Genomic DNA, 280461 nt, shown 5'->3' on the forward strand with positions numbered 1-280461 from the left:
GCAGAGCAGCGAGCAACCCCGGCACTGGGCACCCCACAAACGGGTGACACCCCACAGCAGCCCTGATGTGGGGCTTTGAGCTGCTGGCCACTGTAAGGGACGTGGCCCAACTGACTGTGCTGTGAGCCAGGGCCACGCTGCGAGAGAAGGTTCCAGAGGCAGCAACAGGCAGTCATGGGGAGGTGGGGCCTGGTGTCCCTTCCCTTGACTGACGGGTGTCTCCAGCACTCCTGGAGCTGGGGAGAGAGGCGGTTCCGGAAGCCCAGGGACTGGGGCCAGTAAGTAGGAGCAGGTACAAGCCTCTGAAGTGCTCTCTGCACTGAATACCCCCATTGGCAGGTCTGACGCTGGGTGCAGGACTGGTGATCTCCCTCCCTCCCTCTCTCTCTCAGGGTGTTGCCAGGGCTCACAGTACAGTCGCATGGGCCTCACAAAGACTCATCAGAAGATCTGCAGCTGTTAATACTCCTCAATACAAAAAGCAGATTATTTAGTTACAGTAGCGGCCAACCAGAGCCAATTATTTGCATGTTGAGCTCACAGAAATGTATCCAGGGCACCTTGTAGTACAAGAGTAGAAAGCCCAACGAGCCATCCTGTGATAAGGGAGGAAAACAGGACTGCAGTCTCCTTCCAGTGATACGCATGCCATTGCTCCAGCTCCTTCAGCTAATACCACAGAACCACACAATCAGGGGATGGCTTGGGCTGGAAGGGACCTCACAGACCACCCGGTCCCACCCCCCGCCAGGGGCAGGGCCCCCTCCCCCCAGCCCAGGCTGCTCCCAGCCCCGTCCAGCCTGGCCTTGAGCCCTGCCAGGGATGGGGCACCCACAGCTGCTCTGGGCAGCCTGGGCCAGCGCCTCGCCGCCCTCACGGGGAAGGGTTTCTTCCTCATGTCCAACCTAAATCTCCCCTCTCTCAGCTTCAAGCCATTCCCCCCTGTCCCACCACTCCCTGCCCTTGCCCAAAGCCCCTCCCCAGCTTTCCTGTCGGCCCCTCCAGGCACTGGGAGCTGCTCTAAGGTCTCCCCGCAGCCTTCTCCTCCCCAGGCTGCACAGCCCCAGCTCTCCCAGCCTGTCCCCACAGCAGAGGGGCTCCAGCCCTCTGACCAGCTCCGTGGCCTCCGACGGGCCCGCTCCAACAGGTCCGTGTCCTTCTGATGTGGGGGGCTCTAGAGCTGGGCGCAGCGCTCCAGGTGGGATCTCAGCAGAGTGGAGTAGAGGGGGACAATCACCTCCCTGGGCCTGCTGGCTGTGTGGCTTTTGATGAAGCCCAAGATTCAGACTGCATCGCTCCAGGTTTCATAACCTGATGTGGGGTGATCAGCCGCACTGATTGAAGAGCTATGGCTTGCACTTTGTCAGATTGAACTTCAGGTTGCTCTTTGGTTCACAACACCAATAACACCGTTTTGATGCTGCCTCCTGTAGATAACGCACGGGTATTTGTTTAAGATACCTGAAATACTAGAACTCAAGAATCCGATACCAACAGAGGATGTAAAAGAAGAGGAGAAGTTGGGGTGCAGAACCATACCGCATTCTCTGTGGTTATTATAGGAATCCTCACATCTAGACTGATATCACGGTCGCAGTCCCACCACACAATCTGTTGGTGCAAACAATTCAGTTTCCCCTGTGGTTAGTATTCTGGGAGAGATACCATCTGAAACAATTTCAATCCTCACCATGTTTTGTACTGGAGGTGTTGTAATATGATCATAGAGTGTTTGATTATGAATAATCCATCTGTTTAAAAAAACCCTCTGCTTTAGTAAGATGTGAACTTCAACACAGCAAAGTTTTAGTACCAAGTAGCTTTTTGAGTTGTTGTTTTTATTATTACTATTGTTGACTTTTCTTCCTCCTATTTTATTTTATTTTAATTAATAAATTGTTCTTATCTCAGCCCTGAGGTTTTACATTCCTTGCCAATTTTCCTCCCCATTCTTCTCGGGGCACTGGGGAGGGAGCAGTCGACTGCATGGTACTTATTACTAGCTGAGGTAAAACTGCAACAGCTCGTATACAGTGATATAACAAAAGGGTGTTTCTTCCTTCGATAAAGTGGGGCAGGGGTCCCACAGAGCCCCTAGCCCTGTGCCAACACTGCTCACAGGGCTCTCAGCAGGGACCTGAGGCAGAAGCAGGTCCAGGCAGCTGCAGGAGCATGCCCAGCCCCATCTGGCCCTCAGTCCGGCGGGGGTGGGCTCAGCCAAACTTGGGGACAAAGTGCAGGGGCTTCAGGGTAACCCCAGGCATTGGGGGGGAAGCTGCTTGTTGCCAGTCCCCGATCCCTATGAGGCTGGATGGGGGCAGAACCGAGGTGTCTCCTGGCTCCTTTATAGACAGCCTCACCCAGGTGGGTTTTAAACTCTTGTCTCCAGGCCAGAGTTTCATTTCTTTCTCACATTTGCTCCAGCTCCAAGTGACCTGGAAACGGGTGACACCCTGCAGAAGGCCTGGCCTGGGGCTCTGGGCTGCTGGCCACTCACACCATCTCCTCTCTTGGCAGCTTCTCCCCAGGCACATGGAGCAGCAGAGAAGCCCACACCAACCGTGGAGATGGGGTAAGCGCAGGGGACACCCACAGGTCCTGCCCCAGACCCTCAGCCCATGCCCTGCCCCTGCCCACGCTGGGCAGCGCTGCCTGCCGCCAAGGAGGGTGTGCTGCCCGTGAGTCCTGCCGGAGGGGCCGGGTGCAGCGGGGGTCTCTTCCCTCTCCCCCTCTGCAGGGCAAGCCTGGAAGCGTCAAGCGTGGAGCACTGCTCCCCAGAGACCGTGCCGCACTCCCTGTCCCGGAGCAGCTCCTCTTCACTGAACTCCCCCTGCTCCTTCCCAGAGCCCTGGCCGGCTGCAACAGCAGAGCTGGCTGCAGGGACCTGTGTGGCCCCCCTGAGTCCTGCAAGGCCATCAAGGGGCTCTCAGGAGAGCCAGGGCAGCCGTCAGCCTGGACACTCCCCTGGAGCTGCCAGCAAGGCCTAAGCAAGTGTGGGTTCCTGGGGGCAGTGGGGACAGGACACAGAGCAGGGAGCACCTGTCCCCGCAGGCCACGCTGGCTTCCATGCCTTCCCTGGGCTCCATCCACTCCTTCCTCGAGCCCTGGCCCGGTGCAGCCAGCAGCACTGACTTGCACAGGATCTTCCCTGTCCCCTGTCCCCCAGGGACGTTGAGGGTCCAGCGGGTGAGGTGGGGCTGTCCCTTGGCCTGGAGCCCCCACTGGAGCTGCCAGCGCAGCCAGAGGAAGAGTGGGTCCCCAAGGACAGAGGGGACAGGGACAGGGCGCAGAGCCCCATAGCTGTGGAGACAACTTCTGGCAGCCCCCCAGTCATGAACGTGGCCATGAGGGAGCTCTTCCTCAAGACCAACAGCTTTGTCCAAGCCACGCACACGATGAGCAATCAGTTGCAGGCAGCGCTGCAAGCAAAGGTGGCCCAGCAGCGAGGGGGTGCAAGGGCTGGCAGGGCCGCCGGTCATTTGAGCCCCGCCTGGGTGCTCTTCATCCCCCAAGTGAGGAAGGAGGTCCAGGTCCTTCTGGGGCTGCTGGGGACCAGAGTGTGGCCTAAGGGCCTTGGAGTGGGGGTGCCAGGGGTGGGGACAGACATGGACAAGGTTGCGGATGGGGACAAGGACAAACATAAGGAGACAGGACCAGGCAGAGGCAGCCCTGTGCAAGCAGGCAGGAGGAGCCCGATGGAGGTGAACAAGAGGAGCCCCGTGGAGCCAGGCAGAAGCAGCACCAGTGGCCAGGACATCACCTCCGTGGGCAGGAGCACCATGGCAGACCCCAGAACCCAGCACCAGGCGCAGGGCACGTGGCCAGGTGGCCCTAGAGCTGTGCTGGGCAGGATGATGCCTGCGGAAGGGCTACACCTGACTGCGTGGCTTCCTAGAGGACTGGTGGAGACGCCACTAGCGGCCCCACTGCATCCGCTTCTGCAAGCCCCTGTGGTGGCAGCACTGGTGCCAGAAGAGGAGCACGATCCCCTGCCAGTGAGCAGCTGGGGGAGTGCAGGGCTGGAAACTGCCTGGGAAGCTCCCCCCCCCATCTGAAATGTTAAAAAAGAAATGTTTTCTCTCTCCCTGGTGCTGTGGCTCGTCCATCCATCCCACAGCTGGGGCTGCGACACCGTCAGTGCCCAACCCCAGTAGGGACGGGCTGGCACTGGGCACTGCTGGCACCCACAAAATGGGGGGTGGTCGTGTCTGGCACCCCAGCGGTTGCGCTGCCTTCGGAGGACCGGGCTGGGCTGGAGAAAGGGGCTGGCAGGAACCTCACTGGGTGCAGCAAGTGCCGAGTCCTGCCCCTGGGGAGGAACAAGCCCCGGCACCAGCACAGGCTGCGGACGCCCGGCTGGAAAGCAGCTTGGCAGAGAAGGTGCTGGTGGGCACCAAGTTGACCATGGCCAAGGGTGGTCAAGGGTGTCCAGGGCTGCATGAGGAGGAGCACGGGCAGCAGGTCAAGGGAGGGGCTCCTCCACGGAGAGACCTGGGGCTGTTCAGCCTGGAGAAGAGAGAGCTCAGGGGGATCTCACCCATGTACATTAAGACCCGCAGGCAGGTGCTAAGAGGATGGAGCCAGGCTCTTCCCATTTATACCCAGTGCAGGACCCAAGGCCATGGTCACTTGCTGGAACACAGGAGGTTCCCTCTGACCATTTGGAAAGACTTTTCTCTGTGAGGGTCCCAAGCCCTGGCAGATGTTGCCCAGGGAGTTGGTGGAGTGTCCATCCTTTTGGATGCTCAGAACCATCTGGACATGGTCCTGGGCCACCAGCTCAGGGTGGGGTTCGATCAGATGGTGCCCAGAACTTTCTCCAGCCTCAGCAGTCTAGTTCTGTCTCTGCCTCAACACTGAGTCAATGCCTCCCTCCCCAGGCAGAGCTCCTGCCAGGCCCCACACTCCTTCCCACAGGGAACACTACATGTTTATCATTTAAGGCATCGAGGGTCAGATCCCTCCATCCTTCTGAGGTGACATTCTTGCCTCAGCCAGCACCGAGAGGAGATGGGCAGCGACTTCCCCGCACCCTCATTTGAGTGGTGTCACGGCAGTCTCACACCTCTTTGTTGCACATGGCATGCACACCCCCAGCCCATGCCAGCTGGTGCCAGTGCCGGTGTTGCACCCCTCCCCAGGGCAGTGAGGTCCTAGGACCCCCCTAGAACCCAGGCAGGAAAGAGAGGATTCATGCTTCATGGTTTATTTCCAGTTTGTGGGATTTCTGGGGTGCAGGGTGCAATGAGGGCACATGGGTGCATGCCCTGGAACAGCTGTCCACGGGACTGAGGCCCCTCAAGCCTGCAGCTCAGGGTGGCCCTGGCCAGGGTTAGGGTCCCGCTGTTGGGTTTCTCTCCTCCAGCGCTGGTGGAGCTCCCACTGTGAAGCTCCATGGGGGTCCAATGGGTGCTTGGGATAAGCCACCCTCATGGGGCACCCATGGTCACCTCTGTCCTTGGGGGGCATTGTGGGCAGGGGGTGTATGGGGGCAGTTGGTGTGTGAGACCGTCAGGCAGCTTTGCACAAGACTAGCACACTCATGAGGAAGACCATGAAGAAGAAGACCCACATGAAGAAGCGGTCCATCACCTTGGCCACCTTCTTCCACTCGCCGGTCAGGTGCTGGGTGGCTCGGTGGCGTCGGAAGCAGCCAGCGATGTAGCTGACGTTCCTCAGCAGGCCATCATGGTGGCACAGGCAGCAGTCCCTGGGGCAGCCCCCTGCCTCGGCACCTGCCTCCCCCTCCCCAGGGCTCTTTCCCAGACCCCCAGCTTCCCCACTGCCTGCCCGCCCACCCAGGACCCGCCGGGAGCTCTTGCAGCTCTCGCCCACCTCATAGACGCAGCAGAGCCGGGCCATGTGGTGGAGGATAAGCCACCTGGCCCAAGGGGGCACAGATCGGGCCCCTGGGCCACAGTGGTGGATGTTCATGATGAAGATGGTCAGCGCAGTGGAGGCCGTGATCATGGTCATGGTGGCAATGTAGTACTTCCCTGTGTGGACAATGGGCGGTGACACTGTGGCGGAAGGGTTAGAGACCTGCAACCCCATCCCTGTGCCACAGCACTCCAGTTTGGGTGCTGTGCATTCACCCCAGCGCAGACACCCTGGTCCCATGGGAGGGTCCTGGGTGCTGCTGAGGCTCACCGATGAGTGGGACACTCTCCGAGGGTGGCATGCTCTCTGCCACCAGCAGCTGAAAGACAGTGAGGGCCAGCAGCACTGTCACCCCCAGCGAGACCTTCTCCCCTGAGTCGGCAGGCAGGTAGAAGCCAAGGGGTGCCAGAAAGGAGACCATGATGCAGGGCAGGAGCAGGTTGAAGATGTAGAAGGAGGCACGGCGGCGGAGGAGCAATGTGTAGGTGACATCGGGGTAGGGCTCGGAGCAGCAGCCATAGGTGATCACGTTCCTTGTGGCTGGCATGCCCAGCACCTCCCACTCCACATTCTCCACAAAGTCTGTCAGGTCCCCGGTGTCTAGACGGTTGCGGAGGTCGATCTGGTTCCCATTGTAGGTCCAGGAGCCAAAGGTGAGGCGGCACCGCTGCCCATCAAAGGGGAAGTAGGAGACATCCACCTTGCAGGAGCTCTTGGTGATGGCGGGTGAGTCCCACATGATGTGCCCATCAGAGCGCAGCACCACATTGGTCTCCATTGAGCCACCAAAGCGGTCATCAGCACTGGGGGAGGGACGTCCATGGGGCCAGGATAGCCCCGAGCCCCATATGGGGTGAGGGTCTGCAGGGCCAGGGCCAAACACCTCCACCCAATACCACGTCCCCTCTCCGTACCACCCTGCCCCGCAAAGAGGTGGCTCAGTGCCCCTGGCCACCCCCATGCTGACACGTCCCAACCAGCAGGCTGCTGCCAGGCACACCTGGCTGTTGCCAGACCCCCCTGCACCTGCTGCCCCCCAGTCACCCATTTGGTATGACCATATCCCTACATCACCCACCCACCTCCCTGCTCCCACCCCACGTGCAGCCACACAGCCCCAAGGCAGGCAATACCCTGTGCAGCCTGCCCCAGCCCCAGCCTGAGCCCCCTCCACTTGGGGGGGGGGGGAGGGGGAAGGGGGGGGGCGGGGGGCGAGCATAACCCACTTGTTGTAAAGGACGATGTCTGGCCGCCAGACATAGCTGCTGGGGATGCGGATGCTGTCGATGCCGTCATAGGTGTCCTTGTCCCAGGTAAGGTGGGCATCCAGCCAGGCCTGGCGGACCCACAGGTAGGAGGTGAGGACCTGGTTCCTCTCGTCCTGCCAAGGAAAGAGGGTGGGCATGGGGAGAGACCCCGGTGTTGCCTGGCCCCCCTATCTTGGACCCCCACCCGATCGCCTCTGTAAGGGTCCCAAGGGATTGAGCTGGCTTTGAGGAGGTTGTGATGGTTTTGGGGGTATGGAGGGATGTGAGCTGGTTTCAAGTGGTCTGACCTCATGGGGGTGTGGGGGTGTGGCTGGGGGGGGGGGTTGTCGGGGGGTGTCTGTCTTCTGTCTGTCTGTCTATGCTGGTGTTGCATGGTCAGCTGTGTTCAGGTGATCTGAGCTGTTGGGTGAAGCTGGGCTGGTTTTGGGGGGTATGGGCTGGTTTCAAGGGATGAACATCGACTCTGGGTCGAGCAGGACCCGCTGCGGGAGAGCAGAGCTTGGCCAAGCAGTAACCAGGAGCCAAAAACCCAACAGCCTCGGTTGGGCTGGGCTGGGCTGGGCTGGGCTGGGCTGCCGGGGCTGGTGCCACACCTGGCCACTCACCATGTCGATGATCTGGGAGAGCGTGACCTGGAGGGTGACGTTGAGCGCCCGGTCTGTGTCCTCCACGGGGCGCAGGGCGCTGGAGTAGTTGGCAAAGAGGTCGTGGAGCAGCTTGTAGGCGAACCTGCCCTGCGCCCCCCGGCAGCCTGCAGGCACCCAGACTGCGGCTGGAGGAGCCGTGGCGCAAGCCCCAGGGGTGCAGCAGGACCCCCCCGAGGGATGCCCAGGACCCAGGCACGGGGACCCCCTGGCAACCGAGCGGGGCGGGGGGGAGCATGCCAGGGCCCCTGTCCCTCCTCGCCACCAGCCGGAGCCCTCCATCCTACCGACACTGTCCCCCTCCCAGAGATGCCCGATGTGCAGCGCTGCTGCTGCTTGCAGGGGCTGGCAGACCCTCTTCCCACGCCCAGGGCTGGGGGTGGGGTGTGGGGGTGCCAGCACCCCCTGCCATCCCCTCTGCTGCTTACCCTGGGCCAGGAGGCAGCCAGCAAGGCAGAGGGCTAGCAGCGGAGCTCCAGGCTCCATCCCGCCGCACTCCCGCCCTGCGCAGGTCCCGGGGGACACGGGCCGGGGCGGGGGGGGGGGGGGGCGCGCTGCCTGTAAGTGCTGGGGTGACGTCAGGACTGGGACGGGGGGGGGCACAGCCTCCCTTGGGACCGACAGTCTCAGTGCAGCAAGCTCTGTGGCAGAGGGTAATGGAAAGCGACCCTGAGGGTGCCCAGCTGGGACGTGGCAGGGGGTCTGGGCGGGGGTTTGGGTGCAGCTGAGCCCCTTTGGCACGGGTCTGGGTGCCGGGCAGTGACATGCTGCCTGTCAGCTGCCCCAGCCCAGGGAAGGCTTTGCCCACCGGCACCCTGAACCGTCACTGCCACAAGACCCTCCTGGCCGCACCAGTGGGCAGCCCCTTCTCTGCCTGCGCCAGGCAGCTCAGGGACAGGACCGTGGTGACAAGGACCGTGCAGCAGTGAGCTGGAGCAGGCATGGACAAGGTCACTCTTTGCCATCTTGTCCGGAGCTTCTGTCTGCCCAGAGCTGGCAGCAGCTTCACTCTTGGTTGGCAGCTTCGTGCACTAGAAACCAGCAGCCTGAGGGACCTCTGGCCCGGGGGGCTGCAGGGAGAGGGCACCACTGCCCACAGTCCTGGCCCAGAGCAAGCTGGAGAAGGAAAGCCTGGGGCTGACCGGGACACACTGGGGCACTGAAGCCCACTGAGGCCAGGGCACTGGGAAGAGCCAAGGGCAGATGCTGCAGGCCCCTGGGTGGAGGAACTACCATGCACAGCAAGGGACATCCCACTCCCCAGTAAAAGAGCAAGGAAAGGGAAGGGGATGATTATTCCCATCTGGTGAGAACAAAATTCCAGGAGGTTAAGGGACATGACCCAGGAGACAAAGTAGCAAGTGGCAGAGAGGTCCCTGCCCAGGGGTGCCGGAGCAGCTCCCTGGCTCCAGCCATGGGGGGAGGCCACTGCCTCCTGTTCCCCCAGCACCTCCCTGGCACCTTTCCCATGCTGATCCCTGGCAGCAGATGCCAAGCAGTGCACCGATCAGTTTTAAGGCTGGAGGTTTTGTTTCCAGGTGGTGAATTATTCATCCCCAGGCCAAAGTCCTGGGCACTCTGTTCCTCCGCCCAGGGCAGCAGCTGGGTTTGCAGAGATGCAATTATGCTAATGGAACGACGCAAAGCCAGAGTGACCTGGCTCTCCGCACAGCACAGCCCAGTGTCAAGTTTACATGTGGTGATGCTGGCACAGCAGGACAGTCACCTTGCATGGGCAAGAAGATATAAATCACCACTGCTTTTACAGCTTTTCATGCCAGAGAGCTGGCACTGGGGAGTGGGTCCCGCCCAGCCCCCCATTCGGAAGAGAAGAGACTGCCAGGCACCCAGCAACACCCAGCCCTGGGAAGCAGAGGTCTGGATTGTGCCCAATCAAGGATATTTATTCAGGGTTTATTTCACGCTTTTACCAGCACACGCCAGTTTTTAGCCTGAACAAACCTTGTGTTGCATGGGAAAAGCACTTCCCTCCCTTTGCCATGATGATGTAATCTGGTCCATCCCTCACCTCTTTCCAGAAAATCCCCTTCCAAGAAAGGCTGTTCCCCCACCCGTCTCCTTCAGGATCCCCTCTACTTCCCATCTCCACAGTTCCCAGGACATGCTCTGTCACCGCACCAGGTGAGGCTCACCACCCCGTAGCTCCATTCTTTCACACTTGGCCTACCCTCCTCGAGACAGGGGTGACTTTTTCTTCCACAGCTCTGAATGAACCTTCTCCATCACCACAACCTTCTAACACTATCAAAGCGATCTTGCAGCTCCTTCAGCCCTCATGGGGCCACCCTGCCTGGTCCCAGGTATGCAGGATGCCCCCTCTAAGTGCTCCCCAGCCACACCCCTCTGCACCAAGCCAAGTCTTCCTTACTCTGACCCTTCCCACTGCTCCCAGACATCTGTGGCTGCTGGAGGCCAGTCTTACCCAAAGATAAAGATGAAGACAACATCCAGTACCTTCTCAACGTCCCTTGTGCTGCATCCCTGTTCTCCTTCCACACGGAGCCACCTTTTCCCGTATCCATCGGTGCCAATACACCTGTAAACACCTTCCCTGCTGCTCCTCACATCCAACAGATTCAGTTCCAGGGGAATTCAGCTTTCCCAACACCATCCCTGCACCCGTCACACAAGCTGTGCCACCACCTGAGCCAGCCCAAGCCACCCAGGTATGACAAGCCAAGGGTCACATGCCTATGAAACTGAAGTCTTGCTTAAAAAGCAAAGGAAACCATGGGAATACTATAAAGATTTTATTTATTGTTCTCAAAAAGACAGGAAAATAATCTAGATCATTTATTTATATTTTTTTTAATAAAAACCTTTACATAATCCTCATGCATAAAGACCTTCAGTGAGCCAATACAAAGCAGCACCAGGTGGGCTGGAAGCCACTGTGAGCCACGGCTGGCGGGCCATGGCAGGAGGTGCCACTGCAGTAACCCTGAAATCAGAGCAGACTAATAGACAGCTTTTCTTTTTTTCTTCTTCCAAAAATAGTCGGTTTCCAAACACAGAAAGTCAAGACTGTACATACCAGAGCACAATGCCACGGTCAGCTATGTGCTTGCAGGATGTTCTTAGACTAGACGGGGGCTCCGTAACACGTGTTGCTCTGTGTAACACGGCAAACAGATGAGCGCGTGTGCCAGGTGGCACATGCTGGTCGAGGGGCTGCCTGTCTGAGTGCACACACCCCTAATACCTACACCAGCTGCCATCCGACAGCGCAGAGGCAGGCTGAAGTGCCAGGGCAGCCAGGCTGCTCTGCTCCTCGGGCAGGTGACCTTTCTGGCAGTTTGTGCTTTCTGTGCAGAATTTGCCCCCTCCCATCAGCAGCACGGAATGCAGCAACTATGAGGACAAGCTCCTGTGTTTTACTGCGCACGGGACCCAGGAGATGTCCACCCTCTGAGGCCTGCATGGTGCAGAGCTCACCATAAGGCACACACAGAGGTGCCACCTCCTTTCCTCTTGAGTCAGGAGAGCAGCCTGCTTTACTTTTGGAGGTGGAGGATGGAGAAATTAAACAACACGTTGGCAGGTTTCCAACCGAGCAAGAGAATGCAGGAAGGAACTTCCAAACTTCAGTCCCTTCTCCCACCCCCAATCACAGAGCAAACTTTTAACACAAAGCCCTAGTTAAAGCTTATCCGCCATGAGTTCAGATGCCAAAGGTTCATTGGTTTACCAAGCGCAGTCCCACCGAAGTGGAAATCTGCCCCATGGAAAACTGTCCCAGAATTTGCTTCACCATCCTCTGTACTGCAACAAAAGGAGTGAAAAGGATCAGCCAGGAGACAAAGCCCACACTGTGCCCCACTCCACAGGGACAATCTCACCTGCAGACAGGTTTGGCAAAAGGTGTTTTATTGACTCTAGGAAAACGTTGTGTGGTTGAGGGCACCAGCCAGCAAGGTCAAACCAGTCTCAATGCTCCCCCAGGTTACAAAAATCCCTGTGTTAGCCCACAAACTAAAGCTGTTTTACACCTCTGGAAAAATCTGCGTGGCTAGAGAGGTGGTTCGCCCTCAGAACAAGGATAAACAGTTAACAAACAATAAAAACTGTCAAAGGATGGAAAGGATTCTTCCTCAATGAGTCACTACTGTCAGCTCCCTCAGGTAAGACTGGGTGAGGCTGCGGAGCTCCTCCAAGGCATAGTCCTCCGGCATAGGCAGCCGTCCAATGTGGGGAGCGAGCAGGCGAAGAGGGACACGCTGTGGGTCAGGCATGGAGTCAGTGACGGGCTCTGGGGCATGCTGCAGGCTGAGGACCACCCGCAACAGGTTAGCGATGCGCTTGGCCATATCTGGAAAGAGCAAGAGGAACATTTCTGCAAGGTCCGCACCATACTGCAGAGTAGGAGCTAGCATGTGAGCTAAGAGCTCAGCCTGCAGAGGTGTGCGCTTGAACAGCAATTCAACATCAAGTTTTGAAGCAAAGACATCTGGCTGGGCTGGTGGAGCCGTGCCAGTGTGACCTGGCCTTTTCTCAGCTCCAGCAGTGAATCTCCTCTCTCCACACAGACTTTCTCCACCACTGTAACCAAAATTTGACCTTATTCCTTAGATTGGACTGCCTTCTGCAAGTATGCTCATGGCTGTATGTGGAGCTGTAAAATTAAGTACGGACAATATGCTTTACTGAAAAGGCCAGACATTGGATGCCACATCAACTAGGCAACAAAGCCTGCCTGAAATTATGATCAACAGCCACATGTATAGTAACTCCTGGAGCAACTCAGGACTCACCTCACTGACCACAGCCTTCCTTCTCCACACACACAAAGGGACAGATATTCTGGCAGCCCAGGTGACAACCAGAACTAGCTGGTCTAGGATGTAAAACCAGCTTTCCCAGCAGGCTGCTAGATATTGATGTCACTGTACCTGACTGAGCCAGGCGGTCCTTCGCACTGTGGCACTGTATCTGCTCTATCCTGTTGCACAGCGATGTCACTTTGGTATGTAACCGCTCCAGTTCGTAGGTGGAACAATCCAGCTAAAAGCAAGTGAGAGTCAGCCAAAGCCTTCCAGCAGAACTGCTCACAGACCACTTAAGAGCACTCTAAGCCAAAACTCATCCAACAGAAGGCAATCTACACTAAAACCTGTTTGAAGTTAACACCTGAAATGAGAAGTCTGGAACTGAATTAGGGGGGACAGACATGCAGACTCCCCACTAGCCAGCTAACTGCTGGTTTTATTCCTTCTCTTCCACTTATCTCACCGCCATACTACATAAAGCATATCTACAGGAAAGAGCCCACATCTTATTTTGACAGTATCTACCAAATCTCTCTATCTTCAGGGGTGTACCGTATTCTGTTTGTTAGTGTCTGCAAAAGGGAAACATTAACATTAGCACTGATCAGTGAATAAAAGGTTATTCTAAAAGCAAGACTCTGTATGTGCTTCCAAACTGTAGGGAAAAAAAATACAATTTTTTTTTAGTTTGTTACCTGTTGAATCCTATCAAGCGTCTCAATAACACGGATGTAATCTAGGTAGACCAGCCCTGCCACCTCCCAGTCCTGGATGAGTACACTACGCTCTGGAGGGGCGAGACCTTCCAAGAATCCTTTTAAGTACTTGTAGTTTTCATTAATAATAGCATCTAAAGAGAACAAGCGTGTCAGTAACAGAACAAAAAAGTTTCTTACAAGTCAGGCACATTGATTGTTAGAGAAAAAGCAACTGACAGACTGCACTCTCAGTCAGTTTTGTAACTCTTTGACAAGCGTTTCTGGCAATACTTGTATTTATGACCTACAAAAGGCAAGACTACAGCCATTCCATTTCCTAGAGCAGGGACACCCACAGAATCAGGGCTCCAGGAACGCTACCACTGCCTTTGTTCCAAGGCACCCCTGGCACAGCAAGGTGGATGTGCAGAGGGTGAAGCACTGCCCTTATCACGTGCTTGCAGTGAAGAATCATCATGCCAGGTACCACATTTTGAAACAGCCACTCTCTGCAAACCCTGTTGCTAGAAACACAGCCCTACCCCTCTGAATTACTGAATGCCCAATGACTTCTGTTCCTACTGCGTTTGTGTGCTGTTCAAAAGCCAGAATGCAAAAATATTAGGAGAGCAGACTCACCAGAGGCCAAGTGCCTGACAACCAGCTTGTGACACTGGTTCCAGTGCCCAGCCTTGAACAAGAAGAGGGCTTCTTTATGCTTGTCGCCCTCCATCCTTGCTCGAACTGCCTTTGCCTCATGAATCCACTCCGGGGGGACACAGAGCCTCTGTGTCAGAAAAGTCTCCTCGGCCCAAGACTCCGGTGTCTCTGAGAGAACACAATGCCGATTTAGGAGTTCACGCACTGCCTTCTCCCGTATGCTGGGGGGAAGAGAGGACAAGGCATTACTCAAGCAAGCAATCCTGCGTTCTGCACCACGCAGTCCAATACAAGTAGCCAAAGGCTAAACAGCAGGCTGCATAGTATTTATTGGTGACTGCAAAAGCCAGCCTTGTCAGGTCTTGCAAGACTTAGTTTAAGGCAAGCTCTAAAATTTCTTCAGTGCGTGTTAACCGCTAAGAACAATGTCATTGCTAGTACCTTGTAATATCTTAAATGTTCTAAGCTTACAACATTTAAGTATCACCCAGGCCCCTAAAAGTAATATACAGGCTCTATTTGAAGTTATTGGCTGGAAAAAAAAATTCTAATGCAGTGCATTAATGACAGCTGTTTCACAAAAGATGAGTTATTTACAAATTTAAGACAATTTTTTAATTCCCAAGCTTTCCTTTCAAACACACTTGCTTCTGTTCAGCTCCAGCGGGTACAGTTACAGTATTCTAGCATTAATGATGTTTTCAAGGCAAGTTCTTGAATGTAGTAAGCTTGCTGAGCCACAGGCAATATACACAGCTCTAGGTTATCAAAATTACTATGATATCTGCTTCAGTAGCATGGTTCAGGACTTTCAGTCATTACAATACAATGCTATTTAACATCTAATGACATTTAACTAAGCAGAATTATTCATGCCACTTTGTAATCCCAGCACACAATTTTTACAAGTGGCATAAAGATCTCCAGCTGCACAGTTCCAGTTCAATGTGAGAAGCCATGATAATTACAGTGTACAGAGCAGGGCTTTAACACAGGCAACATTATTTTCAAGGCAGAAAAAAAATATTCTTCTACTCACTGTCTATCAGGCTCATGCAGCAGTATAAAAACAGCCCATTTCCAAAGACCTTCACTCTCAAGCTGGGCAGCATAGCTAGCATTCAGCACTCCTTGACTCTGCTTGGATAGATGGGTGTAATTCAGAGCTCTGAGCACTTCCCACAGGTGCCAACTGAGACGATAGTCCAGAGGGTCAGATGTTATACTCCTGGGATCAAGCAGCTGGTCAAGATCATAGTGCCTGTAGGGAAAAATATTTGCAATATAAATAGCTAATTGTGTCCACATAACAAAATCAGACACTCACTGCTACCTAGTTCTTTCCCTTCACCCACCTCCAATTATTGTGTATGTGACTTACACCAGTGTGGGGGTTTGGGGTTTTTGTTTTGTTTTTAAAAGACAGGAGCAACTCTTGAAATCTTTTTGCTCTTCTTTTGAGTCTGCATCCAGACTGTCACAATCTTTTATTTTGTATGTGGCTCTCCTACAGATTTCTTGATGCCTTCAAAAAAGGTAACTACAGTGCAGCATGCTCACTGCATTCTCCAGGCATAGAAATCGTAAGAAAATAACACAAGTGTGCGCCACAATTGAAGTTTCATCATCTATACCATCACCAGCAGTTGCAGTGTTGTTGCCCCATTCTGTAAGGGTGTACACGCAAGGCAGACTTTTGACTGCTCTAAGTGGTTCACTAAACACTGAAGCTGCTTTCATACCCCTGGTTTGGGAATTCAAGAAGTCTGATCAAGATTTTTCTAAATAGTTTTTGAACTATTTACCCATTTACCTGTCACTGTAGAGCTTTAACAAATGGAAACAGACATCTCTCAGAGGTCTTCCCGCATTATCGTCTTCTTCAATTACACAACCAGAATCTTCTAGGTAAGGAGGCAGAGGACAGCATGCGTATTTCTCACACTCTGGCGTTTTCTAAACAAAAAAAAATTTAACAGTCAGTTTAAAAGACAGTACTCTGAACAAAGCTGCATTCTGCATTCCAAACAGCTCAGCACACTCATGAGCATGCTCTCTGCTTTGAAGCAGAGGGCACAGCCTACCACACCTGTGGTTAAAACTTAAGCAACTATATACTAGCATGATGCTAAGAAGGAAAAAAAACCACCCAACACCCTAAACCCAAAATGTTTCAGCAGGCTCAATTTGATCTCACCCTGAGCTCTCAAAAGCCACTGTGTGGAGGTATAGTTAGCTCTCTCACACAACCTGTATTCCTGAACAATTTTATAGCTGGAAAACCACATACGTCTCAATCAAACGGAAGAGCGCATCCCTGCAAGCTTTCCCTCCCTCTATAGCTAAGCAGAGTCTGGACAGTTAAGTAAGCAGCACTGAACGCCCTGAATCACCAAGTACAGGGTACTGAGCCGCCAGAAAACTGTTCTTTTGTACCATCTAGCCAGGATGAATCACCAAAATCCTCAACATTTTCACTGCTAGTAGGAACGCTAGATATGCATTTGGGAGAGCATTCCACATTCTGCTGGCTTCCAGTTATTAGCCCTCTTAGACAAAGTTCTGAAAACGAGATGTATCTACTTCTCTACATCATCAGGCTGCAGCGAGACCACCCCCACATTCTAACCTAATAGCATTACCTTAACTTTAAGTCACGATAAAACTAAAGCTTGGTATTTTGAAGTGATGAACACTTTATACTGACACACTACGTACAAAGGTAACACGAAATAGTCTTGCAGCATTAAACTTGCATAGATTAGAAGTTACTAGACTTGATGCTGTGCTTGGGCTATCCTTAGGCATACGGATCCAGGGCTGAAGTACCTTTAGTTAAATGATTAAACACTTTTTTCAACAGAGCCCTTTGCCTGTCTGTATACAGAGGCTGACAGCTCTACAGCAACAAACAAGGCTTTGCATAATGCATGTACCCACATACTGTCTGTAAGGCAGTTTGCTGTAGAAATAGCAAGCGTAACAAACTGTATAGCTCAGCAAAGACCCTTTTAGAAGTGAGGTAGCTGAGTATCAGTCATCACACTGGGAAAACCGACTGGCTACCTAGCTCAAATGGCCTTCCTGCTGCTGGCCACTACCCATCTTCCCAATTGCCTAGCCATCAAACACCTGGAAGCACTCAGTCAGTGGGAGATATGCTTCAAATAAGTTGCCACAACATCCTAAAGAGCAGATCCTAAGGTTCTGAAGTGAATAGAACAGGGGTCCTCAAACTTTTTAAACAGGGGGCCGGCACGCGGATGAAGTGGCAGGAAGTCATTTGCAGCTGCTTGGTTCCTCCCCCCCCCCCCCCCAACCTCCAGCGGGGGGGGGGGGGGGGGGGGGGGGGGGGGTCTGTAAATACCAGGGGCCAGATTGAGGACCCTGGGGGGCCGTAGTTTGAGGACTCCTGGACTAGAATTATCAACCCAGTGCTTTATTCCCATTCCAGTGGGGGAAAGAACATTCCTATCTAAGTGAACTGCTGCAAAAACTCATTGTTAAAGCTAGTGAAGGAATCTGACGCCGTAACAACTGAAATAATGAACCCATATGCAATTCCGTACGCAGTACCTCCACAGTGATTCTTGATTGCTCACAGAAGTCTCAGTGGAGCATCAGTCAATTGTACCGAGTAAGATCTCCTTTCACCCAGGCACAACTGACCTACCTGAAAGGCTGACTCATACATTGCAAGTGCCTTGGAAATAGAAGCTGTTGGAGGAAGGAGGTACCAGAGGTGGACAGCCATGCAACGCTTCCAGTCTAGCAGTGAACACACATTGATACTTATTGTCTCTGATAACTGCCACACCTAAAGAAACAAATAAGTTCAGTCAAACTTAGCACACAATGGTCAGTACATTCCAGACATACCACAGTAAGAGGCTACATCGGTGAAAAAAACATGCATCACCACGTTGTACCACTTTCCTGCTGTGCACCTTGTGCTGTGGTTGAGTGCTACAGCTGTCAAGAAGGGGAAGTCAAGTCAATGACAAGACAGCCGAGTAACAACTTACAGGCTTCCCTGCAAGCAGGGCAAAGATGCGCAATCTCTCTTCCTGGATGAAGCAGTCTGCCTGCAGCCTGTGCCAGTCCACCAGCTGCATGGTGAGGAGGTCCCGGATGGGCTGGCTGCCTGCCAGTTGGGAAAGGAGCAGAGCAAGCCTGTGGTCACCTGGAACAGGGGACAAGAGCACATCAGACAAATCCTCCCACCTACCAGTGCCACAGCTATCCGTTTCAGAGTTGTGCAGCTGTAGGCTGATCAAAGTGCCTCACAATTGGTTCCTTGTACACAATTTCTTATTAAATAACCCACTACATAAACACCTGCTAGAACGGGGCCCATGGGGAGAAGACAAAAGAATGGGAAGCACAGAGTCCCCAGAGGAAGCAAACAGAAAAGATGTAAGCCAACATAAAAGACCAAGATGAAACTAGCCATCAGGCTCTGAAAAATATACATTTTTTAAACAAGTGTAACCAATTAACAGAAACTCAATTAAAAAGAACATTAAGAAAAATTCAAAAGGAGATACAATGCAAAAAAAGAGTTCCAAATGCAGTACAGCATCACTTCGTAACTGTAGGAGAGCTGACAAGTAAGCCAGTGTAAATGTGACCATGTACTCAAGCAGCAAGTAGACCCGTCAACCCCCCCCACTTAGTCACTGCCTGACAAGGGAAAACTCTGTTCTCTAAGTGGCCGCTCCCCAAAGTTTAAATCCTCTTTATTCCCTTCCTCTTCCCTGCAAAAAGCTGAAAGACTTAAACATCTTACCTGACTGCTGTGCCAGCCTGCAAGCTTCACCAATTCTCTTCCCAGTAAGGCAGCTGAACACAGCCTCTATGTGATTACCGTGTCGGGACAAAGAGACTTCCTCCTCAATTCGTCCTGCAGCAGTCTCCGACAGCCAGCGAGAGAAGGCTTTTCTGCGCTCCAGTGCCAGGATGTACTCACTGGGTTCCTCCAAGTTGGCCTCTAACTCTTTCAGGTTCCCCCAGATTGCTTCACATAAAGTCCATGCCAAGCACCAGTGCTTCACAATAGCTGTCAGAACAGAGTTACTTGGTCATCAGGAGTGAAAACATACAGAAGAGTATTTAGAGGTCTCAGGAAAGACTATAAGCATAACCTTGCAGGGTATCTTAAAGCATATCCTACTGTTACAAGTTGATGCAGTAAGTCAGCTAGCTCCTCAAATGCCATGAACCATGTTTATGCTTCTAGGAAGAATGCTGAGGTACAGTCCATTTTTCTGTTTTATTCACATTTCACTGCTCTGTTGCAATCCGAAATTAATCTGAATTGGACAGCTTTCCAGATTGACTATCACCACTGTGAAAAGAATTATTCTATACTCACTTTCTGTCAAAGCGGTGTCCTCGGATGCCTTCCTAACCCAGTGAGCGTAGTCATGAATAGCAGAAACTCCTGGGTTGGGTGCTAGAAGAGGACAGTGCTCATCCATGTGGACAGTACTGTGTTTCAGCTTTATCTCCAGAGGGATGAGATACAGCTGTTTGTCTCTGTCCACCTTCTGTTGTTCTAAGCTCAACTTCTCCACATGAACCTTGAAAGAGGATTCCAAGAGTCTGGCAGAAAAAAAAAAAAAAAAAAAAAAGATAAAACCAGCTAGCAACATTCTGAATTGTTCTCCATGCAAGTGAACAGCACCCATCATGGAGCAGCTGCATTGTGCAGCTTGTCCTAACTTTAACATGGTTAACAGTAAGATGTACGATTCCAATGTCAACAGCCAGGTATGAAAAACCTGGTTACACAGTCTGGGACTTAGAATCAGACTTTGGCTAATAAATCTCACTGAACTGGGTGCTTCAAGCTCTCAAAAGGCAATTAGCACACCTTACCATACCCCAGTACATTCTGTGAGAGCACCTCATTCTCTCAGCAAGTTGGATACACTGGAGAACATCTCAAGAAGGTTCCTGGAAGACTTACATGGCAGAACATCTAGCTGTATTCCAGCCAAGTTTAGGTACACAGTTACACAATCCAAGACAGACCTCTATACTGCTTTATACACAAGCAGAACTGAAGGGGCCTGAGAATTCAGAATCTAAAGAAGAGATTTCTTAGGTAGGTCAGATTCTCAGGGAGAATCAGTAGCAGATCAGAAGCCTCCTGGACAACAATTTTAAACTTGCTCACTTAAACCTTTTGCTGGATGACTGTGCTATTTACTTGTTCAAAAAAAGTAACTACTCTTACTATGCATTATTCCAGATCTTTTGACATACAGATTTTTGTGAAGTAGTAACCTGAAGGAAATCTCCATGGCTAACAATGATCTTGCACCACTTCTGCATAACAGAAGGACGATCAAACTACAATCAGGATTTTTTTTAAACACAGAGAGAGAGCAGGGCAGAACCATCCTGAAGGAAACCACTACTCACGATTTTGGGGCAACAGGAGTTGGCAGGAATCCATATTCCACAGACTCACACTGAAGATCTTCCATTTCATTTGATCCACTCAATTGATCTCCACAATTGACAAGTGTCCAGTTGGGTCCCCAACCAACACGAAATGAGCGCCCCATGAAGAGTGCCATATCCATCAGCAGCTTCCCTTTTCCGTAGGTGATGGACTTTTCCAGAGGTACAAGCCCCTGCTGCCTGCGGACGCCAACTGTTTTTACCTGTACCTCAGGGACCGACAGAGGTACAGAGAACACAGATGCTAATGGAGAAGTCGCTGACCAAACGGCAATGGAAGGGGAACTGCTCAAAGTCCTTGGCCCCTTGAAATCTTGCAGAGCACCACTTGGTGGTTGGAAAGCTAGATTAGCAAATTTGGATTGCAGCAACCCACCAGCTACAAGGAAGAAGCAGGAAGAACGTTTAAATGAATGGGATATTCCCTTTTCAGCAGTACATTTCTAGGCTTCTTTTAAAAGGTATTTTGGGGGGGGGTTTAAAAGGTATTTCAGTACTTCTTGAGCAGCCAGTGAAAACATCTGCTGTGGTTTGTGACGGTAACAGCTAGCTAGGTATGATTATTTGCAGCACTAAGGACCACTAACCCCACCTTGCATAGCCTAATTTGCATTATCAAAATGCAAGCAGGTAGTATTACACCAAGAATAGTACAGGTACAGTCTCACCCCAAAATGTGCCATTTCCAAAGAAGTCCCTAATTTCAGAAAGAGCTTGAGATGCTACACAGGTAGGGGAAAAAAAAAAAAAGAAAAAAAAAGCGCAAGAACAGCAGTGCAAACACTAAGGTCAAAGAAAGAGGTGAGGAAGTGCTTCAGGCACTGGAGCAGGTATTTGGCCTGCAGCCCTTGGGAGAGGGCTCATGCTGGAGCCTGGGGGGCTGGGGGGGGGTGGGGGGTGTAGGGGGATGGGGGGGGGGGGGGCAGGGGTGTGTGAAACTGAAGGAAGGAGCAGCAGAGAGGATCTGCTATGGACCCCATGCCCCACCCCCCTGCCCTGCCAGGGTCGGGAGGAAATAAAAGAGTCAAGAATGAAGACGGGTCTGGGAACGGAGGACAGGGTATGAAAGTGTCATTTCAATTTTTCTTTGTTCCTCACTACCCCAGCCTATTTTAACTAGCAATAAATCAATTTTACTCAAGTCAAGTCTGCTTATTAGGCACTCTCACAAGTAAAACCATCTCCCTGTCTTTATCTTAATCCATGAGCTTTTTTCATTTGATTTTCTTCTCCCATTCTGTTGAGGAGGGGGAGCAAAAGTGCAGCTAGGCAGGCACCTGGCTGCTGACCAATCCTAACACCACAGCACACAACTCTTCTGCCATATGTTCAGCCAGTGACAGAACTTTGCCTGTTGAATATTAGAATTAAACTTTTATTTCATGCAACGTGTGGTTTCTCACAATACCGGAGTATCTTTTCTGTCCTTGTGATTTTGAAATAGGGAGCCTCGGAGAACAGATCTCTTGTGAAGTATCCATTTTTACAGGTTGTTTCCCAGGATAATGATCCAGGATTAAATCTACGTCGTCTTCATCGGCAAGCAAAGAAGCTTTCATAATCTAAAAAGGTAAGCCAAACCTGCGCATCAGCAACCACTCTCAAAGCAGTAGCTAACTGATCTAACCAATCCTTCCCAATCCAAGTAACACGTACATGTTCCACATGACCAAACAATACATTCATGCTACAAATATTTCAAGCAGCAGTGAAGGCACACAGTTCAGGAGTACCAAAAGCAAGCTCGTCAATTGATTATAAACTCTGACGAACTACTGGGTAAATCAGTGTCACAGTACTTGTTAGGGATGGGTGTGAAGTCCTAAAAATCACAGAAGGGTTTGGGTTGGAAGGGACCTTCAAAACCAGCCAGTCCCACCCCCCGCCAGGGGCAGGGCCCCCTCCCCCCAGCCCAGGCTGCTCCCAGCCCCGTCCAGCCTGGCCTTGAGCCCTGCCAGGGATGGGGCACCCACAGCTGCTCTGGGCAGCCTGGGCCAGCGCCTCGCCGCCCTCACGGGGAAGGGTTTCTTCCTCATGTCCAACCTAAATCTCCCCTCTCTCAGCTTCAAGCCATTCCCCCCTGTCCCACCACTCCCTGCCCTTGCCCAAAGCCCCTCCCCAGCTTTCCTGTCGGCCCCTCCAGGCACTGGGAGCTGCTCTAAGGTCTCCCCGCAGCCTTCTCCTCCCCAGGCTGCACAGCCCCAGCTCTCCCAGCCTGTCCCCACAGCAGAGGGGCTCCAGCCCTCTGACCAGCTCCGTGGCCTCCTCTGGACTTGCTCCACAGGTGCATGATCATCTTATGTTGGGGACCCCAGAGCTGGATGCAGTGCTCTGCTACTACTACTAAAATAATCACATTTTCTTAGATCTAGCTCTGTCTACTTGTTTTTCAGCTTACATAATAACTTTAGGACTACTTCTTCCTTACAAACTAAAAATACAGGTAGAAACCAACAAGTGTTCAAGGTACTATCCTTTCACCAAACACACACACCAACACTAAAACCCAAATCAAGACCACATTTCCTATTACCTTGCTGTCCACAAACTGGGCCCAAGGCAGTCCTGTCTGGGTATCGGTTTAGCTAATCATACTGTCCATACTTCAGATTTTAGAATTCTAAATTATAGCATTAAGATGAGTAAGCTTTTCTTGCCTATGAAGATTCAGCACAGAAGTCTCACATGCAAGTTTTAATCATACTACAGGTGTGATGTAGTTTTTTCACAAGTTGGTAGATAAATACACTTAGGGAGGCAAACTGAGAAGTCAGTGATCAATACTACCAAGTCCTCTCTTTCAGAAAGAGAGGAAAAGGCAAGACACTCACCTGCAACACATGGGGGTTAATACCCAGGGTTGACACAATGTGAGTCGAAGCAGGCACTGCCCCCTGCTCTTCTATCACATTATCTTCTGCAATGGGCTCCTGGGTGATGTCTGCCATATCACTGTCCAGTTCCACAACCCTGCCCAGCTGCTCCATTTCTGGGGTCTGCAGACGTATACAGAGGCCATGTCAGACAACCACAGATTGCAACAGTTTGCCAAGAAGTATATTTAATAGTTCCAACAATCACCTGCAAATGGAGTGGAGCACACCCTTGCTTGTGTCAAGACTCCATAATAAGTTTAGAGATGACTATATATAACCTATTCCCATTTTCTTCAGAGTTGTAATGTAACAGTGCAAGTGAAGAAGTCACAGTTTAGTGATGCCCTCCTGAAGTTTACCACGTTCTGCCATTCAGTTCAAGAAATTATTCTTCAGTTTTCCATTTTTTACATGACCAACAAAAAGGAAGAGATTTTTGTTCCTGCCTTCCTCCCCTTCTCCCTCAAAATGCTACCACACAAAGAAGAGTTTTGTGCGCCTGTGTTCAATCTAGGACATTTTAGATTATTGACAACCAGTTTAAAAGCAGCAATCCTCCAACATTAACACGTGGTACCACTGGTGGCTGATGAGCATATGAGTCACTGTAATATGTGTTTTATTTCCCCAGCTGTGACATAGTACAAATTAAAACCATTGACTATATTCCACAAAGAACTTAACAGAAGTTTTAAGTGGACATGAGCCCCCTGCAAAATAATGTAAGGCTGGGTCACAGAGCATGTGTGTGCACACATATACATAAAATTACTTTAAGATTTTAAACTATCACTGCACTGTAAATTTTTGGGGTTTTTCCAATGATACTCTTATTTATCACTAGCACATCAGCAGTCAGAAGGTTAAAATATAGTAGTTCTCTTCCAATCTGCAGCTACACTTCTCATCTCTACTGCTAGTCTGAGGCAGGAGGAAGAATTAATTTTATGATTTTCCTGAAGGCATCACCTTTGCGATGAGCCTAAGGTGAGCTTTATACACCTTCAATCACTTAAGACAACTTGAACTCACACTCCAGGCAGGGCGAGAAAATGTTCAGCCAGTACAAACAATGAGCAGACATCAGAAATTAACTCCGAGCACTGCCATCACCTCTTTCTGCCCAGCTTGCTGACTATGGTGTCAGCAGTCAGCTCCTACCTGGTACATGGAGCATGACAGAGCGCTGCAACCCATTCACTCTGTCAGCTCTGCTAACAAACTGATAGGACAAAAACCCCTGGAGAATGCCACTCAGCACTGCTACTGTGCAGCTAACAGGCCACTCCAAAAGAAGCACCTGGCCCAGGAGTCATTTGCCTGTGCCACATTAGCTGAATGCCTCTCAGGTGGCTCCTGGTAAGCTCTAACCACCACCCCTATCTCCAGTCCACTGGTTTTGCTCCAGTCTAACCATCCCCTGTTGCTTAGACACGAGTGTCCTGTGAAAGATTCATGCTTACAGCTTACTTGGTTTGCAGAAGCAACAACGTACAGACTATGGAAGCAATGCATATATATGAGCAAGGGAACCATGGCAGGCAGTGCACTGGAAATAATGCTAAAGAACTTAAGAGCATATTCAAATGGCTGCTTCTTAGCTCATTAGAATCAGCCAAGAAATGCGATGAAGGTTATCAGATGAGGCAGATTAGACTAGGGGGTCTGTAAAGATAGAACCTAATGGCAGACATGGAAGGAGCATTAGCTAGTGGTATCTGAGCATGCCTACAGTATGAGGAACAGATTTACAAGTCAAAATATGGTTACAAGCACAGAAGTTTCACTACCCCCTTCATTGTGCTTTAATGCAGCCAGGTCCTTGGTGTAACTATTTCCTGTGGACCTTGCAACATTAATAAATTCATTAATATTCAAGCTAGCAAGGGAAGAGAAAGAAATTCTAAGTCTAGATCCTAAATGCTTCCCTCTGATCAAATAGTATTATTTGCAGATGCTTTACACACCAGGAGTTTGACAAGTTCTTAAGTCATGCTACGTTGTTTCCCAGGGGTTTAAGAGACAGCTAGATGGTTTTCCTATTTTTAAAACCAAAACCCTTAGCTAGTAATATGCAAATGAAAGAGGTTAATTAACTTGGAGAATTTTTTGCTAAGTACATTTCAATCTGTAAGACAGGTCTGAATAAGTCACACATATTCCCAGTATTTCCGACAGCTTAAAATATCAGTTCTGGTCCCCATTAATCTGACGAAGCAGCAAAAAGGGAAACTGAAAGGTAGCACATGCAGCCAAGTCTGTCAGACAACCATGCATTCCTCTCAAAATGCAAATACTTAAGGAATCTACTTTATGACAGCAGGATGAACAGCAGGTTTTAATTAGTCAGTGAGCCAGGAGGAGCAACAAAGCAGCAGCTGTACACAACCTTGGGATTCTCCAAAGCAGAATCCACAGAAGAGGTGGCAGCTCATCTAATGTGACACTACAGCAGGATGTGCTTGGCTTGAAGAGCAGGCTGCACTGTTACTGTTTGTGTGGGGATCAGGACTCATGCCACTGGGATCCTGAAATGCACCAGTGCTGGCTGTACCGAAGGGCATTTAGGTGAATTGCTGCTGCCAGAACTCCACTTTAGGCCCCTCTATCCTGCATGACAGCCTGACACGGCGGAGATGGAATGGCTTAGGTATTTCTACAAAGGTTGTAACTAGATCACAGACTATCTAAGACCAAAAGCAATTCCTGGTTGCATTAATGTTTTCCTACCACAGAAGTAAAGAAATTGTGATTTGTTGTAAAAGAACTCTTTCTTACTGCTTGTGTATCTTCTGACACGAAAAACAGACCCTTGTCCACAATCACAGAATGACAGAATGTTTTGGGCTGGAAGGGACCTTCAAGACCAGCCAGTCCCACCCCCCTGCCAGGGGCAGGGACCCCCTCCCCCCAGCCCAGGCTGCTCCCAGCCTCATCCAGTCTGGCCTTGAGCCCTGCCAGGGATGGGGCACCTGGGCCAGCACCTCACCACCGTCACAGCACAGAACTTCTTCCTAACACTTAAACTAAATCTCCCCTCTCTCACCTTAAAAACACTGTCCCTTGTCCTATCACTATATGGCCACAGCCACTGGCTAATGAAGGGAAGTGATACTACAACCATCTCCTGGTTTTGAAAAGACTAAACCCAGTACAAAAAAACCTGTTCAACCTATCTGCGTGTTAAGCTGTTTTTCATGCTTTGACTCCAGAGATCCAGAAATAAAACCATCCTCTGCTTCCCCATGATACAGAACACCATGAACTCTGGCCACATGCCAGGCAGCACCTTGGCACACAACCGATGCCTCTGTGAGGTACAAGCTTAGAGATCGCCTTTCACTGCAGTCACTGATTACTGAAGGGTAAAACAGAAAGCCTGCTTGTGCACTGCAACAAAAACCTCCCAGCACATCCTATCCAGCTGCTAAACACCATCTGCTCAGCCCTCCTGCACACTAACTACCAAAGGTTTACTTGCAAAACTAGGCAATCGAGAACCCTGTTCTCGAAAAAAAAAAAAAGTAATCTGCTCTCTATACCTGCTTTCTGTTTTAAGAAAAGTTACTTGAAAGAGCTGTAGGTAGTTCACAAATGTTTACCACTAACACCCACATAAAGAGTATGTCCTATCCCATCAATGACAGGACACCTTCCCAATAGGCTGTTTTTTCACCCACAATGAAGTAGCTCCTGATTTAGCTTGGCAATATCCATACTAATTACATTTGAAAAACACAAGTCTATCAGCTGTGATTACAGTAACCTTCAAAACCATGTAAAATAATTTTTTAAAATGAAATTAACATTAAACTTCAAGGGGTTACCAATGAGCTGGATAAAATGCTACCTTCCCTATGTAAGGCAGAAGCATACCGCTGAGGAGGTTTCACAGAGCTTTAGAAGCAGTCACATCCAGCCCAATTAAGTTTAAAAAGCCAGCATATAATCAGCCTTGAAAAAGTAATTTTAAATTTCTTGAAATATAAAGCATACAGTCTTGCATACTAGATGACGGTAAAGTCAAATTAATGCACAATATCATTCTCAAGGCAGGCAGCACAAGGCGTTATCATTATATAGCATATATTCAATATTCACAAAAACAAGTTTTCTTCCCTAAGTGGTGCAAATATGCTGAACTCCGTCTAGACCAGAATTTAAACATGAAGTGTTTAAAGCCTTCCCATCCCCCACACATCCTCAGTATGAAATGTCAAGTTATCTTAATGAAAAAGAACATGCAAACACTCATCAGGAGGTCAGAAGAGCTACCAAGTTTGTGTGAGTTTGTGTAAGGTTTTGCTCTTCAACTTCCAGGCTATTTGTTACTTCAAGAACCACTCTCTAGGCACCAGCTGCTCTAAAAAGGAATTAATAAAATGAAATTTTAATTCAGTCCTCCTCCCACCTGAGATGGAGGTGTTGGCTTGCCATTCAGGGTCATTTGCTGGGGTGGCAGATGCCCTGGAGGCAGCACAGATGTGGTTTTTAACTTCTTTGTGTCCACTTTTGAAGGATGCTCTTCCTCTTCCTCATCTGAATCCTGCAAGCCATACTTCGAAAAGTGTGCCACCTGTGTAACGAGAAGGGCAGATGTGTCATACCTGGGAAGAGGTATTTCAGGCATCCATGTCTGAAAAGCCTGAGCAACAAGCTGGTTTAACTGTTCGCCTTACACAGCAGTTGTGGCACCCCAAATTCACCTTTTGTATAGACCAAGAACATCTGCTGTATGCAAGTCTTAAGACAAAGTTTTGGTCAGTTTGATGAGGACAGATTGCACTACAGCTGAAGGACTTGAGAGTTTACAGAAATTTAGCAAAGTTGTTTGAATTCCAAGTTCTCAGGAGAGTCTAACTTCAGACTACTTCTGATATTCTTGGAAATCACTTTACAACTAGAACAAAAATGTTACCTTAAACACCCAGGATCCAGTCTCTGGGCGATATTCCTTGAATCGAGCGCCTTGCTTCCGAGATACAGACTCCAGTCTACCTTCATAATTCATCTCTGCCAGTCGTTCAGGGCTTTTTATCAGGCAACGAGATGTTTTATCTGTAGGCCAGACTCCATCTAATGTAACTTCAGCTCGTCTGTTAAAGACAAGAAGAAAGTGTTAAGAGATTACAAGGTTTTGAGGCAGAGCTATTAAGGCAGGCATACAGGAGCTGAGAATTGAGCATGTGGGCTCAAACCAGCTTGTAAACCCAATTTCTGGATCAGAAACTTGCAGGTATCTAGTAACTGCATAATGCTGGAATCTGAATGCACACCTCAGATTTAGATTTCTTGGTAGCTGCCTGCACATGTAGTAGATAATCAGTGTTATAATTCTACCCTTCCTAGCCACTGTCCCCACACAGTAAGTATTTTAAAATTACCTATTTAAACCTTCACCGATAGGTGGCTTTCTCTCATCATCAGGGTAAACAATAACTTCTTTTCTACGGATGTGCACAATGTCATCCAGATTCAAGTTAGTTAGATTTACTTCCCCTTCAAAGTAGATCGATCCGTAGCCTGTAAAAGAAACCAAAACATCACTATTTTGTCCATGAAAGAAAACTGCATGCCAGAGAAGCTATGTTCCTGCTATACTCCTTTTTCCCCATCTTACCACCTCACTGTCATCTCTCCGAACAAAGTACAACTGCCATGTGAAAATGCTGAAGATGTTATTTTTAAGCCAATTCTTTTGCACAGAAAGCTTGTTATCATTCAGCTATTCATACTGCCTACACAAATACTATGGGTGCCCTCAGCTTTATAACCTATTTAGAGCAATTTTTTAAAGAAAAACAGTATATACCAGGGGTCCTTAAACTTTAAACAGGGGGCTGGCGCACAGATGAAGGGGCAGGCAGTCATCTGCAGCTGTTTGGTTTCCCCCCCCAACGGGGGGTCTGTAAATACCGGGGGCCAGACTGAGGACCCTGGGGGGCCATATCCAGCCCACGGGCTGTAGGTTGAGGACCCCTGGTATATAATTCTTTACATTTTTAATTTCCCCCCAAAAAAACCCAGCAGAGAATATAGTTTGGGCTGAAGGCTCTTCACTAGAGCTCAGTCAGCTCCAGCATAGATCACAACTAAAAAGAAGCAACAACAATCAGGTTTGCATCAATGCTCCAGCAAGTTTGGATTTCACAGCAAGCATCTTTAAAGCAGGAAGTGCTTCCGTTCTTTTCATATTCATATTCAAGCTTCCTAAGTCATCCCATAACAGAGGTTGTTAGTGCTACCAATCCAAACTATGACAAGACTTTGATGCAAGTTGTTCACAATGTTCACAATGTAGGGGCACTGTTTATAATCATACTGAGGGCACAGAACCCAGGTTCAGATTCCATAGCTTTTAAGTTCAGCTTTAAGCAGCTAGAAAAACTGTACGTGCTCACCTTTGCGGCCTATGGTGAAGTCTGTCACAATACATTCATTTTTGTCGTTGGTAAATCTAGCTAGCTCCTCCATGGAGGGGATGGTGTAGTACCCAGCTCTTGTGAGAAGAATTCCTACAACAGAAAATTCATTGAGAACTGAGCCGGCAGCAAGCTTGCAGCTTTAACATTTCAAGAGTTTCAGTCCATTTCTTCTGCAAGCCTGAACAACTGAAGGTCTCAAACTGAGAATCAGTGCAACAAAAGCAAATGAGAGAAATCAAAATCCCTTAATTCCACAGCCTTCATAGCAGATTTAAGACAACTGCTATGCCAGGTTTTTCCAACCTAACAACCTGTCGTCAGAGATCAGTAGCAGGTGTGTAGGTCAGAAGACAAATGCAAACATCTACAGCAATATTTGACAGAAGCACTCTCACAGCTTCAATAATGTGGGAGTTCAGGCACCGGCTGGCCAAGATGCAGCACCTTTTCCATTTAACAGCTGCCAATCTTTTTTCATCTATTAATTTATCTAATGATCTTCAAAATCCACAAAAGCTTCTTGCATCTACAAAATGTCTGAAGACATTTATTTTGAACATGTCACCTGCTACTTTCATTACATGCCACATATTACCTGAAAGGAGGAACAAGTCTCTTACTCTTCACCTTCTCCAGTTCACTCCTGAGTTTAAAATATTCTAATATACACTCCTATCTCTTCAACAACTATAAAGTCTTAACTGAGAGAAAGGTGCTCAAGACCCCTCATCACATCTTCACACTTCTCCACCTTTTTCAGTTTTACAAACCCTGTGACCAGAATTGGGAGTACTGAAAATACACACACAATGGTCCTCTAGAGACACAACCACGTTCTATGGCCCATTCTTTTCCTGGCAAACTCTACAGTCCAGTTTGCATGTTGATAGCTACCAAGCATTAGATTTCTAAGTTTAAGATCTTGCTAATGAATGATAGTCAACTCAGTGTACTACTGCAGAATAATTAGATTGGGTCCTCTTTCTCCTTCTCATGCACCTCACTACCCCAATCTAATATAAAACTGAGCAATGCAATTTAAACGTTCATTGACTCAGCAGAAAAAAATTTCTGTACTAGGTAGGAAACTGAGAAGCAAGACCTGTATTCAGAAGAAAAGAGAAAGGAATTTAAAAGAAGCTGAGGGTCTGAAACAGTAAAAGAATTTCAACAAAGCATGCATGAAAAGCTGTCAGGAGCTACACATCTACTCCCCTCCACCCTCCCCCCCAAGCCTAACCTGCAGGATGCAGATGATGCACAGTTTCAGGCTCTTCTTCACGGTCATCCTGAAGAGAATCATCATGAAACGAGGCATCCTCACTACTGCCTTCCAGACCGTTCCGCAAGGCCACCCGCATATTCAGAGCCACAATGGTGTCATCAAAATTGTTCTGGTGTTTGTGCACAGTGTTCTCTGGAGTCTGTGGGATGGGCTTCGCAATGGGGTTAGTGTAAAACCTCGTCACTTCATGATGATCCTCCTCCTCCTCTCGCTCACCATCTTGTCTGTGGTTTTCATCAGGAGGTACTGACAAAAAGAACCTGAAGAAATAATGCATAAAGTTGAGTTATTTAGTTCCAAGGGTCTTACGTCAACATTAAAATTCAGGTCTCTTTTCATATAAAAAGTAAAGAGAACCACCACATGACTCTGCAGAGTCAGCAGACCAAGGGAAGCAATTACTCCCTTTCACTCTGCCCTTGTTAGACAACCTCTACGATTTTGCCTCTAATCTGGGCTCCCACTACATGAAAGACAGCGGTAAGATCAGAAGCAGGGTACCATGATAGCTGGGGGACTAAAGCATATGCCCTGTGAGGAAAGCTTGAGTGAAATGGGTTGCTCAGTCTGGAGAAAAGACTTGCAAGTTGGGGTGTAATAACACCCTTCCAACATCAAAGACAAAATTCAGGCTCTCCACAGATATGCATGGCAGGAGGATGAGAAAACTGTCAAATTAAAACAGCGAAATCAATAAGGACAGTCAAGCACTGGAACAGAGACCCACAGAGGCTGCAGAGTCTCTACCCATGGAGGTGTGAGACCCCCAACTGGACAAAGCTGCCTAGAGACACTGTAGATGCCCCATTGCTGGAAGTGTTCAAGGCCAGACTGGACGGGGCTTGGAGCAACCAGGTCTAGGGGAAGGTGTTCCTGCCTGTGGCAGGGGGGTTGGAACTAGATTATTTTTACAGTCCCTTCCAACTCAAATTCTATGAAAGTCCACAACAACGAGGTGTTAATTCAGTGTTGAGACTGCTTGACGAACAGAGACTGCCCCCCCCAAGGTCACTCCACTTCTGATTGATTCAATGAATTGTGAACCGGGCTGATACACTTTTAAGCCCAAAATACACAGTTTTACAAGAATGGGATGATTAAGTCTTGCAAGCATCATGATCAAATCAAACTTGAGAACACTATTGTGACAGTCACTCCAAAACACCAGCTTCAGAGAGCTGGCTGTTGTACCTGGCTGCTGGCAACAGCTATCAAATGCCTCTGCCCCATTACAAACTACCTAAATCAGGTCTAAGGTGATCAGAAACAAGGTTGCCCACTCCCATCATCAGTTCTTACTTGTACTAGCTTTCAATAAAATCAAAGTGTTGAGCTCGTCAGGAATTTTTCCAGCTTGATTAAAAGAAAACCAAACCGAAACCCCAGTTCATCTGAAATATGGCCACAGATTATTTTTTTTTTAGGGGAGATGGGTATTCTAACTTCTGCGAGAAGAGACTGTCTTAGAGATTCCTCATTTTAATATGCAGAAGATACATTACTACTATGAGACTCCTGGATCAGTGGAGCTTCCCTACAATTCCCATGTTACTGAGGACCAAACACAAGGAGAGGCTCCTCTCACTTCAGGGTCAGTTTTACTGCTTCCCTCAAGAAATGCCCTAGCTTCTTGCTACAGGGAATGAAGAGAGACCTATCCAAAAAGTAATTCCCCTTTGAAGTCCTGATTTTGGATGGAATGTATTGGTATGTGACCACACAGGAAAAATATGTGGCTAGATTATGAGGAAATGAATCTCACAACAGGTCAAGTTGCTTCCAATGAACATTTAAGACTACATCCCTGAAAATAACTACCTATTCTATTAATAATAATTTAGAGACAGGCATAACCAGTTTGCATTTCTCGTGAAGTATAAACATCTGCATGATGAATCAACATACCTATCTCCATTCTCTGGATACTCTGATGGAGAAGCCAGGTCTTCATTTTCACGATTGACAGGGGAGAACAGATCACTACTGCTGAGATTCTTCAAAACCAACTTTTTGATGCTCTTCCTAAAAAAAGAAAAAATAAAACCAACAACGAAGAGAAATTTGAATATATCCACTGCATAAATATATATTCCATGCTTAATTCACATGCTCCAGTGACCAGACACCAGCTGTGTAAGCCGTGTTCCCACACTCACGACATATGAAGTCTTCTGTAAGAGCACTGCAGTAGCTGAGATACTCATAAACCAAAGCCTCCGATAGAATTCCAAAAAAAGTTGTAGTAAGTGTAAAAAGCACAGGTCACTGAAAGCTTCAAAACCCAGGTTCAGTAAACCACAGTATTATCCGTTTTGCGAAACAGCTTCTCCAGCAGAAGCACAGAATCCTGCAACAAAAGTCTGGCCCACAGATGCAGTTTCTTCTTTACTACAGTGTCACGTTAAAACCAAATCCATGGCCAGGCTAGGGTTCACTGCCTGCAATCTGAAGATCACTGAATATCTATGCCAATTACACCCAAAAAAGGCCAAGTATTCCCATGTTCTGATCATTTGATGTTTTTCAATAAAACACTTGAGTAAATCCATGCTCTGCCCCCTCTCCCTGGAAAGTGAACAGATTGTTCAGGCTAAATTACAGACAAAAAGTTTACAAAAGTTACAAGATATTTTCTAAAAGCCTGTGCTTACAGAAACTTTAAATGACGGACACCTTTCTCCAAAGCTTTTTGTTGATCATTTTGAACTAAACTCAAGCTTTCTAAACCCCTTTTCAATTTTATTGCCACAGATGCTCTTGAACACTGAAATCAAAAGCTTCAGTAGGGTAAATTGACATCATCGTTATTTATTACTCACAGAAACATCTGGGTAACTGAAACAGAACCAGTGCTAGGCTATGAAAATGCCAGAAATCTGCCTTCATTCTGGCTGCATTAGCAAACCTAACAACACTTCTATTTCAGAAGCAGGAAGCATTACACCATACAAGCTTTCCTTGTAATAGTTCCTAATTGACTTTATAGGAGCTTTGCTCCAATCATGGGATGACCTCATTTTACAGCTTATTTAGCCTAACAGTTTAAGCTGAGCATTTTTATCTCCTCTACTGAAAACAGTTCTGTTCAAGTTTTACATAAAATTTGTTATTGCTACTCATATTTGAATCAGGCCACAAAACACTCATTGAATTTAAGACACTATACAAGAGATTACTTAATCTGATCAGAAGATTCTTCCACCACCTCCTCCCTCCAACATATACAAAAGAAAAACTAACTTTGGCATGAAAGCACCATTGGATAGGGATGGCTCATCATCATCAAGACCATCAAAGAGATGGGATTTAGCAGAGCCGGCTGACTGCAGAGCTTTCGGTCGTACTCTGGTTGCTGGACGTGGAGTCAGTTTGTAGTGGGTGGGTGTTGTCAAGGCCTTCTGAGCTGCTGGGTTAGTGGGTTTCAGCCTCTGTAACAAAGAGATGCAGAACTGGAGTTTTCATACCATGTACCATTAGGGTTCACAAACAGCGAGAGGGCCTGCTTTAAGGTTATTAAGTCAAGGACCTTTTAAATGCAAATACGTGAAGGAGGAAGCCATAAACAAAACCAGACAAAGCTAGCTGACAACAGCTAAGGGAAGCAACACCAGAGACCAGAAGTTTCCAGTCAGTCAGGAGTGGCCGTTCAGAACCTACAAGCATATCTTTGCAGAAGGCCAATGCGGACCTCCTGTCCAGACTGAGTGAATGTGGGGACAGACCAGGGGTGTGGGCTCCCCAGGGCTCTGCTGCCACCAGCTAGAGCGAGAGGAAACCTCAGCATCTGGAACAGATGTGGGTGTCTGCTCAAGCCCCTGGGATGGGACCAGTGCATGTCCCAGGCATAGCTACTGGAGGGACAACTACTGTGAGTGAAAGATTGTGCAACATCCACTGAGAAAGACCACAACACTGTCTGGCCCATGTGCCTGGGCCACCCAGCTGGTGGCAGAAAGGGGTAGACAGAGCACCCACATCGTCCCTGAACCTCCTGTGCGTGGAGGTGCATGTGTGTAGTTCACTAGCAAGCGTCAAGATGGACTGGCCTGCAAGTAGGAGACCCTGGGTCCTGGCAGGGATACCACAAGCAGAGGACTCATGCCGGTATAGAGGGATTTGTGCGTACAGGGTGCCTACAACACAAGTGTGAGTGCACACGCTTTTTGCAGCAAGCATCAAGCTGGACCAGCCTGCTCTGTGGAACTAGGAAGAGGGCTCAAGATCTGGGCAGGGCTATCAGATGGACAGAGAGGCCACGCTAACAATCAAGGGATTCATGTACATGCAGGTGAGCCTAGAGAACATGGCCATGTGTGCTTTTACCAGGGAGCTTCATTAGCCAAAGGGGAGGAAGAGGATGTGGGTGTATATGCTTATATTTTATGGTATTCCTAGCAGTTACACATGGGGGACTTAAGGTAGTGCCTTGCCCGTGGCTGCGCTGCCAGCTGTGCCAGTGCACTCTGTGCATCTGGGATACATGGCCCAGCTCCACAACTGACTATGCTGGCAAATGGGAAAGCAATAGCCACATCCATCAGCCTGAGAAGGAGACCCCTGGGTCTCTAGGCAGACCATGCCTGGCTCCAGTGTCTGGGCAGGAAAAATCTCTAACCCAGGAATTTGCCCAGGGGCAGCAGCCACTTAGATCCTCCCTTAAATTTTACGTCTGAAGACTATTCATTTTGTTGCCTAATAAAACAAGCCAACAGGGTATGGTTTATCAGAGACTGACAAAGTGTCATAAGTAAAGCTCAAGCTTAGCACTAAAAATATTGTAACCAGAGGCATTTACCCATTTTTACTCTCAATTAGCAGCACTGAGCATAACAAGAACTACTCCATAGTGAAGGCTCCGATGCACTCAAAGGCAATAAATGCAAAGCCACAGCACAAGCAGTTTGCATCCTGGAGAGCATAAAAAGCCACTGCACCAGTATGAGTATACAGATGGCAACTTATTTTGCTGCTCATTGTGTACTTAAGTGAAGAAAGTGAGCGCAAGATACAAAGTTATTTCAAATCTCACGCAAAAAATGAGTTTATGTTTATGTGCACTTACCTCTTCTTTCTTCTTTGGGTCTGACATAGGGTTTCTGAAGAGCGGAGAATCTCCAAAGGGTGAATACGTCAAGCTATTGAGATGCTGCTGAAGGACTGCCTGCTGGGCAGCTGATGCATTTGGGTCTGTCAGTGCTGTAAGAAGAGTATCATTTTTTAGTTTTAACAGCTTTACTAATAGAACCAAGGTAGGTGGAAAAGATATCCTTCCAATCAGAGGATCTCCTCATATGAACTCAAACTTCTATACGAACTTCAGCATTTCTTTCCCTTGATCTTCAGTCACCATTGCAGCGGCAGTTTAAAGGAAGAAATCAGACTGTATTCCTCCATTAGAATTTGCAACCACATTCCATAAGCTTTTACTGGTGAAAAGCCGGGGGCATGGAGAGCTACACATCAGTAGAATGAGCCTGGCCTGCCAAAGCCTTTAACTAATACATTTGATTTCTGAAACATTTTCCTAGAGCGAGGGAAGTATTTCATGCAAAATTTTTACATTCCTGCTACAGCAATCAAACTTACAGGTCTAGAGTACTCTCTACAACAACGGCCTCTTAATTTTTTCTTTCCCCATCTTCTAGCATCTAATCTTAATTCCCATAAAACGCTCTAAGTGTTCACACTACAAAGCATTTGAGCAAATCTAAAGAAGCTTATTTCTAATCCCAAGAAAACCAGATTGCATGCATGCATTCCTGATGAACAACAAAACCACTCCCAGAGAAACAACAGACAAAGTCTGCAAGTCAGCCAAGACGACAGTTTGAGACAACTGGTTCTTTATCAGATCAAAATCTGGTTTCACCGAGCCAATGATAGCCAGTGAGACCCTTCCCTAAACTGCCCCACTGCAGCTGTTGCCTACAGAAAGGAAAACTTGGATCCTCTATAGTGTTACACCAAGGGAGGCTCAAGCATAAGAAACACAGAAAGACTGCAACACACTGATGAGAGAATTTCATCATGCAAGAAGGTACTCTCTTCAAACACATTTTGGCTGTTATCACTAGTATATGTGGTTACTTTGATGGGTGTTCACAGGATCATGGAACAGTGAAGCGGGACACACCTCTGAAGGTCAACTTGTTCCAAGCCCCCTGCTGAAACAGGGTCATCCGTGCCAGGGCTTGGGCACCCTCACAGAGAAAAGTGTTTCCTGATGTTCAGAGGGACCCTCCTGTGTTCCAGCATGTGCCCATGGCTTCTGGTCCTGCACAGGGTTCAACTGGGGAGAGCCTGACTCCACCCTCTTGGCACCTGCCTGCAGGTCTTGTTATGTGTGGATGAGATCCTTCCAAATTGTCTCTTCTCCAGGCTGAAGAGCCCCAGGTCTTTCAGCCATTCCTCACAGCAGAGATGCTCTAGCCTCTCCATGGCCTTTCATTGGACTCTCTCCAGTATGTGTGAGAGTTACATACTGGCAAGCCCAGCATTGGACCCAGCACTCTTGATGGAGCCTCACCAGTGCTGAGCAGAGCTGAGAAAACACCTCCCTCCTCATAGTGCAGCACAGGGCACTGCTGGCCACCCTTACCACAGGGGCACATTGTTGGCTTATGGCCAACTGTGCTCAGCAGGACCCCCCCCCCCCTCTGCCAAGCTGCTCTCCAGCTAGGCAGCCTCAGCCTGTGCTGGTGCCTGGGCTTGTTCCTCCCCAGGAGAAGGACTTTGCATTTCTCATTGAATTTCACAAGGCTCCTGTCAGCCCACTTCTCCATCCTGCCAAGGTCCATCTGGATGGCAGCACAACCCTTGGGCAAATCAGCCACCCCTACTCTTCCTTTTGTCACTTACAGAAGCCCTCCTTGTTGCCTTTAACATCCCTGGCCAAATTAAGTTCCAGCTGGGCTGTGGCTTTCCTAAACCCATCCCCGCATGCTCAGACCATGTCTCTGTATTCTTCCCAGACTCCCTGCCCCCGCTTCCACCTCCTGTATGTTTCCTTTTTGTGTTTGAGCTTTACTAGGAGCTCCTCATTCATCCATGCAGGCCGTCTAACATTCTCCCTGCGTTCCCGCTCACTGGGATGGAACTCCCCTGAGCTTAGAGGAGGTGACCCCCGAACACCAAGCAGCCTTCTTGGGCCCGTCTTCCCACACAGTGTCATGTGCTTCCCCTGCCTCAAGTTTAAAATAAATTTTCCTGAAATCACAGCCTCAGGGGGCTACAGCATGTTATGTACACCATTCATTTTAAGTGCTCAGATCTGACACTGCTGGAAGTAGTAGGTATTTTAACTTACAAAACGGTAGCACAAGTGCCTGATCTAAAGACCACTTATTTCACCAGTGGCACAGCATAATCTCTAATTAAGTCCCTCCAGCTCTCCAATCTGGAATTACTGAAGAAGGTAACACTACATTTCCCTTACTTAATTTTTTTGTAAGCACCTACTGTTGCTACCCCAAATTCAACGATGGGAATTACATCAGCAATCTTGCAAAGTTCTAAAATAGCTACAGTTATTAGTAACATTATGAAACTTTGAATTACTGCAACTACATATCAGCACACAAAAAACTTCATTAACATGGTCTCCACTGCTACCAACAACAGAAGTGGCCTCAGATTCTCAAAACTTTTTTTTTCCCCTTGCAAGCATTTGGGTGGGATGTTTAGGCACACCTGAAACAAGGGAGGAAGCAGCAATTAAACTCAGGCCAACGTACACGTACCTACAGCAGGCTGAGGGGCTCCAAAGCCCAGAGTAGCTGTTGATGTATTGAATCCTGGTGCTCCAAATGCTCCTGTTGCTAGCGATCCACCAAGTTTAGGCTGGGTGTTTCCAAATAAAGATGTCTGTCCTGTCCCAAGAGCTGTGGCATGAGATGACTCATCTACTACATGACTGTGGCAAACTTACAAGCCAATTTAGCCCACAACAAAGAACCAAAAAAACATTCAACATGTCCATGAATGCTACAGACATTCAAGACTCATGCAACCAAACCAAAGGCTTGAAATACAGAGGATGCCACCAGTTTTATGAACCATTAAGCATCACTGTAAGCAATACTACCTATAATTGCTAAAAAGTTACTTAGTACTGTGTTAGCAAGCTCTGCTTGGTTCTGATTTGAGTCCAATTCATGACTTCAAGCTAGAACACATACATTTGAATTGGCAAGTAATACCAAGGCTATATTATCACTGAAGTTCGATGACCATGCTTAGGCTGACATGAAATAAGCTGCTAAAACTGTTTACCTGTTCCAAATCCTGTTCCAAGTCCAGTTCCCAGAGACCCAGTTGCAGACTTATTTCCAAACAAACTATTTCCACCTGTGTTGGCACAAAAACCTTCAAGAACAGAACCAGTAGCTCGTTAACCTAACATTATCAGAGCTGAAATTTAAAAAACATGTATTGAAGTAAATGAGCATCACTGGCTCAGAGAGAGCCCTGCCAAAGCCAAGATCAAATTTCACAGTTTACAACAACCCAAGTTAGGCTGACAAGCATCAAGAAGGGACTTCAACAGCAAACAGACATATTTAAGTTATGAACACAATACTATAAACATCAGTACAGAAGAAACACTCTTTTGCCTTCATAAGCTTTTCAGTTTGTACCAGACTTCAAGGTTTTACTGAAAGCCAGAATGGACATGATGCTGCTGCATCTGGCAACAGAGAAAGACTTATTAAATTTCCTCAACTGCTTGGATATACCACACACACATTTCTCTTCTCACCAACAAAGCAGGTAACAACTCAGAACAAGCACACAGTTCAAAGATAAATCTCTAATTATAAATAAGTACAATCCAGATCTAACAGGCAGGATTAGTTCTTAAACTGAAGACTGTGAAACCATCCTACGGCTGGTCAGTATGCAAAACCAGAATTACACTAAAAAACTGCAGTCATTGACCAACAGCAGATACACCTTAGAACCAAACTCCGTTTTTCCTATAAACTGTACCACTGCAAGTAAAGCAGGCAAATTAAAACCACATACTACAATCAGTATTGTTCACCACCAAAGTGCCAACACACTAGTGTTCTACTGTTCTCCAAGGTCTTTCTAGCTACAAGGGAATGGGTAGCAACTTTCAAAAGTACTGTATTAACGGTTTGCCCAAGGTTGGTCACCAGAGAGAAACTGTGCTTGCTAAGGCGCTGCCCCTGGCAGGCTGGGAGTTGACACTTTCTTCTGTCTATGCTGGCAGGATAGCAGGGCAGGCTCACTGCCCTGTGCAGACTTTATTGCCAATACAATAAAAAAAATAATCTCAATGAACCAGACAAAAAAAGATGTCAGGGTCTAAATCCACTCCCACTCACTTTTACGAATAGTTTTTTTGTTCAGAAAAAAGAAGGGGGGAGAGAAAAAAAGAAAAGAGGAGAGAGGGGGGAGAAAAAAAGAATGAAAATAGAGACTAAACCCATTTCAACAGAAGTTCTGTGAAGGAAGATTGCCATTTACTTGAACTATCACTGCACATTTCTTCTGCTCAATCACACACTCATTCAACACTGGTTCTCTAACATTAGCGTTAGACACCAACATTAACACAAGACCCAGTTCTTTGGGACTTTGATCCTTTGCACCATGAAAGATAGCAATAACCATCAGCTAGACAGGAACTGACTGTTTCATTTTACCTTCACTTCAGTGCAGTATCTCCTACCATCAGGCTACAGATATCACTGGTTTTACTGCATTCCCTTCAGCACTACTTTGCAACCACAGCATATTTGCAGCCTCGTAACAAACCTCTATGTCTTCTGAATTTTTTTATTTCAGTAGTTTTCAACTACAGGTTCCACCTTCTCTTAAGCGCTCGCCTAATACTGGTACTGAATTTTCTACCTCCCAAGCCAGGGAGTACCATCAAGAGGAAAGGTATAAAACAGCATCCAAGACCTTTCCCTGCAGCAACATGCATCAGAAGCATGGCTTACCTGAGAACTTTAACATTCATAATCATTTAGCATGTGCTATTCAGCAGCCAGGTGTGTGGTATATGCAGTATAGTTTTAAGTGATTGAAATCTCACTTTTTTTATATGTACCAAAATTAGAAACATTTGTATTGGTTCCTAAAGTCAGGGTTGGTTTGTTACCAAAGAGCCCGCTGCCAGTGGTTGTACCAAACGAGGGAGTACTGGTCGTGGTGGTTCCAAATCCAGCAGGCTTGTTACCAAACAGGGTCTGAAAGGAAGAAAACATGAACTTGGAAACCCAGACAGACATTAAAAGAACAGCATTAGTGTTTCAATGTAGGCAAGAAAGCAAAACTCAAGCAAAGCACAACTTCGACCACAACCTAGATTCCCAACAGTGCTGCGTTATTTGCAAGCCACACACGCTAGTATATGCAAGGACCTTCTGGAAACAAGTATTACAGTTGGACTCTATGATCTTAAGGGTCTTTTGCAACCTAAACAATTCTGTAATTTTCACTCCATTACAACCAAAATGACTGAGTATCAAGAATCAAGTCCACTTTCCAGTTAAGTCACCAATCATCACAACTTCAAACATCTGTATTTTCAACACTATGCTGGGGCATCCCCAGGAATACATAGGTAGAGAGATGCTTGGTCTCTCTTGCTGTCTTATCAACCAAGACATTACTTCTTAGAAAATGAATCTCTGAAACACTAGCTCCATGTCATGTTTTTAATCCCAGCTGGTAATTAAGTGCCACAGTGACTCACTCCCCACTCCCCAGGGCGGGGCAGGGGAGGTGGGTTGTGGGAAGGAGAATCAGAAAATAACGTAGAACTTGAGGGTTCAGAAAACAACAATATAATAATTAAAATAAAAACAAAAGAACAATAGTAAGGTAACAGTTATAGTAAAAAGGAGGGAGAAGGGGAGAGGACGAAAATCCAAAAGGAAGGGAGAGAAGAAAACCAGTGACAGGACAAAAGAAAACTAGTGAGGCACAATACAACTGCTCACCACCTGCTGACCAATGCACAGCCAGTCCCCAAGAAAAGATTACAGCCCTGGCCAACTTCCCCCCTCCCCCCCATCCCCGGTTTATATACTGAGCATGATATCCTGTGGTATGGAATATTTCTTTGGCTAGTTCAGGTCAGCTGATGTGGCTGTGTCCCTTCCCAGTTTCCTGCACCTCTCCAGCCCTCCCCTATCAGCAAGGCCTGAGAAACCAAAAAGTCCTCACCCACACTGATCCCACACTAAACCCAAAACACAGCACTAGCCACCAAGAAGAAAATTAACTATCCCAGCCAAAACTAGGACATTCCGTTACGCATGCCTATACTGTATCCTTCAGTTTACATAAAACCACACTAATTTTGCATCTTAACTCTTAAGATGACACTACTTTCATGGAGGTCAACACCCAGAAACAGGGCTCCAAGCCATTTGCTTTTCATATTTTTTTCCTTCCCCAGGTTATTCTGTTAAGGTACAGACATACCGAACTGCCAACACCAAATCCTGTGTTAGTTTGTCCAAAAAGACCAGTTCCGGTTCCAAATCCAGTACCAGCATTTGTATTGGCAGGTGTTCCAAAAATGCCTCCAGGCTGTGAGGGCTGAGTTACACTAAAGAGACCCTAAAAAACAGGAACCAGGTTAAGATAACGCTGCAATGCTTTTCAAAGTCTAGCACTGACAGTAACAGAACCAACGCAAAAATCAGTTGTTAAAATGATGCTACATTACCCCTTTTTCTGGGGGCAGAAGATGGGTGAAAAGCATTTCAGAAGCTTTAGTCATTCTCCAACAAGTCATAAAAAGAAAATTTAAAAAAAAAATCAAAGAATTTATGCTCCACGCTGAAAAGGATATTGGAATTTCCTCATCACTTTGTGTGAAGGAGATGGAAAAGAAACATTTTGCAGAGTTTTCTGGGAGAAGTCACAACATACTCAGAAAGAATACAGCATATTTGGAGCCAAAGGCCCGAGCTTTACAGCAAGTGGCAGCTATGTAGCATCCTTCTATCAAAAGGGCCCATGAATACTGCTCATTATTCACCAGAAAGTACAGAATTTGTTCCCACAAAATGTTAACAATGGGATCATATTATCTGTGTGAACACCATTGGAAATACTTGAATTGGTAAGAGAGCAGACCACTTGAAGGGAATGGGTGAAGTTATTCGTTAAAAGCTATACTGTGTCCAGTTATCATGAATGAAAAATGCTGATTGGCAAGAAGTGGCTAGCTCAGACAGCAGAGTTCAGAGCTTTGCATCCTAGTTTTATGAAGCTGTACTACAATGAGTAAGATCTAAATCACAGTATCACAGCCTCCTGTGTCTAGCTGAAGTACCTATAGCACAATTTTTAAGGGTTCAAACAATTTGTCTTACCATTGTGTTTGTGTTTGGCTGCCCTAGGGTGCTGGTATTGCCAAAAGAAAAGCCAGTGTTCTGCGTTGTTGTGGCTTGACCAAATGGTTTGTTAAATAGACTCGTAGTTTGAGATTGCTGACCAAAAAGACCTGTTGTTCCTGTTCCAAAGCCAGTCGTACCTACAACAAACACACACACTGGTTAAAAAACCCTCAAGTACTTATCCAATCCCATTTACATTTCCACACTCAGCATGTTAAAACAGGAAAAAGACCCGCTTCAATTCAATGGAACAGCAAGACACCCAGCATCATCAATACAGCACAGCACCTCCATTCATGTGGAAGTAGTTCATGTTAGGTATTTCATCAGGTTCTCCTTCTCCTAAAGTCAATGTGAGCATAAGACCCAAGAATTACCAGCAAGTTTACCTCACAGATGGATCTGACCAAGAAGATACCAGCTTTGGTATGGTCAGTTTGTTCTCCACTGTACAAAGAAAACTGCACCATGAGGACCTGAAAGAGCTCCCTAGCCAAGAGGCAGGCAGTGCCCTCCACACCAGTTCTGTTCTATAACCCACACAACTACTACAGAAACTTCTACCCAAACTTCAGTCACCATCACCGTCTTTCTCCCCAAAGGAAAAGGGCTATTTACATGTAGTAAAAACGGCATACACATCGAGAAAAGCTTTTGCTCCTTCACTCAACTGCCATTGCTATCTCTGCAGAACTAGGTGCTTTCTTCAGAGTCGTCTGCATGAGAAACACATGAAGCCTGGCAAGGCTGCCAGGTTGGGCAGTCCGTGGATTTTAACAAACTGTACCTTCACGGGGTGCAGAGAAATACGGCCACCTGTACATTGATCTTTCTCCAGGACAGCAGCTTAGCTAAACCCAGGCATGCCCAGAGACCGAGTCCAGCAGTGTCTGTCATTAAGGACACACACAATTCTAACCCAACACAGTACAGCTTTTCTTACAGCAGATAACCACTTCCATTTCTACAGACCACAGGATTTTGATCTGCTGTTTACAGTCTGATTCCACAAATACAGATATCTACTTGCATTTAGATTTGCAGCAGAAACTAATAAAAATAGAATTTGTGTTTGAACTTTTCTGCATGTTTTTTTAATGCTAAATTCAAAAAGGTCCACTACCCTGTTAGCCCAACCGACACGCAACTAGCAGACAGGCAAGCACTTATGGGAGTTAGTTACTTCATACCTGGCTTTTAGTTTTTGACCAAGAATGCCAAAACAGACAGCATGCAACCAGGAAGGCACAACATATAAACAAGTTCACATCCTAACCCTGCTCTACAGTGGAAAAAACCTCCTGGAAAATTCTAGTCAGGCTACTATAAATTAACTTGCCCACATAATTAATTTCTAGGGAATTTACTTTTGCTGATTAGCAGCAGTAAAAAAATCTTGACATTACTATTAAGTGATGCCGTCACTCTACTGATCACTAGCAATATCCTGGTTGTTTTATTTGCCCACATAAACAAGCTTTCTTGTAAAGCCAGATGCTCTAATGAATGGTCTTTCAGCAAAACCTGGGGGATGCAGAGGAAGTTTGCAAACCCTGAAGAGTAAATAAAGAGATTTCTATGGCAAAGAACCTAATTATTGAATGGCGATAATACAACCAGTAAAATTGAGCTCACACCAGTGTTTCCCCACCTTTTTTCATTACAGAATTTTCATACCTGAAGAGTAGTTGCATATTTGCATACCAGCAAAGACAGGGGACAGGCAGTACTTACTGGTTCCAAAAGCAGTTTTGTTCTGTCCATACGAAAAGCCTGTATTAGTAGAATTGCCAAAAAGTCCTGTAGCTGTACTGGATGTAGCAGTAGAAGGCCCAAACAAGCCTGCAGCTGCTCCTGCAGGATTCGAGGGCCCTTTCCTGTTTGCCTGGTAGTCTTCTAAACGGAGTTCCTAGTAAAGGAAAATCCAGCTCTCTTTACACACTCTTTTTACACAGTATAAGGTTAAACAAGTGTCATTAACATGCTTACACAGCATTCAAACCCAAAACAAGGTGATGGTATCAAGAAAAGGCTGTTAACACTGCATTTTTAAAAACCCAAAACATGACCTAAACTCAAGATTCACGTCAGGGCTTCAATTTTACTTCCCAGAGTTTAAGATCATTTGAGTACAAGATCTGTTTTAAAAGTATCAAATAAGTCAACTTGAACTGAAAGACTTCAGGTTATACCCTTGGGAACACTGGGTTATATTGAACAACTGTGAGTTTTGTCCAAGATTCTGCAGTTATCTCAGCAGCACAGGGCTGCTCCCAACTGGGTCTCTCACCCTTCTGGCATACAGCAAGATGGAATTTCAGCTCCTCAAAAGCTGCAGCATTAAGCATTTAAAAACAAATGCAATAAATATGGCGATGAAATAAGTATTTTACTTGATGATACTTCTCCTCTGTGAGTGATGCAGATACTGAAGTTTTTACTCATTAATGAGCATAACAGATCCTTATTACAGTTTAAAAAAGCTCTACTAAGCCAATGCTTACAAACAGCCAAACAAGACAAGCATGTTTGAACACTCATTGACTGACCTCAAGAGATTTACTTTCATATTCTTTCATAGCAGTAATACATTGGTGCTTGGTATTGATGTTAGTGCTTACTCCAGATTTTACCATAGTATCTGTACCAGTTGGTGGCTGCAAGACAAGAGGTTAAGATATCAGGTTTAAAATCCAGGTAGACTTTCATTAATACAGTTATTACTGCCTCAGCAGATGCTGTTGAAAGCTAAATTCAGCACACAGGACCTGAAGCAGTGTGTGACTTACCTGTACAGCTGTGGCCTCACCCAGTGATGAGGCACATTCAATGGCGTTTAATAGTGCAATTTACCTTAGTAACACTCAAAACAATGCAGTACAATTCATTTTTCAGCTTCACTTTAAAAGTGGTTTATCTAAAGTTGTGATATAAATCATTTAACTATGCATGGATTCCATTATCTGCCTTTTTTTTAAATTGTGCTATGAAAGTATATTAACAGCACTCAGACTGCCCGAGTTACCACCACAGTTCTGTCTATGCCCTGCAATAAATAAGTCTGTTAAATCAGCTCAGCCTAGAAATAGAGGGCTGAAATACAAACAAGTATATGGCAAAAAGACTGACTCTTTCCAGCAGATTGATCAGTTAACCCATTTCCATGACAGCTTCTTTTCTGAGCCACCCTCTATTTCCAACCGCCATTGAACTCTCAAGACATTATTCAACCCTTTCTTAAAGGGAACTCATCCAGAAAACACAAGGGATCAGTCTTCACATTTCAGCTTACATATCCAAAGCCATGCTGACTTATAAGAGAATGGCATTTGCTTTGACCTATCCCAAGATGTCTTTAATCTTTACTGCTGTTAGCATTTAGTGTTGATCACCTGGACTTCTGTGGCACATCCTAGCTTCCTGAGGAGGCTCTGCTTTAAGAGCTGCTTTACCTCTTTAACACAGCTCTAAGTCTAGGAAGTCTAGATAGTGCACTACTCCACGGCATTTGGTAAGACTGTCAAAATCAGCATCAAAAAAATCTAGCTCTTTGGAGTTAACTAGACATCCTATTTCCACTGCAACAGTTCCACTAAAGGGGACCTTTTCAGGTCACTTCAGAACACTGCATACTTCCATATTAACTACTCATTTTTTTCAGCTCAGTGACCAAGACAGCACTTTATACAAATAACAGCTGTTACCCTACAATTAGGTTAACATAGGCTGTTATCCTACAGTAAACAGGCTGGATTAAGAAAGAAAACCAGGACTTACATTAAATTTAATAGTTGTGCCAGTTGGAGCAGCAGTAAAACTAGTTGGGCCGAACAGAGAGCCAGATGTACTCCCAAAAGGATTGGAAGTTGTGTTAGTGGTTCCAAAGAGACCTCCGCTGCTGGTACTAGTTCCGAAGTCTTAAGAAAAAGAAAAAAAAAGATTGGTACAAAAACAAACCTGATTTTTAAAACTTAAACCCAGATATTTTATTCAAATTACAAAGTTGTCTGGGACCAGAAGAAACAGCTAGAGGATTTTTTTTTTTATTTATTTATTTTTCTTTTACAGCAGAGGTAGCCAGTTAATCCAGTATTCTGCTGCAGAAGACTGTCCTCAACTCATCAGCCCAGGAAATCTTAGAATAACCAGAGCACCCAGTTTCATTTTACTCCCGACAACACTAAGAAAATTACATTTATAAAGGGAACCAGTGAGGTTTCTTTTCTCAGAAGGGTCTGCTAGCAGTTGCTTTTCCCTCAGGGAAAGCAGTAGTGTTTAAGATGCATTTCAAGCATTCTGGTTTCAGAAGCAAAATCAACTATAACAGCTCTACAACAGCAGAATAAGAAGCTAGTATCAAGCAGCGTCAAAAGATATTTAAGAACAGAAAATGCCAGCCAACCACCTTTTTCAACTTATTTTAAAACTCATGGCTAGAATTGCAGCATACAGCGTTATCAGGCTCACCCTTGGCTACCATGGCCTGCAATAATGTCACTATATCCTCCAGAAGAAAGAAAAAAACCCCACCAAATCGCCACATTAACACTTGTACCAGATCCACCAATACATCCAGCACTCTGATCTTCAATCAAAGGAAATAAGCAATGCTCAAGAGAGATGCAGCAGGTTTACTCACTTCCAAACCCAGTAGGCTTATTCTGTGCAAAGGCATTACTCTGGGATGAGAAGAGGCCTCCACCAGTGCTGGTAGTTCCAAACAGGCTATTCGATGTCCCAGTTGATGTTCCAAACCCAAAGCCAGTGCTTGTGGAGGAGGTAGCTGGCTGATTAAATGTAGTCGAACCAAATAATCCCCCTGAAGACAGACATAGACTATTAATAATTTGCAATCACTGACTGCTCGGGGGGTTGCTATTTTGGAATTTTTGTGGGGTTTTGTTGCTGCTTTTGTTTCTGGTTGTGTCGGGTTTTTTTGTTTTTCAAGTTTTTTCTCTCTTCCTCCCCCACCCTTTTCTCAATAACATCCTTCTCTCAGGATCACATTCCACTACAGCCATAAGACAGCAATACCTGGTTTTGTCTGTGTACCCCCAAAGAGGCCTCCAGTATTATTGTTCGACCCAAAGGCTGATGTTCCAAACGCTCCTCCACTTGTAGTGCCAAAGCCAGCATCTGAAAACCAGCATTATAGCTCAGATGAAACTATATTCTAAAGAGGTGTACTAGAAACTAAGTTCTGTCAGTGCTTTTTTAACTTTTGTAAAAAGATTTGTGCATGACCACCTACACATCAGCATCTGAGATAGGTGGAGTGGTACAATTAATACTTCTACAAAGCTCCTGACATAAAAGCCTACAGTATTTGGAGTTGGCCACTTCTACAGAATGTACAAGACACTCCTCTGCAAGGCCTCTACCACTGTTTGTGACACCCAGAAGTTGCTCTTTCCATGCCTTGGTTTAGGAATAATAAACAGAATTATTGTGTTTCCTACTTAAGAAATAGAGCACATACACATGTAAATACCACAGTGAGTTTTCAGCCATTACAGCAGACCATAAACTGGTGTATCTCCAGAAGACACCCCTCAGATTACATGCCTTTTCTTTCCAAGTCTTCCCAACAAACCCAGTCCCTATTGAAGGGACTCTTCCCATCCCCTCCCCACCCCACCCCTCCCCCCAGAAAGACAGCCTTCATCCAAGCATTTTAGTTTCCATCCCCTTAAAAAAAAAGTTTCAACAAGTGTATGTGGAATCCTGGTATCTATCCAAATCAAAAGCTCGGTTACTGGAGAAGCCTAGGGCTTCTGAACCTGATTCACTGCAGAGCAAGCTGGACAGCCTAGCAGCACCCCAACTCCATCACACACAAAGAATAACCACCTCCACCTCATCCTCTAGCTGCAACCCAAGGAAAAAATACCCCGAGTTCTGTCTAAAACATCAGTTTAGACTTATTACTTACTTTGTCCAAAAGTTGATGTTGTCCCAAAGCCAGTGCTGCCTCCAAATGGGGTTCCAAAGGATTTGTTAAACATTTTTGCGATGTATCACTTTTTCCCCCAAAACCTGGAAAGAAGAATTCAGCTTTTCTTTAAAGCTTGAAAACTTATTTTTTCATCTTCTTCACTGTTGATGTAAGCAATCTAATGTGAGTGCTTAAGCCATAAAATGCTTGACAGCATGTTTAAGTCACACTAAGCAATTTAAAACACTGTCAGAACCCCAGACGGGACAAAAACACTGACTTTTCAGTGACATCACAGGTAAGGTGTCTCCTATCCCTAATTACAGTTAGATTTTCTGTATGTCTTACTGAAGACTGAAAAACTAATACATGACATGACTCCCCTGATCCACATTATTCCCACCAAACCCCTCTAAAACATCTAATACCAACAGCACCTCCCACATCTGTTTCTACTATGTTTGATTCACACTGGGCAACACTCCTTTTTTGATCAAGCATCTCAATGCCTGAAAGATCACCACAACACCTCTCCAAGAACATGCACAAGGATCTGCACCAGGCTACAGCCACTTCTGTGAAGCTCCCATGATTTTCTATTAAACCCTGTTTGCCAGCTACTTCGAACAAGACAAGTGGAAATGCACTGCACAAAAATTACAAGCATACACCTTCCATCTGCTTCCCATTTATTGCTCGCCAGGCTGCACTAGGATTTTCTGAACTTTCTAAAAGTTGTTTTTAAATACTTGTTCAGGAGAGTTTTACCCCATTTAGACAGGGGTCCAGTTTACCTTCAAACACTTGTCATTTTATTTACAGATACACTGAGTATCTCTCACTCCAATCTCTTCTCCAAGTACAAACACAATGTTACAGCTTTTTTTCAAGAAACCTGAGCAAGCTAAAATAAAATCATGACAGATCCTTGGCCACACTCCAGAGAAATTTGTAGTCTCTTTCTGTTTTGGGGCTAAAAACTGTTAGCTCCACCACTGAAAATGCCAATATTATCCACAAAAATTCACTGCTGGCAGCATTAGCTAATCCACAGCAGTGCAGAACTAGTAAGTTTAGAACACTGTAAATATTCTTGGTATGGGCCACATCTTACAAAGTACTACTTACTATCATGTTAGGATAACATTGATTTATGTAATGACACACTAACTTTTAGCATGTCAGCTTTCTTTAACTCCATTTATGTTTTCTAGGAGGCTCAACACCCAGGATGGCAATAAGCTCCTATCAAGTACTTTCCATTTGGTCACCAATAATTTAACCTCAATATCAACACCTTAACCTCTGCCCAGGTGGTTTGACAGCTTCTCTATAGCTCCCTAATTCCAGCTCCTTTTATATCTAACTAAAATGAAGCACGCCCATCCTCTGCGTATTGCCCAGTACAGCCACTCCACAGCAAAGTCACTAAACCTATTTTCCCATCCATTAAATCCTAAGTATTTTTTTTCCCCAAAAACCCGTATCACCTTCTGGGAAAAGCCAAATCCAGATTTTTAGGCAGCTGTAGCTACCTGCCATACCACTGCAGCAATCCCCGTACTATCAGAGGCTGAAACAGTCAAGGGCAAATCAGTATCTGAACACTTGTACTGAAGAGCAACTAAAAAGTTGTTTTGTGAAATCTTTTAACTGTTCAAAACAGCAGTACATCACAATTTTTTGGCATTGAGAGGCTTCCCACTCACACATGCAAGCCCTTATGGACTACCTTATGTCCATAAGGAGTCCTAAGGAGTACTTTAAATAAAATTATTCTGGTAGAAGAAAGAAAAAGTTGATCTGACAAACTATCAGAGCATCCTAAGCCTAGAGCTGCCTCCTGGCAGAAAAAGCACTGCCTGTCACACACCAGGATCCTTCTCTGAGATGCAGGGGATGCTGCAACACATTACCACCTTTATGAACCCCTCCCTCCCTACGGGCCTGCTCTCAAACACCCGTGCCACTTATGCTCCCCCCTACACCTGCAACTCTTCCTTAAGCACCTCACCTTTGCAGTGCAAAGGCTGCTTTTTGTTTTCCATCAGAACCTGGCTTTGGATACCAGGACAAAATACAGAACCACCTCCCATTTGCTTCCTCAAAATCCAACCTCTGTGCTCCAGCATGACCATACCTGGCTTTCAAGAACATCCATCACCCCCACCCACTTCCCAATCTTACCCCAAAATTCATGATTTGCCCTCCCTTGCACTACACCACCTACTACTATGCCTTAAAAAAACTCTATGTTTTTTTGGGTTTAGACTTATAAGATGGATTTTATCCTGATGCCCAACATGAGTGCACTCCTTTAACTCCACACACCCACCTGAGCTACCTTCTCCTCTGCCTCCATAGACTATTTTCGGTCCTCTTACTTTGCCCCTAAGCAAGTCTCACTGAAGGCCAGATACAATGTCCAATGCAGCTGTCAGCTGGTTCAGTCTTGTTACTCTCAACCTTATCTGCAATTCATAAAACCCCTCGTTTCCCTGTTCCCCTTTTTTATGCCGCTACTATTTCAAAGTCAGCATATTGAGGATTGTTAAATGCCAAATTCTGCATCAGAAGAAATATGAAGCAGAATTTTCTAAAATCCAAAGAACTTATTAACAGATTTCACTCTCCCACGGGGTTTGAAGCTTTGTTTTCCTTTGATGCCCACCTTTCCTTACTTACTGACCCCCAGCAGCTCAAGTTCAGCAAGCAGACGCCTTTAACCCAAGCCAGTAGCAAGGCAACACCACAGGCAACTGACTCACAACTGCATGTGCAAAAAGTTATATTAACCAAACATGCTCTGAGCTGCCCCATGGAAACCAGAGCCCCTGGCCACAGAAACACCAGCAACAGCTAAACACTGAAGAAGAGCTGGATTAATAAAAGTTGGTGTTTCTTATGCAATGGTTCTCTCCCACTTGCTGGACACCATCCACAGGCAAAGAGGAGCCATTCCCTCACTACTGAGGAAAAAAGCTCTAATTACACCTTTACAGTGATGTTATGTAACCCTCCCATCCCATCCAAACAAATTCAATTAGTTTATCAGCATAACTTTAAAAACCCCTCCCGATAGCAGCCTACAGTTACATCCTCAGACACCCACTACAGTTAAGACCCCGGAGCCAGGTCCGCCTTCACCCCCGCGTTCCACCACATACCCCCCACCGCTTGCCGTGTGCTCCCCCGGCCGTACTCCCACAAAGCCCCCCAACGCTACCGGCTCTCACGCTGCCAGCAGCGCAGCCCAGCCCAACCCCCCCATTCCTCACAAACACCCCAGCACCGGCAACGAGAAACCGAAACAGCCGAAAGCCCCCAAACACGGGCGCGGGGCGGCACGAGACAGACCCACACACACCCCACCCCACCCCCGGGGACCACCGCAAGAGGAGCTGGCGCAGCGGGCGCCGTCCGCGGGCTCCCAGCCGCCCCGGCCTCCACACACCCCCTTACCTCGGCTCGCTCCCTGCCCAACGTTCACCCGCGGCCCTCCCAGACCAGGCGGCCCCACGGGCCCAGGCCGACCCGGTCTCCCCGAGCAAGGCTACAGAACAAAGGCCGCCAGGCGCCCCGACGGCCAGGGACAGAGGTCCCAGAGCGGAGCCCGGCAGACGCGGCGCTCACCGCTGGCGCCCCGGGAAGGTGCGCGGAGCGCGGGCCGGGCGGGCCTGGCTCCACCGCGTAGGGAAGGAAGCTGCGTCAGAACGCGCTCGCGCAACTCCCAACCGCCCCCGCTCTCTGTTACCACCCTCCTTATTGGCTAGCCCCTCGCCCGGCGCCTATTGGCTGCCGCCCTTTGAAAGCGAGGCAGTTCTGCCCCCTCCCCTCAGGGAACGGGGAGTCTTTCTCTCTGATTGGTTACAGCAGCGCCTTACGTCACCGCGCCCTGCGCGCCTACCGTTCTGACGTGTGGAGAGGGTGGAGATCGGTGTTGCGGAAGGATCCAGAAAAGCACGCCACATCCGGCACGTTAGGGGCGGGATTTCCCCCGAGCGATCCAATCGGAGAGCGCTTCGGACCTTGCGTAGTGTGACGCAAGGGGGCCGGGACCAGAGTCTTAAAGGGACCGTGAGGAGGCACGGGTGCTGAGGTGACTTGGGCGGTGGGGGGCGCCCCGGGCCCGGCCCCGCGGAGCCGCCAGGCCCGGCCTGAGGGAGCGGGGAGCCTGGCCGCAGCGGCAGGAAAGGGCGGGCGGTGGGAGGAGGAGGGGGTGACGGCGGAAGAAGAGGCGGGGGCGGTGAAGGTGGAGGCGGGGACGGGGACAGGCTGGGGCATGGAGCAGAGCGGAGGGGGCTGAGCGGTACGGGGCCCTGAGGTGGTGTGGGGCTGGGGGAACAGGTGGGTGCCCGCGGGGTCACTCGCAGCGCTGTGAGGTCCCGGGGGGTCCATGGGGGGTGTGGGGTGCCTTGGGGGTCACAGCGCTGTGAGGTATCTGGAGAGGGGGTGGCTCGGGGGAACAAGGAGTGCCCGGGGTGTGGGTCTCTGGGGGAATATAGGGTGCTTGGTGGGGTCTGTGGTGTGGGGTCCCTGAGGGATGTGGGGTGTCTGGGGTGGTCTCTGGGGGGATGTGGGGTGTCCAGAGGGGTCACAGCATTTTGAGGTCTCTGAAAGGGGGTGGCTTATATCGAGGGGGGGGTGTCTCGGGGGAATATGGGGTGCTCGAGGGCAGGGGGGAGGCGTGGGATCTCTGGGGGGATGTGGGGTGCCCGTGGAGGGGGTCACAGCACTGTGAGGTCCTCAGCTGGTGTCTCTGGGAGGAGGGTATGGGGTGCCTGGGGATGATCTCGGGGGGAGTCTGGGGTGTCCGGGGATGTCTCTAGGGGTGTGGGTGCTGGTGCCGGGCAGGCTTGGGTCTCTTCAGTGCATGAGACAAAAAAATTACTATTTTGTTTGCTCCCTTGTGAGAATGTGACAGGGGCTAATCAGGGGCTCCCTTTTTGGGGTTGGTGGGGACACTGTCCCCCCACACTGTGAGGCAGTCCCCCACGCGTGTCCCCATTACACAGTTCAGTGTGTCCCCACAGCTGAGCCCACCTCGAGGGAGGTGCAGGGTGCCAGGTGTCCCAGCCCCCCATCCCGGCCTCGCTCTGTGAGAAGCGCAGCTGCCCCCAGCAGCCCTGCCCGTCAGAGGCATCTCGTCCGGGTCACTGCCAGTGGTGGTCCTGGGGAGACAAGCCTGGGGGAACCCCCTCCACCTGCTCCTCAGTCCAGCTTGCTGCAGTCCTGGCCCCAAAGGGCTCTGGCTGAACCACAGTAGAGCTTCCCTTTCACTTTGCTTTCATCCTGCAAATAAATCGCCCCTCAGCAGCCTGCAGAGCAGTGGCACAGCCCAGGTGAGGGGGCTGAGTTCTGTTTTCCATAGCCCTTTGTTGCTGGGGTACCACAGCACCAGCGGGGACAGTCCCTGTGCCAGAAAAGGGGGGGGGGGGGGGCTTGTGGTGCTGGAGGAGATCGTGGCCATGCTGCCCTGGGGCAGCTGCCCAGACTCCTGCTCCTGCTGGTAACTGCCTTCTGCAGGGATTGTCTGTAAATCGGATTTGTCCTGGAGCCTGAGCGGGGGGTGAGGTGAGGCAGGGATCCCAGACTGCTCACTCATAGCAGAACATCGCATCCCCTTGTTTGAGCTGCTCGGTGGCCCTTGTCCCCAGGCAGGAGGGAGCCTGCTGGGACAGAAGAGGTCAGGGCCAGGCATGGCAGGAGGAGAGCCCAAAGGAAGATGAATGCGATGATGACCTTTAACACTTAACGTGACTGTGATCCCAGGAGTTAAGAGGGCAGCTGGGCTGTGGCCAGGGGTGCAGGGATGAACAACTGTGGCTGAGAGCAAGAGAGCAGCTAGCAAGTGTTGAGACTGAGCTGATGGAGAGCCATGAGCTGGAAATGGGCTGCCAGGCTTGATAAACCACTTGTCCCAGCTTGCCCAGTCTGATAAGCAACAGCTTTATTGTTGTGCAAGGTGTGGGACTTGCAAAGTCCTGATCCTACAGCCAGAGTCTTGCCTGTAAAGGTGCTGAGTACTCGGCTGGGATGGCGCTGGATGCGGGGCTGCGGTGCAGTTGTGCTGCGGTGGCAGCAGATGATGCTCTGGGTGGTTGGGGATGCACTGGAGGAGCTGCAGCTCACAGCAGCACTGGGCAGTATGCAGTGTCCTCGCTCTGTCAGCACTGTGCTGTGCTGCAGCTGCAAGCACAGCCTGGGAACAGTCTGGATAGACGTGCCCCACAGAAAAGAGCTCACGTGCTTTTCCAGCTAGATCGGTATTATGGCCTGCAGCACAGTGTGGGACGTCCCACTGCCTGCTCCTCCCTGCTGCGTGCAGGACACTGCTCTGACCCTGCTCGCTGTTGTACATGTATGCGGGATACTGCTCTGACCGCTGTTGTACGTGAGTCTTGGGCTTCCTGTGTCTCAGAATGGTGCTTTTGGTGCCTGTCCTTGATCCCACCCTAGGGCTGTGCTGCTATTAAACACGGGTGTGAGAGGCTGGCAGCCAGCCGTGTGCATTCCTGCCCAGGGTTGTCTGGGGCTGGATCTTGCAGGACAGAGAATCCTCATCAAACATTTGCTTGCTCGTTTGTTTGTTTTCAGGTCCATCAAGATGTTACAGGTGCCGCTGCCCCTGGATCGAGATGGGATCCTCTTCCGGCTCCGTTTTACCACATTAGCCATTGGGACTGTATTATGCCCGCTCTTTGGTTTCCTTTTCTGTGTGATCTGGTCTCTGCTGTTCCATTTCCAGGAGACAACAGCAACCCATTGCGGGGTAAGCAGCTCCCGTCATCAAAATGCAAAGTCCTCCAAGGTTGTGGCTGTTTGGCAGCGACAGCGAGTGGGATGGCAGGGCTCTTGTCGTCTTCTGGGCTTTCCCACCAGAAGTGTTACAGACCTTGAACAAGCCTCTTGATTATATTGTATTTTTGACACCTTGGGACTGGCAACTGAGGTTTTTGCTTTTTAAAAGGGACCTAGGTAAGTCCAGACCGGTCAGGCTGATGTCTGTACTAAGCACATTGGTGGTGATTATGATAAGGAATAAAACTGGTGAAGCTGCAGATAAATATACTGCCCTGTGGAAGAGTTAGCCCAGCTTTTATAAAAGGAATTGATGCCCCTCAGATCTACTGGAGTTCTTCAGAGGAGTCACAAAAACATGCCTGGGGAATGAAGGTTCAGAGGGACTGCCTGGATTTCTGAAACTGATGAGGTTGGCTTCCTTCCCAAGGTTTTCAAGCAGCCACAGCACAAGTGTTGATAAGCAGCTGGTTAGAAGCCGGGAACAGTGGGCAACAGATATTCTCCCACCAGCAGGAGATGACCACAGGGCTTTATGGGGTCCGTGCTGTTTCTTGTGCCCATACACTGTGGGCTGTCACAGAGTGGTGGCGATGCCGAGATCCTGGAGCAGGGATAGTGAGGCAGGCTGCTGAGGGGGCTGACTGGGCAACAAAATGCCAGGACAGTTTGATTTGGAGAAATAAGTGATGTTCACATGTGGCATGTGGTTCTGTCCCCTCCTCACAACTTGAGTGTGTGGGGCAGGGCAGTAAGGATGCTCAGAGGTGTGATGCAGCTCCTTTTCCTCGGGTGGCGGAGTAAGGGCACTTCAGCTGTGTGCAGGAAGAGACAATGGGCTGAGAGCAGGGAGAGGCAAGACAGAGACCTAGTTCATGGCTGGCCTGGAGAGGGCAGGCAGGGACCCAGTGCTTGCCTTCTGCCAGTATGAGAAGTAGGGGATGTCCTATGGAGGTGGCAGGTTCTGCTTGAGGAACCAGCTCTTTCTTGGCTGCCTTGAGAGCAGCTGATCTGGGGAACACCTCTCTGCAGGACACTGGGTGTGCACAGTTCTGTGGGGGCTCCAGCAGAGACTGAGCAGGATCGTGGAAGAGTGGAAGAAAGCCTGGGGTGCATGAGGAGGACCATGGCCAGTAGGGCCGAGGGAGGTTATCTTTCTCCTCTACTCTGCCTTAATGAGGCCACATCTGGAGTGCTGTGTCCACTTCTGGGCTCCTCAGTTCAACAGAGACAGGGAACTACTGGAGAGGGTTCAGTGCAGGCTACAAAGATGAGAGGGTAGAGCATCTCTCTGATGAAAGGCTGAGGGAGCTGGGGCTGTTCAGCCTGGAGAGGAGAAGACTGAGAGGGGACCTCACCAATGGCTACAAATATCTTAGGGGCAGGTGCCAAGAGGAGGGGGCCAGGCTCTTTTCAGTGGTGCCCAGCGACAGGACAAGGGGCAACGGGCACAAACTGTAACATGGGAACTTCCACTGAATGTGAGGAAGAACATCATTACCTTGAGGGTGACGGGGCACCGGGACAGGCTGCCCAGAGAGGCTGTGGGGTCTCCTGCTCTGAAGGCATTAAAACCCACCTGGACATGGCTCTGTGCAGCCTGCTGTAGGAGAGCCTGCTGTAGCAGGGGGTTGGGCTAGATGGTCTCCAGAGGCCCCTTCCAGCCCCAGCCATGCTGCGATCACATGGCACGTAGCAATTATAGTGTCCTTGGCCATGGCAGGGGATTGGACTAGATGATTTTTTTAAGGTCCCTTCCAACCCAGACCCTTCTGTGACTGGCTCAGGAAGTCCCTGGACTGTGAAACTCTGGCAGTTGGGAGTATATTCCAGGGCTGCGTTGATGGTTTTGCTGTTTTTATGTTCCTCCCTGAACAGCGTCTTTGCCTGCTGTTGCTATTGATTCTCTCCATTAGTGTTTCACTAACAAAACCATGCACCCTCCTCTCTTCTGTCCCCAAACTTGAGGGCAAAGAACACATGGGGGACCATGACTGAGTAAAAGGAAGGAATAAAGGTCAGAAGTATAAAGCTAAGAAACCCAAGTGGGACCCTGAGCAGGGCATGCCAGTGCCTGGGGACTGACCTAGCAGAGCTGGGGGCTTTGTGGTCCTGGGGGATGAACCAGGGTTGCTGCCACATTATTCCTTTTTCAAAAGCCAGGGGACATAAACTTATTTGGGGAAAAAAAAAAACAACCAAACACCAAACCAGTTTTAGCATCTTGGAGAGCTAGAAATACAACAGTATGACACGCTCCCTGTGCCTCTCCCCATAAGCTACTGTCTCTCTTCCAGGTCCCTAACTACCTCCCCTCCATCAGTGCTGCTATCGGGGGAGAGACCCCTCAGCGTTACATCTGGCGGCTCTGCATTGGCCTCCACTCAGCTCCCCGCTTCCTGGTGGCAGTTGCCTACTGGAACCACTACCAGAGCTGCCACTGCTCACATCCTCACTACCTGCACTTGTGCCACTTCAACCTGCTGCTCAATCTGCTTGAAAATTTCGCCCTCCTTATTCTGACGTATGTGTCCTCATCTGAAAACTATGGTAGGTGTCTCCTCCCACACTCTCTGTTGACCATCTTACTGGTGGCCTTGCTGACAGCTGCCGAGGCTTTGCAGAGCTCTGCTTCATGTCAGGGTTTTGGCGGTAGTCAGTTTGGAGGGGAAAAAAGAAGTTTTTTAAAAAAATCTATTAAAATTAGTACTTATAGAGCAAAGTTATGTCCATAATATGCAAATAGCCATGTTTGTCCCAAAATTCTTGGGTTGCTGCTAATTGGCCAAAACCATAGGCTGAATTTTTGTAGCAAGCGTAGGATCAGGCTTCAGCACTTGGTTTGCACTTGCGTACCAAAGCCATGCTTAACGCTTCTCTCTGAAGCTGAGCAAACGCAGGTTAGTTTTCATCCTTGTTATCCACTCTGCCTCCACTGCTGAGCTTTGGCTCTGAGCTGGCTTCCAGCCCATGCTCTGTTCCAGCTGCATTTTAAATACCCTCTCACAAAATTATTTGTGTAAAATTTCCTGTATTGACCTGAAAACAAAATCAGAATTTTTCAGGTTAAGTCAGTGTGTGCAAAATACGGTCACAATAGGCTGGGAAATGCTCTTCTCCCACATGGTCTCATCTGAAATGAATTTAAGTGCCAGTGATGATATCCAGCTGCTGTTTAATCCTGAGATCTGGAGGAGACACTGGGGATTGACTTAAGAGGACTCAAATCCATGGACCAGCAAGGTGGTGCTGTTGCAGCAGAAACAAACCCAGTTCTGGGACTTGTCGGGAGAGTTGTGTGTTGGCTGTGCCTGCCCAGAGGAGGATGATGATGGATATCCTGCCTGGCTGTGGGACCACACTGGAGGATGTAGTCACAAAGCCTTGCAAAGGGAGGCCAGGCCAGAGCTCCAAGAAAAGAGGGTTTGGAGCAGTGCTGGGGAGGGATAGCTGACAGAACAGGGTTTGTCTCCTTGCAGCAAGGCAGGTGAGGTGAGGAGGTGGGAACTCAGCTGATAATTGTACTGAGGATATTTTGCTACTCAAAATGGGTGAGGAAAACATACTCTCAAAGGCAGGTGCGGTGGGGGTCAGGAAGCCTTGCAACTGCTTAAAGCAGCAAGCTGGAGATGGGCTGTGGCCACCGGAGCCCTCCAGGAAGGCTGGGAATGTGACTGTGGGGATGAGGGGTCCAGCCCCAGTGCAGAGGACCAGGTGCATGATATCTGAGGCTCCCTTCAGCCCACTGCTACCATCGAAGCAGGGTTTCACATTCAAAGCACAAAGCAGAGCAGTGCAGGTGCTGTCCTGATTCCCTGTCAGAATTGGTGTTTGAAGATATTGGATCCTGCCCACTAAAACAGCAAGCTGTTGTTCAGACTAGATGATCTCCAGAGGTCCCTTCCAACCCTGATCATTCTGTGATTCTGTCCAGGAAAAACAGCTCACAAAGTCATGAGCCCCTGCACCCTCAGGCTGGTGGGACAGCTGACAGCTCGTTGTCCCTGTGCTTATTGTCCTACTCACAGATGCTTCTGTCTTTCGCAGTGCAGTGGTTATTGCATTTCTGCTCACTGCTCATCGCTCAGGAGCCATGCCCAGAGCAGTTTGGGTTTGGGCCTGTCAGTCTGATGAAGCTTCCCACAGTTTAGATGCTCACTGGCTTCTGCTGGGTCTTCATCAGTAAGCCTGATGGCTTCAATGCTGCGGTGTCATGAGCAGAGTCCAAGGACCTCCACAAGTCTTTAGGGTGAGGATGCAGATCCATAGTGGAGCCCAGTGTTCTGGGATGGCTGGATGTGAACCCCGGCCAAGGGAGGTCTGTGGTCTAGGAGGTGTTCCTGTCCAGCTCACCTTCCTTCTCTCCTGCCAGCGCTCCCTATCTCCCATGATGGTGAGGCATCCCATCACCACCCCACCTGCCTCTGCTGATGTCCCCAGCTGCCCCCACCATGGCCAGGGACTGCAGACTGACCTGCCAGTGGGGCTTCTCTGGCCCATCAGGGACTAGCAATGTGGCCTTAGAAATTCAGATGGTCTTTTGGGGTTTGGATACCTCAAACCATGCTGTCACCTGAATGGCTCTGCCTGTGGCTTGTTTGGCAGCTGACAGCTCTGCTCAGCTTGTGCAGAGCTTTGCAAGGGGGAGACTGAGGTGCGGCAGAGTGGCTGGGCAAAAGCTGCATTGAGAGCTGAAGCTAACCTGGTTTTCCCAGATCCTTATTACAGACTAATCTCAGGTTTGTGAGGAAGGAAGGTTTCAGACCTTGGCTTCCGTGCTGAGATGAGAACAGGCTCAAGTTAATCATCTCTGCAGGACACAGCTCACATCTTCACCTCTAATAGCTGTCTTTACCATTGCTCCTTGCATGGTTTCACTTTCCCTGGAATCAAGAGGGGAAGCAGGGAAGTTCATTTCTTATATTCAGGTGGTTGGGCATTCAGCCTGTGGTTCAGCTCCTGGAGAAGAAGCTGGGAAACTCTTAAATGGAAGCATTCATTTGAAAATAACTCACCTGAAGTTGCATGGGCTTTGTGTGTGGCTTTGGGGCTTCGTGAGCTGCTCTGGCTCAGTGTTGCTCCAGCTGTATTTCCAGCCTGACCCTGTATCTGTGCTACTTCAGTGATGCCTGAGACTACCTCGGTGCTGGTGGTGGGGCTGATGACAGCTGTTAATTCGTAGGTACATAATGCAGGAGGCCAGAAGATGGCCCTTTCTGGATCTTGGACTGGCTCACTCCACAAACCCCCACTTCGTGCCTAAGTTTCCCTATCCCTAGAATAATAGCAGGGATGCTGAGCTGCTCTCAAGCGTGCCCAAAGTTTACAATAGTGTGAAGCAACGGAAGCTCTCAGACCAGGTCCCTTCTCTGAGGGTGCGGAGCTGTGCCGTGCCTCTCTGCTGCAAAGACTCTGGGTCCCTGGAGCTCTGCTAGTGGGGGGTGGGGGCACAGCATCTCCCAGGTGCTGGGACTCCCAGAAGGACTGCATCCTGCAGAAAGCAGTCCTTCACCCTCCCAAAGCCTGCCCCATGTTCCCGTTGTGCTCTTGGCTCAGATTTAACCGTAAACCTTTGTCTTGTTGATTCAGCAATCCACGAAAATGCCTTTATCGTCTTTATTACATCGGCTCTGGGCCACATGCTCTTAACGTGCATCCTCTGGAGAATGACTAAGAAACACACAGTAAGTCCTGAGGTACAGAAACTTTCCTTTCTTCTCTTCGTGCGGTGCTGGGGAGGGGACACTCAGCTGGCAGTAGAGACTTTTGGCTGGTGCTTGCTTGTGACTGGGTGCTAAAGGAGTTAACACTAGCGGGTGAAACTGGGAAACATGGTCACCAAAAGTCATGGTTTACCAAAATGAAGTGGGGAAGAATCTTTTGATTTCCTATTTTCTGGTTTTCACTTAGAGCTGATGTTTGAATACTACCCCATCAGTGTGCCTGCAGGTTGAGTTTGCTGACCTTCTTGCCTGAAAATGCCTGTTTCTGAGCTGAAATTTGCTTCTTTGTGCTGGGGAACTGGGAACAGCTGCCAGGAGTGGGCAGCAGGTGTTGTGTTATTCCTTTCCTCCAGGAATTGGTGCACTGAGCAGACTGGCTGTGGGTCTGGTTCCCTGTGGGCTCAGAGACTTGCTGGTCAGACAGAGCATCCAGCCAGAGCCTTCTGGCTCCATCACCTGGATGCCGCTTTGGTGCCATCCTGGACTATGGGCACCAGCACAGCCACAGACAGGCAGGGCAGGACATTCAGCTTTGAAATTCTGTGTGAGAAAGTTGCTTCTGTGCATGCATGCCTCTTGTATGCTCAGCTTTGCCTGGGTCTCTGGGCTCCCTGGACCTCTCAGTCCTTTTCTCCTTAGGGATGCATCTTGCCCCGCTGGTCCCCAGTCCAGCCCTCACAGTCCCCAGTAATACCTGAGGGAGGTCCCCAGGGCTCCCTGGACTGTGTTGCCCCAGCAAGGTCATCACTTTGCAAAGCAGAGACCTTCAGAGGAAACTGGTGGAGGTGTATGCCTTTATCTCAGGACTGGGAAGCTGGCAAGGGCTGGGAGCAAGTCTTTCTGAAGGGACTGCATACAGGGCAGGATGAGTGCTGTGTGCAGGGTCTGCTTGGACAGTTCAGAGAGCGCCTTGGTAAGGCTCCTGCTTCATCACGGCTGTTTATTGTCCCTTTCCAGCAATTCACTGAGCCCATCCCTTTGCTGGCTTATTTCAGAGACCTGGAAAAGAAGCTTCCGGCAGTTGTTTGGCTGCAGGACTCCCTGTGAAAGGGACTTTTGGAGATCCTGGGGTTCCCCTCTCGCTGGGAAGCAAGCTATTGTCTCTGGTGATAGGGGGAAAATGGGAGCTCAGCAGTCACCCCTTAGTGGCTTTACTGTGGCTTCCTTTATTGATTTCGTCTTTTTTTTGGCTTGTTTTTCAGTTTATTTTTTTGGTTGGGTGGGGTTTTTTTTGTTTCGTTTTCTGTGAGAGCATCAAGCCCCTGCATCTCTTCCCCCAGCGCTGCACCTCAGATGTCTCCCCATGCAGCAGTCGCCCCCGGGGAGCACCTGCCTGCAGTCCTTGCACCTTTGCAGACTGTAGCATTGCAGCAAGCCCGTGAGTTTTGGTTGCAGCATATTAGCAGCAGCGCTAGTCCTGCTGTCAGCTGGCAGGAGCAAAAAAAAAAACAGATGCTGGCTGTGAGGTGGGGACTGTGGCTGTTCCCTGGGCTGAGCTCTGAGCCTGTGTACCCCGATGGTGATGGGTACACATCGCTGTGTGTGGCAGGGACTGCAGGCAGAGAGCTCTGGTGTAATGTGTCCCTGACCCATCACAGCATCAGAGCCAGAGGATCGGGTCAGGGGGGTGAGCAGCCTGCCTGTAAATGTCTGCCTTTCCTCTGCTGGTAATTTTGGTGGGTTTCTCCCAAGTTCATGTTGGGGAACACCATGAGCAATGTCCCACCAGTTGTGTTTTGATCCGGTGCACCCTGCTGCCATCTGACAGCACTCCCGCCTGCAGGTTGCCTTCCTCTGCCATGTCACTTGGTGGGGCTGGTTCGTTACCTGCCCCTGAGGAGCTGAGGAAAGCAGGTGGGAGGTCCTGTCATGGCTGTCCAGAGCCAGTCCTGTGTGTCTGCACGTCCACAGCTGGTCTGTGAAGCTGCCGTGTGATGGTGGCCTTGCTGGGTGCCTGCTTGGGGAGCAGCCTGCGCCTACAAAGCCTGCAGGCTCAGTGCTGCTGGGTGCTGTCACCTGGGCTCTCATGCACCTGCTGGTGCTGGAGCACCCTACGCATCTTTGTGTTGGTGCTGCTGGGTTTTGGGCATGGGAGAGGGGCACAGCAAACCTGTCTCCCCATCCTGCAGGACTCACTTGGTCTGGGGGCTGCTACCAAGCTGCAGCATCTCCAGCTGTGTGCTGCAGTGGGCAAGGTGGCAGCTTTTCCTTCTTACCCTCTCCCTGATGCTGCAAGGCTTGAGCTGTGCTGGGGGCACTGCTGTGTCCTGGTGCATGTGCCCAAGCCCAGAAAAGGAGCATTTGCTCCCTCCAAGGACGTGTTGACTGTGGCACATCCCTGGGTGGAAGGGTGGAGTGGCACAATGATGATGCCCTGGCTGAACATGCCACCACCTGGCATGGCTTCCTCCCATCTTGGAAAGGCCCTGCTGATGGAGAGGAGCTGCCTGCAAGGGTGCATGATCCTCCCCTGCCAAATCCCCACGGAGAGAGTTCCCCTTTGGGGCCAGCCCTGACCTGGAGCCAGGGCTCATCTGCCTCTGCCTGGGAGCACCGTGTCCCCTGCACCAGCTCCCTGTGTGGCTGCGTGTCAGCAGATGGAGCTGTCGCCCGGGGAGTGAGGGTGACGGGTGAGTCCCTCCAAAAAGGAAAGCGCTGCAGGGTGACGATGCAGCTGTCAGATTGGATGTATCTGGACGAAGTGGGCCGAGGGCTTGGCATGCTGCTGGGCATGTGCCCGCAGGCGGCATCGTTTGATAAGCAGGCGCTTGCCCTTATCACCACTCTGCAGATCTGCCTTGTCACACCATCGGTGTCCCATGATGTGCAAGTTGGGCTTCTGCTGTGAATCACTCCCAGGGGGCCATGGCTCCTCTGGGCTGGACAGGGTCTCCTGGGACTTATCCTGCCATTTGGGTTCCTTGGGCTGCATGCCTGCTTCACTTCCCAGGCTGGTGGCAGCAGGGCTCCACGGGGCTGCCGGTGGGCTTAGCCCAGCTCCTGCAACACCTGCGGCTTGCTTGGCTCGGCAGGGGAAGGGTGGCAAGGCCATGGTGAGCACGGTGCCACTGCCACATCCTCCTCACCCCGAGCCGAGCAGCCGGTGGGAACTGCTGGCCTCAGCAGGAGCAGGGAGAAGTTGGGCAGCGCTCGCTGAGCATCTGGTTTAGGGCAGCGTGCAAGTGACCTCTCTTCTTGCAGGTCGTGGTATCTCAGGACCAGATTCTCTCTCAGTTTGTCATGGGGGGGGGTTATTTGCCTTTGCTACCCCCAGCCTGTCCCCTTCTGCCACTGCCAGCTCCAGGACAAGGGGGATGCAGGGTACCAGAGCAGAGGAAGCCACCAAGGGTCCCCAGGGGAGTTCACATTCTCCAGAGCCAAACCTGGGACCATCTCCAGGTCAAGCTCCATGCGAGGAGCTGGAAGGCTGGACCCAGCCTTCCTCCTGGTCAGTCCGGAGGAGGGAGCGGGGGTGTGTGCACAGCCCTTCTCAGGCTCCATGTCTGGCACAGCTTTTTAGCACTGCCAAAGAGGGGCAAAGCTCCCCAGGTTTGCTAGAGTTTCAGCACGTGAGTCACAGGAATTGGTCTTGCAAAAGCCTTTCGTTTGTCAGGGCTTGTGTTGCAACTGCCCGCCTTTCTGCAAGGGCAGGAAGGTGCTAAGGAACTTGTTCGTAATGGGGAAGTACAGACTGTTTCCAGTTACAAGGTGGCAAATAGTAAGAGAAAGGAAAATAAAGCTCTGCAGGAGGGAAGAAAAGAGAAAGCAAGCTAAGAGGACGAGGGGAAGGGACCAAGCAGAGAAGAGAGCTCAGGTGGGAAAAGGGAAATGGAGCCAGGGAGCCTCCAGCTGTGCAGGGATCATAGCAGACTAGAGGCAGCACACCAGTCCTTGGTGCTTGGCTGTGGCTAGCGTGCCGTTGCCCTCTCTGGCTGGTGCCTCTGCTCCTGGCCAGCTGCGCACCCTTTAAAACCCCCCTTCCACAGCTGGCTCTGCCACCTCGAAGATGATGTGCAGCAGAGCAGAGCAGTTTCACTTCTTGTTTGCAAACATATTTCCCCCCCCCGCCTCAGAGGCTGGTGTCACTAGCGGCTGCATTTCAGCCAGGAGACACGCATGGCAGCTGCCAGGCTGGCTGCTTTAGGCTCATCAGTAGGGCCGGGTCCTGCCGTGACGCTGGTGCTGGAGCTTTGCCTCGCATCAGCCCAGGCTGCAGGCAGCCTGCTTTGTAGGGCTGAGCCCAGCCCCAGGCTGGCGGCTTCTGGAAAGTGTGTCATGCAGCAAGTGTGAAGGCAGAGGTGCCGCTTGGCTGCAAATCCCGCCTGCACGAGCACAGCGGGGCCGACCAGCGCCTGGCTGGCAGGCACCATACTCGTTCCGCGGCTGCTCCTGTCCTCCTCAGCACTGGTTAAGCCATTTCTGCTTGCACTGCCAGAGCAGGACAGCTGAGCTTAGTTTCCAGCAGCTGCTGGAGCCATGCAGAAGGTACCACAAGCGTAGTCAGTGAACAGGCGTGCTTTCAGCCTGACTCCTTGGTAGCACCGTCACCTTGCTGGCAATCTAGCGACAGCAGCCCATGGCGGGGTGACGGTAGCTCACACAAGCCCTCTATAAATATACCAGTGCTAAGCTGTCGGTGCTAGGGCAGTTTGGGTTCACCACAGGGGAGCCAGAAGTGCGTGATGGGGAGATGGGACCAGTGTGCAGCACATAGCCTCGAGGGTGATGCTTGTCCCCCGGGAAGGGACAGCTCCAGGAGCAGAACCAGTGCTTGGGAGGTCCCAGGAGAGCATAGCTGTTGCATTTTGAATTAATGTCACTTTGTCATTCCATTTCCTATCCCTGTCAGGAGCTGGGGTGTGAACTCTACAGGGGTCCCTCTTCTTCTCCAGAGGCAGTGGAAGAAGCAGGAGGCTCTGTGCCTCCTTGCTGCTATTTCCCACCTGCCTGCTCACAGCAGCCATCCTCCGGCCATTGGAGCCAGGTTTGCAGGGCTGGGGGCTCCCCTGGTATGGGGGAGGGAGATGCCAGGCACCTTCCACAGGCTCAGAGCCACACGGGGCAGTGTCCCGGGGTGCGGCTGCAGGGCTGTCCCTGCCAGGCTGGCTTGGTACAGCCAGTCTGTTCTCACCCCCATCATCTGGCCTCTTGCTCCTGACTCACCTTTGTGTGCACGGGGAATGCGTCCCAGCTCAAAGCCTGGAAGCTGCTGGACTAAATATAATTTGCCTGTGGTTTTCTGGGCCAGACATGCATCCAGCTACAGAGAGCTGGCTTGGGGGTGGGGGGAGCTGCGTGAAACTGGAGTGGCTTGTAGGGGACACTGGGTGCCCCAGTCTGTCTTGCCAGGCGGAAATTGCGAAGCCATGGTTGGCAGCTAAGTGTTGCTGGCTGCAGCTGCACCAGCCCAGCAGCCTCAGCAAGTGCACCTGGGGGCCTGAAGCCACCAGAGCCTGGAGCACGCTGTCCCTGGACAGCCGATGCCTGCTGACCATGCCAGGCACGGGAGCGCCCTGGCAGCATCCCTCTGCCCCAGCCCTGCAGGGGAGCAAAGTTCTGCACCGCACCATGCTGGGTTAAGGTTAGGGTCAGGATTCTTATTTCCCAGAGAAGGGGTGCACCAATATCCCTCTGGGTTTGCCAGGCTGTAAAACCATCCTTCCCACCTCAGTGTGCACATCCTGAGCATTTCACAGTCACTTGGGATTTCCTGGGATTTTCTTATCCCGCTTTTTCCTTGCGGGGATCTGGAGGCTTCAGCCTCCTGCCAGGCTGCTTAGAGCTGCCGGCTCCCTTCTAGGGCACTGCCCTGGGGGTCTCCTGCACCTGCGCTGCCCCTCGCCCTGCTGCAGGACCCCTGAGGGCCAGGACCCCTGAAGGTGTCCCCAGGCCCGTGTCATGGCACCCTGTCCCTGCACCTCTGGGGCCTTGTGACTGGAGAGTTTTCCCGGGTGCTCACCCTCTGCTTCTCCCTGAAGGGCGAGTCCCTGGACTGGGCCCAGCCTGACCAAGGATTATAAAAGGCAAGTGGATAATTAGGTGTTAATCCCTAATGATTGGGCACAGCTCAGCCCAGTGCCCCAGGGGATTATGCCTGCAAGGTGCTTGCTGCCGGTGGCGGGTCCCCAGGGGCGCACAGGGGTTGGGAGGCAGCACATTGTTGTGACAGATGCCCATGTTGCTGAACAGAGGTTTCTCAGCAGCTGCTGGCTTGAGATCTGGCGCTGTTTGCTGCTCCTCGGGGAAGGTCCCTGCAGCAGCATGGGCAGGACACCCAGCTGCAGCAAGGAGCCCTGGTGCAGGAGGAGGAGGAGGCAGGAGCTGCCTGCGCTTCAGGCACTGCGGTGGGAGCTCCAGTAGCTGCCGGTGCCTGATGGAGGTGAGCTGCCTGTCTGCTCACCAGCAGGGACGGTACCCACTGTCTGGCTTGTGGCTCAGGCAGTGCCAGTCAATCACCACTTCCCATAGCCCCGGTTTTGCTGGAGATCCCCCACACGTGGTCCCTCGCAGCATTCCCTGGGGATGTCCCAGGAGGTTCAGCTGCCTGGTATTCCCCAGCCTTTGGCTGCTGGATCACTGGGAGCCTCTTGCAAGGAATCTGGGGATGCCTTAAATCCACTGCAAGCAGCAGCCTCCTGAAAGGCGTGGAGTCAGGGGCTGTGCAGCGCTGTGAGGTGCTGTGCGGTACAGTACAGTGGTGTGGGACAGCACGGTGTGGTTTGGAGCTCTACAGTGCTGTGCAGTGCAGAGTGCTGCAGTGCCATATGATGCAGTGAAGCATCCCAGGGTGCAGCGTGGTGCAGCATGACACAATGCAGTGCAACACAGCGTGTGCCGTATGACCCGGTGCAGTGACATGCAGCACAGCGTGGTGCCATATGATGCACTGTAGTGCCATGCAGTGCAGCATGGTGCTGTGTGACATGGTGCAGTGCCGTATGAAGCCGTGCAGCGCAGCACGGTGCGATGCAGTGCAGGGGAGTACAGCGGGGATCTGCTGCTCACCTTGCTGTGACGAGCAGGACTCGGCTGCCGCTTTGTAGTGCAACCGTTTCCGCTGCCGTGGGACCTGGATGAAAACAAGGCTGTTTTGTGACCCGCTTTTCCGGTGTGAAACTTTACATAGCGCCTCGACCCTGGCTGCTCATTGTTATTTAACTCTGGGGTTGGCACTGGTGTTCGTCCCACCCCATGCCCCTGGCCCCGCAATCTCATGGCTGAGCACCAGCCACCCCCTGCTTCCTGGTGGGCAGGCGGGCAGGGGCTGTGGGCAGGCTGCCTGCTCCTGCCTGCAGGAAGCCCTGCTCCAGAGCGTCCCGCGAGCTGATGGGGAGAGAGACCCCCATCAGCCTAAGCTGGGAAGAACCTGCCCAGGCCCTGGGGGGTGGAGGCAGCATTGGCCCTGTGTCCCCAGGTGGTAAAGACAACCATGGGGCCATCCTTCCTCTCTGGGTTTTCCTTCCTGCCGTGACCTGTTTGTGCTTACAGGGTGGCTGGCTGAAGCCTGCCAGCACACTTTCGGGGGGGTAATGGAAAGTGTGATGGGGCAATTTAAATTTTCCTCATTCTCAGCAGTCCCTGAAAATGGAGTTTTTGTCTCACGTGAAACATCAGACAAGGGGGAAATTCCCCTCCCACCCAGAAATGGTAATAACAGCCCATGTCTGGGCCATCCATAGCATCCATAGCTGGCCCCCTTCTTTCCAACCCCCCTGTTCCAGGGCTTGGCTTGTTGGCTGCCCTGCACTGGGGTGAGATGTTGGGGTCTCCCCTGTATCCTTCGTGGTGTCCAGCTGTGGTTTGGGGTTCCTCTGCCACAGGGGCTTGCTGTTCACTCCAGGGCCTTGGGTTTCTTTATCCACGATGATCAGCCTGATGGAAGAGAAGAGGAAGGGGGCTGGAGCTGGTACCCACTGCAGCCCCCAGCTTTGGGGGATGCTGGGCAGCATGCATATAGGGCAGTGGGTTGGGGGAGCCCACCGTGGGGGAGAGGGCTGACCCCTGGGCTGCTCCCTTTCCTGGAGGGGATGGACTCTGCCAGCACAGAAGCAGCAAACTGCATTGCTGAGGGCATGGGGGGCCACTGGCAGCAGCCCCATGCTCTGCTCCCTGCCGTCGTGCTGTCGGAGGTGGTGCTGGGGCGGAGGATGGGGGCCCCCCAGCCCCAGGGTGGCTTGTGCGATGCCTCCGGTGCAGCGCCTGCCCCAGCTGCCACCCCTTCATGTGGTTTCCTCCTCCCTGGTGCAGTTACAAGTGAGGAGGTGCAGTGCCAGCCGCCGCTGCCTGCACACACTGGTGAATTCCCCGTGCCGGGGCGGTTGGGCAGCGCCCAGGGGAGCCGGGGCCACCTGCAGCTGCCCGGTCTGCAGCCAGAGGATCTACTGTCTGGTAGAGCCATTGGCCCATCTCTGGGGAGCTACAAGGGCCCCATGTGCCATATACATCCCAGTACCACCACAAGTGGCCGGGTGCTCCTGCCCCGGCATTCCCAGGGGGCCGTGTGGCTTGTTGGTGTCAGATGGTGCCAGAGGTGCCCGTGGCTCCCATTGCTCCTCACTTAGCTGCAGCAGCGAGTTCCCAAGGGAAGAGCTGGGTGGGAGCTGGTGGCATGCCGCAGCCCCCTTTGGCAACTTGCCCTTGGGGCTGCCTTATTGCCCCACCACAGGGAGCCTGGGCTTGGTTTATCTCCACGTAGGTGTGATCCCCCAGTGTGTGCCCAGGTCACAGCCCTGTCGAAGCGGCCGGTGCGGCCCGTGGTCCTTACCCAGCTGGCTGTGCCCAGGGAGCTCGGGTGCAGAGGGGCTGCAGTGAGGCCCAGGCAGAGCTTTCCTGGGGATGGGGATGGCTGCTCCAACACGTCGGGCATCTGCAGAGGCAAAGGCTGAGCTGCTTGGCCTCCGCAGGTCCCTGCCGTGTGGGGTGAGAGGGATGAGGCAGGCACCAGGGACTGACTGGGGCTGTGACCCAGCTCTTGGCCTCTTCCAGGAGCGCAAGTCATACAAGTGGAAGCAGCTGCTCTTCTTCATCACCTTCATCACATTTGCGTTTGCTGTGTGTGTCTTCATCCACCACAACTGGTACTGCAGCCCTGGAGGTAAGAGGGCCAGGGCAGGGACGGGACGGGGTCCTGCCGTGGCTCTGCCGTGCCTGGTGCCTGGGGGGATGTGCTGGGGGAAGGGGCCAGGGTGACACCTTGCCTGCCAATCCCAGCCAGAGGCCAGGAGAGCTGCCCCAGGAGGAATGGTGCCCAGCTGTCCTTCTCCCCTAGCCTGGTTTCAGGCAGAGGACACCCCACCCCCACCCCACCCCCAGTGCCCTGCTGCCCCAGGGAGGTGCCCCAGGAGATCCCCCAGCTCTTGGGCAGGTCTGGCTGCAGGTTGTCCTCACCTGCTCTGTTTCCTCCACCAGTGTACACCATCTTCGCCTTCCTGGAGTACTTGGTTGTCCTCTCGAACATGGCCTTCCACATGACTGCCTTCTGGGACTTCGGCAACAAGGAGCTGGTGGTGAGCTCGCTGCTGGAGGACAAGCACTTCTAGCCGGCCTTGAGCTGCAGCCAGCTGCGTGGCAGCCATGGTGCCGGTGCCAGGCGGGCGCTGTGCTTTCCCTAGAGGAGGCAGAGAGCCCCTTCCCTCTCCTGCTGCTCCCAGGGCTGGGGCCAGGGTGTTTGCTGTGAAGCTGCTGCAAGGATCATCCCGGGGTCCTGGGCCCCACAGGTGTCTGTGCATGGTCCCTGTCTGCACCTGGAGCTCTGGACTATTCCTGGGGACCCTCGAGACCAGTACCCCCTGCCCTGGCTCCCTGCCAGATACTGGCATAGGAAGGGAGGACAGAGGAGGGGGCCGGGTACCTGCTGCTTGTTTCTCTGAAAGATGTTCTGGGCAGAGCAGGATTCTGCTCCCAGCATCGGGGCACAGGGGGCCAGCCTTGCTGTGCCCCTGCTTTGCCTGGGTGGCCTCATGGTTTCTTCTCCAGGTTTGAGGTCCTTGGCCAAGGTCCCCAAAAAGGGCTGGTGGCCTTTCAGGCCTCGAAGCTTAAGGCAACCTGGGGAGAAGGTGCACTTGCTGCCCCTGCACCTCTCTAGTTGCACCCCAAAGTGGAGCAACCCGCAGCCTTGACTACCTGGAAAGCCTTTGCTGCAGGGCTGGAGCTGGAGCAGAGTTGGGCCCATGCTGCGGCTCCTGGGGCAGCATCCAGGCTCCTCCTGAGCCCGAGCCCCGGGTGAGCACAGGAGCCATGGCCAGGAGCCGGTCCCAGGCACTGCTGGTCCATCCAGGGCTGGGGCAGGGTCCTGGCCCATCCATGCCTGGTTGCTGGGAAGGGAGTGTCTTCAAAGGTGCTATCTTGTGCACAGACTGCACGGGAACAAGGTAGGAGAGTGCAAAGGCAGGGGTGCACGGGGCACAGCAGATGCCAAGAGCATCCAAGCCCTCCTGCTCTGCCTGTCCCAGAAGCCATCTCCAGCAAGCAAGGGGTGTTCCACTTCAAGCCCAGTTTGGGGAGGAGGGGCAAGTGATGCTGGAGATCCTCACTCTGGCATCTGCACCCCCTGTGCCATGGGGCTTGAGCTGGGAAGTGCTGGAGTTCAGCGGTGCTGCTGCTGCCCCAGGAGGAGAGTGCCAGTGGTGACCCCCCAGTCTGCGGGTTCTGGCTGCCAAGGCACAGGAGACTGGCATGGCAGTGGTGCCATCTGGGTGCTAGCAGTGTCCCCAGACTCCTCCCCTCCTCCCCCATGCATGGCCAGACCCCGGGCGGTGCTAGTGGAAGGGGGCTGCCACTGCTCCGGCTCACAGAGGCCACAGCCCAGGAAGACTTGGCTGCGTCCTGTACAGCGGGGCACCAGGGAGCTGGTGCTGTGCTGGGAGAGCAGCACAGGGCTCACGCCTGGAGGCTCTCTGGAAGAGGAATGGGCAGGAACTGCAGGGAGAGGGAGAGGGCTGAGCCTGGTGGCATCCGGAGCGGTCTTGAATTTGGGGAGGTCTGCGTGCCGCACTCGGCTGTGAAGGACCAACGTGGGTCCTTGCAGCTGCCCCTCACGTGAATGCAGCCACCACCAGCAGTCCCTTGGGATGTCCCAACACTTGTCACCGAGGCTGGGCCACAGCCTTCTCCTGGTGCCACCCTGGCCAGTGGCCCTGGCTGAGCCGGGCCCAGGCTGGCCTTTGTGTGGGTCCTGGCATGCACGTGTCCATCCGTGAGTGTTCCCACCATGCCATGCAGGGCTCCATCCATCTCCCCTGCCTGCATGCGTGTGGCGTGCTGCCCGCTGGCAGCATCTGCGCCTTGGTTTTGAGGTTCAAATAAAGCACTGAGTATTTTTGTGAGCTCTCAGCAGACTCTATGCCACTTCCACGCAGCCTGGCCGGCAGGTCCCATCCCTTCCCAGGACCCTGGGCTAGGGTGGGGTCTGGGCTGGAGCGCAGGATGTGGAGCCTGAGTGCTGGGGCTGGCGTGTGAGATGCAGATCCTCGGTGTTGGAAGCTGGGAGGTGCAGAACATGGACCCTGGGTGCTGGGGTGTGGGACACGGATCCTGGGTGCTGGGGTGTGGGACATGGACCCCGGGTGCCAGGCAAGGTTGGGCAGGCTTGGCAGGGCTGGAGGAGGCTGGGAGCCAGCCAGAGAGCTGGGCTGTGTCCACCCCACAGCTGGCGGCTCTGCTCCCCACCCAGCCCCAGGGACTGGGCTGCAGAGGCTGTGGATGCTGCGGGGCAGGGGGCCAGCACAACCCAGGGCGGTGAAGCCTGGGGCCAGCAGGGTTGGGCTGGGCATGGCCGGGGTCCGCAGCATGGTGCTGGGGCTGAGCAGGGCAGGGCAGCTGCCTGGGGCCTCAGTTTCCCTCTGCCCCACTCTGGGGGCTCCTGCCAGGGCAGTGGCTGGACCCCGACCTCATGGTGGCCAAGCCAAGCCAGGCCAGGGAGCGGCTGGGAGGGGAACAGCTATGAGCTCATCCCACCATTCCAGGGCCAGGGCAGGGCTGCATCCTGCTGCCTCTCTTGGCATCCCACCCTGGGGTCCCTGCCTCGTCCCAGCACCCATTCCTCTGCTGTTCTCTGCCAGGATGGCACCTTGCCCACCGCGGGGGCTGCAGCCCCTGCCTCCGCTCTGCCAGTCCTGGGGGTGGAGCGTCTGCGTTGGTGGCCTGGCAGGAGACCTCCAGCCAGCTCCTGCCACAGTGCCACAGCCACAGGGAGGTCCCTGCTGTGGCACCCCAGGCATACGGAGGGTCCTCAGGCAGCACAGTGCATCCCAGCAAGGGAGGGGGCCCCGCGCTGCATGAGCCCCCCAGCTCTGCCCGGTGTGGCCCCACACTGTGGCACCCATCGCTCTGCCGTCAGCCCTGCCCACGGGAGCTCGTGGGGTGGCACAGCCCCTCAGGTGCTGGTGAGGGACCCCCCGACACAGCACAGCCCTCCCCGACAGCAAGCGGGAGCAGGATACAACCCTCATGGCACCGTGCGGTGGGAGCAGGACATGGCCACAGGGACCCCCGCGGGGGAGCAGGATTCGGTGCAGCTGGGAGCTGCCAGCCTGCTGGCGTGCACCCTCCCGGGCCGTGCCGTGCCGTGCCCCGGCGTTGCAGCCTCCCAGGCTGGGGGGGCCGAGGGGGCCACGCTTCGCATCAGCACCGGGAGGCTGCAGCAAGGCACGGCCGTGGGAGGGGGATGGGGATGAGACACGGCTGGAGCCACCCTGCCTGGCGGCACCGTCGCCCACGCCGGCCCCCGGCGGCCCCCGTCTCTGGCCGGGAAATGGCAGCAGGGAACAAAGGCGGCTTGTGGCGGTGGCGGGTCTCTGCCCTTCCTGCAGGAAGGCCCCGGGGCCAGGCAAGGGGCCCGTGTGCGCGGCAGCAGGGGCCCTGCCGGGCCTCGTCGGATCCAGCCGCCGGCCAGCACGTGCCGGCAGCCCGTGGGGGCTGGCAGGGGGGTGGCAAGTGCAGCCGAGCAGCTGGGTCTGCTGCCATCATCACCATCCTCGGCACTCGGCCACAGGACTCGGGGTCTCCCAGGACACCCTGGGCAGAGGGACATGTGGCTCTGGCTCCAGAGTGGGGCAGGACAGGGCAGAGCCAGAGCCGGGGCTCTGCCAGGGAGAGGGCTTTGCTCCCGCAGCCCCCTACGCCCACCCCTGCAATGTCCCCATTTCCACCCAGTGCAATGTCCCCAAGCCCCCTGCAAGGGAGCTCGGTGCTGACCCTAAGCAGGCATGGGGGTGGCCAGAGGCCATGGCTGGCGATGGCAGGGGCAACCCGGGCTTCCCTGGGCAGAGACCCCCAGCAGGCAGCAGCGCTGCCATGAGCACCCTTAGCTTGGCCCTGGTAGGGTGAGTGGCCCTGACCTAGCTCGGGACAGGGGCACCCATGCCCCCCCTGGGGTGGTCGCAGGGGGTTCCTCATGCCCAGGAAAGGTGGGTGCACGCAGGAGAGCACAGGAAACTGAGAGCCTGGGCAGGTCTCTTTATTTAAGGAGAAGCAACTCGGGGAGCAGCTGGTTGCAGGTGAGTCCCGCTACCCTCCAGAGCCCCAGTGGTGGCCAGCATGGGAACACGCTCCTCTGGCAGCATTTGTCAGCAGCACCGGCTCCACTCTTGCCAGGACTGGACTTCCCCAGCACTGGCCCCAGGGAGTTGGTGATGCTGCGCCAGGCTGAGCTTACCCCAAACACCCCCCTGGGACACCTCCTGGCGCAGCTGCCAGCACCCTGCGGTGGGATGGGGCCGTGCCAGCACCAGGGCAGCAGGATGCTCAGAGGTGGCCAAGAACCGGGGCTGGCACAGAGGGGTGAGGGCCTCCCCCCATGCACCCCACAGCTGTGCTGGTGCCAGGGGATGGGGCTGGCAGGTCCCCATGGGGTGCTCAAGGTGGAGGTGACAGGTCCCTGTGGGGTGCTCAAGGCAGGACAGGGCTTCGGCTACCCCAGGCATCCCCTTGCTCTGTGCCGGGACTGGAGAGGCATCACCAAAAGCAAACACTGAGAGCCAGGGCCGGGGTGGGGGTCCCGCAGGGCTGTGGGAGCCACGCTGCCCCCAGGGTGGCCAGTTAGTGCAAACAAGGTCTGTATTATTAAAGCTGGTGGCTTCAGGCTGGCAAGCCCCAGTCCCACCATCCCTGGGGGGGACAGCGAGGCTCGGAGAGGCACCGGAGCAGGCAGGGGGAGCTGGCAGCACCGAGCAGTGTCTCGGGGCGCAGCAGGGCCAGGGCAAAGGCAGCATTGTCTCTCACTGGTCACCAGCAGCCCCATCACAAGAGGATGCAGGGCTTCTTGGGCTTGGCCGGGACAGGGTTGAGCACGGCCCTCACTGCCTCTGTGAAGACATCCTTGATGCCCTCCTGGTTGAGCGCCGAGCACTCCAGGTACTTGACGGCACGGATCTGCTTGGAGAGGCTGATGCCTTGCTGGGTGGTGATGGGTGCCTGGTTCTGCTCCTTGAGCCGCTTCATGGTCTCGGGGTTGTTTCTCAGATCCTTCTTGGTGCCAACGAGGAGGATGGGCACGCTGGGGCAGTGGTGGCACACCTCTGGGTACCACTTGTGCTTGACGTTCTCGTAGGAGGGTGGGCTGGCAATGGAGAAGCAGATGATGAAGACGTTGGTCTGGGGGTAGGAAAGCGTCCGGAGGCGGTCGTACTCCTCCTGGCCTGCCGTGTCCCACAGGTTTAAGTTAATAGTCCTGCCATCCACCGTGTTCTGGGCGCTGTAGTTGTCGAAGACGGTGGGGATATACTCCTTGGGGAAGGCGTTGGTGGTGTAGCAGATGAGCAGGCAGGTCTTCCCCACCGCCCCGTCACCCACCACCACGCACTTGATGCTCTGCATCCCTGCAGCTTGGTGACCCTCGTGTCCCCCTTCAGCAGCCTGTGGGGAGGAGAGAGGGTCAGGAGGCGTGCCAGGCTGGGGTCACCATGGCCTGCCACGGAGGGTGCAGAGGGACGGGTCACACTCGGCTCACCCTCCAGCCCGCAGCCCGGGCGAGCTTTCTAGACAGGCACATGCCCCCAGCAGCCCAGAGACACCCTGAGGGGGAACCACATCCCCTGACCCAGGGCAAATGCATGTGCCACTGCAGCTGGCCTGCATGGGGACCGCATTGTCCCCAGGATGCTGCTACCAGGACAGCCAGGCTGCTGCAGCACCCTGTGCTATGCCATGCTGTGCCATGCCTCCAGCCAGGTACAGGATGGAAGGCAGCAGGGCACGAGGCCAGGGACAGATCTGGGCTGTGGGGGCGGGGGGGCTGCTGCCATGCGCCCCAGCCCTGGTGCTGCACACGCTGAGCAGCCTGGTGCTGGCACCGGTGAGGCAGAGGCTGTGCTGGTGCCATGGCTGGGTGCAAGAGCAGCTGCTGCCGTGGCCCCCGGCACTGACGTCCGCTCCGGCAGCTGTGTTTATCCTTGAGCCCAGCGCATGTTTCCCTGTTTGCTTTCCTCAGGTTCCCTCTGCAAATGCCATTAAGGGCTGCATCCTGCTCCCCTTCCTGCTGCAGGCTGGAGCTGGGTGCTGCTGAGCCCAGCCCAGCTGAGGTGCGGGGGCACTGCGCAGTGCCGGGGCAGGAGGGTGCCCACCCGTGGGGCCAGCAGCCTCTCTCCCCACCGGGAAAAGCTGCCGCCCGACAGGATGTATCACAGTGGGAGGGTTACCTTGGCTGGGGCAGCGGACACACGTGCCGCAGCGATGGGGAGGGAACGGAGGTGCCAGGGTGGAGGGGCCCAGGGAAGCCACATCTGCCCAGAGCCCTGGGTTGGCCGGGGACCCCTTTCCCCAGAGACCCTGGGGCTGCAGGGCTGGGGCAGTGTGGCTGGGGAAGGGTGAAGGGGCCGTGTCCCCCGTCCCGAGCTCCCACCGCACCGGACCCTGCCCCCTCGGATGGGGAAGTCGCTCTTCCTCTTCCCGGCCTGACACCCGGCTTCCTGCCCGTGGCGGGGCCGGGTGCGCCGTGACCCCCGCCCTGCCTGGCTCCCTGCCTGCACCGCCGCATCCCCGGGTACAGGCAGGACAAGTGGGAAGGACCCTGGCCCGAACGCTGCCGAAGCCACCCTGCAGTGCCCTGCCTCAGTTTCCCCACTGCAAAATGCTTCCACGGCGATGGCTGGGGGCATCCCCAACTCTTCAGCCTGTGAGCAGAGCCGCAGCACCGGGGTGCAGCAGGGCCATGGCAGGCAGCCCCCCCGCAGGCAGCGCCTGCCCGCAGCAGGAAGCCGGGCGGCCACGGCAGCGCCGGGTCTGCTCGCACGGCCTTCGGCCTCGATTTTCTCCCTGCTTTGGTAACAAACGCAGCCTGAAGGGTTTCCTCGCACCAGACGGGGGGGCGGGGCGGGGCAGAGCCTGGGGGACTCGGTGACAGTACAGGCAGAGCAGGCAGTGGGACCCCCACCAGGGTCTGTGGGGCTTGGAGCGGCCGCGGGAGGCTGGGGTGGTGGGAGAAAGGGCAGAGGGGTGGGAGCAGGAGCAGGAGCAGGGTAGCGGGAGGAGGTGCACCAGGGCAGTGGGCGCAGAAGCAGGGGGAGCGGGAGCAGGGTGGGTGGGAGTGGGAGAGCAGAAGGAACCAGATGAGGGTGATGGGAGACTGAGCTCCTGCCCTGGCTGTGCAGAACCGTCTCCAGGGATAGGTACCCTCCCCAGGGGCTGTAATGCCACCCTGCTGCCTCCTGCCATCACCATGCAGCACCAGGGGAGGGGACACAGGGGAGCAGGCAGTGCTGGGGAGGGAACCCCCGGGGACACCCCAGTGCCTTGGCCCCCACCTGGGGGTCCTGCCTGCCTGTGGGGGCCGCCCAACTCAGACAAAGTACTAACTGCCTGTAATGCCCAACGCACCCTCATTTCTCATCCAGTGGTGCCGCTGGGTCATTGCCCACCCTCAGCTGTCACCCCCAGCCCCATCATGCCCAAAACAGCCCTGCGCCAATGCCCAGCCCTGGCCACCCTGCTTGCCCCCCGCCGCTGGGGACCAGTGAGACTGGTGGGACCACACTGATGCAGTGGGGCCAGGGGATGTGGCACCCCGTAGCCCCCGTGCCCCTTCTGTCCTGCAGCCACCCTGTCCCTTTGCCCAGGGTTCCTGGGGCTGAGGGGGTACCCTGGGGCAGAGCCTGCAGCAGGCTGCAGCTGCCCCCATTGCGCCATGGCAGGGACCTGGCTGAGCTGGTTGGGACCCTGTTGGGACTGATCTGACCCCATTTGGACCTATCTGACCTAGTTGGGACCTATTTGACCTGGTTTCAACCTTTTTCTCCCCTGTCATCTGTGAGGCTCGGGGGGCACGGGCACCCCACTTGCCCTGCTCTCCCTCAGCCCCTCCGGGGCAGCTGGCAGCACTGCAGCAGATTATTTTTTTCCTTTTCTGATAAGATCAGGTTGAAGAAGAGACGGCAAAAATAAGAGTTTTCCTGGAAAACCATTTTGGTTTGTATTTTAGATTTAAATTCCCTTCTTTTCCTAAGCCAAAGGCCGGCAGGCATGTGGTTGCCAGGAGCTGGAGCCAGCCACTCCCCAGCCGAAATAAACCCAAACCAGGCTTTGCTTTGTGGAAAAAAAACCAACTAGCCAACCAAAGAGAAACAAAAAAAAAGCCAACCCAAAAGGTTATTTCTAAATTCCAGCCTTTGGTTTCCTTTGCAAAACTGTATATTCCCCTCCAGGAGCGGGAGGTGCGCCGAGCAGCACCGCGCTCAGCTAGACACAGGGAGCGTGCGGTGGGTTTAAAACCACCCAAACGGTGGGATGCAGGAGCTGTGAGCAGTGGGTGCAGCATCCCCGCTGCAGGGGCATCACTGAGGCGCGACCCGGCTTGGGGGTACGAGGGCATGTGGGATGCAATAGATGGGGAAGGCAGGGAGGTGGAGGGGCCCGGGGGGGATGAGGGGCGGCACCCCAGAGCAGGAGCCAGGCTGAGGCATCACAGCACCCGAGGGTGCCCCATAAGCCCCCAACAAGGCACACAGCCCCCTGGCACTCCCAGGCTCCTGCTGTCCCCATGGTCCACAGGCACCCCAAGGTCACTGGTGTCCCCATGGGCACCCCATGGTCCTCATAGCTATTTGCAATCTGGGCAGCCACTCTGCAGCACATGGGGGGCTCAACAGAGGGTCCCTGCTGCCCCCCAGGCGGAGGTCCCCTGGCTGCCAGGACTGGCTGGCTGTGGTGTGACACCAGGGGATCCCCTCAGGCTGGGACAGTGGGTTCTGAGTGCCAGCCAGGGTCACCCAGTCAGCTGGGTGGGAGTGAGAGGGGTCCCACAGCAGCCCCAGACCCCAGGTCAATCGAGTGTGGGGGCAGTCTGCTGCCCCAAGAAGCCACCAGGGCACCCCAGGGAGTACTGGGGTCCTGGGGATGCCCCATCGGTGGAGCAGCCAGGGGGGATGTGACCAGAGCCCATCACTGTCTACTAATTACCCAGGGGAAGAACACGGGTGGGAAGAGCCACCAGAGCCGAAGGACAATGTTGGCAGCGGAACAGACCGGCAGGGACTGGCCCTGGCGGGGGACCCGGGGAAGCCGCCACAGCCAGAAGTGGGGTGCAAGGAGTGGCTCTCCCAGGGCACAGGGGCAAAGTGGTGCCCCTCCTGACTGCAGCTCCCCATCCCTCAGGGAGCAGGGAGGGCCCTGACCAGCCACGGCCCTGCGACAGTCCCACAGTGGGACATGGCATGTGCTGGTCACGCCGAGCTCAAACCCCACACCCACAAACCGGCCGTGGGGCCACTGGCACCCCGGGATGAGCTGGCACCCAGCTGGCACCCATCCCTATCCTGAGGAAGGCCCAGGCTGAGTCAGCAGGGCTGCTAAGGGGATGGCGTGCAAGTGGAAATGCTCGTGCTCATGAGAGCATCGCTGCTACAGGGAAACAGAGGAAAGGAGGAGGAAGCAGCAGGCGGTGGGCAGCGGACCGCTTCTCTGTGACTCAGGGCCCCTGGGGCTGTGAAACCCCAGCGTGGCCCAAGGTTTGCCACCGGCAAGCAGCAAACGCGGGCGCACATGCAGCCTGTGGAGGGGCCGTGGTGGGAGCCGGGTGCTCGCGCAGGACCCTTTTTGCTCTCACCGTCACTGGTACCATGGGCACTGCTGACCCTGGGCGTGGGGCCGGGGCCAGTGGCACAACAAGGTATGGCTGTGTACCTGCATGCCAGGGCTAACTGCTCACTGGGGAGGCGGCCTAGTGCAGATGAGAGCCCCTGCAGCAGCCAAAGCCCTGAGCCCCGCTTTGGGTGCCAGGGAGGAGGACAAGGGTGGCAGGAGGGCTTCAGCTCTGGACCCCTCAGAGCTGCCCCTTCGCCACACGGATGCTTCTAGCCCCAGCCCTCCCTCACCTGCCTGGGGGGGAATGAGGGGTGTTGCAGGGGCCACTTTTGTCCCTAACCCACAGCCACATGGGCCCCAGCCCCCCACCATAAGGTGACAGGAGGGGAGGCAGGAGCCATGCCAAATGGCAGCCAGGACCCCCCAGCCAGGATAGGGCTGGGGCAGCACTGGGCAGAGACTGGAGGTCACCCATGGTCCTGGTAGCATCCCGACACCAGGCCACTCGAGGGTCCTGCAGCCCATGGACCCTGGGCAGCCCAGCCACTGCCTGAGGACACTGGGTGAGTGCAACCCCTGGCCCTGGTGTGCTGCCTGCCTTGCCTGCTGCCAGCACCACTGCCTGCACAAGGCCAGCTCTGTTCTCCTGGGAAGTCCATAGCCAACAGCACCTTTAACCCCTTCTGGCCCTCCTAGAGATGCTGGGTGGCCTTGTGGGGCTGGGGGGCACAGCTGGTATGGGGCACAGCCTGTGCGTGGCACCGGAGGCACCTGCCCCTTCCCAGCCCTGCACCCTGGCCCCATAGGAGGGGAACCAGAGGAGGAAGAGGAAGAGTCAGAGCACTGGGGGTCTGCATGATGCCCAGCCCCAGGGCCCAGCACCCCCCACCCCAGCAGGACCCCAGCCACCCTCCGCACTGCTGGGGTGTTCGCCCAGGATTTGGGGTGCTGGAGAGAGGGCACGGGTGGGTGAGCAAGGCTGTGGGTGATGCACCCACAACCTCCCCACCCCTCCATTGCCACCAGCCGGGGACGGGAAAAACGACTCATCTCTTCTTCAGCAGAAAAGGGAAGCAAAACCCGCTCACCATCACTCACAGCCAGGGCATACCCCTGCTGGGTTTTTCCACCAGGGGAGCGGAGCAGCCGCCCCCACGGGCTCCTCTCCTGCTGCTGGCCTGGCCAGCCCCAGCCTGGTGGCACCCAAACCTGACCCCACCAAACTGAAGCGTGCTGCACAGCCTGCGCCCTACACCCTGCACCGCAAACCACTGACGGTGCGCTGTGCATCACACGCCACACGCTGTGCAGCCCACACTGCACCCCATATCATGCACCGAACCTTGTGCACCCCACACCGCGCACCCAGTGTGGTGCCGGCAGGGAACAGAGCCTGCAGCCAGCATGTCACTGCCCGTGCTCGTGGGCCAGGCAGCAGGTCCATCACGGACTTGCCCGGGCCCACGCGGGGCTGTGGATCAGCAGCCATGATCAACCCTGCTCTGCAGAGGGAGCAGCACAGCGCAGCCGCCCCCCCACCCAGTGCTGTCACTGGTTCAGCAGGCAGAAAGAGGAAACTAATAAAATCTATAAATACCAAGTGGGGACACCGTGGAGGAAAGCGTGCCGGCCCAGCACCGCAGCAGGAGCAGGGTGGGGGTGGTTTCTGCCACAGCCACGGTGGGAACCCAGTGCTGGTGTGGCCGAGATGGGGTCCCCACTCTGTGGGATGTGCCCCAAGGTGCACTGCCCCCGGTAACCCCAGTTCTGTCCCACGGTCCTGTCATCGTAGCTAAAATAACTTCCATGCTGAGTCGAAGGGTTTTGATTTCCCTCATTTTCCAGCTGCAGGCTCGTCGTGACTAATTTCCTCATTTTATTTCCCTCCCGGGCTGGAGAGCTCCAACACTGGGTCCCAGTCTGCCTCTCAGCACAGCCACAGCTGCTCCCTACCCTTGGCCTCCTGCTCAAGGCACTGCCAAAGCCAGCAGCACTGGGGGCCAGAGTCGGCTCCAGACTCCCCTGTGGTGCACAAGCAGCCCCTGAACCAGGGCCAGCCCTGGCCAGCAAACCCCCTCCCCCACCCAGCAGTGGGCTGAGGCCAGCATTGGCCAGGGCTGCTCTCGGTCAGATACAGTTGCCTGCATTGGGTGGATCCTGGGACTGATGGAGATGGAGGGATGGGGCCAGCCAGGCAAGGCCACATTCCATGGCCTCGGGGTGAGAAAACAGCCTGGCACTGCTCACACCTACGGCGAAGGCGCAGGCAAGGCAGTGTGTTGAGCATGCCAGCACCAGGCCACTTTGGCACCTCCCGATGCTACGGTCACACCAAAACCCCAGGCATGGGATACCCAGCCCCTGCTCCCAGCCCATGCAGGGCACACACCACACCTACACCCGCTGGCCAGCATCACTGCTGCCATGAGGTGTGCCAGCCTTGGGCGCCTACCAGCATCACCAGAAGCATACCTGCACCCACGGATGTTCCAGCTACCTGCGCCCTGTGGTCCCAGCACCAACCCCGCTGCCCACTCCAGCCAAAACACCCACGACAGCTCAGCCCAGGTGGTGGGGGCTGAACAATGTCCCCACATGCCACCACTGGCACTTCGGAAGCTTCTCCTTCCACCAAGAAAAGAGGAGCGAGCCCAGCAGGAGCCCAGACCATGTGCCCACCCTCAGAGCCATGGCCACACTGTGCCACTCCCAGCGGGGGCATTCTCCCCCAGGCACTCAGGGACCCAGGGGTGCCCCCATTCTGCAGCAAGCTGGCAGCGGGACGGCACTGAGAGGTGGCACAAGCAGAATCAGGAACTGGTGTTCGACCAACAGCACAGTGCAGCCTTCTGTTGCCCCCCAGCACATCCCCCCATGGCCCCACACTGGGAGGAGAGGACAGGGCTCCCCAAAGCCTCTCCCCAAGCTCTGGCAACTTTCACAAAAGGGGAGTTGCAGGGCCACAGCACAGACTCACCATCCACCCAGCCGGGGGGCCTGGGGTGGCCCCACAAGAACCACCCACCACAGCCAGACACCCACCCTAGGGACAGCCCTGTCACACAGTCAAGCTGACCGCGCTGTGCTGTGCCACCCCCACACCTCCCAACACGCCACAGCATGTGAAAGCACAGTGGTGTGAGCACTGCAGTGTGCGCTGCGGCGTGCAGTGGGCACAACAGTGGCAGGGATGCAGTGTGCATTACAGTGCCTGTGCTGCATCTGCTGAACGCCTGTTGCAGCACGTCTGTTGCACTGTGTTGCGGTGTCAGCAAGTGACACACGTGTTGCAGTGTGTGCAGTGTTGCAATGAGCACTGCAGCATGTAACGTGCGGCATATGCAGTTAACAGCTATGTTGCAAGGTGTGTGCAGTGCGGTGCTGTTCATGGGTGTTGCAGTGGGTGCAGTGTGTGTGTGACTGCAATGATGTGTGGTGCAGCATGTGTACAGTGCCCCATGGCGTGAGGTGTTGTCCCTCTCAGTGGGTGCAGTGTGCGGTGCAGAACCCTGCAGTGCATGCACTGGGTGTTGCAGTGGAGTGCTCAGTGTGCAGCAGGTGCAGGGAGCAGTGCGGTGGGCACAGCGTGCAGGGCAGTGCCGTGCAGGGGGCAGTGCAGCAGGCGCAGAGTGCAGTGCAGGGGGCACCGGGGGCAGAGGATGCAGTGCAGGGCAGGGGGCAGAGGATGCAGTGCAGGGCGCAGGGCAGTGCCCTCTGGCGTGCAGCGCAGCCCGTGCAGCGCCCGGCACGGCGGGCAGTGCCCTTGCGTGCAGTGAGCGGTGCAGCCTGTGCAGTGCGGGCAGCGGGACCGCTGCACGGCGCGGGGTGCGTGGCAGGGGGGTGCAGCGGCGGTGAGTGCAGCGGCTGCGGTGGATGATGCGGGTGCGGTGGCGGGGGGTGCGGGGGGTGCAGCGGCCCCGCCGAGGGACCGGGCCGAGCCGGTTCTGGCCCCCGCCGTGTCCCGCCAGCTGCCGGTCCCGCTCCCGGGCTCCGGGCCAGCGCCCCCGGTACCGCGCTGTCCCTGAGCCCCGTTAGCCCCCGGCCCGCCCCGGGCGGCTCCCGGTGTCCCCGTCCTGGCCCCGGCGGGCAGCTCCTCCCGCCGCCCCGCCCCGGGCCCGGGACCCGCCGAGACCCCCGGCAGCGGGTCCCCCGTCCCTCTCCGGCAGCCCCCCGCCCAGCGGCGGGACCCGGCCCCCCCCCGGCCCCGCACTCACCCCGGGGCATGGCGCGGCGGCGGGCGCGGGGCCGGAGCGGCGGCGGCGGCGGCGGCAGCAGGAGGAGGAGGAGGAGGAGGAGGAGGAGGAGGAGGAGGAAGTCAGCGGCCGCCTCCCGCCGCCCCGGGCGGTCCCGCGGAGAAACTTCCCTGGGCCGCGCCCGGTCCCGCCCGCCCCGCCGCTTCCTTCCTCGGGCTGCCCGGGGCCCGGGGCCTTCCCGTGGGACGTGCCCTGGCTGAGGGGTCCCGGGGCAGCGCAGCCCCCAGCACCCCCCGGCATCACCCCGCGACCCGGCCTGGCGCCTAGTTACACCCCGGCCCCCCATCCCATCCCGGGCTGCGGGACCTGCCCCCATTCCCATTCCAGCCTGCAGAAACCCCCATTCCATCCCAATCCCATCCCAGGCTGTGGGACTCCACATCCGCAACACAGACTGCAGGGCTCCCCCTTCCCCATCCCAGGTTGCAGGACCCCCATCCCATCCCATCCCATCCCATCCCATCCCATCCCATCCCATCCCATCCCATCCCATCCCACCCCATCCCATCCCATCCCATCCCAGGCTGTGGGATCCACCAACCCATCCCATGCCCATCCCGGGCTGTAGGACCCCCCATCCCATACAGTCCCGTCCTGTCCCATCCCGGGCTGTAGGACCCCCCATCCCATCCAGTCCCGTCCTGTCCCATCCAGTCCCGTCCCATCCCATCCCATCCCGTCCCATCCCATCCCATCCCGTCCCATCCCATACCCATCCCGGGCTGCAGGACCCCCCATTCCATCCCAATCCCATCGCAGGCTGTGGGACCCCTCCTTCCCCATCCCAGGTTGCAGGACCCTCTATTTCATCCCATCCCATCCCATCCCATCCCATCCCATCCCATCCCCATCCCATCCCACCCCCATCCTGGCCTGCGGGACCCCCTGTCCCCATCCCATCCCAATCACATCCCCATCCGGGGCTGCAGGGCCTCCCCTTCCCCATCCCAGGCTGAAGGACCCCCCATCCCCATTCCCATCCCACACTGTGGGACCCCCCAATCCCCATCCCAGCTGTGGGGCTGGGGGACTTGGAGGCCGCAGCAGGTCTGGGGCAGGACCCTCAGCTGGGGTTTGCCCACCCCCCCCACCCCCCTGTGCCCTGGCCCCGGGCTGCGCTGCAGCAGGCGGGGGTCTGGCTCCCAGGGCTGGAGCTGTGCCTGTCCCCCCAGGGCCAGGCTGGGGACAGGGCTCGGCTCGGGGACAGGGATGAGGACAGGGACAGGCTGGGGTAGCCCACTGCCAGCCCCGGGGCCCAGGAGCTCTGGGACACCTCAAGGCAGAGGCAGGGGTGCATGGGGGGCTGAGGTGGGGAGCCCACACCGGCCATCGAGGCTGCCTAGGGACATGGGAGGGAGGGCGGCCCCTGCCCTCGGGTCTGGGTGGGGAAAGATGTGACCGGGTGAGGGGAGGGGGGGGACCTGCTGCCCCAGAGGGTGAATGGCAGGGTGCCAGGGCTGCTGCAGGGGCAGAGCCCCCCTTAGGGCAGCCTGCTCCTGCGGGGTCAGGGCCAGAGGAGACCCAGGTGCTGTAAGGGTCCCCGCAAGGGCCAGGTCCCCCCGCAGCACCCAAGGCAGCACCCGCTGCCCGTGAGGGGCCTGGGTGCCCAGCCTGGGGCTGGGGGGGTCTCACAGGGGAGACGTGGCTGCCCAGGGATGGAGGTGAGGCTGTTCTTTGAGGGGCAAGTGTACCTGTCACCGTGCTCATCCCAGGGTGTGTCACAGCCCCAGGGGCTCCTGAGGGACCCCCTGCCCACACCTGGGATCTTTTTCCATGCCAGCACGGAGAAACAGGGCTGGGACCTGCCTGGGACCCCCCCTGCCTGGCACTGCCCGCTCACCTCCGTGGCCAGGCCTGTGTTCCATCCCCAGCACCCACCGGTGCTGCGGCTCCCCTTGCAGCACCAGCCCTGCATACTGGTCCCCCCCATGCTGCATCCCAGTCTCCCTGCCCTGCATCCTGCATCCCGGTCCCCCTGTCCTGCATCCTGCATCCCATCCCCGTGTCCTGCATCCCAGTCCCCACACCCTGCATGCTGCATCCTAGTCCCTCTGTCATGCATCCTGCATGCCAGTCCCCTTGTCCTGCATCCCGGTGCTCTCATCACTCATCCCGGGGTGGTGGCGCTGGACACTGCCCGGCTGGCAGGCGCCTGATCCAGGGCCAGGGCTGACACCCCTCAGGGCAGCGGGGCAGGAGCAGGATGGGATTTTGCTTCCAGGGTGGTGGCTGCAGAGCTGTTTTGGGGCCAGATCCAATCTCTGCAGGGAGCTTCACTTCTAGGTCTGGTGCCAAGGGAAAAGGACATGTGAAACCTCAGCCCGCGACCTTCCAGTCCCCCACCACAGGCTGGGGACTCTGAGCGCTGGTGGCTGTGGGCCCCAGTGGCACTGATGGCAGTGGTCCAGCGCCAGTGAGCAGCAATGCCTCCAGGAGCAAGTGGCCCCAGCGGGGTGTTGCAGTTCTCAAGGGCTCTCAGTGTGGAATCCCGGGCCCGGCTGCGAGCGACTACGCTCAGGCATCAAAATGCTCTGTCCTGATAGGCTGGGGTGCTCTGATGTGTCAGGGTGCTCCAGCAACCTGGGATGCTCTGGTGAGCTGGGTTCTTCGATGAGGTGGGGTGTTCCAGTGGGCCAGGGTGTTCCGACGACCTGGGGTGCTCAAATGTGTCGGGGTGCTCCAGCAAGACGGGATGCTCTGACGAGCCAGGATGCTCTGACATCTGGGATGCTCTGACGAGCCTTCCCCGGGGCTGGAGGCAGGCTGCAGCCAGTAAGGTCACCCATACAGGCATCGCTCACAGCTGTCCCTGCTTAGCTTCCTCGCCGCGCCACGGGCCCTCGCCCAGCCTGGGCGTTCCCCGCTGCGCCCGCCAGAGGCCGCTGCGGCTCAGCGGCGGGCTCGCGGAGCCCGGAGGAGGTGGGGAAGGAGGGGGAGGAAGCTGGGGGCGTGGCTACCTGCCCGCCCCTGATTGGTCTTGCAGCGGGGCGGCCCCGCCCCGCGGAGGTCCTCGCACGGCGGCGGTAAGCTCCGCCCCCTGTCACCGTGCGTGCGGCGGCGGCAGGGCCCGGTGCGCAGCGGGGCGCGCGGAGCCTGGGAGAGACCACCGCTGGGGGGCGGGGGGGGGGGGGGGGGGGGGAAGCGGGGCTGGCCCAAGAGAGATCGCGGCGGAGGGGGGTGTCCCGGGAGAGGCCGCAGCTGAGGGAGAAAGGAGCGGACCGGGGGAGGTTGAGGGAAGGTAGGCTTAGCCCGGGAGAGCCCACTGCTGGACACGCACACACACACACACGGACACGGACAGGGCTCTCCCGGGAGAGCCCACTACTGCGGAGCGGGCGTAGGGTTGTCCCGGGAGAGCCCACTGCTGCGCGGGGGGGTGGGCTCTCCCGGGAGAGACTACTGCGGGGGGGGTGGGGTGCTGCTGTTTCCGGGGGCGGGCGGGGGCTGGTGCAGTCGCCGGTGCCGGTGCCAGCTGCCCGTCCCGGGGCAGCGGGAAGCCGCGCTTAGGCGGGAACACCGAAGAATAACCCGCAGTCCCTCCCGCAGCTGGTGACGGCCGCAGCCCCGGAGCGCGCAGCCCGCTCCCGCCTAGGCGGTGGGGTCCGGCGGGGCTGAGGTGAAGCGGGCGGGCCCGGCAGCGGCGGCGGCGGGGGCCGATGCCGAGGAGGAGCTGACAGCGGCGGGGGAAGCGGCGAGGCAGACGCGGAAATGGATTTACGATCGGGAGTGGCCGTGTGGGTGCTGTGCGGCTTCCTCCTGCAGCAGGGCCGGGGCGAGCGGCCCCCCGGCTCCCACCTGGACGAGACCGCCATCGCAGGTGAGACCAGCCGGTGGGGCCACCCCTCACCTCCGCTGCCCGGCGGCTCCCGGGGCCGCCGCCGCGGTGCCGGGCCCCCTGTGGAGCCGGGCCCCCTGTGGAGCCGGGCCGGCGGCGCGCTGTGCCCCGCAGCCCCCGGGGCCTCCGGGCAGGTTTCCCTGCGGAGGGGCGGCCAGCCCGGGCACTGCGCGACGAGCCGGCCCCCGTTTTTCAGGCTGTTCCTGGGTTTCTTGGGCAAAAGCTGCCGCGGCTGCTGCTCTGGTTCGGAAACCCGCAGCGCTCCGGGCAAGGGTCGAAGGACCAAAAATAATCCGTGTTTATTTTTGTAATGGACTCCAGCTATTCGCTAATGGGAGTGTTTTGCAGGGAGTTTTGGATCGTGAGTCCGTGTGTTCAGAAAATGCCAGTGCGTAGTTTTTTACTTTTAAAATTTTCTAAGGCTATTCCCAGAGGGGCGGGCAGGCAGCGGTCTGGGGCTGGGGGATCCCAAGGCTCGTGTAACCCTGGCACGGCCCCGGCTGGCCCTCTGCCCTCGCCCTGCTCGGGGGGGTGCGCAGCCCACCTCTAGACCGTGAAAGGCAGAGGTAGCAAAAGGCAGCTGTTTTGTTTTCCCCCTTATTTCCCTCCCCTTTGCCCCAAAAGCCAACATTCCGGCAGAAAAGGAGAAGCCCCCGCCCCTCTGGGCTTGCATGGGTTTCCCCCCCAGAAGCCAGGCTTTGGTGGCACGCTGCTGCCAGAGCCAGCCCAGGCAGAGGGCCAGAAGTCGGTGAGACCACCGTGGGCACTGGTGGCTGCTCTGTGTCCTTGTGAGAGTCCCTGAGGTCAGAGCTGGGAGCCTGCTCACGAAACGTGCTTTTAATTGTCGGTAGGGAAACAGAAATCCTCAGCTCCGTGCCTTTTCCTTGCAGCAGCCTGGAGTTCTTACATGCAAAGGAAGGCCAGGCTGGACGGGGCTGGGAGCAGCCTGGGCTGGTGAAAGGTGTCCCTGCCCCTGGCAGGGGGGGTTGGAATTGGATGGTCTTTAAGCTGCCTTCCAACCCGAACCATTCAATGATGCTATGAAAAAACCTCAGTGAGCTGTGTGCAGTGAGCATTGCAGGTGAAGAAATAAATTGGTTTCTGAAGGGAAAAACTGCTGAAGCTGAAGCGCTGCTGGCCTGGGTGCAGGCCAGCCCAGCTAAGCACGACTTTCTGCTCGGCAGCAAGTAGAGCTTGTCAGCATCTGAATGGATCCGGACCTCCACTGCCATCATCCGCAGCCTGGATCGGCTCTGGAGGGTCCCGTCTGCTTGCAGGCTTCCAGGAGGGATAACGTGCCGGTTCAGTGCAGTAGAAAAAGGTGGTGGCGAGCATCTCTGAATCCTGATTGCAGTGGGGAGGTGCCGTCTTTGACCCTGCGTGGGTGCAGGGCTGCTGCCTCACAGAGCTTTTCAGGCTGATATGTTGGCAAGGACCCCGGGACCAAAGCTCATGGAGGGTTTTTGGTTGGAGTGGAAGGTGCGGGTGTGGACGTTCAGGTTAGTACAGATGAAAGTTGCTGCAGCAGTGTTGTTAAGGAGGCATTTTTGGCTTTGTGTACAGAGCTGGTTGGTGAGAACAAGGCAAGTCCCTGGAACCTTGGTATCAGGCAAACGATCGGGAACTCGGTGTCTGATTCCTGGGCAGGCAGATTGTTTCATCTGGGCGACGTGATGATTTATGCGAGTTAACTTTTTTTTCTTAATACTGACCGCATGCTAGCTGTTCTGTAACAAGTTGCTTTCTACATTCTTTTATACGTGATCCTAAATCCTTGGGCCAGTTCACATCCAGTCTGCTCCATTAAGGAATCTGGATCTCTGCAGTCCTTCTGAAGCAAGGTTTATGCCTCCAAGGAATTTCCAGATGAGTTATTTTTGGAGGCCCTGCAGAAGTGTGGCAGTCCTGGTGATTCAGCTGCTGACTTACTCTTCTCTCTTGAGCAGAGGCAGAGCAGGCAGGGAGCAGTCCAGAGACCTGGTCTCTAATAAAAGTAGGTGCTACAGGTGGGCTTTTCCTGCAAAAGAGGTATTTTTCACAACTGGTATGTTCTAGTTACTTCTGGGTTTAAAAACCTGCAGAGAGGCACGTGGCACCTTGCAGAGGAATAGCGGCTTACAGGTTGAAACCCAAAATGTGCAGATGAACGCAGTCAGGAAGGGATTTGTTCACTCCAAATGCAGCTAGTTTACACTGTAACTGCGGCGTGTCCCTTGCTGGGGTAGCTGGGAAGTTTGATGGTGCTCGCTGCTCTCTGCTAGCACAGCTTAAAGTCAATGCATCCTCTGAGATCACTTGGCCATTTGCTTTTTAGCTTTGAGAGCTGTTGCTTGCAGTTAAGTGCAGCGAATATCCCCAGACAGCACATGATGCTTTCTCTTGTGTGTTCCCTGCAAGCAAAAAATGAGGGTTGTGCTGTCTGCACACATCTATTGTAGCACAGGCTCTTACTGTGAAGCAGAGGTAGGTGTTGGATGGATTTCTGAAAGTGAAAGTGTTCATTTCTGACAGATTCTGGAAGTGAAAGGGTTCTTTTTGATGTGAGATTTGTGGGGTTTGGGTTGTTTTTTGGTTTGTTTGTTGTGTCTTTTTTTTTTTTTTTTTTTTTTGACATGCCATGATTTTCATGATAAACCATTTTGACAGCACCGGTCACTTTTCCCTGGAACACTGAAATTTTTCAGGCGACATGGGGAACTGTTGTTTGCAGAAGAGCAGAAGCATGAATTTTAGCAGTGTTGGCTTGTTCGGCTGGGTTGCTTAGATTCCTGTGCACACTTGAGGGATGCATCAACATACTTTATCAAGGTTTAGTATATGTTTCTGATTCCTAAGTTTGTTTGTTTGTTTGTTTTTTAGGTAAGGGTTTGAAATGAGTAGTTTTATCCATGGAGGAAAATAAGAGTTGGGGACTGAACTCCAGGAAAAATCCTGGCTTTGACTTGTTCCAAGACAAGCGTTGCTAGTGAGTGCTTAATCTTTAATCTTTTCCTGCCTATATAAATTTGGTTATGCTCAAAAGCACAGGAGCTGTTTCTCAAGGCATAGAAAGCAAGACGGAGGTGGTGCGTGTTTTAGAGCCAAGGGCAGCCAGTCCCACGGTCCGAGCCTCAGAGCAGTGTGGATCCCCAAAGGTGCTTGACCTCCTGAATCTCCCAGCAGCCTATTTTTGTGCTAAAGCACATGTTTCAGAAAAACACGGTGTCATGAAGAAGGCGGTCGGTCCCCCCGCCGCCGCGCAGGATGTGTTGACAGTCACCCTGCCGTTATTGTTTTCACCCGCTGACGGTTATTTTTAGCATGAATTTGTCTAGCTGCAGCTTCCAGCCCTGGGATCTTCAACATACACCCCCCCTCTAAAAGGGGCAAGAGAGGCTCCTCCTGGCCATGATTACAAATACTACTTTCAGGTGGTAGGTTTTTCCCCCCCTCTTTGCAGTTACTTGCTGTAATCTGTCAGTTGCCTAAGCCTAACCTATTGAATGCAAGTTTTGTTGGTTTTTCTGCTGGCAGTAGTCCATATCAGAACGTCATCTGGGGTTATGTCAAATGTTTTACATAAGTTTTATGTGTGTTGTCAGCTGTTTTGGTCAAATGTTTTTAAATTTTATTTCAATGAAAACAGTAGGCTTGCTCGATAGCCTGTTTTTCATTAAATTGCGTTAACTGTTACCAATGAGGTTGTTTCTAATTTTTTGCTTGATTTACCTTCTGTGCAGACCAGCCGCGGGTGGACAGGGAAATGTCATTGCTGCAGCTTATGCTGGGAACCTTCAGGTTGGGCTTCAGGTGTGCTTGTAGGAAATCCAAGGAAAACTGACTGTGAAGGGGCTGGGATTTGGATGACTGGGATTCATTCCTGGTTCCCTTAACGGTGATACTTTTCATCTTTAGCTGTCTGCTTTGCTGGATTCATACCTATTCTGTCTCCGTACAATAATACGGAAATCATAGAAGTATACATCCTCCTGAGCCTTACTTTGTTGTATATTGAGATTGCTTTCTGTGGCCTGAGATCCGTAGGGATGCAGGGCTGTATCTGCCATGCTCTGCCTGTGCTGGAGGTGGATTGGGGTCCTGTTTTGGTCCCTGTTCTGGCATCATTTAGACAGATTAGGGATCCTGGTATGGATTTTCCCTGTCTCTCTTTTCTGCAGCAGTTAAAAAATGGGCTCTGGGCAGCGAGGTGAGGGTGACCCATTTTCTGGGTGATGTGTGCCCAGGGGGCTGATGAGGGGCTGGACCCCCTGGGGCAGCAGTGGCTCAGGGAAGGGTTTGGCATTGACCTTTGCCAAGGCACAAAAGCTCCTCTTCCCTTTGCCATTCTGCCTGTGCCTGCCTTTTGCTCCCCTCTCTTGATTCCCTAGTCACAAGATTTCTGGAGTTGTCTTTGCTCTTGTTCAAGTGGTGTTTAATACACAGGATTCTCTCACCCCAGCCAGCGGGGGGTGGTTCGTTGTGTTATCAGAACACAAATTATAAAAATATTCCAAAAAAATGCTTTTGATGGTATCAAAACAAAACCCGAAAGCACATGCTCAGATTATTATGTTTGCCTGTAGCACGAAGAGTCTAAGCTACACAGAAGAGCAACATCAATGTTTAACAAAGTAAGTGTGATGGAGAGCTATAACCAGAAGCTTTTAACTAGTGATTAATTTTATAGGGGGCACAAAAAAATTTTTACTTTCTGGATGAGGATGCTGTGTCCAAGCACTGCAGCCGAGAACTCCTATACTTGTCAAGCTAAGATGCAGGGGTTTATTGAAAGTTAATCCCTGGCTGCAAAACCTCTAGCTTGGAAAGTGATCGGTTTTGGACTTTGAACTTGCAGTGAAATCTTTTGACATATGAACAGGTTGTGGTCTTGGTGTCTTTTGAAAGCTTGATGCAGTAATCTTGCAAAATGGGAAGGCAAACGGATGGTTACTTCTTTATCTACCAATTTAAATATTATTGTTGCTAGTTGCTTAGTTAATGAAACATTATGTTAGTGCATTTATTTCACAGTGCTGATGTTTACGTCACCTACCATGATGCCAAAAATTCACATTTGCCTTCTGTTCCTTTGCCAGAGCCTTTGATTTCATCCATCGCAGCAAGTAAGATGCTTTTATGAGTTGCCCTTAGAAAAAGTCTTACCAGTTGAAGTCAGGAGGTCAGCATAAAATTGGTGGTGTTGAGATACAAGCAGCTAATTGAGATACTGTTGATCTGTCTCTCTCTGATGTTCATTAACCTCCTGGTGGTGTGGAAGAAGGACCGTTGCAGGATTTCATCCCCTGTATTAGCATGCTGGAAACCTCTGAGTCCTCCTGTGACCTGCCCTGGATCGAAGCCTCGAGGAGGTACATGACCCAGCTTGTCAGAGCGCAGCAACCCTGCAGTAACTCTTACAACCCCATCTTTCCCACAGACCTGTAGGAGTTAATGAAATGCAGTGACCTGCTATGCTTTTCTTGCTTTATGATTAAATGCTTTTTAAAGGAGTCTTTGTCTCCAGGACTTTGCTACTGTGCCTTTTGCTTTAGCTGTAGTTAATTCTTTCTAGGTATGCACTTTCACTGAGTTAGAAGTTGCACGTGTGAGTAGCAGTTTTGGGCTGGGCAAGGGAGAACAGTTCTGAGAATACTTGGAAAACTCTGCCAGGAAATAGCGTTCTTGACCAGCTTGATTGGAAGCCTCAGTGGCTTGCACAGCCTTTACTTTGTTTAGGAACGAAACTCTTCTCGAGGAATCACCACTCGTGAGAGCTGGAGAAATTGTCTTTTTGGCATCAGATGTGGCCTCGTGTAGAAGAGGAGCAGGGCTGGATGGGCATTTGTTTGGGCTGGTAGTGCTGCTGGGGGGCTCCTGGCTCCCGCCTGCTGATTCTATTCCCTGTGTTGGCCCAGAAACTTGGAGCAATGCTCAGCTGGCTCAGAGAGTGGATTTTTTTATTCTGTTTAAAAAAAATTATTTATTTATTAGTTGGAAAAGCAACTTTCTTTCATGCCTCATGTGCCTCGGGTAATACTTTCAAACGGGGCAGCGCTGCTGTGGAGCTTGCAGTGCTGCTGCTGGGGTGCCGTCTGCTGTTGTGGGGCTGGAGCGCAGCAGCAGAGGAGGTGAGCTCTCTGGGGTATTTGTTTTCTCAGGAGTTCTGCCGGCGCAAATACATATAAAGCTTATGTTCAGACTTCCCAAGCTGCCTTGCAGCTTTTTCCCTCACCCCATCCCCGTGGGAGAGAAAAACCTGATTTTAACTTTGACTGCCTGGAAGGCAAAGGCAGGGGAGGCTGAGCAGGCGGAACACAGACCTGAGCATCAGAGCAGGCAGCCAGGGAACCGCGTGTTGTGGTCCAGAGATGCCTGGAGGAGAAAACAGATCTTGCAAGTGGCTGGAAACAGAGGCTGAATGTGGTTGGTGAGCCTTTTCTGTGTCTTCATTGCTGAATCCTCTTTTTCTCAGGGTTGCACCTTAGAGCCACCCCCATGTCTCTGTCCCCTGTGGTCTATGGCAGTCTGGAGCAGCTTTGGCTGTGCGGGGCTGTGCCATCACACAGTGTGGAGCAAGGCGTAACTCAGGTTGCTCCCTAACTGTGCAGTCCTGGAAGGAAGGAAAAAAAAAAAAACAACCAAAAAACAAAAAAACCACAGCAGACTTTCTTTATATCTTGCTTCAAACTGTGCCTTTTGGTTTGGCCTTTCCTGAAGTGATGCAGGGATATGTGTGTACATGTGTGCACACACAGGGAGTCCGAAGCAGCAATCCTTCTCTCCATCCTTTCCTCTCAGGAGGGAGTGAAACAATAAGTGGGTGATGAAGCCTCCTGACATCCCTTATGGTGTGGCTGGCAGGGTCTGTGATGCTCTGAGAGTCTTGGTGAAGCAGAGCATGCCTCATCTGAAAGGGAGTAAGAAAGAGGGGGGAAAAAAATTTGCTTTTCTGTTGCCTGCTCAGTTTGTGCTTGGCTCATGGACTGCTTGGTGTACATTTGTACATCATAATACTGTCCTTGCTAAGTGCTCTTGCCTCCTCTTCCTCCAGGCAGGGGACATATGTCTGTCCGGTGCATGCTGTGCTTTAGGCTGATACCACAGGGGAAACTGTTATCATGCAGTGAGTTTTATTTCAAGATCTGCCCGGTTTTTGGTTGAGGGGAAGTAAAAGGGCATCCTGGGGTAATTCCACACGGATTTGTTTGTGAAAAGGAGAGTGTATGAGCAGGTGATTGAAAAGCAAAAGTTTCCCTGTGAGGTTTTTCCTCTACTCCTAAAAGTTCTTTTGCTTATTCAGTTTGGAGGCTGCGCTCATTAAGAAAAGGTGCTGGCAGTGGCATTCGTCCCCTTGTAGTTTTCCAAGCCCAGGGTTCTCTCCAGCTCTTCTGCTTTCAACTGCTCGAATGTAACCAGCCTTGCATTTTGTATTTGAAAGTCCTCATTGCACAGCCTATTAGTGTTGAAAAAACCTGTTTACTTAATTAGCTTTGCTTTAAAAACAAAGCTAGATAGGGAGAAATAAACTTCTAAGCAAGCAGAACAAGCTGGAGACGGGGAATCGTGGTTCTTTCTGGGCAAGCTCTGGGATTCCTGCTGTAATGAACCTTTTGTACTTGGTGGGGTTCATTTTCCCTGGGTGCTCTGGTGGCGTTGAATCATGCTGGGGATACCTGCTGAGGCAGGAGCATGCTGGAGATGGGAGACAGGGCTTTAACCGCTGTTGGGGTGAAGGTCTGCAGTGTGAACTGGGAATCCCTCTGGTCCACAGCTTGAAAAGGAGATTTGACCATCCTTCATTATATTATCGTCAAGTGCTATTAATAACGTGGCTTTTTGACCTCTTATCTGTGCTCTCCCTGTTACAGGGTACTGCCATCGGGACCTTTTGTCTCCTCATCTCCTGCCCCGAGGACGTAGTTTGCTTCTGCAGTTTGAGATGTGGTTTATGTGTCTGTAGGCAGTGGCTGTCTAGCTGACCTGTTTGCCGTGATTCGCGTGTGTGATCAGATCCAACCAGCTTGCTCTTCCAGATTAATTTTTCCTTTACCTTCATTTTAATCAGCCCCTGCAGTCCTGCCTGATTAATTTTCTGGCACCTCCATAACTCCGGTTCATTTTTTAGCAGTTGATGCTGGCCCTCTGGTAGGCATAGACGATGAACTCTTTAATTAAGCCATTGCTCTGTTACTCCCACGGCACATGCGAGTCTTGAGAAGCTCCTGCTTCTAACTGTGAGCCTGTGTGTTAAAAACCATCATTGTGCCAGCACGGCTCACCTAGGAGTTGAGTGTTGGGCACCAGGGTGGGAGTGTTACCAGTGAATTGTTCTTTTAACTTCCTAAAACTAAATAAATACTAGCCCCTTGGCACCGACCCCTCTCTGGCAGCGGTTGTGTACTGAGGTGAGCTTTTCTGCGCTGTCCTTGCTGCGGAGCCTGGGAGCCGGGTGATAACCGGAGCGATGGCACAGCTTTGACCAGCCAAAATATTTGTTTTTACTGGCAGTTGCAGGACGAAGTACCCACCTCTACGATTGATACGAAAACGGTCAGAGGAACATAAGGAAGTCATTAAGATAGCCGTGCATGTTTTTGTATGTGAATTGTCTGTACTTGTTTGTTTGATCTTTATGAAATAGTATCAGGATGCTTGTTTGTTTGGATTATGGACCTATTTTTAAGTAACCTATTTTTTCCACTTTGGAAAATGCATTAGCTTGCTGTGTATCACAGACATTCTGTGCAGGCTGACTTTGGGAACCACTGAGTGTCCCTTGAAGCTGCTCTCTCATCAGCGTGAGTTGTTGCTTCTTCGCCTGGCAAGTATATACATTGCTAACCTTTGCTATAAGAGATGTCTGCAGGAGCCACAAAGGCAAATAGAGTGCTTCTTTGTAAGTGTGCTTTATCCTACCAAGGAGCTTTCTTTTATCTTAATTGCACTGTCCCTTCACTTTCGGGACTTGGAAAGGACAAGTGGCTTTGGTGATCCCAGCCAGCCTTCTGAACATGGAAGCAGTAGCAATCTGATAGGAAATGGTGATGTTTGTTAACAAGCACACGCTCACACCACATGTTTGCTGAAAAAGACACTATTTTTGTAGATAAGTATTTCTTACATCTTTTTCCCTGAAGGGCAGAGTTTTAAGGTCAGTTTAATTCATTCCTTCAGGTTTTGAGCTCTGGTGCCTGAAATTCTGTGATTCTCAGAGGATAGAAATAATAATAAACACGAGAACTCTAAGAATGTTCCTCGTCTGAATTACAAATGAACAGCTTGCTTGTTTGAACAGTCTGCCCCTTTGCTAGTCAAGTTAAGCTTTGTATTGCAGGGAAGGGAGAAATAATTCAGGATTAAAGCTGCTAAGCAATGCGTATGTTTAGATTTGTAAGTGCGCCAGTACATAATTAATGTGCAAGTAAGCCAAAGAAAACATTTTTTTTTTAACTTGATATAGAGAGATGGATGCAGGATAAAACCTGAATTTTGGTGGGGGGAAGAAATAATTTCTGGAAATACTATTTTCCAAGTAGCTGCTATTATTAATGCCGCCCAGGTGTTTTTCATTCTAGCTGCTTTGTGGTTTTAAGGCAGAAATCAAGGTGTGTCATCTTGTGCTGGCCTGAAGGACTTGTGCTTATTATTGAAAAGCTCCAGGGTTTCAAGTATGAGGATAACCTCCAGAACAGTCAGCCTGTTGAAGTATTATTCCTTCTTAATCCTGCATGCGATGGCTTTTCCTACCTACCGAGGATGTCAGTTAGCGCTGAGGGCTGGTGGCAGTTGTTACGGCTTATTGCTGAAGGAAAAAGCAATGTTAACAGGCTGTGCGGGTCCTTGGGGAGCCTTTAAGCTTTTTCCTCTCTGATATTTCTACAGCTGGATCAGTCTGACCCATCATTGGTGGCCCTGAGCTTGTAGGAAGTTAAATAAATTGGGAATAAAGCATTTATTTGATTAATAAATGGTGGTTGATTAAAGATCGCTGAGCATTTTGGAAAGGAGATAGCAATTTGCTGTTCCCCGTTATTTCACTGTGTATCTGAGGGGTATCGGGGCCGTGTCGGATGCAGGCAGCACCACAGCTGCTGAGCATCCCACAGTGTGGCATGCCTGGGATCATGCTGCTCTTGGAGGCTTCTTGTGGACTATGCCATTTCCTGAAGATTAGCACTCCATCTTTTATAGATAAACAGGTTTTCCTGTTTCTCGTTTGTGTTTGTTTTGTCATTAAGTAAAGAGGTGGAAAGATTTATTTTTGGGGGCACTCTGTGCCTCTCTTACGCCACAGGCAGCAGGATGAATTCTACAAAAGCCTTGCTTACAGCTGTTGATATGAGAAGTGGGAGGTGGGATCCCCTGTTATTTTTTTTTTTTTTTCTCCTACCTTTTTTTTCTTTTTCCCCCTCCCAGGAAAGGAGAGCAAATGTTTCATGCTCATGTGACTTAATAAGGGTGAGGCTCAACCCTATGAGTTTGTCTTTTAGAAGCTGTATCTTAATCTAAATGTCTAGTATTCCTGTGCCATCGCTGCAGAGATGGTTATCTTCAAATAGTTGTTTCATCTACCTGTATTAGATGGAAGAATTGCTCTCCAGAGGTACCTGTTCCTTTCTATGGGCTATAGAAGGAGCTTAAGCAGCTGGCCCTGGATGGACAAGGTGTCCCTTTTGCAGTGACGAGTGACATTGTCTTTGGACACTGCTTTGGAGTTCAGCTTTCTGAAGACGGCTCAGTCTTTGTCCTGCACCCTGCTTCCAGCTTGTTGCTGTTTGCTTTAGCGTTACAGTTTGGGTAAGTTGTCCAGCTGGTTTGTTTTTCATCTTGTGGCTATTTTCAGCCACTCAGCCTAACAAGGTGAAATGTCTGAGATGCTTTACTGTTCCCTGTGACCGTGCTATAAGGAGGTATACTGCTTCCCCTGGCAGGCTCCCTGGTGGGGGGGGCTTACCCCAGCCTTCTGGTAGCCGTCGGCTGTTTTCTGGCCATGGCTGTTTGCACTGCTTAGTCAGGTCTTTTGTAAGAACAACAGTCAGTTTTTGCACAGAGAGCTCCAAATCCCAGTGTTACAGTTGATCTTCTGAAACACTGTGGCCGGGTGTGCGGGGAGGATCCAGCACCTTGGCTAGAACAGACATAGCCAGGCTCTGCGTAGGAGAAGCAGCAGGAAAGCCCAGCGAGTAGTGCAGCCTTGCTGTAACTGCAGGGATGTGTGCAGTACCACTCCTGGTCCGTGCCAAGAGCATCTGGAAGTGCTCAAGGCCAGGTTGGACAGGGCTGTGAGCAACATGGTCTAGTGGAAGGTGCCCCTGCCCATGGCAGAGGGCTGGAATTTAATGATCTTTAAGGTCCCTTCCAGCCCAAACCATTCTATGATCTGTATGAGGTTGCCTGAGATGTGAGAGGAGGGGGACGTTTCACCCCACCTCTTCCTTAATACAGTTGTAAACATGTAATTTGTTCATTCTTGAAATTGTACTTGTGATTAACCTTTGGGGTTGGGAGAAACTCTCCGACCGTCATTGACACAGGTAAAATTAATTTCTAAACCAAACCCAACTCTTGCTCCTTGGTTAAAGTCCCAAGAGGACCTGTGAGCAAAGGTGGCTTCTCTCCAGTGTCTGCCAAACAGCTGCACTGGGGATGTCACTTCAGACTCCTCAGAGTTCCTTGCGGTCTCTAGTACATTTAACCTCATAATACTATACGATGTGGAAGCACTGGTCTTCCTGTTTCAAATGAAGGATTAAAGTGCAGAGATATCATTGTCATGCAGGAAGTCCTCTGGCAGAGCAGGGACTTGAACCCTCTTACAAATGTCAGCTTGGTGGCCCAGCCTGTGGGACATCCATCATTTCCTGGGCACTGCTTAAGAGGCAGTTTGTAATGAGGGAGTTCACCGAAATCTGTGCTGGCTTGTGAAGTAAATTTAGCACCTTGATGTCAATCTGTTCATCTGCTGGGTCAGCTACCTTCAGAGGGTCTCTGCAACACCTTCAGAAACATGTTGGGATGGAGAAGCAGCAAGCAGTTGTGAATAAAAGCATCTCCTAGGCTGTGCTGTGCTCTGCCCATCACCCTGCACTCCCAGTTTCACAGTGGGGCCTGACAGCATGCTGCTTCTCTGTCTGGAAGCTGACACCAGTGGTACTGGGCATCTCTGACCTGCAATACTTACGCTAATCTAGAAAGAGAATGGAAATTCAGCATTTGAATCTTAATAGCCAGAAGTAGGCTTCTTGTCTGTGTTAGCTCAGCAAATCGCTTTGTGGTGGTGTGGGGAAGTTTTGTTTTGGGGTATGACGTGTTTGGTAGCCAGCAAGGAGGCCGGGGTTGCCAGAGGCAAATTATGACCAATGAGGTGGTTGGCAGCTGCGTGTCCCTCCAGGATGCAGATTTCTGCGGGGAATGGTTTCCCTTTGTTTTGGTAACTATTCCATACCAATTTTCCTGGTCTTTCACAGGAAGAGGGTTTGCAGAAAACAGTTTGTGTTATGGATTTGAGCATTGCAGAGCTGGGCAGCCCTTTAAACGTGTGCCTGAAGGTCGGGTGTTCGATGTGATAGGGATGTGGCCTCCCATGGAGGTACAGCTCTGCTGCCATGTCCAAAATCCAGCTATCACCAGCATAATTTTTCTTATTTATAAATTCTCATCCACAGCAGCTTTAGCTGGTGTCTGGATGAGAACCGAAGGAGGAGTGAACAGTTGTTTGGCCAGCCTCCTGCCGGTGTAGCAGCAGGGATGCTCCTTGCTCCCGGCAAGCCTCTGAAAACAGGATCCGGCAGGACCACGAGGTTCCTGCAGCTGGCACGTGCCCAGAGGTCCTCATTTCTCACTCGTCCAGGCCTGTCTCTTGCAATTAAGTTTGAGAGCTGGCTGGTGGTAATACCAGTCTCAAAGATTAAAAAATACAATTCCAAAGAATTGTAATTAAAGCTAGAGAATGCGTTCTCTTCACTTGTGTTAGTTTTACTTTTAATTGCAGTTGTCTTCCAGCAACTTTCCATTATTTATTCAAAATGTAAATGAACAATTGTTACTACCATTATAAACCCATTTTACAGCCACCTTGTCTCCTGGTAGCGTTTGCGTGGGAACAGTGTATGTGGATGACGTGAGGTCTTCTTTTTTGATATTGCCTAAATTCTACTGAAATTACCAAGCTCCTGGTGGAAGGTTTGCTGACTTGGGGGGCAAACTACTACTGCAAATACAATTATATGGTTTCTTGGACATTGCACCGGAATAACATCTTAATAAATATATAAATTACATATTAATAAAAAGAGAAAACTTGCTTTGGAAAGCATGAAGGAAAAGGTTTTACTGTTCAGTAAAGTCTTTGTGTAAGTATTGGTGAAAGTGCACATGTAGGTTTCAGTGCAGAATGTGAGAAAGGAGACTTTAGTGGAGGGGAGTGCTAATACAGGATCAGGCAACTGCAGGAAGCAGAGGAGAAGAGCTCGTGGGATCTTTTCCCCTTTATGCTGATACTGGGACTAATGTTTTCTGCCTGAAGAGTTAAGAAACGATGGAGTATCTCTTTTTCTATTTAATGAGGTACTAAAAAAGATTCAGAGGAGTCCACACTTGTATTCCTGAAACACCTATGTGTTTGTGTTAGGATTTGGCAGAGAATTTTACTGGTAGCCAAAGTTACACCTTTAGTAAACAGAATTCTTTAACTTTAATGTAGCTGATGCTGAATAATGTATCAACATAACCCAGATCCAGTACAGCAGGACAGGAATAACTCAGAATTTTAAGCACTGACAGATTTATGGTTTTTTTCAGTCTAACGGATCCAAGTGCTACTGCTCAGATCCTGGTGCTGCCGCTCCCCCAGGCCCTGCAGAGATGGTGTCTGCCTGGGAGAGCTGCGAGGAATTACCACTCTCTGATGATGACATATTTTTTTTTTCAAAATGTAGATGTGGTGTAAATGTATAGTTCTTTGTAGGTCATTGTAAAGCAAGCAGTATTTTCACAGAGCTCCTATCATCAGATACAACCAGTTAATAAAAAAAGCAGCTCTATTTTCATCAGACAGCTGAAGGGAGGGAAGAGCAGCCTCAGCCCGCTGAGAGCAGGATGTCGCCTGACCAAAGACTGCGTCAGGCTGGAGGCTGCACAGAGGGAGTACAACCAAGCTGAAGAAGCTCCTTCTCCCTCAACGTGTTAATGTAACAAGGCAAATGGGTTGTGCCTGTGATGCAGTGGCCTGAAGATGAGCACTACAACTCTTCTCCGCTTCTATGGATGCTGTAATAGCTGGTAAAAAGCCCAGAGAGTAAAAGCTGCTAAAGCTGTGATAGTTTTGGCTTTGCTGGTGCTTCTGACTCTGATGCTTAATGATCCGCTGCCTTCGAGGTATGACTCTAGAAAATGGAAGGGACTTAGAAGAGATTTATCAGTAGCCTAATGATTGCTAAACTTAGTTGCCTGTTTCCTGGCTCGGAGTGTGCGGAAATGCTGTAGAGGTGATAGTTCTGCTGTTGGGAAATAAATATTACCAGCACATCCCGTGGCAATGGTCCTGTGCTTGTACTGGTCAAAAGGCTTTGGCAGGACAGAGTTTATAGGGAAAAAACCAATATATCCTTTTGTTTTTGTTGTTCAGCTGAAGTAGCCTGAAAAAATCAGGCAAAACTTTTTCAGCACAAATGTTTTCTCCCTGCCCCCTTCCCTCCCAAGTGAAGCTGAAGTCTTTGTTTTTGCCCAGTTTCAGCTGAAATCTTTGCTTCAATAGGACCAGAAGCCATTTTTGCTGCAGCTCCCCTGTAACTCTTTAAACAGAGCGGGTATGTTTTCCACTGAATCATCCAGCCTGTGTCCATAAAATCTTCATTCTTTACAGATGTGAGCAGGGCAGTCACTTGCTGTATTGACAGTGTCATTATAATTACCTTCTTTGTGTCTCTTTTTGCAAGAGACCAGATGCATGTTTCTGTTAGGGTTTAACTATTTTTAAGCTGTCTGTGATGGTAATAGTGTTCTTTTATTCTCTTCCTATTTGTACACTAATCACAATATTTTCAATTTGAATACTGAAAACTACTGTCTCAGGTTCGGTGGTTTATGTCATGTGAAAAGTCATGGTCCCTCCTATATGTGTTTCATAATAATAATTTTTTAAAATAAGTCAAGGCTATTTTTTTCTCATTTAGAAGTACATAACTTAAATAGCTTCTTCAATAGCTTCTTCTATTGTTGGAAGCTGTGCTAGTCTATAATTAACTTAAAATTAAGTGTTCTGTTTCTGAATACAGTTAATGGACACTGAAGTTGATTACTCATGTTGGTCATAAACTATTATAAGCTGCTGTTTGATTCAGCTTGACATTTCTATTCTGATATTTGATGTTTCAGCACTTGAAGTGCTTTGCTGTAGGGGCTTTAAAGTTCAAAGAAACCTTCTTGATAAGAATATCGTTATCCTAAGGAGATGTTCTAATACATGCTATTCCCATTGAAGTGTGTCCAGCCCTTGGTATGTGTGTGGCTGCTGCTGGCATGGCCAGGAGGACACAGAGCACAGGCGCCAGTGAGGAGCGGGGTCAGGCTGCTGGGAGCATCTCGCCATGGCAGCGAGCCGACCTCGATGACCACATACGTCTCTTCCATTTCTAATTTCTGATTCGGTGGCCTGCCAGCTGTAAGCTGCATTGCAGGCACCCACACGTGTAGGAAGGTATGTGAGGGGGGAGGGCAAATAACTTCTGTAATCCCAAACCAAATATAAAGTTCTACTGGGAATCATTCCTTAACCAGAGGCTGGATAATGCTTAGTGACACAAGGGTCTCGTACCGTCGCACCTGAATTGTAAACCCATCTGCGTGGAGGATTTTCGGAATGCCGAAGAACAAGTCTGCTTAATTTATTATTTTGCCCTCCCTGTGCTGTTCTGCACGCCCGAGCACCTGCTGTGCTGTGGAAGCACGCCTGGCTGCTGGCTTTGGGGGGCCAAAGCTCCGACATTTCTCAATTCAGACTCTCCTGTTCCTTTATTCAGTCGTATGTGATCTATCCTTCTCATTGAAACTGTGGGGCGAGTTTCTTACTGAATAAATAGTTATGGAAAAGATACTGTTTGTTCAGCTGAAATAATGACAAATGGGGTCAACCTCAACTCCAGTCTTTTGGAGTTGTGCCTGGGGTGGCTTTGAATGGTGATTTCCATCCTTGGTATTTATAAAAAAATGAAGAGAGATTGATCATGTAGTTTCTGTTGCGAAAGCTAGCTGGGAGTTCAGGAGCCAGTGATTAGATCAACTGTTGTGCAGGCTTAAATAGCACATCCAACACCTATCATACAGTGCTCGCTTTGCCAAGGTGCAGTAAAGTGCGTGCGTGTACTGCAGAGCTGTAATGTGGAGAAACTGTGTCAGTAATGCTCAGTCTCTTGAGAAGGCGGAAAGAGGATTTCCCTGTAATGTGCAAATGTGCGGCGTTTGCTCTGGAGGTCTGCGTTACCTGTAAGACTTGTGGAGAAAACAAAAGGTAAAGATAAATGATGCATGGGGTTGTGTGGTTTGAGGTGCTGGAACCCTGAAGGATGGAGGTCCTCCGAGGTGATGGTGCTGGGGTGCTGTCTGTCCTGAAGCCAGCTTCATGGAACACCCTGGCTACAGTTTTTGATTAAGGCATCTTTTGCTTCCTCTGGCATTTCCTTAAGTCGTGCATCCTCTCCAAATTACTGCTGGCAGGCTCAAACGTGGTGTTCTGTGGTCAAACACAGCAGTAATGTCTCTTGAGCTGTGCAGCGTAAGCCAAATAGGGGCTTTTAACCCAGCCCAGGGCTCCATGTACTGTGTTAACATGCTGCGTGTGGCTGTTGGGCCCTTGCAGCCCGCCACCCTGGCTGACTGGTGTTTGGAAAATTGCATCTCTTCTGTTTTAAGTTACCCTAAAACTGCATCCTTCTTGCACACCTCTGTGGGAGCATGGCCGTGTTTTGGACAACAGCATGTTGCAAAACCTGTGATACAGTCTCTCTGGTCTGCTTAGCGGGAAGCAGCAGTGCAGACAGCTAAATTTTGGCTTAAAAATGACAGGGAAGAAGGTGAGCTGTCGCACTGTGGGTGAACCCTAATGTCTGGTCAAACCTACAAGGATGGGCCCTGTTTTCAGCAGCTGCTGTGCTGCCAGGTTGCAGTGAAAGCGTATGTGCAGGGTAGGCTGGGGGAGGATTAAACAATGCAATTTAACAAAGTCAGTGGAACCAGCTGCGATACCAATGGAGCTGTGCTAAGGAAAAATTTGGTATATTCTAGTTTCTTCCTTGGGTGTTTTACTTATACAACAACATTGCTTTAAAATGCTGAACATCAACACGGATTGCATCATGCTGAAACTCTTCCCTGTGTGTCCAAGATGAGGACCACGTCGTCCAATGAGTTGTCAGCTTGCCTTTTAAAGCCATTTTATTAATGTGAATAGCCTTGAAAGTTTTTGAAAGACTGTCTTCGGGGGAAGGAGCAGATGTGGGTTGTGATCACTCTGAAATCGCTGCTGTTCCAGAAAGCTCTAATGGCTATACCATCCTCTGATCTGCAGGCAAGCCAGGCTTGGGAGCTTGGCTCTTAGTATTTTTTCAAGCAAAGGGAGAGGTTTCAAAAGATGCTGAGCTGACTGAATAACAGCTTGCTGTTGCTGAGAAGAGTTTCCTCCTTCCCTCCTGCTTTTGGCAGCGCCTGCTCCTGTACCCTCGGCAGTTTGGTGCTCAGCAGAAGCAGTCGGTCTTGCACAGCCCTGGGGTGTGTGTGTGTCTCACTGTGGTGGTGTTAGGTCTGTGAGTGGGCTGCCCGACTAATGCTGATGAGGTTTGATCAGAACAGACATCTGTGCTTGGTGTGGACATGCAGGGCTGACAGCCAGCCAGCCTCGAAGTCCTCTGGTTTTGTAGCTCATAGGCGGCGACACAGGCATCTCTGGGTTGTGTTGCCTTCTGCTGCCCCAGGCTGAGTGCAGTCAGCACTGCTGGGACCCCTCTGGAATGAGGAGCCTCGTGGTTTCAGTGCCCTTAGTCACCATTCTGCTCTATGAAGTTTCTCTTTCCCTTGTCACCTACAGAAAAAACCCACTATTAAATTTATTATTATTGTGAGAGTACTTTGCAGGTGTGAATCTCCCCGCTCTGTCCTGCAAAAGGAGTGTTTCCATTTTCCAGCATTACAAATACCTGATTTAACCCGTGTTCCACAATGAGTCATTTCAAGACTTTTTTTTTTTCCCCCCTTTTTTTTTCTTAGTAACAACCTTTATTAGTGAGATGGCATCAGCTCAGCTTCCAGCCAGGCAGGCCAGATTTACTGACAGCGTGGTGGCCGCGCTCAGCAGCGCTGTGCCAGCATATGCCTTCCCGCACCTATGCAGCAGCACTGCTCAAAGTAGAGGTTTAATTTTTTATTTTGGCTTTGTGTTCGAAGATGGCATCTGTCCCTTTGGAGCAGAAAAATTATAATTTAGGAACGCCTGCCTTGTAACAGCATGCTTAGGACTGTTGCTGTTTGCAGATTCTCTGACATGTTTTTCTCCTGGTATACTTGCAGTGTGCTGTACTTGCATGCTGTCATCTCTGTACTCTTGTTACCCGTGACTGGGTTATTAAAGGGGGAGAGTACACCCGGGGACAGGGAAGCATGGCTCTGCCTCTTCCCAAGCCATCTGTGTTTCCTGCAGGTCGTGAGCGTGATGTTTTCCAGTGGTGGATCACCGTCAGTTGGAGGCCAGGCTGGCAAGTGGCTTCCTCCTTCCCTGTGTTGCTTCCTCTGGATGAGGGCTGTTTGGGCTTCTGGGGAAGCTGGCCTTGGAGCTGATGTAACCCAAAGTGCTCCTTCTTTGCTTGAGCAACATGTTTGGTTGGCAAGTTAAAAATTAAAAAAATCTTGTTTCCCTAATGTGAATAGTCTTTGCCTACTAATAAAGAGTTTTTATTTTAATTTTTGCCACCGTTGGTCCTCCTAGTTGCTGCTTTTTATGTTCTGCTGCACTGTGTACTGAGCACTGTCACCTGGCAGTAACTAGTCCCAGCACAAGTGAAGTACATGGCTATTAGCTTAAATCTTTTATGTCAGTGGAGATGTGCTGGGTTGTCTGGGAAAAGCCTGTCCCCTACCCTGTAGGGCTGCCATGGGGAGGTCAGATGGTCCCTCTTGCAGGAGGGGAGCTTTGTGAATGCTCTCCTGCAGCTTTTTGTGCAGAGTGATGTTGCTTTCTTCTTCCTTTACCTTTATCCCTTGCTCTTTTTGTTACCGTTTAACAAGTTAGGTGTGAAATCTGGTAGAACTGGATTGCTAAGAGCACTTCCTAGGTAGTGCCCAACACATCCAGGATCTTGTTCTGGTATGGGGTTCCTGACTGTTGCTGTTGCATGCATGGAACTGAACTGGGTCTGCAAGCACCAAGAATAACAAAACTTGGGTTTTCTGCAGATTTGTGTCATTGTAGAATGGTTTGGGTTGGAAGGGATCTTTGAACATTGTCTAGTCCAACACCCCTGCCACGGGTCGGGACATCTTCCACAGGACCAGGTTGCTCAAAGCTCCGTCCAGCCTGGCCTTGAACGCTTCCAGGAAAGTGTCCTTTGTTCATGAGCCCCTTCCTCCTTCTCCTCTTCCTCCTCCTGCTTTCCTCTCCCCATCTCTTTCCCTGTCTCACCTCGTGCTGCAGCTTTCTCCTCCACCATCTGATGGGACCATGGGTGGCCCATGTGTGCCTGCTGACCTCAGGTCCCCCCTTCACCAATGTCCTGAAGCTGGTGGAAAGCATTGGAGAACTGTATTTGAGACATTTCTTTGGTCGAGTTTGGGGAAGTAGGAGGATAATAAGATGATTGGAAAGCATTGGGTTTTTTCTGAAGAAGTCAAGGTAGCAGTTGCATAATGTTCTTGAGGTTTTTTGCAGAATGTCGTTTTCCTACTAGGTCTGCCTGTGGGTGCTGTGGCAGGCAGCATCTCACCTTAGGATGATGGCCTTGGTCCATTAAAGAGTTGTGCTCTTAAATGGGAGAGAAACAGTTGGCTGGATTCAGGAGGAAAAAAGGTCTTGTAAATGAGAGAACTTTTTAAGGTACAGAAATGTGTTTCCAGTGAGCTTGCTGGATGCAGCAGTGCAGTTATCCCACATGATGGTTTATTTGCGAGCAGCAGCTGATTCCTTCTTGCTGCAGGAAAGACACCCAGAGCAGAGTGTGTGCCATCTCTGAAAGGGCACAATGAGCAAAGGCTGTTGTTGCTGCGTTTTCTGCTCTCCAGAGTTTCTGTGAAAATTTAAATCATCAGTTTGTGGTAAGACACATGAGGGATAAATAAGGTTAAAACTGGGAGAAGCTGTCCTTGTATGGCAGCATGGGAATGGTGCTGCCTCACTTGAACTAATTGTGCAGAAGCTTGTCTGTGAATGGATTACGGGGAGTCCTCAGTTCCTGGGCTGTTGTGAGAGGAGGAGGAGGATGGGCAATGCATGCAAGAGGTCCTTCTGGCTTGTCTACGTAGGATGCTCTTCTTCCTGATCCAATGTGCTCCTTCCGCTGTCCTCAGAGTCTGTGAAGATGAGATGGATGGGACTTCAGCTCAGGGGCAGGGGATTCTGGAAGAAGGAGCAGAAGAAAAGGACACCATTGAAAAAGCCCCATGGCTCTGGAAGCTTTGTTTTGGTCCAGTATTGAGTATTGCCAAGATGTAGCTGATAAAGAGACTTGGGATGTAAGCCTGGTCTTTCGGTCAATTCTCTGCTGTCCATCTGATAAATGTATAAATTTCCGAAACCCTCCACCCCTGCCACTGCTGTTATTGGAAATCCCTTTTTAAATGCCTAAGGAAACTCCCCAAACTAATGAATTGAAAATTCAATAAAATGTAATGGGAATATATTAGCGTGACCCATCTCTAGCCAGAGGAGCTGTTTGGGTCTGAAGTGCTTCGCCATTGAGATGTCAAACCCTTGCAGAAATCAAGCCTTGAAAGGAAGGCTTGGTTGGATTGTTGGAGCTGCTGTCTGCAGTTCTGCTTGCTAGCCGAACCAAGGATAACCTAGAATGAAGAATTTAGTTCTCCAGTTATAGTAAGTAGGCTCACCTTTTCCTGTGCTTTCCTTCCTCTGCAGTGGGGAATGTAAGGCAGCAGTGCTTTGGACTGGAACTAATCTGTTAGCTGTATGTTCTGTGTGCACCTGCTACGGGCTGCTGTGAAAGGTTTAATTCAGCAAGGGGTTAGTTTATCTCTGAAGCAATCACATTTCACTTAAAGTTGCTTTAAATCTTGTTCAGCACCTTTAGTTTGTGCTACCTACGTGGACAGGCACACTCGACTTTTAGGAGCAATCTATGGCTGTTTTTTTCTTCCTGAAGTTGCTGTGTTTATGGCTTATGTGCATCCAGCTGTGCAGGAAAACTGCTTTACAGGCTGCTCATGGTAGCTGGGAAGAAGTCAGCACCCGCTTGCAGGTGCATAAACCTAAGATGCTGTTTCTCTTATCTCTTTCCACATCCTGTTAAAAAAAAAAAGTAAGCAAGAGATAAGGGAGGAAGAATGAAAAGATAGTTTCTGTGAAGTGGGGGATTAACTACTCCCTTCCAGCATTATGAGCACAACTTAATATTCCTGAGCTAGACTGGGAGATGCCTGGTCCCCCTAAGCTGAACGAAATACTAATAAACAAGACACTGGTTCAGCCTTGAAGTGCAACTTCTATATAGAAAGCTCTTGCTAAAAAGGACTATCTTTTTCCTTTTAGAAGTGATTTTAATTTTGACAAGTTAGGATGTAATATTTAAAATCATGGAATTGTTTAGGTTGGGAAAGACCTTTAAGATTGTCAAGTCCAGCTGTTAACCCAGCACTGCCAAGTCTGCCCCTAAACCATGGCCCTAAGTAAAAGCAGGTCCCTAATTTAGGCAATGGGAGGACAGAGAGAAGATGGAGTGAGGCTCTTCTGAGGTTTGCAAGGATAGGGCAAGAGGGGGTGAGCACAAATCACAGCAGGGCAACTTCTGATTAGACATTAAGGATGTGTTTTCATAGTGAAGGTAGTTGGCCATTGAAGCTGGGACTCGGAGAGGTGGTGGAACCTCCAGCCCTGGAGATACCTGAACGCAACTGGATGGGGCCATGGGCAAGCTCATCTAAATTTGACTTGATTTGCCAGAGAGGTTGGAGCAGATGAACTCCAGAGGTCCCTTCCCGCTGAAGTGATTTACATGGCATATGTAATTGCTACAAATAGAGCAGATTTTTTTGCATGGTGTAATTGCTGCTCATCTGGTTATGCCCATATCCTTCCCTTGCTTATTGACATGTTTCATTACATGTTATGTCAGGGAGACCATTAGAAATGCTTGTCTGAATCATCTGGGAAGCCAAAAGGAGCACAGGGTCAAGAAGTTGCTTTATGGGAACTGTGCTCTGCAACCCCTGCTTGCACTGGGTCACCTGCAGCAGGTTGTCCTGCACCAAATAATGGTGCCTCATCTTGTCTCAGTGTTTCCTGATGCCTCTTAGTTGTGTGTAATGGATGAGAGCAGTAGGAGTTGTATGCGTGAAGATACAAGGAAGTTACATACCCTTCGATATCCAAATAGTAGAACTATCCAAGTATTAGAAGTACAAGTAGCTGCAATGCAAAAGCTGCTTTTTGTGCCTAAGCTTGCTGCTGCTTGCAACTGCTTTTCTCAGTTAGACTGATGTGTGTCTACAAGGAATTGAATGTGAACCCAATTAGAATGAAGAAATAACCTCCAAATTTTGCAGATAACTTTTTGAAGCAGTCTTAATATTAGTAATAAGGATCAAATTTTAACAACAACAACAAAAAAAAAGCAGCAACAAACCAAACAAGAAAGTCAGACTGCCACTATTCTAGCTAAAGGCAAAAATCATGGGGTAGAGTGCATTTTTGACCTGATTTACTTGCATGTACATTCTTGTACTTCAGTGTCAGCTGATGTAATCAGTTGGGTTGCGTCACTGTGGGGATGACATAATTCAGGAGACAGTGACCTGCCCTGAAATAGCCTGTTTGAAGGAGAAGAAAATTGAGTTAGGAGTGTGAGTGATAAGGGAAAAAGTTTACTTTGGCGGAAATCTGTGGTTGGAGCAGGCTGGTTGCAGGAGCATGCGTGGTCCTCCATGATACGAGCTACTGCCTGCCCCAGCCCCTGCCTCACAGTGCCCTGTGGATGCTCTTTACTAAGTGTCCCACGGGTCCTGAAGCCTTTACTTTGAAGAAGAGTATTGCATGTTGAAGGATCACTTTGCCATAAGGGTTTATGAAAGCCTGTGCGCCAAGCGATGCTCCACTTTGCACTTCATGCTTGGCTTGCAGTTGGTAGTTTTTGAAATAACACATTGCAAGGGTGCTTTGGGGCAGCCCTTGGAAGCAGTGTTCTAGCCACCACAGCCAGTCTGCCCTGTGCCAGCTCCCTCCTGCATCTCCCGAGGTGCCAGTGAGTTGTGGGGCTCCTTGGGGAGCTGTGCCATGGAGCGGGGCCAGCGGCTGACCCACTCGTGCTGTGTCTGTGGGGTGGTTGCACGGGACGGCCTGTGTCATGGCTGTGGTGGCAGCAAGGGCTGGGGAGCAGCTGCAGGTACCCGCACTGCCTGGAGCCTGTTTGGTTGCCGTGATTCTGCAAGTTCTGTCACACTTTATGTGACTTTTTGGAGGTAGCTGGAGTAGCGCTGACTTGTGCTTGGGTTGACACTGGTGACGAGCATGTTTAGACTGGGGGTAAAACCACCTTCGTGCCGCAAAGAAGCGGAACGGCTCAGCTTTGAGCTGGTCTGGCATATTCTCTTCTTTTGGAGACACAACCACAGCATTGAGGTGCTCCTTCCCAGCCTGCAGAATACTTTAGACTTATTTAAACTCTCCTTAATTTTGTAGGTTCTCTGAAGTCTTGTATCTCCTTTGATCCTAGGGTTGGCCTCCAAAAGTTAGCTGTGGCCAGGGTGGATAGAGCCAGCGTCAGTTTCAGGTTTGTTGCTGAGGCTCACAGGTGTAGGGTGCTGTCCCGCCGTCCCCCCCATGCCTCTGGCATTACCCTCTGCTTTCGAGCAGCAGCAGGGTTTGAGCCAGGAAACAACCACATGCAAATTGCTGTAGTCTGTGCAGGTCACATCAAATCATGGGGAGTGCTGGAGAGCAGAAATGTCCCTTGAAGGGACCTGGACAAGCAGGAGAAGTGGGCTGTCAGGCACTTCTGTTAAACTTGAAGCTTAATAAAAGATAATGCAAAGGCTTGCATCTGGGACAGAATAATTCTGCTCGACAGTGCGGGCTGAAGGCTGACTCTGTGGGAAGCTGCTATGTGGAAGAGGATCTGGGAATCCTGGTGAAGAAGTTGCCCATGGGCAGAGAGCCCTTTGGTAAGGAGGGTGGGAGGAGATCCATCAGGTCCAGAGAGGAGGTCCTCCCCTTCATCAGGCAGTTATGAAGCTGCACCTGGATGCTGTGCTGACTTTGGGGCTCCCCAGCACAGAAAAAGTGTGGATGTGCTGGTGTGAGTCTAGCAGAGCCACCATGGTGGCTGGGGGACAGGGGACGGTTCAGCCCGGGGCAGAGGAGACCTCACTGCTGCCTGCAGTCACCCCATGGTAGTGTCCAGCGACGGAGCCAGACCCTTTCCCAAAGTGCTCGGTGCTGGCAGGAGAGCAGCATGCATGGGCTGCAACACGGGAACCCTGACCAGACGTTAGTGAGGGGGAAATTTACTGTAGGAGCAGCCAAACACTGAAAGGGCCCAGAGAGGTGGTGGGGTCTCCATCCCGAGCAACCTGACCTGATTTAGACCTGCTTTGGTAGTTGAACCTGGATGAGCTCTGGAGGTCCCTTGTTACCTATGCGCTATTCCATGACTGTGGTTTTGTCATTCTAGGATTCTGTAATTTTAATTGACATCTTTCTTGTATAACGCATTGCTTTGGTGGTAACTTTGACTAGCCTTGGGGTAGATACCGTTGTATTCTGGTCTTGCCTGAATAATAAAATTAGCATTGTTTGTATTAGGTGTTAGGCATTTATTAAATAAATACCCTCTGAGCGCAAGAGGGGAATTAAATATTTCTCTGCGACCTTGTGACAGCTACCAAAATTTTTGCTTCTTTTGCAATATGAAATTATGTATCTTTAGCTCTTCTTGCTCCCAGTATTTTTTGCAGCATATATCACATACTGGAGCACCAAGAGCCAGGGACTGGAAATCCCTGGCTTTGGGCGAGTGCTGCTGCAATAATGGCTTGTGGGGGTCAAAGATGATGAGATGGGAAGGCAGAAATATCGTAGGTTTTTCTTTGATTTCTTTGGCGTCTCAAATTTTTCAGGCAGGAATGACTCACTCATCCATTATGTGGTTTCCTGACTTCTAGCAATTTCTCTTTCACTTAAAAAATAATAATAATTATTAGTTTTGCATCACCATGTGCAGCAGCCAGCATTCAAAGCTGTGTACTGTGGGCTGTGGCTGACTGGAGCAGCTGAGTCATGTCTGGTACAGGTTTTCAGACCGATGTTGATGTCTTCCCACCCCTCACCGACTTGTCTTTTAGATTATCCATAAGGCTGGTTTTGGCCGTGTCATGATCTCTTTGCCTCTTTATAGAGCTGCAGTGTTGTTGATCCTGGGTCCTGGAGAACAGGACCTGGATCCCCTTGGGTGCAGGGACTGCGGGCCGCCTGCACAGCGCTCCAGCTGCAGCCTGCTGCGCCTGGGCACTGTGCCTGCGGTAGGCGTAGTAGGGTTGTGCATATCATTCCCCAAAACATGACCTTATGTGAATGGAAGGGACTACAAAGCAAGTGGAGCAGGGCTGCAGGAGCTGGGAGCGAAGTTGTCCAAGGTGATGAATGGGATGGGAAGTTAAGAGCTGGCTTGTTCTATCTGTGAGGGTTTAAGATCCTTCCTGGCGAAGAGATTTATTACTTGCTTGTGGCAGGGGCTGGAGTGTGGGTGTTTGGGGTGTGGAGGGGAAGAGCTGGAAGCAATGCTGTCTTTCAGAGACTGATGTTCCTGGTGAATACATGGGAAGTGATGTTTCCCAGTCAGGGCTTGTGCCTGAGCCTGTGCTGGACTCCTGAGATTCCCAGTTCCCAACTGGGAGCAGGGTCAGGCAGTACCGCTCTGGGAGCATTGCCCTGCAGAGCGACCCTCTCACGCACCCGCTGCCCTCCACTGGCACGGCCCGTTACTCTTATCTTAGCAAAGTGCCCACAGGTCTGGCGAGCGAGCTTTCCTTCCTCGGAGGGTTTGCTCTTGGGGGAATAATTGTTTGCACTTTATTTCTTCAGGAATATGGGTAGAGGTTGCTTGCGGAAATTATCGCATCAGTGGAGCATAAAGAAAAATTGCTGCTGTTCTTGGCAGATGCTGGTACTCTGGGAGCCCCCTGAAGCCACACAGCCAAGAGTTTTACAAAGACGGAGGAAGGAGAGGTTTTTATTTTGCCAGTGACTAGTGTTTTCTGCTGTTGGTATTTGCAATGCCAGTAGGTATCAGATCTGTATCTACAGTTAGCTGAATTATTGCAGTTTTCAAATTATTCAAAATACTAGAAGATTTAAATTAGTCAGTGAAACTTTACTGGTCTCCGCTGAAGTTGCTTCTAAAGAACATCAGCTGTGAAGGGACAGTTGTACTGAGGGAAGGATGTCCTTGAGGTCAGATTGGAGTGGCCTTCACTGTTTATTAGTTTTCATTACTTAATTTTGTTCAGCACAAAAGAGGGAGGATATGTGAGCAGTTAGATTACTTAGTTTATTATTATGAAGTAACTCAGTCTCTAGTTATTTAAGCTCATTACCTGCCCATGGGATATTTCGGCTTTTGCTGCTCATCTTGCAGAAGGACTTGACATGGTATTTGCTAGCTGACTCAGGGCAAAACCGCTTTGCCTTACAAGGGTGGTACTAAAACAACTTTTCCTATCTTATTTAGACAGCCCAAGAGAAATATTACAGAGTCCTCAGATGTGAAGAAAGCAAACCAAAACATTTATCAGGAAGGAAATACATGAAATTGGCACTTTGAGGCCAGAGCACCCAAGCGAAGACGCTGAGGTCTGCTCTGGGGAGGTTTGGGAGCACAGAATCATACCCAGGGGGGTGGCGGGGGCAGGAGATGTGATGATTTCTCATAAATAGGTTAGACCCTGTGCTGAGACAGCATGGGCAGGAGGGGGCATGGGCACTGCTAGGACAGGCTGATAGAGACCCGGGGTGTGCGATGGGCTTGGGGGTGTCTGCTTCCCACCCTGACTGGGGGAAAGAAGCTTGTTGTGTTGGGGTGTGTGTGCAGTTTTTAATCAGCTGGAAAGAGCAAAGCATTTGCAGAGGAAGAGTGGAACAACAAAGATTTGTGGTGGAGGGGAGTGCGTGGAAGCAAGGGTTTAAAGAGGGCTCTGCTGCTGGTTGCAGGGAAGAATGAGAATGTTTGGAAGAAATGGGATGAAGCTTCACTGATATTTAATCAGTAAATTGTTTCATGGAGAAGATGAAGAAGGCTGATTGCAATTAGTAATGAGGGAATTAATTGTAGTAAATAAACTGAGCTTGTGCCAACAAGAGAAGCCCATTTCTGGAAGAAATTTTGAATTTTTAATTTAATAAGAGCTAATAGCTGTACAGCAGTGTCACTTTGCAGCTTAATTGCTTCCTGTACGTGGCTTCGGCTGATGGTGGTAATGTCAAGTGGTTGAGTGTCTGAGTCTTGATGAATCACTGAGAGCTTTCTCCTGCATCTGTTTCACCTCACTGAGTTTTGTCGTGTTGATCCTGAGAGATCAGGGGATTTTCCAGAACAGGGGAGGCAGATTTGGCCCTGTGAATTCTGCATGGCCTGTTTCTCTGAACGCTGTATTAGATGGTGTGTGCACATTCTTAGTTGGACCTTCCAGCAGAGACACCTGAGGGCATTGTTACTTTCCTTAAAAGTATATTAGGGGTACAGTTGTCTGATCTCTGGTTGTATTTCCATTTTTTCTAGTTTAGGGTTTTTTTTGTTTTGTTTTATTTGCATTAGGTACGGGGCTTTTTTTGCATCAAGCAAACTGTTTCATTAAAGGAAAAAAGTGTGTCTTTGAACTCCTGCTAATACTTAGTAGCTGAAGGTTTTCTAGTAAGACTCATGGGCAAGGTTACTTGGGGAACTGGGGATCTGTGCCACAGAAGCAGTTTGCAGGGTTTTGTGTGAAGTGGAAAACTGGATTACTTCAGTGAACTTGTAATAAACTGATTGCTGCAGACCCCACTGTTTCAGAGGAGGCGGTAATGCAACAGCAAGAGGACATGAATAATTTAGCGGTGGTGAGCGAGATGCCTGCCTGAATGCTTTTTGGCTGCTTGTGAGGAAACTCCCTTTGGCTGTCATCTTCCACCTGCCGAAACCCCTATGAAAATAACTAGCTGGAGTTGGAGTTCCTAGGCTCTAAAGGAGGTGGAAAGATGGATGAGGTCTGTGCTTTCAAATACCAGTGAGCTGTCAGATCAAGACACATCACACAAGAGTCACACGTTTCTGCCTTCCAGAGCAAGGCTTTGTGCCCTTCCTCTGCACCTCCCAGGGAAGGAATTCTGCTGCCAAGGAACTAGTTCAAATGAAATAGGGGAAACAGGCATGCGTTAAAATCCCAATACTGTTCAACAAATTCACCTTTAAAAAAAATTTCAAAAAGTTACATGTGCATTTTCACATGCATTTGTGAATTAGTATTATGCATTAAACATGGCATAGTGCCTAACATTCTCTAGTAAATAATATCCAGCTGTACAGTGTAAATTTGTAGTATAAAAATACTTTGAGTACTTTTATGACAGTGGAGATGGCTGTATACTCTTGCAACTTTGCCAGGCTCTATTGTTTGGTAATTAGAGCTGGAAAACTATGAATATTCTGCCATTTTTTTGCCTTGCTCCCCATGCTGCTGCTCTGTGGCCTTGCAAAGTATCTCCTGTTCCCTTTCATTTTCCATACCCCTCCAGGGGGAATGATAATCTCTGGATACAGTCCTTACAAAACCATTTAATGTCTTCGTTAAAATTTATGAATTTCTGCTTGGCATTTTTTTAATTGAAAAAAAAAAACAAAAAACCAACAAACCAACAACGTTTAGGGGAGGAACCCTGAGCAAGGAAGTTAAATGGAATCCTTGTTTACAGTAGTAAAAACCAATCTTTTTCCCCAAATATAAGAATTTTCTTTTTTCTGCCATGCCAGTGGAGCTACGTAAATAACAATTCTTAGAATTAAACTGATATCTAATCCTATCCTGATGTCTGTTCTTTCTATAAAACTCAGTGTTACTTGAGGCAGTCAGCTGCAATGGCATTGGCACAGCTTTACAGCATTATTAAAGTTACAGAGAATGATTTGGGTTGGAAGGGACCCTTAAAGACCATCTAGCCCAGCCTCCCCACCCCCCAACCCAGGGGGTTTGGGACAGGTGACCCAAACCATCCAAAGGGGTATTCCATACCATATAACGTCATGCCGAGTGTATAAACTGGAGGAAGGGGGGCACATTCGGCATTATAGCATTTGCCTTCCCGAGTAACCGTTACGTGTGATGGAGCCCTGCTGCCCTGGGGATGGCTGAGCCCCTGCCTGCCCATGGGAAGCGGGGTATGATCCCCTCCTTTGCTGTGCTTGCCTGCACAGCTTTTGCTTTACCTGTTACACTGTTCTTATCTCAGCCCTTGACTTTTACATTCCTTTCCAATTCTCTTCCCCAAGTCTCTGAATGAGGGGGACTGAGCAAGTGGCTGCGTAGAGCCTGGTTGCTGGCTGGGGTTAAACCACAACAATCATCTCCTTAGTTCATAGAATCATAGAGCAGTTTGGGCTGGAAGGGACGCTAAAGACCAGCCAGTCCCACCCCCTGCCCCGGGCAGGGCCCCCTCCCCCCAGCCCAGGCTGCTCCCAGCCCCGTCCAGCCTGGCCTTGAGCCCTGCCAGGGATGGGGCACCCACAGCTGCTCTGGGCAGCCTGGGCCAGCGCCTCGCCGCCCTCACGGGGAAGGGTTTCTTCCTCATGTCCAACCTAAATCTCCCCTCTCTCAGCTTCAAGCCATTCCCCCCTGTCCCACCACTCCCTGCCCTTGCCCAAAGCCCCTCCCCAGCTTTCCTGTCGGCCCCTCCAGGCACTGGCAGCTGCTCTAAGGTCTCCCCGCAGCCTTCTCCTCCCCAGGCTGCACAGCCCCAGCTCTCCCAGCCTGTCCCCACAGCAGAGGGGCTCCAGCCCTCTGACCAGCTCCGTGGCCTCCTCTGGGCCCGCTCCAACAGGTCCGTGTCCTTCTGATGCTGAGGACCCCTGAGCTGGACGCAGCGCTGCAGGGGGGGTCTCAGCAGAGAGGACTGTAATAATAATGATAATAAATGATAATGGTAATACCACCTTGCAGAAGAAAATTGAGAACTTTAAACAAACAGATTTCTCATTAGAGAGAAACTCCTATGAGAAACCAAAGGTCTGGAACAAAATAATGTTACAGTCACTGAGGCTGGCAGGGATCTCTGGAGATAGTCCTCTCCAGCCCTGCTCAAGCAGAGTCACCTGGAGCAGGTTGTCCAGAGCCATGTCCAGTTGAATTTTGACTGTCTCCATGGATGGAGAGACTCCACACCCTCTCTGGGCAGCCTGTGCCAGTCTTGACATCTTTTAGGGTAGGTCTTTTCTGATGTTTAAGCTGGATTCTCTGTATTCCACTTTGTGTCACTGCCTCTTTTGTCTTTTTGGAGCAGGCTGGGGCTGACAGGGTAGTTGCAGCAGAAGGGGTAGAACTGGAAAGTGTCATTTCTCCTAAGATGTTTCATAAGACATGGTCATTCTAATCTGTTCATAAACCCAACCCAAAGTGCTTTCCATGGTGGACATCACTTCAGCTCTGCCTATTCTGCTCTAGCATTTAGGCCCAAGCCTCTGTTGATAATCTAGGTGGTTGCACCCCGTGGGCTGGCAGCAGGGCCCCGGAGCAGTCTGCTTGTAGGAGATTGCATGGGAGATTGCAGAATACCTTAAGTGGGAGAGAGGGAGCCCTGAGGGGTGATGGTGGGTGGGTGGGAGTGCAGAACAATGGCAGGAGCAGGGATGTAAAGATGGCATGTGAGATAGTGCCAAGGCTAGCAGGCCATCATCTCCGTCTGTCCCTCCCATGGGGTGTCCTGAAAAGGGACTTCTGGTTCTGAAAGGAAGGACAGATGGTAGCTATTACCAGATGATAATGGAGAGATAAAGAACAGGGCTGGAGGCACAAAGCAGCAGGATGAAGAGACAAAAGAATCCTGATAACTCGGAGAGGTGGGGTGGGAGGGTCGAGTGGAGATGATGGTGTCAGCTCCAGAGGTCTACACCCCTAAATTCCGGCGTGGTCTGCCACCTAAGGGCAACCAAGACATGTGATGAGGACCAGACAGCAAGTATCTTTTTGTAGAAACTGCTGTAGCAAAAATCTCTAGGCTTTACAGAAGAGGGAGATATTATTTAAAACCAATTTCACACTCATTTCAAGGCCTTCACTCACTGGAGGTGCCACACCTTGTATCTGGAATGGCCTGACATGGAGCATCATTGTGGCGGGGAGGGCAAGGCATCCTGGCTGTTAAGCCCTCATTACATTATCAGCCTGTCAAGAGGAACTTAGGTCATGATCTGGCTTTTGGATAGGTCTTTTTTGTCTCCTGCTGGGAGACCAGGGTTGTTAGGGTATGATCTTTTTGCTTTAATCTTCTAAAAATCTTAGGCAAGGTTGCTGGCCCTGGTCTTTGTTGCTTCATTTTGGGTATTTTTGCAGCTGCAGTCTGTCTTCCCGTTGAGATAACAAAGGGGAATGGCTCCGCTGTCTGGTGAAACCTCATGACCATTCTGTTATCGGTTCAGAGTTTTCTGCTGATTAAATCACTTGTGCCCTTATTCAGGCTTTTTCTGGCCTTGAAGCAAACAGAAAATTCCTCTCTGTTTACTAGCTTGATTGCTGTTGATTGCCTGCTTGGTTATCAACACGTCAGTTCTTGCCACCATTGCTTCATTGCTTTCTGCCACTTTCACAGTCGTGCTTCATTTGTAGCATTTGTGTTAGAATACCTAGGGGTTCTCCTTGTGGCTGCAAGAAATCTGGGCGAGATCACTTCAATACATGTGTTTTCTTACCTGGAGGCTGGACGGGCTGCATGGACAGACATAGTTTGGGGCTCGAGTTAGGTGATTATGAGGGTGTTAATATGAACGAAACCACTCTTGTTTTATAATAACATGACTTTCCCTTCCTATAATTTGAAGTTTGCTGGAGTGTTGCTACAACCATTGCTATAATAATAAGCACAGGCTCAGAATGAGATGATCATGTAATATTTTGGGAGATATCTTTTAGCCTGATTTTTCCTTCTGAAGTCAAGTCCAAAGGCGGTATAATTACAATGACCATCCTGTGTTCTTGCGCTCTGTCAGTGAGATCAGCATGACAAATCATCGCAGAAAAGGCCCGGCCCAAAGTTCTGAGCTCATTTTGCAATAACTATGAAGAAAATTCTTGCAGGGTAGGAGAGGAAAACCAGATGTGTGCAAAACAATGTTAGGGCATCCAATAATATTTAAAATAGTCCTGCCATGTTCCTCTCCCTGGCCAATTAAAATCAACAAAAATTATGCAGATGAAAGATTGCTTCGCCCAGTTTGCTGTGAAGTAGTCGGGCGATGTTGTGGCCATGCAGTGCCGTTACTCAGTCCTACACCTCTTGCTGCCCCGGAAGGTGTAATGGAATAATAGAGGCTTCCTGGCACACCCGAGCAGGGAAGTGCTGACTTCACCTCCTGAACTGCCATCGTTTCTCACACCATGGTGTTGTCCCTGGCTGCTGCTTCGGTTGCTGTGTGTTGCTGTACCGGATGTTTTTCCCAGGTCCAACCACAGGCTCCGTGAGTCCAGGTGTCCCCGATCTCCACCAGCTTCCTATGGTGACTGGCAATGAGTAACTGTGGAGGACAGCCCTGCTGGGAAAGGGAGAGCTTTCTCAGCTTGCTCACTGGTTTGGGTCACCAGTTTATAGGGTTGGTGGATTCTCTCGGCAACACGGACAACCATGAGTTAGCGCAGAATAAACTTCCTGAGGTTTGTGAAGCAGCAGGACACCAGCCCTCCCTCTTCAGGAGCGCTCAAGTAGCCTCCCCCATTGTCCGAGTCATCCTTCTCTATCTGTCAGCAGGAGCAGCATGTTTCAGTGCTTATTTCTTCTTCTTCAGCTAATGAATGCAGAAACCCAAAACTTTAGACAGAGCCTTCTGGCTAGTGGCCCAAGCACAGTATTTGCTGTGCTGGACCTGAGAGGGTCTGCTTAAGCTGTGCTTGGGTCCTGGGAGCCAGCATGGGGATGCAACTCTGTGCCCAGCAACTGGGGCACAGCGATGCGCCAGTGGAGGGAGGAATCACTCCTTTTATGACCTTTTCTTAATTTTTTTCTGTTTTTTACAGATGCTTTATGTGTGGTGCTATCATAGGAAAACTTGAAAGAATCTGATTTATTAAGTTCTAGGTAATTTTACATTTTTTATAACTGAAGACAGCAAAGGATAAACAGACAGCAAGCAATAGGGCGCGAGGTAATTTGGACCAGAGAGAAAAATGGCTTTTAATATAAAGTAATTTGGTGGAGCTTGTTGAATCTTTGCATTTGAAATAAAGCAGCACGTGGCCTCTTAGCATGCCCTGCTGCAGGGAGGCATGCTGGGTCTGGCTTTTTTGAAGCTAAACTATTTTACATTTTCTCCTGGGATTTTTTCCATAACTAAAGAAGGTAGAAGAAGGGGATTGTGCTGAATAATAACTCCTTGCCAATGATGAAACTAAACCTATAAATTCAGGCCAAATTATGCTGGTCCCAGGCCTGTCAAAACTTGTAACTTGCAGAAGTGCTCTGATACGAAAATATTTTGTCATTGATCAGAATGTCCTAGAAAAAAGTCACTAAAGAAAACCCAACCCCCCAAGTGGCCAGATATGGGGTGGATGGAAGAGCGGGGTGCTGGAGGGGTGTGTTGTATCCCAAAGGTGCTGAGCATGGTTTGGGGCTGTTCTGGCCATGGCAGGTACACCTCACATCAACTTGGTGAGCGAAGCGTGGGTGAGTCTTACTCATTAATGTGGGCTTCTGCTCAGCCAGATGTATGCAAGGGGGAGTTTCTTCTGGTGAGATTGATGTCGAAAGCATCAACAGCCATAGCTAATGTTGGGACGAAGCCAGTCAAGAGCTGTCATGGTGATGTTGCCTACATGGCCCATGCTCCCTGATGCACACGTGTGCATCCCTGCTGCCTGATTTCTCGTCGGTGCTATTTTGCAGCGGTAGATTGTACAGCATGTCTTCTCCCAGCGTTCAGTTGTGAGATCAATTCGTCTGCATGTCCCTAAAGGGTGAGTGGGGTTTCATGTCAGAAAGCCCATTTTTAAAAACCTGCTTTTGTAACAAAAACGGCTGCTTCCCCTTGAGAAATGCGGTTTGTCTGAGGGTTACCAAAGGCCACTTTGGAGAGGTGGTGTGGCTGACGCTCTGCATGTATTGGTGGCGAGGCTTTCTGTGCTGCTCTAGAGCAGCGCTGAGGCTGCGGGCACTGGGGATGTGTGCTGGCATTGGTGTGGGCTGCCGGCAGCTCTGCCTGCAGTGGCACTGAGCCACGGGGCCGGAGTTGAAGAACCCACTGGGATGGTTTGCTCACCAGGTTTGAAGAAGAGAGATTTTTAGGTATGAACAAAACCCATTCTGATCCACATTGTGCATGATCAGGGTGCGTGCAGTGAAGTCATGCCAGGAAGTTGGAGGGTTGCACCAGAAGAGCTGCTTGCTGTCAGAGGGTTTAAGGGCTTATCTACCAATTTTTACCGCAGTGGTGGAGATTAGAAGTATGTTCTTCTTAAAAAGCTTTAAAGGATAGACTAGCCATGGAATTTTAGGGTTTTTCAGGTTTTTTGGTTTGTAGTTTCAAGGGCTTTTGCTCTTTCCTAGGGGAAGTAATAAGTGCTCTAGACTCCCGGCCTTGGGGCAGCAGGGCGCAGGGCGGGTGTGTGTGGCGCAATGACAGTTATCCACACTTAATCATTGTTATTAGCAAAGCATTAATGGATTTGAATATTTAATGATGGCAATTTTTAGCATGCATGCATAAGGTGCAGTTGTTTACAGGGGAATTTTCTTGGGTCCTTCAAGCGCCTTGAAGGAGCTCTCTTTTTTTCTCTGAAGCACTAAATGATGATCAGCTGTTCGGATCTCCTGAACATAGCACAAAAGCTCGGTAGTCTGAGCAGGGTATCTTACTTAAAAAACAAAACCCCACAAAACTCCCTTTCAATTTATAGTGTATGACAATGTGCATCAGTATATAAAATTAGTTTAGTATTTGAAAGATGCTAGTGCAAAATCTGTAGCTAAGACCTTGAATCTTGAATTGTGTATATGAAAACACACCAGGAAGTACTGTTGCATGCCAAAATTAAGAGCTTGGTCTGATTTGATTAATGCTCTGACGTCCGTTTCAGTGTTTTTTGAGTCACTTTGTTTTAAGCAGAACGTGACTTTAAAGAACATATTTTATTCTGCTGCAGATATTAAAATCTTCATCCTTGGTCTGTGTTCCTCAAAATTAAAATCCCAGTGCTATATTCAGCCTCCTGATTAGGGATGCATACATTATAAAGCTGGTTTTCAGTCGTGTTTAGTGTGGGGGCAGGAGGTAAGGAAAAACAACAGGTAAAGGTAGGAAAACAGGCTTATGTTTATATGGTATTGTAGTTTGTTTGGGTTTTTTGTACTGTGTTATCACAAATATTTAAGCTGGCTCGCACGGACACTTAAATTCTAGTAAATCAGTGGCAAAACAACAATATTTGTATTTGTATATATGCTTCTGTCTGCTCCCTTAGTGTATGTTCACTGCATTTGTTCTTTGTTTCCATTCTAGATTGGCAGTGTGTTCTCCTCTAACATTAACCTACTTGCAGGAGCAAAACCTGCACCTGGAACAGCTGTATGAAGCACAGCGGGGTTGTGTTTGTGTAATTCGTTTAGCTTGGGTTTGTGTGGGTTTTTTGGTTTGTTTTCTGGAGGTTTGGGGTTGTTTGGAGGTGGTGGTGGTTTTTGTTTGGTTGGAGGTTTTTGTTGTTTTTGTGGGGTTATTTTAACCAGTGCAGAAGTGAAATCTATAAATGTACATGGCACCAGCTGGAATCAGTCTGGTTTCTTCCATGTGGAAGGCTCTGTGCTTACTGACATTTAGAACAGAATAAACTTATTTCAGGTGGAAGGGACCTACAATGATCATCTGGTCCAACTGCCTGACCACTTCAGGAGATTAAGGCATGGTATTAAGGGCATTGTCCAAATGCCTCTTTAACACTGACAGGCATATGGAGATTGGTGCTATTACAGACTCAAATTACAGAATCAGACTTGTTGAGGTGGGAAGGGATCTCTGGGGTCCATCTGGTGCTAACCTCCTGCTCAAGCAGGGCCGTCCAGAGTTGATTGCCTGGAACCATGTCCAGATGGTTTTGAGTATCTCAAAGAATGGACGCTCCCTGGGCAGCCTCTGCCAGGGCTTGGGCACTCTCGCAGAGAAAAGTCTTTCCCAATAGTCAGAAGGATCCTACGATGTTCCAGTGTGTGCCCGTGGCCTCTGGTCCTGGCATTGGGCACCACTGGGAAGAGCCTGGCTCCATCCTCTTAGCACCTGCCTGCGGGTCTTAATGTACATGGGTGAGATCCCCCTGAGCTCTCTCTTCTCCAGGCTGAACAGCCCCAGGTCTCTCCGTGGAGGAGCCCCTCCCTTGACCTGCTGCCCGTGCTCCTCCTCATGCAGCCCTGGACACCCTTGACCACCCTTGGCCATGGTCAACTTGGTGCCCACCAGCACCTTCTCTGCCAAGCTGCTTTCCAGCCGGGCGTCCGCAGCCTGTGCTGGTGCCGGGGCTTGTTCCTCCCCAGGGGCAGGACCAAAGCAGGGCTATTGGCAGGCAGGTCTGGTAGTGCGAGTCCTCAATTTCACAAGGAAAATGACTGGGTGCATTTTTAAATGTAGTAGGTGGCATATGTTCTGTTAGAACCTCTGATTAGAGGAAGCCCAAAGGCCTCTTGGGAATCTTTTTTCCATAGGGATTGTGTAGTATGTGCTAAAATAAATGAAATAATATTTTAAAACTTCTCTGGATTTAATATTCAAAAGTCTTTTGTATTGATGGTGAATCCAAGTACTTGCTGGTTGTGTGGAGATGTGTCAGAGAGGTGGATAGTCCAAATGATCATTAAGTAGCAAGGTAAGTGCATGCCCAGCTATTTGCAGCAGATACAGTGTGTGTAGTAGCAGCAGGAGGAGAAAATACATCTACTTTTCCTATAAATAAGTTTGTCTTACGTTGAGAGGATCATCTTAGAGTTTCGTTTGAGCTCATACGTAATTTGGACTTTTCTGCTGAAATTCCTAGGGATTCAGTCTGAACTTTTTGAACAGGAAACCTTTCTAATGGGAACTGGGCCAGGAGCTATTAAACTGGTTGCACAGCGATCTTGGAGCAGTCACCCCTGGATAATTCATAGTCATTATCTGCTTACGTGAATCTGGTATAACCTCTGTGAAACAAAAGGGTTTTTCTTAGTGTGTGTCATACAACGAGCTCACTTTTGGGGGCTATTTTCAGTGCCTGGCATGTGTGCAATTGTCTCTGCACCAACAGAGACAGCTCTGCTGCAGTTGGTCTTCGGTCGTCACGGTGAGTCACGTGTTGCCACGTGGCAGTGCCGTGGGAAGATGGATCGGCCACATTTGGTACTTAATGTGTACTCAGGCGTGCAGCAAAATTTAAAGTGTTAGTCTTGAAACAGAAAAATATGTGATAGCTAGGCACAGAAATCCATTTCATAATCAGGAAGAAAGCTAACTTTTTAAATGGATGTGTTGTATAAACATACTACTCTTACTCTCAAAATGTCCTGCCTAGATGCTGTGCCAACACTAACAATCTCCAAGTGAGGAATGAAGCTTGTGAAATAGGAGGTAAAATAACAGCTGCAGTCCTCTCCTGCCCCTGCCAGCAGGCACTGGTGGGCATGGCATGGGTAGGAGAAAGCCCCAGCTGTGCAACCTGCCCTCAGCGCACTGGGAGGCCCGGGGCGGTGGAAATGGTGAGAAGTTGACCTGGAGAAGAGCAGCCTTGCTGAGGCCATGACCTACCCTTTGCTGTTGGGGATTTCTTAGGACGCTGGCTGTTGGACATACTCCTGCTGTGAAGGACAGCACTGGGATGCTTTCTCCAGTGCTCAGCGAGCGCTTTTCAAACACAAGAAGCTTAGTGAGAAAACACGTTCACAATATTTTTGGTACAGGCTACCTAACGTTGGTGTTTTCTTCCTCAGCAGAATTCTGCCGCATTGACAAGCCCTTGTGCCATGACGAAGATGAGCAGCTCAGCTTTGAAGCTGTCCGCAACATCCACAAGCAGATGGATGATGATGCCAATGGCAACGTGGACGTAGAGGAGAGTGACGAGGTTAGTGCTGGGCTGCTTTGCTGTCCTTCTCCCACGCAGCACTCTGCTTTTGCAGAGGGCTGTCCTGTTACAGGTATTGCTGATGTGGCAGGGTGCCTGAAATTCAGGTGTGCAAACTCTTAGGCTGTTGGCTGCCTATCTCTTCGTCTGGCAGAGGAAGCAACGTATCATCTTGAGCCAAGTTTCTGATCCAAACGGTGCATTTCAGTACTGTAATCTTTAGCGTGTATGGATTTCCCTCTGGTCTGGCGTTTTTTAGCCACTTAATCTTCTTCTACCGACAAGGTATTATCAATTTACTCCAACACTTAAAGACAAAGAGATTGGTTTACATGATTGTTGTTATTAGTTCATTCCTTTTTTAATTGTGGGGTTGGGAACCACCTCTGAATTCTGATCGAGCCTCTCTGACACTGTTGAGTAAATACACTGGCTCCTGTCACCGTCACATTACAGTGTTTACTACGTTCTTTCACCAACCCAGCTGAAACAGTTACAGTACATATATGCATACTGCTGAAAAAAGGAACAATTCTTTCGTTGTCTTGGCCTTGGGAGATTTTAGCTGATAACTTTATTAAAGAGAAATAAAATTCCTGATTTCTTACATAAGCACCAACAGAGATAAGTGACTACTAGAAAAAGGAAAGCTGTTTATTTATAATGTTGCCTCAGTTGCAGTGGATGCTTGTTTCCATGGCTCTGTGCCAGGTGAGGAATTCCATCTTGTAAAGATACTGGCATCTAAATAAGAAAGTCAAAGTTTTGGAGGCTAAAAGAAAACAGACTGGTGAAGGGATCTGCTGCCAGTCACAGGCAGTTCTCTAGGTCCCAGTTCATAGAATCACAGAATGACTTGGGCTGGAAGGGACCTTCAAGACCAGCCAGTCCCACCCCCTGTTCAACGGCAGGGCCCCCTCCCCCCAGCCCAGGCTGCTCCCAGCCCCGTCCAGCCTGGCCTTGAGCCCTGCCAGGGATGGGGCACCCACAGCTGCTCTGGGCAGCCTGGGCCAGCGCCTCGCCGCCCTCACGGGGAAGGGTTTCTTCCTCATGTCCAACCTAAATCTCCCCTCTCTCAGCTTCAAGCCATTCCCCCCTGTCCCACCACTCCCTGCCCTTGCCCAAAGCCCCTCCCCAGCTTTCCTGTCGGCCCCTCCAGGCACTGGGAGCTGCTCTAAGGTCTCCCCGCAGCCTTCTCCTCCCCAGGCTGCACAGCCCCAGCTCTCCCAGCCTGTCCCCACAGCAGAGGGGCTCCAGCCCTCTGACCAGCTCCGTGGCCTCCGACGGGCCCGCTCCAACAGGTCCGTGTCCTTCTGATGCTGAGGACCCCCGAGCTGGACGCAGCGCTGTGGGGGGGTCTCAGCAGAGCAGGGCAGAGCAGAGGGGCAGTTTTCCTAATCCCTCAATCCACAGCAAAACCACTGCCCAGCTAGGGGCATGCTGCATGTCACTGGGCTCAGGGGGACAATGGATGGCTCTAGAGCTACATGAGCTGCTTCAAGGGTAGAGACAAAAGTCTCATGCCATGTCCCAAAACTGAGGCAGGGCTGTGCTGGGAGCAAGGGTTGTTGAATGATCTGAATTCTTGGCCCTGGAAGGAGGCAAGCTGGGAGCTGCTGGGATCACTGCTGTTGGTGACCCAGCACCCAGCGTGCACCAGACTGGAGGTAGGTGGTGGGGCTGGCAGCTGCCTGTGTTGCACTGTGGAGCTCTGCTGAATGCATCCTCAGGCCTTTGCCTGATGGAGACGGTGGTATGTGTTTGTACAGTTTGTGGGAAAGCCTGATATAGTCTCTGTGGGGTTGGGAATTTACAGAATTGTGACCTTCTGCTTGTGGACCAAAAGGCATCTCTTTTTGCACCCATTCTGATGCAGATGGCAAACTGAAGGCGTGTGACAGCTGTCCTGAGAGCCGCTGTCCTCATAGCCCTTCTCTAGGGTGTGTTATTTCTGCTTCTCAGGTAAAGAAATAGCAGTCCAGGGAGGTTAAATCCCCCACCCAAACTAATGCAGCAGTTCAGTTTATTGGGCGAACCCAGCCATCACAAGGGCCCTTCGGTTTCTGGGGCAGCGACAGTCTCCAGGGACATGGCACAGCAGCCGGGAGCCGAGCACCCTGTTTATGAGGAGCCAGCGGTGTTGGTTGGCTGTTGCCGGGTTGCAGTGCCGTTCCCTTTGCCTAAATCCCACTTTATGGAGTAATTAAAACAAATGAAAAGCTTTCAATTGCATTTCCTAAAATTTGATGTGTTCTCTGGAGGCGGTTCTCAGTTCAGAATTGCTTTGGAGCTGCAGCTCTGCCTCTCCCACTGACTCCTGGGGTAGCTGCAGGCAAATCAATTCACTCAGCGCATCCTACTTGCCTGTTATTAAATTGAGGATAAGCCGTATGTTGTTAGGGTTGGCCATTAACTAGCAATTTTTATGTGTCTCTGAGCAAATCTTGCCCTCTGTCCCAGTGGACTAGTTTAGAACTTCCTGCACAGTCAGTAACAGTATTATAGGTTCGAAGCCTTTGTACTGTCAGTTCCTTTTATGTATAGATATTGCCATTGTATGAGTAATAAAATTTATTTTTCTAAAAGGCTTCAGAATTACTGCCTTGCTGCCATTGCTCAGCAGTCTTCAAACCCCTTGTAGCTGGATGGCAGCCATGCCAGAGCCCCTGCCATCGCCTGTCTTGGTCCCAGCAGCTCTTTTCCAGCTTCTGGTGTGTGTGTGTTATCCCTTCATGCCCATTAGAAGCAGAGCCGCTGGGACGCTGTTGCTGGACTTGGTGGTCGGACTGTTGCATGTTGCGGCTGAGGGGTCTCGCAGTGTTCCCCGCTCCTGGGTGCTCCCAGTAGTCTCCTGTTAATTTTCCCCCAGCCCTTACCGGTTGCTACCCCTTGCCCTTTGCCATCTGCTTCCAGGGGTCGTTGATTCCCGCATTGCTTTTGCCTGCAGCTGTTACCTCGCCCTGCTCATCTGAGTGGGGTTCGTTGTCGTGTTGATCCCTGGCTCCCTTCCCTGAGATCCGCTCTGCAGGGAAGCGGAGTGCAGACACCCCGCATGCCCTTATGTCATGGGTTAGCCCTCACCAGCGCCCAGGGGCTCTTCTGGGGTCACCGCAGCCACCGCTGCACCCCTCACTGCTTCTGGCATCTCTAGTGTCATGTTCTGAGCTCTTTTTGTGTCTGAATTGTATTTGGGGGAATTTTGCAGTTGTCACAAGCTTCCCAGCAAAAGGTGGTGGTTCTCCTTAGGAAGGAAGGAGATGATGGTGTTTCTGTTGTTTAATGGAAAAAGCTTTTTTTCTCTTCCGTCTGCTGTTGATGGTTGGACATGGGTAGTTTGAAGAAGTGGATAAATGTGGATTTTTTTTAATCTAAGAAGTCTTATGTTTTTTCTAAAAGTTTGTTGTGGCTAATTGAGACAGCCTGTATTAAATGGCTTCCTTCCTATAATTTACCTGGGCATTAAAATGCTGCCAACAAACCCATCCTTCTCCTTCCAGCCCCAAGTGCAGCCCAGCACCAGGCTCTGCCATGAGAAATGTGTTCTGACTGTCAGTGCCTGCTCTAGTGTGGGATTTTGCTGGCGGGAGGAGGAAACCCGCAGGCTGGCAAAGGCAGACGGTGTTTAAGCCGAGCCTGTCAAACACCAAAACCCCAAGGAGCGGTGACTGTGGTGAGTCACTGGCCAGGTGCAGCCAGGATGGCCCAATGGCACACGGGCAGGAGCAGAGGTGCTTCTCCTCGCAGGGGCTCGCTGGGAAGCATGCATCACAGCGAGATGGTGCACGTCTGACTTGTAAATGAAAACAAGGACATCTCTGTGGTGGTTGTTGTGATGGCTCTTTCCCTCCTGCTAACCCGCTGCTTTTCAGAGGTGGTCTGTGATGATCATCTTTGGGTTCAAGATGGAAGGAAACAAGCAAAATAAAATAGAAACCACAGTTCGCAGTTAACTCAATATTTTAAGTATGCATCTTTTCTGAGAATTGACAAGTTTTTCCCTGGTTTCCCTTTCATTCTCAAGGAGTGTGCTGTGCATTTCATATGCAAATATTGCTCTCTGTGGTAGACGCTTGTGTGCACATGTAGGTAGGTCTCCGTGGCTGGCAGTGAGTTAGTATTGATACCTGTTTTACCTATTGACAAAATGTTGTAGTGACCCCAAGTTGTATCTGGTGGACCTGGCAGTCCTGGGTTAACGGTTGGACTTGGTGGTCTGAAAGGTCTTTTCCAACCTAGACAATTCTATGATTCTATAAATACAGTTGCAAGCTTTACCTCTGCTAAGCTTGAAACTTTTATTAAAGTTGAATTAAATTAAACTTTCAGTAAAGGCTTTGAAGCCACTGAAAAAGGTATTTCGAGAATCTTCCTTGGCGAGCCAGCTACTGCCTGAGCACTTGGCTTCTCTGCATTCAAGGTTATCAGCTTTAACCCCTGTGTGCACCCTGTAATTGTGTTTTAACTCCCTGCCTTTGGTGGTGGGACAGCTGCTGGAGATATTATTTGAAAGAATGCAAGAGGCTCAAATATAAGCCTTTTATGGCTTTTACGTTTAATCTTTGTACACCCTTCTTCTTTCAGTGTGCGAAGCTCCCACCTTCAGAGCGGGCGTAGTGGGTGGTATGGCATGCTTCATTTCCGTAAACTTTTTGGAAAAGGGTACGGACGATGAGCCAGGAAGGCGTGTTAGGGCAAAGGGCTCGTGCCTCCCCGACAGCAGGGACAGGGGGAGCGCCAGCTGCAGGGGGCACGGCCAGAGAGGCTGCGAGCCCTTCCCTGCCTGGGGACCTGAGGGGACCTGCTGGCAACGGGGCGAAGGTGGGCTTGGGCAGGCTGGGGAGCCTCTTGGGGGGTCACAGGATAGTCTGTGGGGCAGGACCTCAGGACATCTCTATCTGGAGGGTACTGATGTTGAGGTGGAAGCTCTTGTAATGCCGAGCTGCCAACAGTCGCTCTAAGTAGTCTCCCTTTAGTGTAGGATTATGTACTTGGGATTGTTTTTTGGGTGCTTTTTCGTGTTTTTTTTTTTTTTATTTTTACTAAGTGGATTTGTGACAGAACAGAATGAGCTAACATCTTAACGTAGTTCCAGAACAGAATGTGTTGGTGACTGATCAGCCTTGCACAGAGATACTGAGCTGAGTTGATGAGTTGCCTGATAAACCACAGTTCTCTGCTGTTTGCTTTCATATATTAATTCCTTAAATTATTTAAAAATAAGTAAAAAAAAAAGCTTCCTCTGTTGAGGTAAAGGCCAAGGTAATTTTGAAGCTTGGGCTTAATCATGTCTACTCCAGAGGTGTTTGCAAGCTTCAACAGAGACTGTGGGTCTCAGGGTCTTGCAGATGTTGGTTGTGGAGGCAGGTGCTGAAACACCCATCCATGGCACGTGGTTTCTGTGCCTGGAGCACAGCGTGGGGGGACGCCTGCACAGGGGATGCTCGTCTGTGGGAGAGCAAGCTCTTCGCTGCCACACTTGTGTTTCCCTGGTGGGTTGAGAGCTTTGTTTGCATCATTATTTTGGCCCTTTCTGGAAAGTTATTGGGTGCGTTTTGTTTGGATTAAAAGACCTGACTGGCAGAAAGGGAGAGTCAGACAGGTAACTGTATTTTTAAAATGTTCTAATTATAGGAGAAATCTTGTCTGACAACTTTATGCTGTCCTTAAATCATCATTGCATTTTTCCCTTCTGGAAGTGAGTTTTCAGTGAAGTTTCAGGTGACATCAGTGACCTCGATTAAAAGGAAAGAACTGTCCCTCACGGGGATATCTTCTAATTAGTGATCTATTTCTGCTCTTCGCACTCACTCCAAAGTCAGCTCCCGCTGTTTAGGGGCGACTCTGATGGAGGCTCACACTGACAGGTCTCTCGGATGCTGTTAGCCTGGTTTCTTAAGGAAACATGGTTTATGGAATCACAGAACTGTTTGGGCTGGAAGGGACCTTCAAGACCAGCCAGTCCCACCCCCCGCCAGGGGCAGGGCCCCCTCCCCCCAGCCCAGGCTGCTCCCAGCCCCGTCCAGCCTGGCCTTGAGCCCTGCCAGGGATGGGGCACCCACAGCTGCTCTGGGCAGCCTGGGCCAGCGCCTCGCCGCCCTCACGGGGAAGGGTTTCTTCCTCAAGTCTAATCTGAATCCCTCCTTGTTACTCATCCTAATATCTAATCTAAACCTATCCTTTGTTATTTTTGATCAATCCCTGGCTCCTCTCAACCTCTGATCCTGGGGTCAGGCTTGTTAGCAGAAAAGAGGGCTTGAAGGCAATAGTTTTCTGCAACTTGAATGAAAATCAGTAGTTCAGATGTTAACATTGGTGAGCTGACTGAAGGAAGCGATGCGTGATGAGCTCTGCAGTTGCTTGGTCAGTGTTGGCCCCTTATCACCCACACCGTGATGTGTTGGTGCATGCATGCATCCCTTGCCCAGGTAGTAGTTGGCGCTCAGGAGGGATGATGAGCTGAGATCCAGGGATGTGAGAGGGATGTAAAGGTTCAGGGTGCGGAATGCAAAGATCCTGTAATTGGACTTTCTGCAAAAAACAAGAAAAAACCCTCACTTTTCATGGAACCACAGATTTTTGATCATGCTTTCAGCCACTGAAACATCAAGTTTGTCTTAACCAAGAAACCCATGCAATGCAAACTCCTCACCCTTTTCAGAGTGGAGAAAAGCATACTGGTCACGGGATTTGGTAGGTGGAGAACTAAAATGTAGTTTTAAAAGGTTATATAATCCTGAAATGGTTCTGTAATTGTTTTTTCTGGAGAGGGCGTGAATCTCTGCTTCGGGTCTCCACCAGTGCCTCCAGCGCTTGCTGGAAACCTGGGGCCAGGGCGGCCGTGAGCAGAGGACACTAAGAAAAAGTATTTTCATCCTAAAATGGAGGTAATTTTCTGCCAGAGGCTGCAGTGGGTGGCTTTAGCAGGGATTGGATGTATTCCGTCCCCAAAATACTTTAGCTGTCCTCTATGGCTGTGCAGGTATGCGCTCCTCATCACCCCACTGCCCTCGCAGAGGTGGTCTCCCATGGGTGGGCATTTCGGAAGGATAAGCAGGAGCTGGCTTTTATGTGTCTCGGATTCTGCTCCTTCTCTTTATATACAGAAACCTGTTAAATTATAAAAGAAATCTTGACATCAAGAAGCGTTCACAGGCTGAGTCTTCCTGCAGTGATCTCACGCTGGTTTTCACGTGTAGCAGTGGTTCTGCTCCTGTTGCTTTTGGATGATGTGATCAGGTTTGCCTCTCTCTGAACTTGGTGAGACTCTTGGTTGACTGTATTTCCTTCTTTTCTTTTTGTGGGTTCGCAGACTGGCTGAGGCTGGAGGGGTATCTCCAGGGATGGGATCAGCAGGGTCTTTAGCACTTGTAAGTGCTGATCTTGAATGGTTTGCAAGTAGGTCGATATTTTGTGCAGTGGTTTTTGTGCCTGGTGTTTTCAACATCTGGGAGTCCCATGGTGACTTTATATATACATATATTAGTATATACGTAGTGTGCTGCACGCTCAGTACAGTTACCTGTGTATGTGAAATCTTGGGGAGTTCCTCCAATGGGTAAAAAATGAGAGCTAATCCCATGTTCAGAGTTGGGCCCCTCAGTACAGGGAAGACATTGAGGTGCTGGAGTATGTCCAGAGATGGGCAATGGAGCTGGGGAATAGGCTGGAGCACAAGTCTGATGGGGGCAGCTGGGGCAGCAGGGGGTGTTTAGCCTGGAGAAGAGGCAGATGAGGGGGCACCTTCTCGCTCCCTACAAATATACAACTATATTTTCTCTCCCCTGCCTGGTTTAGGAGGTTTTTATAGGGTGGTTTTGGTGGGCACCCAGCATCCAGCCTGGGTCAAACCACCACAATGATACTACAAAAAGGTTCATGCAGAAGATGTGCAAACGTGGGCTCTGAAAGTGCCCTGAGTGCTGCTGCTGCTGAGGACCCGGGTGTGCTACAGTCTGTGCAACAGGAATTCCCATCGATTTGTGCTGGTTGGCAGCACGTGGAGGTTGGAGAGAGCGCACCTAGCAGTGGTACGTGTCTGATGGTAGCAGATACAGAGCTTGCGGGTTCGCAGTCAGCTGCAAACATCTCTGTTTTCTAGCATGGGTCAGAGGAGCAGGGCTGAGACGCCTGCACGGCACCAGCAGCCAGCCTTTGTCTCCAAAGACGATGCTAGGCAGTTTGGCTTACTTGCTGTGTTTGCACTGTTTACTTCTTTTTCATCTTTTCCCCAGAAGATACCAAGGGAAAATCTGTTTTGAAAGTTTCCTCAGGTGGGTGCAGCCCAGCTTCTCCAGCCTCTCGGGCTGTGGCATGCATGAACAGCTCGTCCAAGGAGGTGATGGCCCCATCCTCCATCCTCCCCCCTGCTCGTTTATAGAGGTGTTCTCACTGCAGCCAGCTCCGTCCCCTCCAGAGAGTCCTTGGGGGGTTTGTTTTGGTGATGGTGTGCTGAAGGAAAGCTGCAAGAGATCACTTTTCCTTTCTGTGCTCCCGGAGCTAAATATACAGAGCAGCAGCTGATCCCTCCAGTCCCGGTGGGAGTTGGCAGCCGTGCAGTCCACAGTGCCGGGTGACATTGCCGCGTTCCCTCTTGGTCACGAGTTAACAAGCTGGGAGGCCGACAACGTGGCCTCTCCCTGCCGTGGGTCGGCATGGCTGCCCACCGACACCTGGCCGCTGCCTACGGCGGGGGGCACCGGCAGGAGCCCCCGACATCAGGGGGCTGCCCTGCTGAAGCTGCCCGAACTTTCCTATTTTTCCATGTTCCTCTGCAAGATGGGAAGAACAGCTGAAGCTTTCAGCCGGCTGGAAAGCAAGAGAGCAGAGAGGCAGCAGGCTTGAGCTGCCGGTACCTGTCGGTGGCCTTGGTAGCATCTGCGATGGATTTGTAGAGAGCCTGGGCAGTGAAAACTTCCACAGATATTTTCCATGCCCTGTCTGATATTAAAATACTATCTCCTTATCTAGAGATGACTTCTCTTTTTTTTGTAATTGTGTTACATACTTAAAAGATCTGTAATAACGAAGGCCGCATGGTAATCATGCACTGGATGATGCATGCAGGGATGTAAATAAGGAATTATCTTTTAATCTTGTTGCGTGTGTTAGGTACCGGAATGTGAGCGATCCTCTTTCTTCTGTGGTTTCCATGTGCTTTGCTTACCTCACATCTCAGGAGTCCCTCCTGCATGCAGGGCAGTCTCAAATCTTTTCAGTCTTTCTTGCACTCCCCTTTAATTATTATTTTATTTATTCGATTTTCTTCACTTTTCTTTGGTGTCTTCTGTTTCTGGTCCATCTTCTCCTGAGATGGAAAGGGGTGGGAACACACCAGAGCACATTATTATGATAGATATGTAGCCTGTGTGAATTATGATATATCCGCAGACCATACTGATGTATTATTTTTCATTAGCGCTCAGCCTACAGGGAAAATGCCTCGCCTCCTGTAGATAGATAGCATTTGTTTCAGCTCTGATTTGAGGATGCAGGTCAAATCTAATAATCATTTTTTTACTTCGTACTCCATTGATGTAAAATTGGTTCCATTGTGCCGTTTAGCTGAATTTTTGATATTACCATTCAAAGAAAAGTCTGGAATCCCAAAAGCCTAGGTTATATTAATTTATTATAAGGAACTAACTGTATTAAAATCAATTTAACATTTATACTTACTGAATATTTCTTGGCTTGTCATGCCAGGAACAGAAATCTTTAGATGTACTGCAGAGAATATTAATATTCAGCTTATCTGTCAGTTTTGTGCAGCAACTAAAAATACTTAACTAATTATTTTATTACAGATACGTATATATTTATATATTATATATCCATAACTATATATTGTTTATATAGAAATATAAACCCAGAAATTTTAATATATTATTATAGTTACTCCAATATTATTTATACATGAAAATACTATATATATATAAAAACAAAAGCACATACTTTCTTTTATATATACCTTTAAAATATAACTGTATATGTTGTTATCTATAGTTATTTATATTTTTCTCAGTCCCTTCCAGTTCCTTTGCTCCCGTATCTACCCGCTTGCCAGAAAAGCACAGTGTGGGCAGGGCAGGTTTTTTTTTTTGCAGCTGCACTTCCAGTTGACTCTAGATGTGACAGCAGACGAGTTGCCACTACCGAGCATGATGTGTGAATTACGGAAAGGAATCCCTGGTCGAATTCGCATTGACACAGGAACTCCTACAAAATAGCAGAGACTGTTGACTTGGCAGCGTTGGGTGATTGTGGTGACCTACATTTTGATGCAGTCACATACAAGGTCTTACAGAACCAAGAAAGTGCTTTTCAGCTGGCAAACCTTCCATTGCTTGCTGGATAGTCTGCACGTTGAGGATTTGCTGAAACCCAGAAAACCCAGTTTTACACTTTGCCTCATCTTTGAGCAAGGATAGCTTCTGTTTATCTGATCATGCAGCGTTGGCTTTGTAATGGAAAAGGTTAAGTGATAACGCCTACCTGAAAATGTATATTTGCAATAATGGAACAAAGTTACAAAAAGCTAAAATAATAAATAAAAAAGAAAAATATGTTAACTGTGATTATACAGAGCAGTTTATATCCTTCCTTATTTTCTGAGAATCTCAAGTAGCTTTTGTATTTTATCTTCACATATTACTGGGTGGCTCCAGGACTCCAGGTGAAGATTCCTGTGCTGAAGGTGGTTGCTTTCTGCCTGCTCCAGCATGGCTCCCCTCCCTCCCTGAAGATCCCTCTGTAAATACCAAGACCTTGCTGCTTTTCACTGCTGTCCTTGATTCCTCCTTAATTTTTTCCATGTTTCCTGGGGCTGCTCTCTTCTGCCCATCTCTCCCCAGAGCACTAGAATAGCAAGGACCCTGTCATTTGGCTTTTCCTCTCTGTGTTTCCAGCATTATTGGGTTGATGCTCCTGTTGCACATCTCATTTACACTACCCTGCCTGCAGGCACCACCTGGCACAGTCTGGTGGCAAACTTCTGAGCATTTGCTGTTTGTTGTAAGAGGATGCATCTTTTTTAATTTTTAGGTTTATAGCTTGTGTTATTGCGTAACTATTAGAGGATATTGGAGATGGGGAGATTCCTAATGGAGTGCTTGATTTCAGCAATACTCCCTTGTTCCCTTGATGGATACTCTTGGGGTTATGGGGTCTGTCTTGTGGGGACACACACAGGTGGCATAAGAAGATTTTGATTTCTGTGCCAGGAGAGAGGGAGTACCAGGAGAGAAGGATTATTGGTGCCGTACCTATGTGTGCGCCTTGAGCAGGTGCTCTGACCTCTTCTTATGCTGATGTGTCAGTAAAGGACTCAAAAAGCAGTCAGCTGGAAAAGAACAAGCAGAATGCTTTGATGTCTGGAAGGATTGCTTTTCTTAATGAGAGGCTGAAGCTCCTAAGCTGGCTTGCTTATTGGTAGCGTGGCCCCAGGCAGAAATCTGCTGGCAGAGGGCTAGTTAGCAAAAAGGTGGCAGAAGAAAATCCTGAAACTGAAAGTAGAGAAAAATGCAAAAGGTGCAGGTCTGTAACAGATGGTGTTATGTATTAGAGGAACTCAGCGGCTCTCCTGAGAGCACCCCCCACCTCTGGAGTATTGCATCTGGTTTGGGGGTCCCCAGCACAGGACAGACATGGACCTGTTGGAGCGGGCCCGTCGGAGGCCACGGAGCTGGTCAGAGGGCTGGAGCCCCTCTGCTGTGGGGACAGGCTGGGAGAGCTGGGGCTGTGCAGCCTGGGGAGGAGAAGGCTGCGGGGAGACCTTAGAGCAGCTCCCAGTGCCTGGAGGGGCCGACAGGAAAGCTGGGGAGGGGCTTTGGGCAAGGGCAGGGAGTGGTGGGACAGGGGGGAATGGCTTGAAGCTGAGAGAGGGGAGATTTAGGTTGGACATGAGGAAGAAACCCTTCCCCGTGAGGGCGGCGAGGCGCTGGCCCAGGCTGCCCAGAGCAGCTGTGGGTGCCCCATCCCTGGCAGGGCTCAAGGCCAGGCTGGAGGGGGCTGGGAGCAGCCTGGGCTGGGGGGAGGGGGCCCTGCCCGGGGCAGGGGGTGGGACTGGCTGGTCTTGAAGGTCCCTTCCAGCCCAAACTGCTCTATGATTCTATGAACTAAGGAGATGATTGTTGTGGTTTAACCCCAGCCAGCAACCAGGCTCTATGCAGCCACTTGCTCAGTCCCCCTCATTCAGAGACTTGGGGAAGAGAATTGGAAAGGAATGTAAAAGTCAAGGGCTGAGATAAGAACAGTGTAACAGGTAAAGCAAAAGCTGTGCAGGCAAGCACAGCAAAGGAAGGGATCATACCCCGCTTCCCATGGGCAGGCAGGGGCTCAGCCATCCCCAGGGCAGCAGGGCTCCATCACACGTAACGGTTACTCGGGAAGGCAAATGCTATAATGCCGAATGTGCCCCCCTTCCTCCTCCTTCCCCCAGTTTATATACTCGGCATGACGTTATATGGTATGGAATACCCCTTTGGATGGTTTGGGTCACCTGTCCTGGCTGTGCCCCCTCCCAGTTTCCCATCCCTCCCAGCCCTCTGGCTGCCAGGGCCCAGGAAACCAAAAAGTCCTTGATTTTGTATAAACATTACCCAGCAACAACTAAAAACATCAGTGCATTATCAACCTTGGTTCTCACGTCAGAGCCAAAACACAGCACTGTACTAGTTACTAAGAAGAAAGTTAACTCCATCCCAGCCAAAACTAGGACAATGATGTAGTTCTGGTCAGAGATTAAAAAGACCAGAGATGCTGCATCTCAGTTATTAGAACTTTGCCATAGAAATTATTCTGTGACAACCCGTGGATGTAGTAATAAGGAAGACAGGTGAAAGATTTTCCTGTTTTGTTAATGCTCCTCATCTCTCTAAAAGATGAATCAAAGAATAATCCTGCTGTTTATTCTTCTCCTAGTTCTTGAGGGAGGACTTGAATTATCATGACCCAACAGTCAAGCACAGCACCTTCCATGGAGAAGACAAGCTCATTAGCGTGGAAGATCTCTGGAAGGCCTGGAAGACATCTGAAGGTAAAAGACAAACAAGCAAACTGAAACAGCCTGCTCCACACCCCTTGCCATAAAAGTGATAGAAGCTTTGGATTTCATACAACTGTGGCAGCAGTGTGTATACCTCCCAAGAAAAATAAGCTGCTGCTTCTTTTGCTGCCTTGTACAAGTACTCTTCTAGCTTCCTTTTTTTTTTGTGGGGGGCCTTTCAGGATTTCATTGGTCTTGGTACTTCCCAACTGTTAATGCTGGCATCTGAGTATGGTCATAAAGGTATAAATTCTTGTTTAGTTTCTCTGCTCCTATAAATGTGTATTAAATAGAGCCAAATACTGTCCTATTCCAGGTTCTCCTTCAAATACCCAGATTCAGATGGTATTTTTATGGGCTAATAGCATCTGAAAAATTCAGTGGAGCTGCATGGGAGTTTTCCTACATATCGCGTTTTCCTTAGAAGAAATTTGCTGAACCTGAAAAGCTCCTTAATCTAGTGAAAAGAAGGTAGAATTAAGTCCTAAAGCCGGAAGTATACATAAATACATTTGATGTAGAAATAAGCTGAAAGGTGTTGAGAAAAGGGTATTATTCATCACAGCAAGTTAACCTAGGGAGGTGGTGGAAGTGCAGTCGCTGGTGGGAAACTTCCTGAAACTTCTGAATCTTGGAAAAAAACTTCAAAGTTCACTGGTGCTTCCTTGGCCACAGTGTGTGGGTTGACCTGCACCCTGGGCATTTACAGCACTGGCTGTTTGCAGGCTTCAGGAGGGTGTCCAAGGCGGTCAGGAAAAGGCACAGTTTCACTTCTACTTTTTCTCTGACTGGAATTTGGAAGTTCTTTTTGAGAGATCTTAAACCTGATCTTTCTTCTTTCTAGTTAAGAAACTTCTTATTGTCAAATTTTGGGCTTTGTTGTGGAGTGATATTTTATCTTATGGCCAGTAGTACGAGTAAGAAAATCTTTGGTGCCTTGACAGTGAAAATGTGGGGGATGGTATAAAAGTAGCAAGTTTGCGCTTTTGCAAAACATAGGTGCATTGTTTACTGTGTGATGCATTTTCATTTACTGATTGCATTGTGAGTGGTGTGTAGATGCAGATCACATCGGTATATTGGGTCCTTTTGTGATCCGTGGCATGGACAGTTTTTGCCAGTGGCTGCCCTTCACTCTACTTGTGCTTCTCCTTTCCTCTCAGTGAAGTCTTGTTGCTCTCAACCCCTGGAACATCTTTTCTTCCAATACTTTTAACTCTTGCTCTTCCTTTCACTTAGTCCTTTCATTTCCCTCTGTCCTTCAAGATCAGGTAATCTTTCCAATCCCCATCGCTTGAAAAATTAGGTTTTAGTCTTCTGATCAATTTGTCAACTAAAGATTTGATTTCTCATTTGTGTCATGTTCTGTTTGTATTTGATTTTTCTGTCTTAGCCTTTAAATTACTTGTAAGGCAGAACGTGCTCAGTGTTTTCAAAGCACTTTGTAGAAGATACAGCTGTAAGCCTGTTACAGTCTGTCACTATCCCAGGAAGACCAGATGAATAATTAGGTACAGCATTTGAGAGGTGGTTTGAAACCACAGTGGTTCAGTGCATGGTCCTTGAGTCGTTCATCCAGGACCAGACTCTCTGTCCCATGGAGATGGGCAGCTACAAGTTGAAAATTTGTGTCCAAACCACTTAAAAGGGTGATGCTAATGATTCACTTTGTCTCCTGTGTTCAAGGAAAGCCTCATGTAATTATTCTCTTGTGTGGCTGTTTACAGATGACTTTGCCTTTGTAATGTCAGCTGGGAAAGGGTAGAAATCATTAAGGGTGGAGGAGAAAGTCCCCTGATACTCCTCAGTCCCTTAATTGCTGAGCTGCTCCCTGCTTCTGACATGCACGGGACCTGGCACATCTTTGGGTAGAGCTGCTGTGGCATAATGGTTTTCCTTGTGTTGGTGCTAGTTACCACTCTTGTTCCTTTCTCGTCATTCCCTCTATCTAAAATACATGTTTAATGTCTACTTGATAAAATAAATTACTAGTTTCTAAAGGATGCTGTCATATGGAGCCTAATCTTGGCGTTTGAACTTCAGTCATAAAACTAGTAGGACTGGGCTTGTAGGAAGGGTCTGCTCCTTCGTGTGGGCATGAAAAGCAGCTCTGAAAGGGGACCGAGGTCTGATGGCAGGCGGTGACAGGGGCAGCTATGCCTGTTTCATCTGTTTCCAAGCCACATGCTTTTCCTACCTGCTGCTGCTGCTGTTCCTGGTCACACATGTAAACTAAAAAGTTGTTTCCGCCCTCTATTTATCCAAAAATACAAAGGCTGTGGTGCTCTTAGAGGGTGCTGGATTTGATAGATGAAGCCCTCTGTAAGTATCACTCTACTGAAGCCACTGTACCAGCAGATCAGATCATTGTGGCAAGGATGCAGGGCAGGGGAGCTGCTCATCTTTGCACTTGAGTGTGCTGCCTGACAGTGCCAGCTTGTTTCTCAGTGATTTCTTCCAAAAATAAAGATCTCTGGATATGGAAGGCCAAAAAGAGAGAGAGCTTACATTGCCACCTGGCCCCATGGGTACCATCACTGCCCAGCTGGTGGGCTCTCAGTGGTCTGTGACAGTGACATGTGGTGGCTGGGCTGTCCGCCCTCGTGCCCTGCAGCTTCCCCTGCCTGCTTCACCTTTGTCATCTTGGTTGTGGCCACAGAAATCAGTTTGCTACAGTTTGTGGGCCAGCGACCATTCACTGCAGGGAGTTCCCTTAAGAGAGGGCTGTTTGCTGGCGTTGCGTTTGCTGACCTGCATCTGTGCGACTCCCTACAAGCGCATGCAGAGATGACACCTTTTCACATCTTGCTCTCCTTTGCTCAGCGCTTGGCTCTGACTGTCTACTTAGTCATCTTTCCGTCGAAGGCATTTAGCTCGCTGGAGTGAGCTCGAAGATGTTTCTCATATTTGTAGGGCAACTCACTGTTGACATTTAAGAAGTGGCTGTGCAGCTCTGAAACTCGGCAGTGCCGCAGCCCTCAGAGCCAGCAGTAAATGGGCCTTTTCCCCACTTGGCTGTTGGAAAGGGCGTGTGAGAGAGGGACTGACGGATGTTGGGCCAGAAGCGTGCGAGGTAGTGACTGTCAGCAGTGGGTGATGTACCGCATAGCGCTCTGGGTTGCTGGAGCCTGGGTAAATGGTGCAAGAGCTCAGGCCATGCTAAACAAAGACAGAAGTTGATAATTTACAGCATAGGAAACCCCTCTCTGTCCTATGAAAAAAATCTGTTGCATGATTTTCTTTGCCTTCAAACCATTGCTCTAATTGCATCAAAACTATGGCAAAGGCAGAAGCTTTATTTCCAAAGATTTCCTATCTGTGACTTTCGAGCTATATGTCAGCTCCCAAAATAATCCACAAGTCCACAGGTAAGGCAGTTAAGGAGAAAAGTTCACCTAGTTCCCTTAGGCTGCTGCACCCACTCCACCTCCTCCTCTAAATCACTTCCTCAGGCTGTTTACAACCACGTTCCTACAGCATTTCTCCATATGTGCTTTTCCTTGATTGGTACTCACGGGTCCATGGGTCTGGAGGAAGGGGTGAGGCTTTCAGAGCATGTTGCGGAGATATGTTAGCTGAATTCAGTATTTCAGGGGTTTGGGCACATGATGAGGATGATGAACGTTCCTTGTTGGGAGTTTGGAGACAGCAACATCACTTGTATGATTATCAAAGCCAGGCTGGACAGGGCTTTGAGCAACAGGGTCTAGTGGCAGGTGACCCATAGATGGTCTTGAAGGTCCCTTCCAACCCAAACCAGTCTGTGATTCTGTGATAGAAAACGAAGGGATTTCACTTGCCTGCCCAGCACTTTGGGCGTTGCCTTTCAGAGGATCTCAGCCTTGGGCCCTTCTGGTGACATTGAAAGAGTGAAGCATCACCTGCGCCAGCACTGAGGCTTCTCCTTTATCTGATGGCCTCATTGCATGTTTTTCTTCCACGAGCTGGAACCACAGCATAAAATCAACCACCTCGAAACGTTTGTTGCCAGAGGCTGCCGCTGGGAAAGCCCCAGTCCTTATGCGTGGTTTATGCGTGGTGCAGTGGGGTCTGTTAAGACTAAACATGTAGCAGCCCATCATGTCTATGCTGAATCTGTAGCAGGCCATCGTGTATAGAACTAATTAGCAAAAATAAGCATGCAAGCAACCAGGTAGAGGCTGAGGACCTGCAGGGTTGCCTGGAGTACCCCAGAGAGATTATTTCTTGTCTAATAGTCCATAGGAGTTAATACCCCTGCCCCAACTGCACTCTTAATAGGAATGTGCTTAAACTTTGCAGATACTTTTCCTTTGCTGAAAGTGATAGGTTGAGGTGTGTCTGGCGAAGTTATGCTGTTGTTGCTGGCTTGATGATTTTAGTTGTTTAGTTAAAATATTAAGCTGCTTGCTTATTTTCTACCTCTCCTACAGTGTATAACTGGACAGTTGACGAGGTGGTTCAGTGGCTCATTACCTACGTAGAGCTGCCACAGTACGAAGAGACCTTCAGAAAGTTGCAGCTGAGTGGACATGCCATGCCCAGGTCAGTGCTCACTGCATTGTCTTGTGTTCCTCTGGGATGTGCGCCAGGGAGAAAAACAGATCTGAGGCGGCTCATAACATCGTGTGCAATTCCTCAGCACGTACAGAGCCAAGGCTAATTCCCGTTCCGCTTCGGTTATGTTCAGAGGCTTTGGCTTTGCTGTAGTCCTCTCCGCAGGGAGTGGTTTAGCCCTAAGCAAGTGTGTATCTGCTGTGGGTGGAAGGAGAGGCGGCAGTCCGAATCGTGTGGTCGTGATTCCTGTCCTTGCTGGTTTGTATGCTAGGCTTCACCTGCCTGCCCCTGAAGCTATGTATTTAGAGCTAAAATCCTGATCTGGAAGAGAGCAGACCTAGGCTACATCCTGGCTCTGCCACAGCCTTTCTTCATAACCTCAGTCCAGCTGTGGAGCTTCTGTCATTGTTCATCATGCTCAGCAAAGGAGTATCTCCGCTTTCCGGGTTGCATCTACGTTAGCATTTAAGATCCCAGCTCAAGGGCTGCTGGTTATGTATCCCTGCATCGCCTGGCACTGGTATGTGCTCGTATTAACTTGCACCCTGTCATGCTCCAGCAAAGGAGACTTCTAAGCCTTGTGTTCTTCAAGAGAAACGCTGGCTGGGAGTTGGCCTGAGCTCGTAACAGGTTTGGAAAAACTCAGTGCAGCTTTTTGGGTAAAGGTTATTGCCATTGAAAAGGGATTTGTAAACTGACTGGGAAGAAGAGATTAACTGGGAATAAAGTAAGGTTTTCGAGGCAGTACATGGTCTGCAAAATAAGATGTCAAAGGCTAGCAGTACAGGTTTGATTTAAAAAATAAATTGGTGATTGGTAGGACACCAAAAGATCAGTTTTGATAGGAAATCAGTAACTTAGGTTGTCAGGATTAATGAAATAGTCATAGCCTTGTTTTTCCCTTCTCTCTGCGAGTAAAAGCCAAAGACACTGCTGCTGAACTCTTTCACAGAGATATCCTAGATCAGAGGGGACAATATTTAAGGGATTTCCTTTGTCCTGATAGCTGAAGCAGGGAGCTTTCAGGTCCTGCTCATCGTATTTCTCCTCCTGTAGTCTCCATGTTAGTAGTTTTTGGTCAGTTTTTAATCTAGATGGATATGACCCTGCCTACTTCTGTTTTTTATGTATTTTTTTTTACAGGCTAGCAGTGAACAACGCTACCATGATGGGAAGTGTTCTGAAAATGACAGATCGAAGCCACAGGCAGAAGCTGCAGCTGAAAGCTCTGGACACGGTGCTTTTTGGGCCTCCTCTCTGTAAGTACCATAATTCAAAGTCCTTTGGCTGTTCATCAAGAGGATCTGTGTCTGCCGAGTATCCGACAGCAAAGACAGACAGATCTGTGTGAACCAAACTTTGCCCTACATAGCCTCACCTAGGTAAATCATCCCTGGTGCGATTCCCCTGAAACAGGAACAGGTTGTCTCTGGATTTATCGGAACAGCTCTGTAGCACAGAGGCATCCTGCCTGCCGGGCTTACGTTTCCATCTCTGCCAGGCTGCTTGCAGGGGTGCGCTGTCCTGCTGGCATCTCCCATGTCCGTAGGGTAGAACCTTCCTGTCCTTCCTGTTTGTTGTGGTGCTGACTGCGTGTTGAGGTTTGCAGTGGGATCTGTTGGAGCTGGAGGGAAGCTGCTGCTGGGGACCTGGGGCTCCCTCGGTGACTCAGGCTGCAGATTACCTGCCTCTGGATGAGGGAAATAGCAACAGGCTGCATGGGAAGGCGTTTAGGATGGATGAGAATGAGGGACTGGGTTCCTTTGATGGTGATTATAGGCGTCTGTTGGCAGAATCTCAGACCCCTCTGATGCTTATCTCGGCAGTGCTCGGGGTTCTCCTGTTGCATTCATTCTGTCTGGCTCATGTCTGCTGTCTATTAAAGGTACTTCTGTCTCTCTCCCTCTTACTCATGGCTTTCTCATGAGCTTTGGGTGCTTTTGTGAGGTGAGCATAAACCTTGCTTGATCAGAGCCTGTTTCTGCTTGGCATCCTGCAGGCAGGATGCGTCTTTACGGCAGGCTGTGTTGCCTGTACAGGATTTGAGCCCTCTTATGCAGTACGCCTCTTTCCATTTTAGTTGTCGTGTGTCCCCTGTGTGGGAGGTTTAAAATGAATGCGAAAAGGTACTTTCTTACCGTGGTGCAAATGCGGTAGTCTGGGCGCAAATTCTGGCCCCAGCTTCGGTTGCTGGCAGTCGGAGGTTTACAGCACCAAAAATACCAGTTTGTGCTTCCTCTGTTCTTTGTGTAGTATTTTAAGCATCTGCAACTGTCTGTGGCTGGAGTAACAGATAGGATATACCTTTGCTCTGCGAGACACGGATCTGCTAACAATCCAATAGTGAAGTTCAGGTTTGTCAGCTTTTTTCCAGCCTTCCCTTTCTGGGCCGCCCAGCACTTGGCCGATGGGAAGTGATAAGGTGCTTCCATTATTTCTTAAATTTTTTTTTTTTTAAAGTCCAACTGTTAGTACAGTCTTTTTTTGTTTTCAGTCTGTGTCCAAGTTCCTGAGAAAAGGTGCAGTGAAGCAAATCCTGGGGAAAATGGCTGCGTAGAGTAAAGCAAGTGAAATTCATGAGGCTTGGTAGAGATGTAAGCTAAGTGAAATAGAAGCCTAGGTTACACAATCAGCCATTTTGGCTTCCAGTTATTAAAAAACACATGTTCATTCAGGAACAGTTTGCTTTTTTTATTTATACTTGGTCTGTGTTGCAAGCAAAGCTTTTTGGTTGGTCAGTGGTGGTGGAGACATGGTGGATGTGTGGCTGCTCTCACTGCTCATCGATAAAGGCTCGAGCCCGTAACTCCAGTACTTTTGGCGGAATTTTTCAGGCAATTCTTGGATACTTTGTAAACCGCAAAGTAAATCACTTGTAATAGCTTAATAGCCATTCTTCATGTTCAAGGTGCTCCATTTCACCATGCAGCTGTCATGGCACTGGAATATGAACCTGCTGTGGTCACACAGATGAAGGTGTGCAGTGAGCTGTCCTCATCGGGCTGTTTCAGATCAGTAAGGGTTTGTTACAGATTTTGCGGTCTGCATACGTACGTGTTGGGTGTATGAATAGAGGAAATATACCTTAATTTTTCAACTGAAGTAGAGATTTAACACTTTTTAGAAGGTAGTATTTTCTGTTTTCTGGTCAACCGAATGGGTTTGTCTCCCGTTCATACTGCAGGGAGAGGTGGTTTATCTAAAACATGTTCCTTAAAGAATGGCTTGCGGAACAGCCATTAGCAGTGAGCAGTTCTGGGAAGTACTCGGTGACCTTTTAAGCTGCAGGAGCAGCTTTGGCACAGTGATAGATTTAGTGGTTTTGGATACATTCCTGTTATGGTTCGTTTCACATGGTCGGTGGCAGTGGTCTGCTGTGATCCTCCCTGTTGAAGCTGCTGGCAGTGGTCGGTGCCTCCCAGGTGCAGGATTTCAAGGGTTTGTCTTTTCCCGTGACATGGGTTTTTCTTATCTCTTGAAGATACTTTATATTCGCCACAGATATAAAAGCATTACAATAAAATAAAATAAATTAAAATAAAATCAGCCTAGATTGGAGCACCGTGATTGCTTCCTGCAGACTCATAAAACCAGAGACATCTCCTCCTCGGTGGGCGTTGTAGCACACGTACCAAGGTATAGTTCCACGGGGCCGTGTGAAGCCGGGTGAAGCTTTTTCCCATCCTGGGGCTAGAAAGCTTGTTCTCTGATGTCTCCTGTAATTTGTTGCAGAGGCTTCAGCAAGCATCAGGTGGTTGAGTGGGGCACCTGGCCAGGTTCCTTGCTGATCAGTAGACTCCTGTAACTCTGTGAGGTCTGTTTTCCTATGCCAGACTCCAGACGTGCCATTTCCTACTTCAAACAGGTCTGCCCACTTGCAGGATTGCGGCTTTGTAATTAATTCTGGTGCGAAGGAGTATGGTAAAATTATAATCTAAGCAAGATGAAGCGATTGCTGCTTCTGTGTCTGTGTCCCATTCCTGTGGTTCAGGAATTTATCCAGCACAAAATATCACAACTTCAGGTGAAACAGGAAAGGTGAATTTAAGAAAACAAGCAGTAAAATTCAAAATCATAGATAAAGTGAATTTAAAATTTTATTCTTTATAACTCTTGAGTGATGGAGGCTGAGACATGTCTCCCTGCAGATGGTTCAAGGCACCACTGTGGTACTGTTCAGGGTTATAAGACAATCAAAATGCTGTGTACAGAGTTATCCATCCTGGTCACTTCTCCTGGCCACCTTTCCAAAGGCCAACAAAGTGGGACTTTTGTAGTTGCCTGTGGGATTTCAGGAGAGGTTTCTGTAGCTCCACTTCCCAAGACAGAACCCTCCAGATGCTCTTTATTTCACAGCTAGGCACAAGCCATGGCAGTTTGCCAAGCCGCCCGACCGGTACCTGCCCTGGGCTGTGCTGCGGGGAGTTTGCCCGAGACTGGGGAGCGCTGCTCAGTGCTGCTCACCCCCCAGCCTCAGCACCCACAGGACCAGCTGGGCACCCTGGTGTGCCCATCACCCTGGTTTCGGTGCACCCCAGTGCCTCCCACACTGTACCAATCTGTCTGTGTGGTCCTGCAGCACTGTGGGATGGGGTCTCTGCTGAACCCCCAGCCTTTCTTATTCATGGTTATCATTAGTTGAGCGTTACCCTTATTTATTGAACGTCTGTGCGTGGGTTAACAGACGTGCAAGGACTGGGTGCCTGGAAAAGGAGACATCTCCCAGGCAGGAGGTGGCACTTGTTGGAGGTTTCTGAACAAACTGACCTGTTCTGGTTTTCATTAAGCGTCCATTCCTTGGTGCCTTCACTCCGGGGTGAATGAAGCCGTATTACATTCAGTATAGCTTCCAATACAGCCAGTGTGTTTCCCGTTGTTATATTAAAAGTGTATTTTACAAGTACTTTGAGATCAGTTGAATCATTATTTGTTTAAAGTGGTAAAATTTCTTAACCAAATACCAGATTAATTTATCGCCGTGAGATTTACCATCCACTTTAAATATTTACACTTAACTGGATTGTGTTTAGATTACCTGCACCTAGACAGAAAAAGCAGCTCTGTCTCATTAATAGGCTGCATAGGGTGTGTTAGCATTATTGTAAAGTTTTGTCAGTCTGTGTGCCGGAAGCACCTGGTCAATAAGCTGGGGCTTTAGGTTTGGGTGCTCCTTAAGGAGCAGTAGCTCCAAACCTGAAAAGCCAGGGAGCAGGGCAACAGAGAAACCTGGCTGGTCGTACGGGGTCCTATATTGCCAGTGAAAATCAGCACATTTGTTAAAGTTTCCTTCCACAATTGTGGGTGCAATAGCAAACAAAAAGAGAGTGTTCCACACTCAGGAAAGGACTGGGGCTTGGTATTGACGGAGAGAAAAATTACAGGAATTACAGGTGCCATCTCAAGGTCTTAGCTTCGTTTGGGTGTTTTTAGAACGGAGGCATTTTTTTATATTTTGTTTTATGCCATCATGCTTACAGCAGCTGCCACCAGGCTGACATTAGAGGGAATGTTGCCTGTCCCACAGCTGTACCCTGAGCTTCTGCTTCTTCTTCCCTGTCTTGCATCTGAAAATGTCTGCTACTGAACAAGGAAGGTGGTGTCACTGGTCCAATTAATTCATACAGGGAAATTAAAAAAAAAATAGTACTTCCTATGTGTGTTTTTTCTGATACTTCAACCTGAATTTAAATAACCGGTATAGAATTTACTGAGTATGTATATATTCTTCTATTTTAGCAATGCTTATGTAAGTTACTGTAAAACTGCTTCTTTTCTAATCATCCATGCTGGTTCTATTCCCAGAGTAAAACTTTGTAAACCTTTTTGTTTAAAAGATGAGGCTTTGAATTGGTGTCTTGCATGGTGGGACACTTTTGCTTAAGGCACTTGAGGTTACTGTTAAGTTTTACTGTGGTATAACTTTTTACCTTGCTCCCATAAAACATAAAACAAAGGCGGTGCCACACACCTGACATGACATTAATAGGCTTGCAGTCGGTGTGTAACAACTACTGTCTTTGATAAAATCAATTCTGTTCTTCCTTCTCTACCCCAAAAAGAAAAGGAAAAAAGGTATAGAAATCAGTGTTCCTTGGTGTACATTGCTTTTTCCTGCAGCTTTTGCAATTGTAACATGCACCCAGGTTTGCCTGGTCGCAGTTGCTTGTGCCGGGAGCGAAGGGGTGAAGCAGCGCAGGAGCAGCAGAGCAGAAGAGGCCACACGTGAGCAGGGAGAACAGGCTGTGCCAGCCCGTCTACAGGCTAGGGAGAAATGCAGTGTGATTTAAGTTGCAATAAACTGGACACAAACAATCTGAGCTTCGGCTATAAAACCTCTGCTCTCTGTACAGTTGGCCTCTGTCACAGAGTGTTAGGTACAGAGGCTAAATAGCTAAAATAGCAGAAAGTTCTGGTACAACACGTTAAAAAGCAGCAAGAAAATAAATTGACAGTAGAAAGATTATCTTACTGTGTTGCCTTGGTGATACAACATCCCAGCGGGTCACTCCACCGGCAGCTGGTACATGCTGTAGGAGCACAAGCCTTGGCGGGTGGTCAGAGGGAGAAACCGATGCCAGCCGCGATGGCAGAGACTGATGCCATCCTTTGCGCAGGCAACGGTGGCAATGGGCAGATGTTATACGTGGAAAATGCCGTCTTTTTCTGCTTGACGTAGGTCTTAGGACAGAGATTACAGCAGCAGGTCAGAGCACTGAACGCCCTCTGGTTCTTCTGACCCATGCTGTGCAGGGCACCTAGGGCTGGTGAGAGTAATTGCTGCAGGGCAGTCCTCATTCACTTTTCCGTGGGTGGCCTTTGCTTAACAAGAACTTTTCTGGAGAAAGGTAGTTTATGCCAGAACACCTCTCCTGTCAATGCTTGCGGTCTTTCCCAGTGTTCTGCCTTGGACAGGCACTCATTACCCTGTAGGAGGGTGACTTGCCCTGCAACAGTTATTCTCACCAGCTTCTGCATGCAGAAGCAATAGTTCTGTCTGCTTCTTCTTCCTGACAAATCCTAAGTGATTTACAGTGATTTACAGAGTTCCCATGTCTTTGATAGATTGATAGCTTGGTAGTCCCTGTATGACATTCGTGGTCATGCGTGGCAGTGGTGCCCACCACGTAGATCAAACTGAACATGACTCCTGCACCAAGTGTTTGATGGAGCTGTACCAGCGGTACGCAGCGAGCACAGATTGGGTCTTAGAGTACTGGATATCCTCAGCAAATTTGCCAGTGACACCAAGCTGAGTGGTGCAGGTGACATGCTGGAGAGAAGGGATGACATCCAGAGGGACCTTAACAGGCTTGGGAGGTTGCCCCGTCTGAAACTCATGAAGTTCAAAAAGGCCAAGTGCTTCTAGTGTGCAGGCTGAGAAATGAGGTCATAGCACCGTGATGCATCTACAGTGACATATGTGAGCCTGGCCCACACACCTGCATGCTCCTAGCCAGGTATCACAGAACTGTTTGGGCTGGAAGGGACCTTCAAGACCAGCCAGTCCCACCCCCTGCCAGGGGCAGGGCCCCCTCCCCCCAGCCCAGGCTGCTCCCAGCCCCGTCCAGCCTGGCCTTGAGCCCTGCCAGGGATGGGGCACCCACAGCTGCTCTGGGCAGCCTGGGCCAGCGCCTCGCCGCCCTCACGGGGAAGGGTTTCTTCCTCATATTTAATGTAAATCTCTCCTCTTTTACTTTAAAACCATCACCCCTTGTCCTATTGTTACAGGTCCTACTAAAGCCTGTCCCCGTCTTTCTTATAAACCCCCCTTTACATATTGAAAGGCTGCTCTAAGGTCTCCGCAGAAGACTTGAATTCTTCTGGTCAACCTATATCTTACAAAGAAAAGTTCTAGGAAACAAAAAGGCTACATTTACATCTGAGCTGACTTTTCCACTGAGTTTCGTTATCCACTTGTTTTGAGTGAAAGTTGCTGAAGAGGAAGGATGTTTGTCAAGTCTTTGTGTGGTGGAGCAGAGAACGGTTGGCTCTGGCAACGGGAGTAGGAGATGAATCAGCTCGAGGTGGGGCTGGCAGGTATTTGTGCAACAGCTAAATGTGCCTTAGCTTAGGGCATTAGGCTGTGTGGCTGGGGAGGTGGCTGTGCTGGCAGCGTGCTGGGCAAAGTAGGGAATGGCAGTGGTGGAAGAAACAGTAAAGGAGAAAAAAGCTCTAATAGCTGTGGGTGGGTAGAAAACAAGCCACCTGAACACGTCAGCCTAGCAATCTTCTCAAAAGGTGAAATAAAAGGGATTCAAAATTATGTATCTGCAGCAACTTGCCAGAATCTGTTCCTGAGGAGGAGGATGTTGTGATAATCCATCTGGAATGGGAAACAGGGAATCTTGTTTATTTCTTCAGTGTTGAATTTACGAGGGAACGTTTTCAAAGAATGATTGAACTCTTCTGTGGCAGGTTAGATGATGGATTTCACGGCAATGTTTGTGAAGATACGGGGAAATGGTGCTTGGGTGTCTGCTGAATGTTTGGAGATGGGTCCCGTCTCTTTCCTCCCACGGGGGAAGGCCCCTCCACTGCAATCAGGGGAACAGCATCACTGTCCCTCCTCCATGCAGATCCAGTGCAGGGCTTCTGGGCAGCCCCCGCGTGCCACCCCCATCCCATGGTACACATCTTCAGGCTTCCACCTCCCAAGCGAAGCAGCCTGCCCCCAGGTACCCTTTCCTCTTGGCCCCAGCTCTGCTGATGCGAAACACGTATTTTAGCTGTGATCACAGAATCACAGAAGGGTTTGGGCTGGAAGGGACCTTCAAGACCAGCCAGTCCCACCCCCCGCCAGGGGCAGGGCCCCCTCCCCCCAGCCCAGGCTGCTCCCAGCCCCGTCCAGCCTGGCCTTGAGCCCTGCCAGGGATGGGGCACCCACAGCTGCTCTGGGCAGCCTGGGCCAGCGCCTCGCCGCCCTCACGGGGAAGGGTTTCTTCCTCATGTCCAACCTAAATCTCCCCTCTCTCAGCTTCAAGCCATTCCCCCCTGTCCCACCACTCCCTGCCCTTGCCCAAAGCCCCTCCCCAGCTTTCCTGTCGGCCCCTCCAGGCACTGGCAGCTGCTCTAAGGTCTCCCCGCAGCCTTCTCCTCCCCAGGCTGCACAGCCCCAGCTCTCCCAGCCTGTCCCCACAGCAGAGGGGCTCCAGCCCTCTGACCAGCTCCGTGGCCTCCTCTGGGCCCGCTCCAACAGGTCCGTGTCCTTCTGATGCTGAGGACCCCCGAGCTGGACGCAGCGCTGCAGGGGGGGGAAGTCTGTTTGTACCCTGACACAGCAGCTGTGATGCTCTCGGGGTGAACACGCTCTGGTCCCTGCCTGGGCCCCTCGAGAGCTTTGCAGGGACCCCACCTCAGGTGCCGTACTGACTTCTTGGGCCTTTTGCCTTACATCTAAATGTAGCTACAGAAAGAAGCCAGCCTCGCTGAAGTTGTGTGTGTCATGTTTGTGGGTTTTCCCTGTGTTTTGGGCAGTCTGTCTGCTCCAGAAGATCTCAGATTTCTATATGCAGAACGTCCATCATGTTGCATCAGTATATTTCTGTCAAGTGGGATACTGAGCTGCTTTACATCTGTTTCTTGAGCTGGCTTATGTGTATTCCTTGTTTCTGGCTCTCAGTCAACCTCCTACCAGCCACAGACGGCAGCAGCCCACTTGAGTCACTCCAGAAATCATTTTTCTGCTAGTGAGAGTGGCCCCATTAGACTGATGCACTTTCAGACTGATTTCACTTGCAGCAGAGTGAGGGGTGCAGAGAAACCAAAGATGGGTTGTGACCAGAAAGAGTCACGGGATGGAATCTGGTGCCATAACCAGGGTCAGACCCCCGTGTTTTGACATGATGGAAGATCACTGCAGGCGGTGGGTGTCACTGGTAATGAGCTCCATGTGATATATCCCTTAGGATGCAGTCAGAGGAGTGGGAGCATATGCATCCGTCATCTGCTGCTGGGGGGAACTGACCTTTAAAAGCCTCATCTTCTAGTTATGGCACATGTCGGCTGTTCTTTGCTTAACAGTAAATAAATCAGAAAACTTGAGATCCAATACAAAGCTATTTCCTAGTTTGATGCCCGTAGCACTGTAACACATCTATTCTTCTGTCTGTATGTTCCGAGTCTAGTTTAGTGCACATCTTCTGCTTTGCTCTGCTGCATTTTCCAGGCTGATGTTTTCTCCAGTTCATGTCTGCCCCTGTGGCATAAGGCAATATATTCCTTAGACTGAGACTGTATGTCCCTTCACGTGATGCTTCATCTAAAGCCTTTGACTAGGGATCATTCATTTTGGCAAATTTTGATATTTATGTGTGTGTGTTTGTATTTTTCTTGATAGTACCAGAATATTCTGTCTGTGGCTTGTATCCAAACTGCTAAGGATTCACTGTATCAGTTAGGTGACGGCTTCTGTATGTGAAAAAGAATTATCTAAGCTATCATCTGTGCTTGATGGAGATATTCTTACAGTCACCACTATTGTTCTCCCTTTGCTGGGAAATCCCAAGTACATAATTCATTGGAGGTGCATGAAAATGTAAAAAAATATTGCCAGCCCACCTTCCCCCAAATACTGAATTGTATCAAAGCCAGGGGAATTGTTTTCTCCTAACTAAAACGCACCAGCATCCTCCTTTACCACTTTTTCATCTTCACTTTATCACATTTCACATGCTAGCAATAACCTCTAGTTTCTGCATCTTGGTCTTGACTGAAATAGAGGTTCATGAGGAGTGTTTTGGGGATGAGTTAAAGCTAATGTCTTGTGTCCCTGCACTTGATTTCACTAGGGCATCAGGACATTTGGGGGTACAATAAATGTTCCTGCCTTGGCTGGGAAAGTCCTTGTCCCTCCAAATGATGGAAGTAAATTAATTGATTTATTTTTTTTTACTTTTTATTAGAGGTTTTGACGAGAGAACTGACACCAATAATTTCTCAACAGCCTGAAAATGTCTTCACACCTCCTCTTAGAAGGTGAAGTCTCTGTTCCTTGGGTAAATTTACCTGGTTCTTGAGTTTCCTGGGGAAAAGAGACCTGATTTTTATGCTGTACAGTGCACTCTTCATGTTTTGTAGCTTCGGATTTCTCACAAAATTGAGAGAACACAAGCGCTGAGTAGAGCCTGGTGTGTATCCGAGTTAGAAATGAACCTAATAATGTATTGTTGGGGAACAGAGTTGTCGTATCTTAATTCTTTCCATTTGAAGGAGCCACTGTGTCTGCATAAAGGTATATGTAAAGTTCTTTTTGTCTTTACCGCCTGTTGGGGATTTTACCATAGGTCAGTAAATTCAGTCAGAGACTTCAAACGTGGTTGTTCAGAGCCTTCACCATCACTGTGATGTGATAAATGCAAATTTCCAGTTGAAAAGGCCAGTTGAACAGTTCTCTCTTGAGTTGTGCAAACCTGATGCTTAGACCTCAGCATTACAAAAAGCATGTAATACTTCCCTTTTTCATAAGCTTTACAAGAACAATATATTGGAAAAGCCTTTGAACGCTTGCAAAATTTAAAAGGAACGGAAGTGAAACCCCTAAATTTACTATGTGTGTGTCACTTTGAGGGAAGGATTCCTTTTTGGGGGGGTAATCATGTTTGTTAATTCTATTTTAAGGTAGCAAAGATGAATTTAAGGCCCTGCGGGACTCTTTTGTCTACATTATAATGCTGTGAAGGGCAGTACTTATTAAAATTAAGATCATTATGTCAAAATTTTGTTGGTAGAGATTGGTGTAATCAACAAATTTTTAAGGTCTGTAAAACTTCAGATAAGATGGAAAGGCATTTGGAGAAACTCCTTGCAGTGGGAGAACAGCGGTCGTCTTGTTGCTTCTTAGTTCATGAGAAAGCAGTAGATGCATTGTTGTAACTGGAGACAAATTGCTGAAGGATTTTGTGTAAGATGAAGGACCCACTTTCTCAGGGATGCAACAGAACTCATCCAGCAAGTGTGGCATAGCAGTGCCTTGCGTAACTGTTTGTAAGCCCCCTGACAGCCCCTGAACAGAAAGTGTTGGGAAACTTGCAGCCCAGGTGGTATTTTATGCTTAATCCATTCACATAAGCTCGTCTGCCGTGCACGGGAAGGACAGGGCCCAAGCAGAGATGGCAATCAATCTGTTCCCAGCTGGAAACTTGACTGCGCAGTGACCCCTCCAGACAGTCACAGCCTGGCTGGGGTGGGAAGGGACCCCTGGAGCCCACCCAGCCCACCCCCTGCTGAAGCAGCTCTCCCAGAGCAGGTTGCACAGAGCCGCGTCCAGGCGGGTTTGAATGTCTCCAGAGCAGGAGACCCCACAGCCTCTCTGGGCAGCCTGTCCCGGTGTCCCGTCACCCTCAGGGGAACGATGTTCTTCCCCACATTCAGATGGAAGTTCCCGTCTTGCACTTTGTGCCCGTTGCCCCTTGTCCTGTCGCTGGGCACCGCTGAAAAGAGCCCTGGCCCCCTCCTCGTGGCACCTGCCCTTAAGATATTTGTAGGTCTTGATGAGGTGACCCAGGGCTGGTTCTGTCCTGCAATCTCGGCGGTGGGAGCTGGCATCTGCCCAGCCAGCATGGGCTCTGTCTTGCCACCTTCAAACACAAAACACATGCCATGAATCGAGGTGCTCACAAAAGAGCTGGAAAGGGGGCACAGCCATGCTGGCTGCTGCCTCCAGGCTTGGCAGTAGCTTCTCCTGCATGTTGGGCTCTTAAAGGTCTTTCCCAGCCTAAATGTTTCTGTGATGGAGAGCTGCTGCCAGGTGCTCATGGATGGCGTGGGAGAGATCCCGTCCCTGTGCAGGCTGACCCTGTGCAGCATCACTTGCTTCTGTGCTTCAGTTCACTCTCCTACAAAATGCATCCGCACTTTTTCCTGCCTGTGGTGGGCAATAGCATTACCTTTGTCTTAAAAATATTTAAAAATTTGTATCTGAAAAAAGGCTAATCACAGTAAACTTGTTTTGTCATCTGTAAAATGTCTGGTCTTTGGCTTTCCCACATCCACTCCTTTTGGAAAACAACAAGGTGCAATTCCTGTCCCATCTTAATCTCTCCTCACCGCTGTGACTTCCCAGTGCCCAGGCCCTACTCCCTGCTGTGCTCGTCGTGACCCTGACATGCAAGAAGCTCCTTTTGGGGGAGTCCTGCTTGTGCTTGCCAGGCTGCCATGAGCTGTTCGCCCCACAGGCAGGCAAGTATTGCCCCAGGGATCCACCAGCAAGGGCTTATGTCGCTAAATAGTGTTTTTCCTGTGAAAGTGGGTGATGCTTTGGGCGCAGTCCATCTCATGCATGCTGAGTTGAGGTGTCCTCCAGCCTAGGTGCAGGGCAGAGGGAGGGGTGTTGCGATTTGGGGAAAATAGTGTTGCTGACTCCTTTTAGACTAACTGTGAGATTGCGTTACAGCACATAGTTTGCAGTTCCTCTAAGAAAAAGCCCTTTGGTGGCTGCAGCTTGCTGGCAGCTCTCGCCTCTGAATCCAGAGATGACCCAGCTGCCGCTCTGTGCTCTCAGGGTGGGCAGTAAGGGGAGAGGGCAGGTTGCATACGTACATGTCTGTGTTTAAAAAAAACTCTGCTCTTGCTTCAGGGAAGCAAAGATGTTTTCTGGTTGTGCCTGTAATGACTCTTTCACTTCCCTTGTAGCTGCCAAGCTAAATTGTCCCATCAGTCTTGTCTGTTTGGATGCATTGCACGGAGCTGGGCAAGTGGGGTGGCTGGGAGCTGCTGGAGCTGCACGGCATTTGCTCTCAGATAAGCACCTCTTCATGTGATCATGTCCCTCCCAGGATCATATAGAGTGATTTAGGTTGGAAAAGACCTTTTAAGATCATCGGGTCCAGCTGCTAATTAACACTGCCAGCCCCACCACTAAATCATGTCCCTAAGCACTGCATCTATGCGTTTTTTAAACACCTCCAGGGATGGTGATTCCACCTCCTCCCTGGGCAGCCTGTGCCAGTGGTTGACCACCCCTTCAGTGAAGACATTTTTACTAATACCCAGTCTGAACCTCCCCGGCACAGCTTGAGGTCATTTCCTCTCGTCCTGTCGCTTGTTGGGAGAAGAGACCGACCCCCCCTTACCTACAGTCTCATTTCAGGCAGTTGTAGAGAGCAAGGTCCCCCCTGAGCCTCCTCTTCTCCAGGCTAAACACCCCCAGCTGCTCCTCATAACACTTGTGAACTCCTACATTTACAAGAACCTGATGTAAAAGCCTCTGGGACTTGAGTGTGTTTTAGAGGAGCCTGTGTTGCAAAGTGGTGTTGGGTCACTGGTGTGTTCGTGTACAGCGCTGTACGGAGCGGCTGATACGCCCCGTGCTGCTGGGAGCTGCCTGTTATCCCTCTGATGCCTGTAGACCCCCATGGAGATCGGCATGCCTAGGATAAAACCTGTGGTACTGCTAGCAAGAAGAAATCGGCACTGTGTGACGTGCAAGTGGAACGTTGCGCTTGGGGGTTTCCAGTGTGCAGAATCATACAGAACGCTCTGGTTGGAAGGGACCTTCAAGACCAGCCAGTCCCACCCCCTGCCCCGGGCAGGGCCCCCTCCCCCCAGCCCAGGCTGCTCCCAGCCCCGTCCAGCCTGGCCTTGAGCCCTGCCAGGGATGGGGCACCCACAGCTGCTCTGGGCAGCCTGGGCCAGCGCCTCGCCGCCCTCATCATGAAATATTTCTTCCAAGTATCTGGTCTAAATCTACCTTCTTTTAGTTTAAAACAAGTAGCTACTGAACGTTTAGTCACAGCTACCTTGACTAAGCTTCCCTTTCTCATTTTTCGCTTTCTCAGTACATACTTTTTTGATGATTTGCTAAACAGTAAACAATAAAAAGAATTCTGCTTGAGTCATCAGTTTGGGTTTTGTTTAGCACTTAAACCATGCATCCACACTTTTTTTTTTTAAAAGAACTGCATTTTGCTAACTGTTTAAAAAGGGGGGTTCCACATTTAGTTGTAATTCTGATGGGAAGTTTTGCAACCTGACAGTTTTATACTTGATGTGCCCCACCTCTATGATCACAGTTAAATTTTTGCAACAAAGTTATTTTTTTTTAGCTCATTATATTCTATGTAGTTCAATGTTACCTGTATTGTCCTAAAAGAGCACAGCTGTTCTGGGGCTTGCTATGTGGAGGCTCTCCTGTATTACCAGGCAAATTGTATCTACACAAATTGTATCTATTTCATCTTTTTTTTTGTTTTCCTTCCCCATTCAAATTGAATAAATGTTGTCAAGCTTCTTTTTTTCCCCTTAAATATCAATGTAGCTCACTTTTTCCCCTTTGTGAAACCTGCTGCAGTTCCTCCTGATGCTGTCTTAAGTTTTCATGTCCAGCTCTGGTGCAGGCAAAGCACTGCAGAGTTAATTGTCATGTTCTTTTGAATTCAGTGGTATCTCTGGTCTCTTCCAGTAACTCGTCACAACCACCTGAAGGACTTCATGCTGGTGGTGTCCATCGTCATCGGAGTGGGTGGCTGCTGGTTTGCCTACATCCAGAATCGCTATTCAAAGGAGCACATGAAGAAGATGATGAAAGACCTGGAGGGACTCCACAGAGCTGAACAGTCTCTCCATGACCTTCAGGAGAGGTAGGTTTTATGTGTCCATCCAGTTGGAGTGTTCCAACTGTCGATCTTGCCTGCAAGTTTGTTATTAATATAGATTTCAGGAAAGATTTTTCTTTTTAGCTGTCGTGCTGTACCAGTCAGCACCTTCCCCAGCGACCGTAGCAGACCTGCCAGCCAGAATTAATGGCTCAGGCGGGTGCCTGGATCATCAAGGAGTTCAGTTACCAGGCTACACATAATGATGTGTGCGTGGTCACTTGACCTGCTCTTTGGTGGTGACATGCTAATTATTTGTACTTGCAGTCTGCCACGTGAAGGCCTAGGCAGTAAAAACTCCCTCGTGTTACTACAATCCTGAAACGTGGCAATGAAGCCACCTGAGCAAAGTGACAACATCCATCACCAGCTTCTCCAGCTCCAAGGGCTCCAGTGCATGCTGACATGTGGTCTAGTGACATGCTTCCGTGGAGTTTTGTTTCCTTTCCATGCTGTTTTTATGTCGTGTTTTGTCTCTTTAGTTCCGGTTCTGCTCTAACGGTCATTACTGGTTCAAAAAAGTAGTTCCCAAATTTCTGGGAAGACTTTGTTTAGCTTTGCTGCTTTTGGCGTGTGAGTGGTCTCCTCCCTGCGCTCAGAACTTTGCTGCTTTAAGAAGTGAAACATCCACCTGAGAAAAATGGATGGGAGTGCTCCTTCTGCACTCAACAGTGGCCGCTTCATTTGGAGTGTGTTTTGTTATTTTAGATAGGTGCTTCCTATTTCTTTACCACATTTAATTATATAGGAGCAGTGAAATGTACAGTGGTTGCTACTCCCAGTCTGACTCATATCGAAAGTATATCAGATCCCCACCCGTCAAAATTATAGTAAATCCATACCTAGAGGGGAAGAAGAGCCTCTTCCAGGAGTGTAAGGTAATCCAGCTCACTTAGAATGTGTCATCCAGGCTGATCAGGTTGTTACACCCTTGCTTTTGACAGGGAAAAAGCATGCTGGAACAGTGGAAGCAATCAGTGGAATTACACATCCCCTCTTGAATTCTTTGAGCTATATGTAAAAGCCTGTGCTTCCCTGCTTGCATTGTGATACCTGCATCCAGGAGTGTTGCCTGGAAAGAATGAAAAAAATAAATAATTTTGGAGTATTAAATATGATTATCTAAACTCTAGGAACCTGGGCAAAATACTGTAGCCCTGGGAATGTGAGCTCTACTCAGAGAAGTTATTGCAGTGGTTCCAGTAAAACTACTTCTCGGACGACATGCTGTGAAAGAGGCCCTCTGTAAACACAGGAGCCTTCTAGGAAAGAAAAGAACATTAAAAACTGTTGATTACAAACCAGTGAGGTTTTTTGGCAATAAGGTATTTTTTAAGGGCAGATTTAGCAAATAACATAGTGTGATAGTCTTGGGCTGTAACTAATTTTCATTACTTTTAAGTGTAATTTTGGAGGATAAACCTTAATTTGGCTGCCTTATAAGATGATGGCTACCTTCCCAGTGGCTTCTCTGAAAGCGGAGCACAGCCCCAGGTACACAAGCTGGCTGCGCACAGGTGGTGTAATGAGCAGCCTGTGCAAAATCCAGGATCTCAACAATGTCAGCCTGCCATGGAGACTTGCAAACACCGTGTCTTCGGAAACGTACAACATACCCACAAGCCTTCAGCCTGATTTCTCACCTACATGCTCATGACAGCCTTCAGGGAATTTTCCTGCATGTTAATGTTGCTTGAAAGGCTTTCATCTTCGAGCGTGATCATATCCATTGGTGTCTATGTGGGGAGCAAACACTTGAGAGAGTACCAAGGTGATGGTGCCAAACTGGGCACATATTTCTGGCAGTAGCACTGATACATGACCTGCTTGCTTTTTGGCATAGAGATAGAATAAAGTGCATTTCCCCTCTGCCTACTGCGGAGCTGGCTCTAATCCCGCAGCTGGTCTCACAGAGCTTTGGGTAAATTTACATTACAGGTTGGAAATACCCCAGAGAAAAAGTTTTATTTTTTTATGGCCAGGACATGGGGATTCCTTCTCAATATCCATCTCCTGGCACAGCAGAGCTCTGCCCAGGGCAGGGGGTCTCTGCTGGGTGTCACTGAAGAGGGCATCACACCAGAGGTCCAGACAACACCTGCTGTGAATGTGATGTGTGGGGAATGACCTTGGGATCTGCTGCCGAGGATAGAGCCACGTAAACAAGTAATGTGCCTGGGAAGTTCAGCTAATGCTCTGAAGCCGGATAGGAAGAAACGCAAAACCACGTATACTGAGCATAACTTGAGTCTTAAGCCATAGCAGCTTGTGATTTTTCTGCAGGGTGTGCAGCTGGGAGGGCTTGTCGTCCAAAGAGGGCACTGAGCTGGGGCTCAAGAAGCGGGAGGCGAATTCCTGGACCTTGTGGGACCTCTTGGCACAGGACTGATGTAATTCTTCTCTGAAGAGGGAAATAAGCTTTCAATTCTTCATCCTTGCGCCCAGCAAGGTTCAGCTGTGGTCCTCATCTGCTGTATAAATGTCAAAACCAACCAACAGCATCAGTTCCCGTGGACTTGTGTAGGATTTCTTCTGAAGTTCTGCTCAGAAACTTCTTTTCTAGAGCTTGAAGTAACCTTCTTTCCTGGCTCATTGAAACTCAGTGCTGAACAGACCTCCAGAAGGCATGTGATCCCTTTCTAGTTGCCTGCCAACTGCTAGTGCTGTTATTCGATGAACAATACACTCTTGAAGAGCTGGGAAGGGAGGATTGATATAAAAAGTCATTTTTTGTTCATTTTCAAAGTATCTTTTGAGATCTTCCCTCAACATTGACACTTCCCAGTCAATTACATGACCCATCGAGATAAAAAAGTTCATGTCTTAGCACACCCTACTGATGATTGAAGAGTATATGAAGGTCTGTATTGAAGATCTACTGATTACATTGAATTGTGAAGCCCCCAGACAGACCTTGATTTCTTGCCCTCACTACAAGTGTAGCTCTGAAGGCACTTGGTCGGTTGGCTGGGTTTGAAAAGGAATGCACAGGCATAATGTGGTTTTGTCCATAACCAACATAAGAAAATGGGCTCTGCTGTCAGGAAATAATATGATAGTAAGGGGAAATACAATGTTAGAGTGCCTTTGAGAATTATCTTAAGGATAAAATTCCTTCCCTCTTCTGCATCATAGTATGGGGGAATTTCTCCTTTAAACAGAGATATTTTGGTGGTTTGGGATTCTTACAGCCCTAGTATGGAAGAGCTTTAGCACTGATGCACAGGGCAGAGAGCGTGGGTTTATCTAAAAACTTGGAATGTCTTGGCAAGAGTCTCTTTAAATTGGGAAGAAAAACATTTGAGTTTCTGAACAGAACTGTAAATTAAAAATGAGCTTTTTCCAAGAGGAGAGCCAGTATCACGGCTGATGAGAGCCCAGCCCATCCATTCCATTTTAAATGGCCATCTGCATGCCAAGGAGGAGCCTGAGGAGGAGAAGTCCCAGGCTGGGACGGTGCACGGCTTCGCTCTTGACCTGAAAGTTAGCGATGGGTCCGGTCCTTGCCGCAGGCACACACGGGCTGTGCTCCGTCCCCCGTCCCCAAAAGCATGACCAAGTGCTGTCCTTCGATACGAGGCTGAAGGCGGGACACCTCTGCGTGTGCTGCAGGGAGCAGCGTTTGTAGCGACTGAGGATCAGTTTTTCCCTTTCTCTCGGTGCTCAGCTGGTCCAGGATGAGTGGGGGCCGCTCGGGGAGCCCAGGGGTGCCCTCCTGGGATGTGTCACTCTCACTCACAGCACACCTGGAGCCAGACCTCGCTGCCCCTCTCGTCTCTCTCCCACATGTTGCTGTGTTGGTTTGCTCTCCAGATTGGATGTTGATGATGATCTTGAGCGGGAGATTTTATGACCTTGAAATACTTGATTTCTGGTTAAGATTATTCTGTTTGTGGGTTTAGGGTGGTTTTTTTTCCCTTTTCGTTTTATGGATAGTTTTAACTTGGCCACTGAAAATCTCTGGTGTAAGCCGCTACTGGTTTTGCTAACCTCGTGAACATTGCTGGTAGCTTCATTGTAGGTTAGCACCTTATTTAAGGTCCCACCAATCCATGGAGAAGCTGCCTCGGGAGGGCAGGAGGTGCATGCAGGAGAAGGGGCTGGTTTGGGTGGGCAGCAGAGCTTTGCTTCTCGTGGCAGAAAACATGAGTCTCCTCAGTTTGGTCTGGGTTAAAAGCATCACCTCTGCTGCTCTGACAGTATGGTTTTGTCCAGCTGTTACTGATTTATCTCCAAGTGTGACAACTGAGACTTTTGAAAGAGAAGTTCATGTTTAAAAGGTGGGACTGTTAGATTGAGGCACCTGGTTTGACAAAGTAAGCTACAATCCTTTATTGCGTTCAGTCTAGTACATGTTCTGGAAATGCATCACATCTTGATTTGAAGTTACCCAAAGATGGATGTACCACGTTCCTCAGAAATTTGGTCCAGGGTTTAATTGTGGCCACCATTTTCAAAAAAAAAACCCAAACAAAATAAAGGTATTTATTATTTGATTCATTAGGCTGGTTCTTGCCAGAAGCCCTTTAATACTCCTATTTCTTTCATTTGTCTTACTTGTTTAACATGATTTTTCAGAACCTTCATTTTGAAGTGAACCTCTTCGTTTCATTTCAACAAAATATTTGTCAAATTTCCGCCCCTGCCCCCCCCCTTCTACTTGGCAATCTCTGTGTCTCTAGTAGCACATGGGTTTGGGACTGTATTTAAAAGAGGCACTGCTGGCATTAGGGATTGTTTCGGTGGCAGCAACCAGAGACTTCGCCACCCTACAGCACAGTCCCATGTGGGCCAGGTTCATTCTTGATGCCAATTTGATTTTACTGAACTTGGGTGAGGGTTTACACTAGTGCAGCTCCCCTGAAATGCAGACACTGTAGAAACCCTAAAACGTCTTGCTGCGGCTGCAGTGGTGTCTCCTTCAGAGGGCTGAGGCTTTCCAGGCTGAACAGTTAGACCTCCCTGAATGGGTACAAGTAATCTGTTACTATTTTTTGTTGCCATGTGTAATTCCTACTAATTTAATTCTGTCATGGGGAAAAATAATAACTTCCAGGCAAGATCAAGACATGTCTAAATTTGAAGGCTTTTGCAAGGACATTCCATCTGGGTGGTCATACCTGCTCAGGCAGATCTTCCCTTCCTTTTTTTTATTAAAGAAAAAGGTCCTCACTTTTGTAAAAACACATGTGAAAATTCAACTTAATTTGAAGCTTATTAAAGGAAATCCTGATGTGCTTTGGAAAATTATGAAGACAGGTACTGTGTATTTGATAAACTAAATGAAGCTGAGACTGCGTAGCTGACAATTTAATTTCTTCCCAGGCATGGTGAACTTTCTCCTTGACTGTTCAAATACAGATCTCTGTTGACATCAACACAGAGTAAATAAGAGCAGGTTTAGTCTAGATTGTGGCTGGCCAGCCTTTGCACTTTAATATGTAGGCTCCTTTAGCTGTGTACGGATGGCTGACACATGTAGCATTGGGCTTTTGGTCTTTGTGTGTTGCAGACTGCAGAAGGCTCAGGAGGAGCATCGCTCTGTGGAGGTAGAAAAGGTGCACCTGGAGAAGAAACTGCAAGATGAGATCAGCATTGCCAAGCAGGAGGCACACCGGCTCCGAGAACTGCGGGAGGGCACAGAGAATGAACTGAGCAGGCAGAAATATGCTGAGCAAGAACTGGAGCAGGTAAGGGCTCAGCCAGAGGGATGCACTGGCATACAGGACATGTCAGCAAGAACAGTAGGCGGTTCCTCATTCTGCTTCATCCTTCTGAGAAATCCAGTGAAGTCCTGCTTATAATGCTCTTCCACCTTCACTTTTCCACTCCCCTTTGTGGAGGAAAAGATCCAAGTATTTCTTCTGCTACTCCACATTACGTGTCCCCCGTGCAGTGTAACAGTGCTGCTTCTGTGTCGGGTAGCAGGGACTGTGCAGGTGCTATCTCAGGAGCGATGTGCTGCTACCACACACTGTCCCAGCTTGCCCTGCAGAAGGAGAGGTGTTGAACTTGACCTGTAGCTGCACCCCTCTGATGACTTCTAATTCCCACTCCAAACCATAAGCTCTTCCTTTTTTTTTCTACTTTATCTTTTCATGGGTTTAGGAGAGATTTGTAATGAGTTTTCTTGTGCTTTACCATGTTTTCATAGAATCATAGAATCACAGAATGGTTTGGGCTGGAAGGGACCTTCAAGACCAGCCAGTCCCACCCCCCGCCAGGGGCAGGGCCCCCTCCCCCCAGCCCAGGCTGCTCCCAGCCCCGTCCAGCCTGGCCTTGAGCCCTGCCAGGGATGGGGCACCCACAGCTGCTCTGGGCAGCCTGGGCCAGCGCCTCGCCGCCCTCACGGGGAAGGGTTTCTTCCTCATGTCCAACCTAAATCTCCCCTCTCTCAGCTTCAAGCCATTCCCCCCTGTCCCACCACTCCCTGCCCTTGCCCAAAGCCCCTCCCCAGCTTTCCTGTCGGCCCCTCCAGGCACTGGGAGCTGCTCTAAGGTCTCCCCGCAGCCTTCTCCTCCCCAGGCTGCACAGCCCCAGCTCTCCCAGCCTGTCCCCACAGCAGAGGGGCTCCAGCCCTCTGAGCATCCTGTGGATGAGAGAGGTGTAAGAAGGTAATTTCCTTCTGAGGCCATTTAGCACCAGATTAGGATCTGTACAGCAAAGTTAAAAGAGTTCATATGCAATTCTCAAAAACATTAAAGTTTACACTAGCAGGAAGACATGTCCCCAGTTTATGTATTGTGATGTAGGCCTAGACAGAATATTGTGTATAATGCTGCTGCTAGCAAAAATGAAACGCTTTTTGCCCAGAAGGATACACAGAGCATTTGTAAAATAATCTGTTGTAGGTCAGAAAAAACACCCACCATTCCTACACCTAAAAACCCTGAGACCTGTAACAAAACCTGTAAGGTTATAATGGAAATCAAGGATGTTGCTCATGGCACCTGCATGCAGTAACAGAGGGCAGAGAGCAAGGACCTGGGAATTTTACCTTAAAACTGCCCTTTGCCCAAACCTACAAGACGACAATTACAGTTGCTCCTCCAGTTTCACCTGAGGGACAATTCTTACCTGACTTTAATTTATAGATTGGTTTAAACTGAAATTGTGTGAGCCAGAATTGCATGAGCCAAACAAGTACCTTGGATGTTCTGAGGCCATCCTCCCAACCTGACTGTGTGAAATTTTTTACGCCACCATGGAGGATGGGTAAGAAAATGAATTAAGAATCTGGGGTTTCCACTGAGAAGGAAGAAACAAGTGTCCTGGGCCATCAGGGAACCATGGGGCAGTTTAGCTTAGGTATGCAAATAGTCAGCAAACAGCAAATTTATGTCCTGCTTTTGAGTACCAACAGCCCAGACGTCCACAGACGCCTCTTACTGGCTTTGCTGTCGTGATCCAGCATGATTCCTCCTGACTGGTCATCCAGCCTCTCTGCAAAGTCACTGTGCTCCATTTCAGGACACTCACTGGGACTTCTGTACTCACACAAACAGAAATTTGCCCACTTTGTATTGTGAGCCATTCAATAAGGATGTATAGCCTTCCTCTTTAACCCCAAGCCCTTATACCTGACCTGCTCCTGGCTTTTGGTGAAAGCAGGGTTTCTTCCGTCCCACTGCCCCCTCAGCTTTACGTTTGTTGAGAAACCCCGAAAGCTAGAGGTGACTTAACCGCTCTGTTGTTTCTTAGAGGCCTTCAGGAGGGATGCATTGGCAGGGTGAGTATTGGTTTTACCCACCTGACCCACACTGTGTGATTATAACATGATCACCGTCCCAGCAAGCTGTAGACCACAGATAACATTAACCAGTCACTCCCACTGACCGTAAAACTCATCCAATTTTAAGGTATCTTTGGGTCCCAGGGAATACTAAAACAAGACCTTCTTTTGCACTGGTTGACTCTTATCACTAAAATGATACCAGAGGGTTTAGAAGCTCCTACTGGAGTCAGGTGTATGAGGTGGAGAAGCAGTGTTTCTGGGATGGGACTGTCGCGTACTGGGTTGTTCATACCAATCGTCTCTCCTCGCTAGGTCATCCTCCCCCAGACCGTGATCCCAGCCGGGGCCGCTTACCCAGAGGGCATTCCTTGCTTTAGAAATTGTTGCTCTTAGCAATCAAAATGGGATCTTTGAAATCTTCACAGGAGTGTAGACACATAAAGTAACTCCTATTTGTACTGATTCCCCTGCAGAGCCCAGAGGGTTTGTGTTTGGCGCACTGCTGTATGATGGCTCATCTCAGCCACTGGTCCTTGGCTGTTGTTCTGCACCGCTTCCCTTTTCCACCATTCCCTAAAAATATTGTTCCTGTAAATGTTTTCAGCACTCCTCTACCCCAAATACCTAGTGGCAAGATTTCCTGCCCGCTTATCCTCTGTATTCCTAAATCACAGATGCTTGTGGATCATGGTCAGGGTTCTGCCTGTGGTGGGAGCAGTGCCTGGTGTCAGAGGGGAAAACCCAGACTTTCCTGGCATCTGCCGTTCTGAATTTGTAACTTTGTGAATGATTTAGGCAAACGTTATGCTCAACAAGACTAAATCACATGTAACTGATATAAGTAGTTGAACTCTTCTGTGTGATGCCTCCTGACTGCTTCTCGATGGACTGTGCAAATGTCCTCCAGGATAAAATACAGGATTTCATACTATTTGCATGTAACCTGGTGCTTTTGGCTCACTAGAAATCACACCTATGTCAGACTTGGTGAGACGTGACTGAGTTAAATAACAGGTTAAGGGAAAAGATCCAAGTTTGAGCAATCTTTTAAAAAAACGATTTTCTTCAGTCTGCTTGTGACTGTGCTCTGTGGGAGATGGAGAGGCACCGGCACCAGGCAAGGAGTGTAAGCACAGAGGTGGGAAGTGTGTGTTGGGCATTGGGAAGGGGCTGCTGCGGAGCCCAAGCAGGTCGCTGGATGCACTCCCACTGCCTCCATATTTCTTAGACGAGCTCCGAGCTGTAGTTGCCATCCTTCAGTTTCTCTGGTGTGGGACACGTTAACTTCTTGCAGGGCTTGTATCAGGCTTCAGGTTTCTTAGTCTCTCTGTATCATGTGTAATGGAAGAGAAGTGTTAATTCTTGATGGTCTCTAGCACTAAATGCTTTGATGTAAGGTTTTGGTATCTTCAACTTGCTTGTCACCCACTTCCTTCTAATTTTATAATCGCTCCCTTCTCCAGCAACATAAGTAAGTGTGTGGAGGAGACCAGACCGATGGTGTGTGGAGGAGACTCAGCTGGGATGGAAGGAGAGTCCCCCAGAAAACTACAGAAACTGCTGATTCCAGACGTGTGGTTTTTTTTTTTCCTGGGCAAGCAGCACATGTTTTGTGTCTAAATATTTTTATCATCTTGCTCCAGTGTGAAAGTTGTCTCTTGACAAGCTCCATTTGGCTCAGTAGCTGCAGTGAGGAGAAGGCGATTGCCTGCACCGTGCTGTCAGTGATTCTGCCTCAGGAGGAGAATCTGTGGGTTTTTCAGACCTGCAGGGAGGCAGAAAACTTTGCAGAGGTTTCTAGAGGCTATGATAAGCACCCTGAATATCCTTGCCTGAGATCTCATTCTCCGTTAACTAACTTGCACATCGTACTGTCAGCTCTGGAGGGTTTACCTGTGGTTTATTGCCATTGCAAGGCAGAGGAGCTGACGCAAAGAGGCAGAGCAGGTCAGCGATGAAAGCATGCTCCGCTTCTCCTCCCTGAGAGCTGAGGCAGGACATCGTCGCGACAGCTGGAAGTTTTTGAGGCAGGAGCTCGCCTTTAAGGAAAGCACTGTAGGGTGTCCTGGTTCTCGGTGGGATGGCTGCCCTGCCGTTCTTCTGTCTCTCACTTGCCCACAGTACCAGGATGCCCCATCTCTCCTCCTATTGACTTTTGCTTCTGTCCTGAGAAAGATTGTGTGGAGGGTTTGGGGTGGGGTTTTTTGGGGTTTTTGTTTGTTTGTTTTGGGTTTGGGGTTTTTTGGGGGGGGGTTTCTTGTGGTTTTTTTGTGGTTTTTTTTTCTTTAATTTTATTTTTTCCGGTGCCTTAAAAGCACCGGGTTGGCAGCCAGTGGCTGGGATGACCCTACAGGAGGGCAGGCTGTCCCTTCCACTTCTGCAATGCCATGCCGGCTGGTTCTCTCCCAGGTTCGAATGGCACTCAAGAACGCCGAGAAGGAGCTGGAGTCCCACTGCAGCTGGGCTGCGCCCGAGGCTCTGCAGAAGTGGCTCCAGCTGACCCACGAAGTGGAGGTCCAGTACTACAACATCAAGAAACAGAATGCGGAGAAGCAGCTGCTAGTGGCCAAGGAAGGGGTGAGAATTTCATAGAATCATAGAATCATTTAGGTTGGAAAAAACCTTCAAGGTCATAATTTCTAACCATTTATCTAACACTGCCAAGCCCACCACTAAACCATGTCCCTAAGCACTGCATCTACGTGTTTTTTAAACACCTCCAGGAATGGTGACTCCACCACCTCCCTGGCCAGCCTGTTCCAGGGCTTGACCACCCTTTCAGTGAAGAAAATTTTCCTAATACCCAATCTGAACCTCCCCTGGAGCAACTTGAGGCTTTTCCCTCTTCAGCATCCTTGTCCCACATCCTCCCCATGCAGCTGCGGGAAAGGGTTTGGGGAATGAAACCTGCGGAGTTGGTTTCTCTGCACCTTTATTTCCATTTTAATACCTTAAATTTGCATATTTTTTTTTTGAAGTCCAGCATAAATCTTCAGAGAGGCCTAAGTAGGGGCTGAAAATGAGAGGCAATTGCCTCTCGGGGCACAGCAGGCACTGACCTAGGCATGCCTGTCAGCTGCATTAGCGTGTCTTCTGCAGGCTGGAGCCCCTGAAGTATGAATTGCTGCCTGTGCAACAGCACTGTGGGTAGTTACTGAGCAAAAGGTTTTGTACCTATTGAGCATAATCCCTGCTCTAGGTGATTTACATGCACAGGCAGCAAAATTTCTAACGCATGCATGCAATCTGTAGCAATGAATCATTTCTGTATTCCCAGTTGTTTCAAATTTTCTGTGCCAACCAAAAAGCAATGTGCTGCAGGGAAGCTGTTGTAACATGCATTAGTCTCTATGGATTTATGCGGTAGTCAGAGCTGGCAGCATATAAAAATTTCTCTGCCTTAATATGTTTTTATTATGAACTTTTTAACGTCTAAAATGGTTTTCCTTTTACTGTGTCAGTTCTCATGTCCACGTTCTTAGTTTACCTTTTGTAAGTCTCGAGTTAAAGCCGCTTGATCTGTGAACCAAAGAGCTGTGTGCAGACACTTTAATACAGGGAAGGTAAAAAAAACCAACCTCAAACCAAAAAGCTTCCCCAAACCAACAACCCCAGGGCATTAACAGTATTTGGTAGTTTACTCATGGGAGAGACAAAACAAGGCTTTATGAGAGCCATTGGCTGTGTGAGGTAGCTGGTTCAGTCCCCGCTGACTTCAGGGAGAGCAGGAGAAGGGCCAAGGAGTGTGAAACCCTCAACCTGCTTACTCGCTGCTGGCAAATTCCTCACCCGCTGTGCTAGGAAGAATAACATCACATCCTTCAGTAAGAACACAGTTCACACTATTTACATGTGTGCGGACAGCTGCAGGTACTATTTCTGTCTCAGCCCATCCAGGATGTTCTTGTCCTCGAGAAGACATAAGGTTGTCTTCTTCCTGTGACCTTTTTTTTGTTGATGTTCCAGGCTGAAAAAATTAAAAAGAAGCGAAACACCCTGTTTGGAACATTTCATGTTGCTCACAGCTCATCCCTAGATGATGTTGATCATAAAATCTTAACTGCAAAGTGAGTATCTACTTAATACCTTCCGTTATTTCTGCCTTCCTCTTTCATCCCTCTCGTGTTACAGACACGAGTGTGTTGTAGCCTGTACAGGTGCTTCTCGTCTGACTTTGCTGAACTTCTGTTCTGTTGACTTTAGTGAGCTGGGATTGGACTTGCTCCTTTTAATCAATAACCTTTTAATTTTATCTGAGAGAAACAAGAAATCACAGTTATGCAGAGCAATGAAAAGTCCCGTCAAAATGAGGGTTCGGGAAGCTGCAGTATTCTTAAGCAATTTTCCCTGGATATTTCAGTAGTTGCTGTTTTTCTTAATACCTGTATTCCTGAAAGTGGAATGAAAGATGTCTCAAATATTAAGATACAAAGCTGAACCAGTAGACTCTGTGTTTCAGACAACTTATGGTGTGTTTTCCCTTCGTTCCCTACATTCTTCCTTGCTTGAACCTTGCTTCCAGGCAAGCACTGAGTGAAGTGACGGCTGCGCTGCGGGAGCGCCTGCATCGCTGGCAGCAGATAGAGCTGCTCTGTGGCTTCCAGATCGTCAACAACCCAGGCATCCACACCCTGGCATCAGCCCTTAACATTGACCCCAGCTGGATGGGCACCCCACGGCCTAACCCCTCACACTTCATCATGACCGATGATGTAGATGATTTGGATGAAGAGATCGTGTCTCCCATGTCCATACAATGTACGTAGTCTGTGTTAGCTGTGCGTGGTGAGTCTGTATCTGCCGGGTGCTGCAGGCTGGGGCAGACCTGGAACGGTAGCCTAAATGCGTTAGGAGGAATTAAGTCTTTTTTTTAAACAACCAAAGGCAAATTGTTAGTTTTTAAGGGTCAGGAATGTCTGTAAGCGCCAGACCACCACTGCTGGGATTGCTTGGGCCTGTTAATTCCAGCAGACCTAATAATTTATAGATGTTACTAGTCGTCATTTAAACTATGTATGCTGTTCTGTTCAACTCACTGAATTTAAGTATTTACTAAAAAAACCCAACAAAGCCATGGGCTAGACTCACAAAAGGGGGAAAGGGAAATGAAGTGCATTTTCCCTATCTCCCCTTGGCTAGAGCACTTGTTTGGGGTATAAAAGGACTTGAAGACACCCCCGCCTCATGCACAGCTTTGGACTTGCACATCTTGCCATTCCGCGTGGGGAGGAACGGTCTGCTGTGGTGATGCTGCCCACCTGTAACGACCTGTTAAATGTTTCCTGGAGCAAAGCCTGGAAGCCCAGTGCTCCATCTCCTGCGCATGGGTTGTAGTCACCACAGTGGACGTTCTCTTGTTCCATATTGGTGACTGTTCCTAAACAAAGTGCATCAGCTCCTGTGAGGAGGAATGGGGCTACTGGAGGGGGAGGCTGGGTGATCCTGCTGTCATCAGCCCAGATCTCTTGGAGGAAGCAGTTGAACTTGGGTCACCCTGTGCCTGTTGCACTTTCAATTGCTGAGCTCTTGGATTAAGTGGAGGCTGTCTCCTTCTCTGCAAAAGGTTTGAATCAATCCTGGCTACTGTTCCCATGTTCAGCTGACCCAGATTCAGCCTTGCTTCGCTCAAAAATGCATTTTCCAAATACAGTTTCCTATCTCTAGCTATTGCACAAGAGAATGAGAGAACGGAAGACGTTCTTTGACCCCCTGTGACAGCGGTCTGGGTGGCACAGGGAGCAGCATTGGCTAGAGCCCAGCTTTCTGAGCTGGAAGAGGGGAGCCCATACTGACAGTGTTAGCTACAGGAAACTTAATAATTGTCTCTGACTCGGGTCACTTGCTGGAGGGATTCATCAAGGACAGGTCTGTTTAACTGGGTAGAAGATGTGGGGGAGGAACAGAAGAGTCTTGGGGCTGGCAGCATGCGCTGCAGGAGATGCTTTATGTGCCATAGCCATCCCCTCCTTGTGGTCTCAGGCTCTGGTTCGATGCCGTGAAAGTCTGGAGGCGAGTGCTGAGGTTGAGCTCAGGGTGACGGGGGCTGAAGGCAGAGCACTGAGCGTTTGGGTAGCCTGCAGGATGTGAAGGCAGGAGCAACCGGGGGTCTCTGCACGTTTCCTGGGCTCAGCAAACATGGTGGTTGCGGTGGGGGTTGATGGGGTTGGGTGTACGTAGGCAAGGTTTAAAGCCTCAGACAGGTAATGGTGTCCTACTAGTCTTCGTGATTATCAGTCACCACTAGAAAGCAAGCTAGACAGCTCTAATAAAACTCTTGCAAAGATGCAAGCTAGGTATTAATGAGAGAGGGATGTCTGAAGAGATGTCCTAACACATGAAGCACGTTCTCCAGAGGATGTGAGCTGTACAAGGCACGAGCCTTCATCCAAGATTTTAAGCCTCAGCTTCTTTGTGCCTTGCTGGAGACACCTTGAGCGAGGTTTTTGCAGCCAGGACTTGCAGTTCCATCAGTCCAGTGACCTGCAGTGAGCCGGCCTGTCTGCCTCTGTGCCGCAGCACTGGTGGCCATCCCTGCGGGTGATAACTCCAAGTTCCCAAAGCAAGGGAATCTTTGCCTTGCCCTGGGGGATTTTTTTTTTTCTTTGTATACTAAAATCACTTCAGGAGAGAAGCACAGAGTTTTTCCTCCCCAGACATGTTGGGGGTGTTGCTGACTGCCCGTGATGATTCTCCTGGTAAATCACATTTTTCTCTCTCCCACTCACACCTGGTTGGCCCATCCCAGACGCAGCCTGGCTTTTCGGGCGCAGGTTCAGTGACCGCTCGTCTCTGTCCTCGGAGGATCAGTCCCTCTGGAAATACCCTGGTTTGGTTCTCTTCAATTATATTTTAATTTTTTATTCTACCCTCTGCCCTTTTTGCTGACTAAAATGCGTACACAAATTTTCCAACTTTCTGGCACAGAAAACTAATGAATGTACCTCTCTTCACTGAGTCATCAGCATCTTTACTAACTTGCAGGAAGTCTGGTGGGATGAAGAAGAATCACAGTTCACTGTAGTTCTCACGTGCTCTTGGGTTTTGCTTTTCAAAAGAAATCCAGTTAGGAAATGTGGAGAGTTGTTCTTACCCCTGAGGTGGAGATTAAGGATTCAGGCTAGGCCAGGAGGAGGTGATAACTTTCCGTTTCCCATCCCACCTCCTTCTCGGTGCAGGTTCTGCTCACAGCCCCTCCGCTGCCAGCTGAGCCTGACCCCGATCCCTCCCCACTGGGGCTGCTGCTGATTGCCATGCCTTTCTTCTCTCAGTATCATTAAATAATTTGAGCGATGCTATTATGCTAATCTGTCCCTTATGCCGGGGACACAGGGACAGCACGCTCAGCCCCAGAGATGCCAAGCCTCCTGTTTTCTGCTGGAAGCCTTCCCTTTGTGGAGCACTACCGAGCGCTGGCCATCATGGCATGGAGGAGGACAGGCATGTGCAGCAGCAGAGAAGGCTGTGCGCTGGCGTTGGTTAGGGCTTGCATGGTAGTGGTCTTCCTCAAGATGATGAGCAGGTTATTTAGCTAACATTGACAAAATGTTTGTAGTGGCTGGACTGAAACGGTGTTTGGGGGAAGCGAGGGTCCGCTGTGGCTGTGCAAGGCTGAGGTCTCAGCCTTTGGTCCTGTGCTTATCGTAGGGTAAATCATGCAAAAGGAGAGACCAGAGGTGTAAGGCGTCAAGTTGGTAAATGAGGAGTGGAACACCAGGGGAAAAGAAGTCCACCAAACACCCTTAGGGAAAAAAGCGTGATCCAAGAGAAGAAGAAACTTTAGCAGAAACCTGTAATCCCAGTTAATTATTCTGCAGGGCTTGAATCCCTGTTAGCCCTCCAAACAGAGGCTTCTAAACTGTATCCCTGCCAGCAGTGGGCAAGTAGGGATGAGCTGTGCTATTCCTGTCCATGCTGCCTTAGTTAGCAGCATTGCTGCTGCAGAGGCACAGCAGGAGAGCTGGAACATGCTCCGGTTCTGCCCCTCGCCGCCTCTGATCAGATTTTTGCAGTCCCTGCCTGGAAGCAAGGGATTTTTTTCCACCTCGACTGTGTGTGCCTCAATTTTACTTAATTTCAGCTCTGGAGCGCCTAAGAAAAAAGATACCTTGAAGTAGAAAGTGGATGGTATAAAGAGCTCCAGTGAAAGGTCTGTAGATGGGCAGTGTAGTACAGCAAGAAGCAGCAAACCTGAGTGGTGCAACCCTGTGAGAGAAACTGTGATGAACTTTGGGAATGTGGAAGCAGCAAAGTTGCCTGAATTATTCTTGCTTGTTCCTTCTTCCACTTGAAATATGTCCCACAGTGATCCTTCAGGTACCTGAGTCGTCGCTGTCAGATGAGCTGCAGGAGGCTCGTGTTTCCTGGCTGTACGCTTTTATAGCAGTGATTTGCTGGTTCTTCGATTCCTGAAGGAGCTCTCCTTCTACTCCATTCCTTAGCTTTCCTGTCTGTTCACCTTTTTAACCCATTTTTACATGTATTTCTTCTGCATATAAAAAATCCTGAACAATCCTGAACACCTTATCTCCTGCAAAAGAAGGAACATCTTGTACGGAAATTACAGCTAGTGGATTAAACACAACCAATCTGGTTGTCTTCAGGGTGGCGGTGCAGCCCAGTGGCTCCTTAGTTTTCCACATGTAATGCTCTGCCTGACTGGAACGAGCATGCAGGAATCGCCATCTCCACCTCCACGCAGGTGAAGGTGCCTCCCTGCACCTCTCCGAAGGCGACTCCTGCCTCTGGCTCGGTGTGTAGGTGTGCTGCAGAGGTAGTGTTGGCTGGGTGCAGGGGAACTGGCTGAGCTCTCTGGCCTGCGTTACCTACGAGGTAGGACTACGTGGCCAGAAAGATTATTATGATCTTTAAAAGCTATTAATCAGCTGGTGACCGTGCACTTGAAGGAAACAGTCCTCTGAACCAAGACGAATTTGCAATTAGGGAAAAATATTTTTCAAATTGAATCATAGAATCACAGAAGGGTTTGGGCTGGAAGGGACCTTCAAGACCAGCCAGTCCCACCCCCCCGCCAGGGGCAGGGCCCCCTCCCCCCAGCCCAGGCTGCTCCCAGCCCCGTCCAGCCTGGCCTTGAGCCCTGCCAGGGATGGGGCACCCACAGCTGCTCTGGGCAGCCTGGGCCAGCGCCTCGCCGCCCTCACGGGGAAGGGTTTCTTCCTCATGTCCAACCCAAATCTCCCCTCTTTCAGTTTGGTTTAGCGTCTCTTTGATCAGTAAGCTAGTCACGAAATGGACTGGGAGCCGGTGATACCACTTTTGGACCAGAGCTATCATTTTGGGTGCAGACTGTGATGAAAGCCTGTGCCAACCCAATTAATACCATCGTTACTGCACATCTGCCACGTGTCCCAGCCGTCCTGCCCCGCAGAAGGGTACGAGGCTGGGAGGTTTCTGCATCTTCATAGAGGCCTTCCTGCGCCTGAACACATGGTGCAGCTGTACTTGGCAGCCCTGCTTTTGGTCCCACATGCCTGCGCCTTGCTCCAGGAGTTGCACCGGCACGGCCATGCTGGAAGCCGGAGCAGAGCTGAGCTCCGCTCCTGGAGTCACCTCACTGGCTTTAGGTGCCTGCATCTGAACTGAGCACTGGAGGCTCCTTTTTTAGGCTGTGTAGGGAGATAGTACTGCAAGGCATGAAGCATCTGAACAGTTTGGATGTCTGCGTTAGGATGAAATGAATCATGCCCTGAAAGTACCGGCTTCTTCACATTTGCTATAAAGGGAGCCTGGGTGGTAGCTCTGACGTAAAGTTGGATAGGATGAATCATGCAGCCAGTTTCTGCTCCAAGCAAGATGATCAGATAAGGTGTTCAGAAAGCACCTATATCGGGAATGTCAAACATTTTTTCACGGGCTGGGCATTAATCTAGCATGTTAAGCAGTAGCACCAGCTTAATGCTTCTTCTGCATTAAACCAGCATAACTTACAGCACAAGGTGGGATGGCTGCAGTGGCCTTGGGCAGGTGTCCCGGTGACAGAAGGCACAGTGCTGTGGTGCTGTAGCCCTGGCTGTGGGTGGCAGCTTTATCGCGGTGCCTCCTTGCTGATTTGATGTGCAGTCTCCTTCCAGCTGCATTCACCATTCTCCCCTTTCTCTCATTGCAGCTCCTGCCTTGCCCACCACAGTTCGCCAGCGCCTGGTGGACCCACAGCACGCCCACGGATCTCAGAGGTTGGTAGAGAGTTACGTGCAAGGCCAGAATGAGTCAGGCCAACCTGCCCATTACCGGGCAGGCAGAGTCTCTCTCCGTCGAATGCATAGCCTCTCCTCTGGACAGTCTTTCAGTTCCGACCTTCCCAGCACCAGCCCATCATGTGCTGCCACCACCACCTCTTCCACCTCTTGCTCCTCATCCACCACCACTGCATCTGCTCCTGCTTGCCATGTCCACCCTATCTATTACCATCACACCACCTCCTCTTATTTCCTTCAGATGGACTCCATCCCTGATCTACCCCCTCCTGATGTCACCTCTGGAGTTCGCTGTCGCACTGAGAGCTTTGGGTATATTGCTGTTTCTTTTTTAGCTCCCTCTTGCCTGCTGTGTCTCAGAGCTGCTGCTTGCTCGGGTGCTCTTTCTCCTAGATTCCTTGTGCCTTTTCCTTTTGGGCCTTTATTTCATGATTTTTCCATGTTTGTTTCCTCAACCGCTCTCCTGTGCTAGTGGACCCTCTAAGGAGTGCTCCATGGCCCATTCCCATACCAGCAAACTCAGTGGGTGCATAAACCAAGGAGGTGCTGTTGTTTAACTGTAGCTAAGCAAGCGAGAATTCTTGGGCACTCAGTTATTGCTAAATAAGTCAGTCTTTCACTTGGGTGATGCACCTGTGAGAACAAAGGTAACGCAACTAATCAAACAAACACTGACCTTATTTGAAGCCTTGACTTATTTGGGGTCTTCACAAGCGAATTGCAAAGGAAACATGTTGGGTAGATACTATGAGATAGTAGTTGGTGTTGCCAGAGGGATGAAGAGGTGGCGAAAAGCAGCATTCAGGAATTTTGTATTTCAGAGTGACTCCTACCTCTGGTTCAGTAGGGGATGAGGCATGGTTGTGTTTTGACTAAGGAACATCTGAATAATGAGGAGGGAGTTGGAGCTTCTTATTGCTGGATCACTGGCATTAACTTGGTCCCTTTCAATAGTGACAGCCAGCAAGTGATGGCTCTTTGGAGACCTCTGTACGATGGCATCCAAGGGACCGGTTCCCATCCACATCCCTAAATCCCTGACCTCTCCTGATTCATTGTGCTGGCATTAGAGAGGCAAATGACTGGGTGGGCTGTAGATGCGGGAATCCTGTCTGGTCTAACTGGGGTGCTGCACAGGGCCCTGGGGCAGCCATCCCCAGTTCAGAAATGTTCTTTACCCCAAGCACAGAGGATCGTGTTCCTCGGGCGGCCCCAGGGTGGCTTTCTTCTGAACAAGGTCCGTGGGCAGCAGTTTTTGGAGGTCCTCGCCCCGTGTGGCTCATGGACGCACCCAGCTCCAGAGCACTGTTTGAGCCTGCATCTGTTCCGATGCTTGGTTTAAACTCTCGGCTAAGGGGTGAGTGGGGTGTGTGGTTTGTATGGTCTCTAGTTCAGGGGCATTGCAGGCGCTCAGTGCAGAGGTGTCAGCACTGGAACAGACAGTGGAAGGGGGCTGTGATGGGCCGTCGGGAGTCCTGTCCTCCTGCTCTGCTGGGGAGCTGCCTATGACCATGGCCAAGTCATTTCATCTCTCCGTTCTGTGCTTTCTCCTTGGTAAAATTAAAAATAGTCTCCTTATCCTCAGTGTTGGGGAACAGACTTCTGGGAAAAGGCTGGAGGTCTCTCAGTGAGGAAGTCGATAGGGGCAATGTCCTTTCATGTTTATATCCAGGCAGGATGACATTCGAAGTCAGCACATCTTCATTCCTCCCAGCACATTGTACCATTATTCCTTTATCTGTAGGTACCTCTGCCCTTAGGCGTAGGTTCTCTCCTGACGTCGTTTACACAGTCTCTGTTTCGGATGCCTCACCCCCTCACTAACTTGTGTGTCTCACAGCTGGGCTGCCTGCGGACCGGAGCATCCCTAAGCCCAGGCTGCGAGCAGCAGCGCCGGCAAAGCCCCACGCAGCCCCAGGCAGAACATGGACTCTGGAGTGTCGGAGAGAGGGGGAAATCACTGCACCTGCTCCACAATTAGGCAATTACAGAGCAACATTTTGGTTAATGTAGTAATGTTTGTTTGAGATAACAAGCAGCATAATTAAAGATTTAGATTAATTACTGCCAATTTGCGTGCAGTTGCAGCTGTCCTGGTTTGACCGATAAAAGCTGGGAATGCTTCTGGTAACATCACACAGCCCCTGTTTACCATCGACCTTCCTGTCTCTGTAGAAAGCAGGGCTTGTCCTGGGAGCTCGAAGGTTGATGTACTGTTTCAAAAATAGCTGTATAAACATGATTATTTTTTTTCAGCTGAGGCCTGTGATACACTTAATTGCTGACCAGGTTAAAGTCTCAATCCTGCAGACTCCCCTGAGAGTGGCAGGGGGAAATGTGGTATGACTTTGGGATCCTCATTAGGAAAGGCAATGCTGCTGAGGGGTCATTAGAAGAGAATAACTGGGGTCTTCTCCTTATTCTCCACAGGCAATTAGGAGCTCGTCAGAACCTCATAGGTCACAGTTCAGTGGAAGGTGGGACTGTTTTCTCTCTGTTCCCATAGCAAAGACCACCTGTTGATGCAGGATAATTTAGCAGTGGAGTTTTGCAGGGTATGAACTTCTCACCTAAGGTTTGCTTCAGCTACACAATAGCAGATGACTCCAAAATCCATGCTCATCCATTCTCTGTTCATTTCAGAAAACAGAAATGAAGACTTGGGTGCCCAAACGTGTTCTTATTTTGTTGCTTTTAATTTTTTGTCAAACTGCATCGTTAGCAGGTCCTGCTTAGATGCATCTCTAAAAATACGGCCATGGAGGCATGCCACAGCACAAGCCAATATATTGCTCTTTCTCTTTTATATAACCAGTCTCGGAGGCCTTTACATACATCCCTCGAGCTCCGCAGCCTCCCAAAGAGGCAAGCAGAACAGATGGGGAAGCTGAGGCTGAGAAAGGCCTTCCAGGGAGTCATTGCCAAGGATGAAAACGGAACCCAAAAAATTCCTGGCTTCTGGCTCCCTTGGTAGGAGGAGAGTGCTACCTTGAGTGCTTTGGGCTGCTGGATCGCTTTAGCCTCTCTCGTATCCAGCAGATGCCAATGTTGGCGAGACCTCGCAAGAGATATCATCTCAAACAAGCTGTTCCCCCAGAGAAAGGCTCGGGGATTGCTTCTCTCCGTGCAAGCTGTATACGGTGCTAAAGTCTGCTGGGGGTTGACCTGGTAGGGACCTTCTCTCCAGGCAAGGCCAGCGCGTGGCCGGTGAATTGCTTTCATGAACTCCTCACTGTTTGCTTCTCTTTTGCAATTGGCTTCAGAGGATCCGGTGCAAATAAGGTCAGAGCTGTTCTGATTTTGAAGGCTGATGTGTGTTTTTTTTAATGTTAACGAAGGGGACTGGGTGTCCCTGGGGGGGAGAGGGGTTGGAGGATGCTGTGTGCACAGAGGTTTCTGCTGCCAGTGCCTGCTTCAAGTGGTACCTGTGGATGAACGTAATGGAGATGGGAGTGTAGGACCAAATCCCCACGCTGGTGGCCTTTTTCCAGCGGGGATGGGAGGCGGCAGCCAAAGCAAAAGCAGTGTCAGTAATCCACAGAAGAGAGTCATTCACAGCTCTTCCAGAATGGAGGGAAGGAAATCGCTGTTGGATTTGCGTTGTTGAGGCTGTTGCAAAACCTCCGACTGTGCCGCACCAAGCTCAGCAGAATAACTGAACTATATAGCAAATCTGACTCTGCCTTAGGGGAAGCCTTTGCTGCCGTGGTACCATGTGCTAGCTAGGTATATAATGTATAGCCTTGCAGCTATGGGTGCTCTTCGTAAAGAGCAGGGAGTGGTAGAGGCACCGAGGTCTGTGTGAGGCAGGTAGACCAAGCCCTGCTCTTGTGTCAGATGCCCTTGAGCCACTCATAAGCTTTCCTGCAGCCTCTGTCCTGGCCCACCAGAAATCATTCAGTGGGCTGCAGAGCTGAAGAAAAAGATTCTAGATCATCCTCCTGCCCTCTCCCCTCTTTCTCCACCACTGCCAGACTTTCTTTACTCCATGCTTTGCTCTCCGCTTCTTTTGTTTGCAAAGTCAGTCCATTCCCATCTTCTCACCCGCTCTCATTTACTGCGGTCGGTTCGGATTCGTGGAGTGGCACGGCAGGAAGCGCAGGTGAAAGCAGATAAAAACCAGCAGCAACGTGTGCATCCTGCCTTCACGTAGGTGAACGCTGTCAGCTTCACTCTTCATAGATTGTAAGTGGGCCCAGCTACATCAAAAAGAAAGCAGCAAACAATGCAACATTGTGGCTGGGATGGAGGAACATGCTGTCTTACATCAGGCTCCCAGGTATTTTCATGTTCAGTTGGTGGTCTGAGGTTTTCAGGAGGGACGAGTATTCAGTAGTTGCTGCTGTACCGCAGAAGTTCTTTCTGTGAAGGCACCTTCCCGTCATACCGTTGAGGCTGGCTGTGTCCTGGGCTAGCATTTCCTCTTGAAAATGGAGCATAAGCCTTGTGAAAATTAGCAGGATAAAGGCCAGCCCTTTTTGGCTGAGCCTCACCCAAGATGACTGGCAATATCCTGGCAATGATCTTTCCTTCCCTCTTGTCCCGACACTGGACTTGGGAGCATCCCCTCCTCTTTGCTTTCTCGGACAAAGCCAGTGTGCATCCCAGGGAGTCATGTCCCTGCAGGCGCACACCTCCCCTGTCTTGCACTTGCTTATGGGAACCACCAGGAAGGATCATTTTGGGCTGTAGAAAGTCCCAGCAATAGTTTCCAACTGTTGGCATTCACTTGTGAAAATCAGTTGGTGCCCGTGGGTGCCGTGGCAGGGATGCAGGTGGTCCCCCTCTGCGTGTGCCTGAACATCCAGCTCCGTCAGCTCTCGGGGTGGGTTAACAGACCAGCCGGCCCCTTGAGCCATCCGTGGCACGATGAGTACTGTGCCCATCTGCTGGCTCCTCACGTGGTTGAACTGCAGCTTTGCAGAGTGCCCTGGGAGCTGCTGCTGCTTGAGGTCTTCTCTTGTCCACTGCTGACGTGCCACTTGGCATGCTGGTGTCAGCAGTCACGGTGTCCTGCCTCTACCCTTCAGGAATGTATTCCTGAGTTACAGCTGGATAGATTATGAGTAAAATTGGTTAGCTTAGAACCATTGGGATATCTGAAAAGCATGTGCTCGTACCCTGTTTCCCCCATCAGCTCCTTCAGTCCCCCTCTGGATGGCAAGCTGGCAAGCTCAGAGAGAAAAAAGTGTGGTCCGACAAGGTTGGACCAAGCACAGCACCCATTGCTGTGCCATCCGTCGGCTCCCGCACAGGGCATCCCCAGGGATCCACAGCGACAGCCACACCTGCAATGGGGAGGTGGGCCCTGCAAAGTGACCACCGACCCCTTGATGCCCAGGGGACCCTCTGTTGTGGTGAGAGCGGTCCTGGGAGGAGACGTGGTGGCTGTGGTGTGCACCAAGGACCTGCTGTGAGCTGCTCACCTGCCGGCATTGGCCAGAGGCAGTGTTTTGCCTCCCTCTACCCGGGGTGCAGGACCAGCTGTCCAAGGATCAGGTTCCCAGAGTCTGCGTTTGGGGGAAGAAAACCCTCCTGGACCAGAGGATGTTTCTTCATGTGCTGTCGTCATTTTCTCCACGCACTGCCATAGCCACGGGATTGCTTTTGGCTCTTCTGGATTTAGGACTGTGCACTAGCTTGTGAGAGAGGGAGAGGCTTGCTGGATGGCCTCTGAGCTGATGGGTGTTTGCAGATCTCAGCAGGGAAAAAACTTACCTTCTTCACAAATGAGGCATTTTTGAAGTCACCTCAGTTTAAAAAAAATCTGGGTTTTGCTGTATTTGCTACCCTTACTTTTGTTTTAAAGGATTATTTTTTTTCCTGACTCTCACCCAGACACCTTTGTGATTATGGATTGGGTCGATTTTTACCAGAAAAGAGTAACTCCACTTCAGTGGATTACAAAGTTGAATTTCAAGCGAGCAGGTGTTACTGTCTAAACCTGCCTTCACTGGCCATGGTGTGCTGCACCTGCACTATGCTCAGCCACTTCATTGGGTGAACTTCAGCAGAGGGTGCAATGCTTTTTGCACTGAGGTCTGCAGGGAATCGGTGATCTGACCCTGCTAGAGCGGTATGCCAGCCTGGTGGGATCAGCTGGAATGAGTCCAGAGTGGGCACTGTGGACCTGCCTGCGCTGCTTGGAGGTGGTCCTGCCTGCCTGTGGTCCTGGCTCAGATCAGCGTCATCTCCAGCCAGGGTTTTGCCCTGCTGCCTCATATATCTGCCTGCACGGTGGTGGCTGAGCAGTCATGATGGACCTTTTTCCCTTGAACTCAATGCTGCTGACCAGCAGATGTGTGGGCAGCAGGATGGGCAGCTCAGAGGACGCAGCTTCTGCAGCAGCCTTGCTCCTTCTCCTCAGTGTGCTGGGAGCGAGCACCATCCGGGAGGACACACCGACCGCTGCCTTCGCTCACTTGGCATCGGTCTGTAGGGCTGGTGCCAAACCACGTGGCCAAAGTCAGCTTTGTTTTCATGGAAAGGGGGCATTTTCCAAGTATTCGTGGAGGAAATAAACCTCTAAAAGCATGTTGCTCGGCACCAGCTCACCCTCGCAGCATCTCTCGACAGCAGCTGAGCATGTGCTGATGGCTTCTGCCACCCTTTCTTGAGAGAGGTGACACAGTGAGTGGCCTGGCAGAAATTCCTCAACAGAAATTTCCCCTTTGCAGATGCGTTAAGCAATGGTGTGAGTAAGAAACATTCAAGAGGAGCATAAGACTCCTCACTTTCCTAAAGGAAAGGACTTGAGTTGTTGTGATTGCAGTTACGTCTTTATTCTCCATGTACTAGCAGCAGCCTGAGGTCTCGAGCCCCCTGGCTTGTGTGGGTGCCACTGGTGTCCACCTTTTGGAAGACGGCTCTGAAATACTCTTGTGTTCAGTCCCATTAAGTTTTATTGATGCTGCTGTTCCCAAAGCTGACTGCCCATGACCCACCCCAGTCATCCCAGTGAAAGCTGTGGGCCACGGGCCATGACAGCGACCTTCTGCGGAGCTGCGGTATCTGCCGGTGGCGTTGAGGAATTGGGAGCTCCTGTGGCTCCATACGGTGTGTTTCATCGCAGTTGTCTCCCTTGGATGGCCTCCAAGATGCTCACTCAGAATAGCTGGGGATTTCACACCATCCAAATTGTTCAGTTCCTGTTCTCCCCTGCCTGCTGCTAACCTTGAGGATGCAGCTCTCCATCGCTCGGATGTCAGATGGGCTCAGTTGTGTGTGTGTGAAAGGCAAGGACTATTCCAGATATGCCTGGGGCTATTTTCTTCTTGTTAAAATAAGAGATGAGACGGTCTTCACAGCTGGGCTCTCACAGTGGATCTTGGGCTGTATCCTAACCATCTGCGAGGTATTTTAATACCCCTTTCCCTTCACGTATTCCTACGGAGCTGTTAAATGAGGGCACAAGTTTACGTGGTGGGTTTTGTTAAAAAATACCCTTGTTACCATTATGGAGGGCAATCACAGAATCACAGAAGGGTTTGGGCTGGAAGGGACCTTCAGGACCAGCCAGTCCCACCCCCTGCCCCGGGCAGGGCCCCCTCCCCCCAGCCCAGGCTGCTCCCAGCCCCGTCCAGCCTGGCCTTGAGCCCTGCCAGGGATGGGGCACCCACAGCTGCTCTGGGCAGCCTGGGCCAGCGCCTCGCCGCCCTCACGGGGAAGGGTTTCTTCCTCATGTCCAACCTAAATCTCCCCTCTCTCAGCTTCAAGCCATTCCCCCCTGTCCCACCACTCCCTGCCCTTGCCCAAAGCCCCTCCCCAGCTTTCCTGTCGGCCCCTCCAGGCACTGGGAGCTGCTCTAAGGTCTCCCCGCAGCCTTCTCCTCCCCAGGCTGCACAGCCCCAGCTCTCCCAGCCTGTCCCCACAGCAGAGGGGCTCCAGCCCTCTGAGCATCATGGTATTTATGCTGGTATCATAAAAGAGGAACTAGGGGCTTTTCACGTGCCATACCGGACGGGTTTGGTGCTGAGCGTGGCAGGGCTAGGCAGGGCACAGTCACCCAGGTCCTGGGGCTCAGCTGTGTGGGGAGTGGGGAGGGCTGCACCTGGAGCGGAGAGGCTGAGAAAGTGGGAAACACCTCCTTTCTCTTCTGACACCCTTTTGCTTCTCTTTGCTCCTTTTCTCTCCATTTGCCTTTCCCATTCTTTACCACTTGCCTCCAGTCAGTGTGGACAGCATGAGGCAGGGGCTGTGTCCCCTGGCAGCCCCCGGCCCTCCCTGCCTGTGCCTGCCCTGGCAGGCAGGAGGGGGCTGGCTGTGTGGCATCCAAGTCTTGAGGCTAGCGTTCAAGTAGGTGGTAGCAAGAGCAGTGTAGCTCTTTGTCTGACTGATGGGCACGCTGGCAGGCTTTGGCAGGGCCTGTGGGGATGTCAGGTACAGCAGCATTGCACCCACCTGGGTGATCCCGGCTGGAAGGAGTAAGCTGTGATTTTCCATTTCTCCCTTCCTCCTGCCTCCCACTCTCCATTTCCAAAAGATCTGGGAGCTCCTCAGGCTGGCGCAGCAACGCTCCAATGCCATTTGGAATCACAAGTTGGCACCGGGCTGGGGGCACAAACCGCTGTGCAGCAGAGGGTCTGCAGGCAGCGACCACAGGCAGCTGCGTGTCAGGAGCACGCCGCTCGGGCATGGCTTCGCACGGGAAAGCTGAACCTCTAATTCCTCCCTCCAGGATTAGAGGTTTCCACGGGCTGACCCAGGAACAGGGGGAAACAGCCAGTCTGGCGCTTTCTGTCCCAGGGCTGCGTGTGGTCAGGCTGCAGCCTCGCGGCTCGGAGGGGCGAAGTGGGGGCACGCGCACACAGATGCGACCTGAGCAAATGCAGAGGAGCCCTCTGAGGAAGTTGCCCCCAGTCCTGCAGCTAGAAGAGCATCAGCTCTCTCAGCTGTACCGCTTCTCTGTGGGCCAGAGCGAGCTGTGCAATGTGACGAGCTCCCTGGCCCATCTCCCACTGGGATCTGTGGGAAAGAAGCGGGCTGGCAGGGTCATTTTCAAGGGAGCGGGAGGGAGCTGCCGGCTCCGCGTGGAGCCCAGCCCTGCTGTGTCTGGCCGAGGGCCACTGGAGCCATGGCTGGTGCCTTTGGACCCTCAAGCTCAGGGCTGAGTGCTGGCAGCTGCCTTGTGGACTGGGGCCTCGATCCCTCTGGTTCTGCCTCTGTGCACGGTGCTTCCTTCCAGCTCCGCGTGGCGCTGAACAGAGCGGCGTCCTGCCTCGTGCGGGGCACGTGCTAGCGGTGCGCTCACCTGGGCTGGGGAGAGGCAGCGAGCAGCCCTGCCTGCCTGTGCCGGGGGGGGGGGGGCAGTCGCATCGCCCCATCTGCTGGGTAGCTGGCATGGGGCTGGACAAGCCCCCCCGTCCCTGGGGGTGCCCACCGCAGTTGTGCTGCTGGCACTGGTACAGAGGAGCAGAACCAGAGGGCGAGGTGGCAGGAGTGGGATCAGCATCTGCCCCGCTCCTGCTCCCCGGGGGCTCGCTGCAAGCCATCAGCGCAGGACGGGGCTGCCTCGAGGGGGTTCCCCTGCATCGCCCTGCCCACCGGCTGCCCTCAGCTGCTGCATCCGTGTGTGCACGGGCTCGGGCGCATGTCCCCGGGGTGCCGGGCCAGCGGCACTAACAGCTTCTCTCTTCCCTCCATCCTCTCCATCCCAGAGACTTAACTCGCTGCGACTCCGACTCCTCCATCCCGCACCTGAGCGACCACCAGCGTATCCCCAGCTCTGCACCCAAGCTGCTGGCTGCCCGGCCCAACCTTCTGACCAGGTCCATCGAGGAGGCTGCCCCCGGCCACCCTGCCATCGGTGCGCCCACCCCCAACGGCAGCAGCAGGCACGTGGAAGTCTCTGCCCTGGGGGCTTTGCCGGAGCGACTGCCCGAGAGCCCCATGGTGATGAAGAAGATGATGATGGTGAACCACGGCATGGAGAAGTCCTCCAGCCTGGGGGAGATCAGCCACCCGACAGCCGGCAAGCACAGCCACTCGGATTCCTCCCGGTCCCACAGCCCCAGCTCCACCGACCCCGACACCCCCTCCCCCATCTCTGACTGCCGGCCCAGCAGCGCCAAGAGCACCCGCATCCCGCAGCTGGCTGCCAAGAAGAGCCCGGGGGACGAGGACAGCAGCTTGACAGGCGATGAGGTTGACCTCGGCCAGAGCAAGAAAAAGTTCCCCCTAAAGATCTTCAAGAAGCCCAAGAAGTAGAGAGAGGACGGGGGGGGAAGAGGAAACCCACCCAGGAGCACGACCCACTGGGACCGGGGGGCAGCCGTGCATCGGGAACGCAGCACACCCGCCCAGCCCGGACCCTGCGGGCTCGGGTGCTGGCCAGCACCCACTGCCCTCCCCTCCGCACCCTCCGTTTCTGAGTCACCTCGCCTAACACTGGCAGTGGGAGGAGCTATTTAAACTTATTTATTTCCTGATCTCTGAGACAAAAAAAGAAAAAAAAAAAAAAAGACGACGACTGCTCCCCCCAAAGAGAACAGCCGCCCTTTCTCCCCTTCCGATTGCTGCAGTCCCTGGCTTTGCTGTGCATGGCTTCCAGTTACTCCTGCCTCTGCTCAGCCACACGGCATTTGGGTTTGGTTTCAATGTGGTTTTATTTTTTTATTTTATTTTTTTTATTATTACGATTATTAATTTCTTTTTCCGGTTCTTCTGCCTCTTCCAACTTTTGCACAGGCTGTATGGAAGGTCGGGGTGGTGGGAGCCTGCTGGGGAGTGCACGGAGCAGGGCCGGCTGCTCCCCGAGGAGGCAGCGTGCTCGGCTCTCGGGGTGACTCAGGTGCGAGCGTTCGGGCGAGCTGCCTCGCAGACGTTGCAGCGGTTCTCTCCTCATTTCTGTGAGTCATTTTTGACACCCCGGCCCCCATCGCTATGACGGTTGGGGGAATCCCTGTTTGTGTGCTCTTGATAAACAAGAGCAAGTAAAATGCCCTTGTGAGGGAGGGCTCTGCCCTTGCCGGTACTTGCGCATCCAGGAGCTCTGCCCGCAGCGTGCCCTTGACCCCCTTCCCGCTTGCGCTGGAGGCAGCTGCAGCCCGATGGGTTTCCGTGGTGGGACAGAGCTGCCCACCCAGCTGCTTTGCCTGGCCGGCCATGGCGCCAAACCCAGCTCCTCCAAACCCAGACATGCCCTGGGGGCTCAGAGGGGCGAGCAGTGGGGTCGCGGGTGATGGAGGAACACCAAGGGGCGTTGGTGCAGAGTCAGGTGCAGCCGCCAGGCCGCACAATGAGGGGGCTGCGGGGGCTGGTCCCTGTCCCTGTGTCCATGTTTGGCAGGGCACAGCGGGGCTCTCCTTGGCTGGGAAGAGGCAGGCTGTGTGGGCAGGAGTCTGAAAATGCCCTCCCCTCTCCAGGGTCTCCCCTGAAGCAGGCTTGCCCTCAGCCCGGGTGCTGGGGGCTCTGCACCCTCCCCGAGGGGAGGCAGGCGGGGATGGAGGTAAGGGCAGTGTGGGCAGCAGGACGCTGGGCGGGAGGACCCCTGCCCTGAGGCCACGCTCCAGCCCGAGGCCGGGATCTGCCTGGCTGTGCCAGCCTGCGGCAGGGCTTAGTCCGTCCCAAACTGCCGCCCGGAGCACTCCCGTCCTCCCTCGGCAGGCTGTGGGTTGCATCCTGCTGCTCAAAGCCCTCGTCTCGGTGTGCTCCCCCCATCACAGCCCTGGCTGCTGAGGGGGACTCCCCAGTCCAGGGCCGTCGCAGTGGGCCAAGTCCTGCTCCGTTTGGTGCCTCGCTCCATCCCCAGGGCCAAGCCCTGCTCCGGGCACAGCTCCACAGCCCCTGCCTGCAGCACCCAGTGCCGGGCCAGCAGAGGAGACCCCAGCCACCCTCCCGCATCCCTCAGGGGGCTGCTGCCTGGCACGACACGCCCTGCCCCCCAGAGCTCTCCACCAAAGCCTGGGATCCCTGCCCCTACTGCCCCCCTCCATCCCAAGCCCCCCGTGCTGCCATCCCACATCCCCAGAGGTGGGCTGCTGCCCGAGGCCGCCCCAGCTGCTTCACCTGCTGAGGGCAGAGGAGGATGCACGTCTGGCAGGGGAAGGGGAGGCAGAGGAGGCAGGGTGGGATGCTGAAAGCCCCTCGGGGCCTTGCTTTATGCCAGAGTAATATATATGTGTATGTTGACAATACAGGAAGGGCTATAAAGGTGTTTTTTGTTTCATAGGTGGTAGTTAGACAATTACACTGTTGCTTTGAGATAAGTGAAAAATTCCTCTAAATGACTTAAGTGCCTGCATTTCCCCGCGGCTGCTCTGAGGCGTGGGGAAGGGGGGACGCCACGCTCGGCCCCCATGGTCGGGGCTGCTGCTGCAGGCGCCCCGCCGCCACGGGCAGGGCAGGCTCCGAGCAGCTCGGCCACCTCTGGGAGCGGGGCCGGCGGCGGCGGGGTCCCATGGGTGCCTGGTGAGCAGGGGCTGCCCGGGCTGGAGCCAGGGGCCTGGTGGCACTGCTTGTGGTGGCGGAGACCTGTTGATGCTTCTGGAGAAGGGGTTGGGGATCCACCAAATGGCAACTGTTGACGCATCTGCCAACTCTTGATTTTTTTTTTTTTTTTGTCATTTCATAAAACTTTTAAATCCAATAAAGCATGTAGTCTATTTTACGAGCCACCATCTCATACTCTCTTCTTTCAGCCCTTCCCAGGCTGCAGAGCAGGGGTCCCATCTTGGGGGGGGCACGGCATTGGGTGCCTACTGGTGGCAGGGGGGTTCTCTGGGGACTGTGCCCCCAGCAGCCAGCCCCACAGCCCCAGCATGGCCAGCAGGCAGCAGGGACGGACAGATGCACTTGTTCCCCGCCACCACCACCCCTGCACCAGGGCTGTCCGCCGTGGCCCTGTGGTCTCTGACCACAGAGTCCCCACTGATAGGCTTGGGGTCTGTACTTCTGCTCAGCACCAAAAAGAACCCCATGCTGCCTGGGTCAGTGCAGTGGTGCCAGGCCACGGGGTGAGCTGCTGCTGCTGCCCTGTTTCTGCTCTTGGGGGACAGCCTCATGCTGCCGACACAGCTGCGGAGCTGTACATCGTCTGCACATCACCCATACATCGCCGGGCAGGGGCACTGGGAGGGTGCAGCTGCCGCAGTGCTGGGCTGGGGACTTGCAGGAAGGACACCGTTGCTGGGAGTGGGTTTAAAACCATTTCCCTGGGGCCCTCTCGGCTTCCCTGGTGAAGACAGCAGCGGCTGACCTGGCCCAGGGCAACCTCAGCCCCTGCAGAAGCCCTTCCCCTGCTGTCATCCCTCTGCTCCTGCAGCCGAAGCCTGCAGGACGTTGTCCCCTCATCCCAGCAATGAGCCCGAGGGCAGGCAGCAGGATGAGGCCCCATGGGCTGGGACTCCGCAGCCAGGCAGCACAGGGCCATCAGGCTGGAGGCTGCATGCAAGGGGAGGATGCAGCAGGATCTGTCCCATCCCGGAGGAGCTGCACCCAGGCCCTGCGGGGCTCTGGTGTGTCAGCAGGGCAGTCGGTGCAGCCCTGCCAAGGGACACCACTGCCCTGGGCAGCAGGAGCACCCGGCTGGGATGTCAGCACTGAGCCCTCTTCGCTTGTGCTGCACGACAGCCAAGGCACAGCCCGGGGGGTGGTGGCACCCTGCACACAGTGACATCGCTCTGGAGAACAGCTTTATTGCAGCAGCAGCAAACACATCATGCACTTGCAACTGCTGAGGCTACAAACCCAACCCTGGGGCTGCTCTGGCCCTGTTCATCTGCATGGGACAGGTGAGTGAGGACCTGCCCCAGGTTTGGGGCTTTGAATTGGCTTCTGGGCCAGCCCAGCCCGCCAGCACAACAGTACCAGCTGTGCCAGAGCTACTGGCCCCAAGCACTGCCTGGAAGGTTAGCTGATGGGGCCTGGAGCCCACTCCAGGGATCAGCATGCCATTTCCACCTCCATGGTGGGCTCAGCCAGCCTAGCCCCTGCCCAAGGTGTCCACCAACGTCAGGGACTCTGCCGGCAGCTGGTCCTGCCAGGACTGTGCTGGGCTGGGGCTAGAGACACACACAGCCACCCCCAGACCGCTCCGACGAGACATGACAACTGCCCAGAGACAGGTGAAGGGCTGGACCATGACCTGGGCGGCTGGTCCCGTTCACAGAGAGTCCCCTAGAAACACCTTTGGAGCTTGCAGAACGTTTCCAGGAAAAAGAATTTAAATATATGCTGGGATCAGCAGTTTGCATCTGCCAGGATGGGTGATGGCACAAAGGGAGCCACATGCACCAGCAGCCAGCCCCTGGGCAGGTGTCCCCAACACCAGTGGGTCCCGTCTTCCTGGGGGGCTCTGAGCAAGGACGTGGGGTGCCCTGAGTCTGGCATCCGCCTTCACTGCTGCCATTGGGCAGAATGGCGAAGCAGCTGCTGGCCAGGTTGATGGTAAAAGGCATATCGATGACATCTCCAGCCACGTCCCGGGCAGTGGCCATCCTCCAGGAGCTCAGAGGATGGGTGGCTTTCTGGAAGTGCTGGAAGTGCAAGGGTGAGCAGTGGCTGCATCACTGTGGGAAGGGGCAGCCACGGCCATGGCCACAGAGGGGCTCAGACCCCACCACTCGCCCTGGCCCCAGCTCCAACCCTTTTTCTCTCTTGGGGAAGGGTCAGTGTCACCTCCGCTCCATCACTGGCCTCTTCTGCCCCATCCCCAGCACCAAGGCAGCCCCTGCGCTGCCCCTGCCTCATCCCTGTCCCCATGCCCCATCCCACCTCCCACACTCACGTTGCTCAGCATCTCTGACTCGCAACACAGGGCCACGGTGGCCCAGAGTGGGATCTGCAGGCAGGTGGGGATGCCCATGCAGATGCCCAGGCTTGTGCTCCAGACTGGGTACCTGTGGGTGCCGTAGTGCAGGAGCACACTGTACAGTCCAGGAAGGTGTAGATCAGCGTGAACTGAAGGGCAGAGCAGGCAGGAGCAATGTGACACTGCAGCACTGCTTTGCCCCAGCTGGGCACCTCAGGGACACCCAGGGCTGCCCCAAACTCCCTCCAGTAGCCACAGAAAGGCCCAGGAGGGTGCTGGGACTGGGGCGGTCTGACTCCAAACCCACAGCAAGAGCTGCCCCTCTCAGAGGGGAGGGAGAGATGGAGGGAGGTGAGCTCTTCTCCCCTCAACCTCCAGCTCCATGTGGATACGTGGTGCTTACCAGCAGAAGGGAGAGGGTAAACAAGGCCCAGCACACCCTGCAGTAGCCCAGCATGTGGCTGCACCAGGGTGGGCACCGGCACATTGTGTCCGCGATGTCCTGGCAGAACTGGTTCATGCCTGCGGTAGCCCCAGGAGAGGGTCAGGCCCCTGCCTGCCCCTGGCACAGCCCTGCCAGCTGCACCCTCGCCAGGGCACCCACGACACCCCATGTTGGGGCTGAGCTGTGGCAGTGCTGGGTGCTGAACACCCACCATACTTCAATGGGTGGAGAGGAAATTGCATCCCCCATACACAGGGAGGATTGCACCTTGGCTTTGCAGCATCTCCTTGCAGGGCTGAGCTGCACGTGGTGGGCAGGACAGGGGTAACTCCCTGCCCACCCAAGCCACAGGTGCACCCTGCAGAGCCTGGCTACACTTTGCACTGAGCCCCAGGAAGGCTGAGCCTTGGCGGTGTCGTAGCCAGAGGCTGCCCTGCGCCATCACCCTGTGACAGCAGTGCCCCAGGGCTGGCAGCACCTCAACCGCCTGCTGGCTGCACCCCACTGCACCCCTCAGCACCAGCTGCAGCGCGCCTCGAACTGCCTGCTGTGTTCACCATAGCAGAAGGCGATGCCCAGGCACATGAAGAAGGCAAGAATGATCAGCCCAAAGCAGGTGCTGTAGATGTCAATGAGGGTGAACCAGAAAATGCCTCCCTGTGAGGCGGTGAGGGACAGAGTCAGCACAGCTTGGGGCAGCGAGGGCACCCCACGCCACCATCGATGCCAGGGCCCACGCACAGCCCTCCATCCTCCCACCTGAGGACTTGTGCAGAGATTGGAGGGAGAGGAGGCTGCTCCCTATCCTCCACCCTGGTATCAGGTTGACCAGCAGGAGTCCCAGGAGGTAGAAGGAGGTGCAGAGAGCACCCAGCAATGCTGTCTTCCTCCTCCCATCACGCAGGGCTGAGAACTCATCCAGGATGGCCGTAGTGATGCTCTCAGTGTTCCCAAACTGAGCAATGGGGGATGTCAGTGGCGGGGGTGGTTGTCCTGGTCTCTGCCTCCCCAGACTGGACACAGGGGATGGTCCTCACAGAGGAGGCATTGCAGGGCACTGTCCCCATGCACATTCCCATCCCTGTGACACCTGGGTACGTGGAGAATCCCATGCCCTGTGCCAGTGGGATGTGGCTGCATCCCTGCCCCATGACTTTGGGTGCAGCCCTACATGTGTGGGGTCATGCATCACCCCTAGCACAGCACCATCCTGGCCCATGCACGTCATGCCATCTGCATGCCCGAGATGGGGTATAACCTGGCACCCCAAGGCCAGGCACAGGGCAGAACATGGGGCTGCCTGAGGTGACAATCACCAAAGTGTCCACTCCCAGCATGAAGAACATAAGGAAGAGGATGGACCAGAACAGGGAGCCAGGCAGCAGGGAGAGGGCTTCAGGGCACACCATGAATGCCAGCCAGGGGCCTGGGGGTGAGATGAAGAGAAGCGTGGAAGGGCACACCGTGGTGAGATGGGCCAAGCCCAGCAAGCCAGTAGCCAGGCTGGATGTGAGCTCAGCTGCAGCCCCACGGCTTTGTCCCTGTGCAGGGCACTGGGATGTTCCCTGCCATGGCATGGCATGGCATGAGTCCCTGAGCCCCGAGCCCACACCTGAGTTGGTGATGCTGTCTGTGGCGACTTGCTCCCTCCAGGCCATGTGCCCCAGCACGGAGAAGATGACAAAGCCCATGAAGAAGCTGGTGGAGGAGTTCCTGATGGTGATGACCAAGATGTCCCTGCCAGGGAGGGCATCACAGCCCCATGCCCACGGGATGAGGATGGAGATGGGGGCAACCCAATGGGCTGTGGGGCTCAGACCTCCCCATCACCACCCTGCTGCTCCCCAGCTGCAACCTGGGGGTTCCCTGCACCCCCATGCCGCAGCCCCACTCACTGGGTGATGTTGTTGTCAAATGTGTTATAGGAGGCCATGGAGAGCAGACCCATGAACAGAATGCCCAGAGAGCAGAAGATCCGTGATGCTGCATCACTCCACACCTGGGGGACAATGATGAGGGGGGGCTGCAAGACTCCTCAGCCCAGCCTGCCCCGCTGCTCTCAACTGTGGGAGGGGGGAGATCGCTGCTGTCAGGGACCCCTCAGCCCTGGTGCAGGGTTACCTGGGCACTCTGCAGCCTGCTGCAGACTGCAGAGAGGTAGAAGCAGATGCCTTTGAGGGAGCCGTCCAGCGTGGTCCCTTGGGTGATGATGATGAGGATGACCACGTAGGTGAAGATAGCTGTGAAGTACACCACCTGTGTGGGGCACAGCTCAGCCCAGCCCCACTCTGTCAGCACGGCAGCCCCCCTGCTGTCCCCCTTGCATTGCCTTTCACCTTGTCTGAGCTGTGGATGCCCTTCAGCATGCAAAGGAAGATGAGGATCCAGGTAGCCAGCAGGCACAGGGCGAGGGGCCAGTGCATGGGGCTGGGGTCCCTGAGGCCAGAGCTGTGCGTCACCCCCAGCACCTGCTCGCTGCAGTGCAGGGACATGGGTCAGAGGGATGGGGAATGCGAGGCACCCTCGTCACCTCTGCAATTGCCCACCCCTCCACCTTTCACAAAGCCTCCAGCATTACTGCTTGTGGGGGCTCAGCCCTGGCCCTTCAGGACCAGGGGGGGTGGAGCCGGACCCAGACCCCCAGACACGGATCAATGTTGGAGGCACACATCGATGTTGCCACCCAGGGACTTACTTCCAGAAAGCCTCACTGGCACTGACCCAGCTGGCACTCCCCAACATGTTCTGCAACACACAGCCCCAGCAGGTCACCGCCACTGCCACCACCACCATCCCCAATGTCTCTCCTGTCCCTGTCCCCAGCCCACGCCCGACTTTCCTCTTCAGGCACCTCGTGCGGTGCCTGACCCCGCAGCATCCCACCCTGGGACCAGACCCTGCAACATTGCCCGCCTGGGGGACACTGATTTGGCAGAGGTCCCTGTTCCCGTGGGCATCTCAGGATCAGGGCAGGGGGCTCTGGAAGGAGGAGCCCAGGTAGTAGAAAGCCCAGGCGATGATGACATTGTAGTAAAGGGACACCAAGGAGGACACCATCAGCATGGCAATGCCAATGCCTGCTTAAGGAGATGACCTGCTGAGGTGGGAGGCAGGGGCCCACCAGCATCCCACAGACCCCTGGCCCCAGCATGAGTCCAAGGGGCTAGAAAGGTGGCAGACTTGCCTGGGGCTGCCCAGGGACTCGGATACAGGCTGGGGCCTCACCAAGGGGGTATCTCAGCCCCCATGCCCACCTTGCACCCCTTCCCGCAGCCCAGCCAGCTGTGGGGACAGGAAGGAGAGGTGCCCCCAGCCCTCCCTTTCAGGAGTGGGCAGCATTTCTAGACAGTGATGTGCTCTGTGGTCCTGTACTGGCCCAGGCTCTGCTCCATCAGGAGGAGCGGAAGCCCCGTGATGAGCAGCATGGTGAAATAGGGAATGAAGAAGACGCCTGGGAGGAGAGCGGAAGTGTGTCGCGGGGGGGGGGTGGCTGGCACCAGTCCAGGCTCCCCAGGGGACAGACATGCATGGTTTGGACACATGGCAGGGACATGTGTCCAGGCAGGATGCAGCAGAGCAGGGAAAACTCCTGGGGGCTGCCGGCTCCAGCCTGGGGGCCATCCCCAGCAGACGAGTTCTCCATGAGCCCCACAGTGGGGGCCTGAGCTGGGAGCTTGTGGGATCCTGCTGGCCCTGGCCTGGGCTCGGTGGTGGGAGCAGCACTGGGGTGCGGCCGCGGGTGCTGCAGTGGTGCTCAGGACTGTGGGATATGCAGGGCCCTGGGATGCGTCCACAGCAAATCCTGGTGTTTCTTCTGGCGATACACTGACATCTCCATCTTTACACAGCTTGGCTCACCGACGACTTTCTCTGTGGAGGAAATTATGCTCTGTGCAGCCTCAGCCAGGCCAAATTTGTTCCGGAAAAGGACATTTTCCAGGGGAGAAAACGGCATTTCCCAGCTGGCAGCCAGCTGCAGCCCAAGCCCATCCTCTCCCGGTGGCAAAGCTCTGGCACCGTGATCGCTGCTCCTTGCGGTGGAGCAGCTCTCCAGCCACGATGCTGTATTCAAACCCCGCTCCCCCGTAGCCTCGCTGACAGACCAGATGTGGGGCTGACTGCTCATTAGGCCGGCTCTCATTAGCACAGTGCTGGAGGGGGGCAGGCTGCCTCCGCATCTGCTGCGCATACTGCAGGGGAATCACCAGGCAGCTCTGGCAGAGGCTTTGCAGGGCTCAGCCTGGGGAGGAGGGGACCACCGTGGGTTTGAAGTCCCACTGGGACATCAGGAACTCCTGCTTGGCTGTTGGCAAATGCTGGGAGTGAGGGGTGATGGTGCTCCAGTCCCACTGGCTCCCTGCAGCTGGAGATACCATCCGTGCAGCATGTCCTTGCTCTGCCCACGACGCTGGGAAATGGCTCTGGCTGCTTTACAGTCGGTCCAATGTGTCCCATGGGTGCTGGCACTGCAGGGGTCTTCTGCAAGCGGTGCCGCGTGGGGACAAACCTCCTGACCTCCCCAGGTCCATGACTGTGGGATAAAAACCCCCACAACTGCCTGTCGCCCCCATCCCCATCCCTTGGGGCAGGAGGCCAAAGGAGCAGCAGCTCACCCTGCTGCCCCATTCCTCCTGCTGATCTCGAGGCCCTTTGGCTAATGCCACTCACAGGGTGGGCAGGGATCGGTGTCCTTGTCCCTCTCGTGCTGGCAGTGTGAGCCTTGCACGCCAGGCAGGCGGCAGTGACATCCAGTGGCAAGCACACCCATCACTGTGCTTGGCCAAAGCTGCCCTCACACTGTTGGGACAAGGGGTCTGCAAGGGCCCTGGGGTGATGGACCCCACAAGGCTCCTGCAGCAAAGCCCATCTCCTGCCCCTTCCCGGCCCCGAGGGAGCACCCAGCTTTGGGCACGCGTGGTCCCATGTGGTGCAGGCAGCCCTGGGAGAGGGCCTGGGGAGTGAGCAGCATGTGATGGGTGGTGGGAGCAGCAGAAATGGGAGGAGAGGAGTGTCCTGCACGCCTGTGGTCACTGCAGCAAGGGAAAATCCCAGTGTTCTCTGCAGCTGTGCCAAAGGCCGCCACGATGGGGGAGGCTGCACCAGGTGGGTATGGCTATGTCTGTGTCCCCGGTCCTTGGAGCAGGTCACCCCACTGCCACCCCCATCCCTGCACCCCAGGGCATGCACCAGTGGGTGCAGCAACTCCCACAGGCGCAGCCACTTCTCCTTCCCCCTCTTCCCCCTCCCTGGTCTCAGTGCTAACATGGGCCAGGCTGTGCAGCCCCCCGAGAAAAAGGAGATGTCTCCCCAGGAGGATCCGCAGCCAAGCCTGCACCCCAGCCCCATCTCCCAGCAGCAAGCGCTGCACCAAGGGCCAAACTCCCCCCTGGTTAGGTGAGACGCAAAGCTCGGCACAGCCCAGCCCTGATACATCCTGCTGAGGCATGGGTGCTGCCCCAGACCAGCATGGCATTGCAGGGATGGGTGCCAGCCCTAGTTATTGGCAGGAGCAAGTGCACATGGGGCATGGCGTTTCAGAGCCAGAGCTGCTCGCATCAGCTCAGCCAGGGACACCTGTGGTGTGGAGGATGGCTGGGGCATGGGGCAGAGGTCTGGGGGGCCATGGAGTGCCAGGCAGGGTCCCATACTCCTGTGCCACATGCCTGACTGCCCGGTGGCTGTCGCCACCACACAAAATTGCCTGCCATCCAGCCATGCCCTGAAGAAATCAGTTGGCCTGTTAGCAAATGACTTCAGTTACAGTGATTTAAGGGGCATCCATGGGGCAAAGGGAAAATCGCCAATTTAACCGGGCAGTTTGGAATGAATGTAGAAAACCAGTGCAGTAAAAACCCCACAGACTGCTCTGGGGAGGGCAGGCTGTGGGGCTGGGCAGGCTGCAAGCCTACAGAGCATCGGGGATCTGGAGGCAGCAGCAGAGCGGTGCAGACTTCAGTGATGCCCAGTGTAAAAGGAGATGGCAGAGGGATGTGGGCTCAAGGCACTGCAGTGCTAGTAAGGGCCAGATGGGGAGAGGTGGGCCCTCCTTCTGGGTACAAAAGGACCATGTCAGGGCAGCAGAAGCAGTGAGGAGCTCAGGAATTACCTTTGGGAAGGTTTCTCCCATTTCACAGCCCAGAGACACAGCACTGCATCTTCCTGGGCCATTGTTACCAGGCACCAGTGACATGCTGAACATGTTCTGCCCTAGAAATGTGACAGGTTATTGCCCCCATTTGGCTACCTTCCCAGGCACTCCTGCACGACTGAATTGGGCCATGCACCTCCATGCACCGTGCACAACAGCCTGCAGCTGCACAGCACCAGATAGATGGTCCCTGCTACCGCTGCTGCAGAGGGGCTGACAGGGCTGCAGGGGGGTCACTTTTGGGCCAAGCCCTGCTTCTGCAGGCCAGGGCAGAGATACTCTGCCTGGAGGAGAGACGTTCTGCAGATGGGCTATGCCTGGAGGCAGCGCTTTTTGGCCCAAACCACCCAGGACAGTGTTGCAGGCTGCTCTGGGCTTGCCCCAGAGGTAGGCACATCTCTGAATGGCACAGGGCAGCCTCAGCAGGTGCAGGAGAATTCCTCTGGCAGACTCCTGGGGGGATGCTTTGAACTCTTAAAGCATCCTTCCTCCATGGTCCTCATGGTGGGGTTAAAGTGGTGGTGTCCAGATGGGCCACACAAGACCCTGAATCCCACCAGTACCCATGTTTTGTGTCCTGGAGAGTGCAGCCCCCATGCACAGGCACACTGTTCCTCCCCAGTCCCCGTGCTTCTGGCCTCCATCCAGGAGAACTGAACAGTGCCTGGGTGTCCAGGGAAGGGGGGTGTGTGCCCACAGCAGGGACTTACCTCCTCCATTGCAGTAACACAGGTAAGGAAAGTGCCGGACATAGCCCAGCCCCATGCAGTAGCCCAGGCAGGGCAGCAGGAACTCATACTTGCCGGCCCAGGTTTCCTGGGGCAGGCTGGGGGCTGGGTTCTCAGGCTGGGGTGGGGGTCCTGACCAGGGCTGGCTGGTGGGGTCAGCAGTCGGATCCTCCATCTGGAAGATGTTGACCTGCAGAGGGGAGAAAAGCATCAAGAACCACTGGCTGCAGGCTGCAAAACCCGCAAGGCTCCTCAGCAGGGCTGGGCATGGCAAGCTGTCCCTGAAAAAGTATCTGGTTCCCAAAGGGGCTTTGGGGGTCTCCCTGAAACCTGCCCAGCAGGAGCCCATGGTGGGTCACATGGGACATGGGAGGCTTGAGCTGGTCCAGAGCTCTGTGCTCCTCCCCAGGCTCTGGGAGCCAGGCGCAGGTCCAGGCAGACCCCAGCCTTAAAACCCTGGGCAGGTTTGATCCAGCAGATCCTCCTGTAGCATGAAAGTCAGCAGGGGGCATTCACCACCACCCCATGATGGGTTTTCACCTCTGCTCTGCTTTATGCACCTAGGACTATCTAAACACAGGGACTGCCTGGACTGGCACCCACCCCCGTGCCAGGCAGATGAAGGTGGGTACAGGGATGCTTGCCACTGCTTGATGCATCACCCATCAAAGCCCTCCTGCCAGTGGGGCTATCTCCAGCTCCCACCAATGCCAGAGTCCTGACTACGCACCCTGCCAAGGAACCCCTGGGCAAGGGCTATAGCTGTCAGCTCATGCTGCACCACAACAAAGTGGTGCTGGATGCAGGGAGGGGAGACCTGGTGCTGTGCACCCTGTGCAGCCCATCGCTTGGCATAGACAGAGGTGGGGGACCAGCAAGGTGATGGGAGCTTGCACCTCTTGCTAGCCCCAGACCCAGCACCCTGGCCCTGCTGGCACCTCTGCTGAAGAGGGAATGAGCATGGTAGGGAGAGAGAACAGGGATATTACGTCTCACTTGTTATCGTGAATTACTTCCCTGTAGAGGAATGAAGCTGGGATAATTGATAATAGACAGCTGTGGGCTGGCTTCAGGGGTGGCGGGTTGGCCAATGTAGATAAGGTGCAGCTGTGGCTGGTTCTGTTAAGGGGTTGGGCAGCCAGGGAAAAGAGAGAGGAAGAAACAAGAGAAGAGAGATTGTGCCCTGGATGAGGCTAGACTAGGAGAAGGCAGCAGAGGGACTGGCATGAAGAGTGTGATGGTATGTGGTGGTAAAAGACCTTGTTGCAGCTTGATAGTTTGGAGAGTGCTGCGACACTTCCCCAACTGCTCCTGCAGCCTGCCCGTGGCTCGGTGGGGCCCCAGGGCCCGCAGAGGCTGCAGGACAGCCGCTCTGCTCCCAGGGCACGGCTGGCAGCACTACAGGGAGCTGCAAGGTCACAGCAGGGTTTGGGGCTGTGATTCCCTTCCATCAGCACCAGGCTCCTTGGGCACAGGTCCTGCCACCATGGGAAGGACTGAGGGAACTCCCAAATCATTCTGCAGAGCTGAAGTCATGCCTGGGGGACCCAGAGTGGTCTGGTCCCTCCAGCGATCTCCCAAAAAGCAGCATCTCTCTGAGACAAATGTGTTGTCTTAGCTGCCCTGGACCCTGGGCCACAAGGCTCAGGTGTGCTACTTGGACTAAGAAAAAGTTGGGCTGCAGCACAAGCAGATAGAGAACCCTGGCAAGGGCTCTGTGAGGTGCTCAGCACCCTGAGACTTCAGAGAGAATGACACCAAATACTGTCCTCATCAGGTGCTGCCACTGTGCTGGTCCTGTGTCCCACCCCACCGCAACCTCCTCTCCTCCCCGGGATGAAGCATGCTGCCTGCACCCTGCCTGTTCCAGCCACGTGGTCCTTCCCTGGAGGCCCCCTCTCCCACCTGGGCTGCAGCTTTCCCCAGGTCCCTCCAGGACAGATCCTGACACACACACCCCAGCAAGGTCAGACTGCCTGGAGAGAAGAGGATGAGCAAGAGAGAGAGAGGGGACTCCTCCCCAGCCCCTGGCCAGAGTGGCTGGTGGTGTGATGGATGTTGTTGCATGGGAAATTTCTTTTAGTATCAGTGTCACAACAGATGCAAACGGTTATTCACAGCGCACCTGTGCGCAGCCCACAGGGGATGGAGCACAGGGCCTCAGGAGCATGTGGCTCTCATCCCAGCCCTACCTCTGGCAAGCCCAGTACTGCTGTGACTCGGTTTCCCCGACCTGTGGGAACCTGTGGGGGAAGAACTGCTCAAGGCAGAGGAGTGTCACTCAGTGATGAAGCAGCATTATGATTCACAGACCACAAAGATGAGAAGATCAGACCTGATCTCATGTGCAAAACAAGCCAAAGGCTGGACTGCCCAGGCTTTGCTCCCACTGGAGTGTGAGGGTTTATTTTAGAAAAGGAGTCAGTTTTGAATTAAATAAAAAATCCCGCCTCTGTGATGCAGTGTCCCTGCCCAGGCTTGAGGGGGCTAATCTAGTGTTTACTTGTCCTGCACAGCATCCTTTTCCTTGATTCACCCCTTCCTAAGCAACAGGATGGGTCATTGGGAAAGCAATCTGCAAACCCTAGCCACGTGGAAAATGATCTTCCATCTCTGCTGTCTCCAAGGGCTGCAGGGGCCCTGAAATCCAGCACATTCCCAGTCCCCACCCCTTTCTCCTGGGGCTGTGTGCAGCAGAGAAGCTGGCAGGAGCGCTGGCCAGGTTCAACGGTGTGCACTGCTGAGAGTGGATCTCCTGGGGCGGTGGCGCGGGGTCCCTGAAATACGGGCATTTGGGGGCTGTTCAGAGGCAACTGTTTCTTGTCTGCATGCAGCCCTGGGACACTGAAATGCTTGCTCTTGTGCAAAGTCCATGGGTGCAGCACAGCTCCCTCCAGGTACCTAATCCAAGGGGATTGCGGTCCAGGAATGCCAGCATCCCAGTGAGCTTGTTTACTGCAGAAACAAGGGTGAGCCTCACCATGCGCCTTCCTGCAAGGTACCAGGTATCAGCTCTCAATTGTCTGTGGGTGGTCGACCCAAGGTACAGATTAACTGTGCTATCAGCTGAGCAGGCACTGCCTCGCATCTGGCACTGCATCAAAGTTGTCTGTCCTCCCGCAGCTGGCTGGGAAGCACAGTTCAGGGACACCCAGTGCATTTACAAGAGCCAGCCCAAGCACAGCAGGGCCACTGCGGACCTAGCTGTGGTGACAGTCCTGCCGAGCCTGCCAACCTGTGCTACAGGTGCCCTGAACCCCTGGCAGCCATCTCTGTACCTCCTGGGGCTTCCCACTACCAATGGAAATGTAGTCCTAACTGCTTACTTTTAGTAAGGGGCCACACTGCCAGCCTCCCTGCTGCTTTGAACAGTGGAGGTGATAAACGTGTAGCACCTTCCGTGGGGAGGTCAATGAGAATGGGCAGGCAGTTAAAATGCTACCAGGGAACACTGGAAACCTGCCACAGGATGATCAAGGGTTTTCTGGGCGAGTCTCCTGGCCCAGGGTGCTGCTCTTGCTCTTCTCCCACAGGGCTGCCTTGTTCACACACCTGCAGTGCCCATGTCCCAGCCACGGGGCAATGAATGCAGTTATCACCCTTCCCCTTTTCCAATCATGCTTTATAGATACTGGAGCTGTGAATGGAAATTCCCTGAACAGCCTGTCTGGCCCCGCTGGCTCAGCAGGACCTGCTCCTCACCACCTTACCCACCACAAACGCTGGCAAAAGTCACTGGGAGGGTCTCAGGAAGGAGTGAGTGACAGGACGGGGCTGAGGAAGAGCAGTGCTCAGCAGCCTCAGCACAGCCAGTATCCCAGCCTCACTGCTCACTCCCTGCTCATCACGGCGAGATGGCACAGTGGGACACAAGGGCTGTCAGCCCAGAGCATCCAGAGCTGTCACTGTCACCAAGCCCTGTCCTGTCCCATGTGTCCACTGCAGCAAGACCTGATGGCTGAAGCCCTGAGGGCAGCTCACAGCCCCCCCAGGCCAGACCACAGGGGCTGCGTGTAGGGGACTGTCGAGCAGCCCCATCACCCCCACCATTCAAGTACCCCATGCTGTTTGGAGTTACCTGGGAGCTGTGACCCCCTCAGCTTGCCTGTCCCATACTTTCTGTCTCCCAGAAGAAAATCTGCCCAGGGCTGCCCCATGCCTGGGCTGCACAAGCCGTTTGTGAGCGCTCTGACACAAGGATGAGCAGTGGGGTCCCTTCAGCCCTTTGTAGAGATGCTCTGGCCAGTAAAAGGCATCAGCCCCGCCTGCCCTCGAGAGGAGAGCGGGTGTCATCAGGCACAGCCTCCCCAGAGCCCTCCAGATGGGTGGGAGATCTGCCCCACCAGGTTCCGGCTGCTTTGTGCACCCTGGGAAATCTTGACAGCTCCACAAAACTGCAGCCACGGGGCAAATTGCAAGGAGGTGCCCAGCCATCGGGGATGGAGAAAGGCATTGCTCCACGTGGAGGGACTGCAAGAGGAACTGAGCCGGGCTGAGACCCAAGGGTTGGCCATCACCTTGCCATGTGGGTGGCTAAGGGACAACGATCTGTGGAAAGCCCTATAGGATCCAGATATGCCGTGCTGCTCCCACCACAACCATGGCTCATTGTGGGAGGTTCCAGCTGCAACAGCACTGTGGAGGGCAACTTGCACCCCATGGATCCCTGGCACTGGGAGTGGGAGCTCCTGCAGCCTGGGGCAGCACAGGGCAGGACAGGCACATCCCCTCAGGGCCCCCTGGTCCCACCATGGGTTCCAGTGGCATGGTGGGTGCCAGGGGCCCGGCATTTCCTGCTCAGTGGTGGGAGGGAGGGATGGCCGCGTTCTGCTCACCTGCACCAGGTGCAGCTCCACCCCGGCCTGCTCCGGCCAGGGGTGCAGGACCTACTGTGATGGGGTTCCCATGAACCTCCCTGGAGCCCACAGCCTCCACAGCCTCCCACTAATGGTTCATCCCACTTGGTTTTGCAGCCAGAAGGGACCAGAGGCATCACTGCTTGCTCTGCAGAAGTTCTGGGGACAGGGCTGCACTCAGTAGGGTGAGACAGGACATGTGGCTCATGGAGAGCTGGGTGCAGGGTGTGCACTGGCGTGGTCCCTCTAAGCACCAAACGTCTGCTGGGATGTGGTCTCCTGCTGGGCTCCCCACACGCCTGTGGTTAAGCCACGTTGCAGGAGCAGCCTGGTGCTTTCTCCAGCTGTGGGGGACATGCACAGGAGGGACACGAGGGCTGCAGCTGATCCCAACCCCACTGCAGAGCAGTGTGAGGAGGCAGGCAACGGTACCAGGCTTCCACCCAGCGCTGAAGGCCAGTGGGCATGAAGGCACGAGGAAGAAAGGAGGAGTGGTACAAAGGGACACATAGGGGTCTGCTGTTCCCCCCAGGCTGAACAGCATCCAAGTGGAAAGGAAGGAGTCATTTCAGGAATGGCTCCATCTCCCTTTCCAGGTTATCTTTCATGTCTGCATCCCACAAAACACCCATTATTGTCACCCTGCTTCCCCAGTTAGTGTCTGCACTCTCCTGGCCTGTTTGCTGGGAAAACCAGACAGCCAAATAAGGAGCAGAAATTGTGATTCAGTTTTCCTGGGAGACAGACCGTTGCCGCCTTCACAGGGGCTCAGCGTCAGCAGTAGTAGCAGCTGCTGAAAGACCTCAACTTAAAACTGTGATCTGTCCATGAAAGATTCAGTATTTTTCCCCCAGTTCCCCTGTTCCAGCCACTGAGTCATCTTCTATTCTTGTTAGAGTTTCTGTCTCCTCTGCATCTTCCAGGGGACACTGGGTTAGATCCCTGATCCTCTGCTATACACCAGCTTCTGTCTGTCTCTCAGGATTACGTGTGTTTCTTTCATGCCTGATGCATGCCCCTGCCTTTCTTTGGCCATTGCCATCACGCTGCATCTGGAGCCAGCTGTTTCTAACTTCTAGAATAGAGCAGGCTTCTCAGAAGAAGGAAATACCTGTTGAACCAGGACTATCCCCAAAAATGCAGCGAGGAAGGGAGAGTGGAGAAAGGAGCAGACCTCAAATACCGGTTCAGCAGAATTAACTCTTCAACGGAGAACACTTTTGCAAGATGGGTATGGGTTGTGAATTGTCCAGTGATCCACTAAGCTGGTGATCCCCTCTGAAAGACTGCATAAAGTCTTTGTGGGGTGACTGCAATCGAATCTAAGTTGGGAGGAAAAAGGAAGCTCATCATAGGAGGAAACCAAAGGAAGAAAGAGTCATGCTGCTCGGTGAATGTGGTCGCCTTCAATTCATGACATCTGCCAGACTGCTGCTGTGCTCCTGCGGCTGTGAAAAGTCCTAGACCTTGCAAGAGAGACAATTAAAATCAAGCAGTCTCTGCAAATGAACAGCATTGCTACAGATGTTTCTGGGTCAAGGAATTAACTGTAACTCCACACAAAAGAGGGAAATGGAAGAGGTATTTTTATTTTGGGTAATTTTGGCGGTCTTGTTTATGGTAGAGCTTTGCAAACAGTTGGCCCAGGGCAACAGGGTGACTAGTAATCAGAGCTGGGAAATCAGTATAGTGTGCTACGATGCACAAAACAACCAGGAGGTGGAGGATTAGACTCTTCCATCTGTACTTTCTCCACACAGACTGAATCCTGTAAGAAACCCCCAAGATACCTAAGATATTTGCAACTTCCACTGTAGCCTAGAGGCCCCCAGAGCAAGAGTCACAGAGCAGCCCAGACCTTTGTCACTGGCTGGATTAAGATATCTCTGTGCAGCTCAGACTGTGGTTCAAGGCTTCTACCTCATTCACATGGTTTCCCCTGCTTTGGCTGGAGATGTTCCTCAAGGCCAGCAGCTCTCCACTTGCACCAGGAGTGCTGCCAGCCAGGCAGCCTGGCATTGCAACACTGTCAAGGCCTCAGGATGATTATTCTCAGGGCCCAGTCCAGTACATGACCTACAAGCACACAGCATAAGCCAGCAAGACTGGGAAAAGCAGGAGATCTTAATCAGGAGAACTGGAGAGACACTGTTTTCTGAAGATGCTTGCAGCCTGCCAGGGACAGTGGTCCCTGGGTGATGGGGAGCACAAGTGTGAATCTGCCCCTCCAAAGGGAAGACGTGAACTCAAGACTTGCCCAGCTTTACCAGCTATGTAGTCAGATACGTAATCATCAGCATTATCAATGGCTGCTTTGGAAGAGAGGCCTGAACCCTGTTCCCTGCTAAAAGGGAAGCTGGACTTTTTGACCCAGAAAATGTGTTGGCATCAGGACATCACATAGCTCCGGAGTGAGACAACATGCAAATCTCTGCAGCAATCTGATGGTCCAGCATCCTGGGCTCCCTACAGAGCATGCCAGTGTAGTGGACTTGCATGCAGGCTCCCAGCTCCTTTCATACTAGGTAAGACAGGAGTATGTGGCCAAGAGGTGGGAGCCACTCTTTCCTTGGTGTGACTGTCCCCTTGATACACGGCAGGATCAGATCCGTTGCTTTGTGGCTTCATGTTGCTTGAACAGAAGGTACTGAAGCAATCATGGTTTGGTTTTGAGTGCTGTGCTAGCTCAGCGCTTGTTTCCCACCTGGGAAAAGCTCAATGCCCTTGTGCAGTTGAGGTGCTAGCTGCAGGTGCCTGTGGCTCTGATAGTTTCTAATGAAGCAGCTTGTTCAGAAAAAGGAAATTTCTCTGTGGAAATCAGTAAAGGAGTAACAACAGGAACCTGTTAGCACAGCTGCTTCACTCCAGCCAGAGCTGTCTCAGAGCTGGGTGGAGGTAAAGTATTGCACAGCCTCAGGAAGTTTGTTTCTCGTTGCTACGTTTCCTCCCAAAACTCACCTCTCTGAAGAGTTGAGTTTATCTCAGCCATTCTGATCTCACCACAACATGCTGGAGGGGAGGAGGCTGGTTTTTCTCTGCAGCCGTTTAACTCACAACATACAGTCACATCCTCATAAAATGAAACCACTGCTCCACCTACTACTGTTTCTTTCAAAAAAGGGTGAATAAAACACAAAGTAGAATAACTTCAGGGCAAAGATCTGTGAGCACGGCTCAGTCTTCAAACAGATCAAAATGCCATGCTTTTTCCTTCTGTAGGCCTTTTCCCAATAAAATAGAGAAACAACCCCGAATTTATTCCCATTTCCTGATCACTTCCAAAAATTCTGCGTGTCACATCTTTGACATGAGAGCTTTTTGGGCTGACAGCCTCTGTGTAGTGCTCTTGTTTGGCTCGCTCGAGCTGAGTGGGATCAGGCTGACCTGCTGGTGCATGCTGGTGCACTGGACACCTTCAAAGCAAACCTGGGTGCTGAGGAATTGCTAACTGCCATTTTTTCTCTGAGCCTGAATGGAACCAACACCCTCATGTAGGAAGTCACAGTGGCCCATCCAGAAGAAATAAGAACTGAATTTCCAGCCACTTTGTGCCACCATAGCTCCTGGGATCTCTTTCTGAGACTCACAAGATTAGCTTTGGCTAAAGGGTAACTTGCACATTGGATGATGATACTCTCATGGTGCAAAACCTGAAGTTTCCGGTGCGGTGCCATACTCGCCTCTGCTTCCCCTTTCCCACTTGCAGAGATGAGGCCATGCAGCGTTAAGCTGCTCAGCATTGTCGCCTGCAGGTAGGTGTGCTTCTTGGGGTGGTTGAAGAAGCACTTCACAGGCTCTGTGCAGAAAAGGAAGATCCTGTAAATGATAAATGCAAGATATTATCATGCCGCTCAGACTCAAGTGCCACAGCTGCTGGTTGGCTGCTGGTTTCCAAGACATTCAGAGCAGGTTAGCAGAGGAACTACTGATGTTTTGGGTTGGATTATGTACATAAACCTCAGCACTGCTTTGGGTGCTGCTGCCGGTGAGCCCTGTCTGAACACCCAGGCACTAATGTGTCTGGTTCTGGGCTCCCAGTTCAGGAGAGACAGGGAACTACTGGAGAGGGTCCAGTGGAGGCTACAGAGATGATGAAGGGTCTGGAGCATCTCCCTTAGGAAGAAAAGCTGAGGGAGCTGGGGCTGTTCAGCCTGGAGAGGAGAAGACTGAGAGGGGACCTCACCAATGCCTACAAATATCTTAAGGGCGAGTGCCACGAGGAGGGGGCCAGGCTCTTCTCAGAGGTGCCCAGCGACAGGACAAGGGGCAACGGGCACAAACTGTAACATGGGAACTTCCATCCGAATGTGAGGAAAAACATCATTACCTTGAGGGTGATGGGGCACCGGGACAGGCTGCCCAGAGAGGCTGTGGGGTCTCCTGCTCTGGAGCCATTCAAACCTGCCTGGATGTGAGTCTGTGCAACCTGCTCTGGGTGAACCTGCTGTAGCAGGAGGTTGGGTTGGAGGTCTCCAGAGGTGCATTCTGACCCCAGCCATGCTGTGATTCTGCGATTCCCTTGCCGCTGCAAGGAGCGAGCACTGCAGAAGATGGTGGATGCCCACAGGAGAAGGCTTGCCCTCCTGAAGCACAGGGGAGGGTGACCCTCATCAACATTGTCAGTCCTAATGTTGTAAGAGCAATTATAGTTTTCTTTAACATCCCAGAAGGTCTTTGTGGAGGGATGTGTGCCCTTGATGTCACCCTTAGCTGGGGCACCCGCCGCTTTGGCTGGGAATGGCAGCTCAGTGTCCCCCGCTGCCGGCCTTCAGAGCCCTCCGGGGACTGTGTGTCCCCCAGAGGCATTTCTCCTGACAGGGCCAGCTCCCCTCCTGCCCATGGCCCCAGCCTGCTGGCAGGAGAGCCTGGGCTGGGTGCCATGCTGGTGCACGGGCCACCATGCCCGTACAGGCCTCTGCCCCAGGGGGGCGGCGTTCTGTGTGGGGTACAGGCAGAAAGGGGGTTGGGGGCGACCGCCTCTCGTTCCGAAACTGGGCCTTGCTTTATCATAATTGTAATTGCTATTGTTGCTGCTATATTGCTTATCGCAGGATGAGGGCGTTTTGTCCCTTGGCGGGCTCCATACGTCCCGCCCTGGAGCCGGCGTGCACCGCCCTTTCCCGTCCCACCGCCTCCTGCCGTGGGAGGCGGGCCGTCGGTCGCCATCTTGGAAGCGGGCAAGCGGGGTGTTGTTCCCCGGCGGGGTGGTGTTTCCCGGGAGAAGGGGTCGGGGGAAGGTAGGGATGGAGGAAGGGAGGAGTCTGCGCTAACGGTGAAAGGCAGCGCTGAAGTCGTTGGCGGTGGGGGGAAGAGCACAAAGACGGAGACAGTGCCCGGAGGCAAGATGTCGCCCTGAGCCTCAGCCGGAGGGGTGGAGCGCTACGGCGGCGCAGCGGGGTCAGTGCAGTTGGCGGGAGCGGGAAGCGCTTGGACCGCGCTTGGCGCTGAGGAGCCGTTGAGAGACCCGGGACGCCGACCGCCGCCATGCACGTCGTCAAGCGGGGTGAGGAAGAGCCCTCCGCCGTGGAGGGGCACCGGCCGGGCACGGGACTTCCCTCCGCACCGCAGGGGAGGGGATGGGGTCGCCCCTCTCCTCTGGGGTGGGGGTCTCTCTCATGGCTCCGAGTGTAGGGGGGTGGGGTAACTCCTTCTGCTTTGGGGGGGTCCTTCTCCTCGCATCTGGTGCGAGGGGACGGGACCCCCTCTGCTTTGGGGGATCCCTTTCGTGGCGCCTGATGTGAGTGGACACTGGATCCCCATGGCTTTGGGTGGGTCCCTCTAATGGTGTCTGGTGTGAGGGGATGGGACCCCCTCTGCTTTGGGGGTCCTTCTTCTGGCACTTAAAGTGAGCAGATGGGGACCCCTACTCTGTTTTCAGAGGGTTCCTCATGGGATGTGGAAGGATGGGATCCCCTGTGCTTTGGGGGCAGCTTGCATGGCACCAAGAGTGAGAGGATAGCACCCCATCTGCATTGCAGGGACCCTGGAGTAGTGAGGAAGCTCCCCCAATGACACTGAGAGTGAGGGGTGAGACCCCTCGGTTTGCTTTGGGAGACATCCTCCACCCACCATGGCAACGTGGTCTGGGCTTGGTCCCCACACCTTTGATCAAAGGAGAGTGTTCGGCCAGAGGAGGAAACCCCAGTCTTTGGGGGACAGGGGGGCTAAGGTGGCCCTCACCTGGGTTCCCCATCTGCAGCGGTGGTCCCGAGAATTGCATTTATGCAAAGTTTTAGGTGTAGTGGGGTGGGAATTTCTTGGCCCTGTAGCGCGTAGTTGTACCCTTCTTGAAGTGGTGGGAGGTCCCTGTTTTTCCTCACGATACTGAGACCTGTGCCTCTGAGTGAGGGGTCCCGTGTGGAGTAGATCATCTGCAGCAGGAGCATGCTGGGGTGGAGGGGTAGTCTTGGGCCTAAACAGAGAACATAAGCGGGTTGTCCTTGGTGATTCCCATCCCAGGCTTCCCTAAAAGAGGGCTGGCCTCTTGTGTGAGGTGCTAGGTTAGGAGGATACTGTGCTTAACTCGTTCTTTATTGTAATGGGAGCTGTTGTGATCGCAACCTTTTCTCCAACAGATGGACGTCAAGAGCGCGTCATGTTTGACAAGATCACGTCGCGCATCCAGAAGCTTTGCTATGGCCTCAATGCTGACTTCGTCGATCCTGTGAGTCTGTCCTTTTTCCTGCTGTCCTGTTCCCTGCCTCTTGGGTGATAGCTGCTAAAAGCTGACAGTGGTGAGCAATTGTTACCCAGCTCTTCTCCTTGGCAAAAGCCAGCCATGGCAGCCTGCACAGGAATTCTGGGCAAATGCATTCACAATGTGTTTCTTCTAATTGTTTGTGTTCTGAGGTTTTTTTGCTTCACAGGTACAGAGTCTGAGGGTGGTGGGGAGAAAAATCAGTTTACCTATTGTAAATTGTTTTTACCTTAGACGTTGAAGCAATTTAGCTTCTTGTGCTTAAAAAAGAATTGTTGGTTGCTCCAATTCACATATTTTGGTTTTGGTACACTGCTCTCTATTTCAGTCTGCAAATTCTGAGCAATACTATATGGAAAGTAGCTCTTGATCTTCTCATCATAAAATAAGGTGCCCTTTCTGTCTGACAATATCCCCCTGTCATTATAGTATCCCTACTTTGTTTTTTCGAGCTGTGTACGATTTTGAGTGCATGTTGTAAGCTTGTTTGAGTGCACTTGTGTAAGCTTCTCCTTCCAAAGCCTGTACAGAGGCTGACTCCCTTGCGGATCCACCGATCTCTGTGAGACTTTTTTTTTTTTTTTTTTTTTTTTTTTTTTTTTTTACACAGATGTGCAGACCCAGTGTGTTCATTCTGGAGTTGTCAACTTAGGCTTTTCACATCTCTATTGATCTATTTTCTTAAATTGCATCTGTAAAATATCTTGACATTCATTCTGCACCAGAAAGTAGCGCTCTTCAGCCATGGAGAGAGAGCAGGAGGAGGAGCGTTAGTGACTTGATTACTGAAACACAAAGTATACTGACTTGATCTCAGTGACGTAGGACAGAAGCAAGATTCCTATTCCTCCTGACTCTTAATAACCCTGTCTTAATAATGAAGCTAATCTTACACAAAGTGCCGCATTCTTATTTAGTCTGCAGTAGTGTGTGACATCTCTTCCTGGAACTGAGTTTCTCCTTTTGGACTTGGATCTTCTTGTGCCAGGTGCTTTACAAGCCAATGCTAGAAATCCCTGACCTCATGTGCTTACTTTCAGAGGGTAAGGTTTGAAAATTACAGGTCCTGGTTTTGTGAGGCTGTTGACAATTCCAGCACATTCAGCAGTTACCACGCTAGATCAGACCTCCCATCTCCAGTATAGAATATACTCTTCCTTGTAGAGATCAGTGCTAAATGCTTGAGAGAAAAGCAGAACATACTTTAGAGATGGTAGATGCAAAAGTCTTCCCACAAAAGGTCCTAACTGGCAGATGAAGATGAATTTAAGCCATGAAGCAAAAGCTATTGTATCCCTTCCAGGCTTGGGTTTTTTTTCGTTCTTGTCATGAAATGATTTTAAACATAGTGCTTCCATGTCTCAGAAACTGATAAAGTCAAGCTTCGTCTGGAGTTTCAAAACTTCCAAGCAAGTACTGTTTTAATCTCGCTTTTTTCCTTATGAACTTTGCTGCTACTCTATCCTAGCCTTCAGGAAAGTGCAGAATAAAAACTGTTAATGATTCTGGATTGGCAGTTTCTGCTTTCTTCACGCTTTCCTCACTCTCCCTTCTGCCCCAGTATTATTTTGAAATTTTAGGAGTCAGTACCTCACTGAGAGGGTTTGGTATTTTAATTCACTTTTCTATTCAAACAGGGTGAATGGTACTGCTTATAGTGAAGCACATCTTACATCTCAAATGGTTGAAACATGAGGATTTTTTTTTTCCTCAACAACAGGTAGCTAACCTCTAGAATTTTCCTTTTTTCAGGCCCAGATCACCATGAAGGTGATTCAGGGGCTGTACAGTGGTGTCACAACGGTGGAACTGGATACACTGGCTGCTGAAACGGCCGCAACCTTGACCACCAAACACCCGGACTATGCTATCCTGGCAGCAAGGATTGCGGTGTCCAATTTGCACAAAGAAACTAAGAAAGTATTCAGTGGTAAGTCTCTTCAGGGGCACTTGCATAGCAATTAGTCAGAAAGGGAGTAGGAGTTTCAGGGGATATAAATAGGGAAATCTCTTTCTGAAGCAGAAGTTACTAAGTACCCAGGCTAACTAAAAATGCCATGGAGATGGAAAACATGAGTCTTAGGCGTGTCACAAGGAATATGAAATTGCCTGTTTTGTGAAAGGTATCTGTATAAGTAGATTGATGAAAAATGTAACTGATTGAAATTAGGTTGCACCCACTTTCTTTTCCATTTGTTATGTGTTATAAATTCTATTAAAAAAGCATTGTAAGAGAAGTGCATTTTTAAAGTTAACAGATTAGTAATAGTACTGAGCAAATAGAACAAAAGTTTCACGCTTGTAGAGCTGGAGGGCGTTGTTTTAGAGGATGGGTAGTCCTGCCTGTTAAATCCTTAAAAACAAATGGCAGGTGATGCATATATGTGTGTGGTTGTCCTTCTTTTTAAATACCTTTCTGTTGCAGATGTGATGGATGATCTCTACAACTACATAAACCCTCACAATGGGAAGCACTCACCAATGGTCTCCAAAGAAACTCTAGACATAGTTTTGGCCAACAAAGATGTATGTAATGGTTTTTTCACTTTTTCACTTTTTCAGTTTTAAAAATTCAGTGAACTAGTTCAAATAATTTATTTTTCTTATTTTTTAAGTGAGCCATGTTTGCTTTAGGACAGAAAGACAATGCAGAAACCAGTGCAGGTGGTAATTGCACTGTTTTGGAGAGTTTAAAAGAGAGGATGTAGGAATTTCCTTCATGTAAGGATGTTTCTGAATTAGAATCTTCTTGGATGTCCTTGTAGTCATGATCAGCGGAACCGATTAATTTTGAGGAAAAGTACCTTTTGATGTAGCAATCTGTTTTGTTTGCACAAAAGGGGGAGTTGATGTTTGATTTCTGACTTCAGGTTTTTTCAGGTCTTTGTGCTTACGAGGAAGTCACGTTTGTATTTTCATTCTATGTTGTGTTTCTTAGTGTCTAGTTAGATTTCATTAAGATGTAGCCAACAATTGTGCATTATACTTGGAAAAAATTTGTTAAAACTGTGCATTTGTTGTTTCAAGCTAAGTGCTCTTCCCTACTTTATTCCTCTGATGTGATGTCAGTTTCACTAGATCTTTGAGGCCAGAAATGCCAAACAATGATAGCATTATTATACCTTAACGTGAGGCACAAAAAGGCTGTAAATGTAAATTTTTCTCTGTATTATTTCCTTTCAGCGCCTGAATTCTGCCATTATCTATGACAGAGACTTCTCCTACAACTATTTTGGTTTTAAGGTAAAAAGCACATTACTCATGATAATGAAGACAGCTGTTTTGATACTGTCCTGGAGCTGAGTCTTGTGGGAAGAGTGAGAATAGTTGTGGAACCATCTAGATTTGGGCAAGGAGGGCAAATGGAGTAGGTGGGACGTTAATGAGTTTGTTAAAAAACGAAGAGTACCTGCACAAAGCAGCTGCCTAACTAGGTGAATCATGTACTTTCTTCTTGGCCTCATTGTGTACCCTTGGCTGCTGTAGTATTTTAACTCTTGGGCTCTAACTGTTTCGCAGTAAATAGCAACTGAATGTTGTTGAAAGCTTCCCAGCTCATGCAATTCCTCAAGGAAGTAATCTAAATTTTAATAAACCAAAAAAGGGATTTTGGGTTTTCCCCATTGTTTTGTGTAACAGTTGTTCTCAGTGTGTCATCCCACGCATTTGTCTTCTTCCATGCTGCTGGCACATCTCTCCGACAACCGGTCCAGTCTGCTGTGCCCCCACCATCTGCTCCTCCTGCTCCCCTCACAACATACTGTTCTTTGCCTAGTTGTTTTAGTGTGCGATGCAGTGGGCTCTCTGGAGAGTTAGCTGGAGAGTATTTCACAATTCCATAGCACTGGGTACTTCAGGTAGTTCTTGTGAATCTAAGAACTGGGGGTCTTCACCTAGAGTTTCCATTGACACATCTGATATGGTGCCTTCTAGTCTGGGGGAAGTAGTCTGCAATGAGGAAACGTCTAGTGCGTGTCAAGAGCAGAGCAGCTGTGGAAGCAGCATAGGCAAGGACGGAAGGAGGGGACCTTGAATGCGTGTGTGTGTTTCTATATGTATATAGGTATGAAATTCTTGACATCCTCTAATTACTGATGTAATCCAAGCTTAATCCAAGCATCTGCTCTAGTTGCAGCATTGCCATATTTCTAATTTTGTGTGTTCGACACCCAGCACTGCAGACTGTGATACAGGTTGTCTGGAAAGCATGCTTGTGGCACAACGGACAATACTTTAAGAAGGGACAGGGTTGTGGAGAACAAGAACTCCCTTTTCTTCTACCCTTCATTCACTGTGCATTGAGAGGTAGCGGTGAATGTTGCAACTGCACGCACTACTACCACTCCATAATCCAAAGTATAGACTCCTCAGTGTTGGAATCTCACAGTGGACTTCTGTTTGTTTTTTTTTTCAGTCATTAGTCACCTAATACCCTATGTCATTAACAAGAGGGGGACTGGAGTGCAGGGCTGGTGCTTCTGTTGAAGCCCAGGTTAAGGAGCATGAAGATACTTAAGTTTGGAGTTAATAGGATTTTTTTAAAAACTGTCTGTCTACTAAAATTCATTCCCTCTTTTTAAGACTCTAGAACGTTCCTACTTGCTGAAAATCAACTCAAAAGGTAAGAACTGTCTGTATCAACTTAAAATAGTATTTAAAATCAAGACCATGCATGGCTCAGACTAGGGGTTGAGGAGGTAAATAGGCTACCTCACAGCTTTCCCTATAGCATTCCGGTAAAAGCACCATGTACTGTTTTTAAAAAAAATAGCAAAACATTCGTAGTAGGTTTTCTCTGGGCATGTGCAACTTCTTTCCTTAGGCTAAGAATCTAGCATTTTTTTGGTGGCAGTGGTATGCTTGCAAGGGGAACAGCTGATCATTAAAGAGCAGCACTGTGGCAAATTTACTTGAGTGTTCCAAATAATGGCAGTGTGACCTGGACAGCTGTACTTCACCTCTCTGTTCTAAGGACCTTTGTGCTTTGAAAGCTACCTGTTATCTGGGATGTAGAAGATGAAGCAGGTCGTGTCCCGCTGTGGACTTGTTTCATAACGCTAAGCACTTTCTAATAAATTTAAACTTGAAAGAGCTACTGGGCTATCTGTGCCAGTTATTGCAGGTCCTTAGCATGAAAATCCTAGGACACCGGAAAGATGAGAGGTTAATTGTAATATAATAAACTTAGCAATTGGATGCAGGTTTGGATATTTGATTGGATTTTAACTGTTAGTACAGCTGTGTGTTCGCTTCTCCGTGTGCCCCATGAGAACAGTCACGCATTGGAGCAGGTTGTTGAGCGGGGTTATGCGGTCCTTGTCCTTGAGTTTTGAAAAACTCTGCTGGGTAATGTCCTGAGCAGACTGCTCTGACTCTCTCAGCTGACTGTTCTTTGGGCCCGAGATTGGACTGGCAACCTCCTGGAGTTCCTTCCAACCCGGTTTATTCTGTGATTCTATGAAAACTATGGCTCTCAAGTGGCCCACTGCATGCTGTTTGTAGCTTATTGCCATGACCTCTACGTCTGTCTGTACCAATAGTAAATGTCACACCGACATTCTGTTTTCTTCTTTGCTTTTTGCATTCAGTTGCTGAGCGTCCTCAGCATATGTTGATGAGAGTATCGGTGGGGATCCACAAAAATGACATTGATGCTGCAATTGAAACCTACAATCTTCTCTCTGAAAGGTGGTTTACCCATGCCTCCCCCACGTTATTCAATGCAGGTACCAACCGGCCTCAACTTTCCAGGTACCTTTGGCTTTCAAGTTTGCTTAGTGCATAACTGGGAGAAGATAAAGTTTTGGAGATCGGGTCTGTTCAAATGAAATAGTTTCACATCTTCTGAAAAGAGTAGCTGTGTTTTTGTGATTGTTCTATGAAGTTTTGAGAAGTTGCTGTCAAATTTAACCTGTTACCTAGTGTAGTCTTTGGGGAAAAATACATAGGTTTCTGTAAGCTTCTAAAGCCAATGGTAATGTTTACATGACTATATTTTATTTAAAAGGTACCTATGTGCGTAGTCTTCTGTAGATTACAAAACAAATCTTGGTAATTGTTTTCTAAAACCTTCTAAAAGTAGTAAGCATAACTGAAAAGACTCTAAAAACCTTTTGCTTCAACAACACACGTTTAGGTAATACAACTATTGCTCATGATGTTTTTATAAAACTATCCTGTATTCCACTTTGCAACCTATGGTTTTGCTTCATTTATTTGCTTTGCATAGCATGTTAAAGATTCAGTGTTTACCTGTGTTTTACTGCAGCCTCGGTGAAATACTTCTTGACTTTTTGTTTTAATCTTTGTATGCTAAAGCTATTTGTTTTCATTAGTTGTTTCCTGCTGTGCATGAAGGATGACAGCATTGAAGGAATCTATGACACTCTCAAGCAGTGTGCACTGATCTCAAAGTCTGCTGGTGGGATTGGCCTTGCTGTGAGCTGTATCAGAGCCACGGGCAGCTATATTGCTGGGGTGAGCGTGCAGATGGTGTTCCCAGCAGAGGTTAACCTCTTGGTTTCAGGAAATCTCTGTATTTTGGTTGCCAGATCAATGCTGCTTCTACCAGTCAGTTTAACACAGCAGCTTGTCTAGCTCAGTAGTCCTTCCCTTTCCAGTATGCTCTAAGGCAAAAAGGTTGGTTTTCCTTTGTGTTTTGGCCTCCTAATAGAAGTCCTTCTAAAAAGAGGATCTTATTCCACTGTTTGATCAGACAATTCCAGCTTATTTATGTATGAGCAACCTAGAGATGTACTTAGAGACTTGTGCATTAGCTCTTTTCCTTTTTGTACGTCTTTAACTGCCCAAGATCATCTCTGAATGTGTGTTTGGTTTTTTTTGTCACAGCATATGTAACCTCTGCAAACCTCTAGATTACACAGTGTAGAGGAAGAAGTTAGGAGGTACATCTTTTTAAACTGTGGGACCAGTAGCCGATATATATATTTTTGTCTATTGGTAAAAAAGGTGTGGGGAAGGGAATACCAAATAACTGATGGGGGTGGTCAGTCCCTAGCTTTCAGCATAAAAGTTTTGCAGACTGCTGGAAGACATACAGAAAATGTAGGCCCATCTCTTCAGGCAGCTGCTTTTCAGTATTGATGGTTTTCCTGTGCCTCTGCAGACAAATGGAAATTCCAATGGGCTTGTTCCAATGCTGAGGGTCTACAACAACACTGCCCGTTATGTGGATCAAGGTGGAAACAAGGTACTGGCTTCCCCTTAAATTGAAGTCAAGAAGGGAACCTCAGGTCAGAGAGGGAGGTTCCACATCTGTGAAGGATTGACCCAGTAACGTCAGTGAGTGATGCAGTGGTTGTAGATGAAACACAATTAAAATAGGGCATTTCCCCCCCTGGTTGACATTCTGGTGTTCCCCTTTCACTATGCATTTTATCCTGCAGGTATGTCTTTTGGTATATGCCCGTACATGATACGCACATGTTAGAGCAGCCTCTTGCACTGGTTGTTAGTCAGTCCTTGAATGCCCTGTAGTGAATTAAGGCATAAGGCTGTAGAAAGCTTCTTGATCCTTTGTCTTCACACAGTCCAATGGAGGCATGACACAATAAGTAAATCCAAGATTTATCAAGCTCTTGTTTACACAGAGGATATGTATTTTTGTTACTAATAATTTTTATTGAGAATCTGGAACTAATACCGTGGCCCAGTTGCAGTAGGTGAGAGAACAGTAATGCAAAAAATACTGAAATTGCTTTAATGAGAGTATAAAACTCACCTCCAATTAGTTTATGGTATTGTGTGCAGTCGGGAGCAGTGCAGATTTGCTTTCCAAGGGCAATGTGTTCTGATGTTGACTATGTTTTATGTAACAGAGACCTGGGGCTTTTGCCATCTACCTGGAGCCATGGCATTTGGATATCTTTGAGTTTCTTGACTTAAAGAAGAACACTGGGAAAGAAGAGCAGCGAGCCAGAGACCTTTTTTTTGCCCTCTGGATTCCTGATCTCTTCATGAAGCGAGTTGAAACCAACCAGGTAAGAAGCTTGATTGGTGCAGAATAGGCCTGGTAATGGAGGAACAGGTGACCAGCCCTGGGATGGAGTTCATGAAAGGTTGCAGAGCTGTCTTCCTAGCAGCAAAGGAGCTTCTTGAAAGAGCTGCTGCACCATATTTGAGAAGTAGGCTGTGTAGGTAGACAGTGGAGTTGGAGAACTCCAGTGGGATACTTTGCTTCGATGTTTAGTCTGGCAGCCCATGACTTATGTACTTACACTATTACATTAAATTTTTACTCTGGAATTTTCTTAAAGCATCAAAATCTTCTCAGTAAATTGATCTGCTTATGATGGCTTGTGTTTGCTTTAAAACAGGTTACGTCTTGAGAACCAGTCCTTTCAGGACTAAACATGCAGTTTGGTCATAACTATTTGTATCATTCCTTTTTAAATCTGACTAGTCTGATAAAACACCTTCCCCACGTCTGCTGGCAGAGTTGGTTCCTGGATTCTTAGCAGGGGAAGTGTAATTTGCATGTTCCTGTTTACAGCAGGATTTGTTGATGAAGTTGTATGCCTTTAGTTAATGAGGTGCCTAAAGATTTTCTCTGAATGTTTTTCCTTCTTACAGGACTGGTCCTTAATGTGTCCAAATGAGTGTCCTGGCCTAGATGAGGTTTGGGGAGAGGAATTTGAGAAACTATATGAGAGGTAAGAAAAGTGAATAGACTTTTAAGTAGTAGTCACCCATTCACAGAACTGTCCTTGGAGTGTGGTGTCTGGGAGCCAATGCACGGGTTGGTGGTGGTGGCTCGTAAGTGGTCAGTGAATTCTGTTATCAGATGGTAAAAGGGCAAAGATGGGGAATGTCTGCTTACTGTTTGCTTCAAACTCTGACCTGCTGGAGATAGAACGATGTATGTATGATTGTTTTAGCTTGTTAAAGGGAAATTCTGAAGTGATCCCTGCTTAATGCGGTCGATGGCTTTGTTTTGAAGTAGTTGCGTAGGATGTTACAGTGAAAGATTTCTGTTTTCTTTAAACAAGGACAGTCTTGATACCCTGCTGATACTCTTCTGGCTAGTTCAGAAGAGAATGGGGTCTTGCCTGCCTGAGAACCTGATGTTGTGTTAAAAATTACTGTCTTTCACTGCTGGTTTTGGAGAGCCTGGGAATTATTAAGCAACATTTGTCCTCTTGCAGTTATGAGAAGCAAGGCCGTGTCCGCAGAGTGGTGAAGGCCCAGCAGCTGTGGTACGCTATCATTGAATCACAGACGGAGACTGGCACACCATACATGCTCTACAAAGACTCTTGCAACCGAAAGAGCAATCAGCAGAACTTGGGGACCATCAAATGCAGCAATCTGTGTACAGAAATAGTGGAGTATACCAGCAAAGATGAGGTAGGTGGAGAACAGGAACTTGTAGTGTTTAGGAAAGCTGTGCATGCTCTTGTTGCAGGTTTCTAGAATATTATAAAATCATGAAATGGTTTGGGTTGGAAGGGACCTTCAAAACCAGCCAGTCCCACCCCCTGCCAGGGGCAGGGCCCCCTCCCCCCAGCCCAGGCTGCTCCCAGCCCCGTCCAGCCTGGCCTTGAGCCCTGCCAGGGATGGGGCACCCACAGCTGCTCTGGGCAGCCTGGGCCAGCGCCTCGCCGCCCTCACGGGGAAGGGTTTCTTCCTCATGTCCAACCTAAATCTCCCCTCTCTCAGCTTCAAGCCATTCCCCCCTGTCCCACCACTCCCTGCCCTTGCCCAAAGCCCCTCCCCAGCTTTCCTGTCGGCCCCTCCAGGCACTGGGAGCTGCTCTAAGGTCTCCCCGCAGCCTTCTCCTCCCCAGGCTGCACAGCCCCAGCTCTCCCAGCCTGTCTCCATAAGGTAAGATGTATCTGACTGTTGGTTGGGGAAGGGAACAGGTAGCTAAGAAAATTCTGGGAATGTTTCAACTGAAGTACTTACAGCTCTTCCACTAACTGTGTGTGGGTTTCCCCTCCCTTCCAAGTCCCATGGAGGATTTGGTATAAAACAAGATACCCACTGAAGCGAACCTCTGAAAGTGTGAGGGAGAAGTGAGCTCTTTGGCTTGCTGGTAGCTGATGTAAGCATCTCTTCAGCTAGTGATTTGGTAAAACCATGCCTCTCTTACCTCCAGGCCTATGTATTAGTAACAATTCCCCCTGAGTTCCCTATGTACTACCCTAATCTTGGTGCTCTGTGGATGTGTTATGTTAGCATTGTGAACAAAAAAGAAAGGCAAAGGAAGAACATAGAAATGAGGAGTACATCATTGAGAATTTCTTGTGCAGTAAAGCTCTTGAGGCTGCTGTAACTGAGCATATCAGTTTCTACTGCCTGAGCCCCTAGTAGTTCTTTAGTTCACGCTTTTTGAACTACTCAGTATTCATAAAATCCTGAGTAGTCTAGAAGAGGTGGAGAGTCATCTTGCCTGCCTGCACTGCGTAAGAAATCGTAGCTGACGTCTTTCAGTTCTTCTGGGATTGGAATTAATGTTCATGTTAGAAAATGCCCTAATATTCAGATCAGCTGCAGATTCTAGTAACAAAAGAAATCGTTAGGCTTCATTTATGTAAGGATGGCTTGCAGGCGATAAGATTGACCAGGCCAGAGAACTGAATTTTTATTGTGATACTGACTTCTACTAATGCTTTTAAAATTGTTGTCACCCCTTTTTAACAACTCCTAAGATAACATGGAAACGAGGAGTGTTTTTTCCCCACCTTATAGGTTGCTTGATCCTTTTGTTTCCATATAGTTTGGATAGAGGGTGTGTTCTGGAACTGAGATTGTGGGTTTTTTGCATGGGGTGTTTGGCTGGCATGCCTGTTTTCACTGTTTTCTCTCCACAGGTTGCAGTTTGTAATTTGGCCTCTATAGCCCTGAACATGTACGTCACTTCAGAGCATACGTATGATTTCAAGAAGCTAGCTGAGGTCACTAAAGTTATTGTCCGAAACCTGAACAAAATCATTGATATCAACTACTACCCTGTGCCAGAGGTGAGTGCAGTGCTGAGCTGATACAGGGCTGAAGGCATGCCAAGTGTCTGCTGACAAAGGGCCCGCTGTTCTGTAGCGATCCCAGTTCAGTCTTGGGCGGAAGCAATCAGTGAGGGATTTTGTAAACCTGTTTTGGCAAATAGTTGGGAGTTCCATGAACTACCTGTTTGCATTTGTGACCCCTTGTTAGTGGCTTCTTACGCTTTAACCCATAATGGTTCCTTAGCAAAGCAGTTGTAGAAAAAGCCTCCCCTTGAGATGATTCTGCAGTTGGAATTTTTTCATGTGTGAGGATTTCCATAAAGCACAGAACAGCACTAGGAATAGACTGGAAAGCGGAACAGAGAAAAGAGTGCTGGAAAGATCCCAAGGTGTAACTCGGTCTTTTTGGTTTTATGCACTTTTGGAGGGTGCATAGGCTGCTTTCTGGAAGGAAAGTGGGGAGAGAGTTGGCAATTGTTGAAGAGGAATGGGAGCAGGGTTTGTTGCATTGCAAGAACATAGAAAGGCAAGCGGCAGAGCTGGGTGTTGGAGGAGGAAATAAACAAATACCCAAAGTGTGAAGCCAAACCTGATGAGGATCAGATTTTTCTAGCGTATACAATTTGAATGCATGCGTTTAAACAAGGCTTAGTGCTGGCTGCTGCACTTGGGTCACAGCAACCCTGTGGAATGCTACAAGCTTGGGGAGAGTGGCTGGAAAGCTGCCTGGGAGAAAATGGATGTGAAGATGTTGGTCGACAGCCTGGCTGAACATGAGCCGGCAGTGTGCCCAAGTGGCCAAGAAGGCCAACAGCATCCTGGCTTGTATCAGAAACAGTGTGGCCAGCAGGGCCAGGACAGTGATTGTCTCCCTGTACTCTGCACTGGTGAGGCTGCACCTCGAATATTGTGTTCAGTTTTGGGTCCCTCACTACAGGAAAGACATGGTGGTGCTGGAACGTGTCCAGAGGTGGGCAACAGAGCTCGGGAAGGGGCTGGAGCTCAAGTCTGATAAGGAGCGGCTAGGGGAGCTGGGGTTGTTTAACCTAGACAAAAGGAGGCTCAGGGGGAACCTTCTCGCTCTGTACAACTTCCTGAAAGGAGATTGTAAGCAGGTGGGAGTCAGGCTCTTCTCCCAGGTAACAAGTGACAGTACAAGAGGAAACAGCCTCAGGCTGCACCAGGGAAGGTTTAGACTGGATATTAGGAAAAATGTCTACCCTGAGACGGTTGTCAAGCACTGGAACAGGCTGCATGGGGATGTGGTGGAGTCACCATCCCTGGAGGTATTTAAAAGACACATAGACGTGGTGCTAAGGGACGTGGTTTATTGGTGGACTTGGCAGTATTAGGTTTACTGTTGGACTCAATGTTCTTAAAGGTCTTTTCCAACCTGAACAATTCTCTGATTCTGTTCTATGAAATGTCTTCACGGGCCTGTTTTTCAGAAAGTGCTTAGTGTTCACTTCTATATCATGGCTTCCTTTGTCAGGTTGAGCAGTTAAGGTTGGTGATCACTTCTAACAAAATTAATTTGGGTCATCAAAGTCTTGCCCCACCAAACAGCAAACAGTGGGGAACTGGGCAGAGTTGAAAGGCAGGTTGTTGCAAGAGAATGGATGGCTCAAAAGTTAAGGCAATGGTATGGATGAAAAATTCCTTTCAGAGGTCCTTTTCAACCTTATTTATTCTATGATTCTATGTAGTTGTGCTAAAGGTAATTATTCTCTTTGCTTGAATGCCACGCAGGCTGAACGTTCCAACAGACGCCATCGTCCCATTGGCATTGGTGTGCAGGGCCTGGCAGATGCTTTCATTTTGATGAGGTACCCTTTTGAAAGTCCTGAGGCCCAGCGCTTGAACCAGCAGATTTTTGAGACCATTTATTATGGTGCTTTGGAAGCCAGCTGTGAACTTGCCAAGGAGCAAGGACCGTACGAAACGTATGAGGGTTCTCCCGTCAGTAAAGGAGTAAGTACCAGGAGCTGTCGTGTGTCAGTGCCAAAGCTATGAAAAGCAGGTAATGTGACTGTGCCTGGCCTTTGATACAGAAGATGTATGACTGAAACACCTTAGGCTGATAATGTCACAACGGTACAAATGGTGCTTGAGTTTTCCTCCACAATACGGCTTCTTAAGTGCAGTAAGAAATGCGTAAGTTAAACTGAGGTGCAGAGAGCAATAAAAGAAAAGCAAGGCTCATCCTGTGTTGGCTGTCATCTTTAGCACAATTAAAAGATTGAGTGTAAGATTATGATAGAGGAGCTTTGCTGAAGCTGAATTGTAGAGAATAGTTAATAGGAATAACAGGTCATTTTACAATGTGATTTATAGTGTGGAGAAAAGAGTGCAGTCTAATGTGGACAATACCTGTGTTCTTCAGATTCTTCAGTATGACATGTGGAAGGTCACCCCATCTGATCTTTGGGACTGGAAGGCTTTAAAGGAGAAGATTGCTAAGTGAGTAGTCTTACACAGTTTGTATTAGATGTAAAATACATTCGTTGTGTTCTGACTAAAATCAAAAGGGCAGAAGGGTAAAAATGGTCCTATGTGTTTTGCCCCAGTAGATCTTTCTTCAAAACTGTTTTGTGGATGGCTAGCTGCTTGCTTTTTTTTTTTTTTTTTTTTTTTTTTTCCCAAGCCAGAGAGAGCCCACCCCCTAGACTGGTTTAGGTGAGCTCTTACTTCATCTTGAATGTATCAGCAGAATGGTTTGTGTACCTGTTAAACAAATGTAGTGATGAGTTGGGACAGTGTCAGTTGGGTTTGGGAGCTCATGGAAAAGCTCTTTGGGAGCTGACATGGAAAAGCAGCTGAGCCTTGAACATCCTGAAGATTGTTAAATTGTTAAAGGAATTGTTAAAGCTGAAGTGCCTGTAATGAATTTCTTCAATTTGTATGGCTCTAATTTTAAAATTCAGTAAATCTGTCTCTGTCTTGTGTATGGAGAGTTCTCAGGCTCTTCGTGGGCTGCTCGTTTTGGTTTTGCCTGAGTGCTGTGGAGTTGTGGAGTGCCTGACAGATTTTTTGGGTTTTTTTCCTCTGCCTTTTCTCATGACTAAATAATTTGGGAAAGCCTCTGATTAAAGGCAAAAATAGCTAAGGCTTTAGTTACACTTCCATGTTGACCCACGTTACAAGTTTAGTGGAGCTTCCTTTTTTTTACTGCAGGTAATCTGAGGGTTTGCAGGTTACTGAGAAGTGAGATTTCTGAGCGTGTGAGCCCAGAGTTCCTTATACTGGCCCTCTTGCTCTTTGCAGACAGTATATAAACTCTGTTGTTCTTGGGTCTTTTCTGTCTTGTCTCACATGGTCGAAGCTTTCTAACTCTTGACTATTGTTATTAGATATGGTGTCAGAAACAGCCTTCTCCTTTCTCCCATGCCAACTGCTTCCACTGCTCAGATCTTGGGCAACAACGAATCCATTGAGCCCTACACCAGTAACATCTACACACGCAGAGTCCTCTCAGGAGAGTTTCAGGTATGTTGTGTGAAAGAGCTTTCCTGTTTTCATATCTTTTATGACTTTCGCTGCTTAGGAAGACAAGATGGAGGCCACACACTTGGTAACTGTTCAGTTGGATGTTTATGTTGAAGGCCAAAAGCACCAAGGGGAACGTCAGGCCTGTACTACATACTGTAGTAGTACAGTTTTGCTTATTCCACAGCAGTCATTGTGGAATACTCAGAATTGTAAAGAAGTGCTGCTTTTGACTGGAAAAAACCTTTATGAGGTCTTCAAGATGGCCTGCAGGAGAAATTGCTAAACGAATGATGATTACTAAAGTTATTGAAGGGACATGCATGCTATGGGAAGAGTAACTGAGGCCACAGTGCTGCTTTGCACAGTCTTGAAGAAAGAGCTGTATTGTATGTAAAGTGCTGAAGAGATCTGAAGAGGTCATGTAAAAGCTTTGCAGATGCAGAGGGGTCTGCTGTTCAGGAAGGAGAAACAATATGAGTTCTGGAGGCTGGAATTAGCAAAGACCTCTATGTGAGGCCAGGGGAATATCTAACTGTTGGGGGGTCTGGTCTGTCCGTCCCCTCTGAGGTGTCCCCTCATCGATGTTAGAGAAAGCACTCCCATTTCCTCCTGACTGCAGGATCAAATCAGGCGTGTGTAGTGAGGTCAGAACAACAGGTTTATTAACCTGCTCTGCAGGTCAGGTGCAGGGCTGCTGGACAGTTGTCCCCAGTCCCAGCAAGCAAAAGTTCACTGTTTTTTCTTCCTAGATAAACAGCCTGCACCTCTTTTGTTCTTTCCCCTTCTGACCGCAGTCCTAGTGATTTTACTTATTTAGTAATTCAGGTTGTGGTCAGCGGCCCTGGTAAACCCAAATTTCTCCCTTTCACATCTCTTGGCGTTCTTCATGCGGGGGAGTTTCATACACTGCCCTTTCTCGTTTGTAATGTCTAGTAGCTTCTCCCATTACTGTCCTACTAGTTCAGCCCCGGGCTGGTGCCAGCTAGGCATTGCAGCCAGCCTTCTGTTGTCATCTGCTGTGGCCAGCAGCATCTCACAACTGTTACCTTGTTTTAACCTGGTGCCTAGTCTGGCCTCAGTGCTGACTGACAAGTCAAACTTTGTCAGTACCATACAAGGTCTTACTTAACCATTTACAAACTGCGTGCATTGGATTTGCCTCCCCTGGGAAGGTGTAGCTGCACCATAAGGTAGGGCGTATAGATGAGAATATACAGTGCTTTCATTCTTTGGCCTTTGCCCCTTGCAGGTGGTGAATCCGCACTTGTTGAAAGATCTCACAGAGAGGGGCCTGTGGAATGAGGGGATGAAAAACCAAATCATTGCCCACAACGGCTCTATCCAGGTACGTGTGAGAAACAGGGAGAAAAGTGCAGGGACTCAACTAGTCTGTGAGGTGCTGGCAGGGGGGCTGTTTTGCTGCGGAGTGCTTTTGAGGTCTGCTGTATGAGTGACTCAGCTAGCCTGTGGAGGAAAAGCTGCAATGTGTGGCATTTCCATTAGAAATACGAGGGGATGTGCCTGAGCTCAGTGATAATCTGTTCCTGCTGGAGCCTGCCCGTGTGATCGAGAAGGCCAATGGAAATGTGCTGGTTTGCTAGAACAAATACTGAGTCAGGCTGCTTTACTTTAGGCAGGTTCTGCAAATGTTTGGATTCCCATTTATCATAAAGATTATAAAGGGGTAATTTTGTAGCAGGGAGTAGCTGAGTATGTGACATCCAGATCCAGAAGTTACATGTAGAAGTCTGCGTGGGATGAATCATTTATGCTGTGGAGTCTGAAATGCTACTGTGGCTGTTACGCTTGGTATCATGCGTGCTAACAAAGTGCGTCCACCTTGAAGTTTGAGGGAGTACTAGCTGTTGGGTTGCTTTTTGTAAGACCTATTCAGGGCAAAACAGTAATGGTCTGTTTGCAAACAGCTTTTTCTCTCAAATTTCCTGGAAGAAGCTGTCCTCTTTCAGCAACTGAGGTTTCTTTACGCTTGTGTGCTTTCAGAATCGGGATGCTTGGATTCAGTGATAGAGTTGGGCTGTAAAAAGCCTTAGTTCTGGTCAGGACTGCTGAAGTTTCAGCAATTGGTGAAGAATCCGATTTATAAAATCAAATAGTATTTGTTAAATTTTTTCAAAAAAGTGAACATTTGGGCTGTCACTGGTTACACTGCATTGGAAAATTCTTCCCTTTTCCTTTTAGAATATACCTGAGATTCCTGATGACTTGAAACAGCTCTATAAGACAGTGTGGGAGATATCCCAGAAAACTGTCCTCAAGATGGCAGCAGACAGAGGCGCTTTCATTGACCAGAGCCAGTCTCTCAACATCCATATTGCAGAACCCAACTACGGCAAACTCACCAGCATGCACTTCTATGGGTGGAAGCAGGTATCTGGGAGGGGTGGGTGGGAGGCGTGTTCAGAACAGAGAGCAGATGCAGGCTGCTAAGTTCTTTCATGAAAAGTTGGTCTCTCTGATTCTTAGAAGGGTAAACGGCTGTTTCCTTCCATGAATCTGGTGTTACTAGTGGAACATCTCTCCAAAGCAGTAAAGCTGTGGATGCTTGTAGCGTTGCTCCCATTAGTCCTGGCTACTGCTAGATGTGACTCTGAGGCCAGTACAGCGGTATGGGCTAAGGGAGGTCAGCCTCAGCAGTTCAGAGTTTGGCTGTATTACTCGCCTGACCTCCAGCTGATTCCAGCTCTTAGACTCATGCTTTTGCTCTGCAGGGTCTGAAGACTGGCATGTACTATCTAAGGACAAAACCAGCTGCTAACCCCATCCAGTTCACCCTGAACAAAGAGAAACTCAGAGAGCGAGAGAAGGCCTCCAGGGAAGAGGAAGAGAAGGAGAGGAATAAAGCAGCCATGGTGTGTTCCCTGGAGAACCGGGATGAGTGTATAATGTGTGGCTCCTAATGGATCTACCCTGCAGTACCAGCAAAGCCATTTCACCTGCCTGGAGTCTTTCTAAGATAGAAACAACTAGTGTTACTTCAGGATGTAGTGGCTTGCTGGAACTGTGGCAGGGAGGGGCAATCACAATAGTGTTGTTGTAGCTTCCCCATCCACTTGGGGGTTGGTGCACAGGTATGGATAGGGTGCATGAGAAGTTTGTATATTGCTTTTGTAGCTGAGCTTTCTGAAAAGTTAAGTGTTCTTGCATGGTTTTACATTGAACCCTATAGGCAGGACTTCTGAACAGACAGGGGAAGTGCTAATGGCACTTACCTTAAAGATCAGTCCTGGGGTCTTCAGACAGTTCTTTTCATTTACTAAAAACTGTTACTTGTGTCTTCAGAGAAAGAAGCAGACCTGAATGGTATTTTTTTCTTTTCTGTGAAAGACAGGCAGCAAGAAAACATCCCTAGGCTGGGTGTGTCGTATGCTTGCTGTGCTGCCTGTCATGGCAAAGGAGCAATTTATGTTAAGGTTAGAAAGCTGGAGTGTATGCCCATCTGCCAATGAGACCCTTCTCCCACCATTTCTTACTCCTTGTCCCCTCCTGTTCCCTTTTCAAAAAGCTTTTTCAAGGAGCAAACTGGTGGTAGGTGTGTTGCTGCCTGGAGAGTTCATCTCCATCCCAGCCTGACAAGGCAGAGCATTGCACTTGGTAAATACTCCTTTTCAGTTTTGACCAGGGGATGGCAGAACTGTTGCAGTGCATTTTATTTTGCATGGAAAACCTACTCTTAATTTATCAGTTTTCTGGTAATGGGCTTCCATGCTGCCCTTGGCTAGAAGGCCTTCTGAAGCACACACACAATCTTTTTTTTTTTGGAGAGCTACATTTATCCACCGCAGCTAGTTATTGGATCTTTTCGAAGTAATACATTTTTACTTATCCATGTACTTAACTCCCTGCTCTAATGCGATGGGGCTTCACCATTCAGTTCTTAAATATTTATTGAATTCATGTACCATACAACTAACCCTTTAATCCAGCCAAACTCAATAAAATGTGGAATGTGAAAGGAATGAGCAGTGGTTTCTTGGGAATGGCTTCTTTGATTAAAAATGAATTGTAGCAGCTGGAGGCTGGTGCCTTGTTTGTGAGCCCTACACCTCCTGCGCACAGTTCCTTCCAGAGAACTCTCTGAAGGCTCTTGTTGTGTAAAACAGAGCATGTAAGTGGAACCCTGTATTTGCTGGGGCAGCCGTGCTTAGCTCAGTAGGGTGTCTCTTGTTTTGTGTCATTTTGAAGACTGGAGCTTAAGGTAAACGTGGAGGGGCTGAACTAGTTCCCGTAACTTGCAAAGGAGGTGTGTCGAGGTCATGGCAAATCTGGGACTGTGCTAGAGGTGAGGCTTGAACCCTTGCATCTTGTTTTTCAGTCCACCACAACATATTTCTTCTGCTTCTTTGTCTTAGAAGTTTTTCTTATAAGGCACCACTGCACATATGTTGGGAAGGGGTGCTCTCTGCTTCCAAGGGAAGGCCGTTGTGTCTGATCACCAGTCCTGGTGGCTGTGCCACCCAAGAAATTTCACCAGAAAGACTCTGAGGTGACAGGGCCTTTTGACTACAAAAATCCTCTTTCCGAGTGACTTTTGGGAAGTTCAGAAGTTGCAAGGCCTGGGGCAGGGTTGATGAAGAAGCAGAATCCCTCTGGCAGAACATGCTAACCTCACCTGTCGGATGGGGCAGAGAGAGTTTAGTGAGAACTGAAAAATTATGTGTTGGGGTGTCAGCAGGTGTGTGGGGAAGGCATGGGCTGGCAGCAAAAATCTGCTGAGGAGTTGCTGTTGAGACCGTAATGGATGGGTTTGGGGAAGTTACAAAGATTCTTGTGCCTGTCTGTTCTCACTTACTCGCTGGAGAACTTCAGTGGGATGGATAGGGTGCTTTCCCCTCTGCTGCTGCTCCTGCCCATCTCACGCTGCCCCAGGGTTGCTCAAAGTGGAGCATGTCTTCTGCAGCCAGGTCAGCAATGTGCTGTCACTCAAACAAGCCTTTGCTCATTGAGCGTCATGAGGCGAGTTCTTGGGAGCGGGCGTAAGTGGGTAATGCACTGTTACGGCTTCCCTGTGTAAACAGGAGTAGCTCCCAGGGGACCTTGCAGTCTTGTTCTTGTAGTATGCTTTTGCTGCTGCTTCTCTCTGAGACACTCCTAAACATGAGTGCTGTTGAAATCAGCACTCCTGCCTGATCTGGTCTCCTGGGGAAGAGTGAAGAGGGCGTACGTTCCCTGCGACACAGAGAGGCAGTTAGAGAGGAGCTGGTGGGGGCAGAGAGCTGCACTGAATGCTGATGCTCCTTTTGGGGTGGGGGGAGTCCTTGGGAGCTGCCATCTCTCCTGTACGCAGTTTGCCCTTAACCACTGCCCTGGCTACTGTTTGCCTGGCCTTTGGGCGCTCTCCTGCTGCCTGCATTGTTCTGGCAAACATTTTTTATTTCCTTAAAGGTCAATCAGATGTTCTAGTTGCTGTTTCCTTAATCCTCCAGCTGCTGTCCCTAGTCAGGGAAGCGCTCTGTCATTGCTTGAGTGGGGTCGGTTTTTCTCAGTTCCTTTTCTGAACCTGTTCTGTTACTTCTGCTGCGGTTGGGCTAAAGCAACACCAAACAGACTGTTTCCCTCTCGAACATCTCCCTGCTTGACAGCAAGGTGCTGCTGCTCTCTTATGAAATAGCTCTGAGCTGCAGAGAAGGGAAAAAAGAAAAAGGGAGGATTTAAATGCTAGAGATGCAGACTGGTGGTGACTTGACTGTGTGTGTCTCCTGGAGCTGGGGGAGAATGAGGGAAGCTAATGGGGTGATAGCGGTAACGCGCTGAGCAGGGGCTGCCTGGTGGGGTCTGTGGGAGATCCTGAGGAAAGAGAGGCTGCGACCTTTCCTGTCAGCCCTGTGCACGCTCTAGCCATGGTCCTCTCCAGACAGCCAGTGCTCGCTGCCCTTCTGTCCTATTAAATATGACGTGGAGGTGGTGAGACCACCTACGTATCTCTCCCTGAGGCCATGAGGGCAGGGATTGCTGCCTGCCTTGGCCCAGAGCGCTCCTGGGGAGGGACTGTGTCTGCAGAGAGGCAGCCTGGAAAGGGAGCGTGCCTCTTGCTGGTAATGGGACACTGCAGCCAAAAGGTTTAAATCCTAGAACAGAATCACAGAAGGGTTTGGGCTGGAAGGGACCTTCAAGACCAGCCAGTCCCACCCCCTGCCCCGGGCAGGGCCCCCTCCCCCCAGCCCAGGCTGCTCCCAGCCCCGTCCAGCCTGGCCTTGAGCCCTGCCAGGGATGGGGCACCCACAGCTGCTCTGGGCAGCCTGGGCCAGCGCCTCGCCGCCCTCACGGGGAAGGGTTTCTTCCTCATGTCCAACCTAAATCTCCCCTCTCTCAGCTTCAAGCCATTCCCCCCTGTCCCACCACTCCCTGCCCTTGCCCAAAGCCCCTCCCCAGCTTTCCTGTCGGCCCCTCCAGGCACTGGGAGCTGCTCTAAGGTCTCCCCGCAGCCTTCTCCTCCCCAGGCTGCACAGCCCCAGCTCTCCCAGCCTGTCCCCACAGCAGAGGGGCTCCAGCCCTCTGACCAGCTCCGTGGCCTCCGACGGGCCCGCTCCAACAGGTCCGTGTCCTTCTGATGCTGAGGACCCCCGAGCTGGATGCAGCGCTGTGGGGGGTCTCAGCAGAGGGGAGCAGAGGGGCAGAGCCCCCTCCCTCGCCCTGCCGGCCACGCTGCTGGGGATGCAGCCAGGGCACGGGCGGCTTTCTGGGCTGCGAGTGCACATTGTTGGGCCATGTTGAGGTTTTCATCCACCAGCACCCCCAAGTCCTTTCCCTCAGGGCTGTTCCCAATCCATTCTCCGCCCAGCCTGTATTTGTGCCTGGGATTGCCCTGCCCCACGTGCAGGACCTTGAAATGGGCCTTGTTGAACTTAATGAGATTTGCATCTCTCAAGCCTGTCAAGGTCTGGACAGCATCCTTTTCATCCAGCGTGTTGACTGCGCTCCGTGCAAGGCAGACCAGAAGTCGGCCTGAAGGACAGTAGCTGCCTACAAGTAGCAGCCTGGGCTGTGCTGGCTTCCTCTTTTAACAGCCCTTGAGGATGTGGGCAGCTCTCGCTGCTCCCAGCTGAACCCCAGACAGTGGCACTGAAGCTGGGCACATTCTTCCTCAGGCTGGCGTGTGAGTCATCGGATCTTCTTGTAGCCATCAGCTTTGGTCCAGCGCCGCCCCAGGAAGGAGGGAGTTAACCCTTCTCCAGTTGTGTGGGACACATTCATGTGAGGTGTAGGCTTGAACTTCATCACATGTGGGTGAGTGTTTACACCAAGACCTGCCACCTGCATGATAGTTTCCAGTGTCCAGGTGTCTGTCCACAGCAGCAGCACCTCTAACATGCTGGGGCCACTGTGCTTCATGCTGACTGTGGGTGCTGAGTCTGTCCTGCAAGCAAGGACAGGATTGGTGCCTCTCCGTGGTGTTGGGTTTGGGATGGCTGCCTGTCAGCTCTTAATTTAGCAAAGTCTGGGCCTGTGCAGAACTTTCTTGGTGAGAAACTTACCCAGGAGCTTTGGTACTGAGTCTTATTCAATTTGAGTTCAGGAAGGCGCAGGCTTGCAGCTGGGTTATGCTGATTTAAGAGGGCCATCCAACTGCTGTTTGTGTTGCTGGCCCTGCGCTGGCATACCTGTTGTCCAGCTGTGCTTCTTGTCAGTCCGAGAAGGAATTGCTTTTATTGCTGTGGACTGTACCGCCTTGCAACTGCTTGCACGAGCAGGTGGGAGGTGGTGGGTAGGAGCAGCTGAAGGGTGGACTCTCCTTCTGTAACCGTGGGAGTTTGGACTGGGTTAAGCAGATTTTGAGGCTCTGCCCGTAGTCATGCATAAGGATGTGTGCCAGAGCAGTGCTGCTGCCGTCACCACCTTCCACTCCTCATCCAAGTTGTTTCTGTGCTCTCTGCAGCTGCCTTCTGCAGAAAGACTCAAGTGTATTTTTAACCCTGACTCCGTTACCACACTGGCTGGAGAGACTTCCTAAGGTTTTCTCCTTGAAGCCTTGTAGCGCTGAGCATCTTTGTTTATTTCTCTGCTGCTCCTAACACAGGATCTCTCTTGTGTTGTAGCTTTCATTTATTCCTGGGGAAATTACCCTAGAGTTAGAAAACGGCTTAGCAAATCAGGTTTTTAGTTTTCGGGATGTATTTAGAGCATTCATCCTACCTAAGCCCATACCACAACTTCCATGGGATACGCTGCTGGCACCTGTTCCGTGGTGTTCAGCAGCAAGAGGTGATCAGCTGGAGGTTTTGTGGTGCAGAAGGTAAAGCTGGAGGGGGGTGTCTGGGGAGACAGGGCCCCATCCCCTGCAGCCACAGGGAGACCTGGCACCTACATGCTTCCTGAACACAGCCTGTGCCGTCCTAAAACTGCCTTTCTCTGGATTATTTTTGTCTTCCCTGCTTTCACTGGGAGTCTGATCCATGCTCTCGGTGTCTAGCAGACAGCTTGGGGCCAAAAGGAGTGTGTTCTATTCACAGTGAACTTCGTCATGCTTTTTCTCCCCAGGTGCGCTGCTCAGGCATGTGTTTTGTCCCACAGCTTTTTGATTCACATCTGGATGTGTTTTTGTGTTGTGTTACTCAGAAAAGCTGAGGGCAGCTGAGCATGCAGAAGCCATGCGTGGTGCACGCGTGCTGTGCATGCTGCTTGGTGATGGCAAACACGTGCCGGTGGCGAGCGGCGTGTGCCAAGCCACTCCTGCAGCTGTGATCTGTGGCCTCGTGCTTCTGGCAGGGTACGTGCTCACTGTGTGGTGCACGACCTGCTCGCCGTCAAACCATAGCATGGTGTGGCTGCAGGAATATGTGCTCAGAGCCAGGACCCAGGCAGTTTCTGAGAGCTGCTCATTTAACCTGCTCATCAAAGCCTCTGGTGAAGGGTGCTCCGTGACTTCCTTGCTTCTAGTGTTTCATTACTGTCACTCAGAATTCCCTTAATTCCCAGCTGAATTATCGGTGCTGCAAACTAAGCTCCTCACCCTTCCTTTGGTAGTCACAGAGAGAAACAAATCCCCGGTCTTCGGAAAAGCCTTTTCCCTCCTGACAGAAGCCGTGTGTTTACCCTTCTAGTTCCCTGTTTATTCAAGAAAACAAACCTAGTGTCATTATTTTCTTACTGATCTGGTTCATGTGAATTCTTTCAGTTTCTGCCTGAGACTGCAGTGCCCAAACCCCGGTGTGGTACTTGGCTGAGACCACTTCAGCACCAAGCAGAGCTGAATAATAATACCCGTGTCTTGTGTGCAATGCTGCTGTTACCAAGCTTCAGAATTAGGCAGGTCTTTTCTGGTACTGGCACTGTAATGCCAGCTCATCAGGGTTGTGGTCTGCCCCAAGCCCAGCTCCGTCCTTACCACCCCGCTGCTTGCCCAGGGACTTCTCGCTTTGGAAACCATGCTCTGGTTTTCCCCATGAAGTGTGCAACTTCCCACTGGTGGTGGCTGAATTTCACATTGTCACACTGATTTCAGGCTCTGTCCCATTGTCAAGGTCACTTGACATCCCCTCCTGTTCCTGGGGCGAGTCCTCGGCTGGTTCTTGGCCCCAGGTTTTACTCTATCGCTTGAGTTGTTTTGGGCTCAGCCCAGGAAGACTGTAAGAGCTCTGACTCTGAGCCGCTCAGAGCTGTAAGAGCTCTGACATTTTTCCTTTTCTTTTTGCCTCTGTGTGTGTTTGAGCTGATGCTTCTTAGTTTATGGCAGTAAAGCGTAACAGATTCGTAACTCGGCAGCCGCAGCACAGCAGGAAAACAAGGAGCTCATCTTTTGCTCCCAAGGCTCTTTCCTATCTATTTTCCTATTTTTAAAATGGCAATTTTTAATGTATCACTTTCTTGCTGTGGAACTTGTCCTCTGAACTTTTTGTAGACACTGGTGGGAAATATCAAATGGCAAGTACAGAGAAGTACTCACAGACTCTTCTGTTTCTGCCCAGAACTCATTTGTGCCTCTTAAAAAATGAGGCTTTTGTGCTGGGGGAAGATGCTAATTTCCTGGAGTTCTTGCATTGCCTAGGATTTATTTTTTTTCCACCAGCATTGAAGTCAAACTCAGTAACAAGCGTAAAATATTGCTGTGCAGCTATTTCTGTTTAATATTCATTTTGCAGCTCAGTCAGCTCCTGATCTCTGTTGTTTCTCATACAAGCCTGGTTCCCAGTGTAGCAATACCATGCAGGTGTTTAGACATCTATCTTCTCATTAATTTCAGCCCAGGTTTAGCAGCAGGAATAAAATGATGGCAGGCTTGTAATAGCTTTTATGAGACTAAGTGAGATAGCTGGGGAAGAAACGGCAGCTGTGGGCACAGGGTCCTGTCTTTGGGTTGCTCCTGGGCTCTTTGTGAATATCTCAACAAACCCTGGCTGCCACGTAAATGAAATAATAGATGTAAAAGGTATCTGAATTGATTCAACATCTGAAAGAGACATTAAAGATTTCCTCCCAACCCCCAGTGCATCCCAAAGTCTGAGTCCAGCGGCCTGAGCCAGTGGGAGGAGGGCACCTCACTGGCAGCGCAGCCAACTCGGTCCTCCCCCAGAGCTGTGCTCCAGTGGAAGGACAGTGGAGGGAATGGGTGGTGCTCCCCAGTTCTGAATCCAGGACTTTCAGGAAACAGGTCTGGATGGAAATTGTAGAGACCAACTAGTCCACCCCCTTCCCGAGGCAGGATCTTCTCACCCTGGGAAATTTCAGAGGGGTGTGAATCTGACCTGATGTGAAATCCTCCAGTGATGTAGGTTCCTCAAGCTCAGTACTCAAAGCTGTCTTATTGCTAGAAAGTTTTTCCTTTGCTAAGCCACCCTTGGCAGTGGTGAGCAGAGGCTTGTTTTCGAGGAGCCCATGGGCTCCTTGCTGTCTCCGTAGGGATCTCGGGATGCACTGCCTGATGTCCTTAGTCAATGCCCTGTAAAAGGTAGGGTTGAGAGTGGGTGGAAGCGATGGTTGGCACTGAGCAAGTTGTGTGTGAGCCCTGAGAAGCTGCCTGGCCAGTGCAGTACATGATGGAGAAGGCAAGGCAGGAGAAATACGTGGGGAGAACTGCCAGCAGCTGGGGGCTGCAGATGTGAGGAGCTTTGCTACTCAGGCTGTTGGAGCCAGGGCTGCATGGCTGCAGCCAGCGTACAAGGCTGGGATGCAGGTGGCATCCACTGGGATGGAGAAAGTGCCCAGCACCATGCCCATGGTGCCCTTCTGGGATGTGCTGCTGCAGGCTGGGCGTGCCAGGGCTGTACACTCGCAGGCATAAAGCTGGATCAGCTGCAGTGGCAGAGAGAGTTTGGAGTCTGTGGTACCAGCCACAGAGCAAGACTACCAAGGTTAGACAAGCTGGCAGCTGTGTGGAGGTGATGTCCACGTGGTGTGGTGGCTTGCAGATTGCCCCATCCCCATCCAGTGCAGGATGGAGGAAACCAGGATGAGTATCGAGCAAGTGAGCAGCATCTGTGCCAGACAGTGGGATAAAAACCAAATGCTGGCATAGGGGAAGGATCGAGGCAGCATCTGGGGCAGAACAGCATCAGTCCCACCGAGCCCCAGGCAGAAGCGGAGCTGGAACACCTGTGGGAGAGCATAGGCTTTTCCCCATCCCAACTCCATGGGTAACCACTGGGCACATGAGGGCAAAGAAAGGGAAGAAGAGCAGAGCCTGAGGTTCCTAGAGCACGGGAGTCCTGAGGGATCAAACTGGTGTCAGAAGATCCCTGCCTGGCTTTGCAGCCCTCCTGTGTCCTGGCCAAGCAGCCCAGCACCATGCAGGGACCCGGGGACATTTGCCTCAACAGCCAAAGCGCTGCGCCAAGACGCTGACTGCAAAATGAGGGGCAGCTTTGCAGAGACATTACACTGAAATGGCTGGCTCTGACAGGAGCTTTATCTTCCTCTCTGTTCGACTGAACCACTGTTGCCGTGCAGCCTGGGCTGCGGATCGAGGCGTGCTCTCCGTGCGAGATCAAACGCCGTGATCCAAGGTGACAGCAGCCCATTAGCAGTTTGTTCCTGGAGTGACAGGCTGTGTCTGAGACACTCTCCTTGCGTACCTCGCCAGGGCAGGTGGGAGGACTGCTGTGACCAGCACCGAGCTGGCTGGGGTTTGTACCTTTCTCCATGCACATCCTGGGGGCTGATCTCAGAACATCCAAACCATGGAGCTACAAGCCTGAGCATGTGCTGAGAGCAGCTTTCTGCTCCATGCTGTACCTCTGTGGTTTGTACTGGTGTCCTGTGCAATAAGGACATCTGCTCGCTGTTGTTACAGCACGTTGGCTCTATTTCAGTACATTGCATTACGTTGTAGAGGGGTTGTGTGGGTTTTTTTATTTTTTTTATTTTTGCAGAGGTTGTTGTCCAAATTGGACAGAAGCCCTATGGATGTCTGGGGCTGTGTGTTATCGCTGTAGGTGAGTTTTGCAACGTTGATTTTTAATTTTTTTGTAATAAAGATACCAAAGAATTCTTTTTCTCAAAAGGAAAAACTGTGCATGTAAGGAATTCAAAGGTTTTCACAGCTGCAAACAGAATGCTTTGTACCTGTGGTCAGAGCCTACCTCTGACTTTCAGCCTGAGGCATGCTTTGCCTTGCAAGGCTGAGACCCCTGGAGCGAGGTGGTTTCCAGCATGGATCACCGCTGAACTTGATCCTGGAGCACTGGCCTGTCTGAGGCTGTAACTCTGTGCCCCGTGGTGTGTCAGCCAAGAAGCCCAGCAAGGCTGTGAGAACAGCCGGATGCTTCTCTACATCGGGAAACATTATAAAGTAGCTAATACTTGATCTGTGATGCCCTGGATGTTCCTCTGAGCATCATGAGCATCTCCCTGGGAGAAGCCCTTGTGCTCCTCAGCCCTGCTCCCCTCCTTCCAGGTGCCGGAGATGTGACTAGCTGATGAGGTTGCTTTTGCGTGGTTTCCTTCAGAGGTGATTTGGTACAGGAGAGAGAAATGTTTTCTCCTGTCTGATGGGTACCTATGGGGACTGACTTAGAGGTGTGTGAATATTTCAGTCCTTGGCCACTCTTCCGAAAAACAAGGGAAGAGGAGAAACTGGGTGCAGAAGATCTAGGAGAGGTCCAGGATCTTGCTCAGATCTCCCTCTTGGCCAGCTGCACTGGGCAAAAGTATGTTCTTTTAGCTTCGAACTAAACAAAATATCTGTATATTTACCGATTCAAACCTTAGATGCTTTATGTGAGTAAGGAGAACTTGGCATTAGCAATACCATGCATTTTGTTCTTTGCCTGCTGCGGGTTTTTGCATGAATTACCACTGTAACTCATGTTATTTCTGCAGCACTTCTTATCTGATGGTCACTTAAGAGAATGAAGCGATTCCTGGGGAAAAAGGGGTAAGGTGATCTGGTGCAACCATGGATTCCTGCGAGGGAGGTAAATGGGGGAGAGTGGCATTTGGTGTCTTGCACTCCTGTCTCTTACTTTTTCTCCTATGCATTTGCTGCTCTCTGCTCTTGGAGCTGAGGCACTGGCTGGACCTTTGGTCTGACACGGTTTGGTGTTTTCAGAAGATGGGAAGATGCAGCCATACCAGGGCAAGCCGGTTTCCCCCCCAGAAAGCGGCTCTGCAGCCCCATGGATGTGCATGCAGTTACAGGTTTGAGGGAAGGGTGCTTGCAGCTGCTGAGCGGTTTTGGGTGCTGACTGGTTGGGCCTCTTACTCGCTGTCTCTGCAACTTGCAGGTTCTTTCTAATTGGCCCCGGGCAAGTAAACTTGAGAGAAGAGCCTTCTGGTGCGCTTCCCCAATTGATATGAGAGCAGGATTTGTATCCTGTATGTCTGAAAGGAGCTTTCAAAGCACCATGCTTTGCTGGGGATCTTCTCACTCCTGTGCATTGAGTAACTTGGCATGTGATGTGTGGGGATCAGATCTAGCAATCAGGAGAACACCTACCAGCGGGATACCCTCCTCCACTTAGCCCCTGGTCCAGAAGGGCCTTCACAAGCAAGGGAGGTCAGTCTTGGTGATCTCTTATGTGCTTGGGTTAACTGGCAAGATCTCCATCAGGGACAGTTGGGAAGAGGCAGGCTATCTTTACTGCAGCATGGACTGTTAACTAGTCTTGGGACAGAGAAAAGCTACAAGTCACAGCAACCAAAGCCCGGGATTCCTAGATGCTCTGCTACATCTGTCAGGCTGATTCCAGGGAACTTATTCTAGATCCTCTCATCCCCATGGTCTGTGAAGGGAGCCTGTGGTTTGGCAGCCCTGCTCCTTCATCTTAAACTGGTGGGTAGCAATGACTGTCAGATGCTTGTAGGAGGCTTATTGGAGTGTAGAGGGGAAATTCTGGGACTTGACAATGTGTAGCTGGTCCAGAGAAGCTGGAGATTGCTGCTTTGGGCACATACAGTCTCTTCTTTAATGCTTTCCTTTTCCTTTGACTTGCCCTGCTAAATTATCTCATGTCATCAAACTCTCTTCTGCCTGACAGAGGGTATTCAGAGCTCTATTTCCATGGTGATGTGCAGGATGATGTGTGACTTCACAGAGAGGTGTTGTCTCCACTGGCTTGTGGCTGCTGCCTTAAAGGGGATTGACACCAAACCTCTTTTTTCAAGAGTTTTAGGAGGTGCTGCCTGATCTCTTTGGTCCTCACACCATAAGCGATAGGGTTGACGCCACATGGCAGTAGCAGGTATGTCACCCTGATCAGGTTGTGCATGTCCTCAGAGAGCCTTCCGCATCTGATAAATTAAGGAGGAAGACCAGTAAGTCACCAGAATGGCCATGAGGCGAGTAGCACTTATGTGGCAAGCTTTGTGCTGCACTACCAGAAGGAGTTTTCAAGGCTGTGTGGATTATCGTGGAGTAGGGTGTCAAGAGGAAGCCTAAATCGAAGACAATCGTGATGGCTTTCATGGTCCTACCATCTTGTTCCTGGAGGTGTCCCCTCAGGACAGGCTCACCGGGGCCGTATGCTCACAGACAAAGTGCTTGATGACATTAGCGTGGCATAAGTGCACCTTGGATGCCAGGATCACCACAGGACTGACAAAAGAGATGTTCCTCACCACTGCAGCCAGGGATAACCAGGACATGTATTTTCTGGTCATTACGTCTGTGTTGTGCAGTAGGTTCCAAATGACCACATACCTGTGGCCATGAGGAAGGTGTTGCAATCCAATGTGATGAAGAAGTATGGGAAGAGGATCTGGGCCATGCAGCCCTGCAATGAGATGTGGCTGAGATGAAAGAGGAAACCCAGCAGCATCTTGGGCACAAATGTGCTGGAGCTGCAGAGACTGACCTTCAGGAGCAGAGTGATCAGCAAGTACAAGAGGGAATGGAGGTCCTCCTCCAATCCCATGGTGTAGGTGAGGCTGGTGTTTGCTGTGATGATCAGAAGGTGCAGGAAGCAAAAAGGGATGAGGAGGAGCAGTCTGTGCTTGTGGACTCCGAGGAATCCACCCAGGAGGGATTCAGCCTGGCAGGTGCTGGCTGACCATGTCTGGTTCCTGCCTGCCATCCCAGAGTGTCAACCTGCTGGAAGGGCTCAGCTTTCCTGGGCCTGAAAGGAGAAGGCACACCTTCTTCTGCTGTGGATGCAAATTTCCCAACGATAAAACACTTTTCACAATGGACAGACCCATGAAAACTGCACTGCAAGCAATGAGAATGAGAGAAGGCCTGAGGGCTGGTCAGGGGCTGTGCTCACACAGCAAGCATAGCACTAACTCCCACTGTGTATTTTCAATGCCTTTAGTAACTGAAAGGCAACAAGACTCAAAAATGAGCCAAACCTGATTATTTTTGTTAAAGAAGCATCTATATACTCCAGGTTGCACTGAACTCAGTCCAGCTGTACCCTGCCACTAAATGTATCCCCTGTCAAGCAAGACTGGGAGGAGAGAAACAGGATGGAAGGATAAAGTGATGTGCTTGAAGTCATGAACCCAGCCAAAGGCAGAGCCAGATCTCCTCTGTCTCACCCGTCACTGAACTGTTCCACCTTTTGGTCTGGGTGATGTTCAGAGCACATTTCTCAGGAGGAAATCAAGCAGGTGACTTTCCTGTGTGGTAAAGAGCAGGTTTCGGTACGCACACAATCTTCCATGTCCTCTCCACTCAGGTTGAGTAGCTCGGGGGAGCAGGGTAAAAGCTGCATAAGTACCAGAAAAATAAACCAGGACTAGGTCCTGGACATTACAGCTTGGCTGTCCACACTGTTAAATTGCTGGTGTGGTCACTGGTATGGTTTGGACAAGGGACGACTACCCCAGACAATTCCTGGGCGTGTTTGGGGGTTAGCAGGGGCAGTTGCAGTGTGGTCACCTTGTTTTTGAGTCTAGAAGATTTTTAGTGTGGAAGCATAACAGATGCATTCCAGTTGGCCATGGGGCCACAGGAGGGTGCTCTGAACCATTTGCCTGATATTGGGTGTAGAGAGAAGTCAGCAGGATTCCTGAGAAGATCTGAACGCTGATGTCCTTTGATATAGTGGGCACGAGTCCCTTTCGTTTGTTTTGGGCAGGGTGCAGCAACACTGGACAGATGAAATGAAGCTGCTTAGATGTGGGTAGCACCAAAGACAAACCATACATGTGCATGCAAATTGCAGTCCTCATTGCTGGGGCTATTTGGTGGGGCTCTGGAAAGGACAGGTCCTCCCAGATGAGACTTAGGCAACACGCTTTCTTGCATGTGTGCTGATCCAGGGACAGCATTAGTTTCAGATTGGGTCCAAGATACAAACCCCTCATTTTTTTTCCACCTATGCACTGATGGCTGGTGCTCAGTGAACCCTGTTTGCATCTTTCTTCCCAATGCCATGATCTAGGGTTGAAGAGAAGTGCCCTGGTTTCTGTCTCTTAAGGTTTTCTGTACACAGCTCCCAATGCTTTGCCTTCAGATGCTGTGACTCAGGCACATGTTTTGTTCAGGGTAAGGAAGCAAGCTCACTGCTACAGTAGTGCAAAAGAAAACATTTTCAGCATGTTTTCTTGGTCTGAACAGAGCTAGGATGCTTTGTGAATCTTGATCAGTTTATGGTGGGGATTATCTGCCAGCTGAGACCTGGGCCCTGACACAGCCGGTCCCCTCTGTCCTGTGGGTGGGTCTCAGAAGTTACCAGTGTACAACATACACATGCATACTGTCCAGGGAGCGCACAGTGAGGAGCACTCGCTCTTCTCCCTCCATCTTTCCTGTCTTCCCCTTGTTTATGCAGCGGGGAGCTCTGTCCCTGCAAACACCCCTCCATCAGGGCTGGTGGATGGGGATGCTGCTAGTGCATGGAGAGATCCGGGGAGGGGGCTGGATCAGGGAGCCGTTGCTGTGAGATGTGTGTTTCTGTTTGCTCTGGAAGGACGAAAGTCTGTCTGAGTGTTGGCAAAGAATAGCTAAGCACAATTATCAACACAAGCCGGTTTAGAGTGGGGAGATGGAGATTAAAGGGATTCAGGGTTGAGTGAAGCATCCCAGCTTCTGTGCATATATCTTAGCAAATCTCTTCCACTCCACTATTTCCTTAAAAAATATAAATCATTGTTTTCCTGCTGTGAGCTGAGCTCCAGTCCTGCCCTAGCACTGCCAAAAGTCTCCTCTCTGAGAAGAGACCGGAGCAGGAGGTGGAGCTGGGGCACCCTTCACCCCAGCACCCCTGCACACATGGCAGTGTGGGAGCCTTGAGCCTCCTTTTGTTGCTCACAGGTCACCACATCCAGACGGCTGCTGTCACCAGCATCGTGGCATATAGCCCCAACCACAGCGCTCTGAATGCCTTCTGGAGCCCAGTTTGGTTGTTTTCCCCTTCTACTGAGATGTAGAAACACCAAGCCCCAGCCCTCTTCCAGCCTAGCAATCTGCTTGGTTTCTAGCTTGCTCTCCTGGGTTTGACAGCACCTTTGGATTTACGTGGCTTGTCTGCTTCCTGAACACCCGCCAGCCGAGCAGCCTGACCCTCTTGCAGCAAAGAGCTCTGTGCTCAGAGCAGGGTGGCTCTGTGTGGCTAGAGCAGGGGTACGGAGAATGGAGTCTCTCCTCAAAGGTGTTCCGTAGTGCAGGGTTGCTTGGTGGCTGCTTTCTTCCACGGGAAAACACTCACCGGCACTGAGGCACGGGCAGTTAATGGGAGACTGCCAATGCACAGCCAGAGACTGAAGATTAGAGTTAATGCCCTTCAGCTCGGTTTCACAGGAGGCAGGTTTCTGGCAAAGAAACCGTCTGTTTTTTCTTGGAGGATTGTATGTTCCTCCACTGAAGCGCGTGGGCTTCACCACAGGTGGATTTCTGCACGGTTTCTGACAGAGTGCTGCAAGAGCTATAAACCCTGCTCTGTGAGGGATGAGTGGGGAGCACTGGAGGATGCAGTGGCTCATGAGTCACTCGCAGTGCTCAAGGCAGCTTTATTAATCGGGAGGCTTTGAGGTTGTTTGCAGCAAGGACTTCCAGCAATTGCTTCTTCCTCCATTCCTGTTAAAGATTTTTGTTGGCAATCTGGATATCAGTGTGAGGTCTCAAAACTTTCCTCCTCTGGATCCCCTGTGATAAATCCCCATCCTCCCTGGGTGAGGCCTCCCAGCCTTGGGCTGTCAGCAGATTTCATCAGCCCCTCCAGTTACTAATAAAGTCTTTAATGACAACGTCAAACAAGCCCCAGGATGGCTACTGCGGTGCTCCCTGGGGCTGGTACATCCCTTTTCGGTGCTGCCTGATACCATCTGTCCTGGTCCTTGCTCCTCTGCTGGTCCCTTGTCTCGTCACCATCTTCTTCTCTTGAGCTGTCCTGTGGCATCCACTTCTGTACTGGGATCTGGCTGGCCTGGTTCTATGGCCAGGAGTAAGCTGGTCTGACACCCCCCTCCCCTTTGGGTTGACCCTTGATGTATTTTACCCCATTTCCACTCAAGTCTAGTTATTCTTCTCTTCAAGCCAGCAATCATTTACCAGATGAGTCACAGAGCACAGCTTGGGCAAAAATCAAATCATAGTTTGGCAGGGGATTTATAAGCGCCGCCCCCCACTCCCCCATCTATTACACAATAGAGAATAGTTAGGGAGCAGTCAGTATGAATGCTAATTATGACATTAATAAAATTAGAAAGAAAAGGGCAAAGTCTTTATGAAAGATTGTTGGCTGCAGGGTGAAGGCTGAGAAAAAACAACAACCAAATACATTGTGAAAATATTTTAAAATTAATATAAACCAAAGCAAATATTGTCACTAAGTGATGGATGTGGTACAGTTGCTGGTAATGCTGCAAAGGGAGGTGTTTGGCTGAGCACAGTGTTTGAAGAGAAGCCAGCCATTGCCCCAGCATCACAGGCAGATCAAGAAGCACCTTTAGATCATCTGGGGACAAGGTGTCTGATCATCTGCTCGAGGTAATGGTTCTGAACTGACCAAATTCTCTCCATCTTCGAACTGGATGAGAGGGATCTAGCCCAAAATCTGGATGCTGGGACATGCTGGTTTTTCACCAGTCCTGGTTAACTGGATTTCCCTCCCTGGCAAGAGAGGGCAAAGACCAGAAGGTCAGCAATGTCACTTGGTGTGGCCACCTGGCAAGTATGTTCTGTTAAACTCCAAAGTCAGGTAATTTGGGAAAGGTGCCTGTGTAGACATCACACTGTAAGGTGTCTGACCAGCATGGGGGTGTGTTCTCACCCAGCTGCATGCCCTGTGCTGGATCTGCAGCTGGCAGCACAAGCAGCATCCAGCTGGGATCTCAAGAGGAGACGAGCAGTGCATGATGTGAACCAGGAAAAGGACAAAAAATCATCAAGGGTCTAGAAAAGGTGGCTAGAAGGAAAGGCTGAAGGATCTAGTGACATTTAGCATAGAGAAAACTGAGGTAAGATACAGAGGGACTGACCTAGTGGCCTTCCGAGGTCTGTTCCAGCCTGGTTTTGGGATGTGTGTGGGCAGTCATGCAAGCAAGGCTTGGGACCTGGGACTCTCCCTGGCCCAGGAGGAGCCGAAGGGGCTCCCACTGAATGGGGTCTCTCAGCCAGCCTCACCTTAAACACAGACCAAAGGGAAAGGGTGTTTCAGACCCCTGAGCAGAGAAACCCTTTGCAAGCAGGCACCACGCAGGCCCTGAGCCCCTGCGCCCCCCGAGGCAGCCACTCACCGGGGCTGCAGGGCCCAAGGGCTTCGAATTTGGGAAGAACAAGACATCAGCAATTTCTGGTCCTGCTGTTGCTGCTGCCAGTGAGGCAGCAGGCATACTAGTTAGCTCTCCACTGGGGATCTCAAAAAATTAATAAATACTACTCCCTTGATCGATGTGATTGTTAGGGTGAAGAGATCCTGGCTGTGTACCAGCTCTGCAAGCATCCCAGCATCCCAGCTGGTGGGACAGTGGGTGGCAGACACGATGCTCCTCCACCGTGCATCTCATCGCCCACCTCACTGGTCCTGGCGTGTGCAGTGCCAGGATGCAACGGCGGGGTGGGATTGTCCCTGAGACTGTTGCTCTGTCTTGAAGAGAGCAATGCCTTTGTGATCATGCCACTGCAGCTGCCACCTCCCTCTCCTGCCAGCACAGTGGCAGGGAAGTGGCAGCAGGTGACAGGAGGTGGCAGAGCATGGTAGGGGGTAGCAGAGATGTGGCAGGAGTGTGGCAGGGAGGTGATGGGGTAGCAGGGGCTGGGCAGGAGGTGAAAGGGAGTGGCAGGGGGTTGTAGGGAGGTGGCAAAAGTGGCATACAGGTGACAGGGGTAGCAGACGTGGCAGGGAGGTGGAGGGGTGGTGGGGGCTGGGTAGGGAGGTGAGAAGGGTTGGCAGGATGGTGATGGGGTGGCAGGGAGGTGACAAGGAAGTGACAGAGGGTAGTAGGGAAGTGGCAGGGATGTGGCAGGAAGTGGCAGACTGGTGACAAGGTGGCAGGGGCTGGGCACGGGGGTGGCAGGGAGGCGGCAGGAGGTTGCAGGGTGGTGATGGGGTGGCAGGGGGGTGGCAGGGATGGAAGAGTGGTGGCAGGGCGTTGCAGAGAGGGGACGGGGGGGGGGGAGGCAGGGAGGTGGCAGTGTTGGCAGGGAGGTGGCAGGAGGCGACAGTGTTGGCAGGGGCTGGCAGTGCTGCCTCTGGCCAGGAGGTGCCTCCCGCGCTCCACGCTGGTGCCGTCCCCGCTGCCACAGCGATGTCCCCAGGGCTGCCCGGCGCCTGCTCGCTGTTCGCCCAGCACAGTGGGAAGAGCTTTGGAGGCACTTTCACTGCTGGTTTTCTCTTCCCATGCTCTCCAGTCACTAATTAGCAAAGCAACGAAGCCATGACCACCCTTGCAGGGGCACTGGCAGTTTGGAAGTGCCACGTCTTACCAGAGGTGTTGGGAGGTGTGCAGGGCATCACCCAGACACATGCATCCCTCTGCAATTGAAACTGCACCCATGGCCTTTGCTAGCCCATCAGCCTAGAGCTGGTGGGTTTGGGCATCTCTACTCTTGCTGCTCCTGCAACCCCAGACAGGGCATCTGCTCCTGCTGCCACCGTTCTCCCAGCTTGCCTGCTGGCAGTCCAAATGCCACCGTCCTCCTGGCTCACCTTCCAGTGGTGCGAATCTTGGAGCAGGGAGAAAATCTGCTCCAGGAGCTCAGCTTTGCATAGCCCCATTAGGGGGCTGAGAGGATTTGGTGTTCAGGCTGGGACCCCTGCCCCTCTGCCATAGGGGCTGACATAGTATCAGGGTATGTGTGACATTGCCCCTCCCTGGGGTCCACCATCTGAGCGTGGAAGGAGCTGCAGGTGGCTCTGACAGACCCCAGGGCCTGTTTCACTTCTGCAGCCATGAGTTGGGTGTGTAGGACTCTGCAGGGGCCTGGGGCCAGCCGTAACCTGGAGGATGCACACTGCCTTTTACACTGCCCATTGCCAAACTGGTTCACCAGCAAATCTCCTGCTCCTGGCCAGGCATCAGCTCCTGGGCTTGCATGACTTTGGTGGGCTCAGCCCAAGGCAGCATGATGGGGCTGTTTGGGGACAGTGGCCAGCAAAGTCCCCTGTGACTGTGGTGCCAGGGGCTCAGCTCAGCAGCTCCCTGCAGCCATTCACAGGCTCAGACCACCCCTCTGGTCTTGCCCCTCTGTTTCCCCCAGTTTAAAATGCTCTGGGTGTACCCAGGACACCCTATTCCCAGGGTATGACAGGGCAATGGGAGCATTTTGCAATCCAGACTCTCTCCCTGACTGCTGCCACACCAGTCCTGTCCCCTTGGCCACTCCTCAGCTGCCCAGACCTGTGGGGCTGTCCCAGTCTACTAGTGGGGATGGTCGCAGGAGGGAGAGATGGCCAACAGAGCTGTCACCAACGCGCTTAGCTCCTGCTGCTGCCTCCATGGCCCCGAAGGAACCTACCCTGGACTGCTCTGCAGCTTGCTTTCTGCTGGGACCTGGCTTTGAACCAGCTCAGGAAAGGCCTGATGACATTGTACCCATTGCAAAGGCAGCTGGTTGCACAGCCAGGCACAGCACTGGGGGAAAGCACAGGGTGGCTGGATAGGGGCTATGAGACCTCCCCATCCCAGTCCAGACCAGTTGGCAGGCTGTCTTCTACTGGCTGTGCTCCTGAAGTAGCTCCAGGGCATCAGACCCTGGGGGAGGAGAGTTCGGGAGTGCATGGTACACCGTTGTTGTCGTGGTTTAACCCCAGCCAGCAATTAAGCCCCACACAGCTGCTCGCTCGATTCCCCACCCTGGGTGGAACGGGGGAGAGAACTGGAACAGTAAAAGTGAGAAAACTCGTGCATTGAGATAAAGACAGTTTCATAGGTAAAGCTGTGCACACATGCAAAGCAAAACAAGGAATTTAATTCACCACTCCCCATGGGCAGGCAGGTGCTCGGCCATCCCCAGGGCAGCAGGGGTCCATCAGGTGTAATGGTTCTTTGGGAAGATAAATGCCATCACTCTGAACGTCCCCCCATTCCTTCTTCTTCCCCCAGCTTATATAAACACAGCATCACATTCTATGGTCTGGAACATTCTTTTAGCTAGTTTGGGTCAGCTGTCCTGGCTGTGTCTCCTCCCAACTTCTTGTGCCCCTCCAGCTTCTTGCTGGGAGGGCCAAGCAACTGGAAAGTCCTTGACTTAGTATAAACATCACCCAGCAACAACCAAAACCATCAGTGTGTTATCAGCGTTGCTCTCACACCAAATCCAAAGCACAGCGCTGCATCAGCTACTGAGAAGAAAATTAACTCTATCCCAGCCAAAACCAGGATGACAATGCAGGATACAGGGTGAATGGTGCACAGCGCCTGGTGCAGGGTGCACCACAGGGTTGCTGTGCAGTATCTGTACCCAAAGCAGTGCTGTCCCAGTGCAGAGGAGATTCGGGGTTTGGGAGGCACAAGCTGAAGGGTTTTGCTGGGGAGCTGCTTTCAGAGCAGCACCAAGAGCTGCCCCACAACCCTTGCAGCAAGGAGGGCCGTTAAGGCTGTCCCCCTGCACCCTGCTGTGTTGCATGACCCCAGGTGCAAGAGAGCTCCCTCACACCCCCACAGCACTGCCCTGAGTTGCACACCACTGGTGTGGCTGTAGATCACAAGCACCCCAAAAACAGGGGCAGTGAGGACTAACATCAGGGCACTCCCAGAATTTCCTGCTGGGTAAGAGGTGGCCTTGGGCAGCAGAAGCCAGAGCATGGCTTGGTCCCTTGCACCCAATGCGCTCAGCGTGCGCCCCCGGAAAGGGGGGAACAGGCTGCTGGCTTGGGGAAGAATTGCTCCTGGGTTTGGGACCCTCCAGCACTCCACTGCAGCAGAACTGGGCACGGTATTTTGTGAGGGAGCATCACTGTGCTGGGTGGTGAGCCAAGCACAGCTCACCCCAGGGACCTGATCCTGCCTGCAGAAGGGCACATGCCGTTAGCCTTGGCAGGCGACTCACTCATGCACCGTCCCCTTGCCCTGGGCAGAGATTTTCAGTCATGTGGCTGGTGACACAAGGAGGCAAGAGAACCCTCCAAGATGTCTCAGGCTCTCTGACTTATTTTCTTCCTTGACATTTAGAACAAGTCAAAGTTAAAAGCAACTGAACTTTGTTTACTTTTTTTTTTTCCGTCGTGCTCCCTTCCTGGGAGTAGTTCAATTAGTGCTAACGAGCTGGATGGTAATTACAGCACGGGGCCACAGGAGGACTGATTGCTGGTTGGCTGGGCTGTTGCGGCCCTGGTCTCCCTACTCTCTCCCCCACCCCCTCCAGTTTGCTGCTGAGTGGCCAATTAGCGGATTTGCAACTGATGATGCTTCCCTGGGGTTTTTGCTTCAGTTTCTTGGCTGGAGCCAGGGCTGGTGGCACTGGGGTGGGGTGACCATCCCAGCATCCCCGTGGTCATTGTACCGGGGGGGGGGGCTGGGGGGTGGGGAGTGGGGGGCGGGGAGGGGAGACCTGGCCGCAGGACAACAGTCCCTCTTTCCAGACCCTCACCCTCCCCAGTAACTAGCTCCTTTCCAATTCCCCCCCAGACCTGCATGGCCATCTGGCCCCTTTGCAAAGGGAGGCATGTTTGAGCCGCTGTGCCTCCTTTTCCCCGATGCCCTCTATGGCCAGGCAGGGATTCTCCCGGGATGGCCTGTGGGGATCCCCAAACCCCTTCCTAGTGCTGGGGAGTTTTCTCCAGTGCCCCACGCTTGGGGCGGCTGCAGACTTCGTGCAGCTCCCCTGGGTCCATGGGGCAGCTGCCTGATACGAAGAACAGCAACCAAGTCCAAACTTTTCAGAGGTCTGTAAAAATCAGTCACCCTCCCCAAACCCCAGCCCCAGAGCTGGGACATTTTTAGGGGCTGAAAATGCCACAGTAAAATGAGGAAAACCTGTTCCAGTGGCACCTCCAGCACCCACTGCCCATAGTTCAAATTTGGGTTGTGTTTCCAAAAGGGACCTTTTGAACTGCAGATCCCAAGAAGGGTTGTACGCTACAGCCTTGTGAGGAAATGCTGCTGAAGAGTGTTAATTTAGCTGGGATGAGAATACACGCTAATTCGGAGAGTAGCTTGAGGCTGGGGAGTGGGCTCTGGTGGGAAGGGATGGTGCAGGTTCTGTGCTGTGCAGGCAGGGGGGTGAACAGGCAGGAGGATGGGTGGGAGCTGGAGTCTGTGCCCAGCCTGGGGCCCCAAGCAGCCAGTGCCGGAGTTGTCGGGGGCAGTATGTGCTGAAACCTTTTAATTTGTGCATGCTCAGCCAGCTCTTTCACACTGTCCCGCAGACAGGTCTGTGTTTTGCCGCTGCACTAGAGGAGTTTGCACCAGCACTGCCCAGGGAGCTGCAGCTGGATCAGCCTCCCCATCTCCAGACGCCGTGGTGGTTCAGGGGTGCTGGCCTCGCACCAAAGGCTTTACAACTCTGCAGCCAGCAATGGAGGGAGCAGAGACATCTCCATGCAGGGCCAGGGCTGGATATTGCTGCCCAAACACACCAGCTTTTGCAGAAGTCTCTGTGCTCCCCCAACACTGCCCATCTCTGAACAGCACTGATGTCAAGCACCTACCCCTGACCAGCACTCACAGGGTTAAACTGTTGTTTGCTTTGGACACTTCACCCGAAGGAGAGATTAAAAATTAGCAAGTGAGTTATGGCTAATAGCTAGAAGTGTCCTGAGGCTAATTACTCAGCGATGATGATGATGATGATGATGATGCATCTATCTGTTTTGCTCATGGCTACTTTGCAGGTAAACAAGGGAAAATGCCTCTCTCCTTGGGGCTCCTGGGTGGAGCCTGGGTCCAGGGGAGATACCCCAGCCAGCAGCAATGGGGAAATCACACACTGGGAGCTGCTAGGTATCATGAGCAGAACTCCAGCGACAGGGACACCCCATATCGCCCACTACTGCAGGCCCGTGCCCAGCAGCAAAGCCCTGTGGGGTCCCCTCTGCAAACAGCCAAGTCAGTGGGTCTTTTCTCAGTGAAATCATGAGTATCGGGGACCACGTACTGACCACCACTGGTAGGATGCCTCCTTAGCCAGGACCAACCTTTCCATGCTTGTACTTCTAAAGTATGTGGAGGAGTGTCCAATTCTGGGTTTCCCAGTTTAAAAGAGACAGGGAACTACTGGAGAGGGTCCAGTGGAGGCTACAGAGATGGTGAGGGGCTGGAGCATCTCCCTTAGGAGGAAAGGCTGAGGGAGCTGGGCCTGTTCAGCCTGGAGAGGAGAAGACTGAGAGGGGACCTCATCAATGCCTACAAATATCTTAAGGGTGAGTGCCAAGAGGACAGGGCCAGGCTCTTTTCAGTGATGCCCAGTGACAGGACAAGGGGCAATGGGCAGAAATTGCAACACAGGAACTTCCACCTAAATATGAGGAAAAACTTCTTTACTGTGAGGGTGGCAGAGCACTGGGACAGGCTGCCCAGAGAGGCTGTGGGGTCTCCTGCTCTGGAGACATTCCAAACCTGCCTGGATGAGATCCTGTGCAACCTGCTCTTGGGTGAACCTGCTGTAGCAGGGGGTTGGACTAGATGGTCTCCAGAGGTGCCTTCCAACCCCAGCCATTCTGTGTCAGTGGCTGGTTCACTTGATGGGTGTGCTGGTTTCCAGAGGGACCTTGGTAGGATGGAGAAATGGGCCAGCAGGAACCTCATGAAGTTCAACCAGGAGAAGTGCAAAGTCCTGCCAGGACTGTGGAACAAGCCCAGGCACCAACACAGGCTGGGGCCACCTGGATGGAAAGCAGCTTGGCAGAGAAGGACCTAGGGGACACCGAGTTGACCATGAGCAAAGGTGGACAATGGTGTCCTGGGCTACACCAGGAGAGGCATTGCCAGATGATTGAGGGAGATGATCGTTCCCCTCTGCTCAGCACTGGAGAGGCCATATGTGGAGTGCTGGGTTCATTGCTGGGCTCCCCAGTATGAGAGAGACATGGGTATAGAGGAGAGAGTCCAGACAAGGGCCACAAAGGTGCTGGTGGAATGGAGCATTTTTGCTGGGACTGCTCAGCCTGGAGAAGAGAAGGCTCAGGAGGACCTTATTATGTACATAGATACCCAAAGGGAGGGTGCCAAGAGGCTGGAGCCAGGCTCCTTCCATTGGTGTCCTGTGCCCGTCATTCTGGACCAAGTTCATAGTATCTTGAGATTGTATTTTTTTCTTTTTAGACATCTTGGTGGCTGAGATGAGCACCGGCTATGATGCATGGTTGGGGACGGGGTTAAGTTTGCCATCACTCACATTGCTTGAGCTTTTCTGTGCGGGAGGGTAGGAGGTGGCAGGCTGAGAGCTCACCTGTGATTTCTGTTGGAAATGAAATTTTGAGATTTTCACTTTTGTTTTTTATTTGTGGAAAAATCATCCTGTAGGTGTTCTTGATGCAGAGAACGGGAAGCATAGACATAAAAGATTACATTTAGTTTTCAGTCCTTTGCTTTTTCAAAGTCCCCCTGCCCAGAGACATGCATTGATCTCTGGCAGTGTTAATGAAGGCAGAAGCATCTCTTTGGTGACATCGATAGCAGAGAGCACACTGCATGACATCATCACTGACAGCGGTGCTGGTTCTGAGTGGTAATAAACCCCCTGTTTGCCTTGCTGACTGAGGAAGTGACAAGAAACATAACCAGAGGTTGTAGGAACATGTATGGAACCTTTGTCATACAAGCTGGGAGCACTCTACATGCTGCCCTTCTCTGCACAGCAAAATGTTCCCAGTTTCAACTCTCTGTGGGTTTATCAAAACCCTGTCAATGCCCAGTGCCAGAGGGCCTGGAGAGGTCCCCCGGCGCTTTCTCCTGTCCACAGCAGGATTGGCAAGATGCTTGTCTAAGTTTCGCCAGTGGTGGATTGCCTCCTTTCCAAACAACCTGTTCAAGTGCTGAACACTTTCCTAGTAGGCTTTTTAAAAACATGTCTAACCTAAACTTTCATAGGCAAGATTAGTATACATTTTACATATACAATAGCCTGTCAAGATTCAAGGAGCATCTGGACGATGCTTTTAGTTATATGGTTTAGTTTTAGACAGTTCTACGAGGAGCAGGGCGTTGGACTCAATGATCCTTATGGGTCCCTTTCAGTTTGAGATATTTTGTGATTCTATGATTCTCTGAAGCTTTCCAGCTGATGCGTATCAGTGGGAGTCTGGTGATTTATGTTGGTTTTGAGACAAATTTGGATGATCTAGAAAGGGAGGAAGGAAGGAATGAAGATGAATGTACCACATTTTACAGGAGGCGTTTTCTTTTCCTTACTTCTTGAGAAGATCACCCTCTCTCCAAAGAGGGTAATAAATCTGCATTCACTCTTTGCAGAATTATGAAGTAACTCTATTTCCTAGAGTGATCTGTGATCATTCTTGCACCTGTAACCGTAGGTTATGTCAGGAATAGCAAACAGCTTTTGCTTTAGATTTCTGAGTGATTTTCTGAGCTCAGTGTATGCAGCAGCAATTGCTTCTAGGCAAAACACCATCCCCATTCTGGAGGAACCCTGCAGTTCACATTTTTCACATTCTGGAGGAACAGATTCCTGCAGTGCTGGCACTTGGGTCAGCTCACTGCTCCTTGTGTTTGCTTTGTTGGATTTGCAGACACCTGTAGGAGAACTTGAAACACTTCACCTTACCATGTTGCCTTTGCATTGATGTGCATGTGGTCCTGGTCAGAGCTTGCAGTGGAGATGTGGGAGGTGATGCCTGAGACCACTGCAGTGAATGGTTAACTGTAGCCTTTGATTAAACAGACTCCTCTTCCTGGATATCCTGGTAGCCACAACATTTCTCAGATACTCTGGTCTGACTTCTGGTTAGAAGCAGCAAGCAGATACCTTCTGCATGGACAGGTGGAAGAAACTCTGGGGGAGCCATTCCCACCCCTTGTGAGCTGGGAAGAGGTCAGAGCATCCTTTTCTCCCCTCCACGTGGAACCTGAGGCAGTGAGCACTGTGGTATCATCTCACTAGTGCTTGGTGGACTGAACTGTCCTCTCTGGCTGATGCACATTGATCTGTGGGGCACCTCAGCCATGTGCCACAGGGACTGAAACACAGTGAGATCAGAGAGCTACTGTGAAGTAACATTCCCAGGTGATATCCTGGAAAACAGGAGTGCATTGGCCAAAATGGCAGTCACCCAGAACCCATCAGGACTGGCCCATTAATTTCATGTTAATCAGCTACTGCCTTCTCAGCATTAGGCATCTGGTCCAGGTTCACTTTCTAGTCACCATAGAGAGATGGACATTTCTGGGGGATAATTCATTGCACTTAATTTCACAGCTATTCTAGGATGGGATGAATTATTTTCTGGTGGTGCTTCCCTCTCTCAGCTTGTGAGATCCTGAGTCCTGTCAACTGCTCCAGCAGTTTGAAGATCCCTTCCTGGATCCGCTGCATCTTTATGCCTTAAATGAGGGGGCTGAGCATGGGAGAGACCATCAAATAGAAACCAGCCACCAGGACTTGGATGTGAGGTGCCAAGCTGGAAGAGAACATCTGCAGATACATGGAGAGTAGGCTGCCTGTGTAAAACAGCAGGATGATGAAAACATGGGACCCACAGGTCCTGAGGGTCTTAAGACAAGCCTCTTGGGATGGCAGACTCATCACAGACCTGAAGACCATAGGAGAAGGTGATGAAGACAGTCTGTTTCCACCAATACTATTGCCACGATGAGGCTGTAGAGATCACTGACAGGTGGGTTGGCACAGGCCAGCTCCACCACAGCCATGTGCTCACAGTAGGAATGAGGGATGACTCAGGTTTTGCAGTAGGGTAAGCTGATGAGGAGACACATTAAAGGTGGTATGACACCATTTTCCCTGGCCAGAGACAGCAGGATCATCCTTGAGCTCGTAGTGATGATGTGGTATCTCAGGGGGTTGCAGATGGCTATATACCGGTCAAAGGACATTGCCAGGAGCACCCCTGACTCTGCTGCCATGAGTGTGTGGATGAAGAACATCTGGATGAAGCAGGCCTCAAAACAAATCTCTCTTGAATCCAATCAGAATACACTCAGCATTTTGGGAACTACAGCAGTTGAGAAGATGAGGTTGATGACAGCTGACATGGAAATGAAATAATACATAGGCTCAATGGAGGTTTTTGTCCAGCTTTACAGTGAGAAAGACCATGCTATTTCCCAGCAAGGTCATGACGTATGTAAAGCAGAATGGGATGGAAATCCACATGTGGAGAGCTTCCAGGTCAGGGATGCCCATCAGGAGAAAAGGTGGTGTTGGATTGGTTGGTGGTTGACATGACACAAGTAGGCCAAGCCACATATTTGTCCCTGTAACAGTGACAGAAAGGTTGGGATTTTGCTGCCATCAGTTTGATCATAAAACTGTGCACACTGCAGTTCTCAAGCATCACACAATTTTGTTGTATTTACCTGGGGGAAAACTTTCAGAACCTATTATCTACAAGACAGGCTTTTAAACTGATGCTGTGGTCAGTGCTTACCAGAGGACACATCGCTGGAGAGGCCTGGCTGTCCTATTGATTGCAAGGGGCTTCCTTCCCTTCTGCTTCTTGTTCCAGCCCTGATTTACTTCTAGCTTTTGCCATATGTGTGTCTGTCTAAAGGCTGGCACCATGGTGTCCTGCCCTGCTGTAGCTTCCAGCCACTATTGCCACTATCAGGGGGTAGAATTGGAGCATAATGACCCCAGGCTCTTCAGCCCTTGCCCAACCTTCATCAGCAATGTGATGGCAGGGCTTATGGCCTTGCTGCAAGGATTTGCAAGCAATGCCTCCCTCCCCATGCCCTGCTCAGAGAGAGGACTGGGCATATGGTCCAGGTCACACCAGTTCCATCCTGTTGCTACTTTGGGTCATGCAGAAGCTGCACCTGGACAAAATGTCCATGGTTAAACTGGGCTGAGAGAAACTGCAGCCAGAAAAATGATGCTCCAAGCTGTGACCCAGCACTAAAGTGACACAAGCATCACTTGCAGCCTTTACCTGCTAGCTGCAGTCAAGGACAGTACAATTAAAATGGTACTACCCTTCCTCCACACTCATCCATTCATGAGACTGAAGGTCCAACTAATGCAGAATACTGTCCTGTCAAAAAACAGTGGTGTTATACCCATTTCTTCCTCCCTGGAGCCCAAGAACACAGGATTTGCTAAAGCATGCTTTCCTGAAAGAAATGGCACTATTGCATGTGGACTTTCAGAGACAGAGAACCTTCATGCCTTGACTTTTTGCCTGAAGTGCTAATCATCCTTAGTGTTATAACCATGTACTTTTCTTCCCATTTGACATTGCTGGTCTGCTCCTCCCAGCCACAGCATCCTCCTCTACCTTCCTATGCTTGGCCAGAGAGCTCTTCATGACAGAGTACCTTCATTGCACGAAGGTATGTACTTCCCATGACCAAGGAGTTATTCTTGATAAACTAAAGACCTAGAGCACTGCAAGTTTCTCATCTCCGCTCACCTGTTCTACTATCTGTCTTATTGAGAAGGTTTCTTTTGCACATATCCAAGATTTCAACACCTTTTTTGAAAAAAATATCACTTCCATTTCCCTCTGATGCATCCAAAATTGCACTAGCCCTTTGGGTCCCAGTGTTACCCTCTCAGTGTGCTGTCAGCTGCTTTCCAGGGCCTCTGTTCTCCAGGATACAGTGCTCCACTCTGAAAACCCACCCAACGTTCCTTACCCTGGTATTTAGCTTGTTGCAGGCAGTTCCCTTGAATGACCAAGTCTTCCAATCTCTATATTTCTCTGCATAACTTGCCTTTCTCCAGCACTATTTGAGACACAATTTGTGCTGATTTTGGGGCATCTGATGAAAGTTGTATGGAATGACTTCTAGTCTAGAGCCAGCCACTGTGGCAACCCTGCAGAAACACAAGCGTTTTGTAATGATGGTTCTGAAACCTTCATTTTGAGGTCTTTTAATCATACAGTTCCTCATCCACCTGAAAGCAGTGTGGTGGAGGCACATTTCTTTTAGATAACTCTGTGTACCCTACTTAATCACACACACATGCACAGGTTGATTAACTAAACGTGCTAACTCATCAGAAAATGAAATCAGGTTTGTTTGACAAGAGACATTTCCTGCAAAGCCATGTTGATTGCCATAATTTAATTTGATTCCAATCATTAATTCTTTATTGACCAAATCTCTTGTTAACTTCTTGGGCATTCTGCTGGGCATTGACGTCAGGCTAAGCAATCTGTAGCTAATCACATCATTGTACTTTCTTGCTAAAGTAATGGCCTGAGGAAGTGTCTGCAGTCACTGCAGCATGCCAGGACTAATAAAAGTTTGGCAGAACAGGCCGAAGACCTCTTTGGCCAAATCAGAGATGTTTTTGCCTCGTGCAAATTACCCAGACTTGCTGCTCTATTTGTTTTCTGTTCTTAGCAGAAGCTACTTTCCATCCTTCTCAGCTATCAATTAAATTACATTAAAAAATAAAGTTCTATGGTTGCCTTTCTCTCAGAAAGGCATGGGCCTCTCTTATCCATGCAGAGGAGCAGATGACTTTGTCTGCTTTTATCTGATTTCTGTACTTAACAGCTTCATTTCACTTTGTCCGTGGTGCTTTAGCTGCAGCTTTCAGTGCTCCATCCTAATCACAGCTGTCCTTGCCTGCAGGCATGCAGGGGACCAGGCTCTGCCATTAGCTAACTTGTTCAAAACACATCTTAACTTTGCAATTTCCTTGTTCCCTTGTTCCTGGATTCCCTCTGCCTTTAAGTTCCCTCAGCTTTGGGAAAATGGAACTTGAATGAAAAATCAGTACTGCAGGCTGGAGCGCATTGAGGTCACTGCCACCAGATCCTAGACACCACCAGATTTCTTCCCCTGTAGTTTAATTCTTCTTTACTCCTCTTTAACTTTTAACTTTAACTCCTTAATTAACACTAAGTTAATTACTGCTGAACCCAGAAACCTTTGATTGAAGGAATGGTCCCTGCGCTCTCCTGTGACTTTTTATGTCTGCCTTGTCACATCTTCCAGGCTGAGCTCTCCCCATCTCAACCCTTGCACCCTTTTCCTTCTCATCACAGACACCCTGGTGGCAGTGGGGGATTGCCCACTGCAGCACAGCACATGCCAAACAGACTTTCCTATGGAGATAAAACTGGATTATTCCAGGACAAGGCACAAAGGTGAGTGCTGCTTGGCTGCCAGCACTGTGCTAAGGACACACATTCACATCGAAGGCAAAGGTCCAGCTCCAGCCTGTGCTCTGACTGATGAGTGTGTAGCTGGTCTGGTGTGTGTCCCTGGGGCAGTCACTCCTCTTCCACAAATTGCACCATGGATGCAGGATACCTCCCCAAAATAATGCTTTGGTCCCCTCGTGGCTTGGGATCCTGGGCCAATGTCCTGCCTGCCTTCTTCACCTCTCCACCCCATCCCCAGCAAGCTGTGACCACACGTGACATAATCCAGCCTATTTCACCAAATTCTTCCTGTTGGCGAGAGCCCCTGGCTGCATGCCCACAGCTTTCTATTCAGATACCTGCTGTTGTATGCAAGGGATTAAGAACATTATCCATGGTTGAAAATCTAGTTTTAAAGAAAATGTGTATTTAGCTAATTCTTTATTAATTTATACAAAGAAAACCAAGCTGATTCTTTTGCAACAAACAATTTCTGATTTTGGTTAAAAGGTTTGCTTTACTTTTTTAAACTGAAGTCCTATTTTTACCTGAAAAATACTTAAAAAATCAGAATTCTGCAGCCATGGGTCTGCAGTTTCATTCAATAAGAAACTTTAAAACTTTGAAAAACTCTTTAAAAAAAAATTCCAGCTTTTCTCATAACTCACATTGTGAATGTGTACAGGCCAGCTGCTGAAGTCCTCTCCCATCCTTAAGCACCTGGAGCAGCCTGCTGTGCCCTGTCTCATGCCAGTTCTGTCATACAGCCACCCACTTTGCTCTTAGCTTGCAGACAGCTGCCACCCTCGGACGAGAAAAAAAACGTCTCCTGTGCGCAAGGGCAGAGCCACAGGGCTGTGCATAAATCACCCCAAGCAATACCAATGGGAGTCTTCTGGATGAAGATCCCCAAAAGCATGAGTCTTCTCCAGTCATCTTCTGTAATAACCTCAGTGAAGGGGCTGGATGGTAACATCCTTAGTCCCAAGTCAATTCTCTCTCATCTAATTTCTTTTACAAATGGCAAGTTCTAGGAGATGACCAAGCCAGACAGGAATAGGCTGCACAAGTTGTCTCCAGAAGAATGAAAGACCTTTTTTGTGTTGCAGCTTGGAGCAATGCAAACGCAGTTTCATTTCTGGCTCTGCTGAACCAGTAGCTGGAAGTCTCTCCTGGTTCTCAGTACAAAGGGCCATACCGTGGCATGAGCTGTCCTTGCCCCCAACAGACACCCTCCCCAAGTCCTAGGCAGCATAAGGCTGAAACGTGCAAACCCAGTATAGCAAAAAGTGCATATTCAGGATAGCAGAAACATTCTGTCAACTGTTTTTTTTTAAGAGGTCAGGGAATAGTGCAGCAGAAAGTTGTATAAACACCACAAAGACAGGAAAATTTATTTTTGATGTGGAGAACGACACATTCAAATCAGTTTTGAAACCATGCATTTCACTGAGTTTAATTTTCAAATTAATGTAGAAGCGAGGACTTAACATGACAGCTCTGGGGACCCCAACACTAGAAGGACATGGGGCTGTTGGAAAGAGTCCAGAGGAGGGTCATGAAGATGATCAGAGGCCTGGATGGAGCACCTCTCCTGTGAAGAGAGGCTGAGAGAGTTGGGGCTGTTCAGCCTGGGGAAGTGAAGGCTCCAGGGAGACTTTAGAGCAGCTCCCAGTGCCTAAAAGGGCTGACAAGAAAGCTGGCGAAGGACTTTTTACAAGGGCATGTAGTGATAGTATCATTTAATCATTCAGGTTGGAAAAGACCTTTAAGATCATCAAGTCCAACCATTAACCCAGCACTTCCAAGTCCATCACTAAACCATGTCCCTAAGCACCACATCTATGTGTTTTTCAAACACCTCCAGGGATGGTGACTCAGACACCTCCCTGGGCAGCTCTTCCAATGTTTGACTGCCTTTTCAGAGAAGAAATTTTCCTAATATCCAATCTAAATCTCGCCCGCCCCCCCCCCCCCCCCCCCCCCGCCCCGAACAACTTGAGGCTGTTCCCTCCTGTCCTGCCGCTGGTTCCTTGGGAGCAGAGACCGACCCCCCTCGCTGCAGCCTCCTGCCAGGCAGCTGTAGGGAGCCAGAAGGTCCCCCCTGAGCCCCCTTTTCTCCGGGCTGAGCCCCCCCAGCTCCCCCCGCCCCCCCAGAGCTGTGCCCCAGCCCCTTCCCCAGCCCCTGCCCGGCTCTGGACACGCTCCAGCCCCTCCGGGTCTGCCTGGGGGTGAGGGGCCCAACGCTGAGCCCAGGGCTCGAGGGGCGGCCGCACCAGGGCCCAGCACAGGGGGACGGGCACTGCCTGGCCCTGCTGGCCACGCTGCTGCTGACACCGGCCAGGGCGCTGCTGGCCGCCGTGGCCACCTGGGCACACTGGGGGCTCATGCCCAGCCGGCTGCCGACCAGCCCCCCCAGGCCCTTCCCCGCCGGGCAGTTCCCAGCCCCCTGCCCCCAGCCCGCAGCGCTGTGGGGGGCTGGTGTGACCCACGGGCAGGGCCCGGCACTCAGCCCTGTTGGGCCTCATACAACTGGCCTCGGCCCCTCGGCCCGGCCTGCCCAGACCCCCTGCAGAGCCCCCTGCCCCCCAGCAGGTCACACTGCCCCCAGCTCGTGTCCTCTGCAAACCCACTGCGGGTGCGCTCCAGCCCCTTGGCCAGATATTTGATATTAAACAGAACCGGCCCCAGCAGGAAGCCCTGGGGAGCAGCCGGTGTGACCAACCGCCAGCGGGATGTGACTCCATTCCCCACCACACTTTGGGCTCGGCTGTTCAGCCGCTTTTTACACAGAGCAGAGCACACCCATCCCAGCCATAAGCAGCCAGTTTCTCCAGGAGAATGCTGTGGGAGACAATGTAAAAAGATTTACTTAGGTCCAGGTAATCACTATCCACAGCCTTTCCCTCATCCACTAGGTGGGTCATCTTGTCGTAGGACATCAGGTTTGTTAAGCAGGACCTGCCTTTCATAAGCCCCTGCTGACTGAGCCTGATCCCCCGGGTGTCCTGCACGTGCTGTGTGATGGTGCTCAGGACGATCTGCTCCACAACCTTCCCTGGCACTGAGGTCAGGCTGACAGGCCTCTAGCTCCCCAGATACTCCTTCCTGCCCTTCCTGTAGATGGGTGTCACACTGGCTAACCTCCAGTCTTCTGGGACCTCCCCAGTTAGACAGGACTGTTGATAACTAATGGAGAGTGGCTTGGCAAGGTCCTCCACCAGCTCCCTCAGTACCCTCAGGTGGATCCCATCTGGCCCCACAGACTTGTGCATGTCTAAGTGGAGCAGCAGGTCACTGACCATTTCCTCCTGTACTGTGGGGTCTTCATTCTGCTCCTCGTCCCTGTCTTCCAGCTCAGGGGGCTGAGTACCCACAGCGAAGCTGGTCTTGCTACTGAAGACTGAGGCAAAGAAAGCATTAAGTACTGCAGCCTTTTCCTCATTCTTTGTGGCAACGTCCCCTGTTGCATCCAATAAAGGATGAAGATTATCCTTGGCCCTCTTTTTGTTACTAATGTATTTGTGAAAACTTTTTTTCTTATCCTTTACAGCAGTGGCAAGCCTGAGTTCTAGCTGGGCTTTCACCTTTCTAATCTTCCCCCTGCATAAACTTATGACATCCTCCTAGTCCTCCAGAGTTGCCTGTCCCTTCTTCCAAAGGTGGGAAAATCCTTTTTTCCCTGAGTTCCAGCCAAAACTCTCTGTTCAGCTAGGCCAGTCTCCTTCCCCACTGCTTTGTCTTTTGGCACACAGGGACCACCTGATCCTGCACTTTTGAGACCTCCTTCTTGAAGAAGGTCCAGCCTTCCTGGACCCCTTTGCACTCCAGGACTGTGTCCCAAGAAAATCTGACAACCAGACTCCGCAACAGGGAAAAATCTGCCCTCTGGAAGTCCAAAGCAGTAGTTCTGCTGACCCCCCTCCTTACTTTTCTGAGAATCAAGAACTTTATCATCTTCTGATCACTGTGCCCAAGATGGCCTCCAGTGATCGCATCACCCAAAGGTCCTTCTCTGTTCATAAACAGCAAGTCCAGGGGGGCTTGCCCCTGGTTGACTCACTGACCAGCTGTGTCAGGAACTTATCTTCCACAACCTCCAGGAACCTCTTAGGCTGCTACCTTTCCACTGTGCTGTATATCCAGCAGGCATTCCAGCAGTAAGCTGAAGACCAACACAAGAAAAAGGGCTAGTGATTGTGAGACTTCTCCCACTTGATCTTGTAGAACATTTCGTCTGCCTCTTCATCCTGGTTAGGTGGTCTATAGCATACTCCCACCATGATATCTACCTTCTTGGCCATTTGCCTGATCCATACACAAAAAAATTTGACCATCTTGTTACCGTCATTAAGATCTAGGAAGTTGAAAGACACCCTAAAATATAGAGGATGAAGGGTAAATGTCAAATAGGAAGGCTTCTCCAGCACCTCTCTCCCTGAAAACCACACTGATCGCCTGTGCTTCATACATGACCTCCCCCCTGAGAGACTGCAGGGTCAGGGGATACCTCCACAAGGTCCAAAGGTTTACAAAGCATTCACTAAAGTTCACGGGTGCTTCAGGATGCACAGGTGGAAGGGGACATTCAAATAGAGCCCTAAGAGTCCAGGCTGCTACCTTGTGCCCCAGAAGGGGTGCAGCGCCACTGGATCCAGAGCCAAAGCGACTTTTACACCAACAGGCTTAAGCCAGGAGGACATATGCACCCTTGCGTGTGTACCAGGAAAGCAGCTAGGCATGCCCAGAGGGGTGTTTGCCCACCCGCAGAGAAAATCTTCCCCCTTTGTGGACCAGAGTTCTGTTTGGCACTGCTCGATGCTGAGACAGACATAACCCATGCAGTGAGAGAGGGCAGTGTGTTTGCTGACAAGCCGTTGCTATTCCTGGCTATCCCCAGGCAGCCCTTTTTCCTCTGTGATGACGACAGTCTCTGAAGTCCCAGCAGTGAGGGACTGGGGCGACTGGGGCCCTTCAGACCTATAACTACCTCCATGCAGGTCCTTTTGGCACGTTGAGGAGTTGCTTGGCTGTGTGAGAGAGAAGCAGTATTTGAAGGTGATGTAGGTAGAGCCAGGGTGGCATCCAAATCGTCCAGGTGAGCTGGGTGGGGGTTCTTGTCATTCAGTCTGGTGGTGTGCCACTATTTTTATGCGCAGTGCCAGTATTTTTATGCGTAGTGCCAAGCTCTGAGCCAGGGTCAACTTTTAGCCACATGGAGGTGGAAGATGAAACAATCTACCGGGAGAAGCTGCTGTGCAGCTATGCCAGTACACCTAGGTGGACTTCGCCTCCTGTTGAGTTAAGGAGCTCCTTTTTTACTTCCAGCTATCCCACATTAAGTGAGTGTTGTGGTGGAGACCTGCCAGGCAGACACCTGCACCCTCGGTTTGCTTCCTTGCATAGGTCAAGTACAGCAGTGCTAATTATTTGCCTGCAAGCTGTTCCTTGGTTAAAGCAGCTTCAGGCAAGCTGTAGGCACACAGGTGTAACATCCACCGACCCAGTCACCTGTGAAGACCTGCAGTTGCCTGGCCATGGCCCTAGGCCTGGCCTTCTTGCTTGCGCAAGCCTCAAGAGGATGCCAGACGCCACAAGGAAGGTAAAGCTTTGTTCTTCTCCCTTCTGGAAAGGGCAAAAGTCAGGAGCCCCGGTGAGATACAGGCTTGGCGCTAGGAGAATGCTCGGGAACAGGCGATGTGGGGAAAGTACGGAGCTTTTGCAATGGGAGATGAGGTCGTGCATGTATCTACCAGAGGTTCCTTTTGATCTTCTACTGGGGAGGGGGTATGGGCTGGGTGATTACTCTAGCTCTCTTCAAACCCCACGTTCCAGCTAACTTTCTTTTGTGCAGGCTGTACGCTGGTCAGGAGTGCTGACTGGCACAGCCAGGGCAGCATGTGGTGGCCAGAGCAGACGGCTGTATGTTTTTTGCCGGCTCAGACTGCCTGGCTGGTAGACTGACAACGTCTCAAAGGTTAAGCGTTTCAAATCCGGTACCTTTAATGGTTATTGCTTAGCAGCAGAGAGGCAGAGCTCACCCGCGCGGGTGAGGAAAGAGTTACAATCTCAGCTTCAAGTCCCAGGATCTACTCAGTCCTTTCAAAGGCAGGGGAGCTTTGCCAGTATGCTAGCAACTGGAGATTTCCACTCCTTTTGCACTTTGTTCAATACCAAGCATCTTGTTCTCTGAGGGCATTTTAAGCTGTCCCACCGTTCAGGAAAGAAATACAGTCAGCAACTCATCTAACGGGGTACAGCAAGCTAGGTCAAGGTGCCCAGCGTCCCCCATTTCTAGAAAACCTTCTGGATTTTGACTACTGCAGTGAGCAAACTGGTCACTTTACAAGTGACTGAACTACTGAATTGCACAACAGAAAACCCTGTCAGCTTTTCAAGCCACAGCAAAAGCACAAAGGAAAAGCTCAGAAGTGTGTCAACTGGCCTGAAAGCGCCGCTGCCCCTGAGCAGCAACAAGTCTGCAAGTGCTGCTCCCATCCCTGCTGTTGCGTGTACAACTGCAAAGCAGCCAAATCGGCAGCAGTATCTTCCTAACACGGCACTCGTATGCAGGCTGCACCTGCAGCCGTTCTTGGGAGCTGGTGGTAGGAGAGGTCCATGCAAGGCTGGCTTGGAGCGGAGGAGATAAAGGAGAAGCTGCTCCAGGTGTGATGCTCTGTACCCGGCTGGCACCTGGCACTGGACACCTGGCACCGTCTCTCAGTGTGTGTGTGTATGAGAGTGTGTGTGTGTCTGCACGTGTGTGTGTTGGGGGTCTGGAGGCACCTCTGGCTGCTAGCTTACTGGCACCGTGGCTGCAGGGCACGTCAAGAGGAGGACGCACAGAATGTAGAGGAGGTCAGGTGTAACGTGGGTGAAACTGAAGCGCAGCAGGGACAGCTCCTTTGCATGAGCCCAATTACAATTAACTTTGTCTTGGCAGCATTTCCCAATATTGCCGTTGCACTGTTTGTACTCACATTGCAAACAGCAATGGCTAGAAACAGAGCAAAAGGCCTCTTGGTTTGTGTCATGTGGAGGGCTCAAAGCGCTTTGGAGGAGAGAGGAAACTCTTCAGGGGTCAAGGAAGTCAAATGAAAGCCAAGGAGATGCAGTCTGGTCCTTGGGTATGTTGGGGAAAAGAGGGGGCACAAGTGAGTGAGGAACTTGCATCTAACTCCCTTGCTGCCAGCAGGCTGATTTAACCCTTCTGTGCCTCCGTTTTCCCTACAGGACGGGGACAATTCACAGCACTCCTTGCCTTTGGCAGGGGCTTGTGGATAAGGAGGTACACACACCCTGGGAGAGTTAGCGCCGGAAGGGAGCGGCACTACAGCCTCAGGACAGTTTTTGCCATGACACTGGTTTTCCTTCCTGATGCAGGAGACAGGGACCCCATACGCAGGATGCCTGTTGAGAGAGGGACTCCAGCAAGGTGGTTTGTATTTGGGCTCCAGCAGGAACAGCCCCCAGAGCTGACAACTAATAAAAGAAAAAAATTAACTATCCCAGCTGAAACCAGGAGAAATGTTTTACGTTGGGATGAAGTCTAAAGACCATCTAGTTCCAACCCCATCCATGGGCAGGGCCCCCTCCCCCCAGCCCAGGCTGCTCCCAGCCCTGTCCAACCAGGACAGGGACAATTCACAGCACTCCTTGCCTTTGGCAGGGGCTTGCAGCAAATGTGTTACACACACTGTAGGATGGTTGCTCTGGAAGGGACAAGCACTACAGCAGCTCTTTGTCATGACACCGAATGGCCTTTTCAACCCAACAGAGCATTCTGGATCTTTCCCCTGCTCCCATCTTAGATTTTTGAACTGATGGCAACTAAATGTTGCTTTGAGCTTGTGACTCCCAAACTATGGAGGGGACGGGTGGAGACAACAGCCAGCGGCCAGCCCGGGGTGGGAGGAGAGGTAAGGGAACTCCCCAAGGTCCAGGCTAAGACCATGTGAGTTTGCGTCTTCCCAGTGATGGCACTGAGTGTACCTGCATAAGAGGCACGAGGATATGAATCCTATCGTACAATGGTTTCATAGAATACCTCGAGTTGGAAGGGGCCCATAAGGGTCATGGAGTCCAGGTCTGTGTGCCTGAGAAGACAGTCGGGGCTATTCTGGCTGTGGCTGGGGTCCACAGCAGTGCTTGTTCCAGCTCATTGCTCTCCCTGCCCATGCCAGCTGTTGCTGTGTCTTCCCTTCCAGCTCTGCAGCAGTGCCTCATGTCCTCCTCCAATCACTCCAGTCCCTCGTCCTTCATCCTGACAGGCATCCCTGGGCTGGAGGATGCTCAGTTCTGGATTGCCTTCCCATTCTGCACCATGTACCTCACGGCAGTGCTGGGGAACATCACGCTCCTCCTGGTGATCAGGATGGACCCAAGCCTGCACACACCCATGTTTTACTTCCTCTCCATGCTGGCTGCCCTTGACCTTGTGCTCACCACTTCCACCATGCCCAAGCTCCTGAGCATCTTCTGGTTCCACTCCCATGAGATCAGCTTTGAGGGCTGTGTGGCCCAGATGTTCTTCATCCACACCTTCTCCATAACGGAGTCAGGGGTGCTGCTCACCATGGCCTTTGACCGATACCTGGCCATCTGCAAGCCCCTGCACTACTCTGCCATCCTGACTGGTCCCACCATTACCAAGCTGGGGCTGGCTGCTGTAGTGCGTGGCGTCACCACCATCTTGCCCGTAACCTGCATGGTGACCAGCCTGTCCTACTGTGGCCCCCACGTCATCCACCACTCCTACTGTGAGCACATGTCAGTGGTGAAGTTGGCCTGTGGGGACACGCGGCGCAACAGCATCTATGGGATCACGGTAGCCACCGTTGTGGTGGGCTCAGACTCCAGCTTCATCGCTGTCTCCTACATGCTGATTCTGAGGGAAGTCATAGGCCTCTCCTCTAGAGAGGCTCGTCTGAAGTCCTTTGGCACCTGTGGCTCCCACATCGGCGTCATCCTGCTCTTCTACACACCCGCCCTTTTCTCCTTCTACACTCAGCGCTGGGGCCAGAGCATCCCCCCGCAGCTCCACATCCTGATGGCTGACCTCTACCTGCTGGTGCCTCCCATGCTCAACCCGCTCATCTACGGCATGAGGACCAAGCAGATCCGGGACCGTGTGTTCAGCCTGCGCTGGCAGAAATAGATCCAGCCCAGGTCCTGACCCCAGCCCGTCACTAATGCCAGGTGGCAAGGGCTACGGTTTGGAACAGGGAACAACGGCAGCATCTTTGGGGAGCAAAGAAAAAACTTAAAAAGCTGTCTGCTGGAGAAGCAGGACCATGCTGTCATCATCTTGCCCAAACCCTGAAAGCTGGAGGCAGCATGGAGAGTTTGACTGGTGAGACATTATAACTTTAGAAAGTGAATTCTACATTCCTGTTCAGAATGGGAAGGTAAACCGTGTCTAACTCTATCTGTGTCCTTGGTCCTCCTCAGATCTGCACCACCTCCTGCCTCCCCTCTTCATCTCAGCTCTCGATAAAAGCCTGTTACCGCTTTGGAAATGAAAGTCTGTTCATGGACTCATGCTCCCCACGTACCTTTTCCAGCCAGTCTGTAACTCGCCACCTCTCCACTTCCTAGTTTTTAGCAGCTGCCTGATCTTGGTGCCTGGCTATGAGGGGGGGGTGGGGGGTTGCATATGCACACTTAGACACACGCACCCCTCCAGATGCTGGCCCAAGCAGATTTTGACTCTTGTCTTGAAAGCTTACTGAAGCATTTGCAGCAATCCCCAAAAGCCAGCTCACCTGAGAACAGGGTCTACAAGTCACACTGAAACCCCGCAGTGTCGCGTTGGGTTTTGTTCCCTTCTTATTAGAAACACCAAACCGGCATCAGCCGTGATGTGCATTCTACAAAACGTTTCCCAATATTTTGAGGAGTGTCCCTACCTCTCTGTGTTGCGTGTCTTCCCTAAGCGTATAGGCCCCTGCAATGGCATCCTGAGGTGAGGAGCAGAGTGTGGGTTAGAGTAGGGGGGCAGAGAACAGGCACTAAACTCCTCTTGTTCTCCTCAGAAAATCTGTGCGTCACTTTATCCATGGTGAAGCCTCATCTCCTAACAGCACAAAGTGACTGACCATCCCAGCTCTCCTTGTGCCTTCACCCCACAGAAATCCGGGCACAGAGGCCTGGTCCCTGAGCAAAGTCTGAGGTCCTACATGTATCCTGCACGGAGCCGGAGAGGAAAGGGGAGCGTTACAAAGACCTGTGTTGAACCCCAAAGACAAGCTGGTGGCTACAAGCTCAATTCTTTCAGTGCCTCCTGACACTGCTGCCTCTGGGTGCCTTCTGGTCTGCTTACAGTCGTATCCCCCCACCGTCACCCTCCTCGGCAGCTGTACAATCTACATGATGCCCAACACCTAAAGTGCAGCGCTGATCCTCCCGCCTGACTCAGACACCAGATTCTTCCAACCTGAGCCTTGTAGTCTTTGTCCAGGTTGGGGCTGGGAAGTGCCAGTGCTAGGTGTGCTGCTTGGAGTCTCCCAGGCGGTGGATTTATTGTCCACTTACAGGGTGGCCTCCGTGGCCAGTGCCTGGTGCTGCCAGGTCGGATGCACTGCTCCCAGTATCAGCCTACCTCCCCTGCCCTGGGGCACCCAGCCAGGTTTGGTAGAGCTCTTCTCATCCCCTCCAGGGAAGCACACCATGGCTCCCAATAGACCTCTCGCCCTGCAGTGCCAGCTCTCTTTGGTCAGGGGGTTTCCAAGGCAATTCCTGTCTTTGCAGCTGCAGGAGACCCTAGGCAAATTTAGTCTGCAGTAGGCCAGAACTGATCTGCTGCATGAGCAGGCAACATACGTGTTGCAAGCTGGAGTGGCCATCACTGCTCCTGCAGGGGCTGGGTGAGGTGGGTGCATCTGCTCATTTATTTGGACAAATCTGCAGCAGCAAACCAGGCAGGTCACCCATCACTTTCTGGACAAGTAGTACAAGAGGATCTGCTGCTGCAGACTTCTCTTTATAAACTTTAAGAATATAGCTATTACATATATATAAAAATAGATCAATAGATAGGTAAATAGAGTCTGGAAAAGGCCCCATGAGCCTCTCCATTCCCATACTTCTTGACCACATTCTCTAAAAAAAAAAAATTGCATCCTGGCTTTTGGAGAAAATCTTGGGCAACCTCGCCTTCTTGCAACAGAAAAATCTCAGACCACCTTGCACATTGTCATCTCAGGGACTTTGCAACTGCATAAATTTCAGGGTAAACTTTATCCACAGGCAAAAAGCTTTTCTTCTCCTCCATTCTGTTTGCTTAGTCTCCGATGCGGGACTCTGTGTGGAGGAAGTGGGGAAGGAGCGTGCGTGTTTGGTTTGTGAAGGTGTTTCTGCAGTCACTCCCTGGGCCAGGGTCAGAAGTCGTGTAGAGAAGTGCACAAAACCTGACCTGATGTGGCACCCTTGCCAGTACAAGGTGGCTGTACCAGGGCCATTCCTAAGAGATTTCTTGTCTAACCTGGTTTTCTGCAAAATCAGAGCATCAGTCCCCTTGGGCACTGCAGTTCTATTCCTCATCAGGGCATTGCTAGCTTTATCATCAGAAAAAAATTTCGTTAAGCCTAAACTCGTCCTGGCATTTAAAGCCCTGACTTGTCCTTTCAGAGGACATGCAGGACAGATCCTTGCTTTCGGGGCCACTGTAGCCTTGCACACGTTTCCAGGCTTTTCTCAAGACCATTCCCCAGGCGAGCCAGTCCCCTCAGCTCTCCATCTTAACTTCATCCTTATTTCTGAACTCCCTCTACTTTGCCATGATTTTCCCTGAAGTGCCCACCACTGGACACCTCCACCTGCAGACCTCCAGCTCTGCCCTTTGCCCCTGCCCTTCACCTTCATCCTACCCACTGGTGTCCACCCAACAAGCAGTTCTGAGGGTATGATTTGCTGAGAAACTTCACTTTAATTTGCTAATGTGTTTTATAAATGACCAGAAAGGAAGCAATCACATTTGCCTGGGAAGATCTGCCCTTGATAACGTGATGCTTTCTGGACAAGGTCACACTCTGTCTGCAAGGTCCTGCCGGGAAACAGCAATTAATTTGGCTGAAAGGTGCACCCCTGGGAAACAGAAACCCCAGTGCCTCTCCATGCCAAGTGGGAGAGGTGAAAGTGATGTGGGCCCCTGGACCTCAAAAGCTTGGGACTACTGAAACCATATGTAAAGTGGAGCTCTTTGGAGACTGGTCTTGGGCAAAGCATTGTGCATCATCCAAGACCCCTTTGTGAGACCTCGTCTGCATGACTCTAACCAGGCAGGGGGGCGAAAGAGCAGAGACTCTTTTGCTTAGCAAAGATCAGGCTGGGTTGTGTGTCTTCATAGACATGTTGGGGTGCAAATGCCAGGGAGGGAAAAGCATAATCAGATTTAACTTCAGTAGTGATAGCAAGTGGAGGGGAACACACTGAGGGAGGAAAGTAGAGGTAATCTCCCAGCTGTTGGAGCAGGGTGGGGTGTTGGAGCTATCTGCCAGCAGATGCATGGAAGCAAAGTACCCTTAGGTGGTGACTACCAGTTTCCCTGGGTAAGGCCAGCTGTCACATGCAAAGCAACAGGTGCTTGGCTCTGTGATGCAGAAGGTCCTCTTCAGCTCCATCTTTGTAGATACAGAGCAAGACAAATGGGAGATGAAGATGGCAAATCAAATACTCGGTCCTGATGGAGGGGTTAAAAATCCTCCTGCAGGTCTGCAATAAAACTTCCATCATCTGAGGTGTACTTATTTTCACATCTCCTGGTGGCACATGGAGGAAAGACAAAGGCTGACTCTTCTCTGCTTGTTTTCATATAGGAGCTACAGGATATCAAATGAGGATGCTCAGCCCATGGCCACATGTGAGACCTCCAAGTTGGCCAATGGCAGAGGGTCTCCCTCCTTGCCAACTCACATGGCGTACTGCCTACAGGGTGTTGGGGACAATCGATATGGGATGCCAGGTAGAGGCATTTGGGGACTGTGTGGCACTTGCTATGGCATGTTTAGGGGAGGAACCAAAGGCTGGCAAGGGGAGGGACGAGTGTAGAGTGGGTGCAATCAAGTGTGGGAAAGCCAAGGGATAAGGGGATGAAAGCGTCCAGTGCCACGTAAACAGGCGGTTGGTCAACACGCTGTCTGTCTGTGCTTGGTGCCTGATCAGCACAGTCTGCCCTCTTTGCTCGTTAAACTCATTTTTAACAACGTACTTGGGTGAGAGGCCCTCTAATCTGTGTGCATGTGTGAGTACCAAGGGCTGAGCACCAGCTCCTGGTGTGGTGAGCATGGACCGTAGTGGCCCATGAGTATTGGGTGCCAGCGCTTGGAGAGACTGAGTTGTATACGTGTGGGGTGGGTATGTATGTCAGTGTGCAAGCACCAGCAAACATTAAGAAGATCCAACCAGTGATTAGGCTGAGATTTGAAAGCCAGGTATAAGTGAGGCTGTAAGCCTTGGCTGCATACTGTAGAGGCCAGAATGTGCGAGTTTCTACTGATGAAACCAGGACAGTCCAAGCTAATGCTAGTGCAGAGAGCATGGAGTGAGCCACTGGTGATGCCACAGTGTTCAGTCAGCTAAGACAGCGGTTCACACATGTGTGTGGATATGCATGAGGCAACTGGGGAGACCAGGGATGCAGGGCCAGCTACTGGATAGACTGAATGTCTAAGCACAGCTACTAGAGGGATCCATATTATATACATCTATATATAATTTCCTCTAAAAACGTTCACCCTAATCAGCCAGAGAGGAGAACAGGATCAGGCCATTGAGGATGTTTGCAATTTTGTGAGTGTTTTCAGTCTCTGTTGACCTGCATGACTAGTCTCTACCTACCAACTCCCTGGAGCAGGGTCAGTGTTTGTACTCTGTTGTCCAGATCAGCAGCCAGGAATCTCCTGGGTGCAAGACCAATAAATACAGTGACATTTATGATGTGACAGGCCCCAAAGTGTGTGAGAGGCATGGAGGGACCTCTCTTGGGAGTACAGTCTTGCTTCGGGTGTACTGAGACTTCCTGATCTACTATTAAGACATATCAAGCACATGACCTGACTCCTGAAGACACTCCCTGTGCTCAATGGGACACAGTGCCAGTGTACGTGTCTGGAAAGGAGAAATTGCAAGGCATTGTTGCTATCCAACATGCAGAGATCCCTGCAAGATGGAGGCTCAGGGACATTTCTGGCTGGCTGTGTTTGTTCAGGTGTGGAGAAGACATGGGTCCCTGGAAGGAGGAGAGGCCAAGAAAAAAATGTGCCTAAGACCATGCAGAAGAGGTAACATTGAGTCCACATGGAGCTGAGTGATGGATGGTATAAACATCTTGTACTGAGCAGAAACTTGCTCAGCTGTAACTCTTACAGGCTACTTTGAGGTAGAAGTTCTGACAGACTGAAGCGTCCCAAGTGTCAGAATTGATGCACCCATCTGACATCAGGTCTGTGCCTTCTAGAACATGCATGGGGCCAGGCAGTCTCAGACACCCTCCCAGGCTCTCCAGGAAGCTGGTTGGTTGGAGTCAAGTTTATGGGACAAGAAAGTTTACATAGGGACCACTCAAGGAAATGTAGATGCATTGGAGGATGCATCTCCATCTCACACCCTGAGTGCACACACACATTCTTCTGGGGACATGCTGTTTGCAGAGTCAAACACAGAACACAGAGGCTGAGAAGAAAGTGCTCTTAGTGCAGGGAATGAAGAACAAAATCCTTGCTTTAGGAAAACCACCCCTTTCTGACCAAATCTCTGGGAATGACATTACCCACATGTCACAAATGACCATGTCTTCATTTCCTCCCCCATCTCACACATCCCTCATTGCTGAGCCCCTGAGTTGAACAAATTCTGTGCTGTTCTGTCCAACTGAGATTTATTTTATTGGGGGGGGGGGGGGGGGGAGGGGGGGGGGGAGGGGGGTGAGACCAAGCAGAAAGCATTGAGAGTGGAGACAGAAAAGACAGGACATGGCAGAAGAGTATCTCAGTGGGACAGAGCAGGGATGGAAGCCCTCCAAGGCAATTCTGCCTCTCCCCTCGGTGCCATGCTTGGCCCTGACACAGCCTTGTCACTGCCATAAAACAAATGTATCCCTGCTTACCATGTATCAGTCAGAATAACTTTATATGGCTCACAGGAAAGTGAAGGACGAGCTCCACTGCAGAATGGTGTTCCTCTTGTACTGAGCTTCTGCTTACATCTGCGCTTCCCCAAAAATCTTTTTTTTTTTTTTTTAAATAAACTGAAAATTAGGGAAGATTAGGGATTTATTCCCTAATGAGCTGGCATCCTGGCAATGATCCTTAAAGGAAGGCCTTACACCTACTGGAGGTTTACCATAATGTATGGTTTCCTTATGCATGATATGTAGGCATCATTCCTTGCCCATGTACTGCATGATGCAGCCAAGGCTCAGCACCTTCTGTGAGATCCTACCTCCCTGCAACAATTCTTGCACAAACTCTTCAGGGACTCAACAGACATAAAAGTTTGCTGTAGTGGTTCTGAGCGGAGAGAAGAGTGGAAACCCAGAGTCTCCAAACTACCTTGCTCTCTCTGGCAAAACCAAAGTGATTTTGCTTCTCTTCAGATGGACTTCAGAGTTTACATTTTGTACATTGGTCTCATGGGCACCCAGCAGGCTCTGGAGACCACCACAACCCTGAGACCCCAATGGTATGACACTGCAAGAGAGAGCTAAAGAAAGAAGCTGAAACAGTCTTGAAAATTTCTATCTGCTCAAAAGACAGACAACCTAATCTGTGTTCTCCATCTGCTGTCCCTTGGGGGATTTCCAGAGGATGGATTAATACTCCCATGTTGCTGCACTTAAAGATAGGCAGAGACGTGCTACTGCAGCCTTCCAGGTGACAGTCCCACAGGCGCAACAGATACCTGTGCTTATTCTTCTTAGCAGAGATCAGAAAGATCAGAAGCCTTTACTTAAGCTGCAAAGCTCTTTTGTGTTATATTTTTCCATCTCCCAGGCTAAGAAGTCCCACTGATAAGGGTTCTTCAATACTTCTGCAATACTGATAATAATATTGCACCAGGCACTGGGTGCAGAAGAGACCTTCTGGAAGAAAATACCTTCTTGCCTTGGATGTAGGCATGTGGGGACATGGCTCTGGATTCAGACATACGTAAGTGCCTGGAGGTAGGTGTCCACATATGCTTGTGTACATGATTTCTTGGAGTGTGAGCACTGCGTACAGCCAGTGGAGATCCAGCCCCTATGGTTCCTTGAGAGCAACTCAGCTCACCCTAGGGCAGACACCTACATTTAAGGAGTCAGTTACTTTGTAGGCTCCATGCTCGAGCCCTTCTCTGACTACAACAGGTTCTTAGACCCTCAGAGTGTCATTCCACTGCCACTTACTTGGATGTCTACAGCCACTTGAGATGCCTCCAGGTACCCAAGGCATCCATGTGGGAGAGGTGGACCATTACCAAGGGTTTGCAAGGACCTGTAACCTGTTGGATGCAAAAGGAGTAGAGGGCAAATGGGATACATGATGGATCTCAGATGGCTCTAGGCACCTGTGTTTAGGCAGCTGAGCCATGTCCTGAATCTTTGCAGAGGGACCCTCATGTAGACAGACCCTGAGATCTGGTGTATTAGACTAGGGCTTGCACCATCCCTAGGTGCACAGCTCTGTTTTGCAGCAGGGGCTGGTCTGAAAGGCTGATCCGTGTCCCTGGCAGTATGTGGGTCTGCTTGAGAGTGTGCGTTGGTAAAAGCAGCCACAGGTTAACCTCACTGCTCAAATCTGGATTCACACCTGACTCCTGCAGCTCCTGGTTACCAGGATGCAGAGGGTCAATGCAGTGCAATTATGTGCAGTAATTAAAAAGAAATTTTGATCCTGTTTCAACCTCTAAAATGTCTTGATTCATAGACATTTAGGCCAGAAGGTAAGCCAGCAGCTCCTATAGCAACCCCAAAGCTGGGGTTAAGTTATAGTTCAAATGGAGACTTCAAAGCCTACAGAAGTCTGCTCTCTATTTTAAAACTTCAGATGCTGTGTTTCTTTAGTTGTCTCTGAATATCTTTATTTCTATTCTGAACTTATCCAGCTTCTGCTTCTCAGTAGTGCCACATTGGTTGTGACTAATGTTAAATTTTACCCTAAATGATGATCCTGTGGCAGGGCTGTGCACAGGTGAATTTTACTCCACGTTGTCACTATCATGGATATTGTTAGCCATGAGCCACCCCACAGCTTGCTGCTTGCTAAAAAGCTGCTGATGGATGATCCAGGCAATTTATTTTAACAGGCAGGGATCTGGTGTGATCCTCATCTTCCTGGTCTTTGCCACTGTGTGTGAGGAAGCAGCAGGAGCAGTAGCAAAGTTCTGGCATGAATGTGTAGATCCTGCCCACCATACTCAGACCCTTCTTGTCTCTCCAGGATTGTTCTCTGGAGTTTCTGTATTACCTTCAAGCTTCTTCCACCAGAATAAAACCTCAGAAGTTAACATTTTCCTCTGACTACCATCTAGTTTTGTGGGCTTCTTTCATGGGTGAATGACAGAATGAAGACAGAGCAGCAAAAGGCTTAATGATGCTTAATGATGATGCTTAATGTTGCAGAGCACTTTCTGAGACCACTTCTCGCCCTGCAAATTTGGAGAAATTTGCTATGCTGAGCCCATTGTGGGGAAGCCAGGGCTGCTCAGGCAAAAGCTCTGTCTGAGGGAAGCTGGATGCAGGCATTTTTTCTCTCCTCTTGCAGCTTATTTCAAGATGTCATCTGAGCAGTGGTGAGTGACCAACAAAGAAATCAGCTTTTCACAAGCAACAGACTGTAAAAGTCCCTTGGTTGTCCCTGGTGGCACAACTTGGAACATGAACTTCTTCATCTCATAGGAACTTTCAAGCCGTAACTGCCCGATTTATTCAGCATTTCTGATCCATTCCCCCTGGCTGGCCATGTTATGCTGGATCACTCCTATCTCACACATCATAATAACAATGTGGATTCCGGATCTGGCTTTTGCGCTGATGAAGAGTGCCCAGCTCATCCCCCTTGGTTCTGGACATCTCAGGGTTTAAAACAGGGCTCCTGTTTTTAAGCACAAAAGCAAGATTCTTCTGCATGGCTTCTGATCCCTTCAACCACCCCAACAGCAGCTCCTCTTCTTTCATCCTCGTGGGTGTTCCCAGCTTGGAAGCTTTCTCCACCTGTCTGGGCATCCTTTTCTGCTCAGCCTATATCATCACCTTGGTAGGAAATGGTGTAGTTTTGCTCGTCATTGGGTTGGACAGCTCCCTGCGTGACCCCATCCACTGCTTCCTGGGCATGTTGGCAGTCGTTGATGTGATGATGGTAACATCCATTGTCCCTAAGATGCTGAGTGTATTCTGGCAGAACTCTACTGAGATTGGTTACATGGCCTGTTTTGTTCAGATGTTCCTTGTTCACTTCACAACATCAGAGGAGTCGGGAGTGCTGCTGGCCATGGCTGTTGACCGTTATGTTGCAATTTGTCACCCCCTCAGGTACCAAGCCATCTTGAATCACCAAACAATTGCCCAAATAGGCCTGGCCATTGTAGTGAGAGCTCTCCTTTTCATGGTCCCCTTAACAGGGTTAGTGACAAATCTCCCCTATTGCCGTTCCCATGTGGTTCCCCATTTGTACTGTGAGCACATGGCCATGGCAAAGCTGGCATGTGCAGACCCCAGGCCCAGCAGGCTTTACAGTGTGGTTGGGTCCTCTCTTATAGTAGGGATGGACATGGCTTTCATTGCTGTGTCCTATGGGATGATCTTTAAAACTGCCCTGCAGAAGAAATCCTGCTGGAAGGCCTTCCGCACCTGTGGGTGTCATATCTCTGTGATGCTGCTGTATTACATCCCTGGGATAGTCTCCATATATGCACAGCAGTTTGGCAGCAGCATATCTGTGCATGTACAGGTTCTGCTGGCTGATTTTTACCTGACCCTCCCCACCATGCTGAACCCCATCATTTACAGCATGAGGACCAAGCAGATCCGGCAGGCAGTGCTCAAAATGCTTTTTTTCAGGAAGGTTCATGCCTGACACAGTAGTTAGTAGTTTTCCAATTGTGTTCATCTATGCAAAGACAGCACCAATTTCATTCCCATTGAATGCACACGGTGAATAGAAGCAATGAGAGAAAGAGGAAGGACTCATTGACTTTAATGACCACATGACACCCTACTCTGATGAGAGTTATTTGGGACTGGGAGCATGAGCAAAGGTCAGGTCCTATTTCGCTTCCTGCTTTCCAGATGATTCAGAGAAGTAAGCAACAACCTTTGAGTTTTGGGATGTTCCCGATGCCATGAACATACCTGTGATAATTTAAAGCAGCATTTCAGGGCTCCAGGTATATTTGTGTCAATATACAGATTCTTTTCCAAATGGGGAAATTTCTTCTGTGTTGTCTTCTTTAGTCCTCAGGACTGGCAACAGGACACTGTCACACACTGCAGGTGCTATAGCCACAGAGGCTCTCCTCTCTGGGCTTCTCTTGTACAAAAGGTTGACCCTCACTGAGAATGGACAAGCTTTTCTGGGTTTCTGGGTGATGATGGAAACTGAGCATATTCAAAGATAAGCTCTTCAAAGCATTCTGTCCATTCAACAGTTCACACAAGCTGGGTGGGGAAACCGAAGCAGGGAGATGCACAATGGTGTTTCTCACTGGATCTAAGTGTCCACAGCTTGTGGTGGTGGAAATAAACACTGAGGCTCCTTGGGGATACTTCCCAATCCTGTGTCTTCTTGTTGTAATGAGCAAAAGTACCTGAATAGATAAATCTAGCATGTCTTGGAGGCCTGAAGGACAGCATGGAATAGGTCTGAGTGTCCTGAGCCAAGCGAGCTCTTGCTGATATTAGACGAGCTGCATCCCGGACTTTTTTGAACCCTGACTGAGCCAGCCAGCTATGTTCAGCCAGGATTGACAGGCTCTGTCTGGGGGCTGCAGCACCCAACCATTCTGAGACTTCCCTGTTTGTGAGAGCCCTCTTCTTCTGGAAGCTGTGACCTACCTGGGAATGACCCAGACAATCCAGGTCTCTCAGCAATGTCAGGTTTTATCTGGAAACTGCACACACAGGAGCCGTTTTGAGGCTTTACAGCTTATCATCAGGAAACACAAAGTCTACCATCAAAATGAGATAAGGATATTTCTGCAGGCATTATTGTGAACTGGTACTGGAGGCTCCCAAGCAGAGGGGCAATTTCAGTGAACATGAGAGTACATGTCATACATGCATAGAATGACAGAAACATTTGAGTTGAAAGACACAGTTGAAAACATCTCATTCCGCCCTACGTGCCAGGGACAGGGAAACCTCCCACCAGGACGTGTTGCTCACAACCCCGTCCAGCCTGGCTTTGACCACTAGCAGGGATGGGGCACCAAGCACAGACAGACAGCATATTGACCAACCGCCTGTTTACGTGGCACTGGACGCTTTCATCCCCTTATCCCTTGGCTTTCCCACACTTGATTGCACCCAGTCCACACTCATCCCTCCCATTGCCAGCCTTTGGTTCCTCCCCTAAACATGCCATAGCAAGTGCCACACAGTCCCCAAATGCCTCTACCTGGCATCCCATATCGATTGTCCCCAACACCCTGTAGGCAGTACGCCATGTGAGTTGGCAAGGAGGGAGACCCTCTGCCATTGGCCACCTTGGAGGTCTCACATGTGGCCATGGGCTGAGCATCCTCCTGGGACAGCCTGGGGAGCAGCCAGGCTGGGGGCTCTGTTGGCTTGGAGTGGGATATTGGGGTCCCCCCGCCTGCCATGTCCCTCTGCTGCTTTGGGTTCATGGTGGTGAA

General features: G+C 50.7%; 8 protein-coding genes and 2 pseudogenes across 25 annotated transcripts; 5 read left to right on the forward strand and 5 right to left on the reverse strand.

The window, feature by feature from the left end:
- Positions 1 to 5205: 5205 nt before the first annotated feature.
- Positions 5206 to 8278, reverse strand: CHRNA10 (cholinergic receptor nicotinic alpha 10 subunit). Its single transcript, XM_055701622.1, has 5 exons — positions 8221 to 8278; positions 7754 to 7899; positions 7107 to 7261; positions 6151 to 6683; positions 5206 to 5996 (listed from the first exon to the last, which is right to left on the reverse strand). Exons 1-5 carry the CDS (start codon positions 8276 to 8278, stop codon positions 5512 to 5514), a joined length of 1377 nt encoding a protein of 458 aa, XP_055557597.1. The 3' UTR covers positions 5206 to 5511.
- Positions 8279 to 10550: 2272 nt separating this feature from the next.
- NUP98 (nucleoporin 98 and 96 precursor) lies at positions 10551 to 53044 on the reverse strand. Of its 7 annotated transcripts, none has more exons than XM_055701707.1 (33): positions 52778 to 53041; positions 49313 to 49416; positions 48415 to 48516; positions 48020 to 48199; positions 47158 to 47297; positions 45930 to 46037; positions 45115 to 45289; positions 43357 to 43517; positions 42458 to 42595; positions 41127 to 41214; positions 39266 to 39340; positions 38734 to 38862; positions 36057 to 36190; positions 34235 to 34422; positions 32900 to 33016; positions 30950 to 31254; positions 29686 to 29799; positions 28669 to 28807; positions 28203 to 28380; positions 27696 to 27860; positions 23240 to 23404; positions 21817 to 21970; positions 20367 to 20787; positions 19312 to 19541; positions 18727 to 18996; positions 17963 to 18120; positions 17611 to 17754; positions 15751 to 15893; positions 14977 to 15198; positions 13917 to 14158; positions 13275 to 13429; positions 12703 to 12814; positions 10551 to 12122 (listed from the first exon to the last, which is right to left on the reverse strand). In XM_055701707.1, exons 2-33 carry the CDS (start codon positions 49383 to 49385, stop codon positions 11905 to 11907), a joined length of 5343 nt encoding a protein of 1780 aa, XP_055557682.1. In that variant the 5' UTR covers positions 49386 to 49416; positions 52778 to 53041; the 3' UTR covers positions 10551 to 11904. The 7 variants fall into 7 exon arrangements, with proteins under 7 accessions (XP_055557682.1, XP_055557681.1, XP_055557680.1 ...); XM_055701706.1 differs by having other exon boundaries at positions 38734 to 38874; XM_055701705.1 differs by having other exon boundaries at positions 39266 to 39358.
- A 485-nt stretch (positions 53045 to 53529) lies between these two features.
- Positions 53530 to 73163, forward strand: PGAP2 (post-GPI attachment to proteins 2). 4 transcript variants are annotated; one of them, XM_055703193.1, is made up of 6 exons: positions 53530 to 53662; positions 55913 to 56087; positions 58414 to 58666; positions 61706 to 61800; positions 70825 to 70933; positions 71248 to 73163. In XM_055703193.1, the coding sequence occupies exons 2-6, from the start codon at positions 55923 to 55925 to the stop codon at positions 71376 to 71378; spliced, it is 753 nt and encodes a 250-aa protein (XP_055559168.1). In that variant the 5' UTR covers positions 53530 to 53662; positions 55913 to 55922; the 3' UTR covers positions 71379 to 73163. The 4 variants fall into 4 exon arrangements, with proteins under 4 accessions (XP_055559168.1, XP_055559167.1, XP_027653566.1 ...); XM_055703192.1 differs by having other exon boundaries at positions 53531 to 53662; positions 61706 to 61812; XM_027797765.2 differs by lacking the exon at positions 53530 to 53662 and adding an exon at positions 54130 to 54657.
- A 2116-nt stretch (positions 73164 to 75279) lies between these two features.
- On the reverse strand, positions 75280 to 85231 carry RHOG (ras homolog family member G). The gene is made up of 2 exons (XM_055703191.1): positions 85068 to 85231; positions 75280 to 76692 (listed from the first exon to the last, which is right to left on the reverse strand). The coding sequence occupies exon 2, from the start codon at positions 76651 to 76653 to the stop codon at positions 76078 to 76080; it is 576 nt and encodes a 191-aa protein (XP_055559166.1). The 5' UTR covers positions 76654 to 76692; positions 85068 to 85231; the 3' UTR covers positions 75280 to 76077.
- On the forward strand, positions 84604 to 191161 carry STIM1 (stromal interaction molecule 1). Of its 9 annotated transcripts, none has more exons than XM_055703182.1 (14): positions 84604 to 84704; positions 88653 to 88923; positions 127304 to 127437; positions 140356 to 140470; positions 144892 to 145003; positions 146159 to 146274; positions 160413 to 160590; positions 166118 to 166295; positions 170750 to 170917; positions 172307 to 172407; positions 172863 to 173098; positions 175086 to 175166; positions 178464 to 178530; positions 188208 to 191161. In XM_055703182.1, exons 2-14 carry the CDS (start codon positions 88815 to 88817, stop codon positions 188755 to 188757), a joined length of 2145 nt encoding a protein of 714 aa, XP_055559157.1. In that variant the 5' UTR covers positions 84604 to 84704; positions 88653 to 88814; the 3' UTR covers positions 188758 to 191161. The 9 variants fall into 9 exon arrangements, with proteins under 9 accessions (XP_055559157.1, XP_055559159.1, XP_055559158.1 ...); XM_055703184.1 differs by lacking the exon at positions 84604 to 84704 and adding an exon at positions 86902 to 87699; XM_055703183.1 differs by lacking the exon at positions 84604 to 84704 and adding an exon at positions 88118 to 88176.
- A 1311-nt stretch (positions 191162 to 192472) lies between these two features.
- On the reverse strand, positions 192473 to 200727 carry LOC102047777 (sodium-dependent proline transporter-like; annotated as a pseudogene).
- Positions 200728 to 210661: 9934 nt separating this feature from the next.
- Positions 210662 to 230604, forward strand: RRM1 (ribonucleotide reductase catalytic subunit M1). The gene is made up of 19 exons (XM_005433897.4): positions 210662 to 210980; positions 212053 to 212141; positions 213927 to 214104; positions 214600 to 214700; positions 215358 to 215417; positions 216756 to 216795; positions 217763 to 217925; positions 218510 to 218651; positions 219301 to 219384; positions 220013 to 220174; positions 220767 to 220846; positions 221339 to 221540; positions 223007 to 223156; positions 224888 to 225109; positions 225522 to 225598; positions 226489 to 226624; positions 227877 to 227972; positions 228827 to 229015; positions 229357 to 230604. The coding sequence occupies exons 1-19, from the start codon at positions 210962 to 210964 to the stop codon at positions 229543 to 229545; spliced, it is 2379 nt and encodes a 792-aa protein (XP_005433954.1). The 5' UTR covers positions 210662 to 210961; the 3' UTR covers positions 229546 to 230604.
- A 25172-nt stretch (positions 230605 to 255776) lies between these two features.
- On the reverse strand, positions 255777 to 256784 carry LOC106631738 (olfactory receptor 52K2-like; annotated as a pseudogene).
- A 10801-nt stretch (positions 256785 to 267585) lies between these two features.
- Positions 267586 to 270027, forward strand: LOC102047446 (olfactory receptor 52K2-like). Its single transcript, XM_005433901.2, has one exon. The coding sequence runs from the start codon at positions 267812 to 267814 to the stop codon at positions 268790 to 268792; it is 981 nt and encodes a 326-aa protein (XP_005433958.2). The 5' UTR covers positions 267586 to 267811; the 3' UTR covers positions 268793 to 270027.
- A 7709-nt stretch (positions 270028 to 277736) lies between these two features.
- LOC102047270 (olfactory receptor 52I2-like) lies at positions 277737 to 278684 on the forward strand. Its single transcript, XM_005433900.1, has one exon. The coding sequence runs from the start codon at positions 277737 to 277739 to the stop codon at positions 278682 to 278684; it is 948 nt and encodes a 315-aa protein (XP_005433957.1).
- The last annotated feature ends 1777 nt before the right edge of the window (positions 278685 to 280461 follow it).

This window comes from Falco cherrug, chromosome 2 (genome assembly GCF_023634085.1).
Source record: "Falco cherrug isolate bFalChe1 chromosome 2, bFalChe1.pri, whole genome shotgun sequence".
NCBI classification, from domain to species: domain Eukaryota; kingdom Metazoa; phylum Chordata; class Aves; order Falconiformes; family Falconidae; genus Falco; species Falco cherrug.

Coding starts and splice junctions, on each gene's coding strand:
- CHRNA10 (XM_055701622.1), bottom strand. CDS start 8,278: ATGGAGCCTGGAGCTCCGCTGCTAGCCCTCTGCCTTGCTGGCTGCCTC. Junction 6,684..7,106: donor GACATCGTCCTTTACAACAA/GTGGGTTATGCT, acceptor TCCCTCCCCCAG/TGCTGATGACCGCTTTGGTG. Junction 5,997..6,150: donor GGAGAGTGTCCCACTCATCG/GTGAGCCTCAGC, acceptor TTGTCCACACAG/GGAAGTACTACATTGCCACC.
- NUP98 (XM_055701703.1), bottom strand. CDS start 49,385: ATGTTTAACAAATCCTTTGGAACCCCATTTGGAGGCAGCACTGGCTTT. Junction 38,875..39,265: donor TGGAACAGGATTTGGAACAG/GTAAACAGTTTT, acceptor CTCATGCCACAG/CTCTTGGGACAGGACAGACA. Junction 27,861..28,202: donor CTGGATCCTGGGTGTTTAAG/GTAACATTTTTG, acceptor CTCGTTACACAG/GTGGCACACTTTTCGAAGTA.
- PGAP2 (XM_055703192.1), top strand. CDS start 55,923: ATGTTACAGGTGCCGCTGCCCCTGGATCGAGATGGGATCCTCTTCCGG. Junction 56,088..58,413: donor CAACAGCAACCCATTGCGGG/GTAAGCAGCTCC, acceptor TCTCTCTTCCAG/GTCCCTAACTACCTCCCCTC. Junction 70,934..71,247: donor CTGGTACTGCAGCCCTGGAG/GTAAGAGGGCCA, acceptor TTCCTCCACCAG/TGTACACCATCTTCGCCTTC.
- RHOG (XM_055703191.1), bottom strand. CDS start 76,653: ATGCAGAGCATCAAGTGCGTGGTGGTGGGTGACGGGGCGGTGGGGAAG.
- STIM1 (XM_055703182.1), top strand. CDS start 88,815: ATGGATTTACGATCGGGAGTGGCCGTGTGGGTGCTGTGCGGCTTCCTC. Junction 170,918..172,306: donor TGCTAGTGGCCAAGGAAGGG/GTGAGAATTTCA, acceptor TTGATGTTCCAG/GCTGAAAAAATTAAAAAGAA. Junction 175,167..178,463: donor GTCCCTCTGGAAATACCCTG/GTTTGGTTCTCT, acceptor CTCTCATTGCAG/CTCCTGCCTTGCCCACCACA.
- RRM1 (XM_005433897.4), top strand. Junction 220,175..220,766: donor AGCGAGTTGAAACCAACCAG/GTAAGAAGCTTG, acceptor TCCTTCTTACAG/GACTGGTCCTTAATGTGTCC. Junction 223,157..224,887: donor ACTACTACCCTGTGCCAGAG/GTGAGTGCAGTG, acceptor AATGCCACGCAG/GCTGAACGTTCCAACAGACG.
- LOC102047446 (XM_005433901.2), top strand. CDS start 267,812: ATGCCAGCTGTTGCTGTGTCTTCCCTTCCAGCTCTGCAGCAGTGCCTC.
- LOC102047270 (XM_005433900.1), top strand. CDS start 277,737: ATGGCTTCTGATCCCTTCAACCACCCCAACAGCAGCTCCTCTTCTTTC.